This window comes from Anomaloglossus baeobatrachus, chromosome 2 (assembly GCF_048569485.1).
Source record: "Anomaloglossus baeobatrachus isolate aAnoBae1 chromosome 2, aAnoBae1.hap1, whole genome shotgun sequence".
NCBI classification, from domain to species: Eukaryota; Metazoa; Chordata; class Amphibia; order Anura; family Aromobatidae; genus Anomaloglossus; species Anomaloglossus baeobatrachus.
Window position 1 is genome coordinate 540,241,316 of NC_134354.1, and position 288,358 is coordinate 540,529,673.

The 288,358-nt window shown below is 45.9% G+C and overlaps 3 protein-coding genes across 6 annotated transcripts; 2 read left to right on the forward strand and 1 right to left on the reverse strand.

The window, feature by feature from the left end:
- Positions 1–1,578: 1,578 nt before the first annotated feature.
- On the reverse strand, positions 1,579–94,488 carry SLC9D1 (solute carrier family 9 member D1). 3 transcript variants are annotated; one of them, XM_075336639.1, is made up of 13 exons: positions 94,420–94,488; positions 80,101–80,613; positions 75,570–75,749; positions 66,158–66,343; positions 59,881–60,009; positions 53,732–53,824; positions 47,824–48,010; positions 38,134–38,251; positions 36,084–36,279; positions 35,365–35,515; positions 32,148–32,227; positions 26,930–27,079; positions 1,579–4,391 (listed from the first exon to the last, which is right to left on the reverse strand). In XM_075336639.1, exons 2-13 carry the CDS (start codon positions 80,536–80,538, stop codon positions 4,278–4,280), a joined length of 2,022 nt encoding a protein of 673 aa, XP_075192754.1. In that variant the 5' UTR covers positions 80,539–80,613; positions 94,420–94,488; the 3' UTR covers positions 1,579–4,277. The 3 variants fall into 3 exon arrangements, with proteins under 3 accessions (XP_075192754.1, XP_075192753.1, XP_075192755.1); XM_075336638.1 differs by lacking the exon at positions 94,420–94,488 and adding an exon at positions 92,730–94,142; XM_075336640.1 differs by lacking the exon at positions 94,420–94,488 and adding an exon at positions 92,853–92,866.
- Positions 94,475–157,174, forward strand: DCUN1D2 (defective in cullin neddylation 1 domain containing 2). Of its 2 annotated transcripts, none has more exons than XM_075336641.1 (7): positions 94,475–94,576; positions 116,210–116,426; positions 136,106–136,274; positions 142,531–142,661; positions 147,955–148,037; positions 150,019–150,115; positions 156,639–157,174. In XM_075336641.1, the coding sequence occupies exons 1-7, from the start codon at positions 94,574–94,576 to the stop codon at positions 156,716–156,718; spliced, it is 780 nt and encodes a 259-aa protein (XP_075192756.1). In that variant the 5' UTR covers positions 94,475–94,573; the 3' UTR covers positions 156,719–157,174. The 2 variants fall into 2 exon arrangements, with proteins under 2 accessions (XP_075192756.1, XP_075192757.1); XM_075336642.1 differs by lacking the exon at positions 94,475–94,576 and adding an exon at positions 94,906–94,984.
- A 51,183-nt stretch (positions 157,175–208,357) lies between these two features.
- Positions 208,358–272,588, forward strand: ADPRHL1 (ADP-ribosylhydrolase like 1). The gene is made up of 7 exons (XM_075334330.1): positions 208,358–208,571; positions 251,744–251,908; positions 254,108–254,233; positions 257,811–257,951; positions 260,556–260,683; positions 264,098–264,230; positions 272,431–272,588. The coding sequence occupies exons 1-7, from the start codon at positions 208,358–208,360 to the stop codon at positions 272,586–272,588; spliced, it is 1,065 nt and encodes a 354-aa protein (XP_075190445.1).
- The last annotated feature ends 15,770 nt before the right edge of the window (positions 272,589–288,358 follow it).

Consider the following 288,358-nt stretch of genomic DNA (forward strand, 5'->3'; position numbering starts at 1 on the left):
GATTCAACAGTGCCCCTGTGCTGAGATACCGGTCTGGATTGCTCAGTGGATCCTGCCGGCAGAGGGGTCGTACATGCGGCGCAGGCAGCATAGTAAGCCTGTGGTTTGGCGCTCCTGCCTTTTATGGGCGCCATGCTGTTGACTTCCCTGAGCAACACAATATATATACAGAATCAACTGTGCACCATACAGTGTAAAGCATATCTTATAAACATATGATTTAAAATTACACTCCTGCACAAATGTGGCTAGCACCACAGATGCTGCATACCCCCCGCATAAAGCGGTTGTGAGGCCACCAGGGTCCCTGCCTGGGTCTGTCAGAATTTGTCCCCCTCTGCAGCATTCAAGGAGCTGACAGGAATGGCTGCCGGCTTCTGAGGAGAGGACAGTGAGGGGGGTGGAGTATGCAAAGCATGCTCCAGCCCTCAGTGCTGCTCATCCTGTGCAGCGTCCCGCCCTTCCCCTGCTTGTCAGGGCTGTGGGCGGGAGGAAGAAAGACTAGGCCGCAAAAGCCGGGGACTCGAGTAATAAACGCGGCCGCCGTAAAAGCGCGGCCGCGCGGAAGTCCCCGGCGCACTACAAGTCCCAGCCGCGCCTCAGTGTCAAAACATGGCGGCGGCGGTCAGCGCGGTAGTCTCCCTACATAAACACACTCAGCGATGCTGAGTGTGTAATGGCACGGCTGCCGGCGTCCTGAGAGAGGAGGAAGCCGTGGGCGTGACCCTTAGAAAGTGCGGGAACTGGTGCCTCACAGTGCAGTGAGGGGAGTGGAGTATGCAAAGCATGCTCCAGCCCTCACTGCAGCTCGTCTGTAAAGCGTCCCGCCCTTCCCCTGCCTGTCAGGGCTGTGGGCGGGAGGAGGAAACACTAGGTTGTACAAGCCGGGGACTCAAGTAATGAGCGCGGCTGCCATAAAAGCGCGGCCGCGCGGAAGTCCCCGGCGCACTACAAGTCCCAGCCGCGCCTCAGTGTTAAAAACATGGCGGCGGCGGTAGTACGGTAGTCCCCCTACATAAACACACTCAGCGACGCTGAGTGTGTAATGGCACATTAACCCGGTCAGCGCCGCGGTCCCCGGTGCACTAGCACACCCAGCAATGCTGGAGTGTTGCTGTGCGCGGTCCCCACAGGGACACAGAGTACCTTCAAGTAGCAGGGCCATGTCCCTGAACGATACCCGGCTCCTATCCAGCAGGCTCCACAGGAGTTGTGGATGAAGCACGGTCTCAGTGCCTGGAGACCGATAGGATCCCACTTCACCCAGAGCCCTGAGGGGGATGGGGAAGGAAAGCAGCATGTGGGCTCCAGCCTCCGTACCCGCAATGGATACCTCAACCTTACAACACCACCGACAAGAGTGGGGTGAGAAGGGAGCATGCTGGGGGCCCTATATGGGCCCACTTTTCTTCCATCCGACCTGGTCAGCAGCTGCTGCTGACCCATCTATGGAGCTGTGCGTGCGTGTCTGACCTCCTTCGCACAAAGCAAAAAACTGAGGAGCCCGTGGGAGCACGGGGGGTGTATAGGCAGAAGGGGAGGGGCTTAACACTTTTAGTGTAATACTTTGTGCGGCCTCCGGAGGCATAGCCTATACACCCAATTGTCTGGGTCTCCCAATAGAGCGACAAAGAAAAGGAAATTCCTCAAAGAAGGAGCGTATCTTGAAGCAGTTTCCACTAGAAAGCATGTTATTTTTAACCTCCTTAGAAACCTCTGTGTGCACATAGCCTAAAAGGGTTTCCAGGATTAGGAAAACATAACCACAACACACAAGTCCCTAGTTGTATGTGATATTGCTGCACAGCAGACGGTAGTAAGGCTTGGTGACAGCTCCACACATGACCTGTGGATGGGTGTGGTGCCACTTTAGAAGATTACAGTCATGTTTTCTCTAATCCTAGATAACCCCATTAATGTTCTCAGAAATGGTAACATTCAAACATGAATGGGTCAGTTAAGCATCTCCTGTGAATGTTAACATGGGCAATTCTTTTTACTCCTGAGAGATGATCGAGGACATGGCATGCAAGGTTTAAGACATTTGAGACCGCTTTACTCCACTTTATACTTGAAAGTGAAAAGAGAATTATAGAGCGTGTGACAACACCAAGCTAAGGCGCTCTGTGCACCCTGGGCCCTGTGCACATGTTGAGTAATTAGTAAGGTTTTTACCTCCATGTTTGTAAGCCACAATCACGAGTGGAAAAAGCAGAGGAAAAGTATCATGGAAACACAGGCACCGCATCTACTTTTTTACCCACTCCTGGTTTTGGGTTAAAAATACTGAGTTAAAACTGACAAAATACTCAACGTGTGAACATAGCTCATAGTGGGAATACAGCCTTGGCGTGACTGAGCAGTCCACTGCACCTTTCCACTTTCCATCTATCTTCCGCTTTCTCTGGCACCTGTAACGCCTGAACTGTCAATCGAGGAAGAACTGACCAGAAATAAAATCAAAACAATGTAAATGGAAAAGTGCACTGACAGGCTCAGCCATGCCAAAGTTGCAGAGAGCACCTGAGCTTGGTTTGAACAGTCATTTTGAGTTGACAATCTCTCTTTAAAGCCAATATCCCAACTTCAAAACCACAAGGTACTGGGAAGCAGATGTATACGCTGTTTGGCTCTCTGAGGACTTGTATTTGATGTGGAGCAATAACAGAAAATTGCAGTCTATAACAAAATTTCATTTTAATCCCATTATCCCAAAGAGGTCTTCTCCCCATTAACTTTTTTTTAAGGGAGAATAATGTCTTTGAGGGTTCTCGGACAATTCCCTGCTCTCTGTCCTCAGGGTTAATTTTTTACATGTGCTATCCTATTTTTTCCGCTAAGTGATGGGCAGCACCAGTAGTGTCTGGCGCCTTTCTCCTTTTCCTCTCACCATATGAAAAAAAACGCCCATTTGGCTTAAGAGCTGGACCTAATATTTGTCATCAAAACAATTAAGTTAGCCAACGATCATCTTATTTCCATGGCCATTGTGAGAAGAGTTTTGCAACCGAGGAAAATAAACCACGATGATTACATTTCAGACAGTACATATCACACTTAGCAATCTTTCATTGAAATGACCCTGCCAAACTGGTCCACATTCCCCAATTACAAAATGACAGTATGACATAAAACAATAGGATATTCGGATTAACGTAGGGTACTAGAGTTTGTTAGAAGCTGATCACAAGGAGTTTGCTGGAACGCCAGAGATCTGCTGTATTCTGTGGGAGAACTCAGCTAAATATGGGCTGTCTGTAAGTAAGTCATAGAAGCATTGGGTCCTCCAATGTAAGATATACTCTTTGCAGCCGCCATCTGCTTTGACTAATACTCCTGATCCTATTGATACAGTATGAGAAAAGATTAGCAAAACCAAATAAGTTATTTACCGGAGATCATTTGTGGACTTTCAAGTTTTGACTGAGGAATTTACATTTTTCTAACAAGTATCCCTGAAGATGGCTGTAGGAGGGAAATCGCTGTTATGTCATGGTTTACCAGTGAATAAATGACCCAGAACAAATGAACAACTTCATTTCTTTTTCTAGTCTCTGGTACTTTCGGTGTAAAAGGTTTTAAGAAAACACATTCCATACCTGCAATTATTTACATAGTGTGCTTAAATACCTGGAAATATGTTGTACCGCCGTCAAATAAATAAAGCCGTCCTTCACTATAGTAACTGAATAATGTACTAACCTTTTTACATAGACAAAAAAAAAATACAGTCAAGACTAAACTCAGTATATAAGTGTCCTTCATAAAAATATTCCCAAGATACAATACAACCTGCCAATGTGCATGTCTAAGGTTTTCGTAAAGAACCTAGAACCCGTAGGTGTGCTACCAATACTTTGCCCATGAGTGTAACGTTGACTGCGGGTGCTATGACACGTTTTGCTGTATGCCTCTCGCATAAGCCACTCTATCATATAAATTTTTCACCTAATTGCATCTTGACCCAGTCTTAATAAACAACACATAGTAGTGCAATAAAAATACTTTGAGATGATGATCAAACAAAATAAAATAAAATTTACATTAAAAAGGCACATAGAGGAGAAATATTCAAGGTTATCTCCAGGATGTTGTTGTAAAGATTAGGTGTGATGGACCATGACCAAGATTAAAAATAATGAGGACTCCAGTAATAGCAAAGCATGAGCCATACCAGCTTTACCTTCTAAAACTGTCCATGTAACACTAAAGGGCTACATAGAGTTCTGGAACATAGATGGCATAAAACACTGGCGATGTCCATACTCCGGAGGGGATCAGGTGCTCAGTCGCTTGTCTGGTCTCGGAACACATTTGGTAATAGCTACTCTCCACAGGACGGGTGCTAGGAGAAGGCTTAGTGTCGTCACACTCAGGATAAGGAGGTAGACCTGTTGGCAGATGAAAGCCACGTAAAATCAACTTTTTGGTGTAATTTGGAAAAAAAAATGTAATTTTGTGCAGTTAATCTTCCCCATTGCTACTCTTTTCAGAGAACAGTCTGCTGTAATTTTCAAATTTGTTTTGTATGACCTTAATGTATCATCAAAAAATGTGGTCTACAGGGAGCAGCAAAAAACGTACACAGTGATAACATTGTTTGGGCCATGAACAGCGTAATTATAGAAGTTGTCCAACCACGAAATCCCCCAAATATTTTTAAGCTAATATGTGCAGCGGCGGCTGCGTCACACAGTACCCGGTTGGCAGCAGGGAGTCAGGATGACGTCGGCTGTGATTCCCGTCAACAGGGCGGGGGTTAAGCTCCTTCCCTTGTTGACGTGACATCACAGGAAGTAGCAAAATCCCGGCAAGAGCAGTCACATGACCACTCTGACCCGGGAGAGGGGCTGACAGCAGGGCAGGTAAGTAGTTGGTATCTACTTACATGCCCCCAAGTATTCCAATTGTGAAATTAAAAAAAATTTTGCAAAATAAGCCAGATAACCCCTTTAAGTGGCAACTGAATAAAGAGAATTTTGTTTACTAACCGTAAATTCTTTTTCTTATAGTTCCGTAATGGGAGACCCAGACCATGGGTGTATAGCTTCTGCCTCCGGAGGACACACAAAGTACTACACTAAAAAGTGTAGCTCCTCCCTCCTAGCATATACACCCCCTGGATAACCAAATATATCCAGTTTAGTGCAAAAGCTGAAGGAGGACAGCCACCCACAAGTAGAGATAGAGCAAAAAACCGGAACAACCGGAGCCTCTGTCTACAACAACAGCCGGTGAAAACACACGGAACAAGAAAACTGCCAACAGGCAACAGGGAGGGTGCTGGGTCTCCCATTACGGAACTATAAGAAAAAGAATTTACGGTAAGTAAACAAAATTCTCTTTTTCTTCATTGTTCCTTATGGGAGACCCAGACCATGGGACGTCTCAAAGCAGTCCATGGGTGGGAATAAACAGAAAACTGAGAAGTAGGCGAAACCTAACTTCACAAATGGGCGACAGCCGCCTGAAGGATGCGTCTGCCCAAGCTCGCATCTGCCGAAGCAGGAGCATGCACTTGGTAGTGCTTCGAAAAGGTATGCAGACTAGACCAAGTGGCAGCCTGACAGACCTGCTGAGCAGTAGCCTGGTGCCGGAAAGCCCAAGAGGCACCGACAGCTCTGGTCGAGTGTGCCTTGATCCCCGGCGGGGGAGGCACCTGAGAACACTGGTAGGCATCGGAAATGGCCGACCTAATCCAACGAGCTAGGGTCGGCTTAGAAGCCGAAAGGCCCTTGCGCCGACCTGAGGTCAGCACAAAAAGAGAGGTGCACTGCCTAAGAGCAGCGGTGCGAGACACATAGATCCGGAGCGCCCGCACCATATCCAGAGTATGCAACGCTTTTTCAAAGCGATGAACAGGAGCCGGACAAAAGGAAGGCAGGGAAATATCCTGGTTAAGGTGGAAAGGAGATACCACCTTAGGAAGAAAGTCCGGAGTCGGACGGAGAACCACCTTGTCCTGCTGAAACACCAAAAAAGGTGACTCCGAAGAGAGAGCAGCCAAATCAGAGACTCTCCTGAGGGAGGTTATGGCCACTAGAAAGACCACTTTCTGTGAAAGAAAAGACAAAGAAACCTCCCTAAGTGGCTCAAAAGGGGGTTTCTGCAAGGCCGTGAGGACCAGATTAAGGTCCCAGAAATCCAAAGGCCGCCCGTAAGGCGGAATGATGTGAGATGCGCCCTGCATGAAGGTGCGCACCTGAGCCAGTCGGGCGATACGCCGCTGGAACAATACTGACAGAGCCGAGACCTGACCCTTGAGGGAAGGGAGGGATAGTCCTAGCTGCAGACCGGACTGTAAAAAGGACAGAAGGGTCGGCAGGGAAAAAGGCCAAGGAGCATGGCCGGAAGAGCAACACCAGGACAGGAAGATTCTCCAGGTCCTGTGATATATCTTGGCCGAGGAAGACTTCCGAGCCCGAGTCATAGTGGAGATGACTTCAGGAGGGATACCAGAAGTCGTCAAGATCCAGGACTCAAGAGCCACGCCGTCAATCTGAGAGCCGCAGAATTCTGGCGGAAAAACGGACCTTGTGAGAGAAGGTCTGGACGGTCCGGAAGATGCCACGGCACCTCTACGGACAGGTGGAGCAGGTCTGGATACCAAGCTCGCCTGGGCCAGTCTGGAGCAATGAGGATGACCCGACGGCCCTCCATTCTGATCTTGCGCAGGACTCTGGGCAAGAGAGCTAGAGGGGGAAACACGTAAGACAGACGAAACTGGGACCAATCCTGAACCAGCGCGTCCGCTGCAAAAGCCTGAGGATCGTGGGAGCGAGCCACGTAAACCGGAACCTTGTTGTTGTGCCGGGATGCCATTAGATCCACTTCCGGAGTGCCCCACTTGCGGCAGATTGTCCGAAACACTGCCGGATGCAGAGCCCACTCGCCGCTGTCCACGGTCTGACGGCTGAGATAATCTGCCTCCCAGTTTTCCACGCCTGGGATGTGGACTGCGGATATGGTGGACTTGGAGTCCTCCGTCCACTGAAGGTTGCGTTGAACCTCCAACATTGCCAGGCGGCTGCGTGTCCCGCCCTGGTGATTGATGTAGGCAACCGCTGTCGCGTTGTCTGACTGGACTCGAATGTGCTTGCCCGCCAACAGATGGTGAAAGGCTAAGAGAGCTAGAAGCACAGATCTTATTTCCAGCACATTGATCGAGAGGGCTGATTCGGACTGAGTCCAAGTGCCCTGCGCTCTGTGGTGGAGATATACTGCTCCCCAGCCGATCAGACTGGCATCCGTGGTGAGGATCATCCAGGACGGGGCCAGGAAGGAACGTCCCTGAGACAGAGAGAGGGGCCGAAGCCACCACTGAAGGGAGCCCCTGGTCTGTGGCGACAGAGCCACCAACCTGTGCAAGGAGTAAGTCCGCTTGTCCCAACAGCGGAGAATGTCCAGCTGCAGGGGACGCAGATGGAACTGGGCAAAGGGAACCGCTTCCATTGACGCCACCATCTGACCCAGCACCTGCATTAGGTGCCTGATGGAGTGACGGCGAGACCTCAGTAAAGAGCGCACCGCCAGATGAAGGGGACTGCTGTTTGACTAAGGGCAGCTTTACAAGTGCCGGCAAAGTCTCGAACTGCATCCCTAGGTACGTGAGACTCTGGGTCGGAGTCAGAGTGGACTTGGGTAGATTGACAAGCCACCCGAACTGGACTAGCGTGGCGAGAGTGAGCGAGACACTCCGCTGACAGTCTGCACTGGATGAAGCCTTGACTAGAAGGTCGTCCAGGTAAGGAATCACTGCCAACCCCTGGAGGTGCAGAACCGCAACCACTGCTGCCATGACCTTGGTGAATACTCGAGGGGCCGTGGCTAACCCGAAGGGGAGAGCCACGAATTGGAAATGTTCCTCTCCGATTGCAAAACGTAGCCAACGCTGGTGTGAAACTGCAATTGGCATATGCAGATAGGCATCTCTGATGTCGATGGATGCTAGGAAATCTCCTTGGGTCATTGAGGCAATGACTGATCGCAGAGACTCCATGCGAAAATGCCGCACCTGAACATGCTTGTTGAGAAGCTTGAGATCCAGGATGGGCCGGAAGGAACCATCCTTTTTGGGGACTAGGAAGAGGTTTGAGTAGAAACCTCTGAACCGTTCCCGGGCGGGAACCGGTACAATTACTCCATTGGCCTGCAAGGATGCCACGGCCTGCGAGAAGGCGGCGGGCTTGGAGCGGGGGGGAGTGGACAGAAAAAATCTGTTTGGCGGGCTGGAAGAGAATTCTATCCTGTAGCCGTGGGAGATGATATCCCGCACCCACTGATCGGAGACGTGTTGAAACCACACGTCGCCAAAGTGGGAGAGCCTGCCACCGACCAAGGACGTTGCTGGCGCGGCCAGATAGTCAAGAGGAGGCTGCCTTAGTGGCAGCGGCTCCTGCGGACTTCTGAGGACGCGGCTTCGTGCGCCAGCTGGGTTTTCGGTCCTTGGCTGAGTTAGTGGACGAGGCTGAGGGCTTAGAGGATGACCAGTTAGAGGAACGAAAGGAACGAAACCTCGACTGGTTCCTGCCCTGGACAGGTTTCCTGGTTTTAGTTTGTGGCAAGGAAGTACTCTTCCCGCCAGTAGCTTCCTTAATGATTTCATCCAGTTGTTCGCCGAACAGCCGGGACCCAGCAAATGGGAGCCCAGCAAGGTACTTCTTGGAAGAAGCGTCTGCTTTCCAATCTCGCAGCCACAAGATCCTGCGTATAGCGAGGGAATTAGCCGAAGCCACCGCCGTGCGGTGAGAAGCCTCCAGAATGTCAGACATGGCATAGGATGAAAAGGCTGAAGCCTGGGAAGGTAAGGCAACCATTTCGGGCATAGAGTCCCTGGTGAGGGAATGCATCTCCTCCAGAGAGGCAGAGACGGCTTTAAGAGCCCATACTGCTGCAAAAGACGGGGAGAATGAGGCCCCTGCCGCTTCATATACAGATTTGGCCAGAAGGTCAACCTGGCGGTCAGTGGAATCCTTAAGTGAGGTGCCATCAGCTACAGATACAACTGTCCGGGCTGAGATTCTAGACACCGGAGGGTCTACCTTCGGTGAATGAGCCCACTCCTTGACCACCTCTGGTGGAAAGGGAAAACGGTCATCAGAACTACGCTTTGGGAAGCGTTTGTCAGGACAGGCCCTGGGCTTGGTCACAGTGTCCTGAAAACTGGAGTGGTTAAAGAACACACTCCTTGCTCTCTTAGGTGATGTAAACTGGTGCTTTTCTACCAGAGAGGGTTGTTCCTCCGATATTGGTGGATTGAGGTCCAGTACAGAATTAATGGACGCAATCAAATCACTAACATCTGCATCACCTTCGGTCAGATCAATGGGGCACATGGAGGTAGCGTCCGAGCCCACAGTAAAGGCATCCTCCTCGTCCTGTGATTCAGCTCGTGAATCAGAGCCGCGGGACGAGGAAGGAGAGGAGCCCCTGCGTCTCCGGTTAGGAGGACGGGGTCTGAGCTCTGTGAGCTCTGCTGAGCGAGCCATAGCAGCAGAGGCGCCCTGAGAAGGGGGCTGATGCATGCTCAGCAGAGTCCGGGACAACTGTCCCATGGAGTCGGCAAAGGACTGGGAGATAGACTTAGAGAAGGATTCTACCCAAGCCGGGGGTTCAGCCACCGGAGCCGAAGCAGCCGGAGGGACCACTGGGAGTGAGACTCCAGGCTGAGGCACCACCATGTTTGAGCAGGCATCACAATGTGGATATGTGCTCGGTTCAGGCAGTATGAGCTTACATGCAGTGCATATTGAGTACAGCCTTGCAGCCTTGCTCCTTGTGTGAGACATGCTGCTGAAGTGGGGGTTCTGAGTAGAATGGCCCCCAGAGAGTATATAACTAGGTCCACAACCGGAGGTTGTGGCTTACCAGACCGTTTGTGTGCCCTCCAGATCCCACAGACCGGACCCCCAGAGAGATGCTGCAGGCAGCTCCAAACAGTGTTAGAACGCTGATAAAATGGCGCCGGAGCGAGGAGAGGGGGCGGGGCCTATCTCAAAGAGCGGGATCCGGAGGGCAAAGGAGGTATACAGGGGAGGGAATCTTTCCTCAGAGAGGAGTGTCCCTTCCCTGTGCTGAACAGCCGCTGGGCGTAGCCGCACTGTCCCTCTGCATGATTGGCATGCAGGGGCAGTGAAAACGAAAGTAGGCCTCAAACGAAGCCGGGGCCTAAATTTAACAATGCGGCCGGCGCGCAGGCACCATCGGCGCGGTTCTCCGGTGAAAACCAGAGAACCGGCCGGAAAGTCAGCATAGTTACACAGCACACTCTCCCCAACAATAAAGTACAAGGGACCCCCTGATAACCACGACTCAGATACTTAGCTTGTGAGACGCAGGGCCAGGTCCCTGAGGGATGAGTGCTCCGTCCGGCAGGATCCAAAAGGGGCTGCGGATGGAGACCGGTCTCCTGCAAGGCAGTGAGAACCGTGCTGGCTCCCACTTCAAGCCAGAGTCCGAGGGGATGGTGAAGGAGCGCGGCATGAAGGGCTCCAGCCCTGAAATCAACCTTAACAGCACCGCCGACACAGTGGGGTGAGAAGGGACATGCCGGGAGTCCAGGCTTGGACCCGCTTTTCTTCAAAAACTTTCCAAAAATCAAAATCAGATGAGAATGCATGTGTGGATGTGTGCCTCCTGAACACAAAGCATTGAACTGGCTATATTTGGTTATCCAGGGGGTGTATATGCTAGGAGGGAGGAGCTACACTTTTTAGTGTAGTACTTTGTGTGTCCTCCGGAGGCAGAAGCTATACACCCATGGTCTGGGTCTCCAATAAGGAACGATGAAGAAAAATGAGATTTTAACTTCTTCACGACACATGACGTACTGGGTATGTCACAGATCGTGTCAGGTTAATCTCTGCCAGCTGCCGCGGGCAGCCGGGAGCGATCTCTGCACATGTCAGCTGATTTGAACAGCTGACATGTGCGGCTATCAGGCACAAGTGGATTCACTACCCACTCGTGCCTGTTAACCCCTTCAGCCCCGGGGCACTTTCCGTTTTTGCGTTTTTGTTTTTTGCTCCCCTTCTTCCAAGAGCCGTCACTTTTTTATTTTTCCGTCAATCTTGCCATATGAGGGCTTGTTTTTTGCGGGACAAGTTGTACTTTTAAATTAAACCATAAGTTTTACCATATGGTGTACTGGAAAACAGCAAAAAAATTCCAAGTGTGGAAAAACTGCAAAAAAAGTGTGATGGCACAATAGTTTTTGGGATGTTTTATTCACGGTGTTCACTATATGGTAAAACTGATGTGTGGTTATAATGCCTGAGGTCGGTGCGAGTTTGTAGACACCAAACATGTATAGGTTTACTTGTATCTAAAGGGTTAAAAAAATTTCACAAGCTTGTCCAATAAACGTGGCGTACGTTTTGCGCCATTTTCCGAAACCCGAAGAGTTCTCATTTTTTGGGATCTATGGCTCAGTGACGACTTATTTTTTGTGTCTTGAGGTGACGTTTCTAAAAAGGTACCATTTTTGTGCAGATGCTACGTTTTGATCGCCTGTTATTGCATTTTTCGTAAAACTTGCGGCGACCAAAAAACGTAATTTTGGCGTTTGGAATTTTTTTGCCACTACGCCGTTTACCAATCAGATTAATTGATTTTATATTTTGATAGATCGGGCATTTCTGAACACGGCGATACCAAATCTGTGTATATTTATATATTTTTTAACCCTTTAATTTTCAATGGGGGGAAAGGGGGCTGATTTGAACTTTATTTTTTAAAACTTTTTTTTATTTTTTTATTTTACTAGTCCCCCTAGGGGGCTATAGCGATTAGCAATCCGATCGCTCTTATCTATCTGCTGATCACAGCTACACAGCTGTAAACAGTAGATACAGTCACTTCCTGCTTCCCTGGCCTCCGGGCCGGGTGAAAACGAAAGTGAAACCTCACAGCTGCAGGCGTCATCACATGACCCTGTGCTACCATGGCAACCACCGAAAGTCACGTGATCACTCACGTGACTTCCGGTGGGGGCGGCGGTAAGTGAAAATCTTCACCGCGCATATATACATCTCACTGCCAGACTTTGGCAACGAGATGTAAGGGGTTAATGTTACGGGTGGAATGCGATTCCACTCGCAACATGCAGGCACACATGTCAGCTGCTGAAAACAGCTGATATGTGTGCCGATCAACGCCGCCTGCCCGCGGCAGGGAGCGGGACTTAACGGGACACGCTCCAAGACGGATATATTCGTCCATGGTCGTGAAGGGGTTAACCCCTTACAGTGCACTGTAAAAATGTCACAGCGCGCTGTACATACCGGCCGCGGTAAACATTCACTTAGCGCCATCACAAGTCACGTGATGTGATCACGTGAATCCGATGGTTGTCATGGTAGCACAGGGACATGAGATGACTCCTGTAGCTATCGTGAGTCAGTTCCTCTTACAGCCATCAGAGCGCCGGGTATGAGAGAAGAGCAGCTTTTCTGCAAATCAGAGCAATGCTTCTCTGATCTACAGAAAAGAACCAGCGATCAGACTACTGATCCTTATAGCCCCCTAGGGGGACTAGTAAAATAAAAAAAAATACATAAATAAACCTAAGCATTCAAATCACCCCCCATTCGCCTCATTGAATATTAAAGGGTTAAAAAAATAAAAAATATACACACATTTGGTATCACCGCGTCCAGAAATGCCTGATCTATCAATATATAAAATCAATTAATCTGATCAGTAAACGGCGTAGCAGCAAAAAAAAATCCAAACTCCAAAATTATGTTGTTTGGTCACCGCATATTTTGCGCAAGATGCGATAACAGGCGATGAAAACGTGGCATCTGCGCAAAAATGGTACCGTTAAAAATGCCAGCACGAGATGCAAAAAATAAGCCTTCACTGAGCAATAGATCCCGAAAAATGAGAATGCTAAAAATCGTGGAAAATGGCGCAAACAGTGTGCCAATTTTTGGACAAACTTGTGAATTTTTTTTTAACACCATAGATAAAAGTAAACCTATACACGTTTGGTGTCTACGAACTCGTACCGAGCTGAGGCATCACAACACACATCAGTTTTACCATATACTGAACACTGTAAATAAAATATCCCAAAACCAATCAAGCAGTCGCACTTTTTTTGCAATTTTTTTCACACTTGGAATTTTTTTGCCTTTTTCCAGAACTCTACATTGTAAAACTAATAGTTTATTCAAAAGTACAACTCGTCCGGCAAAACATAAGCCCTCATATGGCAAGATTGATGGAAAAATAAAGTTAGGTCTCTCAGAACAGAGGGGAAAAAAAAACGGAAAATCGCACGGGGGTGATGGGGTTAAAAAAAATGTCATCTACACATCTCACAAAGTGCAGATCTTAAAATTCGTAGAATGTCAACTCTGTGTGTGGAGTTCATTGCGCATCTTACCTTTAGCAATGCAAAAGGGTAAAATCTACAGGAAAATTTGAAGCCAAACTTTGCTCTGGATTTTGCTGCAGATATGCGGTGTTAAAGTCTGCAGCAAATCTGCTACCCATACACTTCTGTCAATTTCACATGTCCACGTACAGACCGCATTGTTCAAACTGTCCTCCTTGCCTCACCAGCCACCTGCGACCATTCCGGAACGTGAATGTCGGACATGTGAAACAGGTCTTACCCTAATGCCCATTTCGCACAGCAGTACTTTGATCAGTAATTTGGATCAGTATTTGTAAGCCAAAATTAGGAGTCGGTCCCGAACATGGAGGCATAGGTTTCACTTTAAATTTCAGTTAATAAATATTGATGCAGCGTAATTCAAGCCTGAAAGTTGTCATTTGATGATAATCTTTTAGGGAATTGCCAGATATGTAAAGTGGATCTAAAACATTTAACAGCCATTTCTGTCTCCACAGGAGACTTTTGCCCAATAATTAATGAGGCTAGAAGATGGTTCACAATGGACTTTTGTCAGTGTATATATGCGATTCTATAAATGCAAGATATGTATAAAATTTGCATCTTAATCTTACCACTTACAGACGTTGCAAAGCACACTTTGTTTACTTTGGCAACCAGGATCACCCCTGCTTCATCACTTTAGGTCCCCAATTAAAGGAAATAAAATGGATATTCACCTCCCGCTGCAGCGCCATTCCGTAGAAGTGGGAGCCGCTATTCCTGGCTGGTCACATGACATTGTTGTGACACTGCTGCAGCCAATCGTAGCTGCAGCCTGTGAGGCAAATCCCGGGATATGAAGATGAATTATGACTCCAGTCATAATCCCTCATCACTCCCTGGCAGTGCCCCCTCCCTTCTTGTTCTCAGTGTTCCACTTACACCTCCATGGCCATGTCCTGTGATATGGAAATTAGGTGGTGTGGGAACAATGGACACAGGATGACTCCCTGCCGTCACCCTGTAGTAGGAGCTACTAGCTAGTTAGCAAGGCTATGGAAATAGCCAGACAGAACGACTCCAGTAAAAAATGGTTCATATCTCGCAAGCCATATTTCCGATAAATATGGCAACCATAAAAATGGTGTCTCTGCATGCGGACGATGCCGGCACACCCTTTTTATGGGAGCAGGACATTGGGAAATGCCCCAGGCGTGATATCAGCCAATGGGGAACTGGCAGACAGGTCATGAGTCCCCTCGTTCTGTAGCTAAATTCATAACTGTCACAATGAGAGCATTGGCGTCCGCCTACGACGCTCCCAGGCAAAGTTATGGCCCATATTCCATGTTGGGATATTGTCCATAACTCAAGCCAGGGGTGGAGCAGTGCTCCCTGTGAGGTCACGAAGGTAGGAGGGGACCTGGATCTGCCCAGGTTGATAACCCTACTTCGGCCATTTTCCAAGGTTCTTTCGCTGGGGGCACGTGTAGGAAACATCTGTGGGAAGGATCCTAGAAACCTGGGTACAGCGCCCCCCTGTGGCCAGACGCAACAAGGTAACTGCTGGAACTGTGTATGCCTGTTTGTAACCCATGCTTTATCTGTAACTGTACTCTGACATATGTATATTCTGTAGATTCCCTATTGTATATATTGTAGTTTCTAGTGTGCTTTAGGCTGATTAAATTATATAATTAATCTTGGGCTGTTCTGTTATCTCGATCTTGAATCCCACGTCTGTGTGTTCGGCTAATAGTTACCGTAAATCGGTTGGTGGCAGCGAATTGTGCCAAGGATTATTGTGGGGAGGCCAGTGAGATTCGGGGAGATTTTATATATTCCGCCCGCGGAGGTCGGGGGAATATATACCCTACTCTCACCGGGGACCCTTCAATAATCGGCATAAGTAGTATAGCGGCCTCCTTGCTTATTGTCGGGCAATTCCATAATTGGCCTGACTTATAAGAGGGGCGCTAGAGAGCGCATCACGTGCTCTGTCGGTCGGGAGGTATAAAGGAGGGGTGACCCCCCACTTGTTACCCCCCGATTGTGACGTACTGGTAGCCAGCGCGGGGGATTTCTGAGTGACCCCCCCGGTGGTTTGTGACATATTGGTGGCAGCGGTGGGATCGAGATAATAGTGTGTGTGAGTGTGAGACCCATACTCCCAGACACTAAAGACTGCCTGCAGCAGCTGTGGCTGCTGGGGTCTTCAGACCAGACCAACACTAGAGTGTCAGAGTGCAGATACTGTGAGGTGTGTGGGTACATCAGGTGTCAGTTCTGTGTCAGTGACCAAAAGTCTGCAAGAATGGCTGATGGCACCAGGAGCAGAGCTATGCAACTGGCCAATGCTAAAGCAGGAGCCGAAGAGAGGGAGGACGGTGCTGTGGACAGTAATGAGGAGGTTGCCCACGAGTCCTCCAGGAGCTCGACGCCAGAAAACAGCTCTGCAGAGGACATGGCACAACCTAGCAATTATGGACAAGATGAGGAGCAGCTCACCCAAGGGTCCTCAACGAGCCAGATGCCAGCCCTCCGCTCTGCAATGGACAGTGAAGCACCAGGCTCCGCAGCGGGCCGCAGATCACCACGTGCCATTCCACCGAGCCTGGGAGGCTCGGATAGCCTTCTTCAAATGGCTATGGCCCTTCTCCAGGCTGGAGACCAGAAGGGCTACAAGGAACTCCTGGCAGAGCGCAGGGCAGAGCGGCAGGCAGCGCGTGATGCTGAGGCTGCGGAGCGGCAAGCAGCGCGTGAAGAGCGCCAGGCAGAGCGTGAGGCTGCGGAGCGACAGGCAGACCGTGACTACCAGCTGCATCTAGCCAAGCTCCAGCCCTCATCAGCCACACGTGACCTTCAAGACACCAAACTTCCAAAGGTCCGTGTTGAGGACTTCCCAGTGCTGGAGAAGGATGGAGACTTGGACTCTTTCTTGACTGCTTTTGAACGGACTTGCTTGCAGCACCATCTGGACAAGGACCAGTGGGCCAAATACCTGACCCCCCGTTTACGGGGTAAGGCCCTGGAAATCCTTGGGGACTTGCCTGCTGAGGCAGATCAGGGCTACGACACCATCAAGCGGGCCCTGATCCAACAGTACAACCTCACTCCGGAGTCCTACCGCAAGAAGTTCCGGACCCTGCAGAAGGGACCAAAGGACTCCTGGGCTGACCACCGGCGGGCACTTGCCCGAGCTGCCGACCACTGGACCCAAGGCCTGCAGCTTTCCACCGGACCAGAGATCCTGGACTTGGTCATCACGGAGCAACTCTTGTGGAACTGCCCTGAGGATCTCCGCCAGTTCATCCGAGACCAGAAGCCAAAGGGGTCCACGGCTACAGCTGCCCTGGCCGATGACTACACCAACAATCGGGCTCCTGAAGCCAGGAGAGCAGCCACCAGCAGCACCTGGAGAGGGGGTAAGATGAATTCTGCGACTGCCCCACCTGCCCCTAGACTGCAGGGGGTGTCCCCCTCAACTCCCCTCTCCAGGCCCGTGGCGGAACCAAGACGGTGCCACCAGTGCAACCTACCTGGACACTTCAAGGCCATGTGCCCTCAGCGTCCCAAGGCCCCGGCTCCGTCCCCGTCCCAAGGGCCGCCCAAGGTGTATTGTGTGGGTGGGGGTGGTGGTAGGTCCCTGGACAGCTTCCAACCTGTCACCGTCGGCCGGTCTGTGACCATAGGACTGCGAGACAGCGCCTCGGAGGTGACTCTGGTGCGGCCTGAGATGGTGTCCCCCCAAGACTTGATCCCTGGAAAAACCCTCGCTGTCTCCGGGATTGGAGGCACTGACCCGGCGCTGCCTGTTGCTGACATTTATGTGGACTGGGGCGCAGGGCGAGGGGTGAGGGAGGTGGGGGTAACTGATCGGATCCCTGCAAACGTGCTACTTGGGACAGATTTGGGGCAGATAACCTCCCAGTTTGGGCCCCAACCAAGGGCTGAACCTTCAGCCCGTACTGACATGACTCCTAACAATGTTAATGTGTTATCTATGAATGATGTAAGGGAGGAGGGAGTGAACTCTGATATTTCTGCTTGCATAGACACCATAGACACACACTCAGCTGCAGCTGTGACAGGGGAGGGGGTCAGAGAAAGGTGTGACAATGCCTCTACAAGTAACCAGCCTGTGAGCTGGGATCTGCTGCCCTCTGCAGGGATAAGCAGAGAGCAGGGTGCTGCAGGGGGAGGACCAGTGTGTGGGGTGGGGGCTACCACAGCAAATGTGGGGTCCCCAGAGATTTCACAGCGGGGTTCTGTTGCTGCAGGAGGGGAACAGGCAGGTGAGATTGGGGCCGGTCCAGGAGCGGAAGTGCTCCCAGGTAAGATCTCGGTGCATGGTTCCCCCACAACCGGGGTGTCAGGAAGCCAGGTAGGTCTGCCTGAACTGGCGACTTGGTCAGGAACGGAGGAGGAGCAGGCACGACCCACGGTCGCAGCGGCTGTGGCCGCTGTCACCCGCAGTGGGAGTGCTGGAAGCCAAGGGGCCTCCCGGAGGTCCGATAGCTCTTCCCCTTCTGACCAAGTGGCAGCCGAGTCAGGTGGAGGCCAGGACACAGGTCCCGGGGTACTGACTGAAGATGTGACAGTCTCGTCGATTCTGGCCACATCTAGTCAGGGGTTTCAGGCAGCGTTAGAAGCTGACGACAGCCTGAAAGCTCTTAAGGAGCAGGCGGCACAGCCTCCCTCGGACTCGGACCCGGAGCGAGTGGTCTGGGACCAAGGACGGCTGTACCGGGCCACGGTCCAGCAGGGTTCACCGGAGGCGTGGCCCAGGGACCGACAGTTGGTGGTACCCTATCCGTTCCGGACGGAGTTGTTGCGGATCGCACATGAGATTCCGATGGCCGGACACCTAGGGATCGCTAAGACCAAGGCCAGGTTAAACCAGCATTTCTACTGGCCAAAAATGGGGGCCGATGTGGCTGCCTACTGCCGTTCGTGTGAAACCTGTCAGAGAGTGGGGAAGGCGGGGCCACGCCCCAAAGCCCCACTAGTATCTCTGCCAATCATCGATGAGCCTTTCAGGAGGGTGGCTGTGGATCTGGTCGGCCCGCTGGCCATCCCCAGCAGCTCCGGGAAACGCTTCATACTGACGGTAGTGGACTATGCCACCCGGTACCCAGAAGCAGTGGCCTTGTCGTCCATTCGGGCTGACAAGGTGGCCACCGCATTGCTGGAGATTTTCTCCCGAGTGGGTTTTCCCCAGGAAATGCTCACTGACCGGGGGACCCAATTCATGTCCCAGCTGATGGAGGCCCTCTGTAAGCAAGTCCAGGTGCGACATCTGGTGGCCAGCCCGTACCATCCACAGACTAATGGCCTGTGCGAGCGGTTCAATGGCACCTTAAAGCAGATGCTTAAGATGTTGGTCGACTCCCATGGGCGTGACTGGGAGCGGTATCTCCCACACCTGTTATTTGCTTACCGGGAGGTTCCACAGGCCTCAACAGGATTCTCACCGTTTGAGCTCCTGTACGGGCGACGTGTGCGGGGCCCCCTGGCTCTGGTGAAAGAGGCTTGGGAAGGGGATTTGGCCACCCCTGGAGTGTCGGTTATCGAGTATGTCATGCGCTTCCGGGACAAAATGCAGGCCTTGACGCAACTGGTACACGACAATATGGCTCAAGCCCAGGCCGATCAGAAGCGTTGGTACGACCAGAACGCTTGTGAGAGGACCTACCAAGTGGGTCAAAAGGTGTGGGTACTGGTCCCCGTACCACAGGACAAGCTTCAGGCAGCCTGGGAAGGCCCATACCTCGTGTACCAGCAGCTCAACCCTGTAACGTACCTGGTCACCCTGGACCCTGCCCGTGGAAGGCGGAAGCCCTTCCATGTGAACATGATGAAGGCACATCATGAGCGGGAGGCATGTGCGCTCCCCGTGTGCAACCTGCCCGAGGAGGGAGAAGCGGAAACCCTCTTGGATATGCTAGCCCAGGTTAGGGCAGGCGGATCCATTGAGGATGTGGAGGTTGGCCACCAGCTCTTGGAAGACCAACGGTCCCAGCTGTGGGCCACCCTCCTCCCCTTCCGGGGGTTGTTTACCAACCAGCCCGGAAGGACTGACTTGGCTGTCCATCACGTGGACACTGGGGATCATCCCCCGATCCGGCGTTCAGCATATCGGGTCTCCCTGGAGGTGCAGCAACACATGCGCCAGGAGATTGACGAGATGCTGAAGCTGGGGGTGATCCAGGCATCCAACAGCGCTTGGGCCTCGCCTGTAGTCCTCGTCCCCAAGAAGGACCGAACCACTCGGTTCTGCGTGGACTACAGGGGGCTCAATGCGGTCACGGTCGCCGATGCGTACCCAATGCCACGCATCGATGACCTGCTCGATCAGTTGGCCGGGGCTCAGTACCTGACCATCATGGATCTGAGCCGGGGATATTGGCAGATCCCCCTGACTCGCAAGGCCAGGGAACGCTCTGCCTTTATTACCCCATTTGGACTATACGAGTCCACGGTGATGCCATTCGGGGTGAGGAATGCCCCTGCCACTTTCCAGCGGATGGTCAACACCCTGCTCAAGGGACTTGAAGGGTACGCGGCCGCGTACCTGGATGACATTGCCGTCTTCAGTCCCACCTGGGAGGACCACCTAGAGCATCTAGCACAGGTGCTCAGGCGGATCCACCGGGCAGGTTTGACCATCAAGCCGGGAAAGTGTCAGCTGGCCATGAGCGAGGTCCAGTACCTCGGTCACCGGGTAGGCGGGAGAACACTGAAGCCCGAGCCTGAGAAAGTGGAAGCCATCGCATCCTGGCCCACCCCCAGGACCAAGAAGCAGGTGATGTCCTTCTTGGGGACCGCTGGGTACTATAGGAGGTTTGTTCCATGCTATAGTAGCCTGGCAAAGCCCTTGACGGACCTCACCAAGAAGAAGCTGCCCTCTGCAGTCGATTGGACAATGGACTGCGAGACAGCCTTCCGGGCCCTAAAGGACGCCCTGTCCAGCCCGCCCGTGCTACAGGCAGCCGACTTCACGCGGCCGTTTGTAGTACAGACCGACGCCAGTGACTTCGGCCTCGGTGCGGTGCTCAGCCAGGTGGACTCTGCGAGCCAAGAGCACCCAGTCTTGTACCTGAGCAGGAAGCTGTTACCAAGGGAAGTTGCCTATTCCACGATGGAGAAGGAGTGCCTGGCCATAGTGTGGGCCCTGCAGCGTCTGCAACCCTATCTATACGGGCGCCACTTCATCGTGGAGACGGACCACAATCCCCTCAGCTGGTTGCACACCGTCTCTGGGACGAATGGGCGATTGTTGCGATGGAGCCTTGCGCTCCAGCAATACAACTTCACCATTCGCCACAAAAGGGGCCGTGACCACGGTAACGCAGACGGGCTGTCCCGACAAGGAGAGGTCGCGGACGGGCGCACGGGGGAACACCGGAGTGTGCTGCCCCCTAGCGCCCTCAAAAGGGGGGAGGTGTGAGGCAAATCCCGGGATATGAAGATGAATTATGACTCCAGTCATAATCCCTCATCACTCCCTGGCAGTGCCCCCTCCCTTCTTGTTCTCAGTGTTCCACTTACACCTCCATGGCCATGTCCTGTGATATGGAAATTAGGTGGTGTGGGAACAATGGACACAGGATGACTCCCTGCCGTCACCCTGTAGTAGGAGCTGCTAGCTAGTTAGCAAGGCTATGGAAATAGCCAGACAGAACGACTCCAGTAAAAAATGGTTCATATCTCGCAAGCCATATTTCCGATAAATATGGCAACCATAAAAATGGTGTCTCTGCATGCGGACGATGCCGGCACACCCTTTTTATGGGAGCAGGACATTGGGAAATGCCCCAGGCGTGATATCAGCCAATGGGGAACTGGCAGACAGGTCATGAGTCCCCTCGTTCTGTAGCTAAATTCATAACTGTCACAATGAGAGCATTGGCGTCCGCCTACGACGCTCCCAGGCAAAGTTATGGCCCATATTCCATGTTGGGATATTGTCCATAACTCAAGCCAGGGGTGGAGCAGTGCTCCCTGTGAGGTCACGAAGGTAGGAGGGGACCTGGATCTGCCCAGGTTGATAACCCTACTTCGGCCATTTTCCAAGGTTCTTTCGCTGGGGGCACGTGTAGGAAACATCTGTGGGAAGGATCCTAGAAACCTGGGTACAGCGCCCCCCTGTGGCCAGACGCAACAAGGTAACTGCTGGAACTGTGTATGCCTGTTTGTAACCCATGCTTTATCTGTAACTGTACTCTGACATATGTATATTCTGTAGATTCCCTATTGTATATATTGTAGTTTCTAGTGTGCTTTAGGCTGATTAAATTATATAATTAATCTTGGGCTGTTCTGTTATCTCGATCTTGAATCCCACGTCTGTGTGTTCGGCTAATAGTTACCGTAAATCGGTTGGTGGCAGCGAATTGTGCCAAGGATTATTGTGGGGAGGCCAGTGAGATTCGGGGAGATTTTATATATTCCGCCCGCGGAGGTCGGGGGAATATATACCCTACTCTCACCGGGGACCCTTCAATAATCGGCATAAGTAGTATAGCGGCCTCCTTGCTTATTGTCGGGCAATTCCATAATTGGCCTGACTATAAGAGGGGCGCTAGAGAGCGCATCACGTGCTCTGTCGGTCGGGAGGTATAAAGGAGGGGTGACCCCCCACTTGTTACCCCCCGATTGTGACGTACTGGTAGCCAGCGCGGGGGATTTCTGAGTGACCCCCCCGGTGGTTTGTGACACAGCCTTTATTATTTTATTACAGAAATGTCTCCTCTGATGATATATTAACGATCAGGGACTGGTGACTGGTTGCAGCACTTCTATGACAGCGTTGTGTTACCTGCCAGGGTTGGCGGTTCTGACATCGCTAGAAAGGTGCCACATTGAGAGGAGGCTATCCATTTTCATTATTTTAAATGAGGCCCTGAAGTGATGAAGCTATGGTTGCCCAGTAGTGGATAATCCAGTAAATGGGAAACCAAATCAGGTTGTGTTAACGTCATACGACAGATTTTTCCTTGGCCGAAATCACATGCTCTCAGACCCTGAACTAGGCATAAAAACAAGGAACAAAATTACTAATCAAGATGTGCCAGAACACTGGTACACATGCCATGCCCAATATTTTTACCCGATGCTTTAGACATTTGGAGGTTCACTTGCTCAAGGGCATGCTTTTGCAAGAAATGGAGCATGGCCTAGGATATGAAAAAAAAAAAAAAGGCATTTAACCAAGATATGGCATGAAGTGTCTCAGGATGTGCTACATGTATCATCCAGCATGAGGCACTACAATAAATTTGGTGCTTCCAGTTTAATGTCTTTGCTCCACTCCTCCTCACTCTCCTTCGCTATCCCCAAACCCCAGCACTCTCCAAACAAATATTCATCTCCCCTTCCCTCTTACCTCCCCACCTGTCCTCATCTGCTGACCTGCTCCTAAACCGCAGATCGCTTCTAGTATCGCGCAGACCAGGCCGTCCACTCTCCTTCTCCCACCTGCTCTCCCTTTCTCTACTTCTCCTCACTGCTGGTGACATATCTCCCAATCCTGGACCCCCACAGATGGGACACTCCTCTTTATCACCCCCCTACCGCTCCCCATCTAGTAGTAACTACCGCAACCTCTCCAACATAAAATCCATTCCCCTCTCTGCCACTCCGCAGCCCCCTCTCTCTGGAGCGCTCTGGAATGCCCGTTCCATCTGTAATAAACTGCACTTCATTCACGACCTCTTTATCTCTAGCAATCTATCCTTTCTGGCCCTCACCGAAACATGGCTGACACCATCCAACACTGCCTCCCCTGCTGCGCTGTGCTACGGCGGCCTCCACTTCACCCACACCCCTCGCCCTGGCAATAGACAGGGTGGAGGAGTGGGCCTCCTCCTTTCTAACAACTGCAGCTTCACCCCAATGCCACCTCTACCCTCCCTTGTCCTGCCTTCCTTTGAAGTGCACTCTGTCCGCATCTACTCTCCCTCCAACCTCCAAGTGGCCGTCATATACAGACCCCCGGGCCCAACCACTGCCTTTATCGACCAGTTCTCCGCCTGGCTTCTACACTTTCTCTCTGCTGACATCCCCACTATCATCATGGGTGACTTCAACATCCCCACTGACACCCGCCAGTCAGCGGCCTCCAAACTCCTCTCCCTCGCCTCATCTTTTGGTCTAACTCAGTTGTCCGCCTCTGCCACCCACAAAGATGGCCACACACTAGACCTTATCTTCACCCGTCTCTGCTCTCTATCTAACCTCACTACCTCCCCTCTCCCCTTATCTGACCACCATCTGCTGACCTTTTCAGCCCTGTCCTCCTCACCTGCCCCCCCTGTCCAGCATGTATCACACCCCCGCAGAAACCTTGCACACATCAACATACACACCCTGTCTGACTCTATCCTACCGCTGTCCTCCATATCTTCACTCCACGACACAAACAGTGCCACCATTTTCTACAACGCCACTCTCACATCAGCTATTGATTCAGTCGCTCCTCTTGTGAACGGCAGAGCAAGACGAATCAATAGACAACCCTGGCACAACAGCCTCACTAAAAAACTACGGCAAGTGTCTAGAGCCGCAGAGCGGCGCTGGAAGAAAACGCACTCCCAGGAAGACTTCACCACATTCAAAAATGCAATTCACACATTTCGCTTGGCCCTTACCTCGGCTAAACAGAATTACTTCAAAAACCTCATATCCTCTTTAACACACAACCCCAAACAGCTATTTAACACTTTTACCTCCCTCCTTCGCCCACCGCTGCCCCCTCCAACCTCCCTCATCTCCGCAGAAGAATTTGCCACATATTTCAAAGAAAAGATCGACCAAACCAGACAAGTCTTTTCTGCTGAACCACCACAACCCCTTTATATAACAGACCACTGCCCCTCCCCCATAAACTTCCTCCCCACTATCACCGAAGGAGAGCTTGCACATCTTCTCTCAAAAGCGCACCTCACTACATGCGCACTTGACCCCATCCCATCCCACCTCCTCCCCAACCTCACCACTATCCTTATTCCCGCCTTATCCCATCTCTTCAACCTATCTCTAACAACTGGTACCTTCCCTTCTGCCTTTAAGCATGCAACAGTCACACCTATCCTAAAGAAACCTTCCCTCGACCCAACCTCTACTACCAGCTATCGACCCATATCGCTACTCCCACTTGCCTCAAAACTCCTGGAACAGCACGTCCATGCTGAACTTTCCTCCCACCTCTCCTCTAACTCTCTCTTTGACAACCTACAGTCCGGCTTCCGTCCACATCATTCCACTGAAACTGCCCTGACTAAAATCACAAATGACTTACTTACCGCCAAAGCTAACAACCACTTCTCTGTACTCCTACTTCTAGACCTATCCTCAGCCTTTGACACTGTTGACCACTCCCTGCTACTACAGATCCTCTCTTCCCTTGGTGTCAGAGACCTCGCTCTCTCTTGGATCTCTTCATACCTCTCCAACCGCACTTTTAGTGTCTCCCATTCCCACACAACCTCTTCATCCCGTTCTCTCTCTGTTGGTGTCCCTCAAGGCTCTGTCCTGGGACCCTTACTTTTTTCTATCTATACATTTGGCCTGGGACAACTCATAAAGTCCCATGGCTTCCAGTACCACCTATATGCCGATGACACTCAGATCTACCTCTCTGGTCCAGATGTCACATCTCTGCTGTCCAGAATCCCAGAGTGCCTATCTGCTATATCTTCCTTCTTTTCCTCTCGCTTCCTAAAGCTCAATATGGCCAAAACTGAACTGATCATCTTTCCTCCATCTCCCCTGCACTCTCCACCTGATCTATCCATTACAATTAATAACATCACGCTCTCCCCAGCACCCAAAGTTCGGTGCCTCGGAGTGACCTTTGACTCTGCCCTGTCCTTCATACCGCACATCCAATCCCTCACCACCTCCTGCCGTTTTCAACTCAAAAATATCTCCAGAATCCGCCCTTTTCTCAATCCCCAATCTACAAAAATTCTAGTGCACGCCCTCATAATCTCCCGCATCGACTACTGCAACATCCTCCTCTGTGGTCTCCCTGCTAACACACTCGCCCCTCTCCAGTCCATCCTTAACTCTGCTGCCCGACTGATCCACCTCTCTCCTCAATACCACCCCGCTTCTCCTCTCTGCAAGTCCCTCCACTGGCTCCCAATCTTCCACCGTATCCAATTCAAATTACTAACACTGACCTACAAAGCTATCCATAATCTGTCTCCTCCATATATCTCTGAACTAATCTCTCGCTACACTCCAAAACGTAACCTCCGGTCCTCCCAAGATCTCCTTCTATCCTCCTCTCTCATTCGCTCCTCATGCAACCGACTCCAAGACTTCTCCCGAGCATCCCCAGTCTCCTGGAACTCACTGCCTCAACACGTCAGACTATCTACTACACTCGCAAGCTTCAAACGGAACCTAAAGACTCATCTGTTCAGAAATGCCTATAACCTTCAATGACCTCACTGCTTCACCCCCGTGCGGAGCTGCCGCCCCACCCCCGTGCGGAGCTGCCGCCCCACCCCCGTGCGGAGCTGCCGCCCCACCACCGTGCGGAGCTGCCGCCCCACCACCGTGCGGAGCTGCCGCCCCACCACCGTGCGGAGCTGCCGCCCCACCACCGTGCGGAGCTGCCGCCCCACCACCGTGCGGAGCTGCCGCCCCACCACCGTGCGGAGCTGCCGCCCCACCACCGTGCGGAGCTGCCGCCCCACCTACACCCCACCTACTGTCTCCTCCCCAAAATCCTTTAGGATGTAAGCCCGCAAGGGCAGGGCCCTCTTCCCCCTGTGCTAGTCTGTCTATTGTAACGTGTACATGTATTCTGTATGTAACCCCCTCATGTACAGCACCATGGAATCAATGGTGCTCTATAAATAAACAATAATAATAATAATAATAATAATGTCAAGTTACGGACTTTTGAAGGGAACCGTTCATGTAAAAGCACTACTATCAAATCAAATCAAATCTTTATTTTTATATAGCGCGAACATATTCCGCAGCCCTTTACAAACACTAGGAACACTGTCCCAATTGGGGCTCACAATCTAAAGTCCCTATCTGTTTGTCTTTGGAGTGTGGGAGGAAACCGGAGTACCCGGAGGAAACCCACGCAAACACGGGGAGAACATACAAACTCCTTGCAGATGGTGTCCTTGGTGGGATTTGAACCCAGGACCCCAGCGCTGCAAGACTGCAGTGCTGAGCCACCGTGCCGCCCTATCCTCTAGATATGGGGTTAATTTGCAGGTTAATAGCATTTTAAAGCTGCCTGGCCCCGCTGCAGGGAGGAAATAAACTTAATAATAAATTCCCCCTGGCAGCCTCGGGATTTCAGTCAGAGGGGTGCGGCCTGTGCATAGTGAGCACCAGATGTAGCCACGTCCCAGCACTGACTGACAGCCGGCTCAGCACTGCATCAGTACACATTGCATCAGTACACATTGCATCAGTACAGAGTCAACTGTTAGTCACTACAGCTCTCAATATGCACTGCACTGACCGGTGACTGAAAGCCCAATGCTGTGGCGAGGAATAAAGCAAACATTTACTGATTTTGCTAGTGAATACATATTGAAGACTCACCTCTCGTGAAATGATCCCCGACCTGCGGGCTCTGCTGCCTAAAACAAAGGAGAACTCACTGACTTGGGCCAGTCCTGCCGACACGATCCACTTAATGTACTGACTGTTTTTTGGCAGAATTAAAGACAGTACAAGCACTGCTAAGACAAACTAAAGAAAAAAAACAGGTGTTACATTATACATACAGATGGGATATCCATGTGCAATAACACTAAACTTCTATATATTACATGTTCAGCTAAATATAATCTAATCTAATGACCCATATGATCAGTGATGTTAGGTTAGAAGGAGACTGTGCCCGGGGCATGGTGTTTCTCAATACGATTACTTACATAATCCAGAAAAAAATGTATGAAAAAAAAAAAATATTCTAACCTTTTTAATTCTATCAACCTTAAATATATTCGTTTTTGGCCATGCATTTCATCAGCTCAAAAACATTTTCTGTTTCGGATATTCAAATAATTTTTTGTAATTCTTTATATTCTTACTTTTTTTGCGGATATCAGGGAAAATTTAAAAGAAAAGAAGGAAATATATGTCTTTCACTTTTTTTTTTTTACAACTACAAAAGGACCTATAAAAACATTTCATACTGTGTTCCTCTTTCCATAGAAATCATTTTTATAAATTAGTTATACGGTATGTATTTTTTGGATTATAAGAAACTTTTTTCTCCAAAATTTGGGAACAAAGTAGAGGGTGCACTTTATAGTCTGGATGTATCAGGTTTGTTTTGTTGGGGGGCAGGAGGCGGTGGCGCGGGTCAAAGGAGGCAGGAGCAGGGTGGCGACTTTAGAAAGTCAGCAGCTTGGGCGAACACCTGTGTTTACTACTGAAGAAAATGAATATTCACTGCTCCCCACACCCATAATCCCGCCCACCACTCAGTGCCAAGAAGTGGGCGTGATGAGCAGGGAATATTCATTTTCTTTAATAGCAGACACATGTGATCGCCCCAGCTGTCGGCTTTCTGCAGCGGCTGGGGCGATCACATGTGTCTGCTATCAAAGATAATTAATATTCACTGCTCCCCACATCCACAGTGAACATTAACTTTGGAATAGCCAGCAGCTAACGTCGGCATGTGACTGGGGGCGCATGACAGTGACGTTATGTGCTGCCCGAAGCTTATGCTTACATTACGAAGTCAGTTGCCGGCATCAGAAGAGGACGCAGCGCACCGGGAAAGTGGAATCGTTTATTTTTTATGTGTGAGGCATAACGAGAGGTATCTGTACCAGGATGGGGGACATATATACCAGGATGAGGGACATGTATACTAGGATGGGAATCATGTATAGCAAAATTGGGGACATACAGTCATGTCCAAAAATGTTTGCACCCTTGAAATTGTTCCAGAAAATGAAGTATTTCTTCCAGAAAATTATTGCAATTATACATATTTTGTTATACACATGTTTATTTCATTTGTGTGTATTGGCGCAACACACACAAAAAACAGATAAACAGGCAAATAGGATATAATTTCACATCAAACCCCAAAAATGGGCTGGACAAAATTGTTGACACCCTAAACTTAATATTTGGTACCACACTTTTTTGAATAAATAACTGTTATCAATTGCTTCCTATAACCATGAACAAGCTTCTTACATCTCTAAACTGGAATTTTCGACTATCCTTTTGCAAACTGCTCTAAATCTCTCATATGTAAAGGGTGTACAATAGGATTTAGATCCAGACTCATTGCTGGACACTTCAGAGCTCGCCAACACTTTGTTTTCCATCTATTTCTGGGTGTTTCTTAATGCATGAGGTTATTGTCTTGCTGGGAAACCCATGACCTAGAACGCAAACCTATTTTTCTCACACCGGTCAGTATGTTGAAAACCAAAATCCCTTGGTAATCTTCAGATTTCATGATGCCTTACACACAGTCAAGGCATTCAGTCCCAGAGGCACCAAAACGACCCCAAAATATCTTTGAACCTCCACCATATTTGACTGTAGGTACTGTGTTCTTGTCTTTGTAGGCCTCATTGCATTTTCAGTAAACAGTAAAATGATGTGGTTTACCAAAAAGCTGAATCTTGGTCTTATATGTCAACAAGACACTTTCCCAGGATTTTGGTTTATTCACATTTTGGCAAACTGAAATCTTGCTTTTTTATATCTTTGTGTCATCAATGTGTCTCCTGCCACAGCATTTAATTTTATTCAAATATTGAAGGATAGCTCACACGGACCCTGATGCACCCTGAGCCTGCAGGACAGAATGAATCTCTTTGGAACTTGATTTGGGCCTTTAATCAACCATCCAGATTAGCCAGATTATCCTGCTTTGCAACCTTTTATCAGTTTTTCTCTGCTGTCCACGTTCTGTGAGATTAGCTACAGTGCCAAGGGTTGTAAACTTCTTGATTATGTTGTCCATCATGGACAAAGGAACATCAATATCTCTGGAGATGGTTTTGAAACCTTGAGATTGGAGATATTTTTCAACTATTTTGGTTCTCAAGTCTCAAGAGGTGCGTCATTTATCGAGCCCATTGGCACGCGCTCATGTGATCACGTGGCCCTCATGGGTTGCCATGACAGCCAAGGGTCTGCTGAAGAACCGCGTACCTGTCATTATGATTCTCCTAGGAAAGCCAGGGTTTAGCTGGCATTCATAGGAGATTGTGATTTTCTTCGCTCCGTGACGCCCGGGCTCCGTGACCTCGGGGATCCGGTGACGTCATGTCAAGTTCCTGACACCGCAGCCGGCCACAGTGTCCGTGAGTGATGGGCTGTGGGCGGTGTTTCACCGCTCGTCACAGCAGAGCGCTGCAAGCAGGAGAACCTCTGGGCTGTGATGAGCGGTGAAAGACCACCCACAGCTCAGTGACTCAGGAAGACTGGGGCCCGGCCGCGGTGATGGGACATCACCGGATCCCTGAGGTCACGGAGCGGGAAACAGCGGTCCGCAAAAGCGCCTCTCACAGGCATTATTGCCAACATAAGGTATTTGAGAGAAACATTGTTTTTCAATATAATATCGATCTAGAAAATGAAAAATATGGGTGAACCACCCCTTTAATTCGATCAATAAACAACATAATAACAAAAAAAACAAAAAGCCAGAATTATGTCTTTTTGCAATGAAATTCAATAAGCGTTTACAACAGCTCTTCTATCACAAAATGGTATAAGTAACAAGATCAACTCAGGGCACAAAAAATATGCCTGCACACAGCCCTATAGCCCAAAAATTGAAAGCGTTATGTGTCTAAGAAAATGGAGACACAAATAAAAATTAAAAAAATTTGGACCAATTGAAGGCAGCTGTGAAGGCCAAAAGGCACGACAAGCTGTCCAAAGGAATCTTGTTCCTGCAAGACAACGCCTTCGCTCACACTGCACAAGTGACCACGGCACAACTGGCAGAGCTGGGCTTCCAACTGGTTGACCACCCACCTTCTTCATCAGATCTAGCTCCCTCCAACTAGCATCTGTTTCCAAACCTGAAGAAACACCTCAAGGGTAACAAATTTCCCACCATTTCTGATGCCATGGCTGCTACGGATGCCTGGTTTGAGGCACAACCGAAATCCTTCTTTTTGTTAAGCTTACAGAACTTGGAATACCGATGTAAGAAGTGTGATGACATCAGTGGAAAATATGTGGAATAAATGTAAAGTGTCATCATCCTATCTCGTTTCTTTCTGGGTAAAGCTAAAGACTTATCAGCAGCCCCTCGTATAACGTTCTGATAATCAAACACATTCTTTACACATAAACCTACAATCATATTGAAATAAAAACCAAACATGTATATGGTTGCCCACTGCATAGGCCTTCGTTTTGAAAACGATCGCGGTAGCAGTTCAAAGTTGTGTCAACGATCGCGGTAGCAGTTCAAAGTTGTGTCAGAGTGGAGGAGACATTACTTCTTGCTCCGACACTCACTCTTGTAGGTAGCAGGCGCTGCAATATGCCCGCCAATTAAGGATATGAAATGAATATTCCCTGCACCCAACCTCTTTACACTGAAGCCGATGCTGAGAGGTGGGCGAAATTATGGGCGTGGGGAGCAGTGATAATTCATATTCATTTTTAGCTTCCTGTAGAGGCTGGGTGGTCACGTGTATGGCTATTAAAGAAAACAATTGTTTACTGCTCCCCACGGCCATAATCCCACATGCAGCTGACGGCGGCTTAAGTGACTGTGGACGACAGTGACGTTGTGCTGCTCCACTTACACGCTGAAATCAGTTGCTGGCCTGACAGCATCGGTAGAGGACACCAATGGAGCGTAAGGAAGGTTAGTATAATCATTTGGGGTTTTTTTGTTTTTTTACTGTGTGCAGCGTGATGAGGGATCATATGTACCAGGATGCAGCCAAGATGGGGCAATGATTTGAACATTATACCAGGATAGGGCAATGATGGGGACATCTATACCGGATGGAGCAATGATTGGGAAATCTATACAGGATGGGGCAATGATGGGCACATCTATACCAGGATGGGCACATCTATACCAGGATGGGGCAATGATGAGGACATGTATACTAGGATAGGGCTATGATGGGGACATCTATATCAGGATAGGGCTATGATGGATACATATACCATGATGGGTACATATTCCAGGACGGGGCTATGATGGGACATATATCCCAGGATAGTCACATCTATACAAGGATTGGGCAATGATGGGGACATGTATACCAGGATGGGGCAATGACTGGGACATGTCAGAATCGGGCAATGATGGCGACATTTATACCAGGATGGGGCCATGATGACGACATCTATTCCAGGATGGAGCCATGATGTGGATTTCTATAGCAGGATGGGGCTATGATGGCAACATATTCCAGGATGGGGAAATGATAGGGATATGTATACCAGGATGGGGCTATGATAAGCTTTGGATTCTATAAAATCTAACATCGGAAACAGACTAACTGATGACGTGAGTGCTGCATGTGTTGTTTTCAAACTTACAAAGTATGAGCCAAGGTTAGACAAGTTATCAACATGCATGCAACACCAAAAACACCATTAATTGTTCAGAAGCATGCCAAATGCTTTTAAAGTTCTTTTATTCAGGTTAAATTGCACTGATGGCATATTGCCATGAATAATTGGGTTTTGGGTTGCCGTTTAGGTACTCTGTTTATGAAAGGTTTGCCATCACTGCTCTATGATGTCCATTTTACAAACCCTTCAACAATTTTCTTGCTCAACGAAAGATACACCTTACCTTCATGATCACCAGTGTCAATGTCAATGATAGAAGAATTGTTAGCTCGTAAATTACAAATGTTGGAAATACATGAAGTCCTGAAACCAAAAAACAAAAATGTATTATAAGAACTATAAACAACCAATTAACAATTTTAGAGGAAATAAAATCCTTAAAACCAATTTCCAATGTATGCAGTGATAAACAATGATCCTTTCTAATCCAGGGCTACAAACTATTACCTGCAGACTAGATTGGACACTTGATCATAAAATCCCATCTGTGCCCTTCTGAAGCTGTTTGCCAACTGTAGTAACTGTGTGATCCATATGCTCCACTACACTGAATGGTAAATCACTACACCTGACCTCAGGTGACCTCATTGAACTGAGTAACCTCAGTTATATGCGATCACAGGTAGAGGACCATGGGAACCTCCAACTGTGACTGCAAATATCCTGTCTAACGTCATCGCTCATCTTGTGGCTCAGTCTCTACCTGATGCTCACAGCGGGTGGTCATATTCTATGGCCACATGCTTTCACTTCAGAGCCAGAATTGTCATGGGACCTTGTGTGGATTATGTCGGACTTGGGTGTTTTGGAGGTTAATAAAGTGGTGAAAGAGGGTGGGTTTTTTGTATTTTATTTCAAATACAGGATTTTTTCAGTGTTTGTGTCAATTTCTTTTCACTTACAGATTATTAATGGGGGGGTCTCATAGATGCCTACCAATACTAAGCAAGGGCTTAGTGACAGCTATCGGCTAGTAACACCTTATTACCCCGATTGTCACCATAAAAGGGCAATCGGGATGAGCCGGGTAAAGTTCCAGGATTGTCGCATCTAATGGATGTGACAATCATGGGTGGCTGCAGGCTACTTTTAAGCTGGCTGCAGGCTACTTTTAAGCTGAGGGGGCCTAATAAGCATGAGTTTCCCCAGCCTAAGAATACCAGCTCCCAGTTGTCAGTTTTATCATGGCTGGGTATCAAAATACAGCATGCTGCTTTTTTAAATTATTTAAATATTTTTTAAAAAAAAGCCGCATACGGTTCCTCTTATTTTCATACACGGCCAAGATAAGCGCTGGGGTTGCAAACTGTAGCCATATGCTTTATCTGAGCTGGGTATCATAAAATGGGGGGACCCCATGCCAATTTTTTTTTTTTAACTTATTTATTTTAACAGCAATAGAGATGCACACACAGTGCCTTTGATTAGCTGCAGTCAGACACGCTGTCACACAGGGTGGGTGCGCGTCTCACTGTAACCAGAGACGCTGGAACCGTATGTGGGCGGGGGAAGCAGTGAATATGTGGGAAGGATAATGAGCGGCCCTGTAAGAAGCGTTAAAGCCGCACAGAGACCTGGTAAGTATAACACGCCTGCTTCTACCACCATTTTAAAGTGCCAAATTCTGTTTCCCATAAAATCACTGTATATGGGGTCCGGCGTCTGGCCAGATATCCGGGATCAATTCTGGGCTCGAACCGGGTTTTTTTTTTTTTTCTTCAACCCACTGGACTTGCCAATCCCGGGTATCTTTGAGTCCACCCAATCACTAATAGTAACCCTTTCCTGCTGCAGCCAATTTTCACTTTGGCACTTTCACGGTTTTCCTTCCCTTCTCCCAGAGTAATAACTTTTTTAATTTTCCTGGTCGGCATAGAGCAACGGAAGCTTCTTTTTTGCAGAACAATTTGCATTTCTGAATGACAGCATTAATTAAACCACACAATGTACTGGAGATCAGGGGGGAAAAAGGGAGGTGAAATAAAAACAATCCTACATCAGTTTTTTAGATTTTACAATGTTCCTTGTGTGGTAAAAATATCATAGCAACCTCATTCCGGGTCTGTATAATTATAGTATACTTTAGAGGCTTTAGGTTCTGGCAAGGGGGAGAGGAGTGTTGTGTTTTTTTTAAAAATGGTAAAAAAAAAAAAATCATAAAATTAGAAAAAATAAGAGAAAGCAAGTAAAATTTATTTTGCCATTTTCTGAGACCTGTACATTTTTCTATTTTTCCATCTATGGCTCTGTGAAGACTTATTTTCTGTGTGGAGAGCTGATGTTTTTAGTGATAGCATTACACTGTTTGGTACATAGGTTTGTGGGGGGTTTTTGTGTTTTGAGATTTTTTTGGGGGGGAGGTGGTAAGGAGGTTGTGGAGAGTGAAGTGGCTTTTGTCTTTACGGCATTTACCAGAAGCTCAATAAATGTTACATTTTGATAGATCTGACTTTTCTGCGCCAATAGCAAATATGTTTAATTTTTTTTTTGTATTTTTTATTAAAAAAATATAAAAGATTTTTATGTATCCATATTTTTTATAATTGCAAAACATTTTTTTTACTTTAGTTTTTTTTTTTAAGTCTTTTTAGAGGACTTGAATCTGCAATTATTTAATAGATTATTCTGAAGATATACAGACTGGACTTCATAGTAGAACCTAGATGGTATTCAGTATGCCCCTCCCTGCTGTGACAACCCATCGGCGCACCATAATCGCAATGGTGGGGAAAGTGGGAGATGGCATCTGGTGCTCATATGCACCAACAATTAGTCCATTTATATACTGCTGTTAATGATTTATAATGGGATTTAAATGGTTAAACATCGGAGCAGTACCAGCAGTGCAGCACAACCAACATCTGCCAGGTGTCGTGCGGGCTCAGCTCCCGAGCCTACACTATACATGTGGACCCAATGTAGGATGTACGTTTACATCCTATATCTGTAAGACGTTACAGATATTATCATTTACATACTTCTAATTGCTTTTATAGTGCTACCATATTCCGGAATGCTGTAGAAAGGACATCAGTCCTTATTCATGAAGCCAATTTCTTTAATTTACCAGACTCTGGGGCCAATTTCATAGGAAACCAATTAAACCCATAAATATTCATTTAGGTAATTTTACTTAAAATATCAGCTGGTAATGACTAATTTTGCATTTTACACGTTTCCATTTTCTAGGACAGATTCTTTTACTTAGGCCCTAAATTTATTCCAAAGACCTAGTCCTTGAGAATTGGCACACAATTTTCCATACTCTGAACAAAACTTTAGTAGCGCCAAAAATAACAGATGAGTGAAATCTTCTGGAGTAATAGGGTCGGGTAAGAAGATATTAATGATTTAATAACAGCCGTTGTCACAAAGCAAAGTACTTAGAATTCAGGCCTAATTAAGTTTAACTCTCGGCCTCATTTTTTGGCAATACTTACCAATAGAAGCAAAGAAAATAATAGCCAAGAAATCTCGTATAGGTTCAATGCACGACATAATTTCATCAGTAACCATGTGTCCTTGGGAAGAAATAAGAGCGCCGGCTAGGAAACAACCCAATTCCATTGACACATCCAGTAGTTCCGTTAGCTGCCAGGAAAGAAAATGATCATCAAATAAATTTACCATATTAACCATTAAGGCCTTCTTTTGATCAGGTTATAAGTGCCATAAAGAACATGGTCAATGTAGGGCATACTGTCATTTATTGAAATGCAAAAGGATATAATTATACATTCAAAGCAAACTTACAGTCTGCAGAACCAACTTGTAGACAGATTTATAAGCTCAGTCCGAGTTTTATAGTGTAAAGATGTCCGAGAGGTTTTAGCAGGGCTCCGAATGTACACAGACAAGCATCTGTTCACAGAGATGTATTCAGCAGCAGCTGAAAGTAGTGTAAAGTAGCATGCGTACGTTCCTCTCTTTACTGCGTTAATGGATGTCATAGTGTGGGAAGCATTAACACAGAATTTCCATCACTAATACATTCCGAAATATTAAGAAGTATTCATCGAGCTCATACAAAGACATCATTATACCACACATACACAAGCATTTAAGAAGGATTACGAGGCTGACGATGCTCAGAACATATCCAATACAGATCACAAATGTGATCAAGCTACTAAAAATGTAGAAGAAACGCCACAATTACCGTGAGCATAAGAAAAACGAACGCAGAAATTCCCATGACTAGAATTTCTTTATTTCCTTTGCTTTCATGGTGTAGTTTTCGGTAATAAGGCCCAATGAGATAGGTCTTCATAATAAGACAGATGACAAAGACCGCAACCAAAGAGAAGACAATCTGCCCAATCAGCGCCAGAATTCGGAATAGCTCCAAGACAGCACTAGAGAGAAAGAAGTAATACATGTATCCACACATGATAAATCACAAAAATGCCAAACAATACGTGGCCGTTTCCCCAAAATAGTGGTGAAGCTTCAATCAACAATAATTTACACTATAATCTGAAGCAGGTATTCAGATCAAAGACGCTAAGGAAATAATGAAAATTTAAAATATTAATTTTTATTCAAAATTCAAAAAATTTAAACTGTAAACAAGCTCTATAGTATAACAACCAGGGACATGGGAGTGGGTATAATGCTATATAATGTACATAATATATATATATATATATATATATATATATATATATATATATATATATATATATAATTATATAGTATAATGCTAATTATTAATAAGGTAATATTGGTGTTATATTTATATCCATGGGATTGAGTTTACTAACCAGCGACTTTATAGAGCACTTTATATAACTTGTTCTATTTATGCATTTTCTATGACTGCTATATTTATCTATTTATTGCTTTCCTATGTAAATTGATAGAAAATATATTTTGTGCAAGGCAATATAATAATAAGAATAATATTTATTTATTTTTATAGTGCTGTTAATTACACAGCACTTTACATACATTGGCAATTACATTTTTGGTACTAATATTAACATTATACTACTCTGACCCACTCCCATGTCCCTGGTTGTTATACTGTGGAACTTTTTTACAATTTTAATTTTTTGAATAAAAATTAGTATTTTAAATCATCATGATTTCCTTAGCGTCTTTAATCTGAATACCTGCTTCAGATTATAGTGTAATGTATCTAAACATATAAATAAGCCCAGAATCAGGTGAATCCAAAGAAAAATACTGTATAATGACCTTATTCGAGCAATCACAGAATCTGAAGATAATGTAAATATACCAGTGTGAACCCGGCCAAAGATCACCACACAACTGTTAAGGTACCGTCGCACATAAATAGATCGCTAGCGAGAACGCAGCTGAGTCACGGTTTCCGTGACGCAGTAGCGATCTCGTTATGTGTGACACTTACCAGCGATCAGGCCCCTGCTGTGAGATCGCTAGTCGTTGCAGAATGGTCCAGGCCATTTTCTTCAAAGGCGATGTTCTGCTGGGCAGGACTCATCGCTGTGTTTGACACTGTGTGACAGGGTCTCAGTGACTGCTGAGATCGTTATACAGGTCGCTACTGCAACCTGTATCGTTCCTGCATCGCTGGTCTGATCTGATTGTGTGACATCTCACCAGTGACCTCCCAGCGACTTACCAGCGATCCCTATCAGGTCGCATAGTTTTCGGGATCGCTGTAAAGTCGTTGTGTGTGAGTGGGCCCAAGGGAGCTTGCTCCTGTGTATTTTGCCGCGGAAAACCTGCGGATTTATCTGGATTTTCCAGATAAATCCGCAGGTTTCAGCAAGTACAGACACTCCCCATCTTATCCTATTGGACATGGGGAGTGCTGTGTCCATGCTGCAGAATATGTTGCGGATGTCCCGCAGCCGCACATAACTGCATGTCAATTATTCCTGCGGATTTAGCTGCGGAAATCTGCCTTGGTCCCATACTTACCTGCCTTGATAAACAGACACCCGTCACTTTCCCTCGCTGCAGAGGACAGCAGTGGAGCCAGGAGCAGGAATTAAGAGGTGGGCGGGGCCTGCACGAGCTCCGATCATGTGACAGCCAGAGCTAGTTCAGGCCCGCCCACCTTCTCCTGCACAGTGCAGATGCTGACAGAGTGACACGGCCGGAGTGATGTGGATAGGGAAAGTAAACCCCGGACACCGTGGCTTGGTATGTTTTATTTTTTTTTAGAATGCCCAAACATGCTGTCGGAGGACCGAAGTGTGGGTAAAATAACAAGTTACCTGGAGTAAGTGTTCTCTCCTGCTTGAATAAGAGTCGGCATGGCAGCAATGAAAAGACTAAGTTGCACGTCCTGCATCACAAGCATACCCAACAAGACACTACTATAATCAAGGTCACCTGCACAAACAAGGAGAAAGACAGTAAATGTTCCATGCATAAAAAACATTTATTCTGATAGGTCTGACAAATGACAAAAGACTAGTACAAGGGTGTACATATATTTCTGTACAGTATGCTTATTTAACAATTAAAGATGACATACTTCATGCAACATTAAAGTCATATAACCAAAGTTATGGGACTTGCATGTTGTGATTTTGGGCTACTTCTACCTGTTATGTGGTTGCAGTTTCCTACAGTCATTTGGACGCCTGAAAAATATCATTCCTTTAATATATAAAAAAAATGTTTGAATGAAAAGTTTGATAGGGAATCTGTTAACAGATTTTTGCTAGCTCAACTGAGAGAGCATGATGAAGGGGTAGAGACCCTGATTCCAGCGATATATCACTTAGTTTACGGGTTGCAGAGGTTGTGATAAAATCACCGTTTTCTCTTCTGCAGATGTAGCAATGCATTGAATGCTGAGCCTTGTATTATGCCACCCACACCACTGATTGGCAGCTTTCTGTCTATATATAGTACATAGAAATTTTCCAATTAGTGGTGGGGGCAGAATTACATAGAGCAGGAGGACTAGGATGCAGGAGACACCTAGTTTTACAGTGATCATCTTCTGCTGATAAAGTAGGGATTTTATTGAAAAAACACACAGCCTAGTAAGTTCCTCATCTTTGGAATGAGAGTATCGGCCACTACATGGTGTGGTTCTCGGATTACATAGCAGAAACCTGCTAACAGATTCCCTTTAGGTGGAATTCATCACCAGCGGAGATAAATATCATTTAGGAACTAACTACAATTACTTTGTAGAAAAAAAGTGCTCAGTGACAGCCATGGTGCCAAGCAAAATGGTCACTTCTGTACAGAGGCTGCACACAGTATCAACCGAGCTTCAGTCCCTCTTGCTTAGTCCTTTCTAAGCATTGACAAATTGTACTTATTAGGCATTATTCATTTAGCCAGCCTAGTATTATACCACCTAGTTATGCTGCTCATAAAGGGTGCCATCCTCGCACAGGGTTTCGCTGTCTCTGCAGATAAAACTCAATCCACCTGTGAAAGCCAGTGGCTGCAGGTTAAACCTTCAAAACCACGTAGTCAGTCATTAGTCAACAACGAGTGGATGGGGTTTTGTCAACAGCAACAATCCTGGGTGTCATTTCTGTCAAAATCCTGCCCAACTAGAGTTGCAGCAATTTGTGCCAGGCTGTGACACATGTGCTATACGGAGCTGAGCCCTGCATTAGTAGTTGAAGTAGAGGCACATGTCTATGGCTGAATTTATGTTGTGGTGTTATGGCCATACAGCTACTGATTCTGAACTAGCCCACAGAATGTTATTTTATCGGTGCATCAATTACATATTTTAAGAGAGCATTTCCTTCTGGATGAAGAGTTACATTACATAAAAAAATAGTACAATCTAAAGGATGTCAAAACCTGTTTGCCCTTAGTGGGTTAAATACAACTCTAGAAGAAAACATTCGTCATTTGCTTTCCTTTATTTGAATAAAACAAATGTAACAGCAGCCACAATGAGACATATCATGCTGCTGGTACAGTAACCATTGCCAGATTACTCTTTAGCAAAGCATTAGGCTGCAGGTCATGAGAAAAGACCAAGTGGAGAGTAAAGGGGTTGTCCACTACCTGTGAAGCCCCTTCTTAAATGTAATAATGCCCATAGAAATTAAAAGGAAATACACATTGTTGTTTCAAAAATGAAATAATGCTTTGATAATTCTTAGGTGTCATCCAGACCAAGGCCACCAATCGCAGAGGCAGCCAGCAATGGCACCAGTCGCAGAGGCAGCCAGCAATGGCACCAGTCGCAGAGGCAGCCAGCAATGGCACCAGTCGCAGAGGCAGCCAGCAATGGCACCAGTCGCAGAGGCAGCCAGCAATGGCACCAGTCGCAGAGGCAGCCAGCAATGGCACCAGTCGCAGAGGCAGCCAGCAATGGCACCAATCGCAGAGGCAGTCAGCAATGGCACCAATCGCAGAGGCAGTCAGCAATGGCACCAGTCGCAGAGGCAGCCAGCAATGGCACCAGTCGCAGAGGCAGCCAGCAATGGCACCAGTCGCAGAGGCAGCCAGCAATGGCACCAGTCGCAGAGGCAGCCAGCAATGGCACCAATCGCAGAGGCAGTCAGCAATGGCACCAATCGCAGAGGCAGTCAGCAATGGCACCAGTCGCAGAGGCAGCCAGCAATGGCATATTATGGATCCACCATTAAATAGAGTGAAGTGTTCTTCATAGGTTTTATTTAGACTATACACATATATATATACACGCATTTTCTTGGAATAATTCTGGTTTGTCTATGTAACTTGTATTCCATTTTATTTTTGCCCATAGCGCCCCATTCAGTGTGAGGGTTGAAACCAATACTTCAGATATCTCCAGTTCAGTCTCATATTCTTTGAAATGTAAAAGCAAAAAATATTACATACACCTAAAGTGAGTTTCGTAGACTTCTTTCATGATTTTTGTTCTTTTCACCGTGTCCTGCAAGGTTCCTCACTGTTCAATGGCTAGCAAACGTCTTGATAACATTTTGAGCTGGTGAAGCCAGCATGGCAAGGTCTTTCTTGTATCCTTTGGATTTCTTGTGCTTGCTGATAATAGCATCTCATAGGTCACCATTCATTATAGTCTAAAGGCTAATTCATCCTTCAATACTTTGTGATTGATATACCCATGGTGAAGCTGGATAAGATGTACAGAGCAGGCTCAGGTGCTGAGTCTGCTGAAAAAAGGCAAATGCAGGCAGTGTTAAGACAGTCAGAATCTGCATCTCACATCTGTAATCAAAGCAACCCCCAATCTCTGCTGTTAACCACTGAATGATATATGGGCTGTGCGATCTGATGCGTTGCCATGGCAGCCAGTGTCCTGCTGAATGCACCTACTGCAGATAATACTTCTGTGAAGTCCAGCCAGAGGTTGGTATTCATAGGAGACCATGATTCGGACGATAAACTGCAAGTGATCTATTGCAGTATATATTACAAATAACTAAACGATCAAGTTGCAAGTAAAAAAAAAAAAAAATGTTTTAAACTATAAAAAAAATAAAATGAAATTCCCTACCTTTTCCCCAGTTAAAAAAAAATAAGAGTGTTCGGTATCTCAGTATCCATTAAAGTCGAACTATAGTATTTGATGCCATAATCTTAGCTATTTTCTAATATACTTTCTTAAAAAATTAACTATCCTTACCTCAATACTGTTTTTCTATTTTTTTATTTATTTATTTTTTAACTTCCTGTCTGATGATGCTTCATTTGTTTGAGAATTCCCACTGCATGCACTGCATGCTGGGATACTCAAAGTGTCATCAGAGGACGCAGAGGCTACGGTTACTAATACAGTCTCTGCCCCCTCTCTGAAACGAAGCGTCATCAGATCTGTCCCGCGAGATGGATGCTGGTGCTGATGGGACGTGGGGTTCGCATGACGTCACAACCACACGTGAGCCACAGCACCGTGATTCCTACACTGCTGGAAGGCACTGGTACAAGAGGAGAGTAGTCTTTCTTATTTTACCTGAAGGAAACATGTGGAATCAAAAGGGGTTGTAAGTTCAAAAGGCAAGAATTACATTTTTTACAATAAGGTGATCAAAACATCATATCTACCCCAAAATAGTATCAATAAAACAACAGCTTAAGGCAATAAGATAAGCCCTCACACAGCCCCAGATCCCGAAAAATGTTACGGGTCTATAAAAATGGCACCAAAAGTGAAATTACTATTTGTTATTTTTTTTACAAAACGTTTTAATTTGTTTTTTTTAGCAATTAAATAACTGAAAAACTATACATGTTTGGTATCTACGTACTCATACTAACCTGCAGAATCATACTGCCAGGTAAATTTTACCAAAAAAAGTGGAATTTCTTTTTTTTTTTTGTAATTTCACAGCATTTGGATTTTTTCCCCATATATGCTAAAATTAACTCTGCTGTTCTGTTCGGGTCTACTATACACTTATAATGATTCAGTTATTTTTGACCAGACCTATTAAAGTCTTGATTTTTAGCTAATTTAAGTGTTTTACTTGAATACCTGGTGCATTATTATACTTGGTTGTCCATAAACAAATGAAATCAAAAATTAAATTTTTATTTTTTTGTGTGTCAAAAAATGTTACATGACCTTATTGCAATTTTCATGCATATTGCACATAAAAAAATATTCTTTATATAACTGTAAACCATAACTAATAACACTAAACTATGTAAATATATTTAAAAAAAATAAACAAAAAGTTCAGTTTAGTCTATAAAAAATGGTAAATTTTAAGGTAAGGTTCACGGTTCTAAATTTATTGTTTGCATTCGTCACAAGTATAATTTACAATGTCTTTTGCATAAGTACTTTGCACAAGTTCAACATATCACATTTGTTTTCTGATTGCTTGATGTTGGACAGAAGGTGCATCTTTTCCGTTTTAGACTGGTTGCGTTGCTCGTGGAGGCCGTGGGTACCATAACCATGCTGGTGGAGACCGTGGGTATCGTAGCAGTGCTGGTGGAGGCCGTGAGTATTGTAGCCATGCTGGTGGAGACCGTGGGTATCGTAGCCATGCTGGTGGAAGCCGTGGGTATTGTAGCGTTGCTGGTGGAGGCCGTGGGTATCATAGTAGTGCTGGTGGAGGCCGTGTGTATCGTAGCAGTGCTGGTGGAGGCCGTGGGTATCGTAGCAGTGTTGGTGGAGGCCGTGGGTATCGTAGTAATGCTGATTGAAGCCGTGGGTATCGTAGTAGTGCTGTTTGAAGCCGTGGGTATGGTAGCAGTGCTGGTGGAGGCAGTGGGTATGGTAGCAGTGCTGGTGGAGGCAGTGGGTATCGTAGCAGTTCTGGTAGAGGCCGTGAGTGTCGTAGCAGTGCTGGTGGAGGCCGTGAGTGTCGTAGCAGTGCTGGTGGAAGCCGTGAGTGTCGTAGCAGTGCTGGTGGAGGCCGTGGGTGTCGTAGCAGTGCTGGTGGAGGCCGTGGGTGTCGTAGCAGTGCTGGTGGAGGCCGTGGGTGTCGTAGCAGTGCTGGTGGAGGCCGTGGGTGTCGTAGCAGTGCTGGTGGAGGCCGTGGGTGTCGTAGCAGTGCTGGTGGAGGCCGTGGGTGTCGTAGTAGTGCTGGTGGAGGCCGTGGGTATCGTAGCAGTTCTGGTAGAGGCCGTGAGTGTCGTAGCAGTGCTGGTGGAGGCCGTGAGTGTCGTAGCAGTGCTGGTGGAAGCCGTGAGTGTCGTAGCAGTGCTGGTGGAGGCCATGGGTGTCGTAGCAGTGCTGGTGGAGGCCGTGGGTGTCGTAGCAGTGCTGGTGGAGGCCGTGGGTGTCGTAGCAGTGCTGGTGGAGGCCGTGGGTGTCGTAGCAGTGCTGGTGGAGGCCGTGGGTGTCGTAGCAGTGCTGGTGGAGGCCGTGGGTGTCGTAGCAGTGCTGGTGGAGGCCGTGGGTGTCGTAGCAGTGCTGGTGGAGGCCGTGGGTGTCGTAGCAGTGCTGGTGGAGGCCGTGGGTGTCGTAGCAGTGCTGGTGGAGGCCGTGGGTGTCGTAGCAGTGCTGGTGGAGGCCGTGGGTGTCGTAGCAGTGCTGGTGGAGGCCGTGGGTGTCGTAGCAGTGCTGGTGGAGACCGTGGGTATCGTAGCAGTGCCGTTGGTTCACTTTCTTTAGCATGTCGTTGGATGCTGTGGACAATGGCTGCCGCTCCATCATCTCTGAGTGTTACTTTTCGATACAGTGCTGGCCAAAATTATTGGCACCCCTGCAATTCTGTCAGATAATACTCAGTTTCTTCTTGAAAATGATTGCAATCACAAATTCTTAGGTATTATTAACATTTATTTTGCTTGCAATGCAAAAACACAAGAGAGAATGAAACAAAAATCAAATCATTGATCATTTCACACAAAACTCCAAAAATGGGCCAGACAGAAGTATTGGCACCCTTAGGGGTACTCTGCACACTACGACATCGCAGGTGCGATGTCGGTGGGGTCATGTCGAAAGTGACGCACTTCCTGCGTCGCTCTCGACATCGTAGTGTGTAAATCCTAGATGATACGATTAACGAGCGCAAAATCGTCGTAATCGTATCATCGGTGTAGCGTCGGCGAATTCCATAATTACGCGACTGCGACAGGTACGATGTTGTTCCTCACTCCTGCAGGAGCACACATCGCTGTGTGTGAAGTCGCAGGAGTGAGGAACACCACCTTACCTGCATCCCGGCTGCAATGCGGAAGGAAGGAGGTGGGCAGGATGTTTACATCCCGCTCATCTCCGCAACTCCTCCGCCCCGTTCCTATTGGCCGCCTGCCGTGTGACATCGCAGTGACGCAGCACGACCCGCCCCCTTAATAAGGAGGCGGTTCGCCGGCCAGAGCGACGTTGCACGACAGGTGAGTGCATGTGAAGCAGCCGTAGCGATAATATTCGCTACGGCAGCTAACACAAGATATCGCTGTTGCGACGGGGGCGGGTACTATCACGCTCAGCATCGCAAGCATCGGCTTGCGATGTCGTAGTGTGCAAAGTGCCCCTTAGCCTAATACCTAGTGCCAGAGGCAGCAAAGCAACCCCAAAACATCAGGGAACCTTCGCCATGTTTGACTGTAGGGACCGTGTTCTTTTCTTTGAATGCCTCTTTTTTTTTTTCCTGTAAACTCTATGTTGATGGCTTTTCCCAAAAAGCTCTACTTTTGTCTCATCTGACCAGAGAACATTCTTTCAAAATGTTTTAGGCTTTCTCAGGTACGTTTTGGCAAACTCCAGCCTGTATTTTTTATGTCTCGGGGTAAGAAGTGGGGTCTTCCTGGGTATCCTACCATACAGTCCCTTTTCATTCAGACGCCGACGGATAGTACGGGTTGACACTGTTGTACCCTCGGACTGCAGGGCAGCTTGAACTTGTTTGGATGTTAGTCGAGGTTCTTTATCCACCATCCGCACAATCTTGCGTTGAAATCTCTCGTCAATTTTTCTTTTCCTTCCACATCTAGGGAGGTTAGCCACAGTGCCATGGGCTTTAAACTTCTTGATGACTCTGCACACTGTAGACACAGGAACTTTCAGGTCTTTGGAGATGGACTTGTAGCCTTGAGATTGCTCATGCTTCCTCACAATTTGGATTCTCAAGTCCTCAGACAGCTCTTTGGTCTTCTTTCTTTTCTCCATGCTCAATGTGGTACACACAAGGACACAGGAAAGAGGTTGAGTCAACTTTAATCCACGTCAACTGGCTGCAAGTGTGATTTAGTTATTGCCAACACCTGTTAGGTGCCACAGGTAAGTTACAGGTGCTGTTAATTACACAAATTAGAGAAGCATCACATGATTTTTCAAACAGTGCCAATACTTTTGTCCACCCCCTTTTTTATGTTTGGTGTGGAATTATATCCAATTTGGCTTTATGACAAGTTTTTTTTATTTTTTTTTCATTGAAGACAAATTAAATGAAGTTAATAATACCAAAGAATTTGTGATTGCAATCATTTTCAAGAAGAAACTGAGTATTATCTGACAGAATTGCAGGGGTGCCAATACTTTTGGCCAGCACTGTATATGGGCTAACCACTGATTTTCCCAACTCCTCTGTAAAAATTCTTCTTTTATATAGTTTATTTTTGTTCCAGTTTGGGTCTATTTCACACCATAACACAAATGCATTGTATGCCGAGACATCAAGAATGTTGTAAAAAACAACCATTGGCCACCGATTTCTTTTGCGTTTACAGGTTTAAGTGCCTATGAGTTGATCTAGAGTATCAACAGCCCCTTTTGTAGCATTCTAATGTAAAATCATGTCCGGCTTTCTGTCGTCTCGATTACTAATTGCACTATCATGGTGCATTGTGGTCATCCCTGTTTCTGGGTTTTTTTTGGGAACGTAATACTGTTGTATCCTCGGTAAAATAAAACAGAACTGTATACGTCTCTCTTACTGAGGATACCTTGTGACAGTTCTGGCTTATTTTTTTATTTATTTTTTTTTTTAAATAGTACCCAGCATGGTCATTTTTCATTTCAGCAACATCTGCCTCAGTTGGTATGATGTGAAAAAAATAACCTTTTGTCCTTTTGAGTCCATGTGTCAAATCCAAAACTACTCGCATACCTTGATTTTTTCAGTTCCTTCTCCAGTGTTTTTTCTTATGTGTGCCTGAGCGTTTACAGCCTATGAACTTTTGCTGTGGAACAGAGTCCGTATTTTGATGCCATACTTTGCAGGCTTACTTGCGATATACTGTCTGAAAGGGCACCTACCTCTGAATGACACCAGTTGTTCATCTACAGTCACATTTTCACCAGTATTATAAAATGTTGGTAGAATCGCTTCCTACTTATTCCACAAATCTCTAATAGGGGCAAGTTTGTCTGTAACTCTTCTTTCAATTTGAAAGGCTTTAATATCAAAATTCATGAAATTTCAAAAAGGAGTAAAAATGAGATTATAACTACTTTATTGTACTCAAAAAATGGCTGGAGAGTAGTATAAAAGGCTATTGGTCATTACTGACTGAACAGTACAAGTGTAAAAAAAAAAAAACGTGGAGCAGAAAGTAAACAAGAAAAAATATCCTTAGGCTATGTGCCCACGGGTGCTCATACCTGCGGATGTATCCGCAGGTACGAGCGCATGTTTCCCACAGCTGCTCGCCGGCATCCGCAGCTATTTTTAGCTGCGAGATTCCAGCGGAATAGCTGCGGGAAACATGCGGACATTCATGCGAATTACCAGCGGACGTCCCGGCCTCTATCTCCATAGCGGAGGGCCGGGACATCCGCAGGTAATTCCGCATGAATAATTGACATCCAATTAAACATGCGGATGTGGACATCTGCAGCATGTTCGGCAGCCGCACTTTCCGCAGCGTGGACACAGCACTCCCCATGTCCCATAGGATAACATGGGGAGTGACTGTACATGCTAAAACCTGCTGATTTATCTGGAAAATCCAGAAAAATCCGCAGGTTTTCCGTGGCAAAATCCGCAGAAACAAGCTCCCGTGGGCACATAGCCTAAGGCGTAGCCCACGGGGATACACGTGCATAACCCGCCCGGACATTAGCAGCAGAGGTGCACACGTCAATCAAAAAGTGCATGAATTTTCAAACTTTATAAAAGTTGAATTTCACAGCCTAAACACCCGAGCTGCCCCCTGATGGTATGTACACACTGTGCCTGATAGTGCCGGTACTGCACTGGCTGCACCTTATACACGAAAAACCTGAGGTTTGGTTCCCTTTAGCAAGTGATGCATCGCTGGAATCACAGTCTTTGTGTCTAGATTGTGCTGCTCTCATATTAGGTGGTAATAACCTGGTGACAGATTTCCCATAAAGCCAGTGAGCGGGTCTTTCATTATCAGTAAAGTACTAAATTTGGTTGAGTTAATTCCTAACAACCTCCAGTGTCCAGTTCAGGCTAAAAATGTAGCATATAATTAACTAACGATAGGTCACAATGGGAATCTAGAAAGACGAGTCCTGACGTGCAACAAAAAATGAACTCTAAAAATGATCATATTCACGTGTGTAGCTTACACAGTCAATGTAAAGATCGTTTAGTTACCATCTTTATCTCCTCGAGAGCTGCCTGCAAGGAACCTGGATACTAGGGGAGTGCTAGACAAAGACAAACACGTTGATATGAAGACACTCTGCGTAGGTCTGATTTGTAGGAGGTGCCCCCACAGTAAACCACATGCGATCATTAAAACAGTCATCAAGCAGGGGCCTTGCACCGCAATTTTCCATACCTATGGGGTAAAAATAAATCAGGTTTTAGTTCACAGACTAGTAAAACTCCCGATGATCAAAAGTCAACAGTGAAGCTCAAAACAATACTTAAAAGGAGTATTCCCATCTGCAAGATCCTATCTAATATGTAGTCGGTGTAATATTAATATTAGCAAATACCTCCAACTAGTAATGTAGTATAGTTCTTCTGATTCACTGTCTCTTACCTTATGTGCAGGGTATTGCAGGACCTTCGGTATCCATGCTTACGACCACTCAACTAACTGTCACTATATGCGTGGTCATAACCATGGATACCAAAGGTCCTGCAATGCCCTGCACATAAGGTAAGAGACAGTGAATCAGAAGAACTATATTACATTTCTAATTGGAGGTATTTGCTAATATTATTATTACACCTACTACATATTGGGATAGGATCTTGCAGATGGGAATACCCCTTTAAAGGATTATTTTTTCCAGCATACTTGGGGGTTTTTTGTCTCCATGGCAACAGGCTACAAGTAACCCTGTGTGGATTGATCCTGCAGTTCTATTACTTTTTACTTGTCCTATTCTAATTACTAACCTTCAGGTGACAGATAGAAAGCAATATGACAAGGATTTTCTGTAAATCTTAGGGTACTTTCACACTTGCGTTATTTTCCTTCCGTTACAATCCGCCCTTTTGGGAAACAGCGGAATCCGTTAACGGATTCCGCTGTTTCCCATAGACTTGTATGGTTGACGGATTGTACCAAAAGGAGCTGCGTTGCTTCCGCTGGGCGACGCTCCGTTGCTTCCGCCCAGCGGGAGGAACGCAGCATGTAACGTTATTTTGAGCAGCGGAATCCTCTGGATTTCACTGCGCATGCTCTTTTTTTTTTTTTTTTTTTTTTTTTTTTTAAATCAAACTTTATTTTGGCTCGCGGTGGCCGAACGTTCAGCTGAGCGCCCGGCCGTCGGCAAGCGACAGCGCTCAGCTGAATGACCGGCCACCAGCATGCCCGGCCGCCGGCAAGTCACAGCGCTCAGCTGAGCGCCCGCCCGCCGGCATGCCCGGGCGCCGGCAAGTGACAGCGATCAGCTGATCACCCGGCGGCCGGCTGCAGGGAGCGATCAGCTGATCACCCGGCGGCCGGCTGCAGGGAGCGATCAGCTGATCACCCGGCGGCCGGCTGCAGGGAGCGATCAGCTGATCACCCGGCGGCCGGCTGCAGGGAGCGATCAGCTGATCACCCGGCGGCCGGGAGCGATCAGCTGATCACCCGGCGGCCGGGAGCGATCAGCTGATCACCCGGCAGCCGGCTGCAGGGAGCGATCAGCTGATCACCCGGCAGCCGGGAGCGATCAGCTGATCACCCGGCGGGCGGGAGCGATCAGCTGATCACCCGGCGGCCGGCTACTGGGAGCAATCAGCTGATCACCCAGCGGCCGGCTGCAGGGAGCGATCAGCTGATCACCCGGCGGCCGGCTGCAGGGAGCGATCAGCTGATCACCCGGCGGCCGGCTGCAGGGAGCGATCAGCTGATCACCCAGCGGCCGGCTGCAGGGAGCGATCAGCTGATCACCCGGCGGCCGGCTGCAGGGAGCGATCAGCTGATCACCCGGCGGCCGGCTGCAGGGAGCGATCAGCTGATCACCCGGCGGCCGGCTACTGGGAGCAATCAGCTGATCACCCAGCGGCCGGCTGCAGGGAACGATCAGCTGATCGTTCACTATAGTCTGCCGCTGGTAAAACCGGGAAAAAAAAAAAAAAAAATCAAAACGAATTGCGTTGTTTTGCAGCATCCGTTGCATCCGTTGTGTCACTATATGCAACACATCCGTTGCATCCGTTACACAACGCAATGCAACGGATACCGTTCAACGCAAGTGTGAAAGTAGCCTTAGGCTGCTTTCACACTATGTTTTTTTAACATCCGTCATGAACATTTTTTTAACGCAAAAGCGGATCCAGTGCAAATGCGTTTTCATTTCAATGCATTTGCAATGGACTCGCGTTAACATGCGTTCACCTGCGTTTGCGTGCGTTATAGTGAGGATCCAGCGACTTGCAGTTTTTTAACATTTTTCAAAAACGCTACTTGTAGCGTTTTTGAGCTGCGTCCAAATACTGCAAATTGCTGGATCCTGACTAAACAGCACGCAAACGCATGTGAACGCTGGCATGCTGATAGACAGGATCCTGCTTGCTCTACTCAGCATGCCCAGAAACCAGTCTCGGGTGATCAGTCCCTCTCTCCACCTCCCTCTCTCACCCTCTCCCTCCACCCTCTCATTCCTCCCCCTCTCTCACCTCCCTCTCTCTCTGTCTCTCCCCCTCCCTCTCCTCTCTCTCTCTCCCACCTGAGAGCTGCGGACACTCGTAACCAAAGTAAATATCGGGTAACCACTTCTCTTAGTTACCCGATGTTTACATTGGTTACGTGTACAGACGCTCGTAACCAAGATAAATATCGGGTATCAAAGCAAGTTACCCGATGTTTACCTTGGTTACGAACCTCCGCAGTTGTAAGAAGCCGGCTCCCAGTCTGGCATGTTTAGTTCCCCTCACTCCCGATCACATGACTCCAATGCCCGCCCCTAAACATCCAGTGACAGGATCCTGCAAAATAACACATGCGTTAGCATGCGTTTTTTGCTGTAAAAGCAGGATCCGCTTTTACAGCAAAAAAACGTTCATGACGCATGTTAAAAAAACGTAGTGTGAAAGCAGCCTTAGCTGTATGTGTTGAAAAAGAAAACAAGTAAATAAATGTGACATAAGCAAATGTGACGCAAGTGTTCTCAGCCATAAATAGCAATATGTAGTTTGCAGGCCAGGGGCACTAAATGTGGACTTTGCTGCAGCTATACATGAATTATCAGGACACTCCTGTTACTAAAGAGGAAAGTGTAAAAACCAGAAACTCCGCTTTAGGCCTATCCCCGCAGCACTGTGCGTGCTCCACAGCGCCACGTACCTGCTGCCTGCCGGGCCAGGCAAATCCTCTGCTGAACATTAGTTAAAACCATAAACAATTCTGTAAAGAACATTCTACCTCTGTGTACAAGACCGTGTTGGAAATCCAGTAAAGCTTACAGGCAGTGGAGAGGTATACCATATTTTTCGGATTATAAAACGCACTTTTTTCCCCCCAAATGTTGGGGGAAAGTGGGGGGTGCGTCTTATAGTCTGAATGTAGGGCATGGCTGCGGGGAATGAGGGTACTGCGGTGGAGCAGGTCATTGGCGGCATGAGCAGGCTGTAGCAGCGCCTGCCGTGACCACGTGGGCCCGCTCATTATATATGCATGCCCATCATCCCATCCATCATCTCTCAGCGCTGAAGCCGGCACTGACAGGTGGGCGGGATAATGGGCGGGGGGTGCACATAATTAAAAGCCGGCCCGCGTGATCACCCCTGGCAACTACAGCCTGGAGTGATCATGTGCGGCTGTATTAACTGCTCCCTGCGCATAATCATCAGCGCAGGGGGCAGTGAATAAGTACGGTACACTCACCAATCCCTGCAGCATCGCGATGTCCTACTGTCTGCCGGCCGCTGATCTGTGTAGAGAGCGGTAAGCACAGGGATGATGTCATCCCTGTGCGCACCACTAGTCTCCACACACATCAGCGGCCGGAAGACATTGCGATGCTGCAGGGAACGGCTCCACACAGGTCAGCGACGCTGCTGCTGACACAGAGAGGAAGATGATCGATGCTGCAGGGAGTGAGGAAAGGTGAGTATAAACGTTTATTTTTTTTCTGTGCCATAGGATACAGGCAATATAGCAGGATGGGGGTATATAGCAGGATGGGGGTATATTATAAGCAGGATGGGGGTATATTATAAGCAGGATGGGGCTATATATAGCAGGATGGGGGTATATAGCAGGATGGGGGTATATAGCAGGATGGGGGTATATAGCAGGATGGGGGTATATAGCAGGATGGGGGTATATAGCAGGATGGAAGTATATTATGAGCAGGATGGGGGTATATAGCAGGATAGGGGTATATAACAGGATGGGGGCTATGCCAGGATGAGGGACATATATACAAGGATGGGGATCATATATACAAGGCAGGAGGATCATTACCAGGATGAGGTACCTTACTAGAGAATTTGGGGACATTACCCCCATAACAGTGTCAGCAGCAGATCCTCGCCCCATAACAGTGTGTCATGACTACATTTTTTGGTTAAAATTTTATTTTCGTATTTTACTCCTCTAAAACCAGGGTGCGACTTATGGTCCGGTGCGTCTTATAGTCCGAAAAATACGGTATATGGATGCCCCCAAACAAAGGATGCCAATTTAGGTGCAGATACCAGCTGACAATAAGGAAGATCAATGGAGAACCTTCATTGGGAAGGTTTCTGGAGGTACAAAACGTTTTGAGGCTCACAGGTCCTTTATCAGGTAGCAAAGACGAACATACCTGTGAGGGGTGCCCGTACATGCCCTCCACTGAAGCTTTTACTCAAAGGGTCTACTGACCACATGCCGATCATGGGAAGGTCAGATTTATCTGGCCTGAACACCATATTTTCCAATGGATTTAAGTCAAAAAGATAAATCTGTCCTAAACTGATTGTATTCTCAGCGTTACAGGTAAAATATATCTTTGTACCGTGTTAGCCAGTAGAGATAAAAAATTGTTTAAAAGAACTGAAGTCCTCAGTGGTTGATACCTTTTAATGGCTAACTGAAAAGATGGTAATAATAGCAAGCTTTCGAGACTGCTCAGGTCTCTTCATCAGGCAAGGTATAGGTCTTATAACATGCCTGATGAAGAGACCTGAGTAGTCTCGAAAGCTTGCTATTATTACCATCTTTTCAGTTAGCCATTAAAAGGTATCAACCACTGAGGACTTCAGTTCTTTTAAACAATTCTCAGTGTTCAATTTAGCACAATAATCAAACCCGACCGCAGAGATAAGAGAATCTAACAACTTTCGAGAAGTGACTAGTTTACCACCATTTCAGGGTCTTACGCCCTCAACTGAAATACTGAGTTATTGACGTATTATTGAGGCCAAGCCAGGAGTAAGAGCAAGGTGAACTATAAAGACTTTGGTCTTCTCACTTCTATGTTTAGCTCAAAAATCTCCATCCAAAAGCAATGTGTAGGACTCATTCACATGTTGTATTTTACTATACTGGCCAAGTGATTAGGATTTCTGACATCTCATGCACTTGATGCTTATTTTTTCCTTGCAGATTTGAAGCAGCTTTATATCTTCAATGTCATTTTTTCAGCGCTTTTGCAGCATTTCACCCATTCTAATGAACGCAGAAAAAGATGATCAGAAACGCATACAAAAATGTGCATATTTTTGCAGCGTTTCTTCTGCCAAAAGACATCTTTTTGGTGCAGAAATATGTGCAAATATTTAATGTTTGCACATACCCTAAATCAGATCCCCAAAAGAAGCGGCTTATCCCTCATACGTTTGAATGGTTTAAAACAATAGTATAGGTAGGTGTCAAAACATCTTTTATTTAGCTGAGCGCAAGTCAGATCTGCCAATTTCAGCAGGATCAGCCCTAATGTGTCCGGAGGTGTACAGAGCCCTCCGCTGCACCCCCAAACACGTGCCTGAACTGAGCGCACAAGAAGAAGAGACCAGAAGCGCTGGTCAGCCATGCGAACATCTGATCATCACATATCTAAGGCATCTTCCCAACTTTAGTCTGGCAACAAGTGGCATTTTTGCTCTACATTTATCTTAGGTAAAGTTTACCAACCTTTCTCAGTTTTTCTGGTGAAAATTCCAATCCAACTAGAAAAAGTGTGAAAAAGACACCGAACTCTCCAAGAGTTTCCACTTGGACGATAGACTTAATGAGAAAAAGGAAAAAAAAATACAATGTGAGTTTACCATACATTACTATTCTTCTGCTTTTAGCTACTGGTTGTACAGGCTGTTCCTCTGCAGCTCTTGCCGGCCCGCTGACAGTGACAGACAGGTCTCTGCCTACATGCGCGTATAGAGACCTTACAGTGCAGGGCGGGTAGAGGCCACCGGCCGGGGAACTGTCCGGCTCATCCATGGTTTGGCCAGCATGTGTCACCTGTCAGGTTCACTGTAAGCAATATTCATTATGACTGACGGCTGAGTAATGCAAGCTCCTGACTTGTGTGACCCATTATAAAGGAGTCCACCTCCGCTTCACAACACAATATATAGTGTACACATAGAAATCGCATATCCCAAATGTATCCATGGGCCCCATGCACACAGTATATGAGTGTCCATAAGGTCCAGTCTGGGCTGGTAAGCTTACCTTTTTTACTGTACAGAATTGCTCTGTCTGTGAATCTTTCCATACAGAGATATACAGAAATTAAAAGCGCTCAGTATGCATTGTCTTACAATGGGAGACATGTCACTGTTGGTGGCAGCCAGAGATATCTATTGGGAAATATTCTTCAATATTGGGTGAAAAGTAAAATATTTGGGCTTGGATTATTCATACCGAATACCTAGTACTATTCCAGTATTCATCACGAATGAATCTAATGCAAGTAAATGGGGAATCAGAACATTTTTCTGGAAAACATTCAGGAAAAATGCTCGGGTTCCCCATTGACTTGCATTAGATTCATTATTCATGATGAATACTGGAGTAGTACTAGGTATTCGGTATGAATAATCCGAACATTTCACTATTCGCTCATCACTATTTATTCACTTGAAGTAATACTGCATTATGTAGCCATGTCCTTCTCTCGCACAGAAACCCTTTAGGCTATGAGCTCACGGGGGAAAGTGTCCTGTGGTTATATCCGCAGGACATTCTGCAGGAGCTCCCAGAAATCCGCAGCACAACTTTGTCTGTTTCCATGCTGCGGTTTATTTGTGGAATGTCCTGCGGATATGGTGCAGGCATTATGCATTGAGGATATAGTACCATGGCTTCGGCACTGCATCCTCAATGCAGAACAAGTGCTGAGTGATCGGGGCGTTCATACCTCCATCATGCAGCACTTCTCTCCCGTCTCCGGCCGTGTTTACACTGTGAAGGAGAAGGTGGGCAAGCCTGAACTAGCTCCGGCTGTCACATGACCAGAGCTCGTGCAGGCCCCGCCCACCTCCTCCTTCCTGCCCCTGAGCACCGAGGGAAAATGACCGGGTGTCTGCTATCAAGGCAGGTAAGTATGGGCCAAAGCAGGGGATTTCCGCAGGTAATGCCGCAGGAATAATTGACATGCAGTTATGTGCGGATACAGGATATCTGCAGTATATTCCGCAACATGGACACAGCACTCCCCATGTCCCATAGGATAACATTGGGAGTGTCTGTACATGCTGAAATCTGCGGATTTATCTGGAAAATCCAGATAAATCTGCAGGTTTTCCGCGGCAAAATCCACAGAAGCAAGCTCCCGTGGGCACAGGGCCTTAGGAGCAGGGCATACACAATACTGTATACTCATCCGGTATAAGTACAGTTCAGGCTCCTGACACAGAAGAGGAGGAAAATCACCTAGTTTGCGTTTTGATGATTCGCAGTTTATTCTTGGATGCATAAATAAATTACCAAACTTGTGTATTGCTTTAGATGAATTTCTGAAATAGATGAATTGATCATCACATTGTATTCTATAGAATAGAGATCAACAAAAATGCAAAAAAATAAACAATTGGGGAATCAGGAGCGGACATATCACTGGTACAGCGGCACCGAGGCCTGTGGGGTAAGGGGGCTATATTTAATAGCTGAACATGTCCAGCTTTGCCTTCGCTTTCAAAGAGCGACAACTTTTTCAAACACCAGTTGCATGTTTGAATGGTCGGATTGGTTTTATGCAATGTCGACATTGTTGCATGGGTTTTCTTTCTATATAATTCGCTGAGTGGTAAAAATGACTCGGTAATTTTAGCAGAGAGTCATTAGGACGATACCAAACATGTTGTCACTCTGTACAAAGGCTAGTAAGATATAGTACAGCGTAATCCCCACTAGGTGGCAGAAGAGTAGTGAAGGAGAAAGAATAACACTGTAACAGAAAGGCAGCTGAAGTACAGCAGAGTAACTTCAGCAGCCAGTTAACAGGCGAACAACCAGGGGGCAATAGAGTAGTCAAACAGTCAGGGTCTAGCCAGGAAAGTTACATAGTAACTCAAAGTCCCATGGCTTCCAGTACCACCTATATGCCGATGACACTCAGATCTACCTCTCTGGTCCAGATGTCACTTCTCTGCTGTCCAGAATCCCAGAGTGTCTATCGGCTATATATTCCTTCTTTTCCTCTCGCATCCTAAAGCTCAATGTGGCCAAAACTGAACTATTCAGCTTTCCTCCATCTCCCCTACAATATCTACCTGATCTACCTATTACAATAAATAACATCACGCTCTCCCCAGCACCCAAAGTTCGGTGCCTCGGAGTGACCTTTGACTGTGCCTTGTCCTTCATACCCCACATCCAATCCTTCACCACCTCCTGCTGTCTTCAACTCAAAAATATTTCCAGAATCCGTGCTTTCCTCAAATCTCAATCTACAAAAATGCTAGTGCATGCTCTCATAATCTCCCGTCTTGACTACTGCAACATCCTCCTGTGTGGTCTCTCCCCGCTTACACGCTCGCCCCTCTCCAGTCCATCCTTAACTCTGCTGCCCGAATGATCCACCTCTCTCCTCAATACCACCCGCTTCTCCTCTCTGCAAATGCCTCCATTGGCCCCCAATCTTCCATCGTATGCAATTCAAACTACTAACACTGACCTACAAAGCCATCCATAATCTGTCTCCTCCGTATATCTCTGAACTAATCTCTCGCTACACTCCAAAACGTAATGTCCGGTCCTCCCAAGATCTCCTTCTCTCCTCCTCTCTCATTCGCTCCTCACGCAACAGACTCCAAGACTTCTTGGACCATACAATTTGTTGTGCAATTTCTCCTCAATACACAGATACCCCATATATGTGGTGGAAATCAACTGTTTGAACGCATGGTAGGGAAGGATCGCCATTACACTTTTGAAACTCAAAATCGTATGGAATTGTTCGCGGATGCCATGTTGCCTTTGGAGAGCCCCTGATATACCTAAGCAGTGGGAAAAACCTCCAAAAGTGACCTATTTTAAAAACTAGACCCCCTCAAAGAATTTATCTAGATGTGTTGTGAACACCTTGAACCCCCTGGATGCTTCACAAATTTTATAATGTTGCGATGTGAAATTGGAAAAAAAAAATTTAAAAAAAATAAATAAAACATTTCTTAAACATTTTTTTTTAGCCCCAATTTTTTTTTATTTTAACAAGAGTAACAGAAAAAAATTCACTGTACAATATTTTGTGAAATTTTTCCTGAGTATGCCAATACTCCATATGTGGTGAAAAACTACTGTTTGAGTGCACAGCATGGCTCAGGAGCGCCATTTTGGCTGGAATAGATTGCGAATGCCATGTCACATTTGAAGTGCACAACACAATCGCAATCATGCTGTGCTGATTGGAGCAGAGACTGAGCCCCCTCCCTCTACAAACTGATTGATCCTGTGGCATCAGAGGTGTTCAAGGCTTGTGAACGATGCTAGCACCAATCATGGGCGTTACAGCGTCAGCTATGATACAAAACTGACATCCAAAGAGGATTTTGCCTGTGCCACACATGAGCTGGCGCAATCATACCAGTTTGCGGGAACACACCATCCGCCACAACATTTACGGTGGATTTAATGAAGGGGTTAAATAAGTGTGATAGCACACAGACAATCCATACATAGTTACATAGGTTGAAAAAAACACCTAGGTCCATCTATTTCAACCTTCCACCACCAATTCTACATTTTGTCCCTAAAGGCCGCTTTACACGCTCCAGCGATCTTGTTGGTGTCACGGAATTTGTGACGCACATCCGGTCGCTTTAGCGAGGTCTTTGCGTGTGACACCTATAAGCGATTTTGAATCGTCGCAAAAACGTTCAAAATCGCTCGGTGTACGAAGTAGTTCGTCGCTCCTGCGGCAGCACACATCGCTATGTGTGACACCGCAGGAACCTCACCTTACCTACGGCCGGCCGCAATGAGGAAGGAAGGAGGTGGGCGGGATGTTACGTCCCGCTCATCTCCACCCCTCCGCTTCTATTGCGCGGCGGTTCGGTGACGCTGCTGTGACGTCGCTGTGACGCTGAACGAACCACCGCCTTAGAAAGGAGGCGGTAATCGGTCACAGCGACGTCGCAGAGCAGGTATGTGCGTGTGACATTGCCGTAGCAATAATGTTCGCTACGGCAGCGATCACACGATATCGCAAGTACGATGGGGGCGGGTGCTTTCGCGCTCGACATCGCTAGCAATTGCTAGCGATGTCGTAGCGTGTAAAGCGGCCTTAAGTCACTAATAACCAACAATGTTTTGTGTACTGAGGAAATCCTTCAGCCCTTTTTTAAAAGCCGTTATAGTATCTGCCATTACTACCTCTCATACAGATATGTGAATGCAACCTGAAACTAATAAAACACTCTCCTATGAATCTATACACATCAGACACAGGGGTCTCCTGTAGACCCAAGCATATGGAGATCAAACAAATTAAATGGATATTTTAATTAATAGCATACCCTATAAAGTCATCTATACATTAGATAGCTGTTGACCAAACAAAAGGTACTGCCAGCAGCCATCTTGGCTGGTGGTCCCATACACAAGCACTCTTTTGACCAAGCGCCCATGTGTACTCTATGAGACTTTGTGCCAGACATGTCTGGTGGTGGCTCATCTCCAGGAGAACAGAAGGATCAGCAGTTCCAAATCAGAGATGCGGAACTATTCCCTTCCCTCACAATAAACTGTCAGGGGCCCCATATGCATTAGAGAGTGTCAGTCGAACCCATCGATATCGGTGGGTTTGGCTGACATTAGTTTAAAGGGAACCTGACAGCTGATACACGTTGCCCAATGATCAGGCACTGCCTTTCGAGCTGTGCCAGGTATGTTGGACTCTAAAGTGCTGTGGGGTTTCAGAGAAAAACCATACTTTAAAGCTGCTGGGGACTGAGTCACACGGTAGACTAGTCAGACAGGCGGGTCCTTGGTGGCTTCTCCCCGCTCACGGACAGTGAATGACAGGTCTCTCCCTGTACATGCACGCAGGGAGAGAATTGTTCCTACAGGGAAGAGGGTGGGGAGACGTTGGCGAGGACCAGCCTATTCAACTATTCTGTGCGGCTTGGTTCTCAATGGCTTTTAAAGTATGTTTTTCTGTGAAATGTCAGTGTTTCAAAGCTAAACATAGCTGCTGAGATCATACAGCCGGTGCCAGATACAAGCAGCCACAGTCAGGCTCCCCATGGGCAGCTTAAGTGTGGTAATTTCACTTTTTTCACCATGGGTTATATAACATGGTTTCTTTCAGGCAATGAACATTCATGTGAGTCAGCGCCTGTAACGAATTATCTAGGACAGTGACCTCGACGATGTGGGAGAGGCAGTATCATGTTACCAACAACCACACAGCGGTTCAATACAAAGCTTTCTTCAGTGATACCTGAGATATACACCCTAGATGTGCTGAGTCCCTTCAGAACGGTCACCCATGCTCCACACAGAAGAACGTCCTCACCTTCCATGTATCCAGCATGTAGACAAATTATATAAAACACCACAGGCATCGATTTATTCACACATTTTCAGGAAGAATAAAAAAGTAATAGTATAAAACACAAGGTATAAACACAAGTATAAGAACACAGGTTGTTTTTCTGTTGTGCTTCAAAAATTCTGCTCTGATTTGTACTTTTTTGAGGAATTCTCCATTTTTAGCCTTATAGATGACACAGGTATTTACTAAAGCAGCCATGGCAGTGGGGAGGACAGTACTGTAAAACAATGAGTAAACTACAATCAAGGTTCCCCCGAAGATGTTCCACAAAAGACTAAATTACCTTTATACTGTTTAATCCGGATGGTCCCAGGAGAACGCCACAAATGATATAGCCAAACATTGTTGGCAGTCCGATCATCGTGCACGCCCATCCACAGGGCAGAGACACCATTACAATGGACACTATATCCTGAGGGACAAAAGACTATGCATTAGCATCAACAACTATGGAAATGCATTACACACCTCAGTCTTTGAAAAGAAGTGATTTCTCTAAATCTTGGGGTGATCGCCTCACACTGGACTTCTAGAACATTAGTAATTGATTTTTCAGTCAATATGGCACCTGTGACCTTTAAGAGCAAAGAAGAAGGGGATTTTGTTTACTTACCGTAAATTCCTTTTCTTCTAGCTCTAATTGGGAGACCCAGACAATTGGGTGTATAGGCTATGCCTCCGGAGGCCGCACAAAGTACTACACTTAAAAGTGTTAGGCCCCTCCCCTTCTGCCTATACACCCCCCGTGCTCCCACGGGCTCCTCAGTTTTGGTGCAAAAGCAAGAAGGAGGGAAAATAATTATAAACTGGTTTAAAGTAACTTCAATCTGAAGGAAACTCGGAGAACTGAAACCATTCAACATGAACAACATGTGTACACAAAAAAACAGGGGCGGGTGCTGGGTCTCCCAATTAGAGCTAGAAGAAAAGGAATTTACGGTAAGTAAACAAAATTCCCTTCTTTTTCGCTCTATTGGGAGACCCAGACAATTGGGACGTCCAAAAGCAGTCCCTGGGTGGGTAAAATAATACCTCGTAAGAGAGCCGTAAAACGGCCCTTTCCTACAGGTGGGCAACCGCCGCCTGAAGGACTCGTCTACCTAGGCTGGCATCCGCCGCAGCATAGGTATGCACCTGATAGTGCTTCGTGAAAGTGTGCAGGCTCGACCAGGTAGCCGCCTGACACACCTGTTGAGCCGTAGCCTGGTGCCTCAAAGCCCAGGACGCTCCCACGGCTCTGGTAGAATGGGCCTTCAGCCCTGAGGGAACCGGAAGCCCAGCCGAACGGTAAGCTTCGATAATTGGCTCCTTGGTCCACCGAGCCAGGGTTGATTTGGAAGCCTGTGATCCTTTGCGCTGGCCAGCGACAAGGACAAAGAGTGCATCCGAGCGGCGCAGGGGCGCCGTACGAGAAATGTAGAGTCTGAGTGCTCTCACCAGATCTAACAAGTGCAAATCCTTTTCACATTGGTGAACTGGATGAGGATAAAAAGAGGGTAAGGAAATATCCTAATTGAGATGAAAAGGTGGATACCACCTTAGGGAGAAATTCCGGAACCGGACGTAGAACCACCTTGTCCTGGTGAAAAACCAGAAAAGGGGCTTTGCACGACAACGCGGCTAGCTCAGACACTCTCCGAAGAGAAGTGACTGCTACTAGAAAAACCACTTTCTGCGAAAGTCGTGAGAGGGAGATATCTCTCATTGGCTCGAATGGTGGTTTCTGAAGAACCATCAGCACCCTGTTTAGATCCCAGGGTTCTAACGGCCGCTTGTAAGGTGGAACGATGTGATAAACTCCCTGCAGGAACGTGCGTACCTGTGGAAGTCTAGCTAGGCGCTTCTGGAAAAACACAGAGAGCGCTGAAACTTGTCCCTTAAGGGAACCGAGCGACAAACCCTTTTCCAGTCCAGATTGAAGGAAGGACAGAAAAGTAGGTAATGCAAATGGCCAGGGAGAAAAACCCTGAGCAGAGCACCACGACAGGAAAATTTTCCACGTCCTGTGATAAATCTTGGCGGACGTTGGTTTCCTAGCCTGTCTCATAGTGGCAATGACTTCTTGAGATAACCCTGAAGACGCTAGGATCCAGGACTCAATGGCCACACAGTCAGGTTGAGGGCCGCAGAATTCAGATGGAAAAACGGCCCTTGAGACAGCAAGTCTGGTCGGTCTGGTAGTGCCCACGGTTGGCCGACCGTGAGATGCCACAGATCCGGGTACCACGACCTCCTCGGCCAGTCTGGAGCGACGAGGATGGCGCGGCGGCAGTCGGCCCTGATCTTGCGTAACACTCTGGACAACAGTGCCAGCGGAGGAAACACATAAGGGAGCTGAAACTGCGACCAATCCTGAACTAAGGCGTCTGCCGCCAGAGCTCTGGGATCTTGAGACCGTGCCATGAACGTTGGTACCTTGTTGTTGTGCCGGGACGCCATGAGGTCGACGTCCGGCACCCCCCAGCGGCAACAGATCTCCTGAAACACATCCGGGTGAAGGGACCATTCCCCTGCGTCCATGCCCTGGCGACTGAGATAATCTGCTTCCCAGTTTTCCACGCCTGGGATGTGAACTGCGGATATGGTGGAGGCCGTGGCTTCCACCCACATCAAAATCCGCCGGACTTCCTGGAAGGCTTGTCGACTGCGTGTGCCGCCTTGGTGGTTGATGTATGCCACCGCTGTAGAATTGTCCGACTGAATTCGGATCTGCTTGCCTTCCAGCCACTGCTGGAACGCTTTCAGGGCAAGATACACTGCCCGAATTTCCAGAACATTGATCTGAAGCGAGGACTCTTGCCGGGACCACGTACCCGAGTCCTGTGGTGGAGAAAACCGCTCCCCACCCTGACAGACTTGCGTCCGTCGTGACTACTTCCCAGGATAGAGGACGCAGGTGAAACTGCGCGAAAGGGACTGCTTCCATTGCTGCCACCATCTTCCCCAGGAAGTGCATGAGGCGCCTCAAGGGGTGTGACTGGCCTTGAAGGAGAGATTGTACCCCTGTCTGTAGTGACCGCTGCTTGATCCGCGGAAGCTTCACTATCGCTGAGAGGGTATGAAACTCCATGCCAAGGTATGTGAGCGATTGGGTCGGTGTCAGATTTGACTTTGGAAAATTGATGATCCACCCGAAACTCTGGAGAGTCTCCAGGGTAACGTCGAGGCTGTGTTGGCATGCCTCTTGAGAGGGTGCCTTGATCAACAGATCGTCCAAGTACGGGATCACCGAGTGACCCTGAGAATGGAGGACCGCTACTACAGTAGCCATAACCTTGGTGAAAACCCGTGGGGCTGTTGCCAGGCCGAATGGCAGTGCCACGAACTGCAGGTGTTCGTTTCCTATGGCGAAGCGCAAGAAGCGCTGGTGCTCTGGGGCAATCGGAACGTGGAGATAAGCATCTTTGATATCGATCGATGCAAGGAAATCTCCCTGGGACATTGAGGCGATGACGGAACGGAGGGATTCCATCCGGAACCGCCTGGTCTTTACGTGTTTGTTGAGAAGTTTCAGGTCCAGGACAGGACGGAAGGACCCGTCCTTCTTTGGGACCACAAACAAGTTGGAGTAAAAACCGTGGGCCTGTTGCTGAAGAGGAACAGGGACCACCACTCCTTCTGCCTTCAGGGTGCCCAGCGCCTGCCGAAGAGCCTCGGCTCGCTCGGGAGGCGGAGAGGACCGGAAGAATCGAGTCGGGGGACGAGAGATGAACTCTATCTTGTAACCGTGAGAGAGAATGTCTCTCACCCAGCGGTCTTTTATTTGTGGCAGCCAGGTGTCGCAAAAGCGGGAGAGCCTGCCACCGACCGAGGATGCTACTAGAGGAGGTAGAAAGTCATGAGGCAGCCGCTTTGTTAGCGGTGCTCCCAATTGCCTTTTTAGGACGTGACTTAGACCGCCAAGCATCAGAGTTCCTTTGTTCTTTCTGAGACCTTTTGGACGAGGAGAATTGGGACCTGACCGCGCCCCGAAAGGACCGAAACCCCGACTGGCCTCTCCTCTGTTGGGAGAGGTTCTGCTTGGGCCGGGGTAAGGATGTATCCTTTCCCTTGGATTGTTTGATGATTTCATCCAGGCGCTCGCCAAAGAGCCTGTCGCCAGAAATTGGCAAACCGGTTAAACGCTTTTTGGAAGCGGAATCTGCCTTCCACTCCCGTAGCCACAAGGCCCTGCGGACTACTACCGAATTGGCGGTCGCAACTGCCGTACGGCTCACAGAGTCCAGGACAGCATTCATAGCGTAAGACGCAATTGCCGAGGTCTGGGAGGTAATGGAAGCCACTTGTGGCGCGGCCGCTTCAATTTTCGCTTGACCTGCTGATATAGCTTGTAGCGCCCATACGGCTGCGAATGCTGGGGCAAAAGAAGCTCCGATAGCTTCATAGATGGATTTCATCCAGAGCTCCATCTGCCTGTCAGTGGCATCTTTAAGCGAGGCCCCATCTTCCACTGCAAGTATGGATCTAGCCGCCAGTCTGGAGATTGGAGGATCCACTTTGGGACATTGAATCCAACCTTAAACCACTTCCGGGGGAAAAGGATAACGTGTATCCTTAAGGCGTTTAGAGAAACGCTTATCCGGACAAGCATGGTGATTCTGGATTGCCTCTCTGAAATCAGAGTGGTCTAGAAACATACTCTGTGTACGCTTGGGGAACCTGAAGCGAAATTTCTCCGGCTGAGAAACAGACTCCTCCGCCGGAGGGGCTGAGGGAAGAATATCCAGCAACTGATGAATGGATGCAATAAGATCATTCACTATGGCGTCCTCGTCTGGAGAATTAAGATTGAGAGCGCTCCCAGGATCAGAATCCTGATCAGCTGTTTCCGCATCATCAACCAGAGAATCCCCCCGCTGAGACCCTAAACAATATGATGTCGAGGGAAATTCTAAGCGGGCCCGCTTAGACGATCTGGGGTTAGGTTCTAAGTCCGAACCCTCCGTCTGGGATGTATGAGATACCCCGTGAGGACATTGTTGGTCCAACTGAGGGGGGGTCAGGGAACAATGATTCAACAGAGTCCCTTTGCTGAGATACCGGTCTGGACTGCAAGGCTTCTAGTATCTTAGCCATAGTCTCAGAGAGTTGATCCTTAAAGGCTGCAAACTCAGTCCCCGTCACCTGGACAGTGTCAACAGGTGGCTCCCCCTGGGCCCCTCTTAGCAGAGGATCCGGCTGAGGAAGTGTCACAGGGGTCGAACACTGTACACAATGAGGGTCAGTGGAACCTGCCGGTAGCTGGGTCTTACATGCGGCGCAGGCAACATAATAAGCCTGTGTTTTGGCACCCCTGCCGTTTATGGGCGCCATGCTATAGTTTTCCCTGAGTAACACAATAGGGTATATAGCCAGAATGCACTGTGCTCATACAGTGTAAATTATATACAGTACACAAATAATGTACCAATACAATACAGCACCATGGGGCTAGCACCACATGTGCTGCTTACCAGCCGCCTAAGCGGTTGTGAGGCCACCAGAGACCGTGTCTGGGTCTCCCATGAATATGTCCCTCTCTGCAGCGTCGGTGGAGCTGACAGGAATGGCTGCGGCGTCCTGACGAGCTGAGGAAGCTGTGGGCGTGGCCTAGAAAGAGCGCGAAACGGGCGCTCATACTGTGCACAGTGAGGGGAGTGGAGCATGTAAATCATACTCCAGCCCTCATTGCTGCTCGCTCCGTGCAGCGTCCCGCCCTTCCCCTGCCTGTCAGGGCTGAGGGCGGGAGAAAAAAAAAGGGAAACTAGGCCGCAATGAAGCCGGGGACTGTAGTAATAAACGCGGCCGCCGTAAAAGCGCGGTCGCGTGAAAGTCCCCGGCGAACTACAAGTCCCAGCCGCGCCGCAGTGTCCCGTGGCAACGGCGGTCAGTGCGGTAGCCCTTACATATAAACACACTCAGCGACGCTGAGTGTGTAATGGCACATATAGACCCGGTCAGCGCCGCGGTCCCCGGTGCACTAGCACACCCAGCAAAGCTGAGGTGATGCCGTGCGCGGTCCCCATAGGGATACAGAGTACCTTTAAGATGCAGGGCCATGTCCCTGAACGGTATCGGCTCCTATCCATCAGGCTCCACAGGAGTTGTGGATGAAGCCCGGTCTCAGTGCCTGGAGACCGATAAGATCCCACTTCACCCAGAGCCCTAAGGGGGATGGGGAAGGAAAAACAGCATGTGGGCTCCAGCCTCCGTACCCGCAATGGATACCTCAACCTTAACAACACCGCCGACAAAAGTGGGGTGAGAAGGGAGCATGCTGGGGGCCCTATATGGGCCCACTTTTCTTCCATCCGACCTAGTCAGCAGCTGCTGCTGACTAATCTGTGGAGCTGTGCTGTGCGTTTCTGACCTCCTTCGCACAAAGCAAAAACTGAGGAGCCCGTGGGAGCACGGGGGGTGTATAGGCAGAAGGGGAGGGGCCTAACACTTTTAAGTGTAGTACTTTGTGCGGCCTCCGGAGGCATAGCCTATACACCCAATTGTCTGGGTCTCCCAATAGAGCGAAAAAGAAAACCCCTTTTTCTAAATAAAGGATTGGTACACAATTCAGCAGGAGGTACCTTGATAAAATGGTGGTCAGCGCGAGGTATAGTGGAATCCCTGGGTTTGGTCAGGATGTACTGGTTATTTTGAGAGTCAATCAGCATACTGAGCCCCAGGTCGTCCTCCACTTGGTGCTGGGATGTATTCCTCTTCACTTCATCTTCCTCCACCCGCAGGACAGCCTCCACATTTACACCACGTACCTACAGAAAAACAAACCCTAATAAGAGTGATCCCAGTATGTCATTAGTAAACCAGTATATAATGTAGATACTATGGAAGCAATCAAAAATAATCTGATACCAAAGCGTGGCTACAGGAGCAAACACAGACAGAAGAGGCCCCCGTGCAAGTGTGCCACCCCGATGCAGACCGGGGTGCTTGGATCCGGGATGGTCGTGGCTAGTGGGGCCCGAACCCAGGCTCGGCAGACACTCTGATTCTTGGAAGGGGATTATTTACAGGGGAGAAGTTTGTGACGCCACTTGCGGGTTGCGGTAATGGGAGTACCACCGCTGCTGGAAGGAGTACCGGGGCAGATGGTGTGGAACAGCAAGGTGTCGGTCCCTCCGCAGATAGGGAAGGCCCCGGGCTCTGAGGTTTTGGTGAGACATGTCAGGCATGTAAGACAGTTTTTTGTGCAAATTGCACTACAATGGTTCATATTCATTGACATGACTGTATAAGGCCTTGTTTTATGCAAGAGTAATTACATTACTTTTCAGTACTGTTTGGGGAGTAAATCTATATTTGCATGTATTTTCTATATTTTTGTTACAAATGAATGGATAAAAGCATAGTTTGTCCTTTGTTTATTTTGTTATTTTATACTGTTCAAGTTTCAAACTTAATAATCAGCTGAACTAATTTTTGAGGTTATTATGGTTACATGTACATGTACTAAGTGTGGTTTATTTTATATAGGGCTTGTGCAACAAAATGCATTTTATACTAATCACTTTTTTCGTTTATTGGGTGTAAGGACTTTTTTTTTTACTGTTAATATTTTAGTTTGTTTGTATTTGAACCTCTGAATTGTAAAGCGCTGCGGAGTAAATGAAAAGAAAAAAAAAAAAAGAAGTTTAACGCACCCCTTTCTCCCAAATCAAACAAGAAGAAGGGAATTTTGTTTACTTACCGTAAATTCCTTTTCTTCTAGCTCCTATTGGGAGACCCAGACAATTGGGTGTATAGCTTCTGCCTCCGGAGGCCACACAAAGTATTACACTTTAAAAAGTGTAACCCCTCCCCTCTGCCTATAACCCTCCCGTGCATCACGGGCCCATCAGTTTTGGTGCCAAAGCAGGAAGGAGGAAACTTATAAATTGGTCTAAGGTAAATTCAATCCGAAGGATGTTCGGAGAACTGAAACCATGAACCAAAAGAACAATTCAACATGAACAACATGTGTACACAAAAGAACAACAGCCCGAAGGGAACAGGGGCGGGTGCTGGGTCTCCCAATAGGAGCTAGAAGAAAAGGAATTTACGGTAAGTAAACAAAATTCCCTTCTTCTTTGTCGCTCCATTGGGAGACCCAGACAATTGGGACGTCCAAAAGCAGTCCCTGGGTGGGTAAAAGAATACCTCGATAAAAAGAGCCGAAAACGGCCCCCTCTTACAGGTGGGCAACCGCCGCCTGAAGGACTCGCCTACCTAGGCTGGCATCTGCCGAAGCATAGGCATGCACCTGATAGTGTTTCGTGAAAGTGTGCAGACTCGACCAGGTAGCCGCCTGACACACCTGCTGAGCCGTAGCCTGGTGCCGCAATGCCCAAGATGCACCCACGGCTCTGGTAGAATGGGCTTTCAGCCCTGAAGGAATCGGAAGCCCAGAAGAACGGTAGGCTTCAAGAATCGGTTCCTTGATCCACCGAGCCAAGGTTGACTTGGAAGCCTGCGACCCCTTACGCTGGCCAGCGACAAGGACAAAGAGCGCATCAGAACGGCGCAGGGGCGCCGTGCGAGAAATGTAGAGCCGGAGTGCTCTCACCAGATCTAACAAGTGCAAATCCTTTTCACATTGGTGAACTGGATGAGGGCAAAAAGAAGGTAAGGAGATATCCTGATTGAGATGAAAAGGGGATACCACCTTAGGGAGAAATTCCGGGACCGGACGCAGAACCACCTTATCCTGGTGAAACACCAGGAAGGGGGCTTTGCATGACAGCGCTGCTAGCTCAGACACTCTCCGAAGTGATGTGACTGCCACTAGGAAGGCCACCTTCTGCGAAAGGCGTGATAGAGAGACATCTCGCATCGGCTCGAAAGGTGGTTTCTGAAGAGCCGTTAGCACCCTGGTAAGATCCCAGGGTTCCAGCGGAGCTCTGTGATCTTGAGACCGTGCCATGAATGCCGGGACTTTGTTGTTGTGCCGAGACGCCATGAGGTCGACGTCCGGCGTTTCCCAGCGGCAACAGATCTCTTGAAACACGTCCGGGTGAAGAGACCATTCCCCTGCGTCCATGCCCTGGCGACTGAGAAAGTCTGCTTCCCAGTTTTCTATGCCCGGGATGTGAACTGCGGAGATGGTGGAGGCTGTGGCTTCCGCCCACAGCAGAATCCGCCGAACTTCTTGGAAGGCTTGACGACTGCGTGTGCCGCCCTGGTGGTTGATGTACGCGGCCGCCGTGGCGTTGTCCGACTGTATTCGGATCTGCCTGCCCTCCAGCCACCGCTGGAACGCCTTTAGGGCTAGATACACTGCCCTTATCTCCAGAACATTGATCTGAAGGGAGGACTCTGTCGGAGTCCAGGTTCCCTGAGCCCTGTGGTGGAGGAAGACCGTTCCCCACCCTGACAGACTCGCGTCGTCGTGACCACAGCCCAGGATGGGGGCAGGAAGGATTTTCCCTTCGACAAAGAAGTGGGAAGAAGCCACCACTGAAGAGAGGTTTTGGCTGCCAGTGAAAGAGAGACGTTCCTGTCTAGGGACGTCGACCTCCTGTCCCATTTGCGGAGAATGTCCCATTGAAGTGGACGCAGATGAAACTGCGCAAAGGGAACTGCCTCCATTGCTGCCACCATCTTCCCTAGGAAGTGCATGAGGCGCCTCAAGGGGTGTGACTGGGCCCGAAGGAGAGATTGCACCCCTGTCTGCAGCGAACGCTGTTTGTCCAGCGGAAGCTTCACTATCGCTGAGAGAGTATGAAACTCCATCCCGAGGTAAGTCAGTGATTGGGTCGGTGTCAATTTTGACTTTGGGAAATTGATGATCCACCCGAACCTCTGGAGAGTCTCCAGAGCAATGGTCAGGCTGTGTTGACATGCCACCCGGGAGGGTGCCTTGACTAGAAGATCGTCTAAGTAAGGGATCACCGAGTGGCCCTGAGAGTGTAGGACCGCTACCACTGCTGCCATGACCTTGGTGAAGACCCGTGGGGCTGTCGCCAGGCCGAAAGGCAGTGCCACGAACTGAAGGTGTTCGTCCCCGATGGCGAAACGCAGGAAGCGTTGATGCTCTGGTGCAATCGGCACATGGAGATAAGCATCCCTGATGTCGATTGATGCTAGGAAGTCTCCTTGGGACATCGAGGCGATGACAGAGCGGAGAGATTCCATCCGGAACCGTCTGGTTCTCACGTGTCTGTTGAGCAGTTTGAGGTCCAGAACGGGACGGAATGATCCGTCCTTTTTTTGGCACCACGAACAAGTTGGAGTAAAAACCGCGACCACGTTCTTGAAGGGGAACGGGGATCACAACTCCTTCTGCCTTCAGAGTGTTCACCGCCTGAAAAAGTGCATCGGCTCGCTCGGGGGGCGGAGATGTTCTGAAGAAACGAGTCGGAGGACGAGAACTGAGCTCTATCCTGTAACCGTGAGACAGAATGTCTCTCACCCATCGGTCTTGGACATGTGGCCACCAGGCGTCGCAAAAGCGGGAGAGCCTGCCACTGACCGAGGATGCGGTTTGGGGAGGCCGAAAGTCATGAGGAGGCCGCCTTGGAGGCGGTTCCTCCGGCGGTCTTTGTAGGACGTGACTTAGACCGCCATGCAGAAGAGTTCTTCTGGCCCTTCTCTGACCTGTTGGACGTGGAGGAATGGGACCTGGCTGAGGGCCGAAAGGACCGAAACCTCGGTTGTATTTTTCGTTGCTGAGGTCTGTTTGGTTTGGACTGGGGTAAGGACGAGTCCTTTCCCTTGGATTGTTTAATAATTTCGTCCAATTGCTCGCCAAACAAACGGTCGCCAGAAAATGGCAAACCGGTTAAGAACTTCTTGGAAGCAGAGTCTGCCTTCCATTCGCGTAGCCACATGGCCCTGCGGACTGCCACCGAATTGGCGATTGCTACCGCTGTACGGCTCGCAGAGTCCAGGACGGCGTTCATGGCGTAGGACGAAAAGGCCGACGCCTGAGAAGTCAAAGACACAACTTGCGGAGCAGAGGTACGTGTGACGCATTAATCTCAGACATACAAGCTGAGATAGCTTGGAGTGCCCACACGGCTGCAAAGGCCGGAGCAAAAGACGCGCCTATGGCTTCATAGATGGATTTCATCAGGAGCTCTATTTGCCTGTCAGTGGCATCCTTGAGCGATGAACCATCTGCCACTGATACTACGGATCTAGCCGCCAGTCTAGAGAGTGGAGGATCCACCTTGAGACACTGAGCCCAACCCTTAACTACGTCAGGGGGGAAGGGGTAACGTGTGTCATTAAGGCGCTTAGTAAAGCGCTTGTCCGGAAATGCTCTGTGCTTCTGGACAGCATCTCTGAAGTTAGAGTGATCGAAAAACGCACTCCGTGTACGTTTGGGAAACCTAAACTGGTGCTTCTCCTGCTGCGAAGCCGACTCCTCTATAGATGGAGTTGGGGGAGAAAGATCTAGCACCTGGTTGATGGACGCTATAAGGTCATTTACTATGGCGTCCCCTTCAGGTGTATCAAGATTGAGAGCAACGTCAGGATCAGAGCCCTGGGCTGCGACCTCCGCTTCATCCTCCAGAGAGTCCTCATGCTGAGACCCCGAACAGCGTGATGAAGTCGGGGAAGGTTCCCAGCGAGCCCGCTTAGCCGGTCTGGGACTGCGGTCCGTGTCGGAGTCCTCACCGTGGGACCTAGGTGTCACCCCAGGAGCACTTTGCTGCGCCGACCGAGAGGGGCCTGGGGGCGATGAACTCACAGTGCCCTGGGCCTGTGTTACCGATCTGGACTGCAAGGCTTCTAGTATCTTAGCAGACCATTTGTCCATAGACTGAGCCATGGACTGTGAAAGCGACTCAGAGAGTTTCTCAGCCAATACTGCAAACTCTGTCCCTGCCACCTGGACAGTGGAAGCCGGCGGTTCTACCTGAGCCGAGGCTCCAGCTGAGTGAGTGCCACAGGGGCCGAGCATTGCACACAGTGAGGGAAGGTGGAACCTGCAGGTAACATAGCCGCACAAGAGGTACAGGTTGCAAAATAAGCCAGTGCCTTGGCACCCTTGCTCTTTGCGGACGACATGCTGTTGTCTCCTCTGAGAGTGATCAGTGAGGGTATATAGCCAAAAGCAAAATAATGCGGCCGAACAGAGAAAATGTATACTATATATATATATGTATATATATATATTATATATATATATATATATATATATATATATATATATATACACACTTCGGCACCCTAGGGGGCCCAGCACCTGGTAACCGGTGTGGCTTACCGACCGCCCAAAGCGGTTGTGTGTCCACCAGATTCCCCGCCTGGGCCTCCCAGAGCTGCAGAGCTCGTTCTGAAATCCTCCACCGGCAGAAGTGATTGTAACAATGGCTGCCAGAGTTCTCAGGGGAGGAGGGAGCCGTGGGCGGTGACTAATAAAGTGCAGGAATCTGGTGCCCCACAGTGCTCAGTGAGGGGGGAGGAGAACACCTAAGTATGCTGCCTCCAGCCCTCACTGCCGACGTCCAGTCGACCGTCCCGCCCTTACCCCTGACTGGCAGGCCCGGGGGCGGGAGTTATGGTACTAGGCCGCAGAAGCCGGAGACTAAATTTAATAACGCGGCCGACGAACAGGCGCGGTCGGCGCGGTAGTCCCGGTCGTCACAGAAAAACAGCAGCCGCTGCAGCGTCTGTAACACAGGCGCTCCATGCACCGTCCCCAAGGGGACACAGAGTACCTTTTAGATGCAGGGCCTGTCCCTGATGATACCCAGTCTCCTGTCCGTCAGATTCCCCCAGGGGCTGCGGAGGGAGCCCGGTCCCAGTGAAAGGTGACCGGTTAGGATCCCACTTCTCCCAGAGCCTCTAAGGGATGGGGAAGGAAAACGGCATGTGGCTCCAGCCTTTGTACCCGCAATGGGTACCTCAACCTTGACAGCACCGCCGACTTAGTGGGGTGAGAAGGGAGCATGCCGGGGGCCCCGTGGGGGCCCTCTTTTCTTCCATCCGATACAATCAGCAGCTGCTGCTGACTAAAATGTGGAGCTTGCGTGAATGTGTGCCTCCTTCAACACAAAGCATAAAACTGATGGGCCCGTGATGCACGGGAGGGTGTATAGGCAGAGGGGAGGGGTTACACTTTTTAAAGTGTAATACTTTGTGTGGCCTCCGGAGGCAGAAGCTATACACCTAATTGTCTGGGTCTCCCAATGGAGCGACAAAGAAATAAATATTTAAACAAATTTGAAAATCGACATGTCTGTAAAAGGAAAATATAATATTGATCAGTTGTGTCGTAAACGCTGTCAAGAGAAAAAAAAACAATAAAAAAAACCCACAGAATTCACGCTTTCGGTTGCTGCAACTGCCCAAAAATGCAATAAAATGTGATCAAAACTTTGCACGTACTCCCAAAATACCATCAATAACAGCTCATGAAGCAAAATCAAGCCCTGATATACAGTATGTGAAATAAGTATTAAACACATCACCAATTTTCTTATTAAAAATATTTCTAAAGGTGCCATTGACATGAATTTCTCACCAGTTTGTGTGTAACAATTGAATTCACAAAGGCGAAGAAATCAAATCATAGATGTCAATAAATTTAGTGATGTGTAATAAAGAGAAATGACACAAAGAAAAAGTATTCAACACGCTTACTGAAATTGAACTAATACTTTGCACAAAAGCCTTTGCTGGTGATGACAGCCTAAAGGCTGCTTTACACGCAGCGACATCGCTAGCGATCGCACCCGCCCCCGTCATTCGTGCGTCATGGGCAAATCGCTGCCCGTGGCGAACAATATCGTTAGTGCGCGTCACACGAACGTACCTTCCTAACGGCGTCGCTGTGGCCAGCGAACAAACTCTTTTGTAAGGGGGAGGTTCGTGAAGCGTCACACAGCACCAATAGAAGCGGAGGAGCGGAGAAGCAGCCGCATAAATGTCACTCCCACCTCGTTGCTGGAGGACGCAGGAACGCTGTTGTTCGTCGTTCCTGGGGTGCTGCCTCAGGAACGACAAACAACCTGCGTCCAGCACGAGCAACAATATTTGGAAAATGAACGACGTGTCAACAATCAACGATTTTGTGAGTATTTGGGATCGTTAGCAGTCGCTCGTAGGTGTAACACGCAACGACGTCGCTAGGCCGGATGTGCGTCACGAATTCCGTGACCCCAGCGATATCTTGTTAGCGATGTCGTTGCGTGTAAAGCGGCCTTTAAGTTGCTTCCTGTATGGAGAAGCGTGCATTCATTGCTCAGGTGTGATTTTGGTCCATTTTTCCACACAGACACTCTTGAAATCCTGAAGGTTCCATGGGCTACTTCTCTGAGCTTTGGTTCCTTCTATACATTTTCTATTGGATTCAGGTCAGGTGATTGGCTATGCCAATGTAGCAGCTTCATTTTCTTTATCTGAAACCAGTTGAGAGTTTCCTTGGTTGCGTGTTTTGGATCCTTGCCTTGCTGAAATGTCTACCATCATTTTATCTTCATCATCCTGATTGATGGCAGTAGATTTTATAAGAATGTCTTGTACACTGGTCTATTCATCCTTCCTTCAATTATATGACGTTTTCCAGTGCCGTATCCTGATAAACAGCTCCACACCCTGATGTTTCTACCTCTAAACTTTACTGTTCATATGGTGTTAAAATGCCTCCAAACATGGTGTGTGTTATGGCATCCCCAAAGTTTAAGTTTAATCTCATCTGACCAGACTATATTCTCCAAGTATTTCACAGGTTTATCTAAATGTTATTGACCAAACATTAAAAAAACTCGCTTGAACATGACTTTTGTTCATCAATGGAGTCTTGCACGGTAAGCATGCATACAGGCCGTGGAGGTTGAGTGCATTATTTATTGTTTTCTTTTAAATTGTACCTATTGATTATATATCTTTCTGTGACTCTCCACAGGTGGTCCTTGGACCACTTTTCTGATAATTGCTTTCATTCTCCTGTCTAAAATCTTGCAGTTTTCACCTGGTCATGGCCAGTTTATGATGAAACAATGTTCTTTCCAATTCTGGATTATGACCCCAATTGTGCTCACTGGAACCTTCAGTAGTTTAGAAATTCTTCTGTAACTGATGCCATCAGTATATTTTGCAACAATAATGTTGTAAAGGTCTTGAGACAGCTTACTGGTTTTACACATCATGAGTGGTTTCTTGTGTTTCACCTTGGTAATGAGACTCTTTTTTATAGGTCATCAGTTGAACCAGCTATTATTCACTAAGGCTATGTGCGCACGTTGCGTAATTACATGCAGTTACGCTGCGATCTGCATCACAGCATAACTGCATGCGTCCTGCGTCCCCAGCACAATCTATGAAGATTATGCAGGAGCCGTGCGCACGTGGCGTATTAGAGCGCAGCACTTCAGCTGCTGCCGAAGCGCGCGTTCTAAGAAGTGACATGTCACTTCTTTCCTGCGCTCTGCATGCAGCTCCTGCTCTGTCTATGGGAGGGGCTGCACTCAGAGCGCATGGAATCGGCTTTTTTTTTTCATTACGGACTCTTTCTGCAGCGATTTGAAGCGCACGTGTGCTGTTCAAATCGCTGCAGAAATTTCTGCAGGGACAGAACGCAACGTGCGCACATAGCCTAAGTGACAGGATTGCCTTCTAATTACTGATTGATTTTAGATGGTGTCATGAATTTAAATGACCTTTTGCACCTTTCTTTGTTCATGTGTTCAATACTTTTTCCCTGTGTCATTTGTCATTATTATACATTAATAAATTTATAGACATCTATAGTTTGATTTAGTTTCCTATGTGGATTGGATGGGTTGTTACTGACATCTGGTGAGAAATTCATGTGGATAGCATCCTTAGAAATATATTTACTAAGACAATTGGTGACGTGTTCAATACTTATTTCACCCACTGTAGGACCAGAAACAGAAAATTAAAAAAAAAACAAAAAAAAACACATTTTTAATGTATGTAAAAAAAATGAAAAAGAAAAAAGATCTCATATGGCTATGCGAACAGAAAAATAAAAAGTTAGGCAGGAAGTCGATAATGTCTTTATGTACACAATAGAGCAGCACCTACCGCCTTATTGTCATCAAAAGCATGTTCCTCAATTTCTTCCTCCAGTCGATCTGCTGCTTTCCTGACATCTTCGAGGATCTCATCAAGCATGGATAGGCTTTTATTCTGGTGCTGTATATTCTTCATTGCTTCCACTTGATGTTTCTCGGCTGCCAGAAGCTCCACATATTCCTTTTCTTCCTAGAAAACAATGCACTTCAGAGTTATGGAAACATTTTGCACGATACATTAAAAAGGTTGTCTATCTTAGATAAGCCTTATCAGAAGAGTCCCCATAAGGCTGAGGCCACACGGTGAATAGTGCGAGTGCTCGCATGACACTTGGCTTACGCTCGCAGCACAGCGGAAGCCAAGTGTCATGCGACTGTGGTCCGATCCTGCAATCAGACCACAGCTGCGGAGGGGAGGGCCGGCACTGCGGAGGGGAGGGATTTATCTCACCATCTCCTCCGTTGCCGGCTGATGCAAGAATCGCATTGCACTCCGCTGTAATTCGAGTGCACAGCAATGTTTCTATCGCCTCCATAGACTTGAATGGGTGCGAGTAATGCTGCGATTGTTTTCTCATTGGTTCATAGCGTAACATGGGTCCGAGTGGAATGTGATGTTTTATTACATTCCACTCGCTCAGTATAACTCACTGTATGTGCTGACCCTAACAATCAGAAAATTGAAAAGTCTAATTTGTGGAAACAATAAAGGGAATCTGACATCAGGTTTACACTTTATAATCTGAGAGCAGTATAAAATACTGACAAACTCTGATAGCAGCGATGTATCATGATCACGGTTTACTGTAGAGGTGATAAAATCACTTTAACGGATACAGCTGTTCTAGTCTTACCTAACCCTGCCAGTATCAATGATTGACAGCTTTCTGTCTACACTGCGCATAGGCGGAAAGCTGCTAATTAATCATGGAAGTGGGGATGAAAATCAAGGTCACCATAACAAGAGTCCATCATTGACAGGACTAATGGGGTTGCTACAGATACAACAATGTTATTAAAACTGCAGCAAGAAGCCCAGGACGCATCACAGGAGTAAGGGGTAATTCTCACATAGCGAGATCGCTGCTGAGTCACGGTTTTTGTGACGCATCAGCGATCTCGCTGTGTGTGACACTGAGCAGAGACCTGACCCCTGCTATGAAGTCGCAGATCGTTACACACTGTTCTGGTTCATTTTTTGCTCATTGGTCTCCCGCTGTGCAACACGCATCGGCGTGTTTGATGGCTGGAGACCAACGAGCATCGACTATGTAAGCAGCATATGCTGCTAACCAGGGTAAATATCGGGTACCTAAGCAAAGCGCTTTGCTTGGTTACCCAATATTTACCCTGGTTACCAGCGCACGCTGCTTACAGGTTGCCAGCATTGGCTCCCTGCACACGTAGCCAAAGTAAATATCGGGTAACTAAGCAAAGCGCTTTGCTTAGTAACCCGATGTATACCCTAGCTACGTATACAGGGAGCCAGCGCGGGCAGCCTGTAAGCCCTGTACACTGGTAACCAGGGTAAATATCGGGTAACCAAGCAAAGCGCTTTGCTTAGTTACCCGATATTTACCCTGGTTACCAAGCGTAGCATCGTTACACAAGTTGCTGGTGGCTAGTCGCTGCTGAGATCTGACTGTTTGACAGCTCACTAGCGACCCTGTTGCGCCGTACCAGCGATCCTGACCAGGTCGTATCGTGGTCGGAATCGCTGGTACGTCGTTTAGTGTGACGGTACCCTAAGTCTTTTTCTGATCAGATAAAAGGAATCTCTCTCTAGGTTTTTGCTAACTATCAGTTGTAATTTGTACAGAAATCAAGAAACCAATGCTCAATTTCGCCACAGCACCACCACTGCAGAAGATCCAGACAGGCACAAGGTCCGGAGAGTGGACTGGTCCAGGGTCCACCCTCTGCTGTCTTTTCTCAGCACCGCTGCAGGTGATTGACCGGTCTATCCCACACGTGCACATAGGCAGAGACCTGTCAATCACCTCTAATGGTCTTGGAAACACCAGATCTGGGCGGCCCCAGACCAGTCTCGTCTCTCCCTACGGGCCCCAACCGGACAGTAATAGAAAAGCATACTTGCCTGCAATCATGAAGTCAGTCTTGGATTTTTCCTGCCCGTGCTTTAGGCAGCATGAAATGACTGTAAGGTTCTCTTAAAATCTATAGGCTATCTTTTTAATGCAATAAATACTCTTTGAGTCGACTGCCCTTTACTTTTGAGTAATTCATGAGGTTGTGAATTGTGTCACCTAAATTTTAGAGTATAGTACTAGAAAGTTACTTTTCTAGCAGTTAAAAAGTACATACATAATAGATATCATGTACTTTTTTATCTTTAGTTTCATCTGGCTTCAATTTTCTACCATTTTCAGATTGTGGCCCCCGAAGTAATCGCTGATTAACCAAAGTCCAACTCCTGTCAAACAGCTCATTTTACCAATCCAAAGTCAGCCATTTACTTGACTTCAGCCTTTGAAAAATAAAATACAGTATTACATAGCAGTCACTGAAATAAATGGTCATCCGGGTACAATATGGCCCAAAATGGGATATGCTTGTACAGAATAGTCCTCACTACACAGGTTGTGACTGACTCCCATTTATGATGCGATGTTCTAATAAAATGCTTCATTTATGGAAGGGCTGCCGCCAATGTAAGCCATGGAGACCTGGCAGCTCCCAATCCAGGTTGCACCACAGAACTGCGGTCATATAGTGGGCACACACCTCACATGTTTGTATTGTGCAGGCATTGGACCATAGTAAACCATACCACACATACCGAAGATTATATGCCTGTATGTGCACAGTACTTCACATGCATCTCACATATGCCAATCATTGGACAGGACACCTACGGATCTCCATTGTTTACAATGGCAGCGGCACTTCTTCATCTGTGGGAAAAGTATCACCCTGCAAGATTGTACACGTAAAGAGTTTGTGCCAAAATTTTGACTTATCCCCTATACACTGGGGTGTCTTAACCTCCTGGGAATCCAACTGCTAGGATCTCAGCGATCCCAATAATGGGTTTCTACAGAGCCCTGTCAGAATGGAGTGGAGGTCACTGTTGAGAATCTGCACCTCCACTCCATTCAGACGGGGCTCTGCAAAGCCCTGTTCTCTGGATCACTGGGGGTCCCAGCAAACGGACCTGCAGCGAGCAATACAATTTCCTATATTGTATTATTAACCTATAAGTTAACTTGATACAAACGCTTCTACAAACAATTGGCATTAGACCAATTCTCCAGTATCAGTGGGACCAGGACATTTGGGTATACTATGTCAATGTGTCCATCTATGCAATGACTTACTTCACATTGTGATTTAGTTTGTAAAATGGAGCTAAAGCATGTGTGGCACCCCAGGGTTCAGTTGCCACAAATATACCTGTACCTGGGGCAGGGAAGGATCTCCACATCAGGTAATCCCACATAGAACATTTCCACTCCAAGCCTGGAGGGGGAGCTCTACAAGTCGAGTTCAGGTGAGGTCCCCTTTAAAGCCAGGTTTGGAGGCGGAGTCAGAGAGACAGTTGACAGTTGGAGAAAAGGAGACTGTGCGAGCAGAGAGTGAGGGAAGACATCAAAATGGAGAGGGCAGTGCTTAGCCCGCACAAGTAACTGTGTGACCGCCTGAGGGATCAAGAGTGAGGCAAAAGAGGAGAGACTGAGGAGGCGGAGCCAGATCGGTTCATCCCCAAGGAACAGCGCTGATTACCGGACACCGGCGTCCGAGTTTGTGATGGATCTAATCTGCCCAGCAATAAAGACCGGGGGCCAGGGAGACTGCAGATCTCCTGGCCGCAGCAGCACCTGAAGGCAAAGCCGCTACACAGAGCTTAGGGATCGCAGTGAGTACAGCAGTGCCCCTTAGAGAAGCTCCCACCGCCTGCCATACAGGGGAAAACAGTGAGAGAGGGACAAGGTATAGCTACAGGCAGCCTAGTACCAAGGAGAGACACAGCGCAGCAGGGAGGCCACACAACTGACCTGGTGCAGAGATCCTGAACTGTTCCCAGATTACACAAAAACTGTAACATCAGAAACTAAACCCCTTTTTAATAACACCTGCAAGTAAAACCTGGTCAGAGCTAATGAATTGGTGTGATGCACTTTATTTCTTTCATCTGAGGAGCCATAGGCTGCTGCACTAAAGTGACAGTTGAAAAGGCTGAAAAAAACCCGCCATATCTGTGTACTACTAAAACTGCCCTGGGGACCCCGCTTCACCTACGGGAAGCGTAAACAACAGGCTGCCTAACCATCACCCCAGAGGTCTGCCCTGCAGCCCCAGTACATACTGGAACAGTAGGTGGCGTCACAAAATACTTTTATTTTTTTTTTAATTTTTTTATTTTATTTTTTATTTTATTATTTACTGACTTTCAGCAACCACCAGGGCCACGGAACCGGACACAGGCCCACGTGACATAATCCCATTAACCAACACCCGGAGCAGAGTACCCCACGGCCCTGGGGCGGGTCACATGAAATAAGGAATAGTAAGATGCAAACCTTGATGGCGGCTTCTCGTAACGCTTCCAGCCTTTGCCTGCTGCTTTCCTTCATGTTCACCACATCTTTATAATCTCCCTGCAATGCTCGGCGCAGCCCATTAACCGCCTGAAACACAGAGTTCTCGCTCTCATTCAGCTCCTTCTGAAAGATTTCAAAGGTGTGAACTTGGAAGAGCTTCTCTTCTGCAGACAGGCCTTGGTTCTTCTCCACTGCTTTGATGGCGTTCTTCAGCTTGTTGAGGACCACGTTCTTCTGATGGAGAAGACCAGACAGTTTCCGACAGTTGTTAAGCAGCCATTCCTTTTTCTGGCTGGCGGTGGCGCCCTTGCCTCTGTGCAGTTTTATGGCATGTCTCGCTACACCTTCATGCTCTGCTGCATGCGATATGTGATAAAGCAGCTGCAGTGATAACAGCCATAGGATGTACGTCTTCATGGCCGCTACACGTTAAATCACACACACACTAGCTCTTCAGCTGGCTCGGTGGTGTAGCTGCACATGGCTGAAGGTCTAAAAGAAAAGAGACAAGGTGTAATCAGAGCAAGAGAATCCAGACTGGTCTATGAGAGTTCAAACAAGAACTACTAGCCTGAAAAAACTGATAACAGGGAACAATAGAGATAGAGACACTCACTATTTACCTTACATGTCCCCCTCCCACTCAGATAGCGCTCAGGTTAGTCCTGCCTTTTGCTTACATGGGACTGACCAGTCACAGCTGTTTTGTCAATGTGTGAATGTACAGTACATTTGCTCATTAGACAGCTGTTGGTTATAAACACACCCATAAGTATACTCAGACGCATATATATCTATATCAGCAAACACAAGAGGCCATTCCAAAAAAGGGGAGATAAAGGAACGCTCAAATAGGAGACACGTCACCAACTGATCCAGTATCACAAAAACAAGAGAAAGCTGATCTGCAGTACTCGCAGTGGCTGCTACACCTTAGGGTACCGTCTCACTAAACGACGTATCAGCGATTCCGACCACGATACGACCTGGTCAGGATCGCTGGTACGTCGCTACAGGGTCGCTAGTGAGCTGTCAAACAGTCAGATCTTCCCAATGACCAGCGACCAGCCATCAGCGACTCGTGTAATGATGCTGCTCTTGGTAACCAGGGTAAATATCGGGTAACTAAGCAAAGTGCTTTGCTTGGTTACCCGATATTTACCCTGGTTACCAGCGTACACCGCTTACAGGCTGCCAGCACTGGCTCCCTGTATACGTAGCTAGGGTACACATCGGGTTACTAAGCAAAGCGTTTTGCTTAGTTACCCGCTATTTTCTCTGGTTACCAGCGTACGCTGCTTACACAGTCGGTGCTCGTTGGTCTCCCGCAGTCAAACACGCCGATATGTGCTGCACAGCGGGAGACCAAAGAGCAAAAAATGAACCAAAACAGTGTGTAACGATCAGCGATTTCACAGCAGGGGCCAGGTCGCTGCTTAGTGTCCCACATAGCGAGATCGCTGATGAGGTCACTGGTGCGTCACAAAACATGTGACTCAGCAGCGATCTCGCTAGAAGTACCCCTTACAGAGGACCTGATAGCAGGTATATACTGGCCGATCCCCAGGTAGCGTATACCAGACACTGGCTGCAGGATCTCAGCCACATATGTATAACACTGAAGCAAAAAAGATAGTATAAAAGCCACATGGGTGACTGCTAGCTGGTAAGGTTGTTCCCAGAGGCATCTCTCCGCCCACTGTCAATGACTGACCGGTCTCTCCCTGTACACATACATAGGAGGAGGCTTGTCACTCAAGGGGCCGGCATGTGAAGAAGCCGCTGAGGACCTGTCTATAAGGTCGGAGTTCCACTTGCATATAACTCGTGCGAGTCTCACATTGCATCACCCGGCACGGCCGGACGCCCTCCTAACAGGAGCGTCTCAGCTGCATAGAAATACATACAGCCGACCTGCTCCTGTCAGGAGAGTGTGCGCAGTGCCGGGTGATGCGAAGAGAGACTCGAGCGAGTCATACACAAGTGGAACCGTACCCTAACTAGTCTCCTGTGTACCTCGGTCCTCGGCAGCTTTTAAAGTTCCAGAGTCAAAAATACCCGACTGAAATCAGGCAGCCAGAGCCTGGTACATGCTGTACGGTCCAGGGGCAGCATACATCAGCTGTCAGATTCCTGTAAAAGGAGCCAACAAGTGCAGGTCTGCTCAATGTTTACATCCAGTGTACACCAGAAGTGAATCCAGTGGATCAGTGGCCTCAAACACCGAACACCCCCAACAATCAGATATGATATAGCCAGACATCCCCTCTAAAAGAACTGATTATTCAGGAAAGAGCATTCCTAACACTATGTTCACACAGGGCTTTTTCTGAGCAAAACCTGATCTTATGGCAGGAAATCTCCTTTGAGTCATCTGCGTTTTTTACTGGCGTTTTTTCTACAAACTGGGTTGTATCAATGAAAAAACACTGCAAAGAATTGACATGCTCATTCTTTGAAATCTGCAGCAAAAATGAGGTATTTGACAAAACAGTAAAGGCCCCTTTACACACTGAGACTTTCTAGCGATCCCACCAGCGATCCCAACCTGACCGGGATCGCTACAAAGTCTCTGGTGAGTCGCTGGTGAGCTGTCAAACAGGCAGACCTGGCCAACGACGCAACAGCGATCCGGACCTGCAGAACGACCTAGCTAGTCATTGGGGACGTTCTAAAGCAGTTTTTTTAAATGGAAGTCGCTAACGAAGTCGCTGTAAAGGCCCCTTTACACACTGAGACTTTCTAGCGATCATGCTGCACAGCGGGAAACAAAGGACCAAAGAATGGTCCTGAGAGATGTGTAGTGATCAGCAACCTCACAGCAGGGGCCAGGTCGCCATTACGTCACAAAACCGGTGACGTTACAGCGATGTCGTTTGCGATGTTGCAGTGTGTAAAGGGGCCTTAAGGAAAAAATCTGCAGGTGAGTGTGTGTGCATGAGATTTCAGAAATCTCATAGACTTTGCTGGGACTGTAAAAGCAGCTTTTTATTAGCATGGATTTGCCTAAAACCAAGGCAAATCTGCAGCTAAAAAATGCAGCAAAAACGTACCAAAAAAGCCCTGTGTGAACATACTGTAAGGCTATGTGCGCACGTTGCGTATTTGCATGCAATTACGCTGCGATCTGCACCGCAGAGTAACTGCATGCGTCCTGCGTCCCCTGCATAATCTATGAAGATTATGCAGGAGACGTGCGCACGTGGCATATTAGAGTGCAGCGCTTCAGCTGCTGCCCGAACCACGCGTTCTAAGAAGTGACATGTCACTTCTTTTGTGTGCTCTGCATGCAGCCCCTGCTCTGTCTATGGGAGGGGCTGCACTCAGAGCGCATGGAATCAGCTTTTTTTTTTTCATTACAGACTCTTTCTGCAGCGATTTGAAGCGCCCGTGTGCTGTTCAAATCGCTGCAGAAATGTCTGCAGGGACAGAACGCAACGTGCGCACATAGCCTAAAGGTGGTGTCACACACAGCGATGACGACAACGACGTCGCTGCTACGTCACCATTTTCTGTGACGTTGCAGCGACGTCCCGTCGCTGTCGCTGTGTGTGACATCCAGCAACGACCTGGCCCCTGCTGTGAGGTTGTTGCTCGTTGCTGAATGTCCTGCTTCATTTTTTCGTCGTCACTCTCCCGCTGTGACGCACACATCGCTGTGTGTGACAGCGAGAGAGTGACGAAATGAAGCGAGCAGGGAGCAGGAGCCGGCGTCTGGCATCTGCAGAAAGCTGTAACCAAGGTAAACATCGGGTAACCAAGGGAAGACCTTTCCCTGGTTACCCGATATTTACCTTCGTTACCAGCCTCCGCCGCTCTTGCTGCTAGTGCCGGCTCCTGCTCTGTGCACATGTGGCTGCAGTACACATCGGGTAATTAACCCTATGTGTACTGTAGCTAGGAGAGCAAGGAGCCAGCGCTAAGCAGTGTGCGCGGCTCCCTGCTCTCTTCACATGTAGCGACGTTATGATCGCTGCTGCGTCGCTGTGTTTGACAGCTAAGCAGCGATCATAACAGCGACTTACAAGGTCACTGTTACGTCACAGAAAATAGTGACGTAACAGCGATGTCGTTGTCGCTGTCGCTATGTGTGAACCCAGCTTTAGGCTTGTTTCCCAATTATCAGTCTATCCAATCAGACCTCCAAGAGCTCAACAAACAAGTAAACGCTTCCCTGGATGACACTGTTTGTAAACGTGATTGAAAGTCATCATTCTCGGCATCACATTGCCCTGTATATATAAAAAAAACAAGAGCATGTGCTGGCAAGTACATCAATAGTCTATAAGCACAAGAACGATATCAGCAACCATTCCATATGCTAAGGGGTACTTCACACACAGTGAGATTGCTACTGAGATCGCTGCTGAGTCACGTTTTTTGTGACCTCATTAGCGATCTCGCTGTGTGTGACACTGAGCAGCGGTCTGGCCCCTGCTGTGAGATCGCTGCTCGTTACACACAGCCCTGGTTCGTTTTTTTATTGTTGCTCTCCCGCTGATAAGCGCACATCGCTGTGTGTGACAGCGAGAGAGCAACAATCCTGAATGTGCAGGGAGCAGGAGCCGGCATCTGACAGCCTGCCGTAAGCTGTAACCAAGGTAAACATCGGGTAACCAAGGTGGTTACCCGATATTTACCTTCGTTACCAGCCTCCGCAGCTCTCACGCTGCCAGTGCCGGCTCCTGCTCCCTGCACACGCTAAGTTAAGCGGTGTGAGCTGGTAACTAAGGTAAACATCGGGTAACCATACCCGATGTTTACCTTAGTTACCAGTGTCCGCAGCTTCCAGACGCCGGCTCCGTGCAAGCGCAGCGTCGCTTGCACGTCGCTGGGGTCTGGTCACTGGTCGCTGGTGAGATCTGCCTGTTTGACAGCTCACCAGCGACCATGTAGCGATGCAGCAGCGATCCTGACCAGGTCAGATCGCTGGTGGGATCGCTGCTGCGTCGCTAAAGTGTGACGGTACCCTTAAGTGCTTACAAACAATTGGTTAGGGCTGCAGCCATACGACAGTTTCTGATCTGCTCCTGGCTTGCTGTCTAGTGAGAAGTGCTTTGCAGTTGTGATGTGACTATTAAAAAATACTGTCAAATTGGAAAAGTCACAAAAAAGCAGCGCTCACAGGAAGAGCAGGCAGTAACAGTCATATAAGTGCAGGGACGGGCATTGTGGGGAGTCCGCCAGTCCTATCCCAGGGCAGAACAGTGGGAAGATGATAGATAGATAGATAGATAGATAGATAGATAGATAGATAGATAGATAGATACTATAAAAATAGATAGAGGGATAGATAGATACTATAAATAGATAGATACTATAAATAGATAGATTAGATAGATACTATAAATAGATAGATAGATACTATAAATGAAGGGAATTTTGTTTACTTACCGTAAATTCCTTTTCTTCTAGCTCCAATTGGGAGACCCAGACACTTGGGTGTATAGCTATGCCTCCGGAGGCCACACAAAGTATTACACTAAACGTGTAAAGCCCCTCCCCTTCTGCCTATACACCCCCCGTGCCTCACGGGCTCCTCAGTTTTGGTGCAAAAGCAAGAAGGAGGAAAAAAATTATAAATTGGTTTAAAGTAAATTCAATAATAATATTGAATATCGGAGAACTGAAACCATTCAACATGAACAACATGTGTACACAAAAAACAGGGGCGGGTGCTGGGTCTCCCAATTGGAGCTAGAAGAAAAGGAATTTACGGTAAGTAAACAAAATTCCCTTCTTCTTTGTCGCTCCTAATTGGGAGACCCAGACACTTGGGACGTCCAAAAGCAGTCCCTGGGTGGGTAAATAATACCTCATAATAGAGCCGTAAACGGCTCCGTCCTACAGGTGGGCAACCGCCGCCTGAAGGACTCGCCTACCTAGGCTGGCATCTGCCGCAGCATAGGTATGCACCTGATAGTGTTTCGTGAAAGTGTGCAGGCTCGACCAGGTAGCCGCCTGACACACCTGCTGAGCCGTAGCCTGGTGCCGCAAGGCCCAGGACGCTCCCACGGCCCTGGTAGAATGGGCCTTCAGCCCTGAGGGAACCGGAAGCCCCGAGGAACGATAAGCTTCGAGAATTGGTTCCTTAATCCACCGAGCCAGGGTTGATTTGGAAGCTTGTGTCCCTTTACGCTGGCCAGCGACAAGGACAAAGAGTGCATCCGAGCGGCGCAGGGGCGCCGTACGAGAAATGTAGAATCTGAGTGCTCTCACTAGATCTAACAAGTGCAAATCCTTTTCACATTGGTGAACTGGATGAGGACAAAAAGAGGGTAAGGAGATATCCTGATTGAGATGAAAAGGGGATACCACCTTAGGGAGAAATTCCGGAACCGGACGCAGAACCACCTTGTCCTGGTGAAACACCAGGAAAGGGGCTTTGCACGACAACGCTGCTAGCTCAGACACGCTCCGAAGTGAAGTGACTGCTACTAGGAAAACCACTTTCTGCGAAAGGCGTGAGTGAGAAATATCCCTCATTGGATCGAATGGTGGTTTCTGAAGAACCATCAGCACCCTGTTCAAATCCCAGGGTTCTAACGGACGCTTGTAAGGAGGGACGATGTGACAAACCCCCTGCAGGAACGTGCGTACCTGTGGAAGTCTGGCTAGGCGCTTCTGAAAAAACACAGATAGCGCAGAGACTTGTCCCTTAAGGGAGCCGAGCGACAAACCCTTTTCCAATCCGGATTGAAGGAAGGACAGAAAAGTGGGCAAGGTAAATGGCCAGGGAGAAAAACCCTGAGCAGAGCACCACGACAGGAAAATTTTCCACGTCCTGTGGTAGATCTTGGCGGACGTTGGTTTCCTAGCCTGTCTCATAGTGGCAATGACCTCTTGAGATAATCCTGAAGACGCTAGGATCCAGGACTCAATGGCCACACAGTCAGGTTGAGGGCCGCAGAATTCAGATGGAAAAACGGCCCTTGAGACAGCAAGTCTGGTCGGTCTGGTAGTGCCCACGGTTGACCGACCGTGAGATGCCACAGATCCGGGTACCACGACCTCCTCGGCCAGTCTGGAGCGACGAGGATGGCGCGGCGGCAGTCGGCCCTGATCTTGCGTAACACTCTGGGCAACAGTGCCAGAGGAGGAAACACATAAGGGAGTTGAAACTGCGACCAATCCTGAACTAAGGCGTCTGCCGCCAGAGCTCTGTGATCTTGAGACCGTGCCATGAATGTCGGGACCTTGTTGTTGTGCCGGGACGCCATTAGGTTGACGTCCGGCATGCCCCAGTCTGAGTCCAAGTACCCTGAGCCCTGTGGTGGAGAAAGACCGCTCCCCACCCTGACAGGCTCGCGTCCGTCGTGACCACTGCCCAGGATGGGGGCAGGAAGGATTTCCCCTTCGACAGAGAAGTGGGGAGAAGCCACCACTGAAGGGAAGCTTTGGCTGCCCGAGAAAGGGAGACGTTCCTGTCGAGGGACGTCGACTTCCTGTCCCATTTGCGGAGAATGTCCCATTGAAGTGGGCGCAGATGAAACTGCGCAAAAGGAACTGCCTCCATTGCTGCCACCATCTTCCCTAGGAAGTGCATGAGGCGCCTCAGGGGGTGTGACTGACCTTGAAGGAGAGATTGCACCCCTGTCTGTAGTGAACGCTGTTTGTTCAGCGGAAGCTTCACTATCGCTGAGAGAGTATGAAACTCCATGCCAAGATATGTCAGTGATTGGGCCGGTGTCAGATTTGACTTTGGAAAATTGATGATCCACCCGAAACTCTGGAGAGTGTCCAGAGCAATGTTCAGGCTGTGTTGGCATGCCCCTTGAGAGGGTGCCTTGACAAGTAGATCGTCTAAGTAAGGGATCACCGCGTGTCCCTGAGAGTGTAGGATTGCCACCACTGTTGCCATGACCTTGGTGAAGACCCGTGGGGCTGTCGCCAGGCCAAAAGGCAGTGCCACGAACTGTAGGTGTTCGTCCCCTATGGCGAAACGCAGGAAGCGCTGATGCTCTGGTGCAATCGGTACGTGGAGATAAGCATCTTTGATGTCGATTGATGCTAGGAAATCTCCTTGGGACATTGAGGCGATGACGGAGCGGAGCGATTCCATCCGGAACCGCCTGGTTCTCACATGCTTGTTGAGCAGTTTTAGGTCCAGAACGGGACGGAAGGATCTGTCCTTTTTTGGCACCACGAACAAGTTGGAGTAAAAACCGTGACCCCGTTGCTGAAGAGGAACAGGGATCACCACTCCTTCCGCCTTCAGGGTGCCCACCGCCTGCAGAAGAGCCTCGGCTCTGTCGGGGGGCGGAGATGTTCTGAAGAAACGCGTCGGAGGACGAGAGCCTAACTCTATCCTGTATCCTTGAGATAGAATGTCTCTCACCCATCGGTCTTTTACTTGTGGCAGCCAAGCGTCGCAAAAGCGGGAGAGCCTGCCACCGACCGAGGATGCGGTTTGAGGAGGCCGAGAGTCATGAGGAGGCCGCTTTGGGAGCGGTTCCTCTGGCGGTCTTTTTAGGACGTGCCTTAGACCGCCATGAATCGGAGTTCCTCTGATCTTTTTGAGGCCTTTTGGACGAGGAAAATTGAGACCTGCCCGCGGTCCGAAAGGACCGAAACCTCGATTGTACCTTCCGTGGTTGAGGTCTGTTTGGTTTGGACTGGGGTAAGGATGAATCCTTTCCCTTGGATTGTTTAATGATTTCATCCAATCGCTCACCAAACAAGCGGTCGCCAGACAATGGCAAACCGATTAAGAACTTTTTGGAAGCAGAGTCTGCCTTCCATTCACGTAGCCACATGGCCCTGCGGAGTACCACCGAATTGGCGGATGCCACCGCCGTACGGCTCGCAGAGTCCAGGATAGCATTAATGGCGTAGGACGCAAACGCCGACGCCTGAGTGGTTAAGGACACCACTTGCGGGGCAGATGTACGTGTTACTGCATTAATCTGCGCCTGACAAGCTGAAATAGCTTGGAGTGCCCATACGGCTGCAAATGCTGGAGCAAAAGACGCGCCGATAGCTTCATAGATGGATTTCAACCATAGTTCCATCTGTCTGTCAGTGGCATCTTTGAGTGAAGCCCCATCTTCCACTGCAACTGTGGATCTAGCCGCCAGTCTGGAGATTGGAGGATCCACCTTAGGATACTGAGTCCAGCCCTTGTCAACCTCGGGGGGGAAGGGATAACGTGTGTCCTTAAGGCGCTTGGAAAAACGCTTGTCTGGACAGTCTCGGTTTTTGTGGATTGCCTCTCTGAAGTCAGAGTGATCCAGAAACATATTTAATGTACGTTTGGGAAACCTGAAACGGAATTTCTCCTGAGAAGCAGACTCCTCAATTGGAGGAGCTGGGGGAGAAATATCCAACACCTGATTGATGGACGCTATAAGGTCATTCACTACTGCGTCACCTTCAGGTGTATCTAGGTTGAGAGCGGCTTCAGGATCAGAATCCTGATCTGATACCTCCGCTTCATCCTCCAGAGAGTCCCCCTGCTGGGACCCTGAACAGTGTGATGAAGTGGAGGGAATTTCCCAGCGACCCCGCTTGGGCGGCCTGGGACTGCGGTCCGTGTCAGAGACCTCACCCTGGGACCTATGGGTTACCCCAGGGGCACTTTGCTGTTCCAATTGAGGGGGACCAGGGGTCAAGGATTGGACAGTGCCCGGGGCCTGAATCACCGGTCTGAACTGCAATGCTTCCAGTATTTTAGCAGACCATTTATCCATACTCTCAGACAGTTTGTCAGCAAAGGCTGCAAACTCCGTCCCTGTCACCTGGACAGTGGTAGCAGGTGGTTCAACCTGGGCCACCAGTCGCAGAGGCTCCGGCTGAGTAAGTGCCACAGGGGCCGAGCATTGCACACAATGAGGGTCAGTGGAACCTGCCGGTAGTACAGCTGTACAAGAGGTACAGGTTGCAAAGTACGCCTGTGCTTTGGCACCCTTGCTTTTTGCTGATGACATGTTGTCTCCTCTGAGAACAATCCAGGAGGTTATATAGCCAAAAATCAACAGAGCGACCGTACAGTGCAAATGTATAGCCTATAAGCCTATATATATATATATATATATATATATACACACTTCGGTACTCAGTGGGGCCAGCACCACAAGTGCAGCTTACCGACCGCTCAGAGCGGTTGTGTGATCACCAGATTCCCTGCCTGGGTCTCCCTGTGTTGTCTCTCCTCTCCAGCGTCTGAATCGCTGACAGGAATGGCTGCCGGCGTTCTGTGGGGAGGAGGGGACCGTGGGCGTGCCCAAGAAAAGTGCGGGAATCTAGTGCCCCAGTGTACTGAGTGAGGAGGGAGGAGGATACTAATGTATGCTCCAGCCCTCAGCGCTGACGATCTGTGCAGCGTCCCGCCCTTCCCCTGACTGGCAGGCCTGTGGGCGGGAATATGCGACACTAGGCCGCAGAAGCCGGGGACTAAAGTTATAAGCGCGGCCGGCATATAAGCGCGGCCAGCGCGGTAGTCCCCGGCGCACTAACACACCCAGCAGTGCTGCAGTGTGTATGGCACAAGCGCTCCATGCGCGGTAGTCCCCGGCGCACTAACACACCCAGCAGAGCTGCAATGTGTATGGCACAAGCGCTCCATGCGCGGTAGTCCCCGGCGCACTAACACACCCAGCAGTGCTGTAATGTGTATGGCACCAGCGCTCCATGCGCGGTCCCCACGGGGACACAGAGTACCTCATAGTAGCAGGGCCTTGTCCCTGACGATACCCAGCTCCTATCCAGCAGATTCCCAGGGGCTGCGGAGGGAGCACGGTCCCCTGTGCCTGGAGACCGAACCAGATCCCACTTCACCCAGAGCCCATTAAGGGATGGGGAAGGAAAACAGCATGTGGCTCCTGCCTGTGTACCCGCAATGGGTACCTCAACCTTAACAACACCGCCGACAAAGTGGGGTGAGAAGGGAGCATGCTGGGGGCCCTGTTATGGGCCCTCTTTTCTTCCATCCGACCTAGTCAGCAGCTGCTGCTGACTAAGCTGTGGAGCTTATGCGTGGATGTCAGCCTCCTTCGCACAAAGCATAAAAACTGAGGAGCCCGTGAGGCACGGGGGGTGTATAGGCAGAAGGGGAGGGGCTTTACACGTTTAGTGTAATACTTTGTGTGGCCTCCGGAGGCATAGCTATACACCCAAGTGTCTGGGTCTCCCAATGGAGCGACAAAGAAAGATAGATACTATAAATAGATAGATACTATAAATAGATAGATAGATAGATACTATAAATAGATAGATACTATAGATAGATACTATAAATAGATAGATACTATAAATAGATAGATAGATAGATACTATAAATAGACAGATAGATAGATAGATAGATACTATAAATAGATAGATACTATAAATAGATAGATAGATAGATAGATAGATACTATAAATAGATAGATACTATAGATAGATACTATAAATAGATAGATACTATAAATAGATAGATAGATACTATAAATAGACAGATAGATAGATACTATAAATAGATAGATAGATAGATACTATAAATAGATACTATAAATAGATAGACAGATAGATAGATACTATAAATAGATAGATAGATACTATAAATAGACAGATAGATAGATACTATAAATAGATAGATAGATACTATAGATAGATACTATAAATAGATAGATAGATACTATAAATAGATAGACAGATAGATAGATACTATAAATAGATAGATATATACTATAAATAGATAGATAGATACTATAAATAGACAGATAGATACTATAAATAGATAGATAGATACTATAAATAGATAGATAGATAGATACTATAAATAGATAGATACTATAAATAGATAGATAGATAGATAGATAGATACTATAAATAGATAGACAGATAGATACTATAAAAATAAAGTGATGAAGTGGACTTCATCAAGCTTTATAAAGGCTGGTCACAGCCAAAATGTTGCCACGCCATATCTACATACATAATTGCCAGTTGCGGATGTAACCGTATCCCACAATGCACAGCAGCACTGTCAGTTGCGCAGCCGCAGTTCGCGCCCACATCATAGCCATGGTAACCAAGGTTAACAGTGCAGGCGGAACCCAAATTGTGGGCTGAGTAAGCACAATTCTGTTCCCAGTCTAACATTGTGCTACCCATACCACATGCAGGTATAATGAGGTGTTGGGGTTTTAAATTACACATTTGCGACGTCACGAAGCAGTATGGAGGCGTGGCCGGGTATGTCCGCCCTTGCCTGACATCGCTATGCCTTGAGAGATGTTGCTCCAAGTGACGAGACATGGCGGCACACAGCACACAAGGGAGACACCACATAGTGAACACAGCTCAAGAAACACAACACCAGATACCAATATACAGCACACAGCAAGGAAGAGACAGTGCACAGGGGTGAAAGAGGTCAAATGATGCAACACACACAATACACAAATGCAGAGGGATGACATACAACTGATATATTGGAAAGTGCAAACAGTGTGACACATGTCCACTGCTCCTGTCACACCACTGAGCATAGACAGATGTTCATCTCACTGTGCTCCCGATGCGATAGCATTGGGCCTATTTCTAGTGAGCTAATACAGTCCACTTTATTTGTGGAGTGCTGCCTCCTTTTTCGGGCCTAGATAGATAGATTAGTCAGGGCTACATACCCGCAGTCAGGGCAGAGGTGCTCTCCCAGCCAGACTGAGATCACTACCTTGGACAGGACCGCTCTCTCATTGCCGCTATAGTGCAGACTCTGGCTGCCAGGGTCACCAGGCATTACTACTCACACTGCCCAGCCCCGGGCGCCACTACTCACACTGCCCAGCCCCGGGCGCCACTACTCACACTGCCCAGCCCCGGGCGCCACTACTCACACTGCCCAGCCCCGGGCGCCACTACTCACACTGCCCAGCCTCGGGCGCCACTACTCACACTGCCCAGCCTCGGGCGCCACTACTCACACTGCCCAGCCCCGGGCGCCACTACTCACACTGCCCAGCCCCGGGCGCCACTACTCACACTGCCCAGCCTCGGGCGCCACTACTCACACTGCCCAGCCTCGGGCGCCACTACTCACACTGCCCAGCCCCGGGCTCCACTACTCACACTGCCCAGCCTCGGGCGCCACTACTCATACTGACCAACAGTGAGCAGCACTACTCACACTGCCCAACACTGAGCAGCACTACTCACACTGCCCAACACTGAGCAGCACTACTCACACTGCCCAACACTGAGCAGCACTACTCACACTGCCCAACACTGAGCAGCACTACTCACACTGCCCAGCACTGAGCAGCACTACTCACACTGCCCAGCACTACTCACACTGCCCAGCCCCGGGCACCACTACTCACACTGCCCAGCCCCGGGCACCACTACTCATACTGGCCAGCCTCGGGCGCCACTACCCACTACTCATACTGCCCAACACTGAGCAGCACTACTCACACTGCCCAACACTGAGCAGCACTACTCACACTGCCCAACACTGAGCAGCACTACTCACACTGCCCAGCCCCGGGCACCACTACTCACACTGCCCAGCCCCGAGCACCACTACTCATACTGGCCAGCCTCGGGCGCCACTACCCACTACTCATACTGCCCAACACTGAGCAGCACTACTCACACTGCCAACACTGAGCAGCACTACTCACACTGCCCAACACTGAGCAGCACTACTCACACTGCCCAACACTGAGCAGCACTACTCACACTGCCCAACACTGAGCAGCACTACTCACACTGCCCAACACTGAGCAGCACTACTCACACTGCCCAACACTGAGCAGCATACTCACACTGCCCAACACTGAGCAGCACTACTCACACTGCCCAGCACTGAGCAGCACTACTCACACTGCCCAGCACTACTCACACTGCCCAGCCTCGGGCGCCACTACTCACACTGCCCAGCCCCGGCGCCACTACTCATACTCACCAACCCTGAGCAGCACTATTCATACTGCCCAGCACTACTCACACTGAGCGGCACTACCTACACTGCCCGGCACTGAGCGGCACTACTCACACTGCCCAGCCCGGTCCAGCAGAACATCCACATCCACAACACATTTCGTCCATACGACATCAGATCGCGCCGCGCACAGTGTTGTGGGAATTGTAGGCCGCCAATGACGTGCTAGAACCCACGGTCCCGTCACCAACAAGCTTGTGCAGCTCTATAGTCGTCTCCGGGTAATGTGGGCCACTACTGATAACGTTTTACAACATTTCCCCAGTAAATGTAAGACCATGCAGAGCCCCTCACGTGAAGGTTCTGGGGGCAGCACTAACGCCGCAGAGAATGTGATATAATCCAGATAACAACTTCAATAACAGGGAACTTACTGTCATATCCATTCGCCCATCACCACAGCGAGCGGCACCGAGAGACTACAACTCCCGATACACCTTGCCAAAGTGGGCGGCATTTCCAGCCACAACTGCGCATGCGCGTCCACCTCCTCCGAGCCGTGGAGTTAGGTGATCCGGTGGAGATAAAATGGTAGGTGGGGGCTGGAGACAGGTTGTGTGTGGTGAGGGGCAGCAGTAAAGCCTGCTCAGGTTACGGAAGGGACAGTGAAGGGTGGGGCTGTGAGCTGGCGCCTACTGACCAGGGAAGGTCACTGGTGGAGCGGACACCTGGGGTGGGGGCGCTGTACACAAACAGCCTGCAGCCAGTCTGCACCGCGGCCGGACAGCGGGACGTACCATGTACGCCCGAGAGGGGTGTCCGCTGCGCACAGCGGCCGCACACGTGTGTAAACTTGTATGGAGTTGGTGACAGCGGGGGGAGTGAGGGGTGCTGGTATTTTGGAGCCGCCGGCAGCGCTCAGCTTTGCCTTATTTGGCCCGGCGGAGGTGTCGCTGTGACGGCGCAGGTTCCTCCAGGCCGGGGGAAGCGGGCGGTCAGGTAGGCGCCTGCAGGTGTTCGGCCGCCACTCGTGGTGCTCTCTGTTATCAGCCGCTGATTGCGGCCGAGGATACCGCTGCCACCCAGCCTACTGTGTGCACGGCGCTGACTGGAGAGCAGAGAGCGTCCCTCCTAACTAGGCTTGTGTTCCTGAGAGCTCCCTCTAGCTCTCCCAATTCTGTCGGCCGGGCCTGTCTTCTCACACACCCCCCTTTTCTGTCGCCGGGCCTGTCTTGTTCTCCCCCCCCCCCCCCCTTTTCTGTCGCCGGGCCTGTCTTGTTCTCACCCCCCCTCCCCCCTTTTCTGTCGCCGGGCCTGTCTTGTTCTCACCCCCCCCTCCCCCCCTTTTCTGTCGCCGGGCCCTGTCTTGTCTTCCCCCCCCCTTTTCTGTCGCCGGGCCTGTCTTGTTCTACCCCCCCCCCCCCTTTTCTGTCGCCGGGGCCTGTCTTGTTCTCCCCCCCCCCCCTTTTCTGTCGCCGGGCCTGTCTTGTTCTCCCCCCCCCCCCCCTTTCTGTCGCCGGCCTGTCTTGTTCTCACCCCCCCCTCCCCCCCTTTTCTGTCGCCGGCCTGTCTTGTTCTTCCCCCCCCCCCCCCCCCCCCTTTTCTGTCGCCGGGCCTGTCTTGTTCTCCCCCCCCCCCTTTTCTGTCGCCGGGCCTGTCTTGTTCTCCCCCCCCCCCCCCCCCCCCTTTTCTGTCGCCGGGCCTGTCTTGTTCTCACCCCCCCCCCCCTTTTCTGTCGCCGGGCCTGTCTTGTTCTCACCCCCCCCCCCCCCTTTTCTGTCGCCGGGCCTGTCTTGTTCTCCCCCCCCCCCCCCTTTTCTGTCGCCGGGCCTGTCTTGTTCTCCCCCCCCCCCCCCTTTTCTGTCGCCGGGCCTGTCTTGTTCTCACCCCCCCCGCCCCTTTTCTGTCGCCGGGCCTGTCTTGTTTTTTCTGTCGCCGGGCCTGTCTTGTTCTCACCCCCCCCCCCCCTTTTCTGTCGCCGGGCCTGTCTTGTTCTCACCCCCCCCCCCCCCTTTTCTGTCGCCGGGCCTGTCTTGTTCTCACCCCCCCCCCCCTTTTCTGTCGCCGGGCCTGTCTTGTTCTCACCCCCCCCCCCCCTTTTCTGTCGCCGGGCCTGTCTTGTTCTCACCCCCCCCCCCCCCCTTTTCTGTCGCCGGGCCTGTCTTGTTCTCACCCCCCCCGCCCCTTTTCTGTCGCCGGGCCTGTCTTGTTCTCACCCCCCCCGCCCCTTTTCTGTCGCCGGGCCTGTCTTGTTCTCACCCCCCCGCCCCTTTTCTGTCGCCGGGCCTGTCTTGTTCTCACCCCCCCCCGCCCCTTTTCTGTCGCCGGGCCTGTCTTGTTCTCACCCCCCCCGCCCCTTTTCTGTCGCCGGGCCTGTCTCGTCCCCCCCCCCCCTTTTCTGTCGCCGGGCCTGTCTTGTTCTCACCCCCCCCGCCCCTTTTCTGTCGCCGGGCCTGTCTCGTCCCCCCCCCCCCTTTTCTGTCGCCGGGCCTGTCTTGTCGTCCCCCCCCCCCCCCTTTTTTTCTGTCGCCGGGCCTGTCTTGTCCCCCCCCCCCCCCCCCCCCTTTTTTCTGTCGCCGGGCCTGTCTTGTTCTCACACCCCCTTTTTTCTGTTGCCGGGCCTGTCTTGTTCTCACACCCCCTTTTTTCTGGCGCCGCACCTGTCTTGTTCTTCCCCCTGTCCCTTTCCGCCCCTGTCTGGCTCTGCACTTGTCTTGTTCTCACCCCCCCTGTCCCTTTCTGGCGCAAGGCCTGTCTGGTTTCACCCCACCCCCTTTTGGAGTAGACACTGGACCTGGGGAGGGATCGGGTGTCTGATTCTGGAGGTCCTATAAGGCTTTCTCGCTCCACAGCCATATTAGCGCTTGCCCATCATGTATCGCTGGGAAAGCGGCGGTAAAATCCAGTTACGTGTAGGTGTATTGAACCCAATTAGCTGCTGAATGAGATGAGCTGTTTGTGCTGGAGACGCTAGGGGTTTTCCCTCCAGATTTCCTATTTCAAAATCAATTTGAAGCGCTTGCTCATGAGCCTACAACTCGGACGAGTGCAATCCTATAAAAAAAACAAAATTACACTCATACCAATGTTTTTTTAATGAAGCAGCACAGATCTGTATTTGCTTTTCTCTCTGTTCGGCATGCTGCGATTTTATTCTAAAATAAGTGTAGTGCAAGAAAAAAAAAAATCAGATGCCGAATGGACATTAGTGTGATGTTTAAAGGGAACCTGTCAGCAGAAATGTCCCCTAAAACCTAACAGATTCCCCCTCTGCAGCTCCTGGGCTCCATTCTATAAAGGTCCCTGTTATGATTGTGCCCACTTTCTGACCGAAAAAAAGTGTTTATAAAGTTGTACCTTTTTGGCTTCTGATTCTGTAAATCTGTCACGGGGGCGGGCAGCCTGATGGCCGTTATTCTGCCCCCTGGTCCTGTATGCCGCCCCCATCGCTGATTTCAATACTTCTGGACGCCGCCCACTGCTCCAGCCATCCCCGCGCATGCCCAGTGCCCATCTCTCGGGGATGAGCACTGTGCCCAGCGTCACCGCTGGTGACGTGCACGCAGGGTTAAGATTATGGGCAGTGCTGTGATGTTTATTCCTAAGCAACCGCCCATAATCTCGGGACCGCGCTTTCCCCCTCGGCCTGCTTCTTTCTGCGCAAGCGCGCTGCTGCTGACCTCACTTCGCCTCCTTCCCATCTTGCCCCGAGGCAGGAAGCAGAAGCAGGCCGAGGGGGAAAGCGCGGTCCCGCGATTATGGGCGGTTGCTTAGGAATAAACATCACAGCACCGCCCATAATCTTAACCCTGCGTGCACGTCACTAGCGGTGACGCTGGGCACAGTGCTCATCCCCGAGAGATGGGCACTGGGCATGCGCGGGGATGGCTGGAGCAGTGGGCGGCGTCCAGAAGTATTGAAATCAGCGATGGGGGCGGCATACAGGACCAGGGGGCAGAATAACGGCCATCAGGCAGCCCGCCCCCGTGACAGATTTACAGAATCAGAAGCCAAAAAGGTACAACTTTATAAACACTTTTTTTCGGTCAGAAAGTGGGCACAATCATAACAGGGACCTTTATAGAATGCAGCCCAGGAGCTGCAGAGGGGGAATCTGTTAGGTTTTAGGGGACATTTCTGCTGACAGGTTCCCTTTTAAGGATATGCTACAGCTCTATAAGATGGGAACTATAAATAGTCCTGTAAAAGATTAATGGCTGAGTAAAGACACTGCATACGGATGACGAGTGACAAAAAGTCCCTCCACTTTTCTAGGCAGAATTAAACTTTGTCTTTTTGGGTTTTTTTTGCGGGGGGGGGGATGTTAAATGTTTTTGCTACCCCAGCCTAAGGGCATCTGTCAGCTTGAATTTGTCCATGTGCTACTCTTTCAAATATAAATACAGCCATACCGTGACATGGTCAATTCGTTTTTTTTTCGTTACTGAAATTGGTGTTGCGATCAATATGCAAATGCGGCTGAATGCTCTCCACACATGGAAGGTCTTCCTCACACTTTGCGCTTCTTCCTGCCCAGCGCTGCCTTCTCCTAGTTTCCACACATGGAAGGTCTCCATGAGACTTTGCTCTCTAGCTCTTTTCCGTGCCCTGCGCTGCCTTCTCCTAGCTTCCACACATGGAAGGTCTTCTTCAGCCTTTGCACTTCTTCCTGCCCAGTGCTGCCTTTTCCTGTTTTCCACACATGGAATGTCTTCCCAAGCCTTTGCTCTCCTCCCTGCCCAGCACTGACCTCTGGTCTTCCTGAGTCTTTGCTCTTCCTGCCCAGCAAAGCCTTCTCCTGTTTTCCACACATGGAACGTCTTCCCAAGCCTTTGCTCTCCTCCCTGCCCAGCACTGCCTTCTCCTGTTTTCCACACATGGAAGGTCTTCCTGAGCCTTTGCTCACCTCCCTGCCCAGCAGTGACCTCTGGTCTTCCTGAGCCTTTGCTCACCCCTGCCCAGCACTGCCTTCTCCTGTTTTCCACACATGGAAGGTCTTCCTGAGCCTTTGCTCACCTCCCTGCCCAGCAGTGACCTCTGGTCTTCCCAAGCCTTTGCTCTTCCTGCCTATCACTGCCTTCTCCTGTTTTCCACACAGAACATCTTCCCTAGCTTTTGCGCTCTTTGCTGCCTTCTCCTGCTTCACAGCTTCTTTGCTGTGTGACTTTAAATGAAGACCTTGTCGGTCAAGCAGGAGACTGCTGTTCTGGGCAGAGAATAGACCTGGAGTGACCAAGTCTAGAAAACAGATTACACACACCAAAAGCACTTTAGCCTCATCTGCATAGCCATTCATTCGCTAAATTCTCAGTAAGGGAGGGACAGATTTCTCTTTAAAGAGCTACATGTGGATCTAAATAATGTAGCTGGCAAACCCTGCCGCCAGCTTCCCCTAAATTCATATGAGCACCACAAACATTCCAGGCTGTCTAGCTCATAGGATTGTCTCCTGCTTGGTCCATGCTAATACCGTGCTTTCTGCTCAGCACTAAGTCAGGGTCTTTGTTGGAATTCCAAAAAAAAAAAAAAAAATATTCCGGCTAGAACCTCAATAGGGCCATCCACTTGAATAAAGCCAGCTGAGTCGCTGAGGACAATGTCTGGCTTCTACTTCGCAGTATTCATCTTTTCAGACACACACAAATCTGGCAAACCTGTTTTTTGTGCATGTCTGAAAATGATGAATACTGCGGTGCATAGGCTGGACATTGTCCACAGTGGCTTTGTTGGCGTCATTGACGTGATTGGACTGTTGGGGTTCAATTCAGAATCCTGTCTTTCTGGGATGAGAACAGCGTTTAAACTGGGTGTTATATACGGTAGTTTTTTTTTTAACTCTTATTATTTGTGTTATCCTCCATATTTTTCCTGACCCATCTACGGTATCTAAAACACAAAGTATATTGGGAAGCTGCAGAAGCAATTCCTCTGTAAAACAATTAACCTTTATGCATATAAAAATGGGAATCTTTGAGCTGCCCTTTTGCCTTCAAAACTGATATGCAGGCCTTAGTTAGGGTACCTTCACACTTAGCGATGCAGCAGCGATCCGACCAGCGATCTGACCTGGTCAGGATCGCTGCTGCATCGCTACATGGTCGCTGGTGAGCTGTCAAACAGGCAGATCTCACCAGCGACCAGTGAACAGCCCCCAGCCAGCAGCGACGTGCAAGCGACGCTGCGCTTGCACGGAGCCGCCGTCTGGAAGCTGCGGAGACTGGTAACTAAGGTAAACATCGGGTATGGTTACCCGATGTTTACATTAGTTACCAGTGTGAGCAGGGAGCCGCGCACACTGAGCGCTGGCTCCTTGCTCTCCTAGCTACAGTACACATCGGGTTAATTAACCCGATGTGTAATGCAGCTACATGTGCAGAGAGCAGGGAGCCGCGCACACTGCTTAGCGCTGGCTCCTTGCTCTCCTAGCTGCTGTACACATCGGGTTAATTAACCCGATGTGTACAGCAGCTACATGTGCAGAGAGCCGGAGCCGGCAGCACAGGCAGCATGAGAGCTGAGGAGGCTGGTAACTAAGGTAAATATCGGGTAACCACCTTGGTTACCCGATGTTTATCTTGGATACAGCTTACCGCAGCTGTCAGACGCCGGCTCCTGCTCCCTGCTCGCTTCATTTGTCGCTCTCTCGCTGTCACACACAGCGATCTGTGTGTCACAGCAGGAGAGCGGCTTTGAAGAAAACGAACCAGGGCTGTGTGTAACGAGCAGCGATCTCGCAGCAGGGGCCAGATCGCTGCTCAGTGTCACACACAGCGAGATCGCTAATGAGGTCACTGCTGCGTCACAAAAAGCGTGACTCAGCAGCGATCTCGGCAGCGAGCTCGCTGTGTGTGAAGCACCCCTTAGCGATTGCTGTACCTGGATAAGAACAGTGTGCCTCTGTAGGATCAATGACAAGTTAGTGGGCCATACTGATTTTATTACACCCTTAGAAAGGCAATGCTGAAATTGGCTTCTTATTCGGGGGTGAAGTTACTTTATTTGCCAATTATTTTTCTATTCTCTTACAGGTTTATTTAAAAAAAAAAGTGCAACAATAAAGTACAATGCAGTAAGGTGCGCTGATGTGAATATAGTTAAAGGGAACCTGTCAAGTCCCCTATGCACCCAGAACCATGAGCAGTTCTGATTACGTATTTCGAATCCCTGCCTAACTGACCCTGTATCTAATAGCATAGATAAAGAGATCTTTAGGCCTAAGCCATACGGCATGAAAATCGGTGCGAGTGGCGTGCGATAAAACATTGCATTCCACTCGGACCAACATTAGCCTATGTGCCAGCACTTATGAGCAATTATTTTCTCAGCCAGCTCTAATCGGACCGAGAAAACAATCGCAGCATGCTGCGACTGTAATGTGATCCTTGTTTCTCTCGCACCCATTCAAGTCTGTGGGTGGGAGAAAAATCGCACTGCACTCGCAGTACACCGGTGTACCGTGAGTGCAGGGCGAGAATCACAATAGCCAGCTACAGAGGAGAGAGGGAGATAAATACCTCCCCTCCTCAGCGTCGGCCACCGCCCTCTGCAGCACCGGCCCGCCCCTCCTGATTGCCGGACCGCCCCCCCTTTCCCGCAGACGAGGTCCGCTCACATGACTGGTCCTCAGTTGCAGGGACACTCGCATGACACTCGGCTCTGCGGTACTGCCAGCCTGAGCCGAGTGTCATGCGAGGGGATCGCAGTAATCCCCGTGTGGTCCCGGCCTTAGAAAAAGTATATCTAAAGATCCTTTATGATATGCTATTGAGCGCAGGGACTAGTCGCAAGGGCGTTATTTCCCCCAACCAGTCTGCCCTCTTAGCATCTTAGCATGCCACATTCAATGCCCAGCGTCATCAGAATGCACACATGCACCTGTGTCCGTTATCACCGCCTCCAACGACGGGCTTAGGCACAGTTCACATGATCAGAAAGCCCAGCACTTCTGGTTCTGCGCACTATGAAGTCGGGTGTACATGTCCTGACTCCAGCGACTTGTAGTGCGCATAACGGACATTGATGGGACTTCTGATCATGCGCACTGAGCCTAACCTGGAGTGGCCATCTCAGTCTCCTGACCTCCATATCATTGAGCCACTCTGGGGAGAACTCAAACGCGCAGTTCATGCAAGAAAGCCCAGGAATTCACAGGAACTGCCGGCTTTTTGTGAGGAAGAATGGGCAGCTTTACCATCTGAGAAAATAAAGCGCCTCATCCACAACTACCACAAAACACTTCAAGCTGTCATTGATGTTAGAGGAAGCAATACACAGTATTAAGAACTGGGGTGTGTGAACTTATGATCAAGGTCATTTAGATGTTTTTGGTTGTCATGATTTAAAAAGAGAAAACAGTAGTGACAGTAAATGGCTTCACCCAACCACTAACCATGAGTGGAAAGCGGAAAAAGTTTTTGTGTTATATTCTCTGAAAAAAGGCAGGAAAGCAAAAAATCTGGCGGGGTATGTAAACTTTTGAGCACAACTGTAGCTGCTTTTACGTGTATTCACATCAGAGCACCTCACTGCATTTTAGGCTGCTTTCACACATCCGGTTTGAGCAGTGCGGCTCAATCCGGCTGTGAAACCTATGCAACGGATGCGGCGAAAACACTGCATCCTTTGGATAAGTTTTTACATGCGGCCCGTCCGTTATTTTTCCGCGTGCGGCACGCTACGGAACATGCGCAGTGGAAGAAAGCGCATGCGGTGGCCGTATGCGGTTTTTGCCGCATCCGGCGTCCATAGGCATGCATTGAAAAATGCGCCACATCGGCCGGATGCGGCGCGATGCGTTTTTTTTTTGCCGGAGCAAAAAACGTGGCAGGGAACGTTCCATCCGGCCGCCGCATCGGCTAAATCTGCCGCATGCGGCAAAAACCGGACGGAACGCAAGCCCATGCGGCGCCAATGCAAGTCAATGCTGGAAAAAACGAAACCGGTGGCAAAAAAACGCGGTTTTGTTTTTTCAGCAGAGCGCCGGATTGTGCCGCACTGCTACAGCCGGATGTGTGAAAGCAGCCTAAGACTGTGGAGAACAGAAAATAATCGCTGAATAAGAAAGTAATTTGAGTCCTGAATAAGAAATTGGGCTAATAAGAAAGTAACTTCAGCATGGTTGGAGAAAGTCACTTGTCTCGCTCTTTTTTGAGTGTCGTGTCAGAGTGACAGAGCTCTGCTTCATGGACTTGTCTGTTTCTTCTCCCAATAGACGGGGGTTTGGCCGCACCAGGACACACACTTGGCTGTAATCAATAGTTCCAGACCATATTGATCTGAATTTTAGGGTGTCCTTTAGTTTTCAATGATCTAAAGTTGGTCTTGCTCTTTTTTCTGACTGGTGCATATGTAGCGCCCCTGAGGCTTTCGTCACCAGAGAGGTACTGCACCTCAGCCAGAGGTGTGGTATCCCATCCTGGGTAAGAAGGGGGTCAGCTACCGGTTCACAGACAAACCTGCACACACCAATTGTAAGTTCACACACTGGGTCAGGGTTTAAGGCAGGTACTCCATTAATGCTGAGAGTAGCGACCAGTATACCTGGTTATGGGGCATTGAGTCCCATTCTTTGGCCTGACTGGGTGGAGCCTGGCAGGGGGAGTGTAGGAGGAGTCAGTAGGAAAAGTGGGTGGAGCTAGGTTTTGAAAAGTGAACAGTTGAGGACAACTAGTTGGGACCAGTTTGGGGGAGTTCAGTCAAAGTCTGTCAGAGAAGTGACAGTGACAGGAAGATCTAGTCAGGAGTCTAGTCAAAAGGAGGTTTTAGGTGAAGATCCTGGGGTCTTGCTAGGCCCAGGTGACACCAACTGAAGGGATTCCAGAGTGACACGGATGTGCGGGAGGCCTCCGTGGACTTGTTCCACCAAGAACACCGGGGTGGAGGGATCTGGTCGCAATAACGGGGACAGACCCTAGGCTAAAGAAGATAAATATTTCCTTTAGCAATCCGACGGCCCGGGAGGTTGCTTCAAGCACTCGAGGCCACAACCTGCCACCCATCACCTGCAAGGGGGAGCAATAAAAAGACTGAGGTCGGCCAGCCTTTGGACAGGCTCGGTGGCGGAACGCAAGACAGTCTAGTGAAGGTCAGCGCTAGGGAGACAACCAGGGAAGGACACATTGAGGGGTGCACCGGTCCGGACCCTTGAACTATTCGGGATCAGCGGAGGCCCACAACAGTGAATCTGGGCATACCACGGGTCAGCTGCAGTGTTGGAACGTACAGTGAGTCTTAACTGCAAGCCCCGTGTCGTCTGCTTTGTCCTGCACCTCCTCAACATCCACCATAGACTTTACAAATGGTTGCCCAGGGGTACCCGCTCCACCTGTGGGGAGCAAGAAACACCTCCGCTGCCACAACACCAGCTCCGGAGGTCCCGTCCAGCAGCCGCGGCTCCAAAGCCGCAAACCACAGGTGGCGTCACGACTCTTATACAAAGTTTATTACCATCTCCCCAAAATACCGTCACATTAATTGACTCTGCCAGGAAGTCGGGCCCCGCCACCGCTGACTACCCCGGACCAGTCCGGCCCGACACTTAGTCATCTAAGGCCCTGGGGTGGGCGAGTCACAGACGGTAGTGGTCTCATAAAGGTGATTAATAATAGGAAAGTTCTGTTCTGCTATTTTGAAAATATTTGGTTTCCATATTATTTAGACACATCAGAAATAAGTAAAGCCCCACAGAATAGTAGCATGATTTACACTGGCACCAAGAAATTTTAAGCATTTTTCACACACCGTAAACAAATAGCAGATTTTCCATCCGAAATTGTGGGTGGAAATTTGGCAGCGCATTCCACAAACCGCAACTCTGCCTCTTTCTGCATGAAAATTAGCACAAAAATTGACTGGTTTCACTGATTGCAAATCTACAGCACATCAATTTCTGCTGTGTATCTAACCCCTCTGATGGTGCATCAATAGTGATAGTGGCATCAGGGACCGTGCCCTTTCTTTGTCTCTTTGGACACCCTGCAATTGCGTGTTGATAGTTACAATGACCCCAGGCTGAGTAATAGCCGTGGGGTCACCTGACTTCAGTGGCATTTATGGCCCTGTAATAAACACGGTCTAATGCCTCTCCTCAGTGTAAGGCTATGTGCGCACGTTGCGTACAGTCACTGCAGAAATTTCTGCAGCGATCTGAAGAGCACATGTGCGCTTTAAATCGCTGCAGAAATGTCCATAGTGAAAGCCGATTCCATGCGCTCTGCCTGCAGCTCCTCCCATAGACAGAGCAGGAGCTGCATGCAGAGCGCAGGAAAGAAGTGACATGTCACTTCTTAGAACGCAGCGCTTCGGCAGTAGCCGAAGCGCTGCGCTCTAAAACGCCACGTGCGCACGGCCCCTGCACAATCTCCATAGACTGTGCAGGGGATGCAGGACGCATGTAGTTACGCTGCGCTACAAAGCGCAGCGTAACTGCATGTATTTACGCAACGTGCGCACATAGCCTAAGAGTATTAGGCTGCTTTCACACATCCGGAATTGAGCTGTGTGGCTCAATCCGGCTGTGCAAGCTATGCAACGGATGCGGTGAAAACACCGCATCCTTTGCATAAGTTTTTCCCATGCGCCCATCCGGTTTTTGCCGCTTGCGGCATGCTACTGAGCATGCGCAGTGGCAAAAACGGCATGCGGCGGCCGGATGCGGTTTTTGCCGCATCCGGCCGCCATAGGCATGCATTGAAAAATGCGCCGCATCGGCCGAATGCGGCGTGATGCGGGGTTTTTTGCCAGGCAACGTTCCATCCGGCCGCCACATCGGCTAAATCTGCCGCATGTGGCAAAAACCGGACCGAACGCAAGGCCATGCGGCACTAATTAAAGTCTATGCAGAAAAAAACGCAACCGGCAGCAAAAAAAAAACGGTTGCGATTTTCCTGCAAAGTGCCGGATTGTGCCGCATTGCAGAAACCGGAGGTGTGAAAGCAGCCTTAGTCTGGGACCAAGTTATAAAAAAAAAAAAGGAAAATATTGTCAAGATTTGAAGGGTAAAAAAACACAAAGAAAAATTTTATACAAGTAAAAACACTGCTATCCCATGTGCTCAACAGTAGTTTACAACTACATCTCAGATATTGGTGGACTCAGGAGAAGATTTTACTGGTTTTGTGGTCTTTTGTCTCCTATTACTCATGTTAAACAGAAAAATTAGAGGCTAAAACAATATTTTATAGAATTTTTGTTTATTATTTTTACGTCCCAATGTTATAAAATTTTATGTAGCACCGGCAAGTCTAAAAATGTCACTACGCTCCTAGATTAATTCCTTGAGAGGTCTAGTTTCGAAAATTCTGTCACTTGTGTAAGGTTTTTGCGGTTTGGGCACCTCAAGGGCTTTAAACTTGACTTGCACCCAAATTTGCACACCTTCGCTTTTGTGCTGTGCTCTTAAAGTTGATTCCAACCACATATTCGGTATTGTACATTTGGATAAATTTAAAGGGATCCTGTCACCAGATTTGGTGACTATAAGCTGTGGCCACCACCAGTGGGCTCTTATATACAGCATTCTAACATGCTGTATATAAGAGACAAGGCCACTGTGTAGAACGTAAAAATCACTTTATAATACTTACCTAAACGGTTGGTTCTGTGCAGATGGGTGGCTCCGTTCTCCGGTTGCGGTGTCTCCTCTTTTGGCCACCTTTGTCCTCCTTCTGAAGCCTGTGTGGATGATGCGTCGTACCCACTCGCTGGTCCCTCGCAGGTGCAGTACAATACTTTGAAAATGCGACCTGTGCAGGACCTCAATGCCGGCGCGTGTGGTTGACGTAGGACGCGTCATGCACCCCGGCTTCAGAAAAAGGAGGAGAAAGGAGGCGCCGCACACAGAGAACGGAGCCATCCATCTGGCCTGTTTGCACTGAACCGACCGTTTAGGTAAGTATTATAAAGTCATTTTTACATTCTGCACAGCGGTCTGGGCTCTTATATACAGCATGTTAGAATGCTGTACACCGTGTGCAGAACTATTAGGCAAGTTGTATTTTAGAGGATTTTTTTTATTATTGATCAACAACTATGTTCTCAATCAACCCAAAAGACTCATAAATATCAAAGCTTAATATTTTTGGAAGTTGAAGTGTTTTTTTGGTTTTTTTTTAGGTTTGGCTATCTTAGGAGGATATCTGTGCAGGTAACTATTACTGTGCAGAATTATTAGGCAACTTAATAAAAACCAAATATATTCCCATCTCACTTGTTTATTTTTACCAGGTAAACCAATATAACTGCACAAAATTTAGAAATAAACATTTCTGACATGCAAAAACAAAACCCCAAAAAATAAGTGACCAGTATTGCCACCTTTCTTTATGATGACACTCAACAACCTACCATCCATAGATTCTGTCAGTTGCTTGATCTGTTTACGATCAACATTGCGTGCAGCAGCCACCACAGCCTGTTCCGAGAGGTGTACTGTTTGTCTCTCCCTGTATATCTCACATTTTATGAGGGACAACAGGTTCTCTATGGGGTTCAGATCAGATGAACAAGGGGGCCATATCATTATTTTTTCATCTTTTAGACCTTTACTGGCCAGCCACGCTGTGGAGTAGTTGGATGCATGTGATGGAGCATTGTCCTGCATGAAAATCATGTTTTTCTTGAACGATACCGACTTCTTCCTGTACCACTGCTTGAAGTTGTCTTCCAGAAACTGGGAGTAGGTCTGGGAGTTGAGCTTCACTCCATCCTCAACCCGAAAAGGTCCCACAAGTTCATCTTTGATGATACCAGCCCATACCAGTACCTCACCTCCACCTTGCTGGCGTCTGAGTCGGAGTGGAGCTCTCTGCCCTTTACTGATCCAGCCTCTGGCCCATCCATCTGGCCCATCAAGAGTCACTTTCATTTCATCAGTCCATAAAATCTTTGAAATACAGTCTTAAGATATTTCTTGGCCCAGTCTTGACATTTTATCTTATGTTTCTTATTCAAAGGTGGTGGTTTTTCAGCCTTCCTTACCTTGGCCATGTCCCTGAGTATGGCACACCTTGTGCTTTTTGATACTCCAGTAACGCTGCAGCTCTGAAATATGGCCAAACTGGTGGCAAATGGCATCTTGGCAGCTTCACGCTTGATTTTCCCCAATTCATGGGCAGTTATTTTGCGCCTTTTTTGTCCAACACGCTTCTTGCGACCCTGTTGGCTATTTGCCATGAAGCGCTTGATTGTTCAATGATCATGATTCAAAAGTTTGGCAATTTCAAGAATGCTGCATCCTTTGCAAGACATCTCACAATTTTAGACTTTTCAGAGCCCATCAAATCTCTCTTCTGACCCATTTTGCCAAATGAAAGAAGTTGCCTAATAATTAAGCACACCTTATATAGGGTGTTTATGTCATTACACCACACCCCTCCTCATTACAGAGATGGACATCACCTAATTTACTTAATTGGTAGTTGGCTCTCAAGCCTATACAGCTTGGAGTAGGACATGTATAAAAAGTATCATGTGATGAAAACACTCATTTGCCTAATAATGCTGCACACAGTGTATATAAGAGCCCACCGGTGGTGGCCACAGCTTATAGTCACCACATCTGGTGACAGGTTCCCTTTAAAGATTTGGGTGGACTTTCTCTTACAACTTGTAAAAATGAGTTGGAAGTTGGAAACAGGCTTTGGCAGTAAGGGGTTAAAAATGTGGGTCCCAGACAATATGCTTGCCATAAAATAACTAAATGAAATTTGTTCCTAGTCTCGCTGTGTCCCCCACTGAGCGCTTGACATGGGTATATCGATGCATCTTTCTGACTTGGTACACCAGAGATTGCTGACAAAATATTTGTTGGTCTTCTTAGCCGGAGAAGGATTTGAATGACGCTGTGAAATATGCAGAGTTAGCTATTTGATGCTGTACTTTTACTGCATATTAATAAATAATAGATTTTGAAATGAACTGTCTTTATAGGAGGATGAAGATTGTAAATGCATTACTGTCTTCTCTAGTGATTCAGAATCTACTAAAATATGTACGGTATATGCCGTGTTTCCCTGAAAATAACACAGGTTATTATATTAATTTTGGCTCCAAAGATGCGTCTGCAGTAGATGGGCGAACCCACAGATGTTCGAGTTCTGCGGGTCTGTTCGGACATTAAAAAAAAGTCCAGTTCAGGACAGCACTTGAGCCCAGAAGCCAAACCCCATAGAAGGCTAAGGGACCCGAACATTGTATTAGTAACATTAGTAACAGCTAAATGGGCTGTAAAGCAGGAGGATTATACTTACCAAGTCTGCAGCTGTCACACTACTTCCTTTTCTGCTCATTAACCCTCATGCATATTCACTGCTTCCCCTTCCCACCCTCTGTGCCAGCATTTGTAATTAGTTGTAGAGTGTAAAAATAAATAATAGGGAAAAAAATGGCATAGGGTCCCTGTATATTGAGTCCCAGCACAGATATAGCAGACAGCTACAGGCTGCATCCCCAGTCGTATTATCTTGGCTGTGTATCAAAATGCAAGAGATCCGTGCATTTTTTTTTCTTAATTTAAATAAAAAAAAATGGCATGCAGTGTCCCATGTCTCACCCCCCTTCCCCCTCAATTTTGCTACCTGGCCTAGATAAAGAAGACAGCTTGGGGCTGGTATTTTCAGGCTGGGGAGGCCCATGGTTATTGGAACCCCCATCGTAAAAATAGCTTGCAGCTGCTACAGGATTGCTGTATCTATTCGATACGACAATTCCGGTACTTTACCCAGCAAATTTTGATTTCCCTGGAGTGGTGGCAATCGGAGTAATATAAGAGGCTAATGACAGCTGTGATTTGTCAAATCACAGCTGTCATCAAGCCCTGGGTTAGTAATGGAGAGGGGTCTATGAGCCAACCCCATTACTAACCCTGCAAGTAAACAAAACAAAATAAACCTAAAACACAGAAAAATCCTTTATTAAAAAAAAAACACCCTCCTCCAATTTATTAGCCTTCAAAACACCCCTGCAGGTCAGATGTAATCTACAGACACGACAACCCAAGCTCTGCTACATCTAAAGTTGCAGTGCACGGTCACAATAGAAAACGTGACTGAGCACTGCAGCATCAAGGACACATTGCTGGAGCCGCAGCTGTGAGCGGTGACATCAGTGAGTTTATCTGACGTCACTACTGGGGTTCCCACGTTGCTCCAGGTGTGACCTCAGGTGAACTGACTACTGATGAACTCAGTGACCTCAGGTGAAGTCATTGAATTCAATGCCGTATTACCTGATTAATCAATGTGTGTACATTAAGTATTTATTTGCTATTAACGCATGTTCTAGTCACTAACGCCAGCACAGAGGGATGGGTGGGATTATAGGTAGGGTAGGGAGGTGAATATTCCTTTACCAGTAACACACGTTTCAATCACTGACGCCAGCACAAGAGAGGTGTGTGGGATTATGAGAGATGGAGGGGGGTGAATAGTCATTTGCAATTAACTTGTTCCAATCACTGACACCGGGGCAGAGGGACGGGCAGGATTATGGCCACAGGAATATGATGAATATTTATTTCCTCTTAAGACATGTCCCAATCACTAACGCTGGCACAAAGGGAAGGGTGGGATTATGGGCAGGGGAAGGAGGTGAATATTCATTTGCCATTAACACATGTTCCAATCAATGACACCAGTGAAGAGTGATGGAATAGGGTGAATATTTGTTGTTACACATGTTCCAATCACTAACGCCGGCACAAAGGGGTGGGCAGGATTATAGTTAGGGGATGGGGGTGAGTATTCATTTGCCATTAACACATGTTCCAACCACTGATGCCGACACAGAGGGTGGTTGGAGGAAGGTGGTCAATATTAATTTTCCAGTAACACATATTCCAACCACTGACGCTGACACAGAGGGATGGGCGGGGAAGGGGGTGAATATTTATTTGCTATTAACCCACATTCCAATCACTGACCTCGGCTCAGAGAGGTTGATGGGATTATGAGAGGTGGGTGGTGGTGAATAGTCATTTGCCATTAACACGTTCCAGTCACTGAAGCCGGCACAGAGGGGTGGGCAGGATTATAGGTAGGGAAAGAGGGTTAATATTTATTTGCCATTAACACATGTTCCAATCACTGATATCAGCACAGAGGGGAGAGTGGGATTATGGGAGGTGGGAGTGAATAGTCATTTGCAATTTATACGTTCCAATCACTGATGGCAAAACAGAAGGTTGGGTGAAGGGGGTGAATATTCATTTGCCAGTACACACATTTCAATCACTGATACCAGCACAGAGGGCTATGTGGGATTATGAGAGAGGGAAGGGGGGTAAATAGTCATTTGCAATTAACTTGTTTCAATCACGGACACCGGTGCAGAGGGATGGGCAGGATTATGGGCGGAGGAATGGGGTGAATATTCATTTGCCATTAATACATGTTCCAATCACTGACACCAGCACAGAGGGGTGAATAGTCTTTTGCCATTAACACGTTCCAGTTACTAATGCCAGATCAAAGGAGTGTTCGTTCGGGATTATGGATAGCGGAAGCAGATTATTCATTTACCATTAACACAAGTTCCAATCCCTGACGTCGGCGCAGGGGTAGGAGTGAATATTCATTTTCACCCCTACCCCATGATTCTATTATAAGCATATTCCAAAAAGGCCGAAAAATCCTGCTAGGGCTTATTTTTGGGTAAGTAGTAGACTGCATACAAAACACTGCATACAGTGAAAGTCTGATTTTTAAGGCCCCTGCAATCTGGAGCACAAAAGGAGCAGTGTGACTATTTTCTGTACTTCGACCCTCCATCCAAGCACGGTGCAGCTCTGTTCTAGTTAATGGGTCTGGCCCCCAGTTCACTGCTCTCTAGTTAGATGGGAACAAGGCGCTAAATTAGCCACTGTACTTAATTAGTGCTACAGACGTAAAATTCTAAGGATGGGTAAGGATTTTGGCAGCTCAACCCTTGCGAAGATAGTACTTTATCTTAGCAAAGCGCCATCTCTTCTTTGCAGATCGCTTTTATTGAAAACATTGTCAGCATCTTTGTGTAACTTATAGAGAACTAAAACCGAACCGAGCCTTGGACGTCTGTATATACATTATAAATTCAGTAATAGTCTTTAATAAAGTAAGTTTCCTCAAATTCTACACATAGAACGCTGAAGACTGAGGAGAAATAATTTATTCTAGCAGCAATCATTACTGAAGGCGCATTAGTTGGCCAACCTGTTACATGTGTCATCAGGGACCTATATAGAAAGAATGAAGATCCTTAGTAATAGTCTGAATTCCTACTCCACCCAAAATATTATTTGGTGGAGTAGGCGGGGTCCTATCATATAGTTAGTCACAGAAGGTCATCCGTCCTAGGGAGAGGGACTTGTGTTGTGGCACATACACAGAACTAGTGCATCTACCCCTTGCATGGCTTCCATACAATAAGTTAGTTAAAAATGCCCACACACACACACATCGTATGATGAACAGTATGATGCTCCCATTTGGCATTGGGCCACCAACTCACAGGCCACATAGCAGCCACATGGTCTGCCGCTATTTAACGCTACTCTATTGTTTGAGGTTTGTCTGACATAGATCTCCCCACTTTGTGTATGGCCATCACACATTCATGCTGCACTATTAGGGCAGGGGCAGATGGCCGTAGTATTGATTTGAGAGTATCGAGATGATTATGCAAATGTCACTATGATCAACCGCTGATCCAAGTTTGATCAGACTGTCAGCATAGCGTGATCCAATTCTCTATGATGAGAGAATCGTCACATACTGTGTGGGACAGGTGGAGAACAAAATTTCTCCATATTTTCCATTGTGTCAGTCCGTGGAAATCAGACTGGACTCAGATGTCAGCCAAGTGTAATCCAATGTTCCCCACGCACTCACTGACTGGCATGACCGAGTGCTATCTGAATATCTGATCAAAATTGGATATGCAGCAATATTTTTCCTTAACAGACTGAGGAAAAAATCTGACACGCTCTGCCCTATAGACTTACTTTGGTTTGAGTGCAATCCGATGTTCCGTCTGGTCTGATCACACTCTGATCAAAATTATGGCCACCTACTCCTGCCCTTAGAGCAGCGGTGGGAACCTTTTTTCTGCCGGGGGGCCATTTGGAAATTTCTACCAACCCTCAGGGGCCGCGAAAAATTAACATCTTGAAAATTACCCTAATATATTTGGTCAAACAATTTAACTCACCCCTACACCCAAACTGTGGTGGCTGGAGTTGCTTTTCTTTGGTGCGGCTGTGATGTTCAGCAATATTGATCATGTTGCTTCTCACAACTGCTTTTCCAGGTTTGTCTCAGGGTACCGTCACACTAAACGGCATACCAGCGATTACAACCATGATACGACCTGGTCAGGATTGCTGGTACATCGCTACAGGGTTGCTAGTGAGCTGTCAGATCTACCCAACGATGCAGCAACGATACGGTGGTCACTGGGACCCTGTCACATAGCACGATTCAAATCTTGATTAGTAACATAGGCGTGCATCTACATTGCCTTTTCCGCCCCCCTCTGTTCCGATTGGTGGTCGTACTCGCTATGTGAGAAGTACCCCTCAGTCTGGAGCGCAGTCAACAGATTGGTAAATCATATACATCACATAGGGGACACTGGAGGTATAGACATCATAAGAGGGGCTGGGGACATACACATCACAGAAGACACTGGGGCGCATAAATTACAGGAGATGCTGGAGGCATATACATCACAGGAGGGGCTGGGGGCTGTTTGTAACTTTTAAATAGGCTATGATTAATAATCGAGCACCTGTTGGTCCCTGATATGACAGATAAAAGCTGAAGGAGGAGAAAATCCTGCGCAGGTAGGGTTTTAACTGTGGGGTGACCTGGGTGAGAATCCCTGGACTGATGTGCGAACAACCATGCTGCTGCCAACCCTGGAGATGCAGATAGCGGACAATCGGACAATGGATGATGGGGGTTGAAATCTGCGCTTATGTTGAATATGGAATCAAAGCAAGTTTTAAAAGGTGATTTCATTCAACGTGTTTTGGAGGACAATCAACATCAGGACAATCAACATTACATAGTATTAAAGATAAAGGGTGTATATAGTGGATAAATCATTGGAAAATGGGCGCAAGATGACGGCCGTTAAATCAGCTGATCATTTGAATCAGTCAGTTAAAACCCAGTACAAATATGTAAACTTGTTGCCCATAAACTATATTGCATCAATAAAATAAAAAATGAGCAAGAAGGAAAAAAATAGACAAAATTATGTTAGTGTATCCAAACCTGTGGATACAGTGGAAAAAAAAACCGTGTTAACCATTGAGCTAACATAATAGACGTATATTGAAAGTAAAAAGAAGAAAAAACTCCCAATTCAAAATTTGATGTGACAAAATAAATCTAGAGAAAGGAGATGAGAAAAAAACCGGGGTGAGAACCCATAAGGAGTGGAATAAATTATTCCACAGTGGAGCCTGGAAATATTGTGATGTTGGAAGAAACTATTGAAAGAAATCTTACAAAATAAACTCATATTAGTATAGAAATAAATGTGCTATTAGAATACTTGATGGATTGAGAAAGACGACCTGTTAGTAGATCTAAAGTATTAATTTTATATTTAGATAAATTTGTATTTTAATGGAGATATATATAACAAGGGTTAATGTACACTGTGTCCACTTAGGCTACTTTCACACATCAGTTTTTTGCCATCAGGCACAATCCGGCAAAAACCTGAAATAACTGATCCGGCGTCTGTTGCAGCCGGATCTGTTTTTTCCCCCATAGACTTTCATTAGCGCCGGATGGCCTTGCGTTTCATCCATTTTTTGCCGGCAAAATTTACTTGTTCGGCGGCCGGATGAAACGTTGAAGTGAACGTTTTTGTGTCCGGCAAAAAAAAAAATGGATCGCGCTGGATCCAGCGCTGTACGGCATGTTTTATAATGGAAGCCTGTGGATGCCGGATCCGGCGTAATACGGCAAAAAAAACGGATCCGGCCACTGGATCCGTTTTTTTGAACTGAGCATGCTCAGTATCAGACCGGATCTGTCAAAAAACTGAAGGAACTGATGGAAAAAACTGATGCAACTGATCCGTTTTTTCGCCGGATCGTGCCTGATGCCAAAAAACTGATGTGTGAAAGCAGCCTTAGGCGGCGCTCACATCAGCGGTATTTTGCCGCAAAGTCAGATCCAGTACAAATGCCTTTCAGTTCCATTCTTTTCCAATGGAATCGCGGCAAGATGCGGTAACATGCGGTTGTGTATGAAATATACCGCTGATGTGAGCGCCGCATTACTAACATCATTTTTTTCCTTTTTCTTATTTCATATTTTTTTCCTTTTTCGCTTATTTTATATTGCATTGATGCTATATCGTTTCTGGGCAACATTTGTTTCCCAACAAGTTAACGTATTTGTACGCTGTTTTAACCACTTGATTCAAAGGATCAGCTGATTCAATGGCCATCATCTTGCGCCCTGTTTCCAATGATGTATCCACTGTATATATCCTGTATACTATGTAATGGTGATTGTCCTGATGAAGGAGTTTCACTCTGAGACGCATTGAATAAAATCACTCTTCAGGACTTGCTTTGACTCCTCATGCAATGCAGCGCGGATTTCAACCCCCATCATCCATGACAGATAAAGGCAAATGTGCCGCACTCTCATGGCAGCTTGGACAGAACTCATGTACTAGTCTTTTTATCATTTGCTCATTGTGGTCATGATGATGTAGCCAAAAACCTTCAATTCTGTGCAGTTAGCACCTAAAAGCAAGATTAGAATTTGTTTTTGCTGTTGTCCTCTGCATTGTTTGGCAGTTTTTGGCCAAGATTCGTCCTCGCTGCGCAGCGCAGGTCCTGTTATTTTTATATGGTACAGCTCAGTCTGCAGCAATAATTTTGGGTCTGCGGTCGAGTCCACCACTGATTTTCCCCTAGCCGTTTTCTTTTTCATTTGAGGAGGGCATGTGTGTAGGAGTGGTGTGCCGTGCATATGGATTTGTAAGTCATGGTGGAATGTTGTACAAAGTCTGGGTTGTCTTTTATAGATATATATATAGGCGCTGTCGTTTACAGATCAGACATTTTAAGCTGAGAAGAACTAAGCGTTGTCGTCTTTTGCCGATCTGACATGTAATGCTGACATGAAGCATGCACACATCCAGAGAATGAAATCTTTATACTGAATAACATGAGTACTATGCTGAAACCACTTCTGCTGCTTCTTTTGCATCCCAAAGCATAAACTTAAGTCGTCTCAGAAGGAGAAGGTGCGCCAGTTTATGGCATTTACCCAGGCTGGGGAAAGGACTGCAATATACTGTTTAACACAGAATGACTGGAAACTAGAACTGGCAACGGACAACTACTTCCAGAATACAGCCCTGTACTGCAAAGAGTCAATGAAAAGTACCGTAGACAAAAAGAAATTAGAGCAATTGTATAATCGCTACAAAGGTAAGGACCTTTAATTATCTGTTTTATGTATAATCTCTGTGTATTGAGGGATAACTAACTGCTGGTTAGGCCTAAGCCACACGGCGAGAAAATCGGTGCGAGTGGAGTGCGATAAAACATCGCATTCCCCTCGGACCAATTCTAGCCTGTGTGTCAGCACACATGAGCGATTATTTTCTCAGCCCTAATCGGACTGAGAAAACAATCGCAGCATGCTGTGATTGTAATGCGAGACTCTTTCTCTCGCACCCATTCAAGTGAATGGGGCGAGAGAAAAATCGCACTGCACTCGCGGTACACCGGTGTACTGCTAGTGCAGTGCGAGAATGGCTATAGCCGGCTATGCAGGAGAGAAATCCCTCCCTCCCCTCCTGAGTGCCGGCCCGCCCCCCGCAGCTGAGGTCTGCTCGCACGAACGGACCTCAGTTGCAAGGACACACGCATGACACTCGGCTCTGCTGTACTGCCAGCACGAGCCGAGTCTCATGCAAGGGGATTCCAGTAGTCCCCGTGTGGCCCCAGCCTTAGGTGTAATATACCAACAGGAGCCGTGCACTACAAAGGAAAGCGGGGATCGGGGTTACAGTGCTCTAAAATTATGGCCTATCTTTAGGATCCATCATTAAAGGTGTTGTCCGGAAGTAATTTAGATGTAGAAAATGCCAAATACGTCTTTTAACAACCTTCCTCCCTAGGCCCGGCAAAAATAAGAAATAGGTGGCACTCACTGTTCCATAAGAATCTTTATTTCATCGGTGTAAAATCATGTCTGCGTCTTCAACGCTGGTCCTTGTTGACAGGCTTCAGCCGAGACGTCACAACTACGACCCAACTAATGGGCTCAGCCGTGATTCTGATTTAGACAGCATGAGCCGCTGATGTCAGTGATTGACTGCAGCCGTTACATGTGCTGTAGTTGTGATGTCACTGCTGCAGAGCGGTGTAGGGTCAATGCTGGACCTAGGGAGGGTGTGCAGTGATGTGATTGTTGTTTTCTATGTCTGCAAGTCAAAGGGGGAAATAATGAATCCTAGACATCTCCGCTAATATAAAATTAGCGGGATCCCTAGCAATCAACTGAAGGTGCCGTAGCGTTCCAGCAAGCGCTTCTTACCCATCATTGTCTCCTTCAGTGGTAGTTATGCCTGATATTAAAGCTTATCTTTCTCAGTTGAATGAGTAAAAGATGTAATAAACTGCAATGCAATGCTAAATCACTATTAAAGGGAAGGTGTCGTCCAAAAAAAAAAAAATTTTCAATAACTGAAAAAATGTAAAGTATTAATGTTTTGTTTAAATATTATTTGTTTTTAATTGAGCAAAATGTAAAAAAAATGTTTGATCTTTTCCACTCTTGAACACTAGGGGGAGCAGCTGCTGAAATCCTGCTGCAGTGCTACTGTAGAACTAGCTCACATTACAGCTGCAGTAAAAGTGGGCAGAATCTGCTCTCCTGTGTGTGATGTCACAGCTCCCCCTCCCAATCTGGGTGTTTCCAAAAGGATAAGGGAAGATGAAGTTTAGGATCACAGTGCGGAGCTATTTTGTTGGTGACAACAAATGTCTAAAGTGTCACCAAGGACAGCTGCATAGTGCTCCCCACATAGCGCTGTGCACGCCCCGGTCCAGCAATGCTCTGCCGCATGTACTCCCACCGGCAATGTTCTGCCACACGCACACACACACAATGCTCTGCCACACGCATGCATACACACAATGCTCTGCCACACGCCCGCTCGCAATGCTCTGTCACATGCACGCACACACACAGTGCTCTGCCCCACGCAAGCCCGCAATGCTCTGCCCCACGCACGCCCGCAATGCTCTGCTCCACGCACGCCCGCAATGCTCTGCCCCACGCACGCCCGCAATGCTCTGCCCCACGCACGCCCGCAATGCTCTGCCCCACGCACGCCCGCAATGCTCTGCCCCACGCACGCCCGCAATGCTCTGCCCCACGCACGCCCGCAATGCTCTGCCCCACGCACGCCCGCAATGCCCTGCCCCAAGCACGCCCGCAATGCTCTGCCCCATGCACGCCCGCAATGCTCTGCCCCATGCACGCCCGCAATGCTCTGCCCCATGCACGCCCGCAATGCTCTGCCCCATGCACGCCCGCAATGCTCTGCCCCAAGCATGCCCGCAATGCTCTGCCCCACGCATGCCCGCAATGCTCTGCCCCACACATGCCCGCAATGCTTTGCCCCACGCACGCCCGCAATGGTCTGCCCCACGCACGCCCGCAATGGTCTGCCCCACGCACGTTCGCAATGCTCTGCCCCACGCCCGTTCGCAATGCTCTGCCCCACGCACGCCTGCAATGCTCTGCCACACGCATGCACACACACAATGCTCTGCCCCACGCCCACCCGCAATGCTCTGCCCCACACACGCCCGCAATGCTCTGCCCCACGCATGCCCGCAATGGTCTGCCCCACGCACGCCCGCAATGGTCTGCCCCACGCACGCCCGCAATGGTCTGCCCCACGCACGCCCGCAATGGTCTGCCCCACGCACGTTCACAATGCTCTGCCCTACGCACGCCTGCAATGCTCTGCCCCACGCACGCATTGCTCTACATGCACGCAATGCTCTGCATGCACACATGCAATGCTCTTCATGCACGCACGCAATGCTCTGCATGCACGTTCACAACGGGTGCGGTAAAGAGAGTGGGTGGGAAGGTAGCGGCGGCGAGAGGGGGTGTCATTGGAGACGGTAGCAGTGGCACGGGGGGGATTGGAGATAGTAGCATCGGGGGGAGGGACGCCGGTACTCACACAGGCCGAACGGGTGACGGGTAAAGTGGAGCACACATCATATGCTGTGAGCTGCACAAAGACGGCGCCAATCTCCTCCCTCTGCTGTGACCTGGACAGCCCAGGGAGCTGTCCTGTAATAAGTACAGGGTTGGAGTCCGACTATCAGACACAATGCCCTGGGGGCTGCCGTAAAGGAGGTGAGCAACTGTCGTTAATCACAGTAAATCCAGCATGGCAGCCCCCAGTGCTTCAGTAACACTAGAATTAAATAAAAACTAAATAAACAGTGAGTTTAATTTTGTATTAAAAATACTGGAGTTCATAATCACTATTATTAAGACAAAAATAAAAAACGCAACACCTTCCCTTTAAAAGTACAGATCTTTCAAATGACTGATCAGTGGAGGTTTGGTGTATCCTTTGGGAAGTTTCCATAGCGTGAAATCTGCATTTGTATATAGTACTACAGAAAAGGTGCTGATTTTATAGACTTTTCATGCAGAATGAATGACGTGCTGCAGATTTCAAATCCCCAATGTAGGGCAATTTCCATAGCAGTATTCTTCTTCGGTGTGTAAATATTTCCTGAAACCTCTTTCACAATGTGGGCATTGTAATACGCAGCAGACCTTGTGCAAGTAAGTCCACAGTGGAAAATCCGCTGCATTTATGCTATAAGGGAATGTACCTTAATGATCCAATAATCTCCTTAAAGAGAACCTGTGTGGGCCCTTATGCCCTCCAACCCAGCTGCATTCCCTGCCTAACCAGCCCTGTATAATGTTGTAAAAAATCATTAATAAACCTCGCTGTCTCCTATACTAATTAGGGTTTTGATTAGTCAAAGGGACGTTATTTCCCCAGACTAGTCAGCCCTCTTTCTATGTTATCACACCCCTGTGGGCGTGATATGATTTCCAAAAGCTGCTGTCATCGCAACTCCTGGAAATCTTGCGCATGCACACAGCTCATTTCGGCAGCGTCAGTGTGCCTGAGAAGCCGAGTGTACACGTCCCGGCTGCAGAGAGAAGAACAGCCTCTGTACTGGGTAGAACTGGCAGGTAGCTAGCAATTACAGTATATCACAAAAGAGAGTACACCCCTCACATTATTGTGAATGTTTTATTATATCTTTTCATGGGATAACACTGAAGATGTGACACTATGATACAATGTAAAGTAGTCAGTGTACAGCTTGTATAACAGTGTAAATTTGGTGTGCTCTCTAAATAACTCAGCACACAGCCATTAATGTCTAAACTGCTGGTAACAAAAGTGAGTACACCCCTTAGTGAAAATGGCTAAATTGTGTCCAAAGTATCAATATTTTGTGTGGCCACCATTATTTTCAAGCACTGCCTTAACTCTCTTGGGTTTGGCGTTCACCAGAGCGTCACAGGAGCCGCTGGATCCTCTTCCATAACAACATCACGGAGCTGGTGGATGTTAGAGACCTTGCAACCCTGCACTTTCAGTTTAAGGCTATGTGCGCACTCAGCGTTTTTTCGCTGCATTTTTGCGCGTTTTTCGGGTGCGTTTTTGGGCTCAAAACTGCATGACTTTGCTTCCCCAGCAAAGTCTGAAGACCCTGTCACACACACACAGATAGATCTGTGGCAGATCTGCGGCAGATCTGTGGTTGCAGTGAAATTGTGGACAATCAGTGCCAGGTTTGTGGCTGTGTACAAACGGAACAATATGTCCATGATTTCACTGCAACCACAGATCTGCAAAGATTTATCTGTGTGTGTGACAGGGCCTTGAGTTTTCATTTTTGCTGTCCGCACACAACTTTTTTTTTTTTTTTTAGCTGAGTTTTTGAGCTAAAAAAAAAAATGGACATGTCAATTCTTTCGTGCGTTTTTCACCCATGCAGTGCATTGGAACAACACAAAAAACGCAGTGATCAAAGCACAGACAAAAATGCACCAAAACGCGGTAAAAACGCACTAGTTTTTTACGGGTGCGTTTTTGCCGCGGGTGTGTTTTTTGCGGCCGAAAACGCAGCGTCAAAAAATGCTGTGTGCGCACATAGCCTAAGGATGCCCCACAGATGCTCAATAGGTTTTAGGTCTGAGGACATGCTTGGCCAGTCCAGCACCATTACCCTCAGTTTCTTTACCAAGGCAGTGGTCGTCTTGGAGCTGTGTTTGGGGTTTATATTGGAATAATGCCCTGCTGCACAGTTTCCAAAGAGAGGGAATCATACTCTGCTTCAGTATGTCACAGTACATGTTTGCATTCATGGTCCCTCAATGAACTGTAGCTCCCCACACTCGGCAGCAATCATGCTGCTACAAACCATCACACTCCCACCATCATGCTTGACTGTAGGTAAGACACACTTGTCTTTATACTCCTCAACTGGTGCCGCCACACATGCTTGACACCATCTGAACCAAAGAAGTTTATTTTGGTCTCATCAGACCACAGGACATTGTTCTATTAATCCATGTCCTTAGGGGTACTTTGCACGCTGCGACATCGCAGGCTGATGCTGCGATGCCGAGCGCGATAGTCCCCGCCTCCGTCGCAGCAGCGATATCCTTGTGATAGCTGCCGTAGCGAACATCGCTACGGCAGCTTCACATGGACTCACCTGCCCTGCGACCGTCGCTCTGGCCGGCGACCCACCTCCTTGTTAAGGGGGCGGGTCGTGCGGCGTCACTGCGACGTCACACAGCAGTCGGCCAATTGGAGCGGAGGGGCGGAGATGAGTGGGATGTAAACATCCCGCCCACCTCCTTCCTTCCGCATATCCTACGGAAGCCGCAGTGACGCCGGTAGGAGATGTTCCTCGCTCCTGCGGCTTCACACACAGCGATGTGTGCTGCCACAGGAGCGAGGAACAACATCGGACTGTCGCGTCAGCGTAATTATGGATTACGCCGACGCTGCACCGATGATACGATTACGACGCTTTTACGCTCGTTAATCGTATCATCAAGCCTTTACACACTACGATGTCGCATGCGATGCCGGAAGTGCGTCATTTTCAATTTGACCCCACCGACATCGCACCTGCGATGTCGTAGTGTGCAAAGCCCGCCTCAGTGTGATTGTCTTCAGCAAACTGTTAGCGGGTTTTCTTGTACATCATCTTTAGAAGAGGCTTCCTACTGAGACAACAGCCACGCAGACCAATTTGATGCAGTGTGTGCGATATGGTTTCAATAGAGAAAAAAAATCCAGCTCCATATAGAAAAAAATCTTGAATGTTTATTTTAACAAATTTAAAAAAAAAAAAATCCAGGTAATAACAATTAGAGTGTGTGATAATTCCATAGCAGCGTAAGTCATTTTGGAGCAAAGGGGAGAGACACCAACAGCTACGCGTTTCAGACTTTACGTCCTTTGCAAAGCTAGCTTTGAAAATAGCTAATTGAGTACAATTTGTCCATTTTCACTTAGGGGTGTACTTACTTTTGTTGCCAACGGTTTACAAATTAATGGCTGTGTTGAGTTATTTAGAGGGCACAGCAGTTTGACTCTGTTATATAAGCTGTACAGCTTTACATTGCATCAAAGTGTCAAATCTTCAGTGTATATCCCATGAAAGATATAATAAAATATTTACAAAAATGTCAGGGGTGTACTCACTTTTGTGAGATATTGTACCTGCTTGTAAGTTCTTAGCACCATAAGAAAAACTAACTAAAGTTTCAGATAACCCGTTTAATTTTACTGAAAGTTTATTAAACAAATTGTACCAGTTTTGTGGGAAAAAAAACCCCTTCAGAACGTGACCTGATACATGTGTAGGTAAAGACTAGACTGGGTTAAGGAGGGCCTGTCAGCTTGGAAGTGTAACCTGTGTGTGCAGCATGCTATACAGCAGATTGTACAGGTTTATAGGAAAAGATTCAGTATAACTACTGTACATATCTTAGTGAAATCTGCTTGTTCTGGATTAGCAGGCCTACAGGGATGACTGTGAATCACTGGATTGGACCCCGCATTTGACGGCTAAAGGTCGCTTTACACACTGCAATATCGTGACCAATATCGCTAGCGTGCATACCCGCCCCCATCGTTTGTGCGACACGGGCAAATCGCTGCCCGTGGCACACACAATCGCGTGGACCCGTCACATTACTTACCCTAGCGACGTCATTGTGACCGGCGAACCGCCTCCTTTCTAAGGGAGCGGTTCGTTCGGCGTCGCCGCAACGTCACCAAGCGGCCGCCCAATAGAAGCGGAGGGGCGGAGATGAGCAGGACGTAACATCCCGCCCACCTCCTTCCTTTCGCATTGCGGGTGGGCGCAGGTAAGGTGAGGTTCCTCGTTCTTGCGGTGTTACACATAGCGATGTGTGCTGCCGCAGGAACGAGGAACAACATCGTACCTGCAGCTGCAACGATAATTGAGAATGGAGCCACATGTCACCGATGAGCGATTTTGAAAGTTTTTGCAACGATTCAAAATCGCTCATAGGTGTCACATGCAACGACGTCGCTACAGCGGCCGTATGTGCGTCACAAATTCCGTGACCCCAACGATGGAGCGATGTCGTAGCGTGTAAAGCGGCCTTAAGCCCAGAATAAGCATCAATTGCACTGAACTTGACACAATTTCTTTGGATCTTTTCCCACAGAACTAAATATCAGTATGTTCAGCTTCTGCTTCATAACACTCTGCTGACATGTATCTTATAAACAGGTTCCCTTTAAATACCAGTGACTTTGTGTTTAGCAATTATACTGAGCAATGGCTTAGGGGTGCTTCACACACAGCGAGCTCGCTGCCGAGATCGCTGCTGAGTCACGCTTTTTGTGACGCAGCAGTGACCTCATTAGCGATCTCGCTGTGTGTGACAATGAGCAGCGATCTGGCCCCTGCTGCGAGATCGCTGCTCGTTACACACAGCCCTGGTTCGTTTTCTTCAAAGCCGCTCTCCCGCTGTGACACACAGATCGCTGTGTGTGACAGCGAGAGAGCGACAAATGAAGCGAGCAGGGAGCAGGAGCCGGCGTCTGACAGCTGAGGTAAGCTGTATCCAAGATAAACATCGGGTAACCAAGGTGGTTACCCGATATTTACCTTAGTTACCAGCCTCTGCAGCTCTCACGCTGCCTGTGCTGCCGGCTCCGGCTCTCTGCACATGTAGCTGCTGTACACATCGGGTTAATTAACCCGATGTGTACAGCAGCTAGGAGAGCAAGGAGCCAGCGCTAAGCAGTGTGCGCGGCTCCCTGCTCTCTGCACATGTAGCTGCATTACACATCGGGTTAATTAACCCGATGTGTACTGTAGCTAGGAGAGCAAGGAGCCAGCGCTCAGTGTGCGCGGCTCCCTGCTCCCTGCTCACACTGGTAACTAATGTAAACATCGGGTAACCATACCCGATGTTTACCTTAGTTACCAGTCTCCGCAGCTTCCAGACGGCGGCTCCGTGCAAGCGCAGCGTCGCTTGCACGTCGCTGCTGGCTGGGGGCTGTTCACTGGTCGCTGGTGAGATCTGCCTGTTTGACAGCTCACCAGCGACCATGTAGCGATGCAGCAGCGATCCTGACCAGGTCAGATCGCTGGTCGGATCGCTGCTGCATCGCTAAGTGTGAAGGTACCCTTATGCTATAACTTATCTGCCCAATGTTATGCTGTAGTCAAAGGATTATACTATCTAATGCAGGGGTCTCAAACTCAGCTGGGTGTATGGGCCGCACATAGAAAAAAAAATTGAGAGGGGCCGCATTCCTTGCAGGACAAAGTTACATTTTTAATGACTCCATAGTTTTTTCTATACACCTTTGGATCACTTTTTTTAACATGTTTTACTTGATTATTATGAAAACCTGCACTTTTTTGTTTAGTTAAGTTTTTATATATAAAAAAGGATTTTAATGACAAAAAAATGCATGCTTTATTTTGATTTTTTTTTTACATTTTATCACCTTCTTGTAATATTGTTTTACAATTAGCAGCATCATATAGTAATCTTAGCTAACATCTTGTAGTAATGTCCCCATGCTGCAGTGATGTCCACCATCAGTGTGTCCTGTAGTAAGATCATCCTTGTAGTATTGTGCCAAGCCTTGTGCCCTGTAGTATTGTGCCAATCCTTGTATTATTGTGGCAATCCTTGTGCCCAGTAGCATTGTGCTCATCCTTGTGCCCTGTAGCATTGTGCCCATCCTTGTGCCCTGTAGTATTGTGCCCATCCTTGTGCCCTGTAGCATTGTGCTCATCCTTTTGCCCTGTAGCATTGTGCTCATCCTTGTGCCCTGTAGCATTGTGCCCATCCTTGTGCCCTGTAGTATTGTGCCCATCCTTGTGCCCTGTAGCATTGTGCTCATCCTTGTGCCCTGTAGCATTGTGCTCATCCTTGTGCCCAGTAGCATTGTGCTCATCCTTGTGCCCTGTAGCATTGTGCTCATCCTTGTGCCCTGTAGCATTGTGCTCATCCTTGTGCCCAGTAGCATTGTGCTCATCCTTGTGCCCTGTAGCATTGTGCTCATCCTTGTGCCCTGTAGCATTGTGCCCATCCTTGTGCCCAGTAGCATTGTGCTCATCCTTGTGCCCAGTAGCATTGTGCTCATCCTTGTGCCCTGTAGCATTGTGCTCATCCTTGTGCCCTGTAGCATTGTGCTCATCCTTGTGCCCTGTAGCATTGTGCTCATCCTTGTGCCCTGTAGCATTGTGCTCATCCTTGTGCCCTGTACCATTGTGCTCATCCTTGTGCCCTGTACCATTGTGCTCATCCTTGTGCCCTGTAGCATTGTGCTCATCCTTGTGCCCTGTACCATTGTGCTCATCCTTGTGCCCTGTACCATTGTGCTCATCCTTGTGCCCTGTAGCATTGTGCACATCCTTGTGCCCTGTAGCATTGTGCCCATCCTTGTGCCCAGTAGCATTGTGCCCATCCTTGTGCCCAGTAGCATTGTGCTCATCCTTGTGCCCAGTAGCATTGTGCTCATCCTTGTGCCCTGTAGCATTGTGCTCATCCTTGTGCCCTGTAGCATTGTGCTCATCCTTGTGTCCTGTAGCATTGTGCTCATCCTTGTGCCCTGTACCATTGTGCTCATCCTTGTGCCCTGTAGCATTGTGCTCATCCTTGTGCCCAATAGCATTGTGCTCATCCTTGTGCCCTGTAGTATTGTGCCCATCCTTGTGCCCTGTACCATTGTGCTCATCCTTGTGCCCTGTAGCATTGTGCCCATCCTTGTGCCCTGTAGCATTGTGCTCATCCTTGTGCCCTGTAGCATTGTGCTCATCCTTGTGCCCTGTACCATTGTGCTCATCCTTGTGCCCTGTAGTATTGTGCTCATCCTTGTGCCCTGTACCATTGTGCTCATCCTTGTGCCCTGTACCATTGTGCTCATCCTTGTGCCCTGTACCATTGTGCCCATCCTTGTGCCCTGTAGTATTGTGCTCATCCTTGTGTCCTGTAGCATTGTGCTCATCCTTGTGTCCTGTAGTATTGTGCTCATCCTTGTGTCCTGTAGCATTGTGCTCATCCTTGTGCCCTGTAGCATTGTACCCATCCTTGTGCCCTGTAGCATTGTGCTCATCCTTGTGCCCTGTAGCATTGTGCCCATCCTTGTGCCCTGTAGCATTGTGCTCATCCTTGTGCCCTGTAGTATTGTACCCATCCTTGTGCCCTGTAGCATTGTGCTCATCCTTGTGCCCTGTAGTATTGTGCTCATCCTTGTGCCCTGTAGCATTGTGCTCATCCTTGTGCCCTGTAGTATTGTACCCATCCTTGTGCCCTGTAGCATTGTGCTCATCCTTGTGCCCAGTAGTATTGTGCTCATCCTTGTGCCCTGTAGTATTGTGCTCATCCTTGTGCCCTGTAGTATTGTGCTCATCCTTGTGCCCTGTAGCACTGTGCTCATCCTTGTGCCCTGTAGCATAGTGCTCATCCTTGTGCCCTGTAGCATTGTGCTCATCCTTGTGCCCTGTAGCATTGTGCTCATCCTTGTGCCCTGTAGTATTGTACCCATCCTTGTGCCCTGTAGCATTGTGCTCATCCTTGTGCCCTGTAGTATTGTACCCATCCTTGTGCCCTGTAGCATTGTGCTCATCCTTGTGCCCTGTAGCATTGTGCCCATCCTTGTGCCCTGTAGCATTGTGCTCATCCTTGTGCCCTGTAGTATTGTGCTCATCCTTGTGCGTTGTAGTATTGTGCTCATCCTTGTGCCCTGTAGTATTGTGCTCATCCTTGTGCCCTGTAGCATTGTGCTCATCCTTGTGCCCTGTAGCATTGTGCCCATCCTTGTGCCCTGTAGCATTGTGCCCATCCTTGTGCCCTGTAGCATTGTGCTCATCCTTGTGCGTTGTAGTATTGTGCTCATCCTTGTGCCCTGTAGTATTGTGCTCATCCTTGTGCCCTGTAGCATTGTGCCCATCCTTGTGCCCTGTAGTATTGTACCCATCCTTGTGCCCTGTAGCATTGTGCTCATCCTTGTGCCCTGTAGTATTGTGCCCATCCTTGTGCCCTGTAGCATTGTGCTCATCCTTGTGCCCTGTAGCATTGTGCTCATCCTTGTGCCTTGTAGCATTGTGCTCATCCTTGTGTCCTGTAGCATTGTGCTCATCCTTGTGCCCTGTAGCATTGTGCTCATCCTTGTGCCCTGTACCATTGTGCTCATCCTTGTGCCCTGTAGCATTGTGCTCATCCTTGTGTCCTGTAGCATTGTGCTCATCCTTGTGCCCTGTACCATTGTGCTCATCCTTGTGCCCTGTACCATTGTGCTCATCCTTGTGCCCTGTAGCATTGTGCTCATCCTTGTGCCCTGTAGCATTGTGCTCATCCTTGTGCCCAATAGCATTGTGCTCATCCTTGTGCCCTGTACCATTGTGCTCATCCTTGTGCCCTGTAGCATTGTGCACATCCTTGTGCCCTGTAGCATTGTGCCCATCCTTGTGCCCAGTAGCATTGTGCCCATCCTTGTGCCCAGTAGCATTGTGCTCATCCTTGTGCCCAGTAGCATTGTGCTCATCCTTGTGCCCTGTAGCATTGTGCTCATCCTTGTGCCCTGTAGCATTGTGCTCATCCTTGTGCCCTGTAGCATTGTGCTCATCCTTGTGCCCTGTACCATTGTGCTCATCCTTGTGCCCTGTAGCATTGTGCTCATCCTTGTGCCCAATAGCATTGTGCTCATCCTTGTGCCCTGTAGTATTGTGCCCATCCTTGTGCCCTGTACCATTGTGCTCATCCTTGTGCCCTGTAGCATTGTGCCCATCCTTGTGCCCTGTAGTATTGTGCCCATCCTTGTGCCCTGTAGCATTGTGCTCATCCTTGTGCCCTGTAGCATTGTGCTCATCCTTGTGCCCTGTAGCATTGTGCTCATCCTTGTGCCCTGTAGCATTGTGCTCATCCTTGTGCCCTGTAGCATTGTGCTCATCCTTGTGCCCTGTAGCATTGTGCTCATCCTTGTGTCCTGTAGCATTGTGCTCATCCTTGTGCCCTGTAGCATTGTGCTCATCCTTGTGCCCTGTACCATTGTGCTCATCCTTGTGCCCTGTAGCATTGTGCTCATCCTTGTGTCCTGTAGCATTGTGCTCATCCTTGTGCCCTGTACCATTGTGCTCATCCTTGTGCCCTGTAGCATTGTGCTCATCCTTGTGCCCTGTAGTATTGTGCTCATCCTTGTGCCCTGTAGCATTGTGCTCATCCTTGTGCCCTGTAGCATTGTGCTCATCCTTGTGCCCTGTACCATTGTGCTCATCCTTGTGCCCTGTAGCATTGTGCTCATCCTTGTGCCCTGTAGCATTGTGCTCATCCTTGTGCCCTGTACCATTGTGCTCATCCTTGTGCCCTGTAGCATTGTGCTCATCCTTGTGCCCTGTACCATTGTGCTCATCCTTGTGCCCTGTACCATTGTGCTCATCCTTGTGCCCTGTAGCATTGTGCACATCCTTGTGCCCTGTAGCATTGTGCCCATCCTTGTGCCCAGTAGCATTGTGCCCATCCTTGTGCCCAGTAGCATTGTGCTCATCCTTGTGCCCAGTAGCATTGTGCTCATCCTTGTGCCCTGTAGCATTGTGCTCATCCTTGTGCCCTGTAGCATTGTGCTCATCCTTGTGTCCTGTAGCATTGTGCTCATCCTTGTGCCCTGTACCATTGTGCTCATCCTTGTGCCCTGTAGCATTGTGCTCATCCTTGTGCCCAATAGCATTGTGCTCATCCTTGTGCCCTGTAGTATTGTGCCCATCCTTGTGCCCTGTACCATTGTGCTCATCCTTGTGCCCTGTAGCATTGTGCCCATCCTTGTGTCCTGTAGTATTGTGCCCATCCTTGTGCCCTGTAGCATTGTGCTCATCCTTGTGCCCTGTAGCATTGTGCTCATCCTTGTGCCCTGTAGCATTGTGCTCATCCTTGTGCCCTGTACCATTGTGCTCATCCTTGTGCCCTGTAGTATTGTGCTCATCCTTGTGCCCTGTACCATTGTGCTCATCCTTGTGCCCTGTACCATTGTGCTCATCCTTGTGCCCTGTACCATTGTGCCCATCCTTGTGCCCTGTAGTATTGTGCTCATCCTTGTGTCCTGTAGCATTGTGCTCATCCTTGTGTCCTGTAGCATTGTGCTCATCCTTGTGCCCTGTAGCATTGTACCCATCCTTGTGCCCTGTAGCATTGTGCTCATCCTTGTGCCCTGTAGCATTGTGCCCATCCTTGTGCCCTGTAGCATTGTGCTCATCCTTGTGCCCTGTAGTATTGTACCCATCCTTGTGCCCTGTAGCATTGTGCTCATCCTTGTGCCCTGTAGTATTGTGCTCATCCTTGTGCCCTGTAGCATTGTGCTCATCCTTGTGCCCTGTAGCATTGTACCCATCCTTGTGCCCTGTAGCATTGTGCTCATCCTTGTGCCCAGTAGTATTGTGCTCATCCTTGTGCCCTGTAGTATTGTGCTCATCCTTGTGCCCTGTAGTATTGTGCTCATCCTTGTGCCCTGTAGCACTGTGCTCATCCTTGTGCCCTGTAGCATAGTGCTCATCCTTGTGCCCTGTAGCATTGTGCTCATCCTTGTGCCCTGTAGCATTGTGCTCATCCTTGTGCCCTGTAGTATTGTACCCATCCTTGTGCCCTGTAGCATTGTGCTCATCCTTGTGCCCTGTAGTATTGTACCCATCCTTGTGCCCTGTAGCATTGTGCTCATCCTTGTGCCCTGTAGCATTGTGCCCATCCTTGTGCCCTGTAGCATTGTGCTCATCCTTGTGCCCTGTAGTATTGTGCTCATCCTTGTGCGTTGTAGTATTGTGCTCATCCTTGTGCCCTGTAGTATTGTGCTCATCCTTGTGCCCTGTAGCATTGTGCTCATCCTTGTGCCCTGTAGCATTGTGCCCATCCTTGTGCCCTGTAGCATTGTGCCCATCCTTGTGCCCTGTAGCATTGTGCTCATCCTTGTGCGTTGTAGTATTGTGCTCATCCTTGTGCCCTGTAGTATTGTGCTCATCCTTGTGCCCTGTAGCATTGTGCTCATCCTTGTGCCCTGTAGTATTGTACCCATCCTTGTGCCCTGTAGCATTGTGCCCATCCTTGTGCCCTGTACCATTGTGCTCATCCTTGTGCCCTGTACCATTGTGCTCATCCTTGTGCCCTGTAGTATTGTGCTCATCCTTGTGCCCTGTAGTATTGTGCTCATCCTTGTGCCCTGTAGCATTGTGCTCATCCTTGTGCCCTGTAGCATTGTGCCCATCCTTGTGCCCTGTAGCATTGTGCCCATCCTTGTGCCCTGTAGCATTGTACCCATCCTTGTGCCCTGTAGCATTGTGCTCATCCTTGTGCCCTGTAGTATTGTGCTCATCCTTGTGCCCTGTAGCATTGTGCTCATCCTTGTGCCCTGTAGTATTGTACCCATCCTTGTGCCCTGTAGCATTGTGCCCATCCTTGTGCCCTGTACCATTGTGCTCATCCTTGTGCCCTGTAGCATTGTGCCCATCCTTGTGCCCTGTAGTATTGTGCCCATCCTTGTGCCCTGTAGCATTGTGCTCATCCTTGTGCCCTGTAGCATTGTGCTCATCCTTGTGCCTTGTAGCATTGTGCTCATCCTTGTGCCCTGTACCATTGTGCTCATCCTTGTGCCCTGTAGCATTGTGCTCATCCTTGTGTCCTGTAGCATTGTGCTCATCCTTGTGCCCTGTACCATTGTGCTCATCCTTGTGCCCTGTAGCATTGTGCTCATCCTTGTGCCCTGTAATATTGTGCTCATCCCTGTGCCCTGTAGCATTGTGCTCATCCTTGTGCCCTGTAGCATTGTGCTCATCCTTGTGCCCTGTACCATTGTGCTCATCCTTGTGCCCTGTAGCATTGTGCTCATCCTTGTGCCCAGTAGTATTGTGCTCATCCTTGTGTCCTGTAGTATTGTGCTCATCCTTGTGCCCTGTAGTATTGTGCTCATCCTTGTGCCCTGTAGCATTGTACCCATCCTTGTGCCCTGTACCATTGTACTCATCCTTGTGCCCTGTAGCATTGTACCCATCCTTGTGCCCTGTAGCATTGTGCTCATCCTTGTGCCCTGTAGCATTGTGCTCATCCTTGTGCCCTGTAGCATTGTGCTCATCCTTGTGTCCTGTAGCATTGTGCTCATCCTTGTGCCCTGTAGCATTGTACCCATCCTTGTGCCCTGTACCATTGTACTCATCCTTGTGCCCTGTAGCATTGTACCCATCCTTGTGCCCTGTAGCATTGTACCCATCCTTGTGCCCTGTAGCATTGTGCTCATCCTTGTGCCCTGTAGCATTGAGCCCATCCTTGTGTCCTGTAGTATTGTGCTCATCCTTGTGTCCTGTAGCATTGTACTCATCCTTGTGCCCTGTACCATTGTACTCATCCTTGTGCCCTGTAGCATTGTGCTCATCCTTGTGTCCTGTAGTATTGTGCTCATCCTTGTGCCCTGTAGCATTGTGCCCATCCTTGTGCCCTGTAGCATTGTGCTCATCCTTGTGCCCTGTAGCATTGTGCCCATCCTTGTGCCCTGTACCATTGTACTCATCCTTGTGTCCTGTAGTATTGTGCTCATCCTTGTGCCCTGTAGCATTGTGCCCATCCTTGTGCCCAGTAGCATTGTGCTCATCCTTGTGCCCTGTAGCATTGTGCCCATCCTTGTGCCCTGTAGCATTGTGCCCATCCTTGTGCCCTGTACCATTGTACTCATCCTTGTGCCCTGTACCATTGTACTCATCCTTGTGCCCTGTAGCATTGTGCTCATCCTTGTGTCCTGTAGCATTGTGCTCATCCTTGTGCCCTGTAGCATTGTGCTCATCCTTGTGCCCTGTAGCATTGTGCTCATCCTTGTGCCCTGTAGCACTGTGCCCATCCTTGTGCCCTGTAGTATTGTGCTCATCCTTGTGCCCTGTAGCATTGTGCTCATCCTTGTGCCCTGTAGCATTGTACTCATCCTTGTGCCCTGTAGCATTGTACCCATCCTTGTGCCCTGTAGCATTGTGCTCATCCTTGTGCCCTGTAGCATTGTGCTCATCCTTGTGCCCTGTAGCATTGTGCTCATCCTTGTGCCCTGTAGTATTGTACCCTTCTTTTAGTAATACTCAAAAAAAAATCTCCTTCCCTTTCCTCCGTTCCCTGCGTGCCCACAATCAGTGTTTGCAGAGTTTTGGAGTCAGCATGTTTTAGCTGCGTCCAAAACGCTGCAATGTGCAGTACAAGCAGAGTGGATGGGATTTCTAGAAATCCCATGCCACTGTGCGTGTGCGGCTCTCAGCAAACACTGACCTGCGGTGCGGCTTTCAGAGGCCGCAGCATGTGAGTTGAGCTTAAAAAAAAAAAAAAAATACGGTACTTAACGCTGTGTACACACTGACAGCTATTATCAATAGTCTATCCCATACTGTGCAGGCCACAAAAATTAATAGATGGTTGCCATTTTTGTTCATCCCGCTTCCCAAAAAAACTCAAATAACTGATGAGATTTTTCTGTATTCAAAATTTCTATGCAAAAAAAAAAAACAAGCCCTACTTCAACTCTGTAAATAGAAAAAAAGTTATGTCTCTCAAAACATGGTGGAAATTAAAATAAAAAATTGTAAGGTGATGTAAACTGAAAAAATGATATAAGCTGGGTATCACTTTAACCGTATTGCCGTACTAAAAATGCTTGCTGCTGTTAGTATAACGTAGGTATGTGGAAATCTAAAATCCTTCCCATATTAGTACAGTATTTATACATAAGACATATTACGGTTGAGATATATAAAACAAAATTTAAAATTTGCTTTTATTGTTGTGTTTTAATAAAAAAATTATAAATTATAATGGCTTACTTTTGCTACATAAGTATAGAACAACATTTTCCAAAACAAAGTCAAAATTACTTTAGTTCATAACTTTTACAGAGTTCTTTTTAATTAGTCACAGATCCCAAATGTTCAAAATCTGGTTTTGGATTAATGAAGTGTGCGCTCATAAATCAGCCGACAGGAGATCAGATAAAGGAGAGTTACAAACCCTCCTGTTAGATTGTGGGAATGAGCTCACTGATGGATTCTTGTTAGTGCAGCTTTCCTCAGACACTGGCCAGCACTGCTGGTGGAGGGCCACATCCATCAGCCTCTTCCAGTAGAAAACAGATTTCGTTTGTGAGGTGTTTTACAGTTGGAGGAGGGTGATGACCTATCTGGCTACATGCTCCTACTCCACCACTAGCCATTGGCTTGGCCATGCTCCTCCACCAGCCATTGGCCAGCCACATGCTCCTCCACCAGCCATTGGCCAGCCACATGCTCCTCCACCAGCAGCCTTTGGATGGCCACATGCCTCTCCACCAGCAGCCTTTGGCTGGCCACATGTTCTCCACCAGCAGCCTTTGGCTGGCCACATGCCCCTCCACCAGCAGCCTTTGCTTGGCCACATGCCCCTCCACCAGCAGCCTTTGCCTGGCCACATGCTCCACTACCAGCAGCCTTTTCCTGGCCACACATGCTCCTCCACCAGCAGCCTTTGGCTGGCCACACATGCCCCTCCACTAGCAGCCTTTGACAGGCCACATGCTTCACTACCAGCAGCCTTTGGCTGGCCACATGCTCCCCACCAGCAGCCTTTGCCTGGCCACACATGCTCCTCCACCAGCATGCTTTTGGCTGACCACACATGTTCCTCCACGAGCAGACTTTGGCCACACATGCTCCTCCACCAGCAGCCTTTGGCTGGCCACACATGCTCCTCCACCAGCAGCCTTTGGCTGGCCACACATGCTCCTCCACCAGCAGCCTTTGGCTGACCACACATGCTCCTCCACCAGCAGCCTTTGGCTGACCACACATGCTCCTCCACCAGCAGCCTTTGGCTGGCCACACATGCTCCTCCACCAGCAGCCTTTGGCTTGCCACACATGCTCCTCCACCAGCAGTCTTTGGCTGACCACACATGCTCCTCCACCAGCAGCCTTTGGCTGGCCACACATGCTCCTCCACCAGCAGCCTTTGGCTGGCCACACATGCTCCTCCACCAGCAGCCTTTGGCTGGCCACACATGCTCCTCCACCAGCAGCCTTTGGCTGGCCACACATGCTCCTCCACCAGCAGCCTTTGGCTGGCCACACATGCTCCTCCACCAGCAGCCTTTGGCTGGCCACACATGCTCCTCCACCAGCAGCCTTTGGCTGGCCACACATGCTCCTCCACCAGCAGCCTTTTGCTTGCCACACCTGCTCCTCCACCAGCAGCCTTTCGCTGGCCACACATGCTCCTCCACCAGCAGCCTTTTGCTTGCCACACATGCTCCTCCACCAGCAGCCTTTTGCTTGCCACACCTGCTCCTCCACCAGCAGCCTTTGGCTGGCCACACATGCTCCTCCACCAGCAGCCTTTGGCTGGCCACATGCTCCTCCACCAGCAGCCTTTTGCTTGCCACACCTGCTCCTCCACCAGCAGCCTTTGGCTGGCCACACATGCTCCCCACCAGCAGCCTTTGGCTGGCCACACATGCTCCCCACCAGCAGCCTTTGGCTGGCCACACGCCCCTCCACCAGCAGCCTTAGGCTGGCCACATGCTTCTCCCCAACTGGCCGTTGTATAGACACAGGTTTAGGTCAGTATGAGAGGAAAGCTGCACTAATACGAGAAAGTGACGACCTCTAACTGACAATCTGTCAGTGAGTTCATTTGGACGGTCTGTTCTGGGTTTTTGTGAGCTCCACGAAACTGATATAAAACCACAGTCTACATTTCAGTTGAATGTGATATGCTAAGAGCCTGTAAGCGCCAAACACTTCAATATTTGCAATGAAACCCAATTGTAGAAATCCTCATAAGTGGCCAACCTTTTTTTTGCTTTTCTCTGCAATGCTCCCGAGATGTGTGACATTAAGAGCATTAGCATTGCATTGGCAGTGGTATTAATAGTTGAGTATTGTGTGTTTGATATTTTTTGGGTTCTGTAGCTACTTTCTTTCTTTTGTAAGTGAAATAAACAATTTAACTCTTTGTTATGCAACATTTCTCCTAAATTCTTAGCATTGATTGATGTAATTCTGAGAACCAGATGTGCTCAACCTATACTGATATTGATTTCATCGTAGAACAGATTCACATTACAGGGATTTTCCTGGGATGTCCAACTCTTCGGATAGGTTGTCAGTGATTGTGGAAATCTAACTTCCAGTGCCCTTTTAATTAGCCAGCGAAATGAAGGATCTATGGGGTTTGTCCTTAAATATACAAGTCCTAAGGATAGCCCATCAATGTTTCAGTCTTTAAAATAGCCCCTTAAAGTATTCCAAGCCACAGCTACGTATAGTGTTTACTATGAGGCTGCTCTGTGGATAATGTAGGCCATATTGCTTGTGAATGAACCATGACTAGAGCTTCCGTATGGATCCATCAGACAATGCTGTTACTTGTGACTGCTCTAAAGAATCGGCTGAGAGAGGTTGCCTGTACACTATTGTGCCCTATGACTGCTATTATATGTCTATGGATAGCTTGTAGAACATGATTTGTTTTGTTTTTTTTCATTCCAGACCCTCAAGATGAAAATAAAATAGGAATAGACGGAATCCAATTGTTCTGCGATGACTTGCATTTGGATCCAGCAAGTACGAGTGTATTGGTCATCGCATGGAAGTTCAGAGCTGCTACACAATGTGAATTTAGTAAAAAGGAATTTGTAGACGGCATGACAGAACTAGGGTGTGTATTGCGGTTCAGTTCTATCTAATATATAAAGCTGAGTGTATGTGTGTATGTGTGTTTGTGTGTTTGTGTGTGTGTGTGTGTGTGTGTGTGTGTGTGTGTGTGTGTGTCCGCTAAAGGAATCCGCACCGTGGCATCTACAATCACGAAATTTTGCACAGACACTCCATGTGACTCAGGGAACGTCATAGACTATGTTTGGCCGGGAAAATTTAACCCCGTGCTTTCCAGTTACTCTACAAAAATCCTGCAGCCATTAAACTGTTAGTATAAGATAGGATAGACGGATAGAGAGAGACAGAAAAAGACAGACAGACATAGAGAGACAGACTGGGAAAGAGACAGCCGCCCAGGAAAGAGACAGCCGCCCAGGAAAGAGACAGCCGCCCAGGAAAGAGACAGGCGCCCAGGAAAGAGACAGCCGCCCAGGAAAGAGACAGCCGCCCAGGAAAGAGACAGCCGGGCAAAGAGACAGACTGGGGAAAGAGACAGACAGACTGGGGAAAGAGACAGACAGACTGGGGAAAGAGACAGACAGACTGGGGAAAGAGACAGACAGACTGGGGAAAGAGACAGACAGACTGGGGAAAGAGACAGACAGACTGGGGAAAGAGACAGACAGACTGGGGAAAGAGACAGACAGACTGGGGAAAGAGACAGACAGACTGGGGAAAGAGACAGACAGACTGGGGAAAGAGACAGACAGACTGGGGAAAGAGACAGACACACAGCGACACACAGACAGAGAATGGGAGAGAGACAGTTACTATCCCGGGCAACGCCGGGTACTACAGCTAGTAAAATTAATAAAATCTAATAAAATACATTTGTACCATCAGTAGGTGACGCTGGTCATCACACTTTAACCTATTACATATAGTAAAACCACTAACACTAAAGAGGTTTTTAACTTTCAGGAAAGTGGCCTCCAAACCCTCCTGTGTTACCACCGCTGTCCACTGCTGCTTGGGTCTTGGTGTTTTGCTTGCAGCAGTGCTGTCCCGTTGACAGCACGCAGCCAATCACCGGCTGGGCTGAGGTACACACTGCGCTCAGTGATTGGCTACAGTGGTGTTACTTGCTGTAGACATGACATCACCAATGCAGCTGAGACCCAAGCAGTGGAGGAGGGTGAGTACCTGCTGTATTTTTTTTATTTTTCTTTAGTTTGGAGTCCACTTTTCTGAAAGTGGAAAAACCCTTTTAATTTTGAGCTGCAAACGGTACATCTCTAGAAATGGGTTCTATTGAATACCGATTACTAGACTGCAGTGAGGTAGACATAAAATGTACTATGGGTGCAACAGACGGACTTTACCCAGATGGTCCCTTCTGTGTGCATGCTGTATGTGGCACCGTAATAATGTTATCTCTACCAGACAGCTATAGAGTGTGTGCGCCTGGGTAGAGTGATTAATACACACAAACTGAAGCACAGTCATCATCTATGCAGATGTACTGCATATGTGTTGTATCTTTAGGGGTCCGCATACACTACAGTTCAAAAGTTTAGGGTCACTTACATATTTCCTTATTTTTGAAAGAAAAGCACATTTCTTTTCAATGAAGCTAACATTAAATTAAACAGAAATACACTCTATTTAATGTGGTAAATGACTATTCTAGCTTCAAACATCTTGTTTTTAATGCGATATCTACATAGGTGTATAGAGGCCCATTTCCAACAAGCACCACTCCAGTGTTCTAATGCTACATTGTGTTTGCTAACGAAACGCGACAGTCTATTCTTGTTCTTAGAAGTGAAGGATACTCAATGCGAGAAATTGCTAAGAAACTTGAAGATTTCCTACAACGGTGTGTACTACTGCCTTCAGAGGAGAGCACAAACAGGCTCTAACTTGAGTAGAAAGAGAAGTGGGAGGCCCTGCTGCACAACTGAGCAACAAGACAAGTACATTAGAGTCTCTAGTTTGAGAAATTGACGCCTCACAGGTCCTCAACTGGCAGCTTCATTAAATAATACCCGCAAAACGCCAGTGTCAACGTCTACAGTGAAGAGGAGACTTTGGGATGCTGCCCTTCAGGGGAGAGTGGCAAAGAAAAAGCCATATCTGAGACTGGCCAATAAAAGGAAAAGATTAATATGGGCAAAAGAACACATTAGACAGAGGAAGATTGGAAAAAAGTGTTATGGACACATGAATCGACGTTTGAGGTGTTTGGATCTCACAGAAGAACATTTGTGAGATGCAGAACAACTGAAAAGATACTGGAAGAGTTCCTGATGCCATCTGTCAAGCATGGTGGAAGTAATGTGATGGTCTGGGGTTGCTTTGGTGCTGGTAAAGTGGGAGATTTGTACAATGTAAAAGGGATTTTGAATAAGGAAGGCTATCACTCCATTTTGCAACGCCATATCCTGTGTACAGCGGTTGATTGGAGCCAATTTCATCCTACAACAGGACAATGACCCAAAGCACACCTCCAAATTATGCATGAACTATTTAGGGAAGAAGCAGGCAGCTGGTATTCTATCTGTAATGAAGTGGCCAGCCCAGTCACCAGATCTCAACCCTATTGAGCTGTTGTGGGAGCAGCTTGACCGTATGGTACACAAAAAGTGCCCATCAAGCCAATCCAATCCAACTTGTGTGAGGGACTTCTGGAAGCATGGGGTGAAATATCTCCAGATTACCTCCACAAATTAACAGCTAGAATGCCAAAGGTCTGCAAAGCTGTAATTGCTGCAAAGGGAGCATTCTTTGACGAAAGCAAAGTGGGAGGGAGAAAATTATTATTTTCAAGTAAAAATCATAATTTCTAACCTCGTCAATGTCTGGACTATATTTTCTATTCATTATGCAACTCATTTGATAAATAAAAGTATGATTTTTCATGGAAAAGAAAAAAATGTCTGGGTGACCCCAAACTTTTGAACTGTAGTGTATGTATGCCCTGCATTATGACCCATCTTGTAGTTGAATGCATTGTAGAAAACTATTGGTTTTAAAAACACTAAATTGTCATCTAAAAATCATAAAAAAAATGAAGATTTAATGAAAAACAGCAGGTAACTAATACAGATAAACAAGTCCCCATATATAACAGTGACAGATAACTGCTGGAAGTTTCTGAATATATTGGGGCACGGCTGCGGACTTTCTAGACTGAAGATAGTAAAATAAAATGTAGCTGCCCTCACCACATGCCCACAGACACTGCTCATCCGGTAAAGAACGTGTATTATGGACAGGCCCTACTAGGCACCCCATTAGTGTATGCCCTTCAGTATTATAGGTGTCTTACAAGCAAAGCTCCATTGTGTATTTGCTGAATTTTATTGCTAGTCTCGTCTATAGATCAACAGGACCTTGATATCTTATAGTTAGTATAGTTGGAAAAATGCATGAACTAATGTGTCCTAAAAGAAGAAATTTGTTCCTTACTGATCCCAAGTGTTGATTGTCTATATCAGCGTTCAAGAATTGTATACCTTTACATTTGTGTTTATGTTCTAAAAAAAGCATTTAAACTTCTTTTTTTGAAGATATATCTACATTCCTACTGATTAGCACTTTGCTGCACAATTGTCTGTGTCAATTTGGAATGGGTCTCTCCATATACAGCGGATAGAAAGCAGGTCCAGGTCACAATTAATGTAAATGGAAAGTATTTTTATTGAAGTCCAAACATGTATGCTATTTTACGCCTTCTCCATAGCGTATTTTAAGATCAGTTGTTGTCCACATTTTATTACTTTTGTACTGCATTTTACAACAGTTTTCAGTTTTTTCATTTTGGGCAACCCCTTAACCCCTTCACGACCGGCCGATTTTTCGCTTTCCGTTTTTTTTTTCGCCATTCTTTTTCTGAGAGACGTAACTTTTTTATTTTTCAGTCAATATGGTCATGTGAGCGCTCATTTTTTGCGGAACGAGCTGTACTTTTAAATGAAACCATAAGTTTTACCATATAGTGTACTGGAAAACGGCAAAAAAATTCCAAATGCAGAAAAATTGCAAAAAAAGTGCGATAGCACTAAGGTTTTTGAGATATTTTATTCACTGTGTTCACTGTATGGTAAAACTGATGTGTGGGTGTGATGCCTCAGGTCAGTGCAAGTTCGTAGACACCAAACATGTATAGGTTTACTTTTATATAAGGGGTTAAAAAAAATCGGAAGTTTGACTGAAAAAAGTGGTGCACGTTTTACGCCATATTCCGTGACCCGTAGTGTTCTCATTTTTCGGGATCTATGGCTCAGTGACGGTTTATTTTTTGCGTCTCGAGCTGACGTTTTTAACGGTACCATTTTTGCGCAGATGCTACGTTTTGATCGCCTCTTATAGCATTTTGCGCAAAAGTTGTGGCGACAAAAAAACGTCGTTTTGCCGTTTGGAATTTTTTTGCCGCTACGCCGTATACTGATCAGATTAATTGATTTTATATTTTGATAGATCGGGCGTTTCTGAACGCGGCGATACCAAATGTGTGTATATCCTTTTTTTTTTTTTTTAACCCTTTAATTTTCAATGGGGCGAATGGGGGGTGATTTGAACTTTTAGGTTTTTTTGTTTGTTTTTTTTTTAAAACTTTTTTTTTTTTTTTTTACTTTTTTTTTTTTTTAATTTTACTAGTCCCCCTAGGGGGCTACTGCGATCAGCATTCCGATCGCTCTGCACTATCTGCTGATCACAGCTATGCAGCTGTAAACAGCAGATACGCTCTCTTTCTCTTTTGCTGTGCCGCTGGCACAGCGAAAGTGAAAGCAATTCATGTGTAGTACCGGAGTCATCACATGACCCTGTGCTACCATGACAACTATCGGAAGTCACGTGATTGCGTCACGTGACTTCCGGTATCGGGCGGTAAGTAAAAGTTTACCGCGATCGCGCTTATAATGGCGCTGTCACATATTGACAGCGCCATTTAAGGGGTTAAACGGCACGAGCAGATAACGATTCTGCTCGTGCCTAGCAGGCACACATCTCAGCTGTGAAAATCAGCTGAGATGTGCGCCAATCGCGGCATGCTGCCCCCGGCAGACCGCAGGCAGTAACATTATGACCGCTAGGACGTAATTTTACGGCCCACGGTCGTTAAGGGGTTAAAGAGGTTCTCCAGGAATAGAAACATTTATAATTAAAGGAAATGTCATTACAAATAAGTTCAAAAATACCTTTTGTTAGCAAATTCTAAGCAGCTTATCTAAAATTACACTATGTGGAGTCAGGAAGGAATTTTTCCCCTAATATCGAGCTTACTGTCTCCTGGGTTTTTGCCTTCCTCTGGAATAACATGTTAGGCTATGTGTTCAGCTCGATGGACTTAACTCTACCTTCAGCCTTAAAACTATGATACTTTGGAAATGTCCACTGTCTTACTACAAAGACAGAAATCTGTCCTAAAATGTTAGGACACGTGACTTTATGTGCAGTAGGAAACTGTCCATTTCTCTTCATGCATAGAAACTTTCTCCTTTTGGGTATACTGATCTAATGTTAGAAATACCAGGAGTGCTGAAGTAAGAATAGACTGCTTACACTGCTGTCCATTCTGTCTTTCTGATTGAATAACGAGTATACCAGAAATGCTAAGGTAAGAAGAGACTGCTCACCCTGCTCTCCCTGTCTCTCTGATCTAATACTGGGGATACCATGTGTACTGAGGTAAAAGAGGGTGCTCACACGGCTGTCCGACACCTCTGATCTAATACCGGAGATACCAGAAGTGTTGAGGTACGACTAGACCACTCATGCAGCTTTCCTTTTGGCCTAATATAAGAGATACCAGGAGTGATAAGAGAAGAAGAGGCTGTTCATATTCTGAGTGATTGTACCTGGTATATTGGTGCAGTTACTGCACACGTTCCTAACCTAATATTCTAGGACAGGCTTTTCTCCATGTAAAAGGACTGCAACCATTCTTATGCTATACCTCCCTAGACAAAACCATTGTGATTTGTTAATTAACGATATTTAGGAATGTATTTACAATGGCATTTCTTTCTAGTTATTTTTTTCTGTTTCTGGAAAACCTCTTGAAGGAAGAGGCATTCCAGGATGATATAAGTTACAAAGATTGTAATATGCTATACTGTACTATAAGAAGAACAGCTTGTCCGAAAGCTCGAAGCTGAAAGCATGGAGGTGAAATGGCATACATGTACCCGAGAACCCCTTGTAGAATGCTTTGTAACTTTAGCAGATGCTGACCAGTAAAGGCTGGACTTGTGGACTCTTCTAGACTAGGTAAAGGCTTTAATGCTTTTTAACTTGTTTTCTATTTCCAGGTGCGACAGTACAGACAAACTAAGAGCCCAGCTCCCTAGATTAGAACAAGAAATCAAAGACACCCTCAAATTTAAAGACTTCTATCAGTTTACATTTAATTTTGCAAAGAATCCTGGACAGAAAGGGCTTGGTAGGTATTTAGGACTTTTCCCTTATTGTTCTGATTTTTCCTTATGTTTAGCACTGCTTATATTGTCAGACAATTGGAAAGTTCATACTATTTTGTGATACTTAATCCCTAACAACCCATGATGTATATTATTATTGCCAGTAATTGCCACGTTACTCATTGAAATGTGATTGCTAGGTTCCAATGGGTTACCATGGCAGCCGAGTGCCTAAGAATGGCCCGCGGGTTGTCGTCAGGATCTGCCTATTAAAGGGAAACTGTCAGGTCCAATATCCACCCAGAACCACGAGCAGTTCTGGGTGCATATTGCTAATCCCTGCCTAACTGTCCCTGTATACACTAGTATAGATAAAGAGATCTTTAGAAAAAGTATTTCTAAAGATCTTTTATCGTATGCTAATGAGCGAGGGGGCTAGTCCCCTGGGCGTTAGTTCCCCTTGCCAGTCGCCCCCATTAGCATGTAAGCACACCCACAGGGACATACTAACATGCTAATGAATGCGCAGCGTGACAGGATGATCTCACTCGCCTCTCCTCCGCCATCACGTCACTGAGCTGAAATACCCCATCAGACGCGATGGTGGCCGAGAGGTGAGTGAGATCATCCTGTGACGCTGCGCATTCATTAGCATGTTAGCACACCCACAGGGGCGTACTAACATGCTAATGGGTCCGAGTAGCCAGGGGAACTAACACCCAGGGGACTAGTCCCCTAGATCATTAGCATGCGATATAAGATCTTTATCTATATCTATGCTAGTGTATACAGGGACAGTTAGGCAGGGATTAGCAATATACAACCAGAACTGCTCGTAGCTCTGAGTGCAAATTACACCTGACAGGTTCCCTTTAACCATATAGAAGTGTGCAAAGTTGGCCATACACGAGCAATTGCTGAAGTCTGAGCATTCATTTGTCTCCACTACAAATCAATTTTTTTTTTTAGAAAAATTGTCATTAAGTTGTATGTCCCTTGAAATGGCACCAATAAAAACTACAACTCATGCCATAAAACTAAAAAATCCTATACATATTTGGTATTGCTGCATTCGTAGCCAGTTGTAGAGCAAAGTTGGTGAACCCGTCACTAGATCCTTGCTGCCCGAATTACAAGCAGCATGAATCAGCCTGATTGTAATGATATCTACATTTCAAAGAAAACAGATTGAATAGTCGTGCAGGGGGCTATAGGGAAAGCCCTGTGCTCTTCACATTGACCTAGTTCATTGACCGGTGCCTCCCATTTGTGTACATTGGGACGGATCCATCAGTCAACTAGAACAGTGCTGGGAGAAGCCGTTCAGGGCAGCATCTGACTATTCTCCTCTCTTTCTATTGTCCCCGAATGACACTTCAATCTGTTTTCTTTGAAAGTCTGCACCAGGTGCTTTCCAATCATGCAGCCAGGCTCTGATTCATGCTCTGTGGTTTGGGCAGCATGAATCGACTGATCATTCCCTTTACAGACCATAACTCCCTGCTCCAAGTGATTGACAGGTTATGCACGTACGCACATGGAAGACACACACTTGTCTATCAACTGAAGCAGAGTATGCAGAAAATGGAGACCACACCAGTCTACTCAACAAGGTCTCTCGATATAGTCCACGGCCAGCTTTTCAAACCATATTATCTTCTAAAACACTGCAGCATTTAGCAACCTAGAAATAGCTGGCTCTTTTTTTCTCACTATGGGTTGAATAATTTTAGATTTTGATGTATCGGACTTTTATGTACCTGGTGATACAGACTATGCTTTTTTTGTTTATTGCTCTCATTCTTTTATTTTTGTATGTGGAAATAGGAGAAATGTAAAATCAATTGCGTATATTTTAATTCATTCATTCATTGGGATGCCTGCGATTGACAGTGGCATTTAATTTGTTATACTGCAGTGATTGCCGCTTACTTTGATTGCTTTTAGAGGCGGTCACCAGAAGTATAACGTAGCTGACACGTCCCCGTGTTGGTCCCTAGCACTTGTCATATACCTGTACTGACCCAATGACATACTATTATGTCCTGAAGAGGCAAAATATTAAATATACAGCTTTTATTGCAAAAAAAAACAAAGCCCTCTTAAAGATAATCTGTCAGCAGGGTTTTGCTATGTAAACTGAAGGCCAGCATTCTGCAAGAGTTAACAAAGAAAATTCAGGGCTGCCTGTTTTGTCACAGTTCATCTGTTGTTTATTTGCTATGTTTGTTTAAGCAGCAGGACCCTTATCAATACAGTCCAACACCCCCCTTTGATTGCTGTGATTGATACCTCACAGTCAAAGTATAATCTCTATAGAGAGCCTAGTGTGGGCGGGGGCAGTCCTCTGAACACTGTTACATGATAAAAGCTAAAAATTTTGATTGTGTCAGGACGGCTGCAGTCAGTCATCTAAGTAATACACCGTTGGATTCAGAATCTCCGGCCTACAATTTGCTACTCTCAGATAAAGTAGAAAAAGCCTGCATGACAGATTTCCTTTTAAAGCTTTTTGAATACGAGGATGAAAAAAACTACTTTGTCATTAGCTTGGTCGCTAATGTATGACGGTTGCTACTTCCACAGTATAAAAAAAAACCAGGTATGACCAATGAAAATATACCCCATTAGTCAGATCAGTTTTGTTCTTGCTTCAATTTTTTTCTTAAATACCGTATTTTTGGCTTTATAAGACGCACTTTTGTTCCCCTAAATTTTGGGGGAAAGTAGGGGGTGCGTCTTATAATCCAAATATACGGATTACTACAGGGTGCAGGGGACGTGGGGGCAGCTCTGGAGAGGTGGTGGAGGCTGGTGAAGGCTGCAGGAGGCAGCGAGAGATCTCCTGCTCCCGTTCATATAATATGCACTGCCGCTGTCCATCACCGTGGTGCTGAAACCGCTTGCGTCCCCCTTTGATGGCACATGCTCCCCCTGTGTTAGATATGGCCTCCATGCTGCTGCCCATAGTAAAAAAAACTCTTTACTTACTGCCTCTAGCGCTGATCTCCCGGTCTCTCTGCTGCCGCTGTGATCAGGCACGCAGAGATGATATCACTCTGCTGTGCCGATCACATGACCGGCCCCTTAGAACCAGGACGTGCAGGAGCTCAGCAGCACTGAGGGAGACACCAGGAGGTCAGCGCTGGAGAAGGTAAGGAAAGAGTGTTTTATTTTACTATGGGCAGCAGCATGTTGGCCATATCAAACACAGGGGAGGTGTGCCATCCATAGGGGGCCATATCAAACACAGGGGAGGTGTGCCATCCATAGGGGGCCATATCAAACACAGGGGAGGTGTGCCATCCATAGGGGGCCATATCAAACACAGGGGAGGTGTGCCATCCATAGGGGGCCATATCAAACACAGGGGAGGTGTGCCATCCATAGGGGGCCATATCAAACACAGGGAAGGTGTGCCATCCATAGGGGGCCATATCAAACACAGGGGAGGTGTGCCATCTATAGGGGGCCATATCAAGCACAGGGGAAGGTGTGCCATCCATAGGGGGCCATATCAAACACAGGGGGGGGCGTTCCATCCATAGGGGGCCATATCAAACACAGGGGGAGGTGTGCCATCCATAGGGGGCCATATCAAACACAGGGGGAGGTGTGCCATTCATAGGGGGCCATATCAAACACAGGGGGACGTATGCCATCCATAGGGGGCCATGGGCAGCACTGGGGGACGTGTGTTATCCATAGGGGGCCATGGACAGCCCAGGGGGACGTGTGCCATCCATAGGAGACCTGTGCCAGCTGTAGGAGATGTGTGCCATCTATAGGAGACCTGTGCCAGCTGTAGGGGATGTGTGCCAGCAATAGGGGACGTGTGCCATAAATAGGGGACGTGTTCCATCAATAGGAGACATGTACCAGCAATAGGGCACGTGTGCCATCAATAGGGGACATGTGACATCACTGGGGGACGTGTGCCAGCACAAGGGGGCTATATTCAATATAAGGGGACCATATCCAGATTAAAGGGGCTAATTTTAGGATGGGGGGGCTATGAGGGACATATACTCTATATGATTTGTTAGACGGACACTGGCATTATAAAACGGACCCCATTTAACATTAAAAAAAAAATTCTCTTTTCCTTCACCAAATTTGGGGGTACGTCATATAATCAGGTGCGTCTTATAAAACGAAAATATACGGTACTTCACTTATTTCTTACTATCACCTAAAAAAAATTGTGGGACATTGCAGCATCAAAATTATTCCTACATCTGATTTCCCAAGGGGAAAATTGTTTATATACTAATGTACTGGGAAAAAATGAATTCTTTTACACTGCTGACTGCAAGCCTTACTATTAAAGAGGTAGGTGTGACCTAAGTTGTAGAGTAAGGGGTGCTTCACACATAGCGAGATCGCTACCGAAATCACTGCTACGGCACGGTTTTGGTGACGCAACAGTGACCACATTAGCGATCTCGCTGTGTGTGACACTGAGCAGCGATCTGGCCCCTGCTGCGAGATCGCTGCTCGTTACACACAGCCCTGGTTCGTTTTCTTCAAAGGCGCTCTCCCGCTGTGACACACAGATCGCTGTGTGTGACAGCGAGAGAGCGACGAACTGAAGGGAGCAGGAGCCGGCATCTGGCAGCTGCGGTAAGCTGTAACCAGGGTAAACATCGGGTAACCAAGGTGGTTACCCGATATTTACCTTAGTTACCAGCCTCCGCAGCTCTCACGCTGCTTGTGCTGCCGCCTCTGGCTCTCTGCACATGTAGCTGCTGTACACATCGGGTTAATTAACCCGATGTGTACTGTAGCTAGGAGAGCAGGGAGCAAGCGCTAAGCAGTGTGCGCGGCTCCCTGCTCTCTGCACATGTAGCTGCACTACACATCGGGTAATTAACCCGATGTGTCCTGTAGCTAGGAGAGCAGGAAGCCAGCGCTAAGCAGTGTGCACGGCTACCTGCTCTCTGCACATGTAGCTGCACTATACATCAGGTAATTAACCCGATGTGTACTGTAGCTAGGAGAGCAAGGAGCCAGCGCTCAGTGTGCGCGGCTCCCTGCTCTCTGCACATGTTGCAGCACAGCGACGCGTGTCGTTATGATCGCTGCTTCGGCTGCTGTGTTTGACAGCTAAGCAGCGATCATAACAGCGACTTTCAAGGTCGCTGTTACGTCACAGAAAATGGTGACGTAACAGCGACGTCGTTGTCGCTGTCGCTTAGTGTGAACCCAGCCTAATTGTCAGGTAGTTAATATAAGATATTTGTAGAAGTGTGTTTACCTCTGTGCCCACTGATTATCTCTAATCTCATTAATTCCTGGGTTTGTTTTTGTTTTCAGATTTGGATATGGCAATCGCGTACTGGAATTTAGTATTGTCAGGAAGGTTCAAATTCTTAGATCTTTGGAATAAGTTTTTGTTGGTACGTGTCTACTTTCATCACAAAGTTTCATCAGTCATAAAGCAATGTTTTGTGGTTTCAGTGGTTACAATATTCGTCACCTTAGAGCCATAGACATGATATATTTATCTGTAGACCTTTGCCAGATTTCTTTAAACTGATTGTTGAGATCTGATGGGTATATATCCGTAAGGATGGAGCTCAGCGATAAGACCCAATATTCCTATAGTTCTGCAGCTAGATTTTCAAGGCAATAAACCCCTTACTTTGCCTTTCTGGTTAAACTAGAAAAAATACAAAGAAATAAATTCTTAGAATCTGCACTGAACTAAGGTGTATCTGTATTTTTATTTTTACTCAAGGAATGGGAATATTTTTCAATTTAAAGGTTACAAGAAATAATGCATAAATCAAATAAAATGCACAAAAGTGAGATAGACACTCAAAAAACCACTGAAAAAAATCTGTAAAACTCTGTAAAAAAAGGGGAGCTTCAGCCGGCAGCTACCACCTGCTGTTTGAAAAAAGATAAAAAAAAGTTTTGTTAAAGAAGGGGTTGAATATTTCCTACAAATAGATAAATAAATAAATCCGGAGATGTCCAGGAGTTCCACAAAGATATGGTCCGTTCTAGTCTCAAACAGTATAAATATTCTTTGTTCTTATTGAAAGTTCACAGTAGAAATTAATGTACTGCAGTTCCTCATAAATCCTTCAAGTATTGATATAAAATATGCGCTCCACCTAAGCCCCGTAATGGTGCTAAATATTATTTACAGCGGTGAGGCACAGCTATGGGGACCAGGTTCGCCCTGAGTTATGCTAATCTATATATGGGACGGTGGGAGGAGTCCACCATATACTCTAATGGCCTGATTCAGGAGAACCTGGTCTTCTGGCGTCGCTTCATCGATGATTTTCTTCATTTGGTCGGGTAACCAAAATTCCCTCATTGAATTTCTGGAGGGCTTAGATAGGAACAATTTTCATTCACAATTTACCTCCTCTTTCAGCAAAGAAACAATCAATTTTCTTGATTTGAACATTTTTATTGGTAGGATTGAACCCAAAACATACCATAAACCAAATGCACAAACTGAGTTATCGGCTCAATGACAAGCCGAGATCTCATCTGTGCATGCGCCACCTCCGGGCGTTATTTTCCTTAAGTCCGCTGCTGGGACATCAATAGGCTGGATGCAGCACGTGCGCAGATAAGAGTTTAAGCTGAGAGCTCCATCTGTGCATGTGCCAGACTCTGGGCGCCATTATTTGTAGCCCTCACTGCCGACGTCTTCAGAATGGCCCATGCCTTGCCGCACAGAGCAGCACCCACAGCCCCAGCACAGAGCAGCACAGCATTGCCTCTACCTCCCTCGACCCCCTCTTCACCACCCCACGGTAAGCTGCATTCGAATTTTATCTGCTGCATCTTATAATCCGAAAAATACGGTAACTTTTTTTTTTTTCTTTCACCTAGCCATGTCAGGGCTTGATTTTGGCAATATAAGTTATAATATTGAATAACACCATTAGTTTTAGCATGTAATGTACAAGAAAAAACTTTGGAATAACACCTCGGTGGTAGAAATCACCTGGTACCAAATTTACACAACTTATTTTTGTTTAGCTACTGCATTTAATTGGTTACACTGTTGCGGTTGTAGCTCTGATCGCAGCAGTTACTTTTGGTGTGGGCGCTGAATGGAGCAGGCTCAGCTCCTGAGCTTGACCCGTGCAGTGATGGCACGTGTCACCAAGAACTAAACATCTGTTAATTAATTTTACAATTTTCTTTCTGAATCTTTCAAATTGTGCCATGCGTGTAGTTGTTTCTTTTTCATTTTCCAGAATAATGGCATCTTCATGTACAAATCATATTTGTTTTTAAAAGACTGAATTGAATGCTTCCATTTTCTTTCCTACCAAGTCTACTTTATGTGTTTTTTCCTTACATTTTGAAATTGATTATCATTTTATATTATCTATTCCAATCTTTTAGGAGCATCATAAGAGATCAATCCCAAAAGACACATGGAACCTACTATTGGATTTTGGCAATATGATTGCAGATGACATGTCCAACTATGATGAAGAAGGTATTTTATGCTACATGAGCTTCTCTTCTCAGACCCGGCAATGTTTTTTTCATGTTTTAAGAAATTTATGCTCGTTTAGTTATAGATAAAATATGTTGGGAAGCTCCAAAAAGTAGCAGCCTGGTGGGTCACTGGGGTCCGAATATAATCATGGTATATCGATTCCTACTTCTAGTCGAATGCATCGTATCAGTGAGCGCTGGAGAGCGGAGGGAGCGTGACTATCATGAGCATTAATGGGCTCTTCCCGTATAGCAGACTCGCTGCTGGATTTAAGCTGAAAGTTCTACAAAACTGCTGTGCAGATCTGCGTACTTGTCTGTCATACTTTATGCAGTTCTCAAGACAGAGAAGCGTTAAAGACCGGGCAGATGTCTTACAAGTAGTGGGCGCCAAATACCATAGCTGTTGGAATAATGATGCTCCTGTGCAGGGCTATTTTTTTACCTTCCTCTATTGACCAGTGTTTTTCCAGCCATGGTCTACTGTCTGCCTTGCTTTAGTTTGGATTGATTTCTTCTTGGTAACAATTTTGATTTTTATGCATGAAGTCCAACCACAATTGCCTTCTAGAATTCACGTTAAGTGTTAAATGCCATATCTTTACAATGTGTGCTCTTGACCTTACCTAACATTGGCATCGCTGACACTATTGTTCTCTGTGTAAATAGTCCTGTACAATAGACAATTATGTCACATTGAGAAATAGGTTTTTACAGCTTAGCTGCACATTTTAAGGCCCAGTCACACACAACGACTTACCAGCGATCCCGAAAACAATGCGACCTGATAGGGATCGCTGGTAAGTCGCTGGGAGGTCGCAGGTGAGATGTCACACAGTCAGATCTTACCATCGATGCAGGAACGATACAGGTCGCAGTAGCGATCTGTATAACGATCTCAGCAGTCACTGTGACCCTGTCACAAAGTGTCAAACACAGCGATGTGTCCTGCCCAGCAGAACATCGCCTTTGAAGAAAATGGCCTGGACCATTCTGCAACGACTAGAGATCTCACAGCAGGGGCCTGATCACTGGTAGATGTCACACATAAGATCGCTAACGGGATCGCTACTGCGTCACAGAAACCGTGACTCAGCTGCGTTCTCGCTAGCGATCTCATTATGTGTGACGTGGCCTTTACCCTTACGAGTGTTTCCACTTTAGATGGTGTTTGTACACACTAGGGCCCAATTCATTATTGCAGTTGCGCCTGGTTTTTCCAGAGTTTTTGACGTTTACAGTTTATTTTTTATTTGTCCCAGTCATCTTTTCATTTGAGCCTTTTTTAGTCACTTTTTTATTGCTTATCTGTTTTAGTTTTTTTCTTATTTTCTTCTTTAGTTCGCAGCTATGTCTGGAGCTTAGCGTTTGCAGATGTTTTCACCTGATTTGCCATTTGAGACCTTTTGAAAAGGCGCACTTTTTGTCGCCAATGTACTCCAGTCTCCCAATTCTTGTAGTGAATTTATTAAAGGCGCCTAAAGTTTTGGCGTAAGAATTGCAACATTTTAGACGAACATGAACCACATGTGCAATTTTGATGAATTTGATTAAAAAAATCACCAGTGACTAACACGAGACAAAAAAGAGCGACTTAAGAAAACTCACAAATGATGAATTGGACATGTAGTATTTTGTTGACCCACAGCCAAAACTGAGCACAGTCCTCCTGTCATGAGATGCAGCGGCTTTGCCATGCGGCAAGTACAACAGAAAACCATATGCATCACCTGTACATACGTGGTTGGAAGTTACTGTAAGTCCTGGGATAGTTTTTACATTTAAAACACCAGTCCAGCATTCTGTTTTTTATTTCATCGCTGGCCGGGTGCCTTAAATCTGTCCTCTGCACCCGGTCCTATACTCGCCCCTTTTTTTTTTTTTTTTTTTTTGTGTTGTGTTTTCTATGGTACGTGCCACACTGATGTCACACTGATCACATCAGTGTGCAGTCCATGTGACACTCGTGCTGCCGGTAGAAAACGGACATGTCGCCGTGTGGAGCACACGTAAATGTGTGTGCTCCGCAGGGGAACACGGCTCATGTGAAGCACAGACATTTGTGCAAACCCATTGAATTTAAGGGGTCCACTTTTGTCCTCGTCTCTGGTACATGCGGAAACGGAAGTCCCAGAAACAAGGACGTGTGAAGGGGGCCTTAGATAAATGCTGGTGTTTCCCCTTCATGCATGCACAGCAGATCAGCACATTCCTCTTTTGTACTTAAAGGAGTTGTCCCACAAACAAAGTTAATTTTAATCAATAGATGCTGGAATAAAAATAATTTTCACAATTGGATGTGTTTAAAAATAATGTTCCTGTCCTGAGATAATCTTATATATATGTGCCCCTGCTATGCACTGTGTAATGGCCGTGTCTGACCGTACAGGGACATGGTCTGATCATACCACAGTTCCTGGGCCGGGGAGGACATAAAAAAAAAAAGTTTATAGACTTTATAGGACAGGATAGCAAATTATTCTTTCTTTGAGGTAAAACATTTTTTAAGTCCAGGTAGGAAAAAGTTTTACCTCACAAAAAGAATCAGGTGCAATATCAGGCTGTGCTATCTCTATACTCTTCTGTGTCCTCCTCTGCGCAGGAACTTTGGTATGATCAGACCATGTCCCTGTATGGTCAGACACGGCCATTACACAGTACATAGTAGGGGAACATTTATAAGATCTCAGCACAGGAACATTTTTTTTAAAACACATCCAATTGTGGAAATTATTATTATTCCAAGATCTATTGATTAAAATTAACTTTATTCACAGGAAAACCCCTTTAAGCCTTAAAGTACGTTCACACAAACCTATTTTCGGTCCATGACGACCGCGCAGTACACACTGACAGCACACAGACCAGTTGTAGTCTATGCAGTAGTGCATATTGCTGATTTTCCACATACACCAGACTAGTGCATGCTGTGATGTGTTCTCCATTTTAAAGACCAGGCTAAATTGGATATAAATTAAGATCTGCTGCTTTCTGAAATACTGTGCTTCTGCTCCATGTTTATTTTAAGACCTTTGTTTGCAGGTAGGGAATTGTTGCTTACACAGGCTCCAGGCTAAAAGTGTGGCTTTGCTTTTTTTCCCAAGTCTAGATTATATTTTTTTGTTTCCATATTACAAATCAACATTATTTTATGTAAAATAACAAAAGAATTTACTTTAGATTGACAAATGCCAGTAATTACACTAGACTGTGGACTGGCGGTAGCATTTAGGGACTGGGTGAATAACACCAGTGTTTCACATGACTCTGGACTGACGGGCGGTGATGTTTACTTCAGATTGTAGACTGCCTGAATAGCTGCAGCATTTACTCTACACCAGTGGTTCCCAAACTCCAATCCTCACGACCCCCAACAGGTCATGTTTTCAGGATTTCCTTAATATAGCACAGGTGATGCCTTGATAATGATTCCATCACCTGTTCAATAGTAAGGAAATCCTGAAAACATGACTTGTTGGGGGCCATGAGGACTGGAGTTTGGGAACCACTGCTCTAGACTATGGACGGGATGATGAGCCTCAATGTTTATATAAGGCTATGGACTGGATGATGAGCCTCAGTGTTTACTCTAGACTGTGGACTGGATGATGAGCCTCAGTGTTTACTGTAGACTATGGACTGGATGATGAGCCTCAGTGTTTATATAAGGCTATGGACTGGATGATGAGCCTCAGTGTTTACTCTAGACTGTGGACTGGATGATGAGCCTCAGTGTTTACTCTAGACTGTGGACTGGATGATGAGCCTCAGTGTTTACTGTAGACTATGGACTGGATGATGAGCCTCAGTGTTTACTCTAGACTGTGGACTGGTTGATGAGCCTCAGTGTTTACTCTAGACTGTGGACTGGATGATGAGCCTCAGTGTTTACTCTAGACTGTGGACTGGATGATGAGCCTCAGTGTTTACTGTAGACTATGGACTGGATGATGAGCCTCAGTGTTTACTGTAGACTATGGACTGGATGATGAGCCTCAGTGTTTATATAAGGCTATGGACTGGATGATGAGCCTCAGTGTTTACTCTAGACTGTGGACTGGTTGATGAGCCTCAGTGTTTACTCTAGACTGTGGACTGGATGATGAGCCTCAGTGTTTACTCTAGACTGTGGACTGGATGATGAGCCTCAGTGTTTACTCTAGACTGTGGACTGGATGATGAGCCTCAGTGTTTACTCTAGACTGTGGACTGGATGATGAGCCTCAGTGTTTACTCTAGACTGTGGACTGGATGATGAGCCTCAGTGTTTACTGTAGACTATGGACTAGATGATGAGCCTCAGTGTTTACTGTAGACTGTGGACTGGTTGATGAGCATCATTGTTTACTGTAGGCTGTGGACTGGATGATGAGCCTCAGTGTTTACTTTAGACTGTGGACTGGATGATGAGCCTCAGTGTTTACTGTAGACTATGGACTAGATGATGAGCCTCAGTGTTTACTGTAGACTGTGGACTGGATGATGAGCCTCAGTGTTTACTCTAGACTGTGGACTGGATGATGAGCCTCAGTGTTTACTCTAGACTGTGGACTGGTTGATGAGCATCATTGTTTACTGTAGGCTGTGGACTGGATGATGAGCCTCAGTGTTTACTTTAGACTGTGGACTGGATGATGAGCCTCAGTGTTTACTGTAGACTGTGGACTGGATGATGAGCCTCAGTGTTTACTCTAGACTGTGGACTGGATGATGAGCATCATTGTTTACACTAGACTGTGCACGGATTGACTAGCTGCAGCGATCATACTAAACTACATAACAAGAAATTCCTGATATTGTTCAAAGATTATTAAAAATTGCATGTAAAGCACCCAAACGTGACAATTGGTTCTCACTAGTGATGGCCGAGGAGTACAATACTCGGTGCTCTGTACTGGAAATTATGATTGAACGCCACGAGGCTCAAGTGCTCTTTACTGGAGTACAGCCGGTCAGACTCTCTGAAAGTGCTCAAGTAGCGAGTAGTATGGCAGTCAATGATTGGGCACTGCTGCTGTCCGCCCAAATACATCCTGCCATAAGCAGAGTATTTCCGGGGGGAGGGAGAATGGATGGGTTTTTTCTTTTGGTTTCTTTCGGGACACACTACATACAAAAACATTTTTACTCCCATTGAAAGCCATGGAGAGACTGCAAGTGTCTGTCACTGGGGTGCCTGCTCGAACAACACATCCGAGCACCCACGATACTTAGCCTAGTATCGCGAGCACCCCGATGTTTGATCATGTATCTAGCAGTGGCAAGCACGTTCCCCCACCAATAGTTGACACCTGAGTTTATCAAATCAGCATGTAGCAATACGATTGTATCTTGTCGTTGGGAATTGCCATAGAAATGTGAAAAATGTACTATATACGGTACTCTGAAAGGTTATATTCTGCCTGCTGGATGTAAGCGGTGGTCTTGAATAATATTGGTTGATTTATGTTTTCAACTCCGTTCGACTAAGGGCTTCTGTTACTTGTTATTATTATATTCTGTTTCTTGCATTTTATTTTTTCATGCCATAAACAGTATAATGACAAAGGAAAGAATAAAAACAATTCACTATACAGTTAAGCAAAAAGATTTCCAAAATCCTGGTTGTTTGTCCACAATGATATCTTGTAGCTCCTGGAGCAGAGCCCTATGAACCGCCTACCTATCGGCATTCCTGGTGCCCCTTCATGAGGTTATCATTGTGACATGATGAATGCATGGTAGACCTCCTCCTACCTGCCAGGACCACCTGCACATCTTCAGAGGCACGTCATTACTACGACACTCGTAGCATCACATCTGGTCTACTAATGAAAAGAGCTGAGGATCCTGGCAGATAATAGGGGGTGTGCAGAGATCTGTTCTGCTTATACAGCTTCTGGACACGGGGCACTGTGAATAGTTTGCTTAACGTTGCTATAGTTGTTTCTATGTAAATTACGGACTGCACACTCATCAATGTAAGTAAATGACCCAAGACCCAACATCCTTCTATATGAACCAAAAAAAGCGCAGTATGCACTAGTCAAGCCCACTATGTGGAGAAGCTTGGGTGAGCAAAAAAAAAAATCACTATAGCCTTGATAATGAAGGGGCGATATGCAGTGAGTGGCGCCTGATTTATTAAGTGCATCAGGCTTAATAAGTCGGGCCCATCCTTAAAGTGGAGTGTGCCTCACCACATATCTTACTCCAGTCGATGACTGGCATAAGATTTTCAAGGTAATGCACTTGCTGGGTGTGTGTTCTATCACCCATGTCCTGACCAAGCTCTGCCCACTTTGGCAGAACTGACCTGGATGGGACTGGCGTGAAAAAGCCTAAAGTTTGAGCTGCACAAATATTTATCAACTTTTCAAAGCAGTTTAAGACTGTTTTCTGGCATAAACCCTTTGATGAATCTGGGCTCATCTGTAGGGAATGGTTTTTCATGGATCCAATAAAAACACTAAACAGAAAACTGCGTTTTTTTTTTTATCTGTAAACTGGTATATAAAACAATTTTTCTTTTTTTCTTTCAGGAGCATGGCCTGTACTTATAGATGATTTTGTGGAGTATGCAAGACCTTTAGTGACAAGTGGAAAGCGCAAACCTCTTTAACCATAGACTTAAAAAGAACTAGTGATGCTTTTTGCCATTTCATTAGATAATGAAGACTGTTTTTGGCCAATAACTGAGCGGCAGAGTCACCTGGACACATGGACATGGATAATGCTACTGTCTGAATTCTGCCTTAGGACATTGTGGTGGACAGCTCTTGGGCAAGACATGAAATGGATGAACTTGCTGGCAGAGGAGCACTGGCTGTTTGCAGGAGGCTGGCTTCATATCTTATATTGGTTGTATCATATAGGATGTAGAGATTGCATGATTTTATACTTTGGATCTGTTGAAATAGAGGCCATTTTATTAAAGGAAATTCGAGGAAAAAGACATTTAAAAGCATGCCATTCAGTTTACGAGCCAGAATAAACACCAGCAGTTACCGAACAGCTGTATTATATTGTATCTATATTAAAAGCAGTATTTGTGTTATAAATTAAATCTTTAAAGGAAGCTTATATGGCATCTGGTATCTTCTTTTCACCTCTTCACAGCCCAGGCTATGGATATGGTCATCTTTCCCTAATCATTAACACATTCACAACGTGCTCAGACCCTCATTTTTCTTTTGGATCCTTTTATTTTTACACGTTGAGTTAAAATATGGCCAACGACATATTCTAAATGGGTTTTTGTGGCTCTGTTCGAGATACAGGAAATAAGAGAGTTGAATCTTGATAGCGGAATGGAGAAAAATATTTTACAAATGCTTTTTTGCGGAACAATTTCCTGTATTTATCTTATGGCTTCTTCAAAGTGACACATTTTCCATGGACATGCACCTCAGATTGGTAAGCGTTTCTTCAATAAGGAATGGGGGATAAGCTGCTGCTCCCCCCCCCGCATCTCCTGGGGGAATGAAGAATCCGATATGTTAGAACACAATCTGCACCACTTTTGTTGTTCAATATAGCAGACTGACAATTACCACGATATTTGGACCATCCGCAGGTCTTCTGACCCAAATATATGCATATAGACCTGTGCAGTTTAGGTTTGGTCATGTGCAGTCTGTACTAGGTCCAAGAATGTCAGACACATGAAACAGGTCCTACAAGTAACAACAGTAGGATGCGGATCACCACTCTAAGATGTAGATTATAATAACCTACTATGTTGGCCAAGGTTTGCCACCGCCGTGAGTGCCGCCTCATAGGGCATAAGTGTATGGGGTGAAATAAGGGCATCTCTACGAAATAAATAAAACTGTTCCATACTGTTAGGGTATGTTCCCACATTGCAGATTTGGGTGCACCAAAAACTGCATCTCTTGGCAGGATAACTGCTGCAGAAAAACACTGTTTTTCCACAGTTTTGCATTAATACTTTTATTTTTATGCATTGTGATAGGATAAACGCTGGAAAAAACGCAGAAACAGTTGGCATGTCAATTGTTTGGTGAAGTTTTTTCTGCACCAAAATCTGCAAGGAAAAAATCTGCAGCGTGTTCACAGCAGTTAAGGATTCTCATAGAGTTTGCTTGGATGACTTTTCCCTCGCAGATTGATAAACGTCTGCAAAAAAATCACATTGTGTGCACACAGCCTTATGGGGCGCAGAGTACACTGTCATTCCATAGTTGTGTTCTCCTATTAAAGTCTGGATGGAAAAGGAGAAAAAAAACCCAGCTATAAAACATCTTGCAAGCTAGATCCACACTACTGTTTTGTATGTGGATAGAAGATGGGCAGAGTGACGCGGCTGCTTGTTTTTCCTGTGCTGTTAAACAGGATTTGCTACTTTCATACAGGATGTAAAGCACGAGATCTTAAAGAGGACGTGTCACAGGTCAGAAGTGCATGCTTTATTCTTGGTTTATTCCCCCTTAGAACACCATTTTTTTTGTTGCTGTTGTTTTGTTTGTGTTTTGGTTTTTTTTTATTCTACCATACAGTTCCAAGAATGTTGAAGCCATTTTATTTATTGCTACTTTTAATGGTCCTTACCAAGGGGAGCGCTGCTCACAGGATTCTCTGGGTGCATGGCTTTTGGATGCTCTGCAATATTTTCCTGTATGCAGCAGCCCCCTTGTGGTTTTTTCTCTCTCTCTTTCTTTCTCTTTCTCTCTCTTTCTTTCTCTCTCTCTCTTTCTCTCTCTCTTTCTCTCTCTCTTCCCTCTCTCTTTCTCTTCTTTCTCTCTCTTTCTCTTCCCTCTCTTTCTCTCTCTCTCTCTTTCTCTCTTTCTGTTTCTCTCTTTCTCTTCCCTCTCTCTTTCTCTCTCTCTTTCTCTTTCTCTCTATTCCCTCTCTTTCTCTCTCTTTCTCTCTTTCTCTTCCCTCTTTCTCTTCCCCCTCTCTCTTTCCCTCTCTTTCTCTTCCCTCTCTCTCTCTATCTCTCTCTCACTCCCTCTCTTTCTCTTCCCTCACTCTCTCTTTCTTTCTCTCTCTCTTTCTCTCTCTTTCTCTCTTTCTCCCTCTCTTTCTCTCTCTTTCTCTTTCTCTCGCTCTTTCTCTCTCTTTCTCTCTCTTTCTCTCTCTTTCTCTTTCTCTCTCTTTCTTTCTCCCTCTCTTTCTCTCTCTCTCTCTCTTTCCCTTTCTCTCTTTCTCTCGCTCTTTCTCTCTCTTTCTCTCTCTTTCTCTTTCTCTCTTTCTCTTTCTCTCTCTTTCTCTTTCTCTCTCTTTCTCTCTCTCTTTCTCTCTCTCTCTCTCTTTCTCTTTCTCTCTCTCTCTTTCTCTTTCTCTCTTTCTCTCGCTCTTTCTCGCACTCTCTCTCGCTCTTTCTCTTTCTTTCTCTTTCTCTCTCTTTCTCTCTCTCTTACTCTCTCTTTCTTTCTCTCTCTTTCCCCAGCAGCATCTGAATTTCCAGTCTGTCATGTTGAGTTCCACTGACTCCCGATCATATGACTCCAATGCCCGCAGGATCCTGTAAAATAACACTTGCCTTTGCATGCGTTTTTCTTTAGAAAAACAGGATCCGCTTTTGCAGCAAAAAAATGTTCATAATGCATGTTAAAAAAAACATAGTGTGAAAGCAGCCTTAGTGATATACAAAGGATGAAGAAAGTGGAAGCAAAATTTTTCAAACCATCTTTATCTATTCAGTATTGAGTATTAGTGCCACAAGCAGAAATCCCCAACTTACATGCTTTGGCATGGTAGTCTGAGGAATTTTCTGCCATGCTGAATGCACTTGGAAACAAAAATCATCACGATCCACTTTTGGCAGCTCCCTTTGCTTTTGCTGACTAATGACGTTCCAGATGTGCTCGATGTTTGGAGACGCTGCAGGCCATGGGATTTTTTTTTTGCCACGCTGGCGTCTCACCCTGTGAGTAGGTCTGGTGTTACGTTCCCTCATGAAGATCGCTTCAGAGCATTGTGCATGTTATTTTGTGAAATTTGAATAATAGGCAGTAGTTACCCACTCTATACCGCAATTGAAATTACTAGTCGCATGCTAAGCATAAAGGGAACCTGTCCGGTGCAATATGCACCCAGAACCAGAAGCAGTTTTGGGTGCATATGGCTAAACCCTGCCTAACTGTCCCTGTATACACTAGCATAGATAAAGAGATCTTGAGAAAAAAAGTATTTCTTTTTTTATCATATGCTAATGAGGCCAGCGCCTAGTCATAAGGGCATTACTTCCCTTGGCTAGTTGGGCCCCTTAGAATGTAAGCATGCCCCTGAGGGCGTGCTTACATGTTAATGAATTTTCAGCGTCAGAGGTATGGTCGATCTCGCTCGGCTCAATGTGCATGATCAAAAGTCCCGGACTTCTAGTCATGCGTACTGTGAAACCGGGTGTATTCGTTCCGGCTTCAAACTGGTGTAGTGCACATGACCGTAAGGCCGGGATTTTCTAATCTTGTGCACAGAGCCGAAAACCAGCAGAGGTGAGCACGACCATGCCTCTGATGCTGCGCATTCATTACCATGTTAGCACGCCCCTGGGACAGTTAGGCAGGAAATAGCAATATGTACCCAGAACTGCTTGTGGGTTTTGGTGCATAATGCACCAGACAGGTTCCCTTTAAGGCATCAACGAGTGCCGTCAGAAGGCAAAATATTGGGTTATAATTTGGACGTCCAGCTGAAAGTGTTCAAATGTCCTCATGCTACTGCTCTCAAAGGCCATTATAGTACAGAGCAAGACGGAAATGGAGATCTATCCTCTTCAGCGATGAGTTCCACTTTTGCCTTGGTTGCAATGATAGCCAGAGGTTAGCCCGGAGATCATGTGAGCAAACACAATGAAGAGGCCTTTGGGTAGCTTAAAAAATGTCTCTGGAGCTGCAGCGTCTCTGGACTTGTCTCCCACACATCAACACATCTAAGATGTCATTGTTCGGCAACCGAAAAGTGAACTGCCAGCAGCGGATCTTGATGAATTGTGAGCCTAACTGCATTCAGTGTGGCAGAACAGTCCTTAGACAATGATTAATAACCTCAATGATAGCAGCTAAGGGATTCCTAAACATGATGTTTCAATAAACACATCTTGTTTATTATATGTCTTCTGGAGTGTGCTGTCTCGTGGTCACACTGGAGGGTTAATGTATACCCTTCCCAGTGTGACCTACATGAGACCTTAGGGTATAACCATGAGGCTCCTTGTTTGGATACTGATTGTCTCTGTGTTTTTCACAGTTTGGCCGTGGTTCATCATGGACTTTAGGACACGTGACCCGACGTGGCTCCTAGAACTTGATAAAGCGTTTAAAGACGGGAATAATACCATCCCAGAGGGTGTGGATGATGGAGTTAAAGAGAGGATTTTTAAATATAAGGGCATCCTTAGGAAAAGGACCCGCATGTGGTGGAATAAATCTTTTTTAGAAAAATATCTGGAAAAGGACCTCATCCCCAGAGGCCTCAGAGCCCAGGTCTTCCCCTCCTATGGAGTGGAAGACAAAGAATTTAAAAAACGAATGGGAGATGCTGTCTGGTGCATGCTCTCGTGGCTTCATGAAACTTTTGATTAAATCTAATTCTCAATCCTTGAAGGATTTTGAACGCGAAATGGAAGAATTACAGGCCTCAATTTCTCGTGATCTGCCCCGTGAGTCCTTTGCTGCATTTGAGGATGAATTGAAGCAGTTGGTTGAGAAATGGGACAAGGAAGTCAAAGATTTGAAATTTAAGAAACTGCAGAGAGATTTGAATGATTTTAACAACAATAAGATGTATCGCTGGAGGATGCCGGGCGGCAGATCCAGACCCCCTTTCAGGTCTGCCTCTGCATCCCGCTCCCGTTCAACCTCTCTGCAGTCAGCCATTTCTGATAACGAATCCGTTGGGGAAACCTCCAGTGCCTCTGGTATCATTGAAACCTATGGTATCAATACGAGAGGCAGGAATCGACAAACTAATCTCCAGTCAAAAAATCCAACAAAGGGGAAACCCACTAAAAAGCCGAATGCCTTGGAGGTAATTAACCTCTCTAATCATATCCTAACGCAACACCAACTCGAGGTACTCTCTAAGGGGTTGAGCTTTGTACCGACTAACTGCTTTAATCTCTTCACTGCAGTAAAGGACCTGCATCTCTTTGCGAGGAAGTTGATCCTTAAGAAGCTTCACCCTCGAGGCTATGGAGAGGATGAGCTAGACAACACTCTTGAAAGAGAGGCACTTCAAGCACTTAACGATTTACTTAAGGAGCAGAATGCCCAAACCCAAGGTACGTTTCCTCCAGGTGTTTATCCTAAGTCATCAAGGTTTCCCCCCTTGTCCCTATGTGCGGCGTTGGATATTTTTACCAAGGTGGTGACCCAAAATTTCACTAAAATCACCACTCAGAGGCGTGGTGATAACTTGGGCCGCAACCACCGCCTTGCACTCAGACAATTACAATCAATGTCTGATGTGGTAATTAAACCTTCGGACAAGGGGGGCAACATTGTAATCTGGCCTTGTGACAAATACGAGAGGGAAGCCTACAGGCAGCTAAGGAACAGAGACACATACCAGAAATTGGATTATAACCCTTTACCTCGTTTTTTGGCTGCACTGTCACTAATTTTACAGCAAGCATTGGATGATGGCATAATCACTAAGAAGGTGTATGATGGCCTTCTCACTGTGTCCCCCAAGATCCTGACTTTCTATCTCCTACCCAAGATCCACAAAGACCCCCTTGACCCACCCGGGCGTCCCATAGTGTCCGGCATTGAGGGATTGAGTGATCCAATTTGTACATTTTTGGACTACTATTTGAAACCGTTGGTAGAAACTCTTCCTTCATATGTCCGGGACACTACGGACGTCCTGACTAGGGTCGATGGGATATTTGTGGATCCTGGAGTACTCTTGGTCACGACTGACGTCGAAGCACTATATACATGCATTTCACATACTGATGGCCTCGCGGCGGTTCGCTTCTTCCTGGGAATGACCAATCTGGATCCGCACTTATCTGAATTAATCCTCGAGCTCCTCTGCTTTGTCCTAAAACACAATTTTTTTGTTTTCAAAGATTATTTCTATCTACAGACCCACGGCACAGCCATGGGGGCGGCCGACCATGTGCTGTGCTGGATGAGGTATATTGATGACATTTTGTTTCTGTGGCAGGGCACAGCCGAGGAGCTCGGGGATTTCATTAAGGACTTGAATCAAAATCCTTATAACATCAAACTCACTTTCCAATTTGACCTCAATAAGATTGACTTCCTGGATATCAGTCTGGAATTGGACCGTCACCGGGTCGTCCAGACTGATGTGTTCAGGAAGTCTACCTCCGTAAATTCACTTTTACACGCATCCTCTGCGCATAACTACTCTACCATCAAAGCGGTCCCGATTGGTCAGTTTCTCAGGATGAGGCGGATCTGTTCGACAGAGGCCAGCTTTAGACGTCAAGCTGATGATCTCAAGGGGAGATTTCGTGACCGCGGATACAGTGGGAGGGCCATCAAGAATGGCTACAATCGTGCCATTCATAATACTAGGGGACAACTTTTATTACCTTCAAAACCTAAGAGGACTGAGAATACCATTAGGTTTATTTCAACATACAATCAGCAGTGGGAGAATATGCGCCATATATTGATGAAACATTGGCCCATTCTACAGGCCGAACCAGCCCTTAAGGGTTGCCTCCCGGATGCCCCTTCCATGACTTCTAGGAGATCCAGGAACCTACGTGATCTTTTGGTGCGTAGCCACTATGTACCAGCCCCTTCAAATTCTTTTGGTGTGATCACACCTAGAAAGGGTTGTGTCTCATGCGGGCACTGTGTGGCATGTGTTAACATCGGCAGGGGGAACTCTTTTTCCTCTGCCGATGGCTCTCGCACTTTCCAAATTAAGGAGTACATTTCATGTCATACCACCCATGTCATCTATTATGCCACATGTTCTTGCCCTTTGATATACATTGGCTTAACCTCACGTGAGCTCTGCATTCGAACACGAGAACACGTGAGAGATATTTGTGGAGCCAAGACGGTAACTGACATTTCAACCCTAAAAACCTTACCCAGACATTTTAGGGCTGCGCACCAATGTAATCCTAGATCATTGAAGGTTCTGGGGATAGATGTTGTGCATGGGGGCATCAGGGGGGGCAACCTTAAAATACGTCTCGCACAGACTGAGACCCGCTGGATCTCTGTTCTTGGTACGCTTACTCCCGCTGGTCTGAATGAGTCCATCAGTTTTGCCCCTTTCTTATAAATTCCATGCTTGCTTGAGGATTTGGGCCTTCTGTTCCTCCCCTTCCTTTCTTTATCCCTGACCTTCTTGCCCCATTAAATCATTCTAATATATATCTTCAATACCTACACAGTGGATGTGAGGGATTATTTAAATCATATAAAAAAATTATGATTTTGAGGCGTGAGAGGTCAGGGATTGAGAATCTACCACATGCGGGTCTGAGATGCATTACAATATAAACTAATAATGATCCTCCTGTTCACATGCCTTTAAATTTTAAATTTTGTGTTGTATATATACTCATATTTTTTTGTTTGTTATTAGGCTTCTTGTTTTTCATCCTACCCCCCATCTTTTCTGACCTATTGCGGTGTGTGCTGACATCATTCAAGCCATCTAATTAGGATTGTGAACCCACATTGAAGAGGAACGTGTCATCATTTTCATGAACATCTATACATGTGATATACGTATTCCCCTTGTCTTTTCCTCCTTTCCCCTTTCCTCTTCCCCCCCCCTCCTTTTCCCTTCCCCCCTCCTTTCCTTCCCTTCCTTACTGTAGGAAAACACGTATATTTATAATATATGTTATTTATATCATAATACATATACCTATGTGTTTTGTTGATATACCACACGTGTAATTACATGCGAGTATTTTTGCATCTGATGATTCTCCTCTTCTATCATACCATTTATTTCTTTGGGCTTGTCTGATAGTTCAGCTCTTTTAGACATGCATACAAATCGTATATTCACATTTCTGTACTCATTCCCCCCCCCTCCCCCCCCTTTTTTGTGTATGGGAGCAGTTCTATGGGCATTTTGCCCATAAATCGGACAAAAAAACCCTAAATGTTTTACTTTCCACCTTGAGCAGCTGCCACGCTCGTCGGCGGTGACGCGTCCCCCCTCTGAGCCTGGCGACATGCTTGGTGATGTGTCACACATTTAGCGGTTGGTTACGGACTATGTATGTCCATTATAATATAATTTCTTTAATCTACTCTGCTCTCCATTGTTCGCAACCAGGAGGGGCGCAGGGAGTGTAGTGCCCGATGTGCACCTGGTACTTATGTGTTCCACGGGTGCCTGTGTGCTTGTCCGGGCGATCTGCGCCCCATGTGTCCCTCCTGTTGCTGGGGAACTGTGATGCTGCGCTCCCTCTGACGCGTCGCGCACATGCGGCTGCGCGGGCGTCCCTGGATTCCCTGACATCCGGTCACGTGATTGACATCATGTGACCGGGTGGTGAACATTCAAAAGGGTGGCGCGGCTCACCCACACCGCACTTACTCCTCCCGGAAGAAGCGGTAGTATACCGCGAAACAGCCGTCGGAGATCCCCTCTGGCTGGGTTCCCCTGCACCACTTCACTGATTCGGTAAGCGCTCCACTTTTGCCTATGACCCACTCCATATATGGGTTACTGCTGAGACTCCTTAATATATACTATACATTGCTGATCCTTACTTGTCTCAGGGGCTCCCTTATGAGTGGATTATTTGTAAATGCACTGCCTTACCTATAATGAATTATATGTGTTACTTCATGTGGGCTCTTTTTAGCAATTGCCTATATTCCTAAATTTTAGTATGGCTGGGGTTCATGGGACCCAGATGGAGACCATTCTCTGATCTGGCTCCCCTGCACCACAGCTGTGAGCAGACAGGCACTCCATTTAAACTTATACCTTTTTGATATAGGCTTTTGTATTGACCTTTTGCATTTTATACTATACTACACTATACTATATACAGCCTTTTACTATATAAGTATATATCAGATATAGAATACTTTTAGTGTCCTGCCTAGCTCACAATATGCTCTGTGACCTTGTTAGGTCTACCTAAATTTTGAGTCCCACTGTATTAATGTATTAATTTTCATTAATACTGATATTGGTGGTCCATGGGACCTAGGTATTTAATTCCCTATTCTTGTGCTTAGTACGTCCTTTACTCTCTTCCTGTTACTTATTGAGATTAAAATAAATTTTCTATTTTTGCACCAAAACTCCTCGTGCTCTTGTTTATTATATGTCTTCTGGAGTGTGCTGTCTCGTGGTCACACTGGAGGGTTAATGTATACCCTTCCCAGTGTGACCTACATGAGACCTTAAGGTATAACCATGAGGCTTCTTGTTTGGATACATGGTATTAATATAATCGATATTGAATAAATCAAGATATTTTGAGAAATTTATTTCCATTTTTTCATCATTTGCATATCAGTAAGGGCCACTTCACACATCCGGCATTTCACCGGATTGCCAGATCCGTCACACTCTAGTACAGTGTAATACTGTACATTGGCATCGCGGTAAGCTCCAGTCACATAACAGCATGCCATTGTACTGTATACACTGTACTGGAGTGTGCCGGATCCGGAAATCTGGCGAAATGCCGGTTGTGTGAAACGGCCCTAACATGACTTGATCCTGTCATTTCCGTAATTCCACGTTTCCTTCTTGGTTTTGAAAATCAATGTTACGGAGTATAGAGCAGGATATCTCTTATGCCACTTTAACCCCTTAACGACCCATGACGTACTGGGTACGTCATGGATCGTGTTCCGGTAAGCCGCGCCCCCTGCCGCCGGCAGGCGGCCGCGATCCGCGCACATATCAGCTGTTATCAACAGCTGACATGTGTGCCTGCTAGCCGCGGGTGGAATCGCTTCCACCCGCGGCCATTAACCCCTTACATTTCGCTGCCAAAATCTGGCAGCGATATGTATATGGGCGCCGCCATGACAGTCACTTACCCCGCCCCCGCCGGAAGTCACGTGACATGATCACGTGACTTTTGGTGGTTGCCATGGTAGCACAGGGTCATGTGATGACGCCTGTAGCTAACATGACTCACTTCCTCTCAATGCCGGAATACAGCCGGCATTGAAAGTGAAGCAGCAAATCTGCAGTTCTCAGCTCTGTAGCTGAGATCTGCAGATAGTGCAAAGCGATCGGATTACTGATCGCTATAGCCCCCTAGGGGGACTAGTAAAATAAAAAAAAAAAAGTTTTAAAAAATTAAAAAAAGTAAAAAAAAACCTAAAAGTTCAAATCACCCCCCTTTCACCCCATTAAAAATTAAAGGGTTAAAAAAATACAAAATACACACACATTTGGTATCGCCACGTTCAGAAATGCCCGATCTATCAAAATATAAAATCCATTAATCTGATCAGTAAACGGCGTAGCGGCAAAAAAATTCCAAACGCCAAAATTACGTTTTTTTGGTCGCCACAAATTTTGCGCAAAATGCAATAACAGGCGATCAATATGTAGCATCTGCGCAAAAATGGTACCGTTAAAAACGTCAGGTCGAGACGCAAAAAATAAGCCATCACTGAGCCTCAGATCCTGAAAAATGAGCGCTATGGATTTTGGAAAATGGCGCAAAACGTGCACCACGTTTTTTGGACAAGCTTGTGAATTTTTTTTAACCCCTTAGATACAAGTAAACCTATACATGTTTGGTGTCTACAAACTCGCACTGACCTGAGGCATCACATAGATATCTCAGTTTTACCATATAGTGAACACAGTGAATAAAATATCCCAAAAACTATTGTACGATCACACTTTTTTTGCAATTTTTCCGCACTTGGAATTTTTTTGCCATTTTCCAGTACACTATATGGTAAAACTTATGGTTTCATTTAAGAGTACAACTCGTCCAGCAAAAACAAGCCCTCATATGGCAAGATTGATGGAAAAATAAAAAAGTTACACCTCTCGGAAGAAGGGGAGCAAAAAACAAAAACGCAAAAACGGAAAGTGCCCGGGGCTCAAGGGGTTAAACAGATACTGTTGTTTGGGGCAGATGAGGGGTTGTACACAAAGCTGTTTGTAATGTGAAAGGTTCTGCAACATTCAGATGTGCTGTGTATAATATTCTTACTGTTTATTCAAGATCTCTGCTTGTTGTCTGTGAAAGAAAGACCTATTTCCATCCAGAGGCTGATCCATAAAGGCCTTTAAAAATCCTTAGTATTATAGGATGTCAGCATTAATTGTGAAGATTACACATTATGAACAGAAGTGATTATATGGTTATGTACAGTTAGGTCCAGAAATATTTGGACAGTGACACAATTTTCGCGAGTTGGGCTCTGCATGCCACCACATTGGATTTGAAATTAAATCTCTACAACAGAATTCAAGTGCAGATTGTAACGTTTAATTTGAAGGTTTGAACAAAAATATCTGATAGAAATTGTAGGAATTGTACACATTTCTTTACAAAACACTCCACATTTTAGGAGGTCAAAAGTAATTGGACAAATAAACCAAACCCAAACAAAATATTTTTATTTTCAATATTTTGTTGCGAATCCTTTGGAGTCAATCACTGCCTTAAGTCTGGAACCCATGGACATCACCAAACGCTGGGTTTCCTCCTTCTTAATGCTTTTCCAGGCCTTTACAGCCGCAGCCTTCAGGTCTTGCTTGTTTGTGGGTCTTTCCGTCTTAAGTCTGGATTTGAGCAAGTGAAATGCATGCTCAATTGGGTTAAGATCTGGTGATTGACTTGGCCATTGCAGAGTTTTCCACTTTTTTGCACTCATGAACTCCTGGGTAGCTTTGGCTGTATGCTTGGGGTCATTGTCCATCTGTACTATGAAGCGCCGTCCGATCAACTTTGCGGCATTTGGCTGAATCTGGGCTGAAAGTATATCCCGGTACACTTCAGAATTCATCCGGCTACTCTTGTCTGCTGTTATGTCATCAATAAACACAAGTGACCCAGTGCCATTGAAAGCCATGCATGCCCATGCCATCACGTTGCCTCCACCATGTTTTACAGAGGATGTGGTGTGCCTTGGATCATGTGCCGTTTCCTTTCTTCTCCAAACTTTTTTCTTCCCATCATTCTGGTGCAGGTTGATCTTTGTCTCATCTGTCCATAGAATACTTTTCCAGAACTGAGCTGGCTTCATGAGGTGTTTTTCAGCAAATTTATCTCTTTCCTGTCTATTTTTGGAATTGATGAATGGTTTGCATCTAGATGTGAACCCTTTGTATTTACTTTCATGGAGTCTTCTCTTTACTGTTGACTTAGAGACAGATACACCTACTTCACTGAGAGTGTTCTGGACTTCAGTTGATGTTGTGAACGGGTTCTTCTTCACCAAAGAAAGTATGCGGCGATCATCCACCACTGTTGTCATCCGTGGACGCCCAGGCCTTTTTGAGTTCCCAAGCTCACCAGTCAATTCCTTTTTCCTCAGAATGTACCCGACTGTTGATTTTGCTACTCCAAGCATGTCTGCTATCTCTCTGAAGGATTTTTTCTTTTTTTTTCAGCCTCAGGATGTTCTGCTTCACCTCAATTGAGAGTTCCTTAGACCGCATGTTGTCTGGTCACAGCAACAGCTTCCAAATGCAAAACCACACACCTGTAATCAACCCCAGACCTTTTAACTACTTCATTGATTACAGGTTAACAAGGGAGACGCCTTCAGAGTTAATTGCAGCCCTTAGAGTCCATTGTCCAATTACTTTTGGTCCCTTGAAAAAGAGGAGGCTATGCATTACAGAGCTATGATTCCTGAACCCTTTCTCCGATTTGGATGTGAAAACTCTCATATTGCAGCTGGGAGTGTGCACTTTCAGCCCATATTATATATATAATTGTATTTCTGAACATGTTTTTGTAAACAGCTAAAATAACAAAACTTGTGTCACTGTCCAAATATTTCTGGACCTAACTGTACATGACTCCGATGTCTTCTAAACACACATTTGGCCATCAAATATTTATCCTGGCTATAAACATAAAAAGACTAGCAATTGTGTTGTGAAATTTTTGCTTCAATAAAGAAGAACAAAAGGCAGCAATCTTGTAAAAGTTCAGTAGTTTTGAGCTGATTTTCCTAAAATAACAGCAAAACACTGCAACAAAAAATAAACTGTCCTCGCCCATACTGAAATGGATCCCTAGAACGATTCTTCTCTTGGGCTGAATGCACCAGCAGGTGTCCCCATGTCACTTTGTATACATGTATGCATATTCTGTTCATGTGCCTGGACTGAAGGCATCACTAATAGAATAGAATATTGTCATTAGCTTGGTATCCTACAGCATTATTTACATTGCGATCAATATAATGGGGAATTTTACAAACCCAAAAAAAAAATTTTATTTTCAATATTTTGTTGCGAATCCTTTGGAGGCAATCACTGCCTTAAGTCTGGAACCCATGGACATCACCAAACGCTGGGTTTCCTCCTTCTTAATGCTTTGCCAGGCCTTTACAGCCGCAGCCTTCAGGTCTTGCTTGTTTGTGGGTCTTTCCGTCTTAAGTCTGGATTTGAGCAAGTGAAATGCATGCTCAATTGGGTTAAGATCTGGTGATTGACTTGGCCATTGCAGAATGTTCCACTTTTTTGCACTCATGAACTCCTGGGTAGCTTTGGCTGTATGCTTTGGGTCATTGTCCATCTGTACTATGAAGCGCCGTCCGATCAACTTTGCGGCATTTGGCTGAATCTGGGCTGAAAGTATATCCCGGTACACTTCAGAATTCATCCGGCTACTCTTGTCTGCTGTTATGTCATCAATAAACATAAGTGACCCAGTGCCATTGAAAGCCATGCATGCCCATGCCATCACGTTGCCTCCACCATGTTTTACAGAGGATGTGGTGTGCCTTGGATCATGTGCCGTTCCCTTTCTTCTCCAAACTATGGCTATGCATTACAGAGCTATGATTCCTAAACCCTTTCTCCGATTTGGATGTGAAAACTCTCATATTGCAGCTGGGCGTGTGCACTTTCAGCCCATATTATATATATAATTGTATTTCTGAACATGTTTTTGTAAACAGCTAAAATAACAAAACTTGTGTCACTGTCCAAATATTTCTGGACCTAACTGTATTCCCAGCAACACCTTCCCCATATCCCATACCTTGTATAGCAAAGCTAATGTTGGGTGTGATGGCCTGTTTTTGGGACACTATCCCGCTTCCAAAAAGGCCACTGGGTGTCTCCATTTTGTAAGGCTCCTCACCAGTTTGCTCCCAAAATCATATGCCACGTCCTTTCCACACCTCCTAAAATGCTGCAATTGTTCCGCAACATAGTAGATCCACATGTTGGGGACTTCAACCCCCCACCCACCTCCTCCTATAGACTTGTACTGACCCAGTATTCCTAGATATTTAAATGTATCTACCGTCAGGATTGGCAACCCCAGAGTAGCGAAATTAGATGGGAACGGATCTATAGAAAGAAAATCTGACTACTCTAAATACTAATACTAAATGCTAGACCCACTGATGTCCCCACCTCCCATGCTGACTTTTTAAAATTATTTGAACAATCAATTTAAAAAAAAAATCATGCGGTTTTCCCACTCCCCGTTTTTTCAAAACCTGCCAAGGGACAGCAGACAACTTAGGGCTGGTATTTTTAGGGTGGGAAGGGCCATGGTTATTTGGCCCTTCCCAGCCTAAACACAGCCCAGAGTCTCTCCAGAAGTGGTGCATCTATTAGATGCGCCAAATCTGGCGCTGTACTTGGCTCTTCCTTTGTCCTGGCGTGGTGGCAAACAGGGTGATATATGGGCTGATGCCAGCTGGCATCAAGACCTTGTGCTAGTAATGGAGTAGAATTATATAAAAAATTATTTTATTTGAATGAACACCACTCAACTACAGCCCTCTTTCTCCATTTTATAAAAATTGTATTAAAAAAAAAAGTCCACCATAATCCAAAGCAATTTCACCTGATATTCCCCGAATAGCGAATCTGAAAGACCTAAAAAGACAAAATGATTAAAGGAAAAAAGGCACCCTCTTTCACCAATTTATTTCTTTGCAAAAACCCTAATCCAAGGTCTGGCGGTATCCAAAAGAGCCTCCCACAACGTTCCAAGACTCATGGACCCAGCCAATTAATAACCGATCGTTCCTTATTGGCTGGAAGAGCAGTCACTGCAGGCTCACACACTGTGCTGTGTGAGAACTACAGTTGTGAATTGACATGACCTCATGAGGTCACCCCAGGACACTGCAGCGGGTCACACAGTAGTGTGTGACCCGAAGCGAGCAGTGATGAGAGGTGACAGTATGACTGAACTGCAGGTAAGTGCCAGCGGCTCTCACTCAAAGTATTGCGAGAACCCTCAGCAATGAGTGTCGGTTCAACCCAGTTCACGGCCCCCAGTTCTCACACCAAGTATATTTGTCATGAGAAAAGCCTCAGGCATTGAACTGTGGTGAACTCATGCTGTCACCACTCGTCACTGCCTGCTGTGGCTCACACACTACTGTATGAACGGCTGCAGTGACCTCGGGTGACCTCATGAGGTCATCTCAGTTCACTGCAGTGGTTCTCACACAAAACAGTGTATGAGGCTGCAGTAATTGTTCTCCCAGCCAGTGAGGAATTATCTGTTCTTCATAGACTGGGACAGTGAGTATAGAAACGTCGTGGTACCCCTTTTTGGATTACACAAGACCTTGGATTAGGGTTTTTGCAGGAAACAAATTGGTGAATGATGGTGTTTGTACAACAATTTAATTTGTTTCTTTAATATTTTTGTCTTTTTTATTCTTCATAACTCTTTCAGATTTGCTTTTGGGAAATGTTGAGGGACATCACTATGGATTACAGGTGATTTTTTTTTTTACATACATTTTTAATAAAGTGGTGAACGAGGGCTGTATTTGGGGGGTGTTTGCTCAAATAATAGTTTTTTTATATTTCCACTGGATTAGTAATGGGGGTCATTGCTAGACGCCCACCCATTACCAATACCAGGGCTTGATGCCAGCTGGCACTTCATAGCTGGCATTAACCCCATATATTACCCCTTTTGACACCGCACCAGGGCAACAGGAAGATCCAAGTACAGCGCCAGTACTAATAGATGCGCTACCTCTGGGGTGACATTGGCTGCTATTTTTAGGCTGGGAAGGGCCACGTAACCATTGCCCTTCCCACCCTAAAAATATCAGCCCCCAGTTGTCTGCTGTCCCTTGGCTTGTTTTGAAAATGGAGAAGATCCTATGTTTTTTTTTAAGATTTGTTCAAATAATTTAAAATATCAGAGTGGAAGCCCCTCTATTTTTCAAAACAAGCCAAGGGACATCTGACAGCTAAGGGTTGCAACCTGCAGCTGCTGTTGTACCTATGCTTGTTATGAAAATTGGGGGACCCCACGTCATTTTTTTTTTATTTTTTTTTTTTTAAATTAGTCATTAATTCTGCTAAATAGCTATACCAGTTATCTATCTATCTATATATCTATATCTCGTCACCTATCTCTTCTATGTATTCTATCCATCTATTCCATTTATCTATCTAGTCTATCTATTTGACTATTTTTCTAGCTTTTCACATCTTTTACACATAAAAAAAACATTTACTTCCGATAAATCCTTTTTTTTTCTGGTACCGGTCACATGGATGTCACACAGCTGCCATCCGTGTGCTGTCTTTATTTGACCCGTGTTGACAGCAAAAAACAGACTTGTCTCTGGGTGGAACACCCCGACACCCAGGTGCTTGACAATTTTATGAAGTAATTGAATAAAGAAGTTTTATTTATCGGTTGGTTGCGCTGGATTTCCGTGCTCCCTTCATTATGCTGAGCTGTCCCAGCTGATCCATGCACCGTCTGGTGTACTGTAATTCCCGATTCGGATTTCTCAAAGCGGGTGAGCGCTACAATTTGTTTTTTTGTATTATAAGCGAATAAAATATAACACTTGCGTAAAAGCTACAACACTAACATTTCTTATGAGACAAAAATGCCTATTTCCCCAATTATCAGCCACTTCTTATCTCCTGCACGGAATGAACTCTCACAACAACTGTTTAAATTTCTTTAGATCTGTATTATTTAAATGTTCAAATTATACTTGCTGTCTCTAAAAATCTGTCTAGAGAGGAGTTGGAAGAAACTCAAGGGGATGACAAAGAAAAACTGCTGAGGCTTCTTGTACCAAGGGAAAAAACTGCTAAAATGCAGGATATAAAACCTACGAGGTCCAGAAATAGTGTTATTTCTCATGGACACAGGCGGCACAGCTTATTCTGAAAAATCAACTGAAAGTGCATTTACACTTTTAAATCAACCATCTAGGCATTTAGTTCAGCGGCGGATTCATTTGCTCCCCTGGGGTGGATTTTGGAATTTAAGCAATGCCTTCTTTTCCCGTATGAAAAGAATTGTCCACCATGAAGTAAAGAAATTTTGCATCTAAATATTAAATTTAAAAAGTAAATACAACACACTGCTCAAACACTGGACTACCAAAATTATTCCACCCCCATTGCAAATTTGGTTTATCATAATTTACAAAAATTCTCCCGTTTGTAATAAACCAATCAAACAACAAATTATTATTATTATTATTATTATTATCATTATCATTATCATTATTATATAGCCTTTAGCTTGATCTCGAGCCATGGCAACTTGATGGATGAACCCTCTATAGAAAGATTGATTTGGTGAAGCCTAGATGGGTCCACCAGGGTCTTCTCTTCCGATATCTTGATTGTATCAAGCCATTGGGTAGCTGGTCTTCCTGTCCACCTTGTTCCTCCTATTCTTCCGCTCATGATGTCCTTCTCCAGTGATTGCTCTCTCCATATGATGTGTCCAAAATAAGCAAGTCATAGGTTTATGATCCTTGGTTCGAGCTACAAGTCTGGGTTGATTCGCTCCAAAATTGATTGTTTTTTCTTCTTGCCATCCATGGTAATGATAACCTTCTTCTCCAGCACCACAGTTCGAAGGTGTTGACTCTTCTGTATTGTTTTTTTATTGTTCAGGTTTAGCCTCATATGTTACTACATAAAAGCCCAGACTACTGTGTTTCTCCGAAAATAAGCCCTACCCTGAAAATAAGTCCTAGCAGGAATTTTCAGCCTTTTTCATGTAAGGTTTAAATATAAACCCTGCCCTACCCCGAACATAAGCACTAGTCGAGGTTAAATAATGAAGTTTCCATACCTGCGTTACGCGTCACCAGGCCGGTGTGATGATCTGGGATGTTGTGGTGGCCTGCCCGGCTTCGTGCCCCGAGGTGTACACCAATAAGGAGGGAAGATGATGGGGGTAGTAGTAGGATGAATGTTGTGACGCCACCTGTGGTATGCGGCCAGGGATTAGCCGCCGCTGCTGTTGCTGTCCTCCGGGGCGGATGGTAGTAGCAGCCAGGGATGGTGTCGCTCCCCACAGGTGGTGCGGGCCCTGGGGAGGATGATGAGGGGAGTAGTAATGGCCTTCAGCGCCGAGGGGCGGCGGCGGTAATTAGAGTCCGAGTCAGTTGCTGCGGTTCCAGGTGTCTTTACTCAGAGTTCGTGCTGCTCGCCCTGGTAATACTGGTTACCCACTGTGATCGGCCCCGTCGACTCCGCATAAGTTAGGAGAAGCCACCGGTGTTTGAAAGAAGATGAAAGTCCTCCTTTCCCAAAGTTGCCCTTCCTGCCGTAAGGAACCTGGGCTGAGCACTCCACTCCAAGCCACAGGCCCTGTGAAGAGAAGAAAGTGGTGCTGGTGTCGTGCCCCAGAACTGCTGTCCCGGGTAGACTGACTAGTGATTGTGTGAGTTTGCCTCCAGGTGGTTGTCTTAGTGACCGGGACAGTCCAAAGGTTTGTGTTGGCTAACTCACTGCCTACCCTAATCCAGCTCCCCTGTGAGAAGGCTCCTAAGCTTTATGTGATGTGTTAATGTGGAACACCAGTGATTAACCCACTCCTTACCTGAGGCAAATATCGCACCTAAAATTAGGTGCAATACTTTGTGGCGACTGGAGCCTCAGGGGCGCCACATTCCCCCACAGCAAATGGCAGCACTCCCAGGCTGCAACTAAACACAATTAGTACACCACAATATTTTTGCATTCAATAAACAAGTAACATAACATTCTTCCTTTTATGGGAGGCATCATCAATAAACAGTTTCAAACATTTTCAACAGTTACCAGTCAGCAGTATCATCATGCAATTAATATCAACATTTGCATATGGAAAAGAAAAACAGTTATTCTTGCTTGGCTGCTGGTGGTGCCAGAGAGTTGGTCCCAACCCCCTGGCTCTGGGTACTCAATGCACATCCACAGGCAAAGTTTCCAACTTCGTCCCAGCGCCGGCAGGTCGGCTGCCTGTCGGCATTGTACCGGTTAGGGACTTGTGGCAGCGGGGTTCTCCCGCATCGCTGCCAGGGGAGGTCATCAACACTGGAAACCAGTTCAATGAACACAGGTGGCTGAGTCCCTTTTTTAGGTTGCACCGCGTTGATCAAAGCAGCCAAACCTATGGTCAGCACCAGGACCTGGAGCCACAGTTCACCGATGGAGTCTTTATCCAGAGTCTGTTCACTGGCTGGTTAAGATGCTGTTTTTCTGGCTTTCGGCCAAAGGTTACACATAAAATATGCGGTAAAGTTTGTCTTTAAAGTCAGTCAGGGTTTCCGGCAGTGGGAGCTCTCCTTCGCACTATTTTTGGGCTCTGCTCACACTTTCGCACTCTTTGCGGGTACGGCCCACGAATGCACGCCCCTTCTTTTCCAGCGCAAAATGACTAATGGCGACTGTCCTTTTTAAGCAAAATGTTAAACACAGTCCAGTAAGGCACACAGTACCCAGATTTTTGGCCTAAGCACGGTATCCTGTTCACAGCACCAAAATGTATATAGCACCTAGGGGGGCTGGGGTTTGTCAGGCACACTGGTTCTCATTCTCATATTTGCGTTACTCGTCACCAGACCGGTGTGATGATCTGGGATGTCACGGTGGCCTGCCCTGCTTCGTGCCCCAAGGTGTACACCAATAAGGAGGGAAGATGATGGGGGTAGTAGTAGGATGAATGTTGTGATGCCACCTGTGGTATGCAGCCAGGGATTAGCCGCTGCTGCTGTCGCTGTCCTCTGGGACGGATGATAGTAGCAGCAAGGGATGGTGTTGCTCCTCACAGGTGGAGCGGGCCCAGGGGAGGATGATGAGGGGAGTAGTAATGGCCTTCAGCGCCGAGGGGCAGCGGTGCTGGTAATAAGAGTCCGAGTCGGTTGCTGCAGTTCTAGATGTCTTTACTCAGAGTTCGTGCCGCTCGCCCAGGTAGTACTGGTCACCCGCTGTGATGGGCCCTGTCGACCCCGGATAAGTTAGGAGAAGCCACCGATGTTTGAAAGAAGAAGAAAGTCCTTTCCCAAAGTTGCCCTTCCTGCCGGGAGGAACCTGGGCTGAGTACTCCGCTTCAAGCCGCAGGCCCTGTGAAGAGAACAAACGTGGTGCTGGTGTCGTGTCTCCAGGTGGTTGTCCTAGTGACCAGGACAACCCCAAGCTTTGTTTTGGCCAACTCCCTGCCTACCCTAGTCCAGCTCCTCTGTGAAAAGGCTCCTAAGCTTTATGTGATGTGTGAATGTGGAACACCAGTGATTAACCCTCTCCTTACCCTAGGCGAATATTGCAGCGAAAATAAAGTGCAATACTCTGTGGCGACTGGAGCATCAGGGGCGCCATACATCACTAATTTTGATTCCTTCTTCTTTTTCAGAAACTCCAGCCTTCCTGAAATGAGCTTCTGCATATAAATTGAAGAGAAATGGGGACAGAGTACAGCCTAGTCTAACCCCACAATCTACTTTGAACCATGCCATGTCATCCATGTTGCGTTGAGACTGTTGCTTTTTCATCGATGTAAAGGTTCCTAATGAGGCTGATCAGATTGTTTGGCACACCCATATCCTTCATGGTATTCCAAAGTTTCTGATGATCAACAAAGTCAAAGTCTTTGCTGTAGGCGATTAAGCAAAAATAGATTTCTTTGTTGTATTCTTTGGCCTTTTCCATTAACCATCTAATGTTAGCAATTACATCACTTGTTCCTCTGCCTTTTCAGAATCCTGCTTGTTCCTCAGGCAGCTCTTTATCAAAGTAAGGCTGTAGCCATCTTTGTAGGATCTTCAGTATATTTTGCCGACATGAGGTATAAGCACAATAGTCCGATAGTTTCCACAGTCAGTAAGATCTCCCTTCTTCGGACTAGAAATAAACACTGATCTTATCCAATCCTTGGACCATTTACCAGTTGTACATATTTATTGACACAGGCATCTAATAATATCAACTGCTGTTTACGAAGACTTTATAAGCTCTATTGGAAAACAGTGATACTCCATGTGTAAACAAAATGTTGTGTTTGACATGCGACAGAGCTTGGAAGCGAAGATAAAACATTTGCTATCTAAAACATAAATGTGGCTAGAATAGACTGCAGTCACCATGTCTCATTTGCAGGTCCTCTGAGGTACCAAACCATTAGAAACCCCCCGAAGTGACCCGATTTTGGAAACTAGACCAACCAAGAAATTCATCTAGTGGCATAGAAATACATGCAGCCGACCCGCTACTATCAGGAGAGTGTGTGGCTGTGGTGGGTGATGTGATGCGAGACTCTCGCGAGTCATACGCAAGTCACTCGCAAGTGTGATTCCAACCTAAAAGGAACAATTTGTTCAAGCAATCTTGACACCACAGTCAAACACCACCTCTATTGAGGCTAAATTTTATTTTTCCTTTTCTTTAACTGAAGCTTACTTCCAAGCCTAAGGTCACCTGTTTTTATTTAATTTATCACAAAGTAACAGATTTGTGAAACAGGAATCCAAATCAAAAGCCTTCTTACTTGCATCAGTGTCTCACAGATTCCCATATACTTGAATGGCCAAGTCCAATCCACAGATCGGGATAGCACCTATCCTGAGTCACACAAATACATCCATTTTATGGTAGGGATCATAGTGTTCTCTGAGGAAAAAAAATCCCACCGCTTTTGGACATATGTGTGAATTTTGTTTGAGTGATAATATTTAGAGTTAACACTATAAAAATTTGCATCAAATAAAAAGGCCTATCTCTGAAACCTTATAATGGATGAACAAAAACAAAATGATACTTAGGGGAGCAGCGAGTATGAAATATGAATTGGTTACTCTAAACATTGGAACATTTTTCTTTTTATGTTAGCAAAAGGGTTTATTCCACAAATAGAGGTGGTAAGCCTGATCATGCAAGGTAATCGATCAAGGTCAGGAGGGAAATATGTCATACGGCTAAGCTGCCTGAAAAGAGGCTTAACAACTCTAGAGAGTGTTTAATGAACCAAAATATGTTCCTAGGCCACTCATGAATGGGGAATAACAACCATCTAGTATTTTGCAGCCTATGCAGAGATGTCAGTCCCCTTGCAGTAGATGTGATATCAATCTCATGGTCTTTTTGCTCCAGTAGTTAAAAGACAGGGTCTATCCTTTCCGAGTCAAAAGCCCAAAAAAAAGCAAAGAAAAAAAATTAACATATACACTGTAAAAAAAAAAGTACGGTAAATAATAGTAGTACATTTAAATAACAGGGTGCTTAGTTAATACTTCTTGATCAAAGAATATAAAAGCCATCTCACCACAACAAGGTGTACCTAGTAGGGACGGACCTACGCTAGTATTAAAACCTTACCTTGCATCAATGACATCAATGTGAATAAGGACAACAAAAAAAAGTGCTCCGACTACATCAACCTGTCCATGGGAAGCTATCTAGAGTTGAAATCAGAAGTTTACATACACTATCCAAAAAGACACATACAGTATGTATGTTTTCATCCCTATCTGACACGAATTCAGAATAAACCTTTTAAGTCAATTAGGATTGCCAAAATTATTTATATTTGTCAAATGCCAGAATAATGAGTGAGAGAGAATGTTTTAATACAATTTTTATTACTTTCTGCAAAGTAAAAAGTTTACATACACTAAACGTAGTATGCCTTTAAACAATATGTGACAGCCCATATGATGATGTCATGCCTTTGGAAGCTTCTGATAGGTTTATTGACAACACTGATTTAATTAGAGACACACCTGTGGAAGTATTATAATGCACACCTGAAACACATTGCTTCTTTGTGTAGCATCATGGGAAAGTGAAAAGAAGTCAGCCAAGATCTTAGAAATAGAATTGTGGACTTGCACAAGTGTGGTTCATTTTTGGGTGCAATTTCCAGATACCTGAAGGTGCCTTTTTCATCTGTACAAACAATTATACGTAAGTATAAACAAGATGATATTGTCCAGCCATCATTCCACTCAGGAAGGAGAGGGGTTCTGTGTACTAGAGATGAATGTTCTTTGGTCAGACATGTCATATTAAACCAAGAACAAAAGCAAAATACCTTGTGTAGATGCTGGCGGAAGCTGGTAAAATTGTTTCATTATCCACAGTGAAACGACTACTGTATCAACATGGGCTGAAAGGCCACTCTGGCAGCAAGAAGCCATTACTCCAAAAGAAACATAAAAAAAGACAGATCAATGCTTGCAAATGCACACAGGACAAAGACCTTAATTTTTGGAGATATGTCCTGTGGTCTGACGAAATTAAAATTGAATTGTTTGGCCATAATGACCATCATTACATTTGGAGGAAAAAGGGAGAAGCTTTGAAGCCTAAGAACACCATTCCAACTGTGAAACACGAGGGTGGCAGCATCATGTTGTGGAGTTGTTTTTCTGCAAGAGGGACTAGTTTACAAAGTAAATGGCATCATGAGGAAAGAGGATTATGTGGCAATACTGAAGCAACATCACAAGACATCAACCAGGATCTTAAAGCTTGGGCGGAAATGGGTCCTCCAAATGGACAATGACCCGAAGCATACTGCCAAACTCGTTAAAAAGTGTCTTAAAGATAATAAAGTCAATGTTTTGGAGTGACCATCACAATGCCCTGATCTCAATCCTTTAGCCCATACTTTTGCACTGGTCAAATTTTGTTTAAATGCGGATTGCACATTTTCTGTTAGTACAATAAACCTCATTTCAATCCAGAAATATTACTCAGTCCATCAGTTATTAGATATATGAAACTGAAATAGCTGTTGCAAAAACCCAAATTGTTATAAGGAAAAAAGGTTAACATTAATAGGGGTGCCCAAACTTTTTCATATGACTGTACATACATGGGAGACCATCATAAGGGTATGTATCATTACTGCAGTATTAAATGCTGTTTCATATAAAGTGCTTACCCATAGTGGAGAAATGAAGGTGCACACTGCTAGTACAAGGCTGGTGGGAGGATATCTTGGCCCCAAACGTGTGTGTCGCGTTAGTTTCCTCAGCGGGACACAGGTGAGTAGATGTGCCACTCTTCATACTCCCCATTTTATATCCAAATGAAGCATTAGTGGTCAGTGACGTATTTCCCCTAATCGGGCCGCCGCCTCCTCCGCGCGTGCGCGCACGTCGGGATACCCGGACATAATGTCCACAAGCGACGGTGTTATGATCCGGAACCATGGAAGACCACCACAAATCATTGGTAAAAGGTGATAAGAGCATTGGCAACTAATCTGGCCGCCATCCCCTTACTAACCATCACAACTAGAAGTAGCCGAGGGGTGAACTAACATCCTGTGCACCGCGAACCCAGCTGGAGAACTAACTATCCTAAAGGAAGGAAAGATGAATAACTCTCTGCCTCAGAAAATTGACAAGAATAGCAAGCCCCCCCACATTCAAAGACTGCGGTGACATAGGAAAAACACAATACACAGATAGATAACAGGATTAGCAAAAGGTGAGGCCCCCACTGACTAAAATAGGAAAGGACAGGAAAGGGACTGATGGTGGCCAGAGAAAAACCCTGCAAAATTCCAAATTCCTGATAGTACAAAAAGGCCCTCAGATCGCATGATCTGAACTCCGTCCTATACCAGGTGCTTTTGTCATACCAATGAACAGAAAACAAGAATCATAACAAATTCAACAAGCCACAAACACATGGACCCAAAGGAGCTATACTCCAAACAACTGCAGGGAGTTCCCCAGCCAAGCAACTGAGGGTGAAAATCCCTGCAACCACAGCAAGTGACAAAGCAAGAAAAGAGCAAAAGAACCAAACAATAAATAAAGAGCAAGCACTTATCTGGGGTAGATGTGGTGTGGAGCAGAATGAAGCAGGCTGGTGATACAAAGAACAACTGACATCCGGCATCACCTGCTATCAGACCAGGATTTAAATAAGCAGAGAGTTAGCAAAGGAAACACCCAGTGCACAACACACCTGGTCCAAGTCCAAACCATTCCTGGCCACCAGAGGGAGCCTCCCAGCAGCCAAAACATAACTAACATTCACAACACGACGGCTCTCATCCCAGGGCGCACGTCAGAGAGGAATTCTTATTGATGACGCCAGAAGACATGAGCACTGGGCTCACTGAGGCCGCCGGGTGCAAACACCCCGAAGTCACACCATGCGCGCACGTGCAACAGCAGCAACCACCCGCAGGGGAACATCATCACACCCAGCTCAAGACAATATTAGAAAATAATATATTAAAATATTTATATTCTCTATTTCCCTGGCGCACATAAAGAAACTAATTGAGCTGTATCCTGAAAGAGACAATCCTATAACTACCGGTCATACTACATCCTGTACTACCCTCGATCATATATATTCCTATATCAAGATCTATATATACATAAATCATCTGAAAAATCCCAATGTATCTTATCAAAATATCATGTATGTTAAACAACAATATGTGAATTACTATCATCTCATTAAATTTATAACAATCACAACCAAGAGGCATATTGTATTTTCTTTTTTGTCCTTCTTCTTTTTTTCTTTTTGCCTTTTCTATTTTTCACAGCTTCACATCAAAAAGTTTCAAGGCAAAGACCGCTACTAAAAGGAAGGAGATTTCCCTGAGTAACGTCCAGGACACCAAACGAAAGCAAAATAATCTAGAGGTAATTAATTTATCATCTCATGTCTTTACTGATGCCTAGTGCCAGGTGTTGAAACTGGGTCTGACCTTCATCCCTAATAATATGTTTGATTATTTTACATCTGTCAAAGACCTGTATTTATTTTCTCCGAAATTGGTTCTGAGGAGATTACATCAAAAATTTTAGTTTTTTCTCCTTATTCTTCTTTTTTTTTCGTTTTTTCTTTTCTATTTTTCACAGCTCTATATATTTGATGAAGCAGCTCAGCCCATCATCTTGAGTGCCAGGGAAGATATGTAGCCTTGTGCACGGGTTTATGCTTTTATTCATCACTGCCAAGAATTCAGATGTAGATTGAGGAGCATATATATGGAAAAAAAATTACTGTTAAAAATAAACACAAAAACGGGCATAAATTAAATGAGTCAAAAGATCACAAAAACATATATGTTAAACTGTCTACTACAATGAGACCGTCTCTATGCTACAGATTAAATCAAGTATCCCCTCGCCTCGTCCTGATAATTATTATGGTGTAACCACCACCTAATTGTGTCGCTAAGATTACATCTGGGAGATACTCATGATATAAATTTTCATCATCCCAGCATAAGCCACCCCAGTAAATAACTATATTGCAATGACCGCATTCAAAGGAAGGAGGAGAAACTAAGTTTTTTGTTTACCCCCATAGGGGCTATAGTCCCCAGAGTAACTATCCAGCGACATTCCAATTGGGCAAGGTGTTTTTTGAGGTTGCCACCCCTGATGCCACAATGCAAAGCATCGATGCCCCTGACCCTCAATCCCGACGGGTCACAATCATGATAAAAATGTCTCAGAATGGTCCTGAGGAGAGAAATATCAGCACATTGCTTGGAATTGCTGATTTCAAGGGCATGCCCCCTTATCCTTATCTTATGTGCTACTGCAGAACATATATCTCATCATTTTAAATGTTTTTTTACCATCAGTGGAGTTAAACGCGAGGTCTCTAACATTGTTTTTTTTATTTACACACCAGGCAATCACCACACGGGAAACAGCCACCCCCCCTTCCTGACCACCCCTGAAACAGAGAACTGGTTACTGGATTTGGTCACATAATGGCTGTCTACCAGGATATCTTTGAGATTCCTAGCCCTGCGAGATGTCATCAGAGGGGACTCTGGAATAATCCCAGCCAGACACAGGTCTGTCTGCAAGCCCAACCAATGTCTGGACAATGAGTCCCTCATCTGATTCCATCTGCAATTAAATGTGGAAATGAACCTTACCTCATTCTCTTTAGATTCGAGGGGGTCAATTTGAAAAGGAGCTGCTCCCTTTGGGTGTGCCTGGCCCTTAGATAACTTCTTTTAATATTCCGTTTGCTGTAACCCCGCTGTATAAAATGCTCCCTTAATTCATCTGCCTGCGTCTCAAATCTCCAATCTGTGGAGCATACTCTCCTGACCCTCAAGAACTGCCCAGGGGGCCAGCCCTGATCGTGGATCTCGTGTGGGCTGACGATGCGTGCAGATGGGAATTCACAGAAGAGTCTTTTCTTTGAACATCCGTCTGCAGCATCCCATCATCTCCCACTTCAAATAAGATGTCGAGGAATTCAATTATTTTCTGATGCGCACAATGTGTCAGCCTGATGTTCAAATTGTTCCTGTTAATAGCTTTCAAAATTCCTCCAGCTCGGACCTTGCACCTTGCCACAGGAACAGTACATCGTCAATATACCTTAACCATAGAACAACTTGGTTGGAAAATTGGTTGTTCTCATGGAATAATCTTCATTCCCACATGCCAAGAAATAGATTGGCACATGACGGTGCGCATGCTGCCCCCATGGCGGTGCCACGTCTCTGCAGGAAGAATCTATCTTTAAAAACAAACACATTGTGCTTCAGGACGAACTCCAGAAGTTTGACAATGAGTCCACAAACAGCGATGCCCCTCCCACTGCCCTTGAGGAACTGGCGAGCCGCTTCCAAGCCATCATGGTGCAAGATACACGTGTATAGGGACTCCACATCAGCCGTTACAAGCCACATAACTTGGCTGATGTGGAGCCCCTCCATCTTAGTTAATACGTCAGTGGTATCACGAACATATGAAGGCAGATCATATACCAGCGATTTCAGGTAGAAGTCCACAAATTTGCACATGGGATCGCAGATGCCGCCAATCCCTGAGACAATAGGACGTCCCGGAGAATTGGCGGAATTCCTTGTGGACCTTAGGTAGTAGGTAAAATGTGGGGGTTTGGGGTATTTAACCAGCAAACCATCTTTTACTTTCCTAGGAATGACTCCACTGCAGCATGCTCGGTCTAATATCTCCTGCAGTTCCGCACAAAAGGCGGATGTTGGATTACTGTCCAGTAAAAGGTAGGTACTTTTGTCGTTTAGCTGACAGAAGGCTTCTCGCTCATATTGATGGTAGGCCAGATCACGACATTCCCTCCCTTGTGTGCACTCTGAATAACAATGTCCTTCATCTCTTTCAGTTCTCTCAGAGCCACTCTTTGGGCTTTAAATAAATTGTCATTTTTTGGAAATCTTGGAATTTTTTTTATATCTTCAAGAACCAATTTAGTGAAGATTTCCACTTGAAGACATACAGACAAGGGAGGGAATGTGGTTGATCTGGGAAGGAGAGTTCTGGGAAGTCTACCCAAGGAGCCAGTTTCCTGTTCCCTGAGCAGATCTTCCAGATCTCTCAGAGCTTCTTGTTCAATAGTGGACCATGGTACATCTTGAGCATCCCATTTTTGATGTAATCTCCTCAGAACCAATTTCGGAGAAAACAAATACAGGTCTTTGACAGATGTAAAATAATCAAACATATTATTAGGGATGAAGGTCAGACCCAGTTTCAACACCTGGCACTAGGCATCAGTAAAGACATGAGATGATAAATTAATTACCTCTAGATTATTTTGCTTTCGTTTGGTGTCCTGGACGTTACTCAGGGAAATCTCCTTCCTTTTAGTAGCGGTCTTTGCCTTGAAACTTTTTGATGTGAAGCTGTGAAAAATAGAAAAGGAAAAAAGAAAAAAAAGAAGAATAAGGAGAAAAAAGAAAATACAATATGCCTCTTGGTTGTGATTGTTATAAATTTATTGAGATGACAGTAATTCACGTATTGTTGTTTAACATGCATGATATTTTGATAAGATACAACATTGGGATTTTTCAGATGATTTAGGTATGTATATATAGTTCTTGATATAGGAATATATGTGATCGAGGGTAGTACAGGATGTATTATGTCCGACAGTTATAGGATTGTCTCTTTCAGGATACAGCTCAAGGTTTCACTTAGATGGCTTATTTGTTTCTTAATGTGCGCCAGGGAAATAGAGAATATAAATGTATTAATATATTATTTTCTAATATTGTCCTGCGCTGGGTGTGATGATGTTCCCCTGCGGGTGGTTGCTGCTGTTGCGCGTGCGCGCGTGGTGTGACTTCCAGGTGTCTGCACCCGGTGGCCTCAGTGAGCCCAGTGCGCATTCCTCTCTGACGTGTGCCCTGGGATGAGAGCCGCCGTTTGTGGACATTATGTCTGGGTTTCCCGTCGCACGTGTACCGCCCTGCGGCCTCGGCTGCGGTTGCCGAGCCGCTCGGATCCGTGCTCGCATTCTACGGGTGGTTGCTCGAGCCTTCCACGGACCCGGGGGTCACGTCGCTCTGCAAGGGGGGTTGGTGTTACACGCGGGGGAATGCGGGTGTTTGGTTTTGGGGTGATTGTTCGTGACGCCACCCACGGGTTGTGGTGATGGTGGACACCACCGCTGCGGTGAAGGTACGGGGACTCCCGGGAGCGGTGTAGTGGCACAGCTAGGTGTTGACCCCTCCGTGGGTAGGGGATGTTGGTCCCGGGGCCCGGTTGTGTGAGAGCCGGGATGCAGGACGCAGGGTTGCGGTGCAGTGCGGTGCGGTGCCTGATGGCACTGTTGTACTCACGATTAAACCACACAGAGTCACTGGTAAACCAAACGATGGTATGAACAGGGCCTGCAGCCAGCTGCAGCTTCCTAGTCGGGTTGGCAGTGTCCACCTTTCTCCTGCACCTATGTTGTAGTTTGACCACTGTGCCTGAGTACTGGTAGTCCGCTCCTCGGCTTGTAGGTGACGGAGGAGCTCCTTTGCCCGCAGGTGCTGGCCCTTGGATCTCTGGCCTTTGGCGGGGTCTACTATCCGGACGGGTTGGGCTGTTGTCATCAAGCGGGACTTTGGTGGGAATGAACCCCTGAGGTCCAGACCGCAATCAGTTAATTTGACTATGGTGGTGGCATATAGCCTAGTTCGGGGTCTGAGTACCCTGCCTGGTGCTCCGGTATCCTGTTAGCTCCCCAGTTCGGTTCCGGCGGGCCACTACCCTGTCCCGGTCCCTCACAGTACCGCTGGTCGTGTTCCCGGTCTCCTGCCTGCAGGCGGCCACTGCCGTCTGCCTGCCTAACTGAACTGGGGTCTTAGGCTCCAGCCCAGGCCCCAAGCAGCACTGTACTCTGCTACTCTCCACTCCACTGCACTGTACTGAACTGTCCAGAACTCTGTACTGAACTAAACTGTTTGTGTTTTCCTGCCTCAGGCCAGCAGACTCCTCGGGGGGGCGTGTCTTTCTGCCTGACTCCACCCACCTGGTGTGCCTGACACTGAGGGAGGCAATCAGGTCTTTATGGTTGACTGATGGTACCTTTCTAGTGTGGGGGTGTATGTGGTGATGTTGTGACCTGTGACCCCTGGGGTCCAGGGCGTCACATTCCCCCTTGGTATAATGCAGACCGTTCGCGGGCTGCCCGTCCACACCGGTTTATTTTGTTGTTAACTGCAAAAAGATAAATAAGAGGTAAACATTCAAAAAGCATTTTCATTTCTTCCCTCCCGAGAGGCACATCACTTGAACCGTTGCAAACGGGGTAACATTTTTAATGACATTAACGGGTCCTTCCACTTTCCCACCCAAGCAACCTGAACCTTGATGCTGCCCCTAAGAAACAGGCAGCACCTATTTTCCCCAGTCCGGAAAACGGGAACTGGCCCAGGCCACCCAAGCGGAAACGGGTACGGTGCTACGCACCCAGCAGTCCTTCAGAGGCCCCATGTCCAAGGGGACCCCTGACCCGGAGGATGGTCACCGGTTCTGGTGGTGACCGGACCCCAGCCTGCTCCGCTGCGGGTCCTTCCTCCAACCAGCCTCTCCGGAGACTGGCAGTTGCAGGAAGGGGCAGTTGGGGGACTATTTACAAACCCAATAGTTTTTGGGTGGCTTGCATGTTCTCAGCCTTGTCTTTGGGGGGAAATGGTGACAACATCAGTCCCAACGGGGACGGGCACTTCAGCAGCCAACGGTCTACCATAAACACTTTAGAAACTCCGCTGCCGATGCAGCCTCTTCCAGTTACTTTCCCCTGTCCACCACAGAGCAGCACGGGTCTCCACTGCCAAGCTCACTCACTGCGGCACTGCCAATAAAGGCCCCGTCTTCCACTGCCTGCAGTGCGGGTACGGTGGACTGGGCTCCATTTGTAAAACTGTCCTCGCTCCTCTAACTCCCTGCCGTTCTCCACCAGAGGCTCCGACCCCTGATGGCGCCCACTGGGGTTCCGGCCCCAGCGACGTTCAACAAGTCAGGCAGGGTCCGGCTCCTTCCACCCGGCCTACCGGATGGCGCCCCACGGGAACAGGGGGCGTTCAACAAAGGAAGACGGTGATGCAGGAACGGGACTTTTAAAACTTCAACTTTAAAACGTTAACTTTGAACTTCGAGGATAATTTTGAAGCTTTAAGGTTCGGCACCACTAGGGCACACTCTAGCGAAGTGCCCGGGTAAGCCGCAATGCCTGCAAACCGGGACCAGCACGGCGGGTGGGGACTCATTTTCCGAGACGGAATCCGTATCCGCTTCATCCAATGCTAGCGCATAATATGCCCGGGGCGACAAAGCCATTCGGTAGCCGTTCCCGCCGTCCCTCGGGATATACGTGGCCACCGGGATACTGCTATCGGAGTTGCTGCTTTCCAATTCCGGCCTTTCAGGTGCAACCAAGCGGCCTACCGGTGCCTGCTCCGTTACCGTCGCAGGGTCATCACCACCGGCGGGTCCTTCAACGGGTGCCGCTGAGCTTGCTGGCATCCCCGGGACCTCCGCTCCTGCGACCGGAGCGGGAGCCGCCCGCTGACTAGCGGATTCACCTTCAGGCCCCGCCACTCGGGTGACAGGCGCTGATCCGCTCACCTCCTGGGACGCCAACATTTTCCTTTTTCTTCTCCCTCGGACATCAGCAGCAGCCAGCTCCGGCAGGCACGGACATCTTATTCCCGTCCCTCCTTGGTTTTCCTGCAGTACTTCTCCCTTTGGGTGCGGGGCTTCACTTTTGCGCCTACACTGCTCGGGGAAGACGACTTGAGCGGGAAGGTTTTCGCATCCAAGATGGCGGATCTTCAGATTTTTCAGTGGTCGCCGCTGACGGGGATCACAAGGCGCACTTCTACCAGTAAGTAGACTGGTTCTATCCTGTTCGTGACGCCAGAAGAGTCGATGTGTACCGCCCCGCGGCCACGGCTGCAGCCGCCGAGCCGCTCGGATCCGTGCTCACGTTCTACGGGTGGTGGCTCGAGCCTTCCATGGACCCGGAGATCACGTCGCTCTGCAAGGGGGGTTGGTGTTACACGCGGGGGAATGCGGGTGTTTGGTTTTGGGGTGATTGTTCGTGACGCCACCCACGGGTTGTGATGATGGTGGACACCACCGCTGCGGTGAAGGTACGGGGACTCCCGGGAGCGGTGTAGTGGCACAGCTAGGTGTTGACCCCTCCGTGGGTAGGGGATGTTGGTCCCGGGGCCCGGTTGTGCGAGGGCCGGGGTGCAGGACACAGGGTTGCGGTGCAGCGCGGTGCGGTGCCTGATGGCACTGTTGTACTCACGATTAAACCACACAGAGTCACTGGTAAACCAAACGATGGTATGAACGTGGCCCGCAGCCGGCTGCAGCTTCCTAGTCGGGTTGGCAGTGTCCACCTTTCTCTTGCACCTATGTTGTAGTTTGACCACTGTGCCTGAGCACTGGTAGTCCGCTCCCTGGCTTGTAGGTGTCGGAGGTTTTTCCTTTGCCCGCAGGCGCTGGCCCTTGGATCTCTGGCCTTTAGCGGGGGCTACTATCCGGACGGGTTGGGCTGTTGCCGTCAAACGGGACTTTGGTGGGATTGAACCCCTGAGGTCCAGACCGCAATCAGTTAATTCGACTATGGTGGTGGCATATAGCCTAGTTCGGGGTCTGAGTACCCTGCCTGGTGCTCCGGTATCCTGTTAGCTCCCCGGTTCGGTTCCGGCGGGCCACTACCCTGTCCCGGTCCCTCACGGTTCCGCTGGTCGTGTTCCCGGTCTCCTGCAGGCGGCCACTGCCATCTGCCTGCCTGACTGAACTGGGGTCTTAGGCTCCAGCCCAGGCCCCAAGCAGCACTGTACTCTGCTACTCTCCACTCCACTGCACTGTACTGAACTGTCCAGAACTCTGTACTGAACTAAACTGTTTGTGTTTTCCTGCCTCAGGCCAGCAGACTCCTTGGGGGGGCGTGTCTTTCCACCTGACTCCGCCCACCTTGTGTGCCTGTCTAACACTGAGGGAGGCAATCAGGTCTTTATGGTTGACTGATGGTACATTTCTAGTGTGGGGGTGTATGTGGTGATGTTGTGACCTGTGACCCCTGGGGTCCAGGGCGTCACACACGCGCGGAGGAGGCAGCGGCTTGATTAGGGGAAATACGTCACTGACCACTAATGATTCATTTGGATATAAAATGGGGAGTATGAAGAGTGGCACATCTACTCACCTGTGTCCCGCTGAGGAAGCTAACGTGATATGTACATTCGGAGCCAAGATATTCTCCCACCAGCCTTGGACTAGCAGTGTGCACCTTCATTTCTCCACTATGGGTAAGCACTTTGTACGAAACAGCATTTAATACTGCAGTAATGATACATACCCTGGTGGTGGTCTCCCATGTATGTAATTACATTAGTGTACTGACATAGATTTAATTACTGTCATGTTTATGACGTACATGGGACAAATTTAGGTGCTTTCTGCTTGTCTTTAGGTGGGTGGGTTGGATTGAGTCCACCTTACTACCTCATACAAATATCCTATATGGAAATTGATTATCATGCATTTTTAGTATGTTTTGTACTTTTAATAAAATTAATTTATATTCATGAATGAGTCTCCTACACGTGTTTTGTTACACGGTTTATTAAGGATAATTTCTATTAGGTTCGTAATTTGCAGAATGGGGTTATTTGTGGGGGATGTCGACTGTTTCGGCACCTTTGGTGATCTGTTAATGTGACATGGCATCCATAATTAATTTCGGCCAAAACAGCACTCCAAATGTCACATAGCGCTCCTTCCTTTTTGTGCCATGCCACATGCCCAAACAGAGGATTCTGACTACATATCGTGTATTACCACATTCAAGAGACATTTCTTAACAAATATTTGGAGGTATTTTCTCATTACAGCTTGTTAAAATTAAAAAAATTGAGTTGAAGCTAAAGCAATATTTATTTTTAAGAATGTAATTTTTATTTTTATCATTCTAATTTACATAAATTCCTGTGATGTACCTGAAGGGTTAACTGACTTTCTGAATTTGAATACTTCTAGTGATACCGTTTTCAAAGTGATATAATTTAGGGGAGTTTCTATCATACACGGCGCTCAAAGTCAGTTCAAACCTGACGAGATCTGAAAACAACTAGATTTTGTTATGTTTGTTGAAAAATATGAAATTGCTGCTAATGTTTTAACCTTTTTAATATCCTAGCAAAATATACTGTTGTTTCAAAAATTATGCTTATGTAAATTAGACATATGAGAAATGTTGTCTATATTAGCTATTGTGTAGTTAATCTGTTATAAGGGTGTAAACATCGAAGTTTGAAAATTGCTAATTTTGACAAATTTCCAATGAAAATATCATAAAACTTAGCAGTATCAAGAAGTACAATTTGTCATGAATTTTTTTTTTTTTTTTAGAATCACTGGGATTAGAAAAAGCTTTGAAAAAATATTATCATATAAACCAGTAGAAGGGAACCTTTTCTTTTCCAAGGGCCATTTGCATATTTATACCATCACTTGCGCTCCATGCAAAAATATCAACTTTTAAATTAGCATGCTTTATTTGGTGAAACATTTAATTAACTCACTGGTAATCTGATGGCTGTGATGTTATGTGATACTGATGATGTTGCTACTTACAACTGGTTTACCAGGTTTACGTCAGTCTGTAGTACTGCCGACTTTTTGCAATGATAAGTTTTGTAAAGAATGGCTGACAGTAGTAAGTTGTTCAGAACATAGATGTGCATTTCATTATCGGTCTCCTCAAAGTGGGACATTTATCATTACTTATGTATCGTTTACAGAACTCAAGCATTGGGAGTTTTGCTGTATACATCACAACAAATACACTGGGACTCAGCTGTCTAGATCACTATGGGACTGCTGCATACATACCCTAGGAGGCACACTGAGACTGCTATATACATTACATAGGAGACCCCAAAACTGTTGTATACATCATAAGGAATACATCGGGACTCTGCTGTATAGATTCCCATAGGATACTATGGGACTGCTGCATACATTCCCTAGTAGACACACCAAGTCTGCCATATAGATCACATAGGAGACACCAAAACTGCTGTATACATCATGTAGTATACACTGTGACTGGTATATATATATATATATATATATATATATATATATATATATATATATAAATAAAACACAGGATATACTGAGACTGCTGTAGACATAGTGCCTTGAAAAAATATTCATAGCCTGCGAACTTTTCTACATTTTTTTTTCATAATACATTCACAAACTTAAATGTATCTTATTGAGATTTTATTTGACATACCAACATTAAGCAGTCAGCATTTGTATTTTGTAAAAAAAATTATACATGGTTTTATAAATATTTTAAAAATATAAATTATGACATGCATTTGTATTCAGACTCCCTCTATCAATACTTTGTAGGACCACCTCGCTGCAATTACTGCTGCAAGTCTTTTGATCATCTAGAAGCTAAACTTTTTGCCCATTCTTCTTTGCAAAATAGTTATAGCTCAGTGGGATTGGATGGAAAGCATCTGTGATCAGCAATTTTCAAGTCTTCCCGCAGAGTCTCAATGAGATTCATGTCTGGACTGTTACTGGGCCATTCACACACATGAATATGCTTTCATCTAAACCATTCTATTCTATATCTGGCATAATGTTTAGGATCATTGCCCTGGTGGATGGTGTGACGCAGTAAAGGGTATGGTGGCAAATCGGAGCTATTGGCCTTTGGCACTGGTGAGCAGCAGAGAAAAGTTAATCGTTGGCCTGGATATTCTCTGCTAATCAGACTTTGATACAACACCCAATGTACACAGGTGATCAGTTAGCACAGCATAAATAGACAGCCATATTTTCTCAGTGTGAGGGTGGTTGGGCTGGAGAACTGAAGTAGTTTGTCCTGAAGGGAAAAGAAACCCATATCTGAATGGACTTGTATGTCCTGTACTTATGTAACGGTATGCTCACACGCGGCATCTTTTTTTTTTACCACAAAGATGCAGCATTTTTGTCTCAAAAAACGCACCAAAAATGCACTGTGGCAACAAAAGCGCGTTTTGGCCGTGTTTTTACCATGTTTTGCCCAATGCATTTTTAAGTCAAATTTAATGATTGGAAAAGCTCAAAAACGCTAGAAAAACGCAAAAAGAATTGACATGCTGCATCTTCAAAAACGCAGCCAAAATGGCAACAGAAAATGCCCATCGTAGACAGCAAAATAGAAATCTCATAGACTTCGCTGGGAGAAGGAAATGCATGCATTATGGTGCATCTTTGTGACCTCAAAAATGCAGCAAAAGATGCACTGTGTGAACTTAGTATTATGCTGCTACCAAGCTGGACTTTTCCTGTGTTTTCTGGTAAGACTGCACATTTATGCTTTTATTGTCAAATGTGACTAACACACTGACCTTCTTGGACTGAGAACCCATGTATGCCTCTTTACTGCATCCCTGTCATCGCCTACCAGAGCTGATTCGTGACAATGGTGAACCTACACCCGAGTCTCAAGTCTTTTGCAGTTTCTTACAGATTTTTCTCAAGGATTGCCTTGTATTTAGCTCCATCCTCTTTCCAATCAACTCTGAGCGCTTCCCTGTCCCTGCTGAAGACAAGCATCCCCACAACGTGCTACCAAAACGTGTGATGCAGTTTTTAGGGTGATGTGCAGTGTTAGTTTTCCACCACATATAGCATTTAGCCCCAAAATATCTGCTTTGGTCTCATCTGACTAAACCACCTTCTTCCAAATGCTAGCTGTGTCCTACATGGCTTTTTGCAAACTGCCAACGTCTTATGGCTTGTTTTCAAAAATAGCTGATATCTGAACATCATTAATGTTCTGTGGTCATTCTATGAACATTGAAATTATTCCAACCTCAAAGTAGAATATGGTAATTTTCTTAACTTCTTAACTTTCTGCCTTCTAATCCTATTGTTAGGAGAGATGAAGGAAATGCATACCAACAACTGGTTTTGAACCTTCTACACAAACACTTAAAGTGGCAAAAGAGTTGATGCCACAAATAGAGGTGGTAAGCCTGATCATGCAAGGTGATCAGGGCAGGAATAAAATATCTCATACAGCTGAGCTGCCTGAATATACATAGGCTTAACAACTCTTGAGAGTGTTTACGGAACTAAAATATCTTCCAATACCTTGCAGTATTTTGCACACTATGTAGAAAAGACTTTGCTGGCAGTAGACTTGATGTATTTGCCATGATATTTTTCCTCCAGTAGATAAATTACAGCAGGGTTTAGCCTTTCATAGCCATAATTCTGTATGGGTAAATTGAGTGATGTGTTTTTTTGAGGTTTTTCTTATTATAATCATGCAAGTGAATTGGTGATATCTGTGCAAAGACTAAATTGTGAATTTCAGCAGGACGTTCATATTGCTCTTTTGACATCAAGAGCTTGATACATTTCATAGCTCACTATGCCTCCTACTAATAAGAGTTGTTCCAAACAGTTGTTTTACGGATGGAGTTTGGTTAAACATTTGAGATCTCTTGTAGAAAGCGTTTTAGAAAGCTTCCTCCATACAAGAACAGGTTGCTGTCCATTCCTCTGCAAAGTAGTTCTCCCAAGATACTCTACAATGAAGGAAATAATTATTTGATCCCTTGCTGATTTTGTAAGTTTGCTCACTGACAAAGACATGAACAGTCTATAATTTTAAGGGCAGGTTAACTTTAACAGTGAGAGAATATCCAAAATAAAATCCAGAAAATCACATTGTATAAATTATATAAATTTATTTGCATTTTGCAGAGAGAAAGGAATCAAATAATTATTTCCTTTACTGTAATCTAAATATATAAATGATGTAAGCTGACTTGTCCTCTGAGGGATCGCTCATATAACATTGTGATCCTTACTTTGAGCCCTTTAGAGCGGTTGTCTGGTACTTGCTATAATTCCAAATGGGCTAAATAGCGGCTCCGTCAATCAGCCATTACTGATACCAGCTGAATGTGCATCTTTGTAGAACTGCACAACGCATCTTTGTCAACTGTAAATATGCCTCTGCTTGAATTAACAGGGGTGGATTAGCAGTACACTGCTGCAACCAGTATGAAATTGATGGAGCTGTGCCCTTCTGCTCTGCAACTAACCTTATATAGTTGGCACCAGGGACAACTGATCGGTGGGGTGTCTCATAAATTTGGTACTGATGACCTATCCTAAAAGATAGGCCATCAATATTCATCAATATTAAAGTACTGGCCATAAACGTGGCCTATAGGGAATAGGGTACTACCAGTCAATGGGTCCCAAAAAGACAACTGCAGAACAATAATTTCTTCTAGAATCCAACAATTTCATACTCGAAAATAACAACTTCAATTTCTTCCCTAACTTGTATAATAAGTAATTTCCTCTTTCAGACAATTTTGTCTGACGATCTCTTGGCACTTTCGATTTCTTTTGGAATCCATGCATTATACGTCTTCCTCCTGTATCTATTTGTGGTTTATATATTTTTGCAGAACACCTGTGTTTGATCCCTATGTATTTACATTACATGTAATGTCCTCTTCCTTTAGTAAAACTGCTGGTTGGCGGGCATTATTTTTAATCAATAAATTATTATTGTTGACCTTATCATTTTTTCTTAGAATTTTGTTCTAAAATTTCGGTGCCTCGTATGACTAGAGATGAGCAAACCTGAAGTTCGATGTTCAGTGTTTGGTATGGACTCAGACTTTTCCAAGAAAAAATTTTTGGTTCAGGTACTTTACATATACAAACGACTTGTGCAAGCATCGCTGTGTTCGGGTATGCATGGTGCCCGTTCCAGTGCAAGTCGCTTGCAGTGTTTGGATGGCTCGCGCTGAAGGTAACAACAGCATAATCAGGTGTAGTGTGCACTAAAAAAATGTAAAAAAAAGTCCCTCCCTCCCTCTGAAGTATTCTGTTCATGGCTGGTTATACGTGGGTGGAGAGCTGAAATGCCAGTCAGTAACACTTCAAATGAAGTTCAGGTCAAGTCCAGGTCCAATATAAAATGCATACAGCTGCACACTAAAAAGCCAAAAATCTACAAGGGAAAATATGGCACTGCATTACTGCAAAAGAGAGATATTTAGTTTATGTATTGGCCAATGCATTTAAGCCTGGAAACCAACGGCAAGGTATATCTCTGTAAGCAATAATGTTTTTCAGTTATCACCTGTTCACATTTGTTGGATGTGCTGGTCAGTTTTTTGGATATTTATAGTAAGTCTCTTTCTGACTGAGCACTCCGCCCTAAGACCTGGCTGTGTTCATAACCATTATAGCAGGAGCCTAGCTCCCCATACATGGAGGTTTGTAGTCCAAATAGTGGCATTTGGCCCAGACACAGATGTTTTTAACCTAGATAGTTAAGTTAGGTTCCTGGATTACAGAGATATACCTTGCCGTTGGTTTACGGGCTTACATGCATTGGCCAACACATAAACTAAATATCTCTCTTTTGCAGTAATGCAGTGCCATATTTTCCCTTATACATTTTTGGCTTTTCAGTGTGCAGCTGTATGCATTTTATAGTTATTATGTTTTTTCATGCAGCACCTGTTCACATTTGTTGGATGTGCAGGTCAGTTTTTTGGATACTTGTAGTAAGTCCAGGTCAAAAACTGAACTTTAAAAAAGTTTAGCAGAACCCAAACTTCCACTTGTACAGTCATCTCTATTCGTGACCAGGCCAAATTTTTCAAATTGGACATGTTGCGGTAATAACTAGATTGCTTCCCCGTATTTCAATGATTGTAAGATTACTTTTTCTACTTTATTATAATGATAAATTTAAGTTGATATGATCCATAATTATTTATGAAACTATTTAAAATAAAAAAAATTGCAGTTTTCAAATTTGAATGTTTATGCCCTTAAAAGAAATGGTCATACCACACTAATTAGTTAATAAATAACACTTACCACAGTTCTACTTTACATCATCATTTGTTACAATATTTCTTTTGTTAAAATGTTAGAAGGGTTAAAAGTTTAGCAGCATATATATTTTTTTTTTTCAATGAAATTTACAAAACCTACTGTACATTTTTAGAGACTACTTCACTTTTGGAGTGAATTTGAAGGGCCTATATATCAGAAAACCCACAAACCAACCCCTATTTTAAAAAGGGACCCCCTCATCTTATTCAAAACCACATTCAGAAAGTTTGTCAACTCTTCAGGTGATTCATAAGAATTAATACAAACTGGATTGAAAAACTAAACAATTTTCCTCTAAAATATCTACCTAAATATATAATATTCTCAACGGTAAAAGAAAAATAGATCCCAAAATTTGTTGTGCAATTTCTCTTGAGTACACTGATACCTGATATGTCGTCAGACACTACTGTTTGTGCCAGGCTTGGAATGGAAAGAACTTTATTTGATCTTTGGAGCGAAAAATCATCTAGAATAAATTGTGGATGCCATGTCACATTCGCAGAGTCTTTGAGATGCCACAACAAGAGGAACCCCTACAAGTGACAGTATTTTGGAAGTACTCCCTTGTATGAATTCATGTACTGTTGGGATGGCTATATTGAACCCACTGGTGCTTCTGGGATTTTATAATATTGGCTTCTAAAAATTAATTATTAAAGATTTTTGTCTAAGAAAATGTTGTTTTAGCCCCAAATTTCAAATATTTTTATGGAGAAATTACACAATAGATTATAGGGTCTATTTTCTCCTAAGTAGGCTGATGACCCACATGTGGTCAGAAACTACTGTTTGGACTCACGGCAGGACTCAAAAAAGAGGTAGTATTATTTTACTTTTCTAGCTCAATTTTTGGTGGAACAAATTGCAGACACAATGTCACATTTGAAGAGCTCTTGAGGTGCCAAAACAGCAGAAACTCCCCCCCAAAAAAACTATTTTGAAAAGTACACCTCTCAAAGAATTCATCTAGTCCTGTGATGAACATTTTCAACCCACTGGGGAGTCACAGATTGTTATAATCTTTGGCCTTAAAAATTATATATTAAAAATTTTTTTTATAAAATGAAAATGTTGCTTTAGCATTTTTGGAGCACAAATTTTGTTTATATAGAATGTCACATTGATAGAACCCCCTGAAATGACAAAACGACATAACTGCCCCCTTCCCCTCCCAACACACACACAAGTGACCCTATTTTTGAAGCTATACATCTCAAAGAGTCCATCAAGGGATGTGGAGAGCATTTAAAACCCCCATGTAGTTAACAGAATATTATAACATTGGGCTGTCGAAATCAAAATTTCTTTTTTTCCATGAATATTTTTTTGGCCCAAGATTTTAATTTTCAGTGGAGAAATTGTGTAATGGTCCATTTTATCCCAAGTACACCAATACCAATACAGTATATCATAAAAGTGAGTGCACCCCTCACATTTTTGTAAATATTTATTATCTTTCATCAGACAACACTGAAGATAAGACACTTGCCAGCAGTTAATGGCTATGTGTTGAGTTATTTAGAGGGAACACTAAATTTACAGTTATACAGTGTAAATTTATAATATTTTTTTATGAGTGTTGTCCTATGAAAAAAGAAAATAAAAATTACAAAAATGTGATGGGTGTACTCCGTTTTGTGATATACTGTGTGTGGTCGGAAGCTACTTTTCAGGCAAAGTGCAAAGCTCAAAAGAGAACAATTACTTATTGGAGTATTGCGTTTGTTGGTGTTGTAGCTGTAAAGTTCACTGGGCAAGCAAGGGATTAGCATTCCCACTGAGCCATAGCACACTGAAAACCCAAAGGGGCTTGACTACAGAACCACACCTGTTTTTTACCAGAGCCCCTGATGGTGAGGGTGTTGCTCTGCAGGTGTGAGACCGGGTGTCACACATGAAGACTGCTGCTGTGACATCTGGTCCCAGGGGTACGAACACTGACAGTCTGTGATGATAGAAATAGCAACAGCAGTCGGTAGCATTGATATGGCCAAGATGGATGGATGCAGAAGCAGCGGATGACGTGGATATTTGCGGCAGCAGATATTGTAGAAGGCAGCCTGCAAAGACACTTGCAGTGGCGACAGCGGCGGATATAATGGAAGTGCCTGGCATGGATAGTTGCAGCAGCAGTGGTCTTGTAAAGCAATGAAAGACAGATATGAATAGCACACAGTGCTATAACAACAGCAGTAGCAGCACAATGGACCTGAGAACTAGCAACGTATAGAACTCGTTGCCCAGGCACCTCACTTAAGGGGAGCTGAGAGGCACTTATGAATCAGGGTATACTGTTCCTTTAAAAAAAAGGGGCATATCCACTTGTGCACCCTTTGGTCATTTCCAGGAGACCTGTGCAACATGCGCAGTCCCTGGAAGACAGCAGCATGATCTGGGAACAGTGCAGCCACCACTTGGTGGCCGGGAAGGTGAGAGAGCTGGTAGAGGGAGGGGGGCAGGACAGCGCCAGTATGGGCGTTACAGTAGCTTTTGGTTCTCACCCAAAGTCAGACTACAGGATCAGACAGATTTGTACAATTCAAGCTTGAAGAGATACTGATGCACAAAGGTCATGAGCCTAAGCAGTTATGTTTATTGAGACAATAAGCAAGATCTTTATAGCATTTACATACAAAGTAGCATTCCATTTTAGGTTCCCATTCAAAATGGTACCAAATTTCTCCTTCACATGAGTATGTCATGATAACATTTATTGTACTTCTTGTACCTTTCTTATCATATTCCCCATAACGCATGGTTTCTCAAAACAATGCATATGAGATAAAAAAAAATTTACAAAATATTGGAGAAAGTCTGAAACTAGTGGTTAACCATTCTATTTCACTGGAATGGTTTGTGGGTGGAATGTCACATTGGCAGAGCCACTGAAGTGCTAGTGTGCCGCCCCTGCAACAGCCGACGGGCTGCTCGGATCCGGATCCGCAGTGGCTCGAGGGTTCTCCGGACCCGAGGCGGGGTCGCGTGGCTGCTCAAAATGAATCGCCAGGCTCCTCATCTCTTCCCTCCAGTTATTCAATATGAACAAGAACTGCGTCCGCCTTCTCCTGCACAGCTGCTCGGTTTCTTCTTCAATCCAAGTCGCAGTCCCGGGAACAGCACGTTCCGGTGACCAGTTCTGCTCCGCCATCTTGCTCTGCGTTGTCCAGGAACAGTATCGCAGAGTCCTGGCGTCCCTGCTTCTCTTCCGCTTTCGCTACATTCAGGTACGCCCCCTCGGTTTTCTCCCAGCACTCTTTCGCGCGCTGTGGCCCTCTGGGAACTTTCGGTTCCTGTTTCAGGCTGAGGACGAAGGGCGGGGCTTCGGCTTCGCACGCTTTCAGAGGTAGATGGTATTTTTGGCGCGAAAAACAGCGGAAACATGGCGGACGTCGCGGGAAAAAGGATTTGGACTCCCGGACTTCACTTCTCAAGGCGAACGTCACCCATGTTAGTGGGTCCTGCTCGCATCCTGTTCATGACGCCAAGATTTTCGATGGTGTGCCGCCCCCACGACAGCCGACGGACTGCTCGGATCCAGATCTGCAGTGGCACGAAGGTTCTCCAGACCCGAGTCAGGGTCGCGTGGCCGCTCGAAATGAAAAAGGGGGGGTAGAAAGGTATTTACAAAAGGGGGAATGATGGGTAGATTGGATAGTGTTCGTGACGCCACCCACGGGTCGTGGTAAAGTGGAATACCACCGCTGCTGTGTTTGGGAGAGAGAGGGAGCGCCCGGGAGCGATGGAAAGGCAGCTGGTGATGTTACCCCTCCGTGGGTAGGGGAAGGTGTCCCGGGGCTCGGTGATGGCAGAGTGGGGACCCATTGGAGGCAAAGGGGCACAACGTAATAACACAGTGCAGAGATGCTGACACTGACACCAGGTAAACCAAAGTCTTGAACGCCCTGTAGCTTTATTTTGAACACGCTGGGTCCGTGCCCTTTTGGCATTGCTGGTTGGTCTGAAGCCTTGTCCCTTGGCACTGTATTTACACTTGGTGGATCCCTTTCGCCTAAAACTAGTCGGGTCCCACTCACCTGCGTGGCTAGCAGGGTGAGCTTGCTCTCAGGGTTCACGCTTGGGATTTTCTGGACGGTTCTGGGAAGTCCTATCCCTCTCGTTGCGCTAGTACCCTGATTTTGGAGTGGGTGGAGAGCGGTTCATGAAGATTCCGTCCTCGTCGGATGAATTACTGGGCTGCATAAAGCTACTTCCCAGCCTAGGGTCCGCGTACCCCGTCGTGCCCTGGTCCCTGCCCGGTTATAGCACAAGGCCGCCAAACTGCCCTCCGTGGCAGTACCGTGCCCCTTGCCACTATCCCCTGCGACTGGGGTTCCAGCTCCTTCCAGGTCAGGCCAATGTCCGGCACCTGGGACGGGTACAGGAGCCCAGCTCCGCAGCGTGACCTCTTTCTGTTACTGCTCACTGACACTTTCTGACTACAATGGACACTTCTGGCCCTCCTTCTACCATCCCTCCATCTGGGCGGCCCTATTCCCCTCAGGCTTCCCAATAGGTGTTTGGTGGGTGTGGTGCAGAGTGTTCCTCAGGATTTGTGTATACCTGTTCTTAGCAACACCAAAGGGACAGGACCCGTAACCAAGGAGGAGTGGGTACTATGCAGAAGGGCAGATTGCACGGCACCCTTGTGACGACTTGATAGGCCAGGGCGCCACACTAGAACAGCAGAAACCCCCCACAAGTGACCCCATTTTACAAACAATACCCCTCAATTAATTCATTTTTGGGTGCAGTGAGCATATTGACACCACAGATGTTTCACAAAATTGTATTCCATTGTGTGGTGATAAAAAAATAATTACATTTTTACCCCTACAGTATAATGTTGTTTTAGCCCTAGATTTTACATGTCAAGCGGAAATAAGTAAAAATGTCCCCATAATTTGTTACATAAGTTCTTCCTAATGCAACAATACTTATTATGTGGCTGTACAGTACTGTTTGACCACACTCCAGGGCTTGGGAAGGAAAAATCCCTATTTAATATTTGTAGTGCAGTTTCCTAGAATAGTTTGTGGACTACATTTACAGAGCCCTTAAATACTCAAAAACTCAGAACCTCCCTCAAGTGTTCACATTTTGTAAACTGCAACCATCTAAAAACTCATCTATGGGTGTAGTGACGATTTTTACTCCATGGATGTTTTCAAGAAACAAACATGTAGTGGATGTTACAGAGGGGCTCAGAAGTGGGGGGGGGGCATTTGGATCTGGGAGCATAAATTTCGCTGGATTTTCTTTGGAGGGAGCCATGTTGCTTTACCAGAGACTTCTTGCTAGCAGTAACATAAACACTCCCTATATTTCCATTAACAGATGATGGACCTGATAGGGGTCTTGTTTTTTGGGCCTTAAGTTGAAGCCTTTACACTGACGAAAGTGTAAAAGAGATGTAGCACCCCTGAGGCTTCAGTTGCCACAGGGTACTGCAGCTCATTTAAGCTGCAGTATTCAGCTTGGGTAAGGGGGGTTTAATCAGCGGCGTTTCCACATTTACACTTTACATACAGTTTAGGTGCCTTCTCACTGAGGAGCTGGACTAGGGTGGGCTGGGGGGCATCACGAAGCATGGGGCGTTCCCGGTCACTAGGACAACCACTTAGGGGGAGGGCACCACTTGGGGTAGAAGTAGGAGCAACCTTTACACAATCTTCAGTCTAGTCGGGACTTCAGTTTCGGTGACACGACACCACTCTCTTCTTCTCTTCTTTCACGGGGCCTGAGGCATGGAGCGGGACACTCAGCCCGGGTTCCTCCCTCCTGGAGGGGCAACTCTTAGAAAGGACACTTTCAAAATACCGATGGTTACTTCTAACTTAACCGGGATTGGCTGGAGCCCACCATGGCAGTGACCGATACCTCCCAGGCAATCTAAAGACAGTGAGTAAAACACCTGGAACTGTAGCAGCTGACTCAGCCTTTTGATTGCTGACGCCGTCGCCCCGCGCTTCGGCGCCAATGGCCACAACTCCCTTCATCATCCTCCCAGGGGCCCGCTCCACCTGTGGGGAGCAGAACAATCTTAGCTATTATGAGCATCCGCGCCGGAGGACAGCGAAAGCAGCAACGGCAGCATACCACAGGTAGCGTCACAAGACAATCCTCCTCACCCTCATCCACTACTACCCTCATCCTCTCCACCACCTCTCATCCTAACCCCGTTTATTGTACACCTCGGGGCCACGAAGCCAGGCAGGGCCACCCGTGACTTCCCCGGACCCGACATCACCGGCCCGGCGATGAATAACGTTTAACCCCTTGCCTCGTGGGTGCTACAGAGACCTGGCATCAGATTTTGGTCAAGACATGCTTGAATCTGATCGAGAGCATGCCCAGTAGGATCCAGTCAGTGTTGAAAGCCAATGGTGGATTTACAAAAAAACACCAAAATAATAAAAATTTTAATTTAGAAGTTTAGGAACAAAACAGTAATAATGCAGTGAGATGACAAGAATCTGCATAACTAATCATATGCTAAATAGTTGCAAGTCACATTTATGTATGAGATAGGCAAGATGATTGTCTATAAAAGGAAGGTAGCCTCACACTCGAAACTGAAGTGTATGGCGAGTTATGAATACTGAAAGTCAAAAGTTGAAAACATTGTTACCCTTTTGCTTGTCAGTGTATTGGTAGTATTTTGGGTTACATAACATTTTGGATCACTTATAAAGTTCAGTTCTCATTTAAAGGGGTGGTTCACTGATATTTATTATTTGCTAGATTGATATTATGTTGAGAAACAATGTTTCTCTCAAATACCTTATGTTGGCAATAGTGCCTGTGAGTGGCGCTATTGCGGACCGCTGTTCCCCATCGCCTGACCCCAGGCTCCGTTACCTCTGGGATCCGGTGATGTCACGTCAACTTCCTGCTGACCTGACATCACCGCGGCCGGCTGCAGTCTCCATGAGTGATTGGCTGTGGGGGGTGTTTCATCGCTCAGCACAGCCCAGCATGACAGCCCATCAGCTCCCAGCTCCCTCCTCCCTCACTGCAGAGTGCTGCAAGCAGGAGACACACTGGGCTGTGCTGAGCAGTGAAACACCGCCCACAGCCCAGTGACTCAGGAAGACTGCGGTCGGTCATGGTGATGTCACGTGATCAGAGCGAACTGTACCTACGCTAGCGGACATGACTCTGCACAAGCACGAGATTTGAAAGAGCAACATGGATGACTACGGAGGCGTCATCCACGTCAATCAGGAAAGGAGGACAGCGAACAGCGGCAGGAGGGGGGACAGGAGCCAAAAAAGAGAACGCCCATCTGACTAGATCAGGTAATTAGCATACGTGGCAGTCAGATTTTATAAAGTTATTTTTGGGGTCTGCAAGGGAAGTCAGGGAACAAGGAGCACCTTCCTAGAATGCAGCCCAGGAGCTGCTGTAAGTGAGACTTTTAGTTTAATAGTGAAAAAAACTGGTGACAGGTTCCCTTTAAGGCAACTATATTTTCTGGATCGGTAAGATACAGCAATGCCAGATTTATGTAATTGTTTTGTTTATTTTGCTAGTTTTACAAACTAAAAGATTTTTATTTTTTGGGTGGAATAAGATGAAGATGACGCTTTATTGATACCATTTTGAGATGTATAACATTTTTTTAATTGCTTTCTATTTCAATTTTTGGGAGGAAGACTGAACAAAACACAGTAACTTAGGAATTGTTTTTTGGGCTTGTTTATGATGTTCATTGTATGGTAAATGTGATAAGACAGCTTTATACTTTGGGTCAGTTAAGACTACAATAAAACCACTTTAAAAAGGTTATTTTTATTTTTTTGCACAAACAATTTTAGGGTACGTTCTCACAATCAGTGTTGAATTTTTGACGCTGCAGAATTTCTGCACCCATTCAGCATCTTAGCTTATTGGCCTTTTTTCCTTGTGTCCAATTTTTGCTACATGCGTTTTAGATGTATTTTTGACGCATGTGTTTTTGTCTCAATAAAATTGGCAGAAACACAGGCAACAGAGCAAACAAGAAGTTGCCGAAAGCAAAAAATCAAGTTTGTTATTACAGATTGTAGTGGTATAAAATCATTAATAATTGTAACCTTCACCATCTCAAAAGAAACTCTATAACCAGTAACCACCCATTACACACATATATTGTCACATCTCCACCAGAGTGCTCCTGCTACTTCTGCCCCAGTCACCAGGCACCACCGTATTCCCACTGCAGGCGGTGGTGGTGATAGGGGAATAGGGGAGGAATCAGTACCAGTAGCTCTGGTGGGTGCAGTCACCGCCCATTCACCAAGCTTGGTGTGGCTGAGACTTGCAATACCACTGGCTGACTGTAGATGTATGTGCGTTCCAGCTGAAGTTATCAACTACCACTCCAGCCAATTAGAAGGCACCACATCATTTTTATATCTTCAGTGGTCTGCTGTTCTTTGCCAGATATAACCCTGTGTTTTGCTAGAGCTACAGGCTTTACTGGTGCTGTGCACACCTTGTTGTTTTGTCCCCTGTTTGACCTCAGCCTGTTTTCCTGACGTTTCTCCTGCCTGCTGATTCTGTACCTCGCCTGGCATCTTGGTTTTGACATAAGCCTGTTTTCTGGACATTCCTCCTGCCTTCCGATTTTGTACCTTGCTGACTTCCTGGTTTTGACCTCGCCTGGTGACTATCCCTGTCTCTGGACTGCAGCCTTTCCATAGGCAGCAAACTCCTGGACCTTGCAGTAAATCCAGATCCCTGTATAGGGGTTAAAGGGTTTCAGGGTACCTTGGGATCCTGCTTAGTGGGTGGCTTGCCATAGTCAGTTCGGGTTAACCATTTTGTGTCTGTGGTCCCAAACTGCCACTACATATACAGGCACACAAAAAATATAATGATAGAGCTAGATATGTTATAAAAATATATTAGATAGAATCAGGGCTTGAGTTAGGGGCAAGCAAACTGGGCAGCTACCTGTTATGATTCAGTGACCGAGGAGGATCAAAAAGGGGCAAAAACTAGGAAACCCAGAAAATCACCAGAGTAGTTGGAAACTCAGCTGACTACAGACCTGTAACTGACAACACAACTAGAAGTAGTCATGAGATGTGCCTACGATGAACAAGTCGCCTCGACACAACCAGAGAGCTAATTATTCCTAAAGGGAGAAAAACAAGGAAAGCTAATCTGCCTCGAAGCAGTCCCCCAAAGATATAGATATATCCCAAACATGTAAAGCTGGGAAGACTAGATAAAACACAGTACACAGGTAGAAAACAGATTCAGCAAAGATGAGGCCCAAACTATCTATATAGGAAAGAATAGAAAAGAGCACTGTCTGCAGCCGCGCAATACCCTAAAAACACCAACACAACTGATATGAAAAAATCTGAGACCACATTGCCTATCCCCCACTATATCAGTACGCTGGTGTTACTGGAATCCAAGCAAAACACTAATTTAGAGGAAGGACTGACATTAATACCAAGCATGACAAAAACAAAAATACATTGCAGAATATGGAGCAAGGTACACAGACATTCCCAGCATCCAACTCCACCCAGAACTTCACACAAGCAAAACCAGGAGACAAGCCTTAGTACCACAGAAATAAAACAACAAGAGAATGGAAACAAACCAGCAAGAGGTACAAAGACAAAACTTATCTGCAAGGAGTTCAGGTAGAAACAGAATATAGGGCAGGCTCCGGAATGTCCACAGCACCACAGGAGACAACATTGATTACCGGCCCAGACCAAGAGCACACTACTCAGTTATATAGGCCCAGTCTGAGCAGCCTGATTTCCAATTGTCATCAGCTGTCTGGCTTCTGTTAAGAAAACCAACTCTACTACCAGCACTGGCTACAAGAGGGAGCCCCAAACCGGAACCCAGTCCAAATGTGTTCACAACAGCTACCCAGGGCCCCCACCCACCAATTCTGTGACTGCACCTATGAGCCAGACTCCTGACCACTCAACAAAATATTTGTTTTGGGGTGGAAAGAGAGAGGGAGCCCAATTAGGACTTTTGTTATGGTGCCGTTGACTTTTAAGTTCATCCCTAGATGGGAGATAACCAGCAGTACTCTGCAGCAGCCACTAAACAATGTCTTGGGTTGCTGAATTTTTTTTGTATATAATTTTGTTCTTGCAGCTGTTGGGCAGTTTTCAGCTATGCGATGGGGATCTCAACCGATTTCAAATTGATGTCCTCTCCAGTGGATAGGTCACCAATTCTCAAATCCTAAACAATCCGTTTAAATTTTATTCCGTAGTACTATGGTTTCTAAATCTTACACCATAACCATCTACAAATTTGTCACAACTATAATTACGTTGGGAAAAGTTGCATGAATTTTAAATATAAAAATACATGTTTCTATCACACATCTCATGTGATTGAAGAATAACCTTAATTTTAAGGGGAAAATAATTTGATGTGATTTCTTGTGCTGGAATTAAAGAACATCTTGTAGCTGTACAGGATTTACAAGTTGACACTAGGAAAGTGATCCATTTAATTAATTGGACAGTAACACAGTTCTAGAATGGTGTGAATTGACAATGTCCAGTTAAAGAAATGCTAGTAAAGGGGGATGAAACTGGTTGTGATAAGGACAGCACTGCCATTTATAGCCACCGACAGGAGCTCTGCCAGCCATAGAGTGACACTAAACTTAGACCTGGTCCTTGCCAGACAAAAGAAGTACGAGCTGAATCAAGCTCATCATGGAGAAATTTACAGCTGCTATGCTCCTGGCTGCGGTGGGCGATGCACTGGGATATAGGAACTTCAGCTGGGAAATCTGTGCTTCAGGTGGAAAGATTCTTCAGGAGCTGAAAGACCTTGGAGGTTTAGAGAAGTTGTTGCTTTCAGCAGACAAATGGCCGGTCAGCCACAACACACTAATGCATGTGGCTACCACCGAGGCTCTCGTCTCAGGTAAGAAATTCTGCATAATGTATAAAACCGTGCATTGATCATATCAGGAAACCAGCAGCATAATCAAGCAATCAGTTTACAATTCTTAGTTCCTACATGGTCTTACTAGCTGTCTGATTCCCATTCTCCCAATACATAATTTATACACTTGTTTCGCAGTCAGAGGTTTTTTTAGTAAAATTCAGCTGCACGTTTTTGAACCAGAATTGGAAGACGACTTATCAGAAGGAGGAAGACTATGTCCTGTCTTTTCATTCCATTCATGGATTTGCTTAAAAAACCCTCAATGATTTAAAAAAAAAAAAAAAAAAAAAGAAACTTGAAAGGAAAATGGGGTTTAAGGAAATAGTAATACAGGTCAATTTTATATACTGTGATTAACTTTAAATGTAGCCTCACTATAAAGGCTACGCTAACATATACTGTATATATATACATATATTATACTACATGGACCATAGGAACCTGTAGTCGTGAGATGTTCTTGAATTTTTATGGGACAGATTTTTTTAGGCATGCTCTGTGACCTGTAAAGAAGTCATTGTGCAAGGAGAGGGAGGAGGTGAGATGTGACCATCACATTGTGTGAACGGTGCATCCTGTATTGTATGTATATACTGATTATCTTTTTTTGTAATGCTATTTGGGATAATAATGAGATGTGTACTGAAAATAGGTTGGCGATGTCACTCAACTCCAGGGTTCTTTAACCCTAAACCAATCTTATTTTCACTATTTTCTTACTAGTGCACAGATGATGGATTTATTGTCAGTGCCTCAGAATTGGACCCATGTCTATAGAGCAGGACTTCTGTGACCTGATCTGACAAAACGAGGTGACACCTGGACCTCACCCTCTGTGGTGGAAGTCCAAACCAAAACTAAAGCTATCTCCCATTTTTACCATTATATGGGTAGTAATTTGTGTATAATGTTAAGGTACTGTCACACATAACGAGATCGCTAGCGAGATCGCAGCTGAGTCACCGTTTGGTGACGCAGTAGCGATCCCGTTAGCGATCTCGTTATGTGTGACACTTACCAGCGATCAGGCCCCTGCTGTGAGATCGCTAATTGTTGCAGAATGGTCCAGGCCATTTTCTTCAAAGGCGATGTCCTGCTGTGCAGGACACATCGCTGTGTTTGACACTGTGTGACAGGGTCACAGTGACTGCTGAGATCGTTATACAGGTCGCTACTGCAACCTGTATTGTTCCTGCATCGCTGGTAAGATCTGACTGTGTGACATCTCACCTGCGACCTCCCAGCGACTTACCTGCGATCCCTATCAGGTCGCATCGTTTTCGGGATCGCTGGTAAGTCGTTGTGTGTGAGTGGGCCTTTAGAATTCGTAGTAAATGAGTCAATCATGTTGCTAAAGCATATATTGCTGCAGAAAGAGAAAACTATGCAACCTATTATCAATTCTGTGAAAACCAGTTCCTCAACTGCACCTCAATAGCAACTAGGGGACTCCTCATTGTTGACACCAACCTCGTCAGTGAGAGAAACAATGCTATAGAACATCCTCATAGTCTATCGTTTCAGGGGTATTTGTGGATTACAGCTGGAAAAATGGGTCTATAGGGATAACAATAAATCTCTATTGAGCTTACTGTTAAAGGGGTTGTCCAAGGAAAGCAAATTATCCTCTATCCACAGGATAGCTGATAATAATGTGTTGACTGGTGGAGGTCTGACAGCTGTGACTTGCACCGATCATCTAAAGAGGGAATTTTTATTCCTGTTAGAAAGGAACAGCAGCGTGCATGTACAACCGCCACTCCATTCATTCCCTATAGAGATGCTGAGTGCTGTCCCATAAAGAATTAATGGAGTGGTAGCCAGACGTTTGACCTGCCATGCTATTTTGTAATGTGGATAAAAGTTCCAAGCCGGGGATATGGATAAAAGTTCTCTGATCTGTCAATTGGTGTTGGTCTCAGCAATGGGGTACCCACTGATCATCAAGTTATCACCTATCCTGTTATCATTAGATAACAGGCTCCATTGATATCCTGCTGTAATAGAAAGCTGAGGAGTTCGGTATGTCCACCTTCCTTTTGTCCTGGATCAAAATTACAAGTGTATCCAGAACAGGATCACTGTAGGAAAATGCTCTTTCCTGTTCCTGAAACTATAGGAGGAGCAGATTATTTTCCTGCTCTACTGTTTAGTATGCTACTAGTGAGGGCCCTGTGCTTGGGTCTTTCTTTAAAAATAGGGGCCTTGGGAATTACCCAGTATGATAATTCCCTAAATTTTGTCCTGGTGGTGCATTAATGCCTAGGTAGCACAGATAAGAATCTACGGTAGAATTTATAATTATACATTACTTTGGTATATACTGATTTTAAATACACACAACATTTTTCATCTTTCATTAAGAATTACTTTTTCCTAAAGTAAATTATGCTAAATGTTAAAATCAGGAGCATGTAAGCTACTTTAAAGCAAATCTATCTATAGGAACAACCCTCCGAAGCCATCTATATGAGCAAATGTGACGCCCTGGCCTATCAGGTCATCATAGAGTATTGTGCAATCTGCCCTTCTGCACAGTATCCACTCTCCTTGGTTACGGGTCCTGGTCCTTTGGTGTTGCTAACAGCTTAGCCAATCAAAATCCTAGGAACACTTCACACTTTAACCTACCAGACACACCATTGGGGGGGCCTGAAGGGAATAGGGCCGCCCACATGGGGGGTTGGTAAGGGGAAAGTGAGGAAAGGGACAGTTGAGTTGAGCTTGAGAAGTTGAGCAGTGGAGAGTGAAAGGAGAGGAGGTGGAGTGGTGACCCTCGTGAGGAGAGGTCACGGAGTAGAGCTCCTGTGTACTAGGTGGCAGACGTTGGTCTGGGCCTGGTCGGAGCTGGAACCCCGGTCGCAGGGGACAGTGTCAAGGGGCACGGACTTCCGAGGAGGGAGGCTGGCGGCCTTGAGCTATCACCGGGCAGGGGCCAGGGCACGACTGGGTACGTGGACCCCCGGCCGGAAAGTAGCTTCGTGCGTTCCGGTAATTTAACCGACGGGGGTGAAAACTTCAGGTGTCATCCCCAACCCACTACAAAATCGAGGTACTAGCGCACCGATGGGATAGGATTTTACCAATACAGTCCAAAGAAATCCAACGCATGACCTCTGAGAGCAAGCTCACTCCGTTAGCCATACGGGTGAGCGGGACCTGAAGAGTTTTATACCCACGGGTCCAACAGAGACAGAGGTGCCAAGGACAGGGCCACAGGCTAACAGCAACACCAATGGCACGGACCCAAGCATGCTCCCTACAAGCTGCAGTGGTGCTCAGAATTCTGGTTTACAACAAGCTGTCAGTGTTGTTATTCCTGGACTGAGTGAGTACACTGAAATACCCCTGTTCCTACCCCAACGGCACCCAATCACCAACCGTCTGACGGGCCCCGGGACACAAACCCCCTACCCATGGAGGGGTTAAACATCAGGCTGCCACACCATCGTCACCGGGCTCCCCAACGGCAGCGGTGGTCCCTCACATTACCACGCACCGTGGGTGGCATCACAAACATTTCAATCCCCTTGTAAATATCCCCCCTTTTACTGAGTGGCCGCATGACCCCCGGGTCCGGAGACCCCTCGAGCCACCGCGGATCCGGATCTGAGCAGCCCGGCTGCTGGCACGGGGACGGCACACATGCATGTCATAAATGTTGAATAAAATGATACCTTAATATCTATGATCTCATGTTCTATTCCAGAGAAATCCATGTTTTTCTCAATCTGTAAATGAACTGTTAAGGTATATGGGTCAGACACACATCTCAATGAGAATCTACCTCTAGAGCTTATTTAAAGTGAATCTGTCAGGTGTTTTTGTAGTACAATACTTATGTTATCTTTAAATGGGGCTTAGGGTACTGTCACACTTTAGCGACGCTCCAGCGATCCCACCAGCGATCTGACCTGGTCAGGATCGCTGGTGCGTCGCTACATGGTCACTGGTGAGCTGTCAATCAGGCAGATCTCACCAGTGACCAGCCCCCAGCCAGCAGCGACACGTGGAAGCGATGCTGCGCTTGGTAACTAAAGTAAATATCGGGTAACCAAGCGCTTGGTTACCCGATATTTACCTTGGTTACCAGCGCACACCGCTTAGCGCTGGCTCCCTGCACTCCTAGCCAGAGTACATATCGGGTTAATAAGCAAAACGCTTTGCTTATTTACCTGATGTATACTCAGGCTACTTGTGCAGGGAGCAGGGACCCGGCACTGACAGCGTAAGGAGCGGCGGACGCTAGTAACCAAGGTAAATATCGGGTAACCAAGCAAAGCACTTAGCTTGGTTACCCGATATTTACCTTGGTTACAGCTTACCGCAGACGCCGGCTCCTGCTCCCTGCACATTCAGATCGTTGCTCTCTCGCTGTCAAACACAGCGATGTGTGCTTCACAGCGGGAGAGCAACGTCCAAAAAATGAACCAGCACTGTGTGTAAGGAGCAGCGATCTCACAGCAGGGGCCAGATCACTGCTCAGTGTCACACACAGCGAGATCACTAATGAGGTCACTGGTGCGTCACAAAAAACATGACTCAGCAGCGATCTCGCTATGTGAGAAGTACCCCTTAAGGAGACCTTTCAGAATCAGTAAGTTTTATAGCTCTACCTTAGGCCCCTTTCACACGTCAGTGATTCTGGGACGTTTGTGCTTTTTTTTAAACGTACCAGAATCACTGACATACGCAGACCCATTATAATGAATGGGTCTGCTCACACGTCAGTGATTTTTCACTGCACGTGTCTCCGTGCAGCGTACCCGCGTGTGCGTGATTGCTGCACGGAGACATGTTCATTTTTTTCTGGCATCACTGATGTTCCACGGACCACGCAGTGGTGTGGTCCGTGAAACACGTGCCAGAAAAAAACGTGCATTTAAAATAATAAACATTTTAACTCACCCGGCGTCCAGCGATGTCCTCTGCAGCCCGTCCTCCCTGCTGCTTCTAAGCCGGCTGATTACTGTCGTGCATATTCATTATGCGCGACACAGCCGACCCGGAAGCAGCTGCTGCAGGGGTCACCACCGGCCGGATGCTGCGTCGCGGGAGCGATCAGCACCATGGAGAGCGGGAGCGGGCACAGGTGAGTTGATTTCTAAGTGCAATCACGGGCCACGGATAACGGAGCCCGGATTGCACTTAGACAACCCACGTGTCTTTCACTGACGTGTGAAACGGGCCTTATCCTGTTATCCTGCTGTAAGCTCTGTAGAATTCAGTATCTCCTGCATGCTAGTCAAGTGTATGTAAATACAGTTTACATATTCACTGCTCCCCCAGCCACCTCCCAGTGCATTTGTGGCGCCCCTGACCTGGTCAGGCACCACTGAGTACTGCACCCATGCTGGGGACAGTACAATACAGGTAATCCAGATGGCTGACAGGGGTGTGGAACACAGGCGCATAGTGATCAGGTCTCACGCATGTACCTAAGAGAGGACCCCTGGGGATCCCAGGAGGGGGCAAAGCCTATACCTCCACTGGAATAGTGGCAGGGGGTTAAAAGCCTCCATCTCCTCTCAAGGGGTGTGGTGGAGAATCTGGTTGCTAGGTGGCGTAGGCAGACACAAGTGGGGAAGGAAAGAGAGATAGGAGGAGTTAGTTAGAGCTGGGAGCTCGGACTGAGGAGATGTCAGCAGAAAGAGCAGAGATGGAAAAACCCACCAGTGAGTCAGTTAGAGCAGAGAACTCCAGAGGGCTCAGTGAGGAGCAGACCTGTGGGGCTGCTGCTGTCTAACAGCGCCCGCGCAGTGGCTACAGACGGGGGAGAACGGTCAACTAGGAGTGCTGCCTGAAAGCCAGCTTCAGCTAGAGAGTGCACGGAGTGGGAAGTAAGGAGACTTCTAGAGAGCACCAGGCCCAACCGGGCGGCAGATCCCGAAGCGAGGATAGATTCACCTTTCCCTGCTAAACCTGCCGGTGTGGGGCTCTTACAGCCCACACCACAACAACCAAAAGCCGCAGCCACGTAACCGCAAGTAGGGCCCATAGGTCACAGGAGGCAAGAGGCTGGAGTGGCCTGGCCCGGGGAACAAGCACACGGCAAAACAAGAAGGGGAGAGAGGCTTGGAGCATCTTCCCTGGGTGACCCCCATAGGGACTCAAAGTCGGGGTCACCCCAAACCACCAAGGGCTAAGGAAGGCGAGTTTGTAGTCACCCTCATACAGTCAGCCGGAAGGATACCTGGTTCCCACCTGGTTCATCCCAGCTACGCCCGGGTTACTCACCCTGCCACCTGAAGTGAGTAAAAACCCTGAAAGACACTCTGCCTGTGTGTGGTCATTCTGCGACTTGTGGTACTACAGCTTTACAAAGGGCCCTGGGGCTTGCCTCACTCTCAGGAGGCTACTACACCCGACTGCACCCACCATCAGCCCCAGGTGCCTCCTAATCTGCAGTGGCGGTCCCCTCTGACCGCAAATCTGAGAGTGGCGTCACGATCAACACTGAAGATTCCCTACCTGTGACCAGCACCAGCTACGTGGAGTCCCTGAAGGTATGCACTGATACAACACCGGCGGGGCTTCACATCTGGCGTCACGAACAGGATAAGGACTAGACCTGTTCAGACAGGTGACCATGTGCCTAGGCGGTCCGCTTGAAAAATTGGAAGCGCCGCCATATTGCCACCATGAAAAGCGCGCTGAAAAACAACAGCAGCCCGCGCTGGAAGAAGGTACCGCCCACGAAGAGGCGTGGCTACCCAGAGATCCCCTGCGGAGTTCTGACCTTGCCAGCTATGAGAGTGGAAGCGTCCAGAGACGGCGGGAAGGAAAGGAAGCCACAAGCCTGCTGCTGGGAGAGGAGCTGCTGAAAGAGGCAGAGCAGAAACTGGACAGCTTGTTACAGGAGGCAGCGAAGAGTCCACTGCTGGGAGACCGTGCAGAAGACGGCGCAGAAGAAATGGCGTCTGACCGCAGGAACCCAGAACCAGGCTCCGCTGCCTGGTGGTACCGAGAGCTGGCCCAGTTTTGCAACCGGCTGGAGACCCGGGTCGTGGAGCAGATTCGGGAGGAACGGATGGAACTGCAGGAGCTGACCGCGGCGGTTCGGGCCTATGAAGGGAGAGCTGCATGCCGGGTGCCAGGCGGGACGGCGACGACGCAGACCCCAGTGCTACCAACAACGGGTGAGTCGAATGATGCTCCGGCCCGCGCAAGTGCCCCGACCCCTGCTGCCACGTCCGCGGTCCCTGAAGAGGCGTCCGGTGCGGCGACGCTGAAGCAGGCCGCAGCCACGCCAGGTGCGGCCCGCCAAGCCCCGGCCGCCGCAGCGATGCCCTGCTCGGCCCGCCAAGACCAGGCCGCCGCAGCGATGCCCTGCTCGGCCCGCCAAGACCAGGCCGCCGCAGCGATGCCCTGCCCGGCCCGCACAGACCAGGCCGCCGCCATGATAGGCGCGGCCCGCCAAGCCCCGGCCGCCGCAGCGATGCCCTGCTCGGCCCGCCAAGACCAGGCCGCCGCAGCGATGCCCTGCCCGGCCCGCACAGACCAGGCCGCCGCCATGATAGGCGCGGCCCGCCAAGACCAGGCCGCCGCAGCGATGCCCTGCCCGGCCCGCCAAGACCAGGCCGCCGCCATGATAGGCGCGGCCCGCCAAGACCAGGCCGCCGCCATGCCAGGCGCGGCCCGCCAAGGAAAGACTACCTCAGCATTTACCCCGGCCTGTAAGGCCAGAGCTGACACTGCTCCCCAGTCCCCGGAGGTCTCTGATAGGAAGCCCACGCTGGAGGAAGAATACTGGCAGATGAGGGCTGACATGGAGGCCAAGTTTCCCCAGTGGTTGGTGGATCTGTACCTGCGCCCCCCATGCACCCCTGAGGAGATTCAGGTAACCCCTGCAGCTACACCAGAGAGTCCCCCGCCTGGGCCAGCAAGAGAAAGTCCATCCCCAGTCCTGCCATCAGAGGAGTGCCAGGAAGAACTAAGGGGGAGAGGAGGCCAGGAGGCAGAAGGGCTAACTCCGACGCCAGCCGCAGCAGACTCCTACTCAGAGCCAGAAATGCTGCCATACTCCCGCTGGGATGAGGAGGACCTGACCCCCTCTGCAGAAGAAGAGCTGCCTAAGAGCTTCACCTGGGAGCCCACAGGCAAGGACCCAGCCCGCAAGACACGGCGCAGAAGAACACAGTTTGCTCCAGCACCACAGTCTCCTGAACAGAGAGCAGTCACCGCCAGAGACCTAAAGGAGAAGCGGTTGTTGAGAGAGTCCAAAGCCCAGGCTAGAGGACCCCTGTGTTATGGCATAGTGGAAGATTTCAACTTGAAAAGTGGTTATGGCTTCATTGTAGCACCAGGAATAAAAGAAGGGATATTTGTAAACCGCAGAGATGTGAACGCTCATCTGCCAAGAGGACACCCTTGCAGAAATCTGAAAATGGGAGATTCGGTACAGTTTACTATGCATGAAGGCGAAAGAGGATTGTACGCACTTGATGTAGCCTTACGTACCAGCAAACCCTACAGCCATCCCATGCCACAAGAAAGACAAGAAAGACAAGAAAGACAAGAAAGACAAGAAAGACAAGAAAGACAAGAAAGACAAGAAAGACAAGAAAGACAAGATAGAGATAAAGAACCAGATGTAGAAACAGATGAAGACCAAGAACGGAAAGATAAAGATCCTACAGATGAAGAAAGAGACAAAGAGCAGGAAAGTCACAGGTGCCAGTGCCCAACGTGCCCTCGCCCTAGTGAAAAAGAGGAGTAAAGAAAAGTAAAGTAAAGTAAGAAGTTCCTGTTTTGACCAGTTTTGAAAGGTTTTGTTTGCAACGTTTAAGCATGTGCCCACAAAAACTATTGTGAGAACTAAACTTTAAGGCTATGAACTTGCTATAGCCACAAACTCTCGCAGTGTAAATAGTTACACCAGTGGCACCACCACCAGGGCCAGCCTGTTTAGGGGCTTGGCTCGTCTGCAACCAGGGGGGCCCGTCCGTAGAAAAGGGCCTTGGCTCACCTGCGACCAGAGAGCACGCCTGTTTATGGGGCCTTGGCTCACCACCACAAAGAGGGTACCTGGTCAGCACCAACTGTGGAGGCCGCCTCTGCATCCTGCCAGAAGAGGTTGACGGCGCGGATCCACCAGGCCAGGTATACCCTGAAAACCACCAGCCCATGTAAGCCGCCTCTACATCCTGCCAGAAGTGGCTGAAGTCGCGGCCAACGGGAGAGGAAGATTGGAGGAAAGGTCTGGGGAAACGGACGGCCCAGATCTGGTTACCAAAAGGACCGGTGACCTGCCTCCTGAGAGGGTTTTGGGTGGGTTAACGGACTTGTGGGTGGAGGGTGGTGATGTCTGATACCTGGTGCTTTTAAAAATGTTTTACATGTTTTAATGTTTTATGCATTTTAAAATGTTGTCTTGCAGCCCGAGGACGTGCTGGTGATAACTAAGGGGGAATGTGGCGCCCCTGACCTGGTCAGGCACCACTGAGTACTGCACCCATGCTGGGGACAGTACAATACAGGTAATCCAGATGGCTGACAGGGGTGTGGAACACAGGCGCATAGTGATCAGGTCTCACGCATGTACCTAAGAGAGGACCCCTGGGGATCCCAGGAGGGGGCAAAGCCTATACCTCCACTGGAATAGTGGCAGGGGGTTAAAAGCCTCCATCTCCTCTCAAGGGGTGTGGTGGAGAATCTGGTTGCTAGGTGGCGTAGGCAGACACAAGTGGGGAAGGAAAGAGAGATAGGAGGAGTTAGTTAGAGCTGGGAGCTCGGACTGAGGAGATGTCAGCAGAAAGAGCAGAGATGGAAAAACCCACCAGTGAGTCAGTTAGAGCAGAGAACTCCAGAGGGCTCAGTGAGGAGCAGACCTGTGGGGCTGCTGCTGTCTAACAGCGCCCGCGCAGTGGCTACAGACGGGGGAGAACGGTCAACTAGGAGTGCTGCCTGAAAGCCAGCTTCAGCTAGAGAGTGCACGGAGTGGGAAGTAAGGAGACTTCTAGAGAGCACCAGGCCCAACCGGGCGGCAGATCCCGAAGCGAGGATAGATTCACCTTTCCCTGCTAAACCTGCCGGTGTGGGGCTCTTACAGCCCACACCACAACAACCAAAAGCCGCAGCCACGTAACCGCAAGTAGGGCCCATAGGTCACAGGAGGCAAGAGGCTGGAGTGGCCTGGCCCGGGGAACAAGCACACGGCAAAACAAGAAGGGGAGAGAGGCTTGGAGCATCTTCCCTGGGTGACCCCCATAGGGACTCAAAGTCGGGGTCACCCCAAACCACCAAGGGCTAAGGAAGGCGAGTTTGTAGTCACCCTCATACAGTCAGCCGGAAGGATACCTGGTTCCCACCTGGTTCATCCCAGCTACGCCCGGGTTACTCACCCTGCCACCTGAAGTGAGTAAAAACCCTGAAAGACACTCTGCCTGTGTGTGGTCATTCTGCGACTTGTGGTACTACAGCTTTACAAAGGGCCCTGGGGCTTGCCTCACTCTCAGGAGGCTACTACACCCGACTGCACCCACCATCAGCCCCAGGTGCCTCCTAATCTGCAGTGGCGGTCCCCTCTGACCGCAAATCTGAGAGTGGCGTCACGATCAACACTGAAGATTCCCTACCTGTGACCAGCACCAGCTACGTGGAGTCCCTGAAGGTATGCACTGATACAACACCGGCGGGGCTTCACACATTCACTATAATTGCTGAGAGGTGGGAGGAAGTATGAGTGGGGGCAGCAGTGCAAATTCACTTCATACTTACTATCACTGATGCCAGCACTGAGAGGTGTGAGAGGTGAATATGCAGTTTATATTTACATATGCTTGACTATTTACTGTCACACTGAATTCTACTTAGCTTACAATTAGATAACAGGTAGAGGGAGAGCTATAAAAGTTACTGATATTGAAAAGGTCTCCTTAGGCCCTATTTAAACTAACATTAGTATTATACTGTAATACAAAATCACCTGACAGATTCTCTTTAAGTGTGGGACATGCAATGACTGACACGCTGCTCTCGAGGTCTCATTGCAGAGCTGTGTATACTTTCAACATGCATGTAATAGAGCAGACATACAGTGTATCACAAAAGTGAGTACACCCTTCATATTTTTGTAAATATTTTATTATATCTTTTCATGGTACAACACTGAAGATATGACATTTTGAGAGAATGCAAGGTAGTAAATGTACAGCTTGTATAACTGTAAATTTGGTGTGCCCTCTAAATACCTCAATGTACAACCATTAATGTCTAAACCACTGGCAACAAAAGTGAGTACACATCTAAGTAAAAATGGCCAAATTGTGTCCAAAGTGTAAATATTCTGTGTCCAAAATTATTATTATTTTTTTAATAACTGTAGTTTTTATTGAATTATATAAAGTTCAACAGATTATATTAGTTAACATAAGCCTAATGCAATCTTATGCTATATAAAAAAGGTATATAAATGCAAGAAGAAAACATTGAAGCTTATCCATAAAATTTTAGACCCTCTAGTGCCCAAAATTATTTTTAAGCACTTTCTTACTTTCTTGGACATTCAGTTCACTAGCTCTTCACAGGAGCCACAGGAATCATCTTCCACTCCTCCATGACGACATCACATAGCTGGTGGATGTATGAGACCTTGGGTTCCACCACCTTCCTCAGTTTCTTTAGCAAGGCAGTGGTTGTCTTGGAGGTGTGTTTGGGTTTGTTATGTTGGAATACTGCGCTGCAGCTCAATTTCCGAAAGGGAGGAGATTGTGCACTTCTTCTGTATGTCACAGTACATGTTGGCATTCATGATTCCCTCAATGAACTATAGCTCTCACAGCTAGAAGCACTAATGCAGCACCCAAATATGACACTCCCACCACCATACTTGACTGTAGGCAAGACACTTGTTCTCCTCATCTGGTTGCCACCACACACACTAAACACCATCTGAACCAAATAAGTTTATTTTGGTCTCATCAAACCTCAGGACATAGTTTCAGTAATTCATGTCCTTAGTCTGCTTGTCTTCAACAAACTGTGGGCATCTGTGTGCATCATCTTTAGAAGAAGCTTCCTTCTGAGATGACAGCCACACAGGTGAATTTGATGCAGAGTATGGTGCGTGGTGTGAGTATTGCAGGTTGCCTGCCTACCCCTTTAACCCCTGCAGCAATGCTTGGAGCACTCATACATCTATTTTGAAAAGACAACCTCTGAAGATGATGCTGAGCATATGCACTCAACTTCTTTGATCGACCATCGCGATGCCTGTTCTGGGTGATACCTGTCTTGCTAAACCACTGTATGGTCTTAACCACCATACTGCACCTCAGTTTCAGGGTGTTGGTCATTGGTCATCTTATAGTCTACACCATCTTTATGTAGAGCAACAATTATTTTTTAGTTCCGCAGAGAATTGTTTGCCATGAGGTGCCAAGTTGAACTGTCAGTGACCAGTAAGAGAGAGTCTGTAAATGATAACACCAAATTTAAGACACCTGCTCCCCATTCATACCTGAGACAACACTTGTAACACTAATGAATTACATGACACTGAGGAGGGAAAATGGCTTACTGGGCATAATTTTGCCACATTCACTTAGGGGTGTACTAACTTTTGTTGCCAGCAGTTTAGACATTAATGGCTGTGTGTTGAGTTATTTAGAAGGCATAAAAAATAGAGTAAACTTGAATATATAGTGAAAGGGATAATAAAGTGGAATTAACAAGTAGAAAAAATCACCTTTAAAACCATAAAGTTTAATCAGCTATGCATTAAAATTACTGAATTCAGAAAGTAGACCAACCCACTGATTACAAAAATTGGTAAATGTCCAGGATATAATTATAGGCAAAACAGACTCCGCCTGGCCGTGAAGGGTGGCACCCTAATAAAAGGCGTCAAGGTCGTCTGACTCTGGTAAATCCCTGGATGACCCTGAGTACCTAGAAATCCCAATGCACTCTTATTGAACAGCAAAAACTGTAATTATAAACTTATAAGATAAAAACAATACAGTCATAATAAACTGCTTGAAATATTGGTATGCAAAGGTAGAAAAAATTCTGTACAACAACAATTCAATTAATTTATATTTTTATTAACATTTTTTTAAGATCCAGTCATACAAAAAATTACAAAATTGTAAAAGGAGAAAAATGGAGGGCCAGCAGGTGGCAGCCTCACACCACAAATCAGCCAATAAATCATAATTTTTGTGTGATCGGATTTTAAAAAATGTTGTTAATAAACATATAAATTGATTGAATTGTCGTTGTACAGAATTTTTTCTTCCTTTGCATCTTATTCTTTGTATATGGGTTTTTCCATGTCTGAATTATGGCACAGACTACTGTCCTGCGCATGTTTGATGTTCTAACTATTTTAGAATATTGCGATGACTAGTCTCTGGACACTAAAAAAGGCAGTGTCGTACTAGTAGTGGTACTTTGGCCATATCATTTCATCAAAGTATCCACCCCTGTGCATCCTTTTTGCTTATTAAGGATATCCTGTTCCTGTACCACTTTTTGTAAATAGTGGATTGGTCTATTTTCTGTATTCCATAATTTTAATGCATATATGATTAAACTTTAAGGTTTCAAATTGTTTTTTTTCTGTTTGTTAACTACTTACTTAGAGGGCACGCCAAATATAAGGTGTAATAAAAGCTATACACTGACTACTTAACATTGTATGAAAATTGTGATATCTTCAATTTTGTCCCACGAAAACACATAATAAAATATTTACAAAAATGTAAGGGGCGTACTCACTTTTGTGATGTACTGTAAGTGTGACTACCTGCACTTTTCTAGCTTTTCATCTCACACATGTGTGTGAAACAGGCAGTACACCTGAGCTGACATCACTGTGAGGACAACTGCAAAAAGTGTCTGTCATGAGACAAAGCCTAGTGAGAGAACAGACTGTCTGTCATTACATGTCTCACACAGGAAAGTCTGCTCTCCTGATTTCATTGTAGAGTTTTGCCTGATTTTAACTATCAGTTTTTGTGTTTGATTACTTCTGAGCTGACAGCACTATGTGGAACGCTACAACTGCAGATGTGTTTTGTAATGAGAAATGTTCTGCTGAACTGCCCTCCACCGAACACTAGCTACCTGTGAGATGTAAGATTTGAAGCTGAAGTAATGAGGCAGAGCTTTGCAGCTGAGCTGCCAGAACTAAGAGAAGTCATCTGCAGGTTTGTTGTAATGAGGAAATGCTCAACTCTACTGTACTGTGTTAGTTATAATCACACTCAGTTCTCCTGTGAGATCAGACAAGCAGACTATCAGTCATTACATCTCACACTGGTATTGCTCCCTTTTATTTAAATTAAGCTGTATAGGCAGACTCTCGGGAGATCTTTTTCTGATCCATAGGTCCCAAAAGTTCATGTTAAAGATGCTCTGAAGGGTTTTTTTTAACTAAATCTGTTGATATGTGTATGTATTGCATGTGTGCGCGCGCGTGTGTGTGTGTGTGTGTGTGTGTGTGCTAATATACTCACCTACTGCAGTCTTCTCCGGTATTCTGTTTCTCTTCTCAGTGACGTCACCACTCTTCAGACTCTAGTTAACAGTGCACACTGTGTGACCCAGAAGTGCCTTTTATAATGTAAGCCTATGGAGCATCTGAACTAGACTCCAAAAGCTTACACTGTAAAAGAGGACTTCTGGCTAGCACATATAGTTACCCAGAGAATCTGAGCAGTGTTGTCATTCAAAAGAGTATCACAACGGCACTGGATCCTGGAGAAAGTGGCAGTAGGTGAGAATATTAAGATACACACTAGACTACCTGCACAAATACATACAAAACAATGTTCTTGTGCTGAGATAATCTTTTAAATGTGCCCCTGTTATGTACTGTGTAATGGCCGTACCTGACCACACAAGGACATGGTCATGATCATATCACATCTACTGGGCAGGGGAGGATGTAAAAAAGTATATAGACATTACAGTAAGGAATCGCAATTAATACTTTCTTTGAGGTAAAACATTTTTTAACAAAAGGCAGGAAAATGTTTTACCTCACAAAAACAATCAGCTATGATCTCGTGCTGTAAAGTCTGTATTCTCTCTTTTGCGTCCTCCACAGCCCAGGAGATGTGATATGATCAGACCATTTCCCTGTATGGTCAGAAACGGTCATTGCACTGTACATAGCAGGGGCACATTTATAAGATTATCTCAGCACAGGAACATTTTTAATCGCATCCAATTGTGAAACTTATTATTATTCTAAGATTCATTGATTGATATTAACTTTAAAATTAACTTTGTTTGTGGGAAAACCTCTTTCATGTTTGGGACTAGCCCAGAGCGAGAGGGGCTAAGGTCTAGGGACAGAGACTGTTTCTTTCTAAAAGCTCAGATAGGGCCCAGCGTGTGACAGGGACAGACCTTAGATTTGGGTAGTTGACAAATCACAGAGTGATCTCTTGGAGTTGGGTCAGTGGACTTGTGCTGCCCCCGTGGGAGTAGCCAGTCGAGCTGCTCGGGTCCGGGTTCGCTGTGGCTCGAGGGTCTCCGGACCCGGGGTCATGCGACCACTCAAAAGAAAGGGGGTATTTACAGGGGATTTGATGTATAGTTCGTGACACCACCCGTGGTGTACGGTAATTTGGGAGTACCGCCACTGCCGTTGGGAGTACCCAGGGGGATGAAGTGGGGCAAGGTGTCGTAGCCCTACACGGGTAGGGGGAATGCCCCGGGATTCGGTGTGGGATGGTGATGGTGCCGTGGGATGCAGGGGTCACTATCGTACTCACTCAGTTCATAAGCAGACGCTGACAACCAGGTAAATCAATTCTCTAAGCAACACTGCCGCTAAGGGGCGCTCGTCCGGGTCGCGTCCCCTATGGTGTTGCCTGATGATCCGTGACCTGCCTCCTGGTACTAAGTTTAACTTTAGCTTGATGGCCTCGAGCTACAGGACACCAGAGGTTTATTTTTGTAACTGCAAGAAAAAGAATAACATTTTATTTACAGGTTTTTCATCCCATATTAGGGAAGCACATTACTTAAACGTTATTTTAACTTTTTAGAGTTCATCCTTTTAATTATGGAATGCTACCGGCTAATGCTAGTAGCGGAGGCTCAACGTACTGTGTTGCAGCCTCTTCCTGCGACAGTCCAGTCCCAACATTCTGGATTCCATCAACCCGCCACACAAACAACCTGACCCGCTGCATTCCTATCCATGGGTCCGTGACTAGGTTAAGGTCCCGGGTGTTGAAAAGACGCCTCTGGTGGCGGTCCTGAGAAACCTGGTAGACATTGCCCTTTTGCGCCAACCGCCACCGGGGCCTCCTGGTGCCGTCTACCAGCACTGCACCATCCAAGGCTCTGATGGTCTTTTTCCTATAACAAAGGGTGGAAAAAAGTTCAACAAGGAAGGTGCAGTCTAATTGCAGCATAACTTTCCTGTCACCTTCCATCAGGGACCCGTCAACCGATCCCCGACAGTCTCCTCCCTTTGGAACTCTGGAGGGCGTTCAACTCTGGAGGGCGTGACAATCCACACAAAACTCTTAGAAACTTGCAGGTTCCGGTCCCTTTAACGTCGGGCACCTCCTGGGCACACTCTTGCAAAGTGCCCTGGTAAGCCACAGCGTCGGCATATGGGCACCACTACATCAATGGTCTTGGCTGGATTCTCATCTGAAGTGGACTCTGCTTCCACCTCCATCATCTCTAACTTGTGTATTGCACGTGATGACAGGGACATCCAATAGCCGTTTCCCTCAAAACGAGGTACCCATGCAGCCTCTGGAGTGCTGGAACCTGAATCGCTTCCCTCCATCTCCTCCGTTTCCAATTCCACTGTAACCGGGATGATCTGATCAGGAACCGTGATCTGGTCCTCTTCAGTGGGAATTGAGGAGCCCACTGCCGGTGTTGTGGGCAGCGTCTCAGGATCAGCTATGGCTGGAGGCAGAGGCGGCAGAGCGATGGCGGTGGCCGGGGGCAGACCGGAGTCCATGGCCGCATTGGCCGGGTCAACCGGAGCTGGGTTTTTGCTTACCCATCCCGCACGCATTGCCTCTCTCTCCCAAGCACACACCGCTGCGGCCGCCCTCCGCATCTCGATCCAGGCAGCTGTACCAGGAGCTGCATCCTCGACGAAGCATTCACGCCTTCCCAACATGCCTCTGCGGCGTCCATGAACGTTATCGCAGAGTCCTGGTGTCTCTGCTTCTCTTCAGCTGCTACATGCCGTCACGCTCCCTCGGTTTTCGCCCACCACTCACTGCTGTGCTGTGGCTCTCTGGGAACTTCCGGTTCCGGGCTGACTCTCAGGACGAAGGGCGGGGCTTTGGCTTTGCGCGCTTTTGCTTGAGAAAACAGCATTTTGGAGCCAAAAGATGGCGGAAGATGGCGGAAATGGCAGGAAACAGGACTCTTGACTCGCGGTTTGGATTTCCAAGGCACACATCACCCAGGTTAGTGGGCCCAGTTCATATCCTGTTTGTGACGCCAGGAATTTGAGGTCTGCCGCCCCCGTGGGAGCAGCCAAGCTGCTAGGGTCCGGGTTCGCTGTGGCTCGAGGGTCTCTGGACCCGGGGTCATGCGGCCACTCAAATAAAAGGGGGTATTTACAGGGGATTTGATGTATAGTTCGTGACGCCACCCGTGGTGTACGGTAATTTAAGAGTACCACTGCTGCCGTTGGGAGTACCCGGGGTGATGAAGTGGGGCAGCAAGGTGTCGTAGCCCTCCATGGGTAGGGGAAATGCCTCGGGAGTCGGTGTGGGATGGTGATGGTGCCGTGGGATGCCCCGCTCCCCACAGTGGTTAAGTGTCAGAGCTTGCTCTCAGGGCTCACGCTTGAGATTTTCTGGACCGTTTTGGATTGGAAAGTCCTATTCCCCTCGTTGCGCTAGTGCCCTGATTCTGGAGTGGTGGGAACAGATCATAAAGGCTCTGTTCTCCTCAGATGAATTGTCTGGTTGCCTGAAGGTACTCCCCGACCTAGGGTACCCCGTGTACCCTGTCGTGCCTTCAGTCCCGGACCGAAGAAAGTGCTAGGCTGACGGCTGTCCTCCTCAACAGGTCCAGAAACCTCGCCCCTGTGACCCAGGGTCCGATTCCTTTAGGCCCAGACCACCGTCTGCAACCTAGATAACTTCTCCAGGAGCCACCGCTCCCGACCTCCTCTGTCTCTCCTTTCAACTCTCAACTCTCTACTCTCTACTGACTACACACCTAACCTCCTCTCCCTGACCCCCCAGGTGGGCGACTCTATTCCACTCAAGCCGTCCACTGGTGTGACTGATGGGTGTGGTGCAGGGTGTATCTAGGATTTGATTTGCTGTTGGAGGCAACACCACTAAGATAGGGACCCAGAACCAAGAGGGAGGTGGAATACCGCACAGAAGGGCAGCTTGTGCAGTACCCTGTGACGACCTGATCCAGGGTCGTCACAGACTGACCAAAGAAATGTGTAACCAAGTGAGGTACCGTATTTTTCGGACCATAAGACGCACTTTTTTCCCCCAAATGTTGGGGAAAAGTGGGGGGTGTGTCTTATGGTCTGAATGTGGCTGCGGGGAATGAGGGTGCTGTGGTGGAGCGGGTCATCGGGGGCACGAGCAGGCTGAAGCAGCCTGCCGTGACCACGTGGGCCCGCTCATTTAATATGCACGCCCATCATCTCTCAGCGCTGAAGTCAGCGCTGACAGGTGGGCGGGGTGATGGGCGGGGAATGCGCACATATTAAACAGCCTGCCCGCATGATCACCCCTGGCAACTACAGCCTGGAGTGATCATGTGCGGCTGTATTCACTGCCCCCGTGCATGATTATCAGCGTGGGGTGCAGTGAATCAGTGTACTCACCCATCAACGTGTGTGGGGCCGTCCCCCTGCAACATCGCGATATCTTCCTGTCTGTCCCGGTCAGCTGATCTGTGTAGAAAGCGGTGAGCACAGCGATGACGTCATCGCTGTGCGCGCCGCTAGCATCCACACAGATCAGCTGACCGGGACAGACAGGAAGATATCGCGATGCTGCAGGGGGACGGCTCCACACACGGTGACGGCTCCACTCAGTGGCGCTGCAGCTAAGACAGAGAGGAAGATGATCCATGCTGCATGGAGTGAGGAAAGGTGAGTATAAACATTTTTTTTTTTCTGTGCCACAGGATACAGGCCATATACCAGGATGGGGGTATATTATGAGCAGGATGGGAGTATATTATGAGCAGGATGGGGGTATATTATGAGCAGGATGGGGGTATTTTATGAGCAGGATGGGGGTATTTTGTAAGCAGGATGGGGGTATTTTATGAGCAGGATGGGGGTATTTTATGAGCAGGATGGGAGTATATTATGAGCAGGATGGGGTATATAGCAGGATGGGGTATATGAGCAGGATGGATGGGAGTATATGAGCAGGATGGGGTATATGAGCAGGATCATATACAAGGCAGCAGGATCGTTATCAGAATGGGGTACCTTAGTAGAGAATTTGGGGACATTACTCCCATAACAGTGTCAGCAGCAGATCCTCGCCCCATAACAGTGTATCATGACCACATTTTTTGGTTAAAATTTTATTTTCTTATTTTCCTCCTCTAAAACCAGGGTGCGTCTTATGGTCAGGTGCGTCTTATAGTCCTAAAAATACGGTAGATAGGATTCTCAGAAGCAAGGCCCTAAGTAGTTTACAACTTTTAAAGGTAACTTGCCAGGTAACAGGTAACATGCTATCAGCTCTCCCCTCAGCGACCGTGTCCGCCTGAATCTCACTTGTTTCCTGTCCTGGACTAGACTGCTTGTAAGTGTGTGTGTGTGTCGCCTTGCTCCCCGGTGTCTAGCTCCTTCCCCCCGGGTTCCTGAACTAGTGAGCAGAGGGTCCACTACATTAGTGATGGCCACCCTCCAATGTCTCTACCCTAGCCCAGTCCCAGTGAGAGGGCATCTAACTGTGTGTTTTGGTGGATTGTGGTGGTTTTACCGGCGATTACCTCCTCCATATCCGAGATGAATACTGCACCTCTGGTGAGGTGCAGTACTCTGTGGCGATTAAAGCCTCAGGATCGCCACATAATCATCGCAGGTGACTTTGTACTTTTCTGAATCATCTGTTTGTCCTGATTTAAGAAATGTATATAGTTTTGCTGTAGCTCATATAGTTTCCATGGACCAGCATCATTATTATAAGGTAAAGGAAATATACTGGCGACATTAAGAAAACAGTAATCTACATATCAGAAAAAAATGCTTCACCTAACAAAACAGTTTTTATTGAACCAAAATAATTTCACATGCAAAATAGAACAAAATAGGAGGTGAAAAAATCCAGCACCAGCATATAAAATGTGAAAATTTATTTAAGCATAATTAAAAAGCCCATAACAAAAATTGTTAGGGTGGGTACGGAACAAAGAAACGTCAAAGTGTTTCAAGTGAAAAAAGGCTCTTAAGGCTGCTTTACACGGTACGATCGATTGTGCAATTTCACAATCGATTGTACCCGCTCCCGTCCTTTTTGCATCACGGGCAAATCGCTGCCCGTGGCGCACAAAGTCGGTAACCCCCCATCACACGTACTTACCTCCCGTCCGACCTCGCTGTGGGCGGCGAACGTCCACTTCCTGGAGTGGGAGGGACGTTCGGCGTCACAGCGACGTCACACGGTCGCCGGCCAATAGAAGTGGAGGGGTGGAGATGAGCGGGATGTAAACATCCCGCCCACCTCCTTCCTTCCACATAGCCGGCGAGAGCTACGGGTCGCAGGTAAGCGATGTTCATCGTTCCCGGGGTGTCACACGGAGCGGCGTGTGCTACTCCGGGAACGATGAACAATTAAATGAAATGATATTATGAAACCTAGCGAGCAGTACACGACTCACGATTTGTGAGCGATACTGCGTCGCTAGGAGGTGTCACACAGGCCGGCATCGCAAGCGATGCCGGATGTGCGTCACAAAAAACGTGACCCCGACGATCTATCGCACAATAGATCTTCTGGTGTAAAGCAGCCTTTAATCATGCTTCACCTGCAAGCCGAAGCAGGTTGTCCGTGCACCACCAACCTCAATTTTCTCCAGTGAGCTGTACATTTCTCCTTTTTCTGCTATGCAAAATAGAAACCAAAATATGAGCAGAAATTAAAAATGCTTGACATTAGACTGTCGTTGATATATTTCAGGGTTGTCCCTATATAACATCCAACAGTAATCTGCCATCATTGAGTCATTCTTGGTAGCGGTGTTCCATTACTTTAATGTCCTGGTGAAACCGCTCGCCTTGTTCATCGCTTACATCCACAATATTTTGAGGGAAAAAATGTAAATGTGAATTCAAAAAGTGCATTTTCAGAGACATGCAACATCCAAGACACTGGTATGCATTTAGCAGTTCCTCAACACCTTCAACATATTTTGGAGATTTATTTTTCCTGCTTTTCCAAGATCTCAATACCTTATCATTTAGCGTTCCTTCAAACACTTCATCACTCATAAGCTCTCTGATCTCAGGACCAACATATACCCCTTCCTTCAGTTTTGCTGGTGAAATACTGGACAATTTCTGTGAAATATACTGGAACCCTGTTGAATTTGTCTTTGATATGGCTTTCAAAGATTTTAATCAATCCCAACTTTACATGTAGTGGAGGAAGTGGAGGAAGAAAGATTTTTGTTGGAGCAACTAAAGGATTATGTTGAACATTGTCTTTACCTGGAGCATAGATATTTCTCTGTCCCCAATCACGATGAACATAATGCTCTGCTGTATTTCTACTGTCCCATAAACACAAGAAGCAACAATATTTTGTGAAACCTCCTTGCATTTCCATTAGCAGACCAATCACTTTCAAATCTCCACAGATATTCCATTGATGATGCTTATATTACATACCATCCAAAACAACTGACAGATTTTCATAACTTTCCTTTAGATGACATGAGTGAGCAATAGAGATAGATGGTTTCATATTTCCATTGTGAAGCAACACTGCTTTCAAATCTGTCTGGGATGAGTCAATAAACAATCGCCAATCTGAAACAAAATACTCTTGATTCAGTTCTTCAAAGAGGCCTTTCACATTGTTACAGTACACAATTGGTCCATCAACTGTGAAAAATTGTGTTAAAGCGTTACTTCTGTTTCGGTAATAACACACTTTGACATCATCATGAAGAAGATTCTTTTGTTTCAACCTAGATGCAAGAAGTTCAGCTTTATTTTTTGAGAATGAAAGGTCTCTGATGAGATCATTTAATTCATGTTGAGTAAAGCATTCTGGCTGCTCGGCTGCTGCATCAGGTACATACTCATCTTGAGGTCTCCAGGTCTTCACCAGTAGCTTCACCTCCATAGTCCTCATATTCTACTTCATTTTTATCCAATCCAGACAACGGTGGTACAGGAACTGGCAAGGTGCAATCATGTGGAACTGGCCTAATCACAGATTCAAGTTCAGGGTAATTAATCTTATGTTTGTTCTTTGTAGAAAAGCCCTTCAGTTTGACAAAAAAAAGGTAGTAGTCATCCCTATGATTTTTGGGCACTCTCCAAATCATGGGAACAGCAAATGGCATAGCCACTTTCCTCATATTCAACCAGTCACGAAGACCATTTGAACAACTTGAGCAGATCACATGAGGGGCCCAGCTGTTGTCTTGATCACGAAGTGGACACTTAAAGTACATCTTTGTAATATCATGAGTGATTGAACGTACTTGGCCTTTTGGTGTAAAAGAATCACACACATAGCAGAATCTGTTCGGATGATTGATACACATTTTTCTCCTTTAAATCAGATCAAACAGTAGAGTAAGATCAGTTCCATGGTGGTGACAAACTCAAAACATACATTGAAAATGCAGAAATAACGTAATAACAAAAATACTTCTATATCAGAAACTTTATGTGATAGAGCAAAACTAAGCATATTTTTGGAATCAGCACATCAAACTCCATAAAACAGACATATTACCTTTGCTGATAATTTTTTTGTGTTGACTAGTGTTACTATTTTATGGATTTAATAGAGATAAATAACAAAAATGCAACGCTGATGTCGTGTTCACATGTACCTTAAATGCTGCGGGGTTTTTTCTACTGATTTTTTTCTGCACATATGCTGCAGGTGTCCGCACTACACAGCGTAATAACAATCTTCTCTGATTTTTGCGTATTTGCTGCGTTTTCAACCTTATTTGACGCGTTTCTGCTGCACTTAAAAATGGCATTTTTTACCTGCATTTTTTTTTTCAATCTTCACATAGAAGCTTATAAAGAAAAAAAGTACCAAAACTGCACGCACAGTTCAGCAGTATTATTAGATATACCGAGGTTGGATATTTCATGAAATCACATCTACTTTGCTTGGACATTTATGTATCAAAAATAAAGCAACTTTATTTAAAACATGACATACTGAAAAAAGACAAAAACCACAGCGTGAAGAACCTCATGGAAAAACACACTCATAATCACAATGAAAAGAAAGCTAATAGCTATGGGAAATCTGCAATATCAAAATCTCACCAAATATTGATCATAGGACTATAATCTTAAAGAAAATCTGAGCAGCAGATTTTTGGTATGTAATCTGAAGACAGCATGCTGTAGGGTTAAACACAGATTTCAGTAATGCATCTTCTTATCAATCCCCCTTCTGTTGTTTACTGGCGATGATTGTTTTAGAACCAGGAGATTATCATTACTTGGACTACAGCAGCGCCCTGTGGAAAGCAGCTCACTGTCTATAGACATTGAACATAGAGAGCCTGGTGTGGGAAGAGAGGCTTTCTCTGCTCTGCTGCTGGCTAAATCTAAAATCTCTGTGTCTGAACCACTGCATCTGGTAATCGAAGTGATACATAGTTGGAATCAGGGTCTTTTGCCTACATCATGCTGCTCTGAGATGAGGTTGCAAAAACAAGCTGATAGATTTTTTTTTCGCTTTCATTTTTTCCTCACCTTCTTTCAAGAGCCATAACTTTTGTATTTATTCATTGATATAGACAATGTTTTTTGTGGGACAAGTCTAAAGGGGGCTTTACACGCTACGACATCGCTAATGTGAACTCGTTGGGGTCACGGAATTTGTGACGCACATCTGGCCGCATTAGCGATGCCGTTGCGTGTGCCACCAATGAGCGATTTTGCATCGTTGCAAAAACGTGGAAAATCGCTCATCGGTGACATGGGGGTCCATTCTCAAAAATCGTTACTGCAGCAGTAACGAGGTTGTTCCTCGTTCCTGCGGCAGCACACATCGCTCTGTGTGACACCGCAGGAACGAGGAAGCTCTCCTACCTGCCTCCTGGCCGCTATGCGGAAGGAAGGAGGTGGGCGGGATGTTACGTCCCGCTCAGCTCCGCCCCTCCGCTGCTATTGGGCGGCCACTCAGTGACGTCGCTGTGATGCCGCACGGACCGCCCCCTTAGAAAGGAGGCGGTTCGCCAGTCACAGTGACATCGTCGGGCAGGTAAGTAGTGTGACGGATCTGGGCAATGTTGTGCGGCACGGGCAGCGATTTGCCCGTGTCGCGCAACAGATGGGGGCGGGTACCCACGCTGGCGATATCGGGACCGATATCGCAGTGTGTAAACCCGCTTTAGTTTTGAATGACAGCATTAAATTTACAGTGTAATGCATTGTAAAATGGAAATCAAATTTCAAATGTAATGAAATGGTGAAAAAAATGCAATTATACCATTGGTTTTTGTTCTGTTTGTATGCCATTTATTGTGCAGTAAAAAAAAAATAGTATGACGATACCAAATGTGCATTGATTTTATTTTTCTATTTAAATGATCTAAAAGATTCAGAATATTGTAAAATAAATAATTTCCTTCGTGTCACCCTTTCTGACATTATTTCAGTTTTTCAAGTAGGCAAGATAATAAAATCACACTGCCAGAAATGCTTTCCTTTTTTTCTCTTTACAGCATTTACCAATTGGTTTAAATAATTCCATATTTTACTAGATTGTACTTTTACGAATGTGGCAATATCAAATATGATGTTTCTGCCTTTATTTTTAAGGAGAAAAAAATCATATGATTACATTTTTTCCATTTTTGTTAAACAAAATTCTTAAAAAATATTTTTGTTTTTTTAGTCTCTTTAAAGGGAACCTATCAGCAGAAATTTTGCACTAAACCTAAAAGATTCCCCTTCTGCAGCTCCTGGGCTGCATTCTAGCAAGGTTCTTGTTGTTATTGTGCCCCCTTTTAGACCAAAATAAATACTTTATAAAGTGGTACCTTTTTGTATGCAAATCTTGTTAATCGTACACGGGGCGGGCTGTCTGTTGTCCGTTATTCTGCCTCCTGCTGTTTTACGCCGTCCCCCATTGCTCAATTTCATACCTCAGGACACCGCCCAGTGCGCCCGAGGTCTCGCGCATGCGCCGTGCCACTCTAGCGGGACTGCACCGTGCACAGTGTGACTGCTGGTGACGTGTTGCGCAGGTGTGAGATTATGGGCGGCGCTGTGATTTTCATCAGCAAGTACCCGCCCATAATCTCCTGCCCGCGCTTTCGCCTCTGCCTCCACCGTTCTGCGCAAGCGCTGGCCAGATGACCCCACGTCACCTCTTTCTCATCTTTCTTGCTCCAGGGCAAGATGGGAAAGAGGTGACGTGGGGTCATCTGGCCAGCGCTTGCGCAGAAAATAAATAAGTATTTATTTTGGTCTAAAAAGGGGCACAATAACAACAGTAACCTTGCTAGAAGGCAGCCCACGAGCTTTTAGGTTTAGTGCAAAATTTCTGCTGACAGGTTCTCTTTAAGGGACTTGCTACTGTGATCTTTTGATCACTGCCTTATATTATATCCTGCAATAAGACAATATTGCAGTATCTGGTGAAAACCTTGGTCTGCTATAGAGCTATGTCTCAGTTTCACAGGAGGACTGAGATGATGGCGATGGGGCCTTAAGCAAGCCCCCGCCTATCATAGTGACACAGTGGCCCCTTGTGATTATATCGCGGGGGGCCTATGGGAGCACCAGCAAATGTTCCAATTAAATATTGCTGTCAGAGATTGACAGTAACATTTAAATGGTTAACAACTGCCCCTGGTACTTTTTGTTAGGCCTGTTTCACACATCAGTGAAAAACACAGTTGTTTTTCACTGACGTGTAAAAAACGTATATGTCCCTCTGTGTACCATGATTTACAGCACACGTGGGTTGTCCATATGCAATCCGTGGTCCGTGCTCCGTAATCCATGATTACACATGGAGATAAACTCACCTGTCCCCGCTCCTGCAGTCTGTGGTGCTGAACTCTCCCGGATGCTGCCTTTGGCCGCTGTGTCACCTCTGCAGCTACTTCCGGGTTGGCTATGCCATTCATAAATGAATATGCATGACAGTAATTAGCCGGGCAGGAAGCAGCAGCCAGCAGAGGCCGAACACAGCGTTGCTGGAAAAGGTGAGTATAAAAATAATTTTATTTTCAGTGTACCTGTTTTTCTGGTACGTGTTTCATGAATCACACCATGGTGTGGTCCGTGGAACATCAGTGATGCCAGAAATAAATAGACATGTCTCCATGTGGAACACACGGACACGTGTGTACGCCGCACGGAGACATCATAGTCAGTGAAAAATCACTGTGTGCGCAGACCCATTAATTTTAATGGGTCTTCGTATGTCCGTGATTCTGGTACGTATCTGTCACATACGCACCAGAATCACTGACGTGTGAAGAGGGCCTTAAACACGGCTGTTGGAGATAGATAAATATAATACAACTGGAGGGAGCTTAAACAAGCACTCCCATCAAAGTTCTGATCTTTTAATATATTGCAGTCACCATATTATATATATAATTATATATATACTAGAAGGTGGCCCGATTCTAACGTATCGGGTAGTCTAGAATATGTATGTAGGTTAGCAGATTGAATAATAAGGTAATGAATGGACTGGATGGGTTAGGTTTAATTTAGTATTCTTATAATTGTTTATTGGTTTTAAAATGACAAACAACAGAAGGAACAGTTTTAATAGATGAGTCTAATGTTTAATGATGTCCATGGCTTGTAATGAAAGAAGGCCATGAACAGTGTAAAGTTAAGTAAAAATATGCTGATGCTGTGATGTGGCCCAATGTAGGTATGTGCCCCCATCATGGTGCAGCCACCATCCTGACATGTGCCCCCATCCTGCGGGGTAATGTGTGTGGGGAGCGGAGTGCGGGGGGGTGGAGCCAAGCGGGGCCATGGCGCTGAGGACGTCAGTGCCAGGGACTGCATGACTGGGGACAAATGACTATCCAGGTGTGTGTGTGTGTGTTCAGTGTATACATGCAGAGCGCGGGGGGGTGGAGCCGAGTGGGGTAATGTGTGCGGGGGCGTAGGTGAGCTGTGGGTATGTGTCGGCTAGGTTGCTGGTGTGGGCTCCCGGGGGTGCAGCACTCACAGGGGAGTCGGGGCTCTGTGTGGGTGCAGGGAAAAGTGTCGGGCGTCGTCCTGTCGGCCCGTAGTTGCGGCTGTTCAGTTAGCTGATCCGTTGGTCGCAGGCTCTTTAGCGCGCGCGGTCACTGTAATGATGTCATTTTGGAGCAAGACAGACAGACAGAATAAGGCAATTATATATATAGATTATATAGCATTGTGTACTTAGAATTGCTTATTCTGCTTTTCTACCCACTTAATTCTTCTATTTTCCATCAGGTCTTTGAGATTACTTGATTAAAAACAGACTAGCCAATTCATTTTAAGCTCTATGTAAAAACAGGAAGTCTTTTTTTTCTGGATGAGTCATCTCCCCCTTCAACTCTTGACCTAGCTGCTTCACCCCTCCCTCTGCCATGGACTTTGCAGTGATAACTAATGCAGGGAAAATAAACTTCCTGTTACTACATAAAGCTTAGAATGATTCAACTACAGTAGTTACTTTTTAATCACGTGATGCCATAGATCTAATGGAAAAGAGAAGAATTAACTGGGCAAAATTAGCAATTGTAAGTTCACAAAGCTGTATAACAGAATGTTTGCAATATAGTAAGGGGATAAAAATTTTGATGGGAGTTTCCAATTTAACTCCTGGGCCTTATTCTCAACTGAGGATGCCATGAATAGAATGTAATTTTCAGGGAGGGGGTTGAATGCATCAGAGTTCACTATATATTGTTACACAGCAGACCAGTCAGGGATAACCTTGGGGAACATTTGGCGTTCTAAAATTCCTGATGGAGAAGCGCAACTGATGGCCCATTCTCTCTTAGATTGAAGAAAGGAAATTACAGGACCTATGCAAGCACAGAAGTGTGCACCCTGTGCAAAAACGTCTCTGTATACCATCTTCAAAAGCAATATTAAAAAATATCCTGGCTGCATAGTATGTGGTGCAACCCTGCTGATACCAAGGTTTAATGTACAACACCATGTCATCGACTGATGAATCACGTCAATTACTGAAATAAGTGCAATGAATCATATTTGTAGAGGAAGTGAATAGCAAATCTTATATTATTTCTCCAGGAGGCTTCCTTGAAAAGGGTGGATATGGGCACTTTTTAGGCATGTAATTTGGGTAAATCATATCAGAGTGGAGTAGCTTTTAACGTCTCTTGTAAAACTGACCGATGTATTCTGACTATTTTGTATGAACAATGTTATGATTCTGCTTGCAGTAAGATGTATAAATTTCTAGCTGTAAATGTGTCCCGTATGTCCCCCGTAATATAACCTAGCTGCATGAAATAGCCGGTGTCCTTTTCTATGCATTGCAATGGTGTTGGGTGTGAAGGTTACATAACATTCATATGAAACTTTGAATAAATATCAACCTGAATGGAAAAACAAAAACATATTTTCTACTTGCGCAAATAGGTATTATCTTACACCCTGCGGTGACAGCTGTGTGTATAAGAATACCACTATTCGTTGTCACTATGAATCAGACACAACCAGCTGTATATAGTATGAGACTGGCCATGAGTGCTGTAGGCGACTGCCATCATCTCGCTCCTACAAATCCCTCTATATATACATATATAGATTCTGGAATGTTCTCTGTCTTTTGTTTGATAAGTCGGCCACTTGTTTTAATGCCACTGCCTAATCTTCAGCCAAGACAGACCTATATTTAGTTACATTGTTCACTCAATGGGAATGTTAGTTATCTGAAAATAAACTCGCTCAAGGCTTGAAGATAAGTGTTGTTAGCTTCTCCTACAATGTAAGGGATTGAAATCTGGTAAGTAGGTATTTGAAGGATTAACGCTGTGTATTTATTATCTAACCCCACAGTAAAGGCCACGTCACACATAACAAGATCGCTAACGACACAGTTTCTGTGACGAAACAACGACTTCACCAGCGATCTCGTTATGTTTGACACGTACCAACGATCCGCCCCTTGCTGTGAGATCGTTGGTCGTTGCTGAATGTCCTGGGCCATTTTTGGCTGGTTGGAGTCCTGCTGGGCAGGATGGATCTGTATGTGTGACACGTACCAACGATCTCGTTAACGACCTAGATGAGAACTTAAAGTGTGACATGTAGGCGTGTAGTTGCGTCACCTCTTCCGCGCGCCCGTCTGCACCGATTGGTTGGCGCTGAGAACAGTACTGCATTCTGATTGGGTATCGCTTCATTCTTTGTTCCTTTTTGAGCCTTGCTTTGAGGATAGAACTTGCGACTACACCCGGATTCATTCGTACTTTGTTCCCGATTGCTTCCTTGCTTTTCAGATCGAAGATGAAGTCGCAGGTTCTATCCTCAAAGCAAGGCTCAAAAAGGGACAAAGGATGAAGCGATACAAAGTTGCCTTCTAGGCCAGCTGCCTAATCAGAACGCAGTATTGGCCACCAATCGGAGCGGAGGGGTGTGGAAAAGGCGACGTATATGCACGCCTACGTGGCTTACGTCAATCACTACGCCCCTATTCGAGGTTGGGATCGTTACACAGATGCTGTGTGACAGGGTCCCAACGGCCAACGAGATCGTTATACAGGTCGCTGCATCGTTACTAAAGTCGTTGGGAAAATGACTGTGTGACATCTCACCAACGATTTCACCAACAATTTAACAAGGATCCGGAAACTGTGACGTAGTAATGATCTCGTTATGTGTGACTGGACCTTAAGGGCTCATGATGAGCCCAACAAATTTTCTCATCCGAGTACTATCCGTGGTTTTCCTGAAGGTTTTCATGATATTTATTGTGGCTGGGCATATGTCTTATTTTTTTCCTTGGACCGAGTGTTCTGAAGAAAAACATTGGAGACATCCAATTTTAATCTGAGTGTAAGATTAAAATTGCCAATGTAAGTCTAAGGGTCACTTTGCACACTACGACATCGCAGGTGCGATGTCGGAGGGGTCAAGTCGAAAGTGACGCACTTCTGGCGTCGCACTCGACATCGTAGTGTGTATATCCTAGATGATACAGTTAACGAGCGCAAAATCGTCGTAATCGTATCATCGGTGTAGTGCCTGGGAATTCCAGAATTACGCGACTGCGACAGGTACGATGTTGTTCCTCGTTCCTACGGCAGCACACATCGCTGTGTGTGAAGCCGCAGGAGAAAGGAACATCTCCTACCTGCGTCCTGCAGCTCACGCCGGCTATGCGGAATGAAGAAGGTGGGCGGGATGTTTACGTCCCGCTCATCTCCGCCCCTCCGCTTCTATTGGCCGCCTGCCGTGTGACGTCGCTATGACGCCGCACGACCCGCCCCCTTAATAAGGAGGCGGGTCGCCGGCCAGATCGACGTCGCAAGGCAGGTGAGTCCATGTGAAGCTGCCGTAGCGATAATGTTCGCTACGGCTGCTATCACAAGATATCGCTGCTGCGACGGGGGCGGGGACTATCGTGCTCGGCATCGCAAGCATGGGATTGCGATGTCGTTGTGTGCAAAGTGCCCCTAAGGATCCGTGAAAAAAATCCGACAAAACTTGGATGATATCAGACTATAGTTTGCTTTTCACAGACTGACAGAAAGGAGAAGTTGGAAGATCCTTATTCTTTCTTTTTTTATTTTCTCCCTACATCCAAGAAAAACTGCCACTCTTATCAGATTAATAGTATCATTTTTCTTGGATGTGGAGAAAATGGTTGTGTGAACCTACTCTAATAGTAGCTCTCTCACCCCCATGCAATGCTATGGGGGTGAGAAAAAAGTCAGAATCCGGGTGGCATGCGCATGTCACACGGATCCTTACACTTGCATACCACGTCAGACTGGCTATCGGAGAAATCTCCTGTAAAACCAGTCCTGGCCGCGGTTACATGCACTGAACTCCGGAGCTGTCACCTGAGCTCCAGAGTGCAGCCTGAACAGCGAGCGCCGAGTGATTGATTCCCTGGCGATTGCTGTTCAGGTCAGCACAGCTGCAAACAGACCAGGCAGATCTCTGGAGGTCAGGTTATAGCTCTGGAGCTCAGTGCAGGTAACCGCGGCCAGGACTGGTTTTACAGGAGATTTCTCCCATAGCTAGTCCTACGCTGCTTACCTAAAAACTCGCATGACACGCATGTGGCGCCCTGGACTAGCCAGGTCGTCACAGGTACTACAACATACACCCCCACCCTGAGACAGGCACATCAGCCAGACACAAAATCCTTGTTGCCTCCCTCCAGAGGCTGATGTCCACACCAGGTGGTTGGCCCCACCCACTGAGGAGTTCACAGTCCTGGAGGCGGGAAAAGGAAGTCAGATCAGTGAGTGAGGAGGAGAGTCAGTTAGGGAAGTACAAGAGAGAGGAGTGAAATAGTAGTGGAGGAGTAAACTGACGGTGTCAGGGTGTGTGGCCCGGGCACTAAGAGCAAGGTTGGCAGACGGTGGTGGCCGTCTGCAGGAGAGGCCAATCAATGCGGAACCGTAGGACCGGGGACGGGCGGTGGCCCGCCGGAACCGAACCGGGGAGCGAAGTGAAGCCAGCACCCAGGCAGGGCCTACGGACCCCGACCAGGCTTGGAGTCGCCATTAGAGGTAAAATCCGTCAGTGACCGGAACCCCAGGGGTTTCCTAACAGCCAAGACCCGATTGAAGGCAACCGTCCGACCAGCAAAAGGAAATACAGCTACCGCCATAGCTGGAGTTCCAAGGGCCAGAGCCTGCGGGCAAAAGGGCTCCTCCGGCACATATATACACTGGGGAGCGGGTTACCGGTGGGAATCCATCGGGACCGAACATACACAAAGGTGCAGGGAAAGGCAGCCACCACTAACCGTCCAGAAGAAGCCACAGCAGCCGGCTGCGGGACCCGTCCATCCAGCCGTTTGGTTTACCAGAGACTTTGCGTACCTTTGTGGCTGAGTACTACCATGCCGTCTGGCACCGCGCTGCGCAGTCCAAGCGACCCTGCACCCATCCAACCCTGCCTGCCCGTCATCTCACCGGGCCCCGGGACCACCAACCCCTACCCACGGAGGGGGAAAACAACATCCCAGCTGCTCCCTGCCATCGCTCCCGGGATCCCCGTCACCAGCAGCGGTGGTGCCCAACCTCACCACAACCCGTGGGTGGCGTCACGGACCAAATCCCCAAACCAAACCACCCCCTTTCACTCACGGGCGAGGAGCGCCGCTCGAGTCCCCGGATCCGGCCCACCGCTCGCACCACCGAGCAGCCATCGCAGCAGCGCCGGACTCGAGCGTTAGCGAGCGCAGCGCAGCGGCGTCCTTCCCTAGAAAACCCACACTGAAATGGTGTCAAAGCCGTTTTTGTGTGGGTTTTTTGCCAAGAGATGCAGATTTGGTGCTGGAATTTATACACCATATTCCTACACCAAATCTGCATCTCCTGGCAAAAAAATTGCATCAAAACCACATGGATATGATTTAGTTTTGATGTATTTTTTGCCAGGTGATACAGATTAGGTGTAAGAATATAATGTATAAATTTCAGCACCAAATCTGTATTTTTTGGCAAAAAAAACCTTGGTTTTCTGCCAGGAGATGCAGGTCTGTGAACTGTGAGGTGAGGTCACTGAGTTTAATAAGGTCAACTGAGAACAGTTCACCTGTGGTCACAAGTGGAGTACTGTGGCAACCTCCAGCTGTGACCGCAAATAAACTGAGTGACGTCACCGCTCACAGCTGCTGTTCAGTCAGTCTCTGCCTGAAGTCCACAGTGTGCGAACATGTTCTATGCCCATGCAATGAGCCTTCAGTATGTAGCAGAGCTGGAATTGTCGTAGTACCTTGTGTGGAGTACGTCGGAACTGGGTGTTAATAAAGGGGAGAAAGACGGTGTTTTTTGTATTGTATTTAAAATAATGTTTTTTTTTCTGTGTTTTGTGCTTTATTTCTTTTCACTTACATGCAGGGGGTCTCATAGACACCCTCCTCATTACTAATTTAGGGCTTAGTGGCAGCTGTGAGCTGTCATTAATACCTTATTATTGCTGAGCCGGGTAAAGTTCAAGGATTGTTGTCTCTAATGGATGCGACAATCCTGGGTGGCTGAAGACTGCTATTTTTAGGCTGGGGGTCCAATAACCAGGGGTCTCTCCAGCCTGAGAATACCAGCCCCACCAGCTGTCGGGGTTTATCATGGCTGGGTACCAAAATTGGTGAGGACCACACACCGTTTTTTTAAATTATTTATTTAAATTTTAAAAAAAAAGCCGTATATGGTTTTTCTTGTTTTGATACACAGTCAAGATAAGCACGTGGCTGGGGGCTGCAGCCTGTAGTCAAATGCTTTATCTGTGCTGGGTATCATAATATGGGCAGACCCCATGCCAATTTCTTTAGTTATTTTTACCCTGATATACTGTACATACATAGACAGAGTGAGCAATTGCAAGCAGTCAGACATGCTGTCACACAGGGTGGGGGGCGCAGTCTGACTGCAACCAATCAGAGACGCCATGATTGTCGATGGGTGGGAAAAGCAGTACATATGTATGAAGGATAATGAGAGGCCCTGAAAGTAGTATGAGCGCCCCGGGAGACTGGAAAGTATAACACACCTGTTTTTCCCTTTATTTTTTTCTTTTACCTTTATTTTAATTTTTTTTATTAACTGAGTTGCTGGATCCAGTTAGTTTCCCGGAGCTCCCTGAGAACTCCGGGCCCGAGGTCAGTGCACGGTGTTGTGATCTGGTTACCGTGGATGAGCACAAAAAATCCCATTAATCAAGAAAAAACAAAACCACAAGAGTAGTTGGAAACTGAGCTGACCGCAATCCCCTATCTATCAGACAACACTAAAAGTAGCAGTGGGATGTTCGTAACACACCTAGACACCTCGTCACTGCCTGAGAAACTTGCTACACTTCAAAAATAGAAATGAGGAATCCTAACTTGCCTCGGGGGAGTCCCCAAAGAAATAACAATCCCCCAACATGCAGCATCGGTGATGTAAGAAATCATAATACACAGATAGAAAATATAGATTAGCAAAGGTGAGGCACGACTTACTAGATACGACAGGACAGGACAGATAACTGATTGCGGCCAGCAAAAAATCCTGCAAGAAAATACCAAACTCCTGATAGGAAAAAAATACTAAGACCACACGGTCTCTCCCCCACTATATCAGGTACTCTTGTGCCAGACACTTTAAACAGAACTGCAGATATAATGGGAAGGAACAAAATCATAGAACAAATAATATTCAAGTGCAAATAGTCCAAACATGAACAGGGAGCTCACACATAAGCTTCTTATACTATGAATGTACTTTGTTCCTATAGCAACCAACCACAGCTGCTATTCATAGTATCATAGTATCATAGTTTTTAAGGTTGAAGGGAGACTCTAAGGCGGGCTTTGCATGTTGCGACATTGCACGTGCGATGTCGGTGGGGTCAAATCGAAAGTGACGCACATCCGGCGTCGCAGTCGATATCGCAACGTGCAAATCCTTTTTGATACGATGAACGAGCGCAAAAGCGTCGTTATCGTATCATCGCTGCAGCCTCCGACATTTCCATAATGCCGGTGCAGCGACAGGTGCGATGTTGTTCCTCGCTCCTGCGGCAGCGCACATCGCTGTGTGTGAAGCCGCAGGAGCGAGGAACTTCACCTTACCTGCCGCCGGCTGCAATGAGAAGGACGGAGGTGGGCGGGATGTTTACATCCTGCTCATCTCCGCCCCTCCGCTTCAATTGGCCGCCTGCCGTGTGACGTCACTGTGACGCCGCACGACCCGCCCCCTAAGGAAGGAGGCGGGTCGCCGGCCAGAGGGACGTCGCACGGCAGGTATGTGCGTGTAAAGCTGCCGTAGCGATAATAATCGCTACGGCAACTTTCACTATATATCGAACGTGCGACGGGGGCGGGACTATCGCTGCAGCATCGGTAACACATTGTTACTGATGTCGCAGCGTGCAAAGCCCGCCTAAGTCCATCTAGTTCAACCCGTAGCCTAACATGTTGATCCAGAGGAAGGCAAAAAAACCCCAATGTGGCAAACAAGTTCCAATGGGGAAAAAATTTCCTTCCTGACTCCACATCCGGCAATCAGACTAGTTCCCTGGATCAATACCCTGTCATAAAATCTAATATACATAACTGGTAATATTAAATTTTTCAAGAAAGGCATCCAGGCTCTGCTTAAATGTTAGTAGTGAATCACTCATTACAACATCATGCGGCAGAGAGTTCCATAGTCTCACTGCTCGTACAGTAAAGAATCCTCGTCTGTGATTATGATTAAACCTTCTTTCCTCAAGACGTAGCGGATGCCCCCGTGTTCCAGTCGCAGGCCTAGGTGTAAAAAGATCTTTGGAAAGGTCTCTGTACTGTCCCCTCATATATTTATACATTGTGATTAGATCCCCCCTAAGCCTTCGTTTTTCCAAACTAAATAACCCCAAGTTTAATAACCTGTCTTGGTATTGCAGCCCACCCATTCCTCTAATAATTTTGGTGGCTCTTCTCTGCACCCTCTCCAGTTCAGCTATGTCCTTCTTATATATCGGTGACCAGAATTGTACACAGTATTCTAAGTGCGGTCGCACTAGTGACTTGTACAGAAGTAGAACTATATTTTTTTCATGAACACTTATACCTCTTTTAATACATCCCATTATTTTATTAGCCCTGGCAGCAGTTGCCTGACACTGTCCACTAAAGTGAAGTTTACCATCCACCCATACACCCAAGTCTTTTTCTGTGTCTGTTTTACCCAGTGTTCTACAATTAAGTACATAATCATAAATGTTATTTCCTCTACCCAAGTGCATGACCTTACATTTATCTACATTAAACTTCAATTGCCACTTCTCAGCCCAATCCTCCAATTTACATAAATCTCCCTGTAATATAAAATTATCCTCCTTGTATTGATTACCCTGCAGAGTTTAGTATCATCTGCAAATATTGAAATTCTACTCCGCATGCCCCCAACAAGGTCATTTATAAATATGTAAAATATGAAAAGAAGCAGGCCCAATACTGACCCCTGTGGTACCCCACTATGAACTGAGACCGAGTCCGAGTACGTACCATTAATAACCACCCTTTGTTTCCTATCACTGAGCCAGTTTTTAACCCAGTTACACATATTTTCCCCTATCCCCATTATTCTCATTTTATGTACCAACCTTTTGTGTGGCACCGTATCAAAAGCTTTTGAAAAGTCCATATACACAACATCCACTGCATTTCCCTGGTCCAGGCTTGAACTTACCTCTTCATAGAAGCTGATCAAATTAGTTTGACAGGATCGATCCCTCATAAACCCATGTTGATACTCTGTCATAAGGTTATTTTTCTTGAGATACTCCAGTATAGCATCTCTCAAGAAACCCTCAAGGATTTTACCAACCGTAGAGGTTAAACTTACCGGCCTATAATTTCCCGGCTCAGTTTTTGTCCCCTTTTTGAATATTGGCACCACATTTGCTATGCGCCAGTCCTGCGGTACCGACCCTGTTATTAAGGAATCTGAGAAGATTAAAAATAATGGTTTATCTACCACAGAACTCAATTCCTGTAGTACTCTGGGGTGTATGCCATCCGGGCCCGGAGATTTGTCAACCTTAGTGATTTCGAGGCGGCGGCCTACTTCCTGCTGGGTTAAGCAGGTAATATTCAAGGGTGACTTTATGGTATCACTGGTCATGTCATCTGCCATGGCATTTTCTTGTATAAAAACCATAGAAAAAAAGTCATTCAGCAGGTTGGCTTTACCCTCATCCCCTTCCACCATTTCACCAAGACTATTTTTAAGGGGGCCAACACTATCGCTTTTCAGTTTTTTACTGTTTATGTAGTTAAAGAATATTTTAGGATTATTTTTACTTTCTCTCGCAATGAGTCTCTCTGTCTCAAACTTAGCTAACTTAATTTGCTTTTTACATATTTTATTTAATTTTCTATAATTATATAATGCCTCATCACTACCTACCCTCTTTAATTCTTTTAAGGCTTTCTGTTTTTCTTTTATTGCTTCCCTTACAGCTCTATTTAGCCATAGGGGTTTCCTCCTATTTCTAGCATGCTTGTTCCCATAGGGTATATTTTCTGCACAAGCCCTATTCAGGATGCTCATAAAAGTCTCCCATTTGCTTTGTGTACTTTTATTACTTAGTACATCATCCCAGTTTATTGCACTAAGATCATCTCTCAACCGTTTAAAATTTGCTTTCCTGAAGTTTAGTGTCCTTGTAGCCCCTCTACTATACATCTTACTAAAGAATACATGAAAATGTATTATTTTGTGATCACTATTCCCCAAGTAACCCCCAACTTGTATATTTGATATGCGGTCTGGCCTATTGGTTAGTACAAGGTCTAGTAGTGCTCCCCCTCTTGTGGGGTCCTGTACCATTTGTGAAAGGTAATTATCTTTCATTGTTATCAAAAATCTATTTCCTTTGCTGGAACTGCAAGTTTCTGTTCCCCAATTTATATCAGGATAGTTAAAGTCCCCCATAATAATTACCTCTCCGAGACTCATTGCTTTATCAACTTGCTTTATGAGGAGATTCTCTACCTCTTCCATAATATTCGGCGTCTTATAACACACCCCTATCAGTATTTTATTATTCATTCTCCCCCCCCTTATCTCCACCCATAGTTATTAATAACTTGCAGCGCAGAGCTCCATTCAGTTTAATGGAGGCAGATTTTTTGGAGAGTAACGGTAAAGCGCGGGGTTACATAAAGCGCGGGGTTACATTTTCCTGTGAAAATATAGTCTACGACGTTCCCTGAGTCAATGAGGTGTCTGTGCAAAATTTTGTGATTGTAAATGCGATGGTGCGGATTCCTTTAGCGGAAATACACACACACACACACACACACATACATACATACATACACACATACACACATACATACACTCAGCTTTATATATTAGATATTTATACCATGCACCTGCCTGCATAGTTTATAATTATATAATGAGGTAATGTAGTTAGCAATTATTTTGTAATGAACTAGTAAATTAATTTCTCCCTATGTAAATTCAGTTATGCTGATTGGTGTAATAGGGCGCACTTTATTGTGATAGGGCATCTTGGTCTAAAATATTGAGTTGAAATATTTGTGCCTGGTTCTGTATATATGATGACACAATAAACAATTACAGATCAATATTGGATGCTGTACCAATCTTTCTTTCATGCTGAGTCATCTGTAGGATGTGTGATTATTCTTTACTGGCTAATTTACATCCATAATCATTATGGAAGATGGTGCTGTCTCACATGATGATCATTTTTGGGGTCATGGGGCAGAAGCAGTTTCTTTATAAGTACCTAAGGGGGTTTCCAGCTCTTATGTTTTTTTCTGCCCAGGTGACAGAACCTAATGCACTAACAGGATGCAACAGCCCTCCTTGATAAAAAGTGAAGGAAATACAGAATGTGTACTACGTGTGTGACCAGAGCATTATACAAGCCTAAGGGCTGGTTCACACTAAGCGACAGCGACAACGAGGTCGCTGTTACGTCACCATTTTCTGTGACGTAACAGCGACCTTGTAAGTCGCTGTTATGATCGCTGCTTAGCTGTCAAACACAGCAGCCGAAGCAGCGATCATAACCGCGAGAGCAGGGAGCCGCGCACACTGCTTAGCGCTGGCTCCTTGCTCTCCTAGCTACAGTACACATCGGGTTAATTAACCCGATGTGTACTGCAGCTACATGTGCAGAGAGCAGGGAGCCGCGCACACTGCTTAGCGCTGGCTCCTTGCTCTCCTAGCTACAGTACACATCGGGTTAATTAACCCGATGTGTACTGCAGCTACATGTGCAGAGAGCCGGAGCCGGCAGCACAGGCAGCGTGAGAGCTGCGGAGGCTGGTAACTAAGGTAAATATCGGGTAACCACCTTGGTTACCCGATGTTTACCCTGGTTACAGCTTACCACAGCTGCCAGATGCCGGCTCCTGCTCCCTGCTCGCTTCATTTCGTCGCTCTCTCGCTGTTACACACAGCGATCTGTGTGTCACAGCGGGAGAGCGGCTTTGAAGAAAATGAACCAGGGCTGTGTGTAACGAGCAGCGATCTCGCAGCAGGGGCCAGATCGCTGCTCAGTGTCACACACAGCGAGATCGCTAATGAGGTCACTGTTGCATCACCAAAACCGTGCCGTAGCAGCGATTTCGGTAGCGATCTCGCTATGTGTGAATCACCCCTTACCTGTGTGCATTTCTAAGGCCAGGGTCACACGACAGTAGATACTCTCATCCGAGACAAGTGGGTTGATTATGCTAATGACACTGATTAGTTTGATCCAATTGTCAGCATAGATTCTCTCGGATGAGAGAAACAAAATTTCCCCATCTTCTCCATTATGTTAGTCCACATAAATCAGACTGCACTCAGGTGTCATCCAAGTGCAGTCCAATAATTTTTACATAATAATAGTCTTGAATGGGTAAGTCTCATCCAATTTCATAGTGAAATCGGCATAGATTCTGCCACTGAAAACAAAATTTGTCATCTGCATTGCCTCATTGAATAACATTTGTTCAAGTGCCTTCTGATAAAAAAAAACTGATAGCACTCATCCGATTTATACGGTGGTGTGAGCAAACCCTAATACTAAGCTATCACCTAATTGTGAATTCTTAGGTTGTATTTTTCTCATCAGTATTTTGCACCTGCATTCATCTTTATCAAAGGGGGCTGCTGTATCCTATTAAATGTCAATTAGTTTCTGTGACCTATGCAGGTATATACTGTTGCCTTTTTTTGCTATGTTAACATTTAAACTTTGGGAGGGAATTTTAATTTCTTTTTCTGTATCTTTGCTTTTAATTTCAATTATATTTTTTCCAAATTCTCAGAACCTTCACAAATGCACTGTGTACATGACTAAAGTTGTGTCTGGGCCTCTGCCCTCTGGTCCTGCAGATCCATGTCTTTTTTTATTCTCTCTCCTACTGCATTGATCACCCTATGGTGAGGGTTTAGTTTCTGGTGCTCATATTCTTCTGCTGATTTCCTGCCTATACGGAGGTACTGTTACAGATTTATGTATGCACTATATTCACTGCTGACATTTGTCAGGGTTTGAACCTTTGCATCTGTGCTTTTTGGTCGGCTTATCTGTCCACTGAGCTACAGCGGATACACCTTTTCTCTGGGTGTTTATTATCTGTTATCCTTGCTTTGTTTTTTTAGGTTAACAAGAGTTTTCATTAACTTATTTGTCTGTCCAGTCACCTTTTGGGAGCACCATTAAATACCTTCCCCCTGCTGCTATTTCCTACTGGTGATATTTTAATTTAGATGTCAAGCCATATTATTTTATGTCAAATAGTGAAAGACCAGCTCAGGGTTTATCTCTCTGCTGTTTATGCTTTTCACTCTGCACCAATCTTCTGTTTCTTAGTCGGAAGTAAGTGGCATATTCTCTTACAGTATTTACCTTATCCTTTCTTTTTATTTTGAGGTTTGTTATTACTCACTCTAGGAACTATTTCTAATTCAGCACTCTAGGTATATTGCACTCTGCTCTGCCCTCCAGTTCCTTAGGAGGAAGATAAAACATTCGATGGCCATTCAGGCAGTGTAGGTCCAAGATGCCACTGCTTAATCTGAGGTCATTCTAGTCCATGCAGGAACCATTAGCGACTGTGGGCCCAAATCTCTAGTCTGTACAGGAACCGGCTGGGTCAGTTGCAGTATTTTGAGTGTTTTACCAATTCATCCCGCGTGAGTTTACTACACAACCATAACAATTTGTTTGTATATGGTATGTTACCTGCTGGTATATTTTTATATAATCTTAATGTTCATAATAGTACATTATTTTGTATGTGTTTTATTTACTGCTGCAAAATATTTATGTACTGTTATATTTTTATGTATGTTTTTTTCAAGTGTACAATTTATTTATTGTTAGAATGTATTTGTGAGTGTGGATTATTTATTGATGGTATATATTTATGTATGGTATATTCAATGCTGATATACACGTACAGTGCCTACAAGTAGTATTCAACCCCCTGGAGATTTAGCAGGTTTACACATTCGGAATTAACTTGGCATTGTGACATTTGGACTGTAGATCAGCCTGGAAGTGTGAAATGCACTGCAGCAAAAAAGAATGTTATTTCTTTTTTTTTTTTTTTTTTTTAAATTGTGAAAAGTTTATTCAGAGGGTCATTTATTATTCAACCCCTCAAACCACCAGAATTCTGTTTGGTTCCCCTAAAGTATTAAGAAGTATTTCAGGCACAAAGAACAATGAGCTTCACATGTTTGGATTAATTATCTCTTTTTCCAGCCTTTTCTGACTAATTAAGACCCTGCCCAAACTTGTGAACAGCACTCATACTTGGTCAACATGGGAAAGACAAAGGAGCATTCCAAGGCCATCAGAGACAAGATCGTGGAGGGTCACAAGGCTGGAAAGGGGTACAAAACCCTTTCCAAGGAGTTGGGCCTACCTGTCTCCACTGTTGGGAGCATCATCCGGAAGTGGAAGGCTTATGGAACTACTGTTAGCCTTCCACGGCCTGGACAGCCTTTGAAAGTTTCCACCCGTGCCGAGGCCAGGCTTGTCCGAAGAGTCAAGGCTAACCCAAGGACAACAAGGAAGGAGCTCCGGGAAGATCTCATGGCAGTGGGGACATTGGTTTCAGTCAATACCATAAGTAACGTACTCCACCGCAATGGTCTCCATTCCAGACGAGCCCGTAAGGTACCTTTACTTTCAAAGCGTCATGTCAAGGCTCGTCTACAGTTTGCTCATGATCACTTGGAGGACTCTGAGACAGACTGGTTCAAGGTTCTCTGGTCTGAAGAGACCAAGATCGAGATCTTTGGTGCCAACCACACACGTGACGTTTGGAGACTGGATGGCACTGCATACGACCCCAAGAATACCATCCCTACAGTCAAGCATGGTGGTGGCAGCATCATGCTGTGGGGCTGTTTCTCAGCCAAGGGGCCTGGCCATCTGGTCCGCATCCATGGGAAGATGGATAGCACGGCCTACCTGGAGATTTTGGCCAAGAACCTCCGCTCCTCCATCAAGGATCTTAAGATGGGTCGTCATTTCATCGTCCAACAAGACAACGACCCAAAGCACACAGCCAAGAAAACCAAGGCCTGGTTCAAGAGGGAAAAAATCAAGGTGTTGCAGTGGCCTAGTCAGGCCCCTGACCTTAACCCAATTGAAAACTTGTGGAAGGAGCTCAAGATTAAAGTCCACATGAGACACCCAAAGAACCTAGATAACTTGGAGAAGATCTGCATGGAGGAGTGGGCCAAGATAACTCCAGAGACCTGTGCCGGCCTGATCAGGTCTTATAAAAGACGATTATTAGCTGTAATTGCAAACAAGGGTTATTCCACAAAATATTAAACCTAGGGGTTGAATAATAATTGACCCACACTTTTATGTTGAAAATTTATTAAAATTTAACTGAGCAACATAACTTGTTGGTTTGTAAGATTTATGCATCTGTTAATAAATCCTGCTCTTGTTTGAAGTTTGCAGGCTCTAACTTATTTGCATCTTATCAAACCTGCTAAATCTGCAGGGGGTTGAATACTACTTGTAGGCACTGTATGTATATAGCCAGAAGTTCAATTTAAGCTATAGAAATAAAACATTTTACTTTACTTTAGGATGTATTTTTTTATTTTTACTAATGATTTATTTATTTTGGTGGGGACCACAAAAAACATGTGAACAGCCCCATACACTTTAATGAGAATGTGTTCTATCTGTGAACAAAAAGGATAGAACAAACACGTATGTAAAAAATGGACGTCTGAATAATACGTACATGGTTTATAAATGATGTTAATTATAGGTTTATTCCATTATTCTAGATTTTATTTTACAGATTATTGGTGCATAGAAGATCTGTACCGGGACATGGTGAAGCAATATGTTGATGTGGTTGACAAGCTACAAGGACGGAGGCCAGACCCAGCAACTATTGAAGGCTGTTCCCATCTTAAACCAGATAACTATTTGCTTGCATGGCATACTCCATTTAATGAAAAAGGTGATGTTATCTCACTCTCAGCGGTGTCAATTTGGCATCTGGTGCATGTGCACTGCACAGCTCAGACCAGAACATCACACTTCACTATACATACAAAGTATACAACTAGATTAACGGCTATAGAAGATGGAAAAATAAGGATAACCCTGCTCGTAAGAGCTTACAATCTGCAATGCAGTGAGGTAGAGGTTACACAAGGTTCAATTGCTTATTTACGATGCTTATTTGGATATGGCTGAACGATGGTCCAGCCATATCCAAAAAATGTGTGGATAGATAAAGGCTGCATGAACCAGTCATTAAGCAATCTTTGTAATGCTTTAGGTACAGTAGAGTTTGAGGGAGAATTAATGTTTTGATAAATAGTGGATGAGATATACTGTAAAGTATATGAATTGACTTTGATTAGGGAAGGTGATAGACCACCCTAAAAAGATGTGTTATTAAGGAGTGTCTGAAGCTGTGCAAGTTGTGGATAGTCCTGGTTTCTTGAGGTAGAGCTTTCCAGAGGATTGGAGCAGCTTCGGAGAAGGGAGTGGGAGGTTCGGATTAGTGTGGATGTTAGTCAAAAGTTGCTTGTGGAGCGTAGAGAACAGGTAGTGTGATAGACAGAGATGTGGATGGAGAGGAAAGGGTGTGCCATCTTGTGAAGAGCTTTGTGGGTGAGAGCTAACAATTTAAACTGTATTCTGTAGTGTATGGGCAGCCAGTGCAATGACTGGCACAGAGCGGAAGCATTCAAGTAATGATTAGCCAGATAGGTAACTCTGGCTGCAGCATTAAGGATGGACTGTAGAGGAGAGAGTCTAGTGAGGGGGAGGCCAATTAATAGAGAATTACAGTAATCAAAACTTGAATGGATCAGGGCCACAGTGAGGGTTTTAAGTAGTTTTCATGGTGAGAAAGGGGCGGATTCTAGAGATGTTCTTCAGGTGCAAGCGACAAGAGTGGGAGAGAGATTGTATATAGAAGGTGAAGGAAAGATCGTGTTGAGCACAACAAGCAGACAGCGAGCAATTCAAATGATGAATAGGTATTGATGAACTTTTCTTTGAAATACCTATATAAATAGTATAGGGGGTAAAATCCTGCTGACAGATTCCCTTTAGGTTCCCTTGCATTTCTTAAAGGCAACTTAAAACTACTGGATTTTGATTGGTTGCTATGGATAGCAGGTTTGTTTTTTTTTAAAGTTGTCCATTTGATGTGAAGATACAACACAAACTTTCATTCTTTTTATTTATTCCTGGAGAATGTCTTTGACTCCTTCCTACACTACACTGCACATGTACAACACAGGTGAGAAGTCGTTTCCAGAAAGCTCCTTACTTGTACGGCAGTAAGTGAAATCCCATTATAAAGCACTTATGCTGCAGGCACTGTATATTGTGTATCTCAGTAATTGTAAGAACCACCTAAAATAAAGTTAATGTCATCTGCTGTGCTCTGATTGGTGGGAATTAAAAATTTATTTTTCTTGCTTTCATTCCTAACAAATAAATTTAACACTAAAGCTCATCCGTCATGGAAACAAACCCTCATATTGCTTTGGTTCTTGAAATAAAATAAAAAAAAAACCTCTGCCTACTTTGCACTAATCCCACTCAAAGCTATTTAGTCTTTTGTTTTACAAATTGGATTCCTAAAACATTGGTTGCAAAATGTGTAGATTCCTTCAACTACAATATGCTTCTGAGCATTTTTGCCATTTATGTATTATTCATTCATATTTTTTTAATTTAAGCCAGGTTCAGATAAATATGAGAAATCATTTGTTTTTCAACGAGAAAAAAAGACTATTTTCATCGATATTGTCCTCAGTATTCCATATACTGTACATGTCATCCATATGTCCATTTTTAAATTAGACCTGCCATATTACATTTGTTTAGATATGTTAATAATTGCAATGTATCCAATGCCGCAAAGATGATTCCCATGGGATAAGTTTTTTGCGCCTCTATAGATTTGCAAGACAAAAGATACCTTTTGGCATGCTATGATTGTTTTCACGTGAACACTTGGTCTATATGGAAAACACTTCTGAACAGCATTATTCTATAGTATTATAATGCTCATAGCACACATACATAAAATACGCTCATCTGAAACTAGCCTTATGAAAATTTATGTTACATGCTAGACAGAAGTTAATGCAGATTGATATTGCAGTGTAATAGTATTCTTGGTTTTCTCTAGGTTCTGGATTTGGAGCTGCCACAAAAGCAATGTCTATTGGTATGAGATACTGGCAACCTGGGAGGCTGGAGACGTTGATTGAAGTCAGTATTGAATGTGGAAGGATGACACATAACCACCCAACAGGCAAGATACTTAACATTACTAAATTTCCACAGGAGGTATGAGACAATAACTTAAATTGTACCCATCACTCGATTCATGCTGCCCAAACTATGGGGAGCATGAATTAGAGGCTGGCTGCATGCGGCCAAGTAGGTCTTTTTCTGTTTCCAAAGAGCTGTATTGAAATTTTTACATGAAAAACAAACATCTTACTTAGGATAGAGTGGGGAAGAGAGGGGAGGAAGGAAAGAAAGCTTGAAGATTGCCTTTATTCAAGATATTAGTGGCGGGAGGGACAAGGAAGGAGTGAAAAAGGTTAGATGTGGGAATGGAAAGAAGGGAAGGAGAACAGATTAATCTCTACAATCTCAATAAGCATATTATTACAATTTTCAAAAAGATAGTATAAATTAATTGATTAATTGAGTTCAAACATTCGTCTAAGATTGCATAACAAATCTTATTTAAAGAATAATAAACAACTACAACTAACAACTACATAAACTGCAGTAAAAACTACAGATAACCTGAGGTAAGATGCGCAGTTAACCAATACATTTTTAATATAGTGAGATCTTGTGTGTTATAAATGTTTAAGCTTTTTCCTTCACAAGGAGATGTATATTAAGGAGATCCAGGTATATGGAGTTCTGGACTGAAAGTAGTTGACCAGGGGTTCCATCGTCTAGAGTATCTTCCCTTATTATTCTCTCTAACAGCTAGTTTGAATTCAAAGTCACTATGGGTTGATACCCTATCTATGACTTAGGGATTTCTTAGGGATTTTCTCTAGGCCTCTTGATAATAATATGAGTTCTGGTTCTAGTTTTAATGACAATTTGGTAATTTGAGATAACAATAACTGGATGTCTCCCCACAAATCTTTCAATTTTGGACAGAAATAAAATATATGTAACAAACTCCCAACTTCTTGACATCCTCTCCAACACAATGACGAATTAGAGGGGAATATGAGATTCAATTTTTGGGGAGTGAGATACCATCTAGAGATCATTTTAAAGTAGAATTCCTGAAGATAAGAACAAAACGAGTTAGAATAGGTAATGTCCAATGCGTATTCAATTTGTGTGTCATCAAATGTCATGTTAAGTTCTCTTTCCCACGCAACAAAGCCAGAGTCCCTGTGGACATCCTTATCCTCAAATTCTCTATATATATTACTTGTTTTCCATACAGTCATATTTTTTAAGTCATGTAAGAATTTAACAATAGTTTGTGGGAATTTGAACACAATCTCTTTCCTATGATTGAACAAGCGATCGACACTATTCCACTTAGTAAGCTTCTCCTCAGGAAGATCAAATCTCTTTTGAATCTCTGGGAAGGTGTCCAATGTTTCTACGGACATTATACTATCCAAGTCAGAGATCCCTTTTCCTTCACAACAGGATAGTTCTAGTTTAGGATTTATTATTTCCAGAACTTCTAGCGGAATGTTTTTTAAAGGGAACCTGTCACCACTTTTTTGGCCTATAAGCTGCGGCCACCACCACCGGGCTCTTACATACAGCATGTTAGAATGCTGTATATAAGAGCCCAGGCAGGGCCTATAACATAAAAAACACTTTACAATACTTACCTAACGGTTGCGCTGTGGGTCTTATGGGCGTCTCCATTGGCCGGTGCCAGCGCCGCCTCTTTTGGCCATCTTTGTTCTCCTTCTTCTCTAGCCGCGGTGCATGATGGGTCCGACATCATACACACACGCCTGCATTCAGGTCCTGCGCAGGCATACTTTGATCTGCCCTGAGCAGGGCAGATAAATGTATTGTAGTGCGCCTGAGCAGGACCGGCGAGTGTGTATGACGTAGCCGCGTCATGCACCCAGGCTTCAGAAAGAGGAGGCGCCGGCACCAGACAACGGAGAGGCCCATAAGGCCCACAGCATGACTGTTAGGTAAGTATTATAAAGTGTTTTTTATGTTATACTCCTGGCCTGGGCTCTTATATACAGCATGTTAGAATGCTGTATATAAGAGCCCGGTGGTGGTGGCCGCAGCTTATACGCCAAAAAAGTGGTGACAGTTTCCCTTCAAGGGTTCATATGGTGATTTATCTTTTGTAATTTTTAGAAGAGCTCTCCATATTTTAACAGTTGATTTAAGTAAAAGTGGTTTGGGTAAAGGCCGTTTCAGGTGGGCTAGGTTAGCAATGATTAGAGATCTAAAAGATCTATTTGAATATAGAGACTTCTCTATAGCGACCCAGCTTGAATTATTTGGATCAGACAGCCATTTATGACTAAGTTTCATGATACATGCCGAATGGTAAGCACAAATGTTAGGAACCCCAAAACCTCCTCTTCGTTTATGTTTAGTGAGTGTCTTTCTAGATATCCTGGCCTGCTTGTTCTGCCAAATATATCTTGTGACCTGAGTTTGAAATTTTTCAGACCAAGATTTAGTGACACATATCGGAATTGATCTAAAAATATATAATAGCTTAGATAAAATCATTGTTTTAACGGCTACAATCCTGCCCAACCAAGAGGTCTTTTTCTGAAAAGCTTCTAGGTTTCAGAGAAAAAACTTAGTTTGAATAAGCATCCTGCAGCTTGGTTCTCCGGGCTTCAGTCCAGTTCACTGACAGGTCTCTTCATATGCACAGACTACCACTTGGCATCACAATTTCAATGGTATGTGTATCCTCAGGATGCAGATACCTTTGGCTCCCTGTCACACCATTCAGGCTAAGGGTCTGTCTGAATGCAGCAGGAGATATAATGTTACTAATGGTACCGTTAAAAACATCAGTTTAAGTCGCAAAAAATAAGCAGTCACTGAGCCTTAGATTCCGAAAAATGAGAATGCTACGGATCACGGAAAATGCGCAAAAAGGTGCACTTTTTTTGGACAAACATCTGATTTTTTTTTTTACCCCCTTAGATAAAAGAAAACAGTATATATGTTTGGTATTTACGAGCTCATACCGACCTGAGGCATCACACGGTTTTACCATATAGTACACTGTGAATAAAATATCCCAAAAACAATCATGCAATCGGATTTTTTTGGAATTTTTTTGCACTTGGAATTTTTTTTGCTGTTTTCCAGTACACTATATGGTAAAACGTATTGTTTGTTTTAAAAGTAGAACTCTTGCTGCAAAAAATAAGCCCTTATATGGCAAGATTGACACAAAATATAACAAAATTTACAACTCTCGGAAGAAGGGGAGTGAAAAAAAACCCTGAAAAACGGAAAATCGCCCAGGCGTGAAGAGGTTAAGAAGCCTTTGCAGGTGTTTTGTGGTACTTATTCTAATTTTCTGAGATAAAGACTTTTGGATAATCATTGGCTTAATCCATATTCATCAACATTAACAGAAATAAACACTACAAAATAGATCCCTCTGTGTGTAATGACTCTATAATATACAGTATGTGTTTCCCTTTTTGTAATGAATTACTGAAATAAATTAACTTTCTGATGATAGTCTAATTTATTATGAAGCACTTGTATAACTGTGTATACATTTGTCATGCCACATTAGGTCAATAAGTGACTGTAAATTAAATGTATGAAGTTTATTCTCTCATAAATTGTGATTCATTGGCTCCATGTATTCCAATATGTAGGATTCCTGGGTTCACTCTGCACAGCTTTATTTGCCTCTTATGCGATACAAGGAAAGCCTTTGGTTCAGTGGGGTAGAGATATGCTTAAGGTAATTCCAATGGCTGAAGAATACTGTAAGAAAGCTATTCGTCATATGGCAGGTAAGTGAAAAATCAAAATGACTTTTTTCCTTGCAAAATCATAAGTAGGGTTTGTGGATTGTTAAAAAAAAAATTGATGCACATTAAAGCTTTGCTTATATCGGATTTGGACATACAAATATAAAGCCCTGATTTATGCCCCTGTTTATACATCATGCAATTTTCCCCATTATAAAAATAAAATGTACATGGAATATTTTCTTTTTTTGTGATGGACTATATAAACGTAGAAGTGAGTATTGTAACCAAGGAAAAAACCTCTTGAATATGATATGAAATATTCTCCATCTGTTAATTCTATGGGCCCAATACTTTATTTCATTTCTGCCTGATTTTTGTCTAATTTTTGGTTTGTCTTTTATTTATTTGTGCCTATATACAGTACAGACCAAAGGTTTGGACACACTTTCTCATTCAAAGAGTTTTCTTTATTTTCATGACTCTGAAAATTGTAGATTCACATTGAAGGCATCAAAACTATGAATTAACACATGTGGAATGAAATACTTAACAAAAAAGTGTGAAACAACTGAAAATATGTCTTATATTCCACCTTTTGCGTTGATTACTGCTTTGCACACTCTTGGCATTCTCTAGATGAGCTTCAAGAGGTAGTCACTGGTTTTCACTTCACAGGTGTGCCCTGTCAGGTTTAATAAGTGGGATTTCTTGCCTTATAAATGGGGTTGGAACCATCAGTTGTGTTGTGCAGAAGTCTGGTGGATACACAGCTGATAATCCTACTGAATAGACTGTTAAAATTTGTATTATGGGAAGAAAAAAGCTGCTAAGTAAAGAAAAACGAGTGGCCATCATTACTTTAAGAAATGAAGGTCAGTCAGTCCGAAAAATTGGGAAAACTTTGAAAGTGTCCCCAAATGCAGTGACAAAAACCATCAAATGCTACAAAGAACCTGGCTCACATGAGGACTGCGCCAGGAAAGGAAGACCAAGAGTCACCTCTGCTGCGGAGGATAAGTTTATCCGAGTCACCAGCCTCAGAAATCGCAGGTTAACAGCAGCTCAGATTAGAGACCAGGTCAATGCCACACAGAGTTCTAGCAGCAGACACATCTCTAGAACAACTGTTAAGAGGAGACTTTGTGCAGCAGGCCTTCATGGTAAAATAGCTGCTAGGAAACCACTGCTAAGGACAGGCAACAAGCAGAAGAGACTTCTTTGGGCTAAAGAACACAAGGAATGGACATTAGACCAGTGGAAATCTGTGCTTTGGTCTGATGAGTCCAAATTTGAGATCTTTGGATCCAACCACCGTGTCTTTGTGCGACACAGAAAAGGTGAACGGATGGACTCTACATGCCTGGTTCCAACCGGGAAGCATGGAGGAGGAGGTGTGATGGTGTGGGGGTGCTTTGCTGGTAACACTGTTGGGGATTTCTTCAAAATTGAAGGCATAAAGAACCAGCATGGCTACCACAGCATCTTGCAGTGGCATGCTATTCCATCCAATTTGCGTTTAGTTGGACCATCATTTATTTTTCAACAGGACAATGACCCCAAATACACCACCAGGCTGTGTAAGGGCTATTTGACTAAGAAGGAGAGTGATGGGGTGCTACGCCAGATGACCTGGCCTCCACAGTCTCCAGACCTGAACCGAATCGCGATGGTTTGGGGTAAGCTGGACCGCAGAGGGAAGGCAACAGGGCCAACAAGTGCTAAGCATCTCTGGGAACTCCTTCAAGACTGTTGGAAGACCATATCCGGTGACTACCTCTTGAAGCTCATCAATAGAATGCCAAGAGTGTGCAAAGCAGTAATCAAAGCAAAAGGTGGCTACTTTGAAGAACCTAGAATATAAGACATATTTTCATTTGTTTCACACTTTTTTGTTAAGTATTTCATTCCACGTGTGTTAATTCATAGTTTTGATCCCTTCAATGTGAATCTACAATTTTCACAGTCATGAAAATAAAGAAAACTCTTTGAATGAGAAGGTGTGTCCAAACTTTTGGTCTGTACTGTATGTGTTTGCTTGGTTCTTTTTTGATGTTCATCATTGTGGACGGAGTTTGGATTTTCCCCGCCCGCGACATAAGCTGTAGTTGGGAACTCCTTAGGTTTGCTTTTGGGACAGAATGGGTCAGAGTTAACGTGTAGCTGAGGGAAAAAAAAATGTGTTACATTTTTCACAATTTTTCCCCTCCTAACATTCATTAAAGTTCATAATATTGGTATCTAATAACGTGGCAGAAAGCATAGTGCGATTGCCATTTCTACCCCCCCATCATAAGGCCGCATCCCTGCTAAAAAGCTTTACCAATATAATTATCATATTTCAACAGTAGGATAGATAAAGTTTACAGGGTCAGTATCAACAAACTATAACAAGAGATACATCCCAGAGTGTAACACTGGGTAGAGCTGATGGACGACATTACTGACTAATATAATAGAAAAGTCTTTTTCTACTGAATAATGTTCTAAAGCAGAAAAAATATGCTAATTGGACTATTGATCATTCTTCTTGCCTATGAACCCAAACCTGTCTAAATTTACTAGTAAATCCACCATAATATCAATTACACCATCATGTCTGACATTTTTATGTTATTGATTCTGTGTGGATTTAATTTTACATAGAATACCAAGAGCATTGGTTCTATTTTGAAGCTAAATGGCAATTTTATCTGGAAGAAAGAGAAATAGAAGAAGACAATGTGAACAAGCCTACATTTCCTGATAAGTATGATGCTGATGAGAGAGACAAGGTATGTTGTTTCATTCATAGTTGTTTTATAGCTCGACAATGACCTCCTAAATGTCAAAGTGATATTCAGGAACTCCAGAAACTGATCCTACACCACCTCCAAAATAATAGCAATAAGGAAGGGTTTGCATGGAGCAGCAGTCAAGCATCCACATTGACACTTTATACAACTCTATTGGAAAGCAGATGTCACCAGATTTCACTACACTGCAAAGCTGCATATATTAAATAGATCTCTTTAATCTGATAATGAAAGTGTATGTACTTTGAAAATCCTGGATACAATGCTTGAATTTTCCTTTTAGGAATGTTTAGCCCAATCTCCACCCACCTAGTCTAATCGACAGCTCCACAGTATCTTTCCTTCTAAGATCTCCCACTGCTCAGTGCAAGCTGCAGCTGTCAGTCAGGCTGTGTGGCTGGAGACAGAATATATTTCTACTCCTGAGCTATCTCAATTTGTAACTCACAAAATGCTCAGATTATAAAACACCTGATTCACTAAAAGCTGCTTTACACGCTACGACATCGCTCAAGCGATCTTGTTGGGGTCACGGAATTTGTGACGCACATCCGGCCGCTTTAGCAATGTCATTGCGTGTGACACCTATGAGCGATTTTGCATCGTCGCAAAAACGTGCTAAATCGCTAATCGGTGACATGCCCCCCTATTCCCGATTATCGTTGCTGCTGTGTGTACGATATAGTTTGTCGTTCCTGCGGCAGCACACATCGCTCTGTGTGACACTGCAGGAACGAGGAACCTCACCTTACCTGCAGCCGCTGGCAATGCGGAATTAAGGAGGTGGGCGGGATGTTACATCCCGCTCATCTACGCCCCTCCGCTTCTATTGGGCGCCCGCTTAGTGACGTCGCTGTGACACCGAACAAACCGCCCCTTAGAAAGGAGGCGGTTCGCCGGTCACAGCGACGTCACTAGGCAGGTAAGTAGTGTGACGGGCCTGAGCGATGTTGTGTGCCACAGGCAGCAATTTGCCCATGTCGCACAACCGATGGGGGCGGGTACGCACACTAGCGATATCGGTAACGATATTGCAGCGTGTAAAGCGGCCTTTAGTGTAAGAAATCAGTATTAGTAATGTACAGTCAGGAAAATAAGTATTTGATACACTTCCATTTTTGCACGTTTTCCCACCTACAAAGAATGGAGAGGGCTGTAGATACACTTGAACTGTGACAGACAGAGAAAAAAAAATCCAGAAAATCACATTGTTTGACAATTGATTTGCAAATTATTGCATGACATAAGTATTTCATTCAATACAAAAACAGAACTTAATATTTGATACAGAAACCTTTGTTTGCAATTACAGAGATCAGAAGTTTCCTGTAGTTCTTGATCAAGTTTGCACACAATATATCAGGGATTTTGGACCACTCCTCCATACAGATCTTCTCCAGATGTTTTGAGGTTGTCGGTGGGCTGAGTTTCAGCTCCCTTCAAAGATTTTCTATTAGGTTCAGGTCTGGAGACTGGCTAGGCTACTCCAGGACCTTGAAATGCTTCTTACAGGGCCACTTCTTGGTTGCCCTGGCTGTGTGTTTTGGGTCATTGTCATGCTGGAAGACCCTGCCACGAGCCATCTTCAATGCTCTTATTGAGGGAAGGCGGTTGTTGGCCAAAATCTCGGAATTCATCCATCCTCCCGTCAACACTGTTTGTTTCCACCCCCATGCTTGATAGTTGGGATGGTGTTCTTGGGGTTGTACTCCTCCTTCTTTTTTCTACAAACATAGCTAGTGGAGTTGATAATAAAAAGTTCTATTTTGGTCTCAACTGACCACATGACCTTCTTCCATACCTCCTCTGGATCATCTAGATGGTCATTGGTGAAATTCAGACAGGCCTGGACATTTGCTGAAGGGAGAAGGGGGACCTTGCGTGTCCTGCAGGATTTTAATCAATGGCAGTGTAGTATGTTACTAACAGTAATCTTTTAGACCGTGGTCCCAGCTTTCTTCTGGTCATTGACCATTGACCGGTTTCTCCCTTGTAGTTCTGGGCTGATTCCTGACCTTTCTCAGAATCATCCTTGCCCCATGAGGAGAGATCTTGCATGGAGCCCCAGACTGAGTAAGAATGACAGTCATCTTGGGTTTCTTCCATTTTCTAATAATTGCACCAACAGTTGTTGCCTTTTTACCAAGCCGCTTGCCTATTGTCCTATAGCCTATATTAGCCTTGTTGAAGTCTACAATATTGTCGCTGGTGTCCTTAGACAGCTCTTTGGTCTTGGCCATGATGGAGAGGTTGGAGTGTGATTGACTGTGTGGCCAAGTGTCTTTTATACAGGTAATGAGTTCAAACAGGTCCAATTAATACAGGTAATGAGTGCAGAGTAGGAGGGCTTCTTAAGAAAAAAAAAAAAAAAAGGCCTGTGATAGCCAGAATTCATGCTGATTGGTAGGTGATCAAAAACTTATTTCATGCAATAAAATTAATTATTTAAAAATCATAAAATGCGATTTTCTGTTTTTTTTTGTTTTCTTATTCTGTCTGTTATAATTGAAGTGCACTTACGATTAAAAATTACAGAGCTCTCCTTTCTTTGTAGGTGGGAAAACTTGCAAAATTGGCAGTGTATGAAATACTTATTTTCCCCACTGTACGTATCTTGGGTTGTGAAATTTGGTGACAAATTTATTTTAATAAGAAATTAAGTTGAAGTCTTCCATCGGGAGGTCAGCGGTGCAGGTGATGTTACATCTTCTGATACCTGCAGGGATAAACCTTTCCCATCACCTGTCAATGCAAAAGAGAACAGAGCAGGACTAACCCTTTAATGCATGATCATTAATTAGCAATCTTAAATTGTTGTATATGATCTAAAATGGACAGAGTTTATAGATTGCTTCTATTGTAATCAGTAATCATTTCCTTTTAACATTTCAGCCAAGTTGAAAGATTTGTCCCAAATTCAATTTAAGAAATACACCAATTGCTAATTTCCCATCTACTTAATTGCTGGAGGCATGGGCACTTCTGATTGATTGACAGTTCAGGCTAGAAGTGCTGTCCACAATTGTACAATCCTGATGCCGTTATATGAGGCAGCTTTTCCTCTGCAGCACCAGAAGTGCAGTGCAACTGAAGCTGGCCAGGATCAGGTACTAACAGAGTACACTCCAGAAATACAGGCCAGCTTCATTACAGTGCTTACAAACTCAATAGAAAAGAGCTTGTAAGCACTGCTCATGCTTGGCTGCTTCTACTAGACAGCAGGAATGACTGGTCTTCTTGACAATGAACTGTTATTGGAATGAAGAGAAATTTTGATAAAACGTAAATTACTAAGTTGCTTTTAAAAACAGTATACAACCTTACCCATCTGTGAAGCTGGGAATAACTCTTTACCAGAGTCTAATACATACTATAATTTCATACATACCATAGATGTATAAGAAATGGAGCTCAGAGGGCCGTGGAGGAAGAAAGGGACATGATGCCCCGATGATTGCTTATGATGCCCTGTTAGGATCTGGTGAGGATTGGAAAGAGCTCTGCAGTCGAGCTATGTTCCATGGAGGTAAGTGACTGGAAATCATAGTATATGTTTATATGATCAGTCAAAATCAATTTAACAATTATACAAAGCTAACTGTATGAGTTATCCCTTCCATAATAGCTGTTCTAGCAACACATGTATGTCAGGATTCACAATAACATGTTCCAGACTATGTATGTTCAAAAATTGAAAGCAATGAGTAGTTGTATTCATACTTTTTTTTTAAAAAAACAAAAAAAAAAGGCTTTATTTTCCATTTCTGAACACAATTAAAATATTAACAATAACAACCATTAAAATGAATAAGTGACATCAATGTCCCCTTTAGCCAATTCAATGTCTGACTTTAGATCAATATTACGTAGTTGCATAGAAAAGAATTAACAAGTAAAGAGTCATATATTCATTCTTAATTCATACAACCTTATATACTACATCCGATCCTAATGGTCGCTATGCCCATCATCGTCTCCCCCAAAATGTCATTAGGTAACATATAGCTGACATATGATGGCACTAATACATAGAGATAGGGCTGGCTCCAGGTTTTTGTGGGCCCTGGGCAAAAGAGTCTCAGTGGGCCCCATCCTCACCTAGACATGCACAGATAGTCCCCATATAGCATTATTCAGCCCCCATATTGCATTATACAGCCCCCATATAACATTAAGGAGCTCCCATATAGCACAATGCAGACCCATATAGCATTAGGCACCCTCATGTAGTATACAGCCCGCATATAGCACAATGCAGACCCAGATAGCATTAGGCATCTTTATGTAGTATACAGCTTGTATATCGCACAATGCAGACCCAGATAGAATTAGGCACCCTCATGTAGTATACAGCCCACATATCACACAATGCAGACCCAGATAGCCTTAGGCACCCTCATGTGGTATACAGCCCACATATAGCATAATGCAAACCCAGATAGCATTAGGCACCCTCATGTAGTATACAGCCAGCATATAGCACAGTGCAGACCCAGATAGCATTAAGCATCCTCATGTAGTACACAGCCCCTATATAGCACAGTGCAGACCCAGATAGCATTAGGCACCTTCATGTAGTATACAGCTGCCATATCATTTAATTCACCCTCATGGTCGTCTGGCCACAGTGATGAAATACATAGTCATTTTTCCTCGTTCCCCCACTGCTCCGGTCTCCTCAGCCTGTACACTGCTGTCTCTATGACCACTCTGCAGGTGCGCAGTGATGATGTCACCGCGCTCCGCTGCAGAGCTGTCAGAGCGCCGACAGACACAACAGGAAGAATGCACCGCTCTATCTCATCATTGCTCTCAATTGTATCGACAACTGCAATGCTGATACAATTGAAAGCGCGATCCTCAGCGGAGGGAGGTCGGTGACAGCGCGGGCACTGGGCCCTTCTGACTAGCGGTACACCACTCCTGCCACTGCGAGTGGCCCCCCCCGGCAGCCGAGGGCCCCGGTATTTGACCAGGTTTGCCGGGTGCTGACGCCGGCACTGCACAGGGAGCTCTGCTGGGAATCCTATTGGTCTGCTATTGCTAACCATCGTTCCCACACCTTAGCAAATTTATAACTACATCTCCTATTTGTATAGAGGACTTTATATGGTGAAATGTATTTATTGACCAATTGCAGCCAATGGCATGTAGAAGGGACAGGGAAGGCAGTAGTAGTCGTGTGTGCAGGGGTTGCCAGCCCACAGCGCAGACCCTCGGTAACCCCTTGCTTCCCAGTCGCCACTCCACTAAAAGGATGCTTTCACTATAGTTCACGTTTCCATGGAGTCAATAAATCAGACATAGATATACTTTCTTCAAAAAGCGTAACTTTACTTAAATTCTTTACAGGGAAACTTATTTCTCACATACCAAGGGCACCACTTCTAACCCCAATGGGGTTCCCTCCAGACTTCGTTCCATAATAAAATTTACCGGCCGACCGCTTTCCTGGCACCTGAGCTTGTTCGAATACTGCTATGCCCCTCATTCCCCTGTCTGACGTCACACTGCACTAGCCGATTCAAAGAGTCTTTTAGGCTATTTGTTCCACCCACTGGGGTTTAGCTGATGCTATTGAACGGGCTTATTCCAAAATCACTCTTCTGCCCATGCTTCTGGCTAGGACCTCCTCTTCTCCTTTAAGAGCCCACTGACCTTCAGTTTTGCAAAGGATTTTGTTGGTTTTCAATCCAGGAAAGGCAGACGCCACCCCAACCGACCTGACTTAACCCCTCTTCTGGGGACGCAGTTCTGGGGACGCATGTCTGGTGTCAAATGGTTGACCCTTAGGATTGTTTATAATAGAATATTTGTGCTTGTTATCACTTTCTCCTACTGGGGACTCTCCTACCCTCCTTCTACATCCTGCCCTATTTATACACTATAGTCCTCCTCTCACTTAACCCTTTTTTTCTACCTACCAAGGTGCAAGGACAGCCGTGACTAAGCCACATTGCCACCTGGTGGCCATTTACCAAAATATATAATACAATGTAATACATTTCATAATACAATCTAATACATCACATAATCCTTTTCTGTGTGCCGGCTACTTCTGCAGGGGTGGCGTAGCCTTGACCCCTTTTACAGGCACATACAGGTGGATTTTCATGTGATTATTTTTTAGAACAGAAATACAGAAATCTAAAAATATAGTTTATAGATGAGCTTATTTATGGGTCCTACAACAGACTCTAATACCCAGGAGCTTATTTATGGGTCCTACAACAGACTCTAATACCCAGGAGCTTATTTATGGGTCCTACAACAGACTCTAATACCCAGCAGGCACACTTTAGGAAACAATACCCTAAGTAATTCAAAGTGTTCATGAAGAAAGAGAAGTAGCTCAGACCTGAATAGAAGAAATGAGTGCAGAAAGGAGCTCACTGCTGCTTGGCAATGAAAGTACAAATCATTCAGGACTATGCCAAACCGCCTCCTCCACCTTTGTGGAGTGTAACAAACTCTTTTTAGAAATGGTTACTGGATCAAACAGTCCCTAGCTCTCACCAATGGTAATAAAATGTACCGTCCACCTCTCCTCATTCCTCTGCCGTCAAGTCTGGGATATCTGCCACCAATTGTATATAAGCGTTATCATAAGGCTTGACAACAGATGACTGGATAAAAGAATATGCTTATGTGAGAGGCAAAACAGAGCTCCCTATGAGCAGCTCCAATTTTGAAAAGTGTAAGGGACACTGGTGCTACTCCAAACTGTACATTCACTGGGTGACGGATTTGTATGTATAGGAACTTTCCAATAACAGGAACTTCATATTTAGCTTGGAAATCCTCAAAGGAACGCAATATGGAGGTATCTGAGAAAATATAAAAGATAAATTAGACACTGTGCCTTGCCAAGAAAAACACATCAGGTAGAGAACATAAATGTGGAAGGTGATGAGACCATTATATCTATAGAGTAGATTAGTTAACCCTTCATAAGAACTCACCAACGCTCCCTGCTTGTGCCGAAGCGGCATTGCTTATGTAGGGGAACATTCAGACAGGTTGGTTACTCTGGATCCCTTGATATTCTTTGATATATATTGATCTATTTACCCTATTTTGTACATTTGCGACAAATCTACATATACTCACTTTATATTACCCGACCGTTTTGTGTGTCTCTCCCTCTTTCTCTTCTTTTTCTCTCTCTCTCTCTTATAGCATTGCTCTGATCAATAGAAATACTGATCTCCTGTGAGTGCTGGTGCTCTGTCGGCTCTAACAGAACGTGAGTCATAGCAGCATCAGGGGTCATCAGTTGATCCCGTGCTACATAACAACACGTTGATCCCCGCCGTAGCCCTTTAAATTGTACTGTTAGTGTTTGACAGCGCGATCTAAGGCGGGCTTTGCACATTACGACATCGCATGCCGATGCTGCGATGTCGAGTGCGATAGTCCCCACCCCGTCGTACGTGCGATATCTTGTGATAGCTGCCGCAGCGAACATTATCGCTACGGCAGCTTCACATGCACTCACCTGTCCTGCGACGTCGCTCTGGCCGGCGACCCGCCTCCTTCCTAAGGGGGCGGGCCGTGCGGCGTCACAGCGACGTCACACGGCAGGCGGCCAATAGCAACGGAGGGGCGGAGATGAGCAGGATGTAAACATCCCGCCCACCTCCTTCTTTCTCATAGCAGCCGGGACGGAAGTAAGGTGATGTTCCTCGCTCCTGCGGCTTTACACACAGCGATGTGTGCTGCCGAAGGAACGAGGAACAACATCGTACCTGTCGCTGCACCGGCATTGTAGAAATGTCGGAGAATACACCGATGATACGATAACGACGCTTTTGCGTTCGTTCATCGTATCAAAAAGGTTTTACACACTACGACATCGCAAGTGACACCGGATGTGCGTCACTTTCGATTTGACCCCACCGACATCGCACCTGCGATGTCGTGTGCAAAGCTGCCCTAAGGGGTTAATAGGCAGGGGTGGATCTCATAATCACCTGCGCCTGTTAGCCGCACACACATGTCTGCTTATAAGATCAGCAGACATGTGCAGAGAATACCTCAAGCCGGAGCCCGCAGTTAATGGAGGGAGGCGACCAAGGACGTACCAGTACTTCCTTGGTCGTTAAGGGGCTAGAGTCACCTATGTGTAATATAGGGCTAACCGGAAATGACACCACGTTTTAGGAGATCAATTCCAAAAAGCCAGAGTTTAAAATATTAACCAGTAAAAATAAAAATTAACTAGTGTGCAGTGTACCATAACTTATCTACAGATATATTCATATGCGCACAATTTTGAGATAAAACATCAGGAAAACTCTGAAAATGATCCTACCAAGCAACACACATTTCTTTTAGAACATTTCAGTAATATTTTGCATTTGAAAACCAACTGGTACATATCATCCCCATACAGGACACACAAGACCATATTTTTTGCAATCACATGACAACCAGTACCTATGGCGACAGAATTTAGAAGAATTTATTTCACTGCCAATTTTTTTTATTGTCAGACTGATTTTGCAGTCGAAACTAATGCGAGGGTTTGGGGATCTGAACTAATGTGGTAATCTGGCGTAAGATATGAGGTCATTTTTGGCCTCTGTCTAGATTCCATTTTTAAATCTTTTGGAGTTCTGGAAGTCTGAGTCATAGGTCTAAATTCATTTTGGGGGGGTCTAATTTAGTTTGGAAGCCTAAAGGGTGCTTTACACGCTGCAACATCGATGAGCGCGATAGCACCCGCCCCCGTCGTTCATGCGACATTTGGTGATTGCTGCCGTAGCGAACATTATCGCTATGGCAGCATCACACGAACATACCTTGTCAGCGATGTCGCTGTGACCACCGAACAATCTCTCCCTCAAGGGGGAGGTGCGTTTCGGCATCATAGCGACGTCACTGCGGCGTCACTAAGCGGCCAGCCAATAGCAGAGGAGGGACGGAGATGAGCGGGATGTAACATCCCGCCCACCTTCCTCCTTCCGCATTGCCGGTGGACGCAGGTAAGGAGATGTTCCTCGTTCCTGCGGTGTCACACGTAGCGATGTGTGCTGCCACAGGAACGACGAACAACATCATACCTGTGGCAGCAGCGATATTAAGGAAAGGAGCGGCGTGTCAACGATCACCGTTTATGAACGATTTTGCGATCGTTGATCGTCGCTCCTTGGTGTCACACGCTGCGATGTCGCTACCGGCGCCGGATTTGCGTCACTAACAATATGACCCCGACGATATATCGGTAGCGGTGTCGCAGCATGTAAAGCACCCTTAAGTCTAAAGTTTGCATAATTGTTGGGTCTGTTATCTGACCGTATGTAGAGGTCTTGAGCATGCAAATTATCTAGATCAACAAATGCCAGACCGCATGTCCTCGATGCTTTTATGAGCTGCCTATGTGGCCTAAATATGCTACCAAGCAAGATATGATTAATAACAGCAACATAGGCATGAGAATCAGGTGTCTTGAGCTTTCTATTGGAGATTTTAGTCTGCATGCTCTGCCTAGAAATCAACTGTCCCAAATGTGGCTAATAGACAGAGGTCATGAAGGAGGAACCTGTCTCATCTGCCTCAGAACATTATTAGGGTATGTGCGCACGTTGCTTTTTACCTGCTTTTTACCTGCTTTTTTGCTGCTTTTTCTTCTGCGCTGTTTAATGCCAAAATGGATGTGTTCTTCTATTCAAGCAAAGTCTATGGGAATTTGGGTTTCTTGTTCACACTATGTTGTTCAAAATGCTGCCTTTTTGTGGCAGAACTTTGGTCAAAAACTCAGCTTTTCAAAGAAGCAACATGTCAATTGTTTTTGCCATTTGGGTTTTGCACTGCAAAGCTGAGTTTTTGACCAAAGTTCTGCCACAAAAAGGCAGCATTTTGAACAACATAGTGTGAACAAGAAACCCAAATTCCCATAGACTTTGCTTGAATAGAAGAACACATCCATTTTGGCATTAAACAGCGCAGAAGAAAAAGCAGCAAAAAAGCAGGTAAAAAGCAGGTAAAAAGCAACGTGCGCACATACCCTTAGGGTACGTGATCTGGACATGCTGCGTCCTGTATGCAGCATATCCTCTTCTGCAGGGGGCAGCAAGTGCTCTCTGTAACAGACTGTAGCAACTAAAGCCAGCTTTACACGCTGCAATGTATCTTACGATGTGTCGGCGGGGTCACGTCGTAAGTGACGCACATCCGGCATCGTTAGGTACAGTGCAGTGTGGAACAGCTAAAGCAGTTAAAACGTTCATCGCACGCACGTCGTTCATTCCTCATGGATTGAACGTCAGATTGTTCATCATACCCGGGGTAGCACACATCGCAGTGTGTGACACCCCGGGAACGTTGAACAGATCTTACCTGCGTTTTGCGGCTCCCGGCCGGTAATATGGAAGGAAGGAGGTGGGCAGGATGTTTACGTCCCACTCAGCTCCGCCCCTCCGCATCTATTGGCCGGCTGCCACGTGACGTCGATGTGACGCCGAACGTCCCTCCCACTCCAGGAAGTGGACGTTCGCCGCCCACATCGAGGTCGTATGGACAGGTAAGTACATGTGACGAGGGTTAATGATTTGTGCGGCACGTTCAACAAATTGAACATGTCGCACATACGATGGGGGCGTTGCAAATCGCATACGATATCGTATGCGAAATTGCAACGTGTAAAGCAGGCTTAATGCCCACGATCAGAGTTTGGGCCGCTGTGGTCTTTTTCTCTATTCTCCCTGCAGAGAACACTCGCGGCTCTGCAGCAATAAATTGACATGCTGCGACGCAGGAATCTGCACCACAGGTCTGTATACGTTGCGGGAAAAACAAGCACATGCTGTATATAAGAGCCCAGGCCGCTGTGAGAACATAAAAAACACTTTACAATACTTACCTAACGTTCGCTCAGTGGGCCTAGTGGGCGTCTCTGTTCTCCGGTGCAGGCACCGCCTCTTTCGGCCATCTTCGTCCTTCTTCTGAATCCTGTGTGAAGGACGCGTCTACGTCATACACACTTGCCGATCCTGCGCAGGCGCACTACAGTACTTTGATCTGCCCTGCTCAGGGCACATAAAAGTGCGCCTGCTCAGGACCTTAATGCCAGCGAGTGTGGATGATGTCGGACCCGTCATGCACCACGACTAGAGAAGAATGAGCACAAAGATGGCCAAAAGAGGCGGCGCCGGACAACGGAGACGCCCATGAGGCCCACTGCGCGACCGTTAGGTAAGTATTATAAAGTGTTTTTTATGTTCTCACAGCGGCCTGGGCTCTTATATACAGCATGTTAGAATGCTGTATATAAGAGCTCAGTGGTGGTGGCCGCAGCTTATATGCCAAAAAAGTGGTGACAGGTTCCCTTTAAAGAGGTTATCCACTACTTTTACACTGATGGCTGTTTTCGGCTTAGAGCTGCTGCGTCTTCCATTGATTTGATTGGGAGGCGGATGTTCAGTATCAGAAGACAGGGCAGCTTCAGAACTGAACATTTCCAGCAGCCTGTCGCTGCCGCCAGCACCAGGAGGAGCATTGGCAGGTGTTGAACCCCGGCCGATCAGACAATGATGTCCAATCCTAAGGATAGGCCATCAATGTAAAAGTAGTGGATAAACTCTTTTTAGAGTAGACAACCACTTTAATAACTCATACTTTCAGCACACATTATGGGCAGTAATATGCCTTATCTAAATATGTAGTTCCCAATGCCAAACTATATCTATAGATCTTTTTTTAGAACATTACCCTTTTTGTTGCAGGAGAAGGTGCTGCTACTGGATCTATTGCCGGGTGCCTTTTTGGATTGCTGTATGGTATAAACAATGTACCAAAGGGTCTATACCAGGAAATTGAACTAAAAGAAAGGCTCCAGTACCTGGGTGAAAAGCTCTACCAAGTATCTTCAAAAGAAAAGTAATTTTCAATATAGTACTTGTGAAGGAAAAACAAAATCAGCAGTGTTTAGGGTGCACGTGTGGGCTTTTTACATGTCCTGTTGATTGTTTATCTAGTTCTTACCTTACTTCTGTTTTTTGGTCAGTTGTAGTCATGCTACCTCAGTTATGTCATTGCCACTACTGAACTGTATGCATGTGGAGAAATACTGTATATCTGTTATTTGTGTGATTGTAAAAGCTCATCAACTTGTATTGTTAGTTACATATTCTGAATAGTTCATTCATAGTTTCTGCATACTCATGAATTAAAGACTGCTGACACACATGCATTAATATGCTTTCATTTTCAGGAGAGCTTACAGGCTTAAAGGAAACCTGTTATACGGAAAACGGCATCTGATCTACAGTGTTCTTTATGCATCCATCATTTTATGTGTCTAGTAGGCGGTCGTATTCAGTGATTGACAGTCTTTCCCCTAGAACTGTCTATAAGACCGCCCCCTGGACACTAATATATATATATATATATATATATATACAGTACAGACCAAACGTTTGGACACACCTTCTCATTCAGAGACTTTTCTTTATTTTCATGACTCTGAAAATTGTAGATTCACATTGAAGGCATCAAAACTATGAATTAACACGTGGAATGAAATACTTAACAAAAAAAGTGTGAAACTACTGAAAATATGTCTTATATTCTAGGTTCTTCAAAGTAGCCACCTTTTGCTTTGATCACTGCTTTGCACACTCTTGGCATTCTCTTGATGAGCTTCAAGAGGTAGTCACCGGAAATGGTTTCCATTTTACAGGTGTGCCCTGTTAGGTTTAATAAGTGGGATTTCTTGCCTTATAAATGGGGTTGGGACCATCAGTTGTGTTGTGCAGAAGCCTGGTGGATACACAGCTGATAGTCCTACTGAATAAACTGTTAGAATTTGTATTATGGCAAGAAAAAAGCAGCTATGTAAAGAAAAACGAGTGGCAATCATTACTTTAAAAAATGAAGGTAAGTCAATCCGAAAAATTGGGAAAACTTTGAAAGTGTCCCCAAGTGCAGTGGCAAAAACCATCAAACACTACAAAGAAATTGGTTCACATGAGGACCGCCCCAGGAAAGGAAGACCAAGAGTCACCTTTTCTGCGGAAGATAAGTTTATCCGAGTCACCAGCCTCAGAAATCGCAGGTTAACAGCAGCTCAGATTAGAGACCAGGTCAATGCCACACAGATTTCTAGCAGCAGACACATCTCTAGAACAACTGTAAGAGGAGACTTTGTGCAGCAGGAAACTTAGCTGCTAGGAAACCACTGCTAAGGACAGGCAACAAGCAGAAGAGACTTCTTTGGGCTAAAAAACACAAGGAATGGACATTAGACCAGTGGAAATCTGTGATTTGGTCTGATAAGTCCAAATTTGAGATCTTTGGATCCAACCACTGTGTCTTTGTGCGACGCAGAAAAGGTGAACAGTTGGACTCTACATGCCTGGTTCCCACCATGAAGCATGGAGAAGGAGGTGTGATGGTGTGGGGGTGCTTTGCTGGTGACACTGTTGGGGATTTATTCACAATTGAAGGCATAAAGAACCAGCATGGCTACCACAGCATCTTGCAGCGGCATGCTGTTTCATCCGGTTTGCATTTAGTTGGACCATCATTTATTTTTCTACAGGACAATGATCCCAAACACACCTCCAGGCTGTGTAAGGGCTATTTGACTAAGAAGGAGAGTGATGGGGTGCTACACCAGATGATCTGGCTTCCACAATCTCCAGACCTGAACCCAATTAAGATAGTTTGGGGTGAGCTGGACCGCAGAGTGAAGGTAAAAGGGCCAACGAGTGCTAAGCATCTCTGGGAACTCCTTCAAGACTATTGGAAAACCATTTCCGGTGACTACCTCTTGAAGCTCATCAAGAGAATGCCAAGAGTGTGCAAGTAGGCACAGAGACTCTGATTTTTACGTGATATGGAAAAATCCACTATAGATACAGTCTTTACCAGTGATTTGAATAAAAGGAATATTTATTTACAATAAAAAGATAGATAACAATATAATATAAAATAAATTAATATACGGGATCCTAACGAATATGAAAGAGGGATCTGACCTGTTGCAAAAGAATACAGTATTATATTCAAAATTATTCATTTTCAAGGATAATTCTGTCACTGGAGACTTCCAAGCATCTTGTTCCTCTGAGTATATCTTATCTCTAGAATGTTTTACAGAGCATTCTAACAATTTCTGCAGGCTTAGCCTTGGTTTCTTTTAGCAGAAAGAAAACATGATTTTTTAAAGTTGGTATATAGCTTAGAACAAATAATATAACATACTAGCTGTAGTATCCGGCATTGCCCGGGATAGTAACTAAGTGTCTTTCTGTCTCTCTCACTCTCCCTCTCTCTCACTCTCCCTCTCTGACTGTCTGTTTCCCTCTCTGTCTGTCTTCCTTTTCTGTCTATCTCCCTGTCTGCCTCTCTCCATCTCTGTGTGTGTGTGTCTGTCTGTCTCTGTGTGAGTGTCTATGTCTGTCTCTGCGTGTCTGTGTGTGTTTGTGTGTGTGTGTGTGTGTCTGTCACTGAGTCTCTGTCACTGTATGTCTGTCTGTCTCTGTGTGTGTCTGTCTCTGTGTGTGTCTGTCTCTGTGTGTGTCTGTCTCTGTGTGTGTCTGTCACTGTGTGTGTCTGTCACTGTGTGTGTCTGTCACTGTGTGTGTCTGTCACTGTGTGTGTCTGTCACTGTGTGTGTCTGCATGCCTCTGTCTCTGTGTGTGTCTGTCTGTGTCTCTGTCTGTGTCTCTGTGTCTCTGTCTCTGTGTGTCGTTGTATATCTTTATGTCTCTGTGTGTCTGTGTGTGTCTGTCTCGGTGTGTCTGCCTCTGTTTGTATCTATCTCTGTGTCGGTCTCTGTTTGTGTGTGTCTGTGTGTCTCTCTGTCTATGTCTCTGTTTCTGTCTGTCTCTTTGTGCCTCTGTTTGTCTGTCTCTGGGTGACTCTGAGTGTTTTTTTCGCTGTCTGTCTCTATGTGTCTCTGTCTATCTCTGTCTTGGTGCATCTCTGACTTGGTGTGTCTGTCTTTGTGTGTCTGTCTTTTTGTGTATCTGTCTCAGTGTGTCTGTCTTAGTGTGTCTCTGTCTGTCTCTGTGTGTGTCTGTCTGTGTGTCTGTGTTTCTCTGCCTGTCTCTCTCTATCTCTGTGTCTCTGTCTCAGTGTGTCTGTGTTTCTCTGTCTCTGTGTGTCTCTGTCTCTGTATGTATGGCTCTGCGTGTCTGTCTCTGTGTGTCTGTCTCTTTGTGTGTCTTTGCCTGTCTTTGGGTATCTCTTTCACTGTCTGTCTCTGTGTGTCTCTGTCTATCTGTCTCCGTGTGTGTGTGTGTGTGTGTATGTGTCTTTGTCTCAGTGTGTCTCTGTGTGTTTCTGTCTCTGTCTGTCTGTGTGTCTCTCTGTCTATGTCTGTTTCTGTCTGTCTCTTTGTGCCTCTGTTTGTCTGTCTCTGGGTGTCTCTGTGTGTTTCTTTTGCTGTCTGTCTCTATGTGTCTCTGTCTATCTCTGTCTTGGTGTGTCTCTGACTTGGTGTGTCTCTGTCTTTGTGTGTCTGTCTCTTTGTGTATCTGTCTCTTTGTGTGTCTCTGTATGTGTTTTTGTCTGTCTTTGGGTGTCTCTGTCTGTGTCTTTTGCTCTTTGTCTCTGTGTGTCTCTGTCTCAGTGTGTCTGTCTCTGTGTGTGTCTGTCTGTGTGTCTGTCTCAGTGTGTCTCTGTTTCTCTGTCTGCCTGTCTCTCTCTATCTCTGTGTCTCTGTCTCAGTGGGTCTGTGTTTCTCTGTCTCTGTGTGTCTCTGTCTCTGTGTGTATGGCTCTGCGTGTCTGTCTCTTTGTGTGTCTGTCTCTTTGTGTGTCTTTGCCTGTCTTTGTCTGTCTTTGGGTGTCTCTTTCACTGTCTGTCTCTGTGTGTCTCCGTCTATCTCTGTCTCCGTGAGTATGTGTCTTTGTCTCAGTGTGTCTCTGTGTTTCTGTCTCTATCTGTCTTTGTGTCTCTGTCTCTGTGTGTCTTAGTCTCTGTGTCTCTGTCTGTCTCTCTCTCTCTGTCTCTGTCCCTGTGTGTCATTGTATGTCTGTCTCTCTGTGTGTGTGTCTCTCTGTGTGTCTGCCTCTGTTTGTATCTATCTCTGTGTCTGTCTGTGTCTGTCTGTGTCTGTGTGTGTCTGTGTGTCTCTGTGTCTCTGTCTGTGTCTCTGTCTCTGTGTGTCTGTCTCTGTGTGTGTCTCTGTCTGTGTGTGTCTCTGTGTGTCTCTGTGTGTCTCTGTGTGTCTCTGTGTGTCTGTGTGTGTCTCTGTGTGTGTCTCTGTGTGTGTCTGTGTGTGTCTCTGTGTGTGTCTCTGTGTGTGTCTTTGTGTGTCTCTGTGTGTCTGTGTGTGTCTTTGCGTGTCTTTGCGTGTCTCTGTGTGTGTCTCTGTGTGTCTTTGTGTGTGTCTTTGTGTGTCTCTCTGTGTGTCTCTAGGCTCTTTGTGTGTCTGTCTCTTTGTGTGTCTGTCTCTACCGAAATCATATTACCTGACACATAAGCTTCTTATACTAAAAATGTTCTTAGTTGCCTATAGCAACCAATTACAGCTCCTACTAATGACCTGTAGCTCCAAGCTCCATTGACTTTTAATGTAAACAGGTTTTTTGGTGAATAACTGTAAAGCGCAGGGTTAAATTTTACCATCAAAACATAGTCTATGATGTTCCCTGAGTCAAATGAGGCATCTATGCAAAGTTTTGTGATTGTTAATGTAACGGTGCGGATTCTTTTAGTGGATATACACACATATACACACAGAAAACTATTCATCAAGTGAATTTTTTTTCTTTGCTTGAAATCAGTGGGTCAGTATGGATTTTTTCATCCATCTTTAACACTCAAATTAATGAAAAGACATTAACTTTAACTTGGATAATGTGGGATAACAGGCTTTCACTGCTCTGTACAAAAAAAAGGTGGATACAACGTTTTTTCTCCTGTCCAACAATGGTTGATGATGGAGACCATTTGGATGGAATCCCATTAATAGATGAGAACATCATAAGTAACTACTGAGGTGAATTTCAGATCATATATTTAGTTACAGAATGACTAGTCAGTACTGAAAGACTATAAACAGCATGATTCTTCATCCTATCATAGGTTCACTTTCTAAACGTAATCCATGAAATCACTGAATCATTGAAATCACTGATACTTATATCTGAATGTGTTATCATATGACCTACCGTAATTATTTAGTTGCTGAGTTTGCATGAACTATGCAATAATAATCTTCTGACGTTGCTGGATGGAATAACGCATAAATAATCCTCCAGTTTGAGCGCTGATTGACATTCTGAAGCAGGCATACGTAAAAGATTAATTAAACACTGATCTTGACATTTCTGAGGGAGGATTTTCTATTTCTTTATATGTTTGTGAAAATAAACTATAATTTAGTTTCTGTAATTTCTGTCTTACTCTATGCGGTAAAATGCTATTTTAAATATACAGCTAGTCTCTGGTTTACACTCTATGGACAAAAGTATTAAGAGACTTACACATTCCATTTACAGGAACTTTTATAATATCCCATTCTAAATCTATATGTACTAACATAGAGTTGGTCCCCCTTGTGCAGCTTAAACAGTTTCCAGTCTTCTGGGAATTCTTAATACAAGATTCTGGAGTTTGTCTGTGGGAATTTTTACCCATTGATTATGGGGAGCATTTCTGAGGTCAAACACTGATGTCGGGTGAGAGGGTATGGCTCACAAACTCCATTGAAGTTCATCCCAAAGGTGTTCGGTGGGGTTGAGGTCTGGACTCTGTGAGTCAAGTTATTCTATACCAAACTCACCCAACCATGCCTGATAAGGCTAGGTCCACATAGCGTTTGGCCTTACATTCAGTGGTTCTGTTGGGGCTTATGTCTGGATTCCCACAAAACGAGATTTGAGCTTTTGTGCCAGTGGAGCTATTGACTGTAATGATGCTGACAGAGTCAAAATGTGCTCTGTTGTACTTTATTTTCGGCTGTATATGTCTATTGGATGTGACCACCAAGACTTAGCGGCACTTTGCACACTACGACATCGCAGGTGCGATGTCGGTGGGGTCAAATTGAAAGTGACGCACATCCGGCGTCGCAGGCGATATCGTAGTGTGTAAAGCCTTTTTGAAACGATTAACGAGCGCAAAATCGTCATAATCGTATCATCCGTGTAGCGTCGGTCATTTCCATAATTTGGAAATGACCGATGTTACAATGTTGTTCCGCGTTCCTGCGGCTGCACACATCGCTGTGTGTGAAGCCGCAGGAGCGAGGAATATCTCCTACCTGCGTCCTGCGGCTCACGCCAGCTATGCGGAAGGAAGGAGGTGGGCGGGATGTTTACATCCCGCTCATCTCCGCCCCTCCGCTTCTATTGGCCGCCTGCCGTGTGACATTGCTATGACGCCGCACGACCCGCCCCCTTAATAAGGAGGCGGGTCGCCGGCCAGAGCGACGTCGCAGGGCAGGTGAGTGCATGTGAAGCTCCCGTAGCGATAATGTTCGCTATGGCAGCTATCACCATGATATTGCGGCTGCGACGGGGGCGGGGACTATCGCGCTCAGCATCGCCAAGCATCGGCTTGCGATGTCGTAGTGTGCAAAGTGCCCCTTAGTTGATTACATGTTGCTGCCTGACTCCAATAGGTGCATACTTCCAAAAATTCTTCACAAAATAGTACAAGGTGACATCTGCATCATTATGATCGATGGCCCCGTCAATGTATATGTCCAAATCCCGCTTTGCCACTGAATGGAGCCACTGAACGTAGGGATAAATGCTATGTGAACTCTGCCTAAGGATGTTGCATTGTGCATTGGGGCAAAATCTTGCACGAATAGAAAAGGGCTTTCCCCAAACTGTTAGCAACAAATTTATATAAAAAAAAATGACCAGCACATCTACTAGGTGTCAACAGGTGCACACTGAAAATTCAACAAACTTACAAAAATATGTACAGCATAACTCTGAAAAGCTAAAATATGTAAACAATGAATAAAGGAATTTTGTCACTGCATTACTGCTACTGGAAAAAATGAGATACTTGGTTTACAAATTCTCCACCCACAAACTCATCCATTTGATAAAATTTGAAGTCCTACAGTCATTGAGTCAGCAGAGCGTTGATGACTTTTAGCATTAAACGACACTACTTTGTAACATTACATGATCTGCCCCTTCATGGTGCAGTCACTGTGGTACCTAAACACTTGCAATTACACTGCGCAACAAAAAATAATTTTTCGTCTGCTACTGCGCAAAACACTTTTGTTGTATGCTAAACTCAGTGTGCATATTCCAAATACAAACTCAGAATTGTTGTAACACGTCAGGAAATGTTGTTATGTTTAACCCCTTCACCCCCGGGCAATTTCCCGTTTTGTTTTTTGCACCCCTTCTTCCGAGAGCCGTAATTTTTTTATTTTCCCGTCAATCTTGTCATGTAAGGGCTTACTTTTTGCGGGATGAGTTGTACTTTTAAACTTAATCATGAGTTTTACCATATAGTGTACTGGAAAATGGCAAAAAAATTCCAAGTGCGGAAAAATTGCAAAAAAAGTGCAATTGCAAGATTGGTTTTGGGGTATTTTATTCACCGTGTTTACTATATGATAAAACTGATCTGTCCGTGTGATGCCTCAGATTGGTATGCGTTTGTAGACACCAAACATGCATAGGTTTATGGTTATCTAAGGGGTTAAAAAAATTGAGACGTTTGTCCAAAAAGTGGCGCACTTTTTGCACCATTTTCTGAAAACCCTAAGGGTTTGTTCACACAGGGCTTTTTCGGTACGTTTTTTCTGCGTTTTATGCAAATCCATGCTAATAAAAAGCTGCTTTTTACAGTACCAGCAAAGTCAATGAGATTTCTGTAATCTCATGCATGCATCTGTTCACACCTATTGGATGTGTGGGTCAGTCTTTGTATAATTGTAATGCATCTCTTTCTGATTGAGCACTCTGCCCTATAACCAGGCTTTGTTCACTCCCCTTTATAGCTGGAATTTAGCTGCCTAGATATGCAGTTTTTAACCCAGATAGAGGCATTATGCCCAGACATAGAGGATTTGTTACCCAGATAGTGGTATTTCAGGTTAGGTTCCCGATATACAGAGATTACCTTGTTGTTGGTTATCAGGCTCACATGCATTGGCCAATACATAAGCTAAACATCTCTTCTTTTTCAAATATTCCTATAGCAGTAATGCAATGCCAGAATTCAAGTAATCCACATGAGGTCCCACGGCGATTCAGCTCTGCTACATCTGAAGATCACAGCGAGCGCCATAGAACAGGACTGCCTGCTGTGAGCTCCAGAGAATGAATGAGCCCGTGATCAGCGGTCACTTCACTCAGGTGATTTCTGTTCACAGCTGGGTGATGTGTGTGACCGTAAATAGCCTGAGTGAGGTTACTGCTGAATGAGCGGCTCACTCATTATCTACGCTAGACCAGCAGATCAGGTCTGTGATTGGTTGCAGTTAGATGCTGGGGGCACGTCTGACTGCAACCAATCACAAATTAAAGCAGTGAATATGTAATAAGCGGGGAAGTGGAGGAGCTGCAGAAGCGTACAGCCGCACCGGTGATTCGGTAAATATACCGCGGCTGCTCCAATCCCCATATTCCCACCACCATTTTTAAGTGCTGGCCAGAATACCCTAGATCAATTCCAGGCCTAACCGAGTTTTTTATTAACCCTTTAGACCCACTGATCCAGGGTATCTGCGAGTCTACCCGTCACTAGGGTGAAAAACCGTAGCAAAAGCGCTGAACAGAATTGACATGTTAATTCTTTTCATAACACAGCAAAACCGAAGGTATTTCACAAACCGTCAGGAAAATATCCTGATGTATTTCTGTGTGTGTGCATAAGATTTCAGAAATCTCATAGACTTTGCAGGGACTGTAAAAAGCAGCGTTTTATTAGCATGGATTTGCATAAAACCAAGGCAAATCCGTAGCTAAAAAACTCTGCAAAAACGCTGCAAAAATGCCCAGTGTGAACACAGCCTAAGGGGCACTTTGCACACTACGACATCGCAGGTGCGATGTCGGTGGGGTCATGTCGAAAGTGACGCACTTCCGGCGTCGCTCACGACATCGTAGTGTGTAAATCCTAGATGATACGATTAACGAGCACAAAGGCGTCGTAATCGTATCATCGGTGTAGTGTCGGGGAATTCCATAATTACGCTGCTGCGATGGTACGATGTTGTTCCTCTCTCCTGCGGCAGCACACATCGCTGTGTGTGAAGCCGTAGGAGCGAGGAACATCACCTTACCTGCTTCCCGCAGCTCATGCCAGCTATGCGGAAGGAAGGAGGTGGGCGGGATGTTTACGTCCCGCTCATCTCCGCCCCTCCGCTGCTATTGGCCGCCTGCCGTGTGACGTCGCAGTGACGCCGCACGACCCGCCCTCTTAATAAGGAGGCGGTTCGCCGGCCAGAGCGACGTCGCAGGGCAGGTGAGTGCATGTGAAGCTGCCGTAGCGATAATGTTCGCTACGGCAGCTATCACTAGATATTGCAGCTGCGACGGGGACTATCGCGCTCGGCATCGCAAGCATCGGCTTGCGATGTTGTAGTGTGCAAAGTGCCCCTAATAGTCCTTTATTACATTAAACAGATAAACAGATCTTTAGAAAAAGTATTTCTAAGGCTATGTTCACACAGGGCTTTTAGTAAGTTTTTTTCTTGACCAAAACCTGATTTTGTGGCAGGAAATCTCCTTTCAGTCATCTGCATGTTTGGTGCATTTTTGGTGCGTTTTTCATGCGTTGTTTAGTGGCGAATTTGCTGCAGATTTGGTACAGATTTGCTGCTTTTTTCTACAAAATGGGTTGTATCAATGAAAAAAACGCAGCAAGTCTGCAGCAAATTGACATGCTCATTCTTTAAAAACCTGACCAAAAACTCAGGTATTTGACAAAACAGTCAGAAAAAAACCTGATGTGTTTGTGTGTGTGTATGCATGAGATTTCAGAAATCTCATAGACTTTTCTGGGACTGTAAAAAGTAGCTTTTTATAGCATGGATTTGCATAAAACCAAGGCAAATCTGCAGCTAAAAAATGCAGCAAAAACTTACAAAAAAACACCCCTGTGTGAACATAGCCTATAGTCCGTTTAAGATCTGCAAATAAACTGTTTGATTACTTGATGAGGCGTTAGTTTCCCCAGACTAGTTGGCCCCCTTAGCATATTATCACGCCCCTGTGATCATGATATCATGTGCTATGATCTGGTAACCGTGGATGATCACAAAAAATCCCATTAATCAGGAAAAAAACAAAACCACAAGAGTAGTTGGAAACTGAGCTGACTGCAATCCCCTATCTATCAGACAACACTAGAAGTAGCAGTGGGATGTTCCTAACACACCTAGACACCTCGTCACTGCCTGAGAAACTTGCTACACCTCAAAGATAGAAATTGCCTCGTAGCAGTCCCCAAAGAAATAGCAAACCCCCAACATGCAACAACAGTGATGTAAGATCACAATACACAGACAGAAAATATAGATTAGAGGCCGACTTCCTAGATACAATAGGACAGGACAGATAACTGATTGCGGCCAGCAAAAAGCTCTGCAAAAAATACCAAACTCCTGATAGGAAAAAAATACTGAGACCACACAGTCTCTTCCCCACTATATCAGGTACTCTTGTGCCAGACACTTTAAACAGAACTGCAGATATAATGGGAAGGAACAAAATCACAGAACAAATAATTTTCTAAAGTGCAAATAATCCAAACATGAAAAGGGAGCAAGCTCCTTTTCTTGCTGGAGGAACTGCCCTGCTCACAGAAGCAGAAAGACAGATTCTCACATACAAGAAAACAAACACAGAACAAAATGGAATAAGCAGAAACAACCTTAAATGCAATTTCAGCAATTAAGCACAGAAACTGGTAAACTTATCTAGAGTAGATTCAGACGAAATGGGAGAAACTGAAGGGAAACCTCCCAGACATCTTCAGAAACAGGCAGGAAGCATTATCACCGGCGGCCGCCAGAAAGAAAATGCTCTCCTAATTACACTAGGCTGATTTGCAATAGGATTTCCTGGATTCCCAATTAACTCCAACACCTGTCTGGGTCACAGATTCAGACTCAGCTTCATTACCATTCCTGGCCACCAGAGGGAGCTCCACACCAGCACCCACTCGGATGACATTCACAACAATCATGCTTGCAAATGCACAAGGCTTTGTTGACTCACATCAGGGGTGGACATATCATTGGTGTAGCCTGTGCAGCCGAACAGGGGCCGAATTTGTAAAGAGGCCCATTTCTACCTCCAAAGCAAGTGGAATTATGCATTATGAGATGCTCTTGGGCTACAGAGAGCCCATATATTGTTCTTGCACAGGGGCCCTTTTCTCTCTGTGTCCGCCAATGACTCACATCATTGAGCCTCTATAGCCGGGAAGCGTTCACCAAGCTTCAGAGGCTCAATATATGATAATATATAAGATATGAGTGAACAAAGCCGTGTGCATGCTTGAGGTTTGTACAGCACTGGAGATGAAGCCTACTCTTGTAAGCATGTTGTCTCAGGGGTCTGATAATATGCTAAGATTGCCAACTAGTTTCAGGAAACTAATGCCTCATCGACTAGTTAAAAGGTTAATTTACATATAAGTGGACTTTAGAAATAATTTTTCGAAAGATCTGTTTATACATACAATGTAATAAAGGGAGTTTTAGGCAGGGAAATTAGATCGGTAAAACAACTGCTGATGGTTCTAGGGGCACCAGGGACCTGTCAGGTTCCCTTTCAAGTCCATGTCACAAAATCTGCGTGAACCTAGCCTAACACTGTATAGGCTGCAAATACTGTGTAGGAATATCCTTGAAATATATAAAGTCTTGAGACAAATGCATAGAGTCATGTGTTATGCACGTAGCTTTTAAAATCAATGTTGTGTCCATTTGCTTGTATTAACATTCAGCTTCTAAAGTCATATGGATTAGGTCAATGTTCCCGAACTCCAGTTCTCAAGACCCACCAACAGATCGCGTTTTCTGTATTTTCTTAGTATTGCATAGATGATAATTTCATCACCTGTGCAATATTGGTGGGCCTTGAGGACTAGAGTTTGTTGAACACTAGATTAGGTAACATACAACTTTACGTAGTATCAATTACTAGAAAGTGATGCATTTGTAAACGCAATGAGTGTAATATATGTATGTTTACCCAGCGTTTCTGCTGCCAAAACTCCACTATCAGCAGCAGAAAAATCTAAACCTTTGTACATACCCTTGGTGTTGTCATTTATAGTTGTGCTGATGTGAATAGACAATCATTGATCAAATCATAATCATAACCTGCTGCATCTAGAATAAAAAGTATGCTATTCTACATCAATCAACAAAGTAAAGTAAATTTATATAAAGAATATACCACACATGTAAAGCAGATTTATACAGTGTGAATAGAACAAGTATTAAGTGATAATATATAATGACTACAAAGTAAATTCATTTTCTTTTACACAGCATTGTAAAAGCTCCCGGTGTTAAGATTTCAGTAGATCTACTGCTTTTGAAGAAAAAGGTCAATAAATATTTGAACCCAGGTGAACAGGCTATTCTCATAAGTCTATTGGACTACATCAGTAATTTGAGTGGTTTGGAAAACACAAAATTAACAAAAAATGAGACTTTTCCTAAGCTTCATAGAGACAAAACACAACACAGTCAGCAAGAACACAGTAACAGCAAAAATGTCCTAAGACCAACCAGATTTCAGCTCTTACAGTCCAAGTTTATGAACCCAAATCATGAGCCACCAATGAAAAAGACAAAGGAAGTAGGCAAATTAATTTTTAAGGAAAATCAGTGTACAAATCAAGTTGCTAAGGGCAGCATTGTAAAAAAATTAGACCCTTCAAGATTAAAGCTGATCAAAGATGAAAAAGTAGGAAATGACCTACACTTTTATAATGGTAAAAATCAAAAAAATAAAGGCAGAGTAAAAGCAATTTTGACCAAGTTTATTGTTGCAGAAGAAAAGGAAAATAGAAGAAAGCCAGAAAACCTAAGAAGTAATATGTCTAAAATACTTAATAAAAACACAGTTATTACTGTCCTAAAAGAAAAGTTTGAACAAAACTGTACAATCTGCTCTGTAAAAGGTGCAACATCTTCTCTGGTTCCAAAAGAATATTATGGTAAAATCTCTGCAGATACTAAATGTATTAGAGAGGCAAAGGTTCAGGTGTTACATACCACCACAATGACTGCAAATTGTACAGAACTTCCAATACCAGGATGTGCAGCTTTAAAGGAAGAGATTATCCAATTTGACCAAGCTGAGCGTCTAATTGTGAAAATATATAGTCCTAAGACTTTTATTCTACATTCCAAGGAGACGGATTCACTGAAACAAGCAAGTAGAAATGACAAAACGGATAACGATATCCAAACCACAATCGTGAAGGAAAATCTAGAGAAAGCCAATCCTTTAGAAAGAGGAAAAGAACATCCATGGATTGGAAAAGAATGGATGGAAAGCATTAATTCTTCAGATACAATAAATGTTCTCAGCAGTGGAGAAATTAAGCTGGCAGTTGATGTTCAGATCCATGATGAAAAAGAACAATATTCAAGAAACAAGGATTTAGGTAACCAAACGTTTATAGAAAGCCAGCACAACACAAAGTTTAATGATACCAGTAATTGTGATCTGAAGAATATTAGTGGATATGAGGTTATCAAACATATGAGTGACTACCTTTCAAATGGCCAGAAGGTGGAAAGTAGTAATTATCTTCTTGAACACATTTCGAGTGAGTGTAAACCTAATGACAATATTCAGAATCTTGATCTGAATATAGATAATGACAAGTTATATTATAATAATGATAATGTATGTAGTATTAACAAGGATATAAACAGTATTGACCAAGAATCACAAAATAAGCTTGATGTCCAAATCTATAATTCTAACAATTTGGTTTCAAAAACTAAAATGCAAAATGGCAGCCCTGATGAAGAACACACAGTGTTTAGTGAGAACATGTCCACATGTGTAAAAACAGAAGAGACTGAAACGAAGAATATCTGTAAGATGGAAAAGGAACATGATCTACAACAAGGGGTGAAGACGATTGATGAAGAACATATTCTCAATATACATAAAGTAGAAAATTCTTTGGGTGCACAATTAAAATCAGAACCCAGAAAAGTTCCCTTTTGCCAAGCAATTGAAAAATGCTCAAGTAGATATAAGGCAAAAAATAAAGAAGAAAACAAATATGGCAACCTCTGTCAGTTATATGAATTAGAACAGAATCAAAAAAACATTCCGTTAGTTCTAACAGGGAGAGCAACATGCAGCACTGAACCATCTCTTCTATCTCACATGTGTATTGCCACAATAGTAAAAGTTCACAAAAATTCTTTAAATATTAATGACGTTATGGATTCTAGGAATGCAAGATACAATGAAACACCAATAAAAGTAAGCATGGAAGAAGCCAAACCGCATTCAGATACTTTGTTCCATGGAAAAAATGCTTCACAGGATACAAGGGCCAATAAGAAGTTTCTCGGCTCCATAAATAAAGAACACTGTGCAGTAGATGGAAAAGTAGACTTGGAAAATCAAAAACTAATTGGAATGGACCTATCAAGGACACGGGATCATCATTTGAGACAAGGGGACAGTTTAGAGGACATGTCTTTACACGAGATAAAACAAGATCATAAAGAAGTGAAAAAGAATGGGGACCCATCATCTACCACCTGTGAAGAAAGTCAATCAGAGGCTTCAAAAGAGTCCTTGTGTCATGAAAAGATGAATAGGATAGCTCCAAAAATCTCTACTAGGCTAATGAATAGCTCAAAAGAGCGCAATCATGAGATGAACAAAAGAATAATTTCTAAATATCAAATACCATCAGCTGAGGACCAATCCATGTCCGACACAATACATAATGCCAATAGCAATGACATATCCAAGTATAAAGTGCAAAGTTACAAAGATACAGATATATCCTCAAAACAATTTTTTAAGCCAATGATCTTAAGAGCAAGTGACACATTTAAGCTTCACACATGACTTCTAGTCGTGCCAGTAGAATATAGTTAATTCCTTTTTACTATGTTGCTGCATATTGTGATTGCTTTTACCATTATCAACACTTACCACTATTTAGGACAAACGGTGATTGTTTCTAGATAATATATTACACAACTTTATAATAACATGTAGATTTTTCCAGCAAACAATTGAGTTGCTAATTTATCTATCCATTCACTTGAATTTATGACCATTATGAGAATAGATGAGTATATGCTCATGCTGCCATTTCTATATTTTAAGTCCAATAAACAGCAGAAAATATTCGGCACGCCCCTTGTACTAATGAATGTATGCTTTCAGTTGTGAATCAACCCCTTTGTATGGCTTTAAATCAGGTATAGGTGGTGCAACACTTTAAGGAAAATCAGTCCCGAAATCTTCCACATAAACAGAAAAAAGTGAAGTGGCACTCACCAAAACGTCTTTATTTTCAAACTTTAATATCCATGCAGGAGAGCGCTTTCCTATATTTTAACAAATCATCACAATCCTTATCATAATCGTCAACCTAACAATGTCATCAATTCTGTATTCATAGCATCTTATTTGTATAATTAACTTTTGTTTGCAGATTGTTCAGTCAATAATGATTGGAATTAAAGGGTTATAGATGATTGCAGAA

Coding starts and splice junctions, on each gene's coding strand:
- SLC9D1 (XM_075336639.1), bottom strand. CDS start 80,538: ATGAAGACGTACATCCTATGGCTGTTATCACTGCAGCTGCTTTATCAC. Junction 36,280..38,133: donor GGAGAGAACACTTACTCCAG/GTAACTTGTTAT, acceptor CTTTCTCTCTAG/TGCTGTCTTGGAGCTATTCC. Junction 35,516..36,083: donor TCGTTTTTCTTATGCTCACG/GTAATTGTGGCG, acceptor CTTTCCTGGCAG/CTAACGGAACTACTGGATGT.
- DCUN1D2 (XM_075336641.1), top strand. Junction 136,275..142,530: donor GACGGCATGACAGAACTAGG/GTGTGTATTGCG, acceptor TTCTATTTCCAG/GTGCGACAGTACAGACAAAC. Junction 148,038..150,018: donor TTTGGAATAAGTTTTTGTTG/GTACGTGTCTAC, acceptor CCAATCTTTTAG/GAGCATCATAAGAGATCAAT.
- ADPRHL1 (XM_075334330.1), top strand. CDS start 208,358: ATGGAGAAATTTACAGCTGCTATGCTCCTGGCTGCGGTGGGCGATGCA. Junction 251,909..254,107: donor TACTCCATTTAATGAAAAAG/GTGATGTTATCT, acceptor GGTTTTCTCTAG/GTTCTGGATTTGGAGCTGCC. Junction 264,231..272,430: donor TCGAGCTATGTTCCATGGAG/GTAAGTGACTGG, acceptor TTTTTGTTGCAG/GAGAAGGTGCTGCTACTGGA.